Raw genomic sequence first — 288,358 nt, forward strand, 5'->3', positions numbered from 1 at the left:
TTCCCGACTCCACACAGCGATTTTCCCGACTCCTCTTGCGGACACAATCAGCACTTGTGGACTCAGCCCCGCCTCCAGGGCTTTATTCTCCAGCGGGTGCCGGAAGGGGCATTACCTTCAAAGTGACTGACAGGCGTGAAGACCAACCTGCTGATCTCATGATTTTTTAAACCTTCATAACTTTTGTAATCTTCCACCGATCGGAACAAAACTTGGAGCGCTTGGAGTAGAGAACGGTTAGGTGGCGAAAAAATCCTGGCGATAAAGGGTACCGTTGTTGCACAAATTAAAAAAAAAAGCAAAGCTGGAAGTGGTCATGATGAGAGTTTTAGTAATAGTATAGATAGAAGATGGACGAGATAGATAGATAGATAGATAGATAGATAGATAGATAGATAGATAGATAGATAGATAGATAGATAGATAGATAGATAGATAGATAGATAGATAGATAGATAGATAGATAGATAGATAGATAGATAGATGTGTGTGTGTATAATTCCACTGGGTGGCGCCGATGGCATCCTCACCTACAGTCTGTCTGTCCGTTTCATCTTTTTTTGTTATTTTTAGTGTGTTAAAAGTTTGTGTTAATGTTCTCTGGTTTGTTTTATGTGGGGGGTAGGTGAGGAAGTCGGGGGAAACTTTTTTTCCATCTCTGACCTTGCCAGAGATGCGATTATTTTCTGGATTGTATCTCCGGTCGCTCTACGGCCTAACATCGTGGAGCTGGAGGTCTTGCTCTGGACTGACTTTGAGCCCCACCGTGGGGTGTGGACTTACCATTGGAGCCGATTCCTTGCCTGGGATCGACGCTCCAACTGCGGCCTGCGGACTTTAACATTAAGAAGCTCGAAGTCTCGGGTTAAGACCCACGTCGGGGAGGCTTCAAAACCGCATGACGTTCGACCAGCCCCGACCCGGGGTAGATCGCCCTGCGCGGGGGAGCTGAGATTCCCCGCTGATGCAGGAGCTTGATCGCCCCGACGAGGAGGCCCGCCACCTGCTACGGGAGTAAGATTGCCCCATCAACGGAAGGTTAGAGGCCCGACCGCTGGAGAACAAAGAAGGGAGAGATTGAACTTATGTTCGCCTTCCATCACAGTGAGGAATGTGGAGGAGTAAAGGGCCCGTCCCACGAGCATGCGACCTGCATGCGGCAAGTGCGACCAAACCGGAAGCGGGGGCTGCGCGAGTGACGTGAAGTTCAAGCGAAGTCCTCGGGAAGTTCGCGCGTGAGGTACGGCGTCAAGACGCTGCGTACGGCGTCGAGACGGTGCACACGCCCGTCGAGGCGGTGCGTATGGCGTCGAGGCGGCTGCAGGCCGGCAGGCCTTTGCCACACGGAATTTTTGAACACGGTCAGTTTTTCGGAGCGATGTCGGGACCAGCTCCGCACAACTCCATACGGCTCCGGCGATCGAAGTGGGACCGGCCCCGCGAGGCCGTACGGCTCAAGCGACCACGTTAAGTCGCGCTTGCCGCATGGTGTCGCATGCTCGTGGGACAGGCCCTTCACTGTGGTGGATGTTTATGTTAAAATGTATTTAGTGTGTTTTGTTGCTTTTTATTGGTATGACTGTATGGCAAATCAAATTCCTCGTATGTTGCAAAACATACTCATAATAAAGTATTATTATGATATACTTATATCGCGTTTGCTCGCTGCATTTCATCAAAACATCAATAACGCCTTAGTTTTGATGAAATGCAGCGAGCAAACGCGATAATTCCCGATATTTTCGATCTTTATATCTGCACGGCCAACAACTTCCGCTGTTATTTTCCCTTCAGCGCTCTCTTACTTTACCTTCGTTTTTCTTTATCTTCTGGACTCTAAAGTAAGATAGCTGTGTCTCACGGTCACCCCGACGGGCACAGTTATTTACAGCTCAAAAACTAATCGTTTTCGCGGTTTTTAACAGGTTTGAAAGTTCGCGTTTCTAGCATCAATAACATGTACTGGAAGTGACGTTTGTACCCCAGTTGGATTTTGCGGCTCTGTGGGTGAGGATCTATGACCCAGTGACCTTTCGTGAAATCACCCTATAGCTTATTTCTGAAGATGGTGAAAAGAAATACCAGCAGGAAATTCAAACGGAAAAGGAAGCGGGCGCTGTCGCCGTGCAAGTTGTTGCCATTGCACAGTGTGAGTTGTGAGCGCACACAGTATGGAAGCGGGGCGCTTGTAGCCCTGGTGTTGGACACATCTCGCATTCATGCATCCTGCACAGGCTCTGCGGATCTGCCTCCTGCTCTCCAGCCTCCTGCTCGCCCGGGCTGAGGAGAGCAGCTACCGCTTCGAGAGCAGCACCAACAACATGGCCATGAGCAGCCGGGGGGGCGGCAGGGTGTTCGTGGCCAGTAACAACTACTTGCACCAGTTCACCCGGGGGCTGGTGCTGGAGCGCTGGAACCGCACCGGCCCGCGTCTGGACGGACCGTGTGAGAAGAGCCAGGGCTGCTGCCAGCGCTGGACCAACACCACCAATGTCAACCGCATCTTGGTGGTGGACGAGGGCAACCGGCACCTCATCACCTGCGGCACCGTGAGGGGCGGCGCCTGCGAGATGCGCCAGCTCAGCGACATCAGCGATTCCCAGCAGAACGAGAAGGGCCGAGTGGCCACACTGGACTTGAGGGCCTCCACCCTGGCTTTCCCGTTGCTTATCGACAATTCGACCCACATGCTGACCGCCGTCACCTCCACGGGCGAGGGCAGCAGGTTCATCCCCGCCAACTGCAAGGGCGATGACAGCTACTACGAGATCAAGGAAACCCGCATCCTCTTAAGGTCTCTGGAGGGCCAAGTGACCGGGAGCCTCTTCCTCAACTACGATTCCGCATTTGATGAGCCGTCCGTAGACCTGCCAACCTCCGAGGAGCACCAATTCGTGCAGGGTTTCCACCTTAACGGCGCAATCTACATCTCAGTCAATGCAGCCAACGCCAAAGTCGTCTTCGCCAATGTTTCTAGCGTCAGGGAAGGCGTTCTGGTCAACGTCTCCTGCAGCTTAGCTGGGAGTGGGCCCCTCCAGGTCTTGTCGTCTGCCCTGGTCAGCACCGCCGGCTCCCCGTCCTTCCTGGCCGCTGTGCTCTCTCGCCAGGAACAGCCGCAACACAATGCGCTCTGCCTCTTCGAGTTGGGGCGTTTCAACGCCGTCAAAAAGGTACGTTTTGCTTGGAAGATAGCCACAAAATGCTGCAGTGACTCAGCGGGACGGGCAGCTTCTCTGGGGGGAAGGAATGGGTGACGTTTCGGGTCGAGACCCCCTATTCAGACTGAGTCGGGGTTGTCGATTTCATAGTTAATACGGGGGCGGGGGGATTTAATGGGAATCTGAGGGGTGACTCTTTCACCCCTCAGATTCCCTGGGTGTATGGAATGAGCTGCCAGAGAGTGCATGGATAGGTCAGGTTTAGAGGGATATGGGCCAAACACACGGGCAGGTGGAACTAGTGTAGATGGGGCATGTTGGTCGGTGCGGGCAAGTTGGGCAAAAGGGCCTGTTTCCACGCTGCATGGAATATTGCATAGGGGGGGATGTGCCAGTTGGTTAAATAACGATTGTTCATTCGGGCAGTCAGATCAGAAGCAGTTGGTCAAGTATAAATCTGGTATAAACAAGAGTCATAGAGTCTTGGAGGGGTGGGAGATTGCAACCTTCACGTGGTCAGCCCTGTTTCGACAAATGCAATCAACCCAGTGTGCACAATCAAATAAGGTCAAATAGAACAAGTTGTCCTACAACTTTAGGCTGTACACGCCATATGCAAGAAGAAGCAGCGTGGAAACAAGCCCTTCATCCCAACTTGCCCACACTGACCAACATGTCTCATCTGCACTAGTCCTACCTCCTCTGGCAGCTTGATCCATCCACCCACCACCCTTTGTGTAAAAAAGGTTACCTATCGGGTTCCTATTAAATGCCATATATATACCATAAAATGCTGGAGTAACTCAGCGGGACAAGCAGCATCTCTGGAGTGAAGGAATGGGTGACGTTTCGGGTCTTCAACACTTTATCCTACTGATTCACTACCTTCAGTGTCTGAAGAAGGGTTCCGACCCGAAACGTCACCCATTCCTTCTCTCCAGAGATGCTGCCTGGCCCGCTGAGTTATTCCAGCATTTCGTGTCTATCTTTGGTTTAAACCAGCATCTGCAGTTCCTTCCTACGCATATATATATATATATATACCATACATAGATATAAAATACAATAAACTGACCTTGAAACCTTGAATCAGTTAAAACTCGAGTACAACAGATAGAACAAAGGGGAAGATATAGAGTGCAGAATATAATTCTCAATTTAATTTAAATTATTGAATCCCATGTGGAATAGAAATGGGATGGATGGAAGGATAATGATTAGAGCTCTTAGCTCAGTCAACATTCACATCCACTGTGGCTCTGTGATTTCGCCAGATTTACAAAAATTCGCCATGATAGATAAAAGAGGAAGTTGACATTGCTAAACTTGCAAAATAAGGAAGTTGATGACCAATATGCAGAGTGTGATGTAGCAGGAAGCCTGCAGGAGGGTTGAAGCCTTTTGCTCCAAACACTGAGCCCGATGGGGGGAGGGGGGGTGCAATGCTTTTCACTGTACCTCAATACACCTGACAATAACAAACCTAAACCTATATTCCTTAGTTCCCACTTGAGATTGTGCATGGAAAAATGTTGGCAGAAGGTATAAGATCTTCCAGAGGGAAAGAGGTCCAGGAGACAATGGTACTGGTCGAGACCAAATGGCAGCCTTAGTTTAGTTTAGAGAAACAGTGCAGAAACAGGCTCTTCAGCCCACTGAGTCCGCACTGCCCAGCAATCCCCGCACATTAACACTATCCTACGCTAAGGACAATTTTACATATATATACCAAAGCCAATTAACCTACAAACCTGTACGATTTTTGGAGTGTGGGAGGAAACTAAAGTTCTCGAGAAAACCCACGCAGTCATGGGCTGAATGTAAAACTCCATACAGACAGCACCCGTAGCCAGGATCGAACCCAGGTCTCTGGCGCTGTAAGCGCTGTAAGGCAACAACTCTACCGCTGCGCTGAAAACATATTAATCAGCCCATCACCCACTTCTATGGATGGAAATATCAAATATCAGAGGGCATAGATTTAAGGTGAGAAGGGCAATGTTTAAAGGAAGTTTGTGGAGCAAGGTTTTTACACAGAGTGGTGAGTGCCCGTAACACTGTCAGAGGTAGTGGCGGAGGCAGATACGATAGTGATGTTTAAGAGGCTTTTGGATCGGCACAGGGATATGCAGGGAATGGAGGGATATGGGTCATATGCAGGCAGGTGGGAGTTGGTCTTGGCATCATGTTCAGCACAGACATTGTGGGCTGAAGGGCCTGTTCTGGTGCTATACTGTTCTATGTTCTATCTGTTCAAGTGGACATATCACTAGGGAGAGGTAAAATCCTTTCCAGGCTCTTAAAGAATGGAAGGAGAAATAAGTGTAGATTTGATTTTGCAAACATCTTTAGAGAAGGAACTGGAGGATGGCCATCTTTGTGTTTAGCCCCAGGAGATGCTAAGTATTTCTCATCCGTTTTTACCGATAGCTAGATTACGGAAGTTAAGAAATTGAGGCATAGACGTTGTGATGTCTTGGGTCGTATAGGGATTACCAAATAGTGGGCATTGGTGGCATTAGAGAGCAGTGAGCTGGATAAGTCTGCAAAGCCCCATCAAGCAAAGATCCTATACCTCGCTACAGGATCTTTGCCATCAAATACATCCTTGGACCTTGTGGGAAGCTGGGTCAAACAAACTGCAGTGGCTCTTGCAGAGATGGTCCAATCATTGAGCCCTGTGGGGGGGAGGGGTGTGGTCCAATCTCTGAGCCCAGTGAGGAGAGAGGAGGTTCAATCACTGAGCCCTGTGGGGGGGGGGGGGGGGGGGGGGGGATGGGGGGTGGTCCAATCTCTGAGCTGTGAGCGGGTGGTCTGGAAATAGAGGCACGAGCAAAGATCCTCCGCTATAGGATCTTTGGGCACAAGGTTCCCTGAATGTGTAGGAAGAAACTGCAGATGCTGGTTTACACTGAAGATGGACACAAAATACTGGAGTAACTCAGCGGGACAGGCAACATCTCTGGAGAGAAAGAATGGGCGATGCTTCGGGTCGAAACCCTTCTTCAGACTCAGAAGGTGGTGAATCAGTAGGATAAGGTGGGGTAGAAGGTATTTGGCACGCTTGCCTGCATTGGAAAGAGTATTGAGTGGAAAGTTGTTAGCAAGACCAGTCTTGTTGTATTGTGTGCATTTCTAATAACCCAGCTATAGGCAGGAAAGGGTGCAGATAAGATTCACCCAGATGCTCCCTGGATTTTCAGGATTGAGTTGTAAAGAAAGTTTAGATAGACTGCAACTGTTTTCTTTGGAGTGTAGGAGACTGAGAAGTGGCCTTATTGAGGTGTACATGAGATGTGGTGGGCGAGTTTTGTACACAGAGGGTGGTGGGTGCTTGGAACGTGCTGCCAGGGGTGGTGGTGGGGGCAGATATGATGGTGACATTTAAGGGGCTTTTTGATGGGCACGTGGATATATGCAGGGAATGGATGGATAAGGATCAGTGATTGGACCATCTCTGCAAGAGCCACTGCTGTTTGTTTGACCCAGCTTTCCACAAGGTCCAAGGATGTACTTGATGGCAAAGATCCTATAGCGAGCTATAGGATCTTTGCTTGATGGGGCTCTGCAGACTTATCCAGTTCATTGCTCTCTAATGCCACCCTCAGCAACTTCTCCTTTGACTCCTTCCTCAAAGTCCAAGGCATAGCTATGGGCACCCACATGGGCCCCAGCTATGCCTGCCTCTTTGTAGGGTGCGTTGAACAATCACTGTTCCAGGCGTACACTGGCCCTTTCCCCAAACTCTATCTCCATTACGTTGATGACTGCATCGGTGCTACCTCCTGCACCCATGCAAAACTCATGGACTTCATCAACTTCACCACCAATTTTCATCCTGCACTCAAATTTACTTGAACCATCTCCGACACCTCCCTCCCCTTTCTCAATCTCATAGTCTCCATCATAGGAAATAGACTATTGCAAACCCACTGACTCCCACAACTATATCGACTACACTTCTTCCCACGCTGCTTCCTGCAAATACTCTATCCCCTACTCCCAAGCTGCGCCCAAGATGTGGTGTTCCATACTAGGACATCTGAGATGTACTCATTCTTTAGATAACGGGGGTTCCCCTCTCTCATCAGAGATGAGGCCCTCACTCGTGTCTCCCCGGTACTCTGCAGCTCCGCCCTTGCTCCCCCTCGTCGCAACAGACAGAGTCCCCCTAGTCCTTACCTTCCACCCCATCAGCCGTCGCATACATCACCTAATCCTCCGAAATTTCCGCTACCTCCAACGAGATCCCACCATTAGCCTCATTTTCCCATCTTCATCCCTTTCCGCCTTTCGCAGAGACCCTTCCCTCCGCAACTCCCTGGTTAACTCATTACTTCCCACCCAAACCACCGCCTCCCCAGATACTTTCCCCTGCAACCGCAGAAGATGCCTGTCGTTATACCTCCTCCCTCGACTCTGTCCAGGGACCCCGACAGTCCTTTCAGGTTAGGCAGAGGTTCACTTGCACCTCCTCCAACTCACCTACTGAGTCCGTTGTTCAACATGTGGACTCTTAAAAATCGGCGAGACCTAACGTAAACTGGGCGATCGTTTCGCGGAACACCTTCACTCAGCCCGCGTAAACCAACCTGGTCTCCCGATTGCAGGACACTTTAATTTTCCCCATTCCCACACGGACCTTTCGGTCTCCTCCATTGTCAGAGCATCTCATATTTCACTTTGGCAGATTACAGCCCAGTGGTGTGAATAGTGATTTCTCTCACTTCAGGTAGCCCCGGCATTCCACCTCTCTCTCTATTCCTCCCCCACCCAATCGCACTAACTTCTCATTTTCACTCCACAAAGCCAACAATGGCCTGTTTCCTCTATCAGCATGACTATTTTGCATCTCTTTCATTCATTGTTCTTTATCTCTCCACCTACATCTCTCATTTCCCTTATCCCTAACCAGTCTGAAGAAGGGTCTCGACCTGAAATGTTACCCATTCCTTCTCTCCAGAGATGCTGCCTGTCCCGCTGAGTTACTCCAGCTTTTTGTGTCTATCTTCGGTTTAAACCAGCATCTGCAGATCCTTTTCAAACAGTATATCTGGCATCAGGTTCAGCACAGACATTTTCAGCTGAAGGGCCTGCTCCTGTGCTATGCTCTTCTATGTTTATGTAGAAGGTTCCAATGTAGATCTGGAAGAAAAACTTGCAGGACTGTGGGGTCCAGTGGAGTGAGTAAGAAGGGGTTATGATGAGAAGACAGGAGAATGGGGTTGAGAGGGATAGATAGATCAGCCATGATTGAATGGCACAGTGGACTTAATTGGGTCAAATGGCCTAATTCTGCTCCTAGAACTCAGGAGAGAGGCAGGGCCAGGAAGGCCCTGAAGAAGGGTTTCGGTTCGAAACGTTGCCTATTTCCTTCGCTCCATAGATGCTGCTGCACCCGCTGAGTTTCTCCAGCTTTTTTGTGTACCCAGGACAAAGTCTGGCAAGTGATAGGTGGATACAGGTTAGAGGGATTTTGATTGTCAGATGGGTGAACGAAAGCCAGAGATTGGAAGAAGACAAAAGACTGAGAGAGACAAAGGGCAGAGATGGAAATCTCTGCAGGGATGTTTTTTCTCAGGTGACGCTACGCTGATGATTCAGCTGCACCTTTAGTGATGCATTAGATTGTACCCCATAATTAAATACAGCCAGTATGTATCTCCTAGTATTTACAGATGCGGGCAGTACAGTGGTGCAGCGGTAGTTGCTGCCTCACAGCGCCAGAGACCCAGGTTTGATCCTGATTATGGATGCTGTCTGTACGGAGTTTGTACGTTCTCCATGTGACCTGTGTGGATTTTCTCCGGGTTCTCTGGTTTCCTCCCGCACTCCAAAGACGTACAGGTTTGTAGGTTCATTGGTTTCGGTTAAGTTGTCCCTAGTGTGTAGTCTAGTGCTATTGTATGGGGTAATCGCTGGTCACTGTGGACTCTGTGGGCTGAAGAGCCTGTGTCCACACTGTATCTCTAAAGTCTAAAAGACCCAGAGCTGCTTTGCTTTGTTTCAGAGTTTTATTAGGGAGAGATACCGAAGACCATCAACGTAATCAAGTACCCAAGTTTGGTCACCCATTTCATAGCAACAACTACAAATGCTTATTTGTGCTCAGATAATGTGCAGAAATGATAGGAAATAATCTCCAGTACTGGTCAAGATTTGTCTTTGCAACAGATGAGGATTTGTAAATCATAGAATGAAAGAACATCTTATGATCTTATGAATATGCTACCCATGAAGTCCAACTCTGTACTAAAGCACTTCACCTGGTCTCCTCTCTCTCCTCGCACCATAGATCTGCATGGTTTTCTTTCGTCTGTCTCTGCGCTTCCTCTTTGAGTGCCAGGTTGGAATCATAGAGTCAAGCAATCATCCAGCATTAGCACAGACCCTTCGGCCCAACTTGCCCACACCGACCAACATGTCCCATCTCCACTAGTCCCACCTGCCTGAGTTTGGCCCATATCCCTCTCTCCATGCACCTAATTGTTTCTTAAACGTTGTGTTAGTACCTGCCACAACCACCTCGACTGGCAGCTCATTCCAAACACCCGCCACCTTTTCTGTGAAAAGGTTACCCCTCAGATTCTTATAAAATCTTTCCCGTTTCACCTTAAACCTATGTCCTCTGATTCCCGATTCCCCTACTCTGGGCAAGAGAGTCTGTGCGTCTACTTGGTCTATTCCTCTAATTATTTGATACTCAATAAGATCACCCCTTGTCCTCCTGTGCTCCAAGGAATACAGTCCCATCCTAAGCAATCTCTTCCAATTGCTCAGGCCCTTAAGTCCTGGCAACATCCTTGTAAATCTTCTCTGCACCCTTTCCAACATAACAATATATTTTCTATACATGGTGCCCAAAACTGAACACAATACTCTAAATGCGGTCTCACCAACATCTTATATAAATGCAACATGACATCCCAACTTCTATACTCAATACTTTGACTGATGAAGGCCAATGTGCCAAAAACCTTTTGACCATCCTATCTACCTGTGAAACCACCTTCAAGGAAGTCTCTGCATCCATTACTACCCCCAGCATTTGCCGTGTGAAATATTTTTAAAATGCGTGTGCTTTTTGGATTTTTTTCACATCACCAACATTCCACATTCTTTAGTTCTTGACCTCTCTACTGACAGAACAGTTTCCAGTTCCTCTTTACCAGCCCTGCCTGCACATGTTCTGATTGAGGTGCCTCAATCAGGTCCCTTCACAAACTTCCCCCTGCTTTGCAACCCCCACCCCCTCCCTCCTCTCCCCTCCTTACCCATCAGTTCACCCACTTCCTCATCCCTGGAATTGTTTTTGTAGATCTTTTCTGCATTCTGACCTAAGTCTACAGATTAGGTAGTGTAAGTGTGCGTGCTCAGAGCTGGAAGTAAAACTCCGGCTGTTGCTGAACCACGGTGAAGCAAAGTCATTTGACTTCCTTGTTCTTGTAAATAAAGCCACATGATTTATTTACCCATTTGCTCAAGGGCCCCAATCACTTTTAATGTTTTTATGCACAAATAGTCTCGGGTCTCTCTGTTCTTGTATCCATTTTAGAATTGGACCACAGTTCAGTTCAAGGTGGTGCAGAGGTAGAGGTGGTACAGCGGTAGAGTTGCTGCCTTACAGTGCCAGAGACTCGGGTTTGATCCTGACCAAACGGAGTTTGTACATTCTCTCTGACTGCATGGGTTTTCTCCATGTGCTCCAGTTTCAAAGTTTCAAAAGTATTTCATTGCCATGTGTACCAATTAAGGTACGGTGATATTCGTATTTCAAAGGTTTCCTCCCACACTCCAAAGATGCACAGGCTTGCAGGCTAATTGGCTTGGTAAAAAATTGTAAATTGCCCCTAGTGTGTGTAGGATAGTGTTAGTGTGCGGGGATCACTGGTCATCATGGACTCAGTGGGCCGAAGGGCCTGTTTCAGAGCTGTATCTCTAAAATAAACTAGACAGCATTGGAAGGAGTGAACACCATACAGTTGCTGTGGAGACAAGATCCCGTCTCTACACCAAGGAAACCCTCAATGTGATGTGTGGTCGTACAGATGTGCCACACGGGGTAGAACTGACAACTGAAATGTCAGCATCAGTGAAGACCATCAGTAGATTAGAAATGTGCACCACCACAATCAGTACCTCACTCCACCAGGGCCAAGCCAGGGCATCAAATCTGGTTCAATGAAGGTTACAGAAGCGTATACTGCGAATACACCTGGTATACAATGTTACCAAGTCAATTAGCCTACAAACCTTTTCGTCTTTGGAATGTGGGATATAGGGGTGGCATGGTAGCACTTTGTAGAATAAGGGTGGCATGGTGGTGCAGCGGTAGAGTTGCTGCCTTAAAGCACCAGAGACCTGGATTTGATCCTGACTGTGGGTGCTGTCTGCACGGAGTTTGTACGTTTTCCCCGTGACCTGCGTGGGTTTTCTCCGGGGGCTCTGGTTTCCGCCCACACTCCAAAGGAGCACAGGTTTGTAGGCTTATTGGCTTGGTAACATTGCAAATTGTCCCTAGTGTGCATAGGATAGTGTTAGTGTGCAGGAATCGCTGGTCTGCACAGACATGGTGGGCCGAAGAGCCTAAGGGCATAAGGAATAATAGTAGAATAAGACATGCGGCCCATCAAGTCTATTCCGCCATTCAATCATGGCTGATCTATCTCTCCCTCCTAATCCCTTGTCCATATCTCTCCAACCCTTTCCTATCCATGTACATTTCGTGTCCAAGTATGTCACAGTGCCAGATACCCGGGGTTTTGATCTTGATCTTGATCTTGAGTGCTGTCTACCTGGATTTTGTGGGTGTTCTCCGTGTGACTGCATTGGTTTCCTCCGGATGCTCCGGTTTCCTCCAACATACAAAAGACATGCCGGTTTGTAGGTTGATTGCCCCTGGTGGGTAGGGAGTGGATGCAAAAGTGAGATAACATAACGCTAGTGTGAACGGGCGATCAATGGTCGGCGTGGACCCAGTGGCCTGAAGGGCCTTTTTCCATGCTGTATCCATCAATACAAATGTTGTAATTGTGCCTGTATCTACAGTTGCTCTGGCAACTCATTCCAAATACACACCACCCGAAAAAAGATTCCCTTCTCACCTTAAATCTATTCCCTATAGTTTTAGACTTCGCTACCCTGCAGAAAAGATTGTGGTTATTTACCTTATCTATGTCCTTCTTGATTTTATAAACTTTTAGAAGGTATCGTCTCAACACCTTACATTAAAAAAAACCAAACCCAGCCTTTCTATCATAGGTAGAAACAAAAAGCTGGAGTAACTCAGCGGGCCAGGCAGCATCTCTGTAGAGAAGGAATGGATGATGTTCAGGTTGAGACCCTTCTTCAGACTTCTTCTATTTGTTCTTCGCTCCGAGAATTCTGCAACACCCTCTCTCTCGCTGCCCGCCTCTGTGATTCCTATTGCTCTCTAGCTCAACATTTAAACCGCAGTCTGAAGAAGGGTTCTGATCTAAAACGTCACCTATTCCTTTCCTCCAGAGATGCTTCCTGACCGCTGAGTTACTCCAGCATTTGTATCAATCTTTGGTATCAACCAGCATCTGCGGTTCCTTGCAACACAAGAGAGAAAACAAGGTCTAAATAGCAGAGGAGGTGGGGAGAGGACAATATGTGGAAAAAAGGACAGCTCTATAATGGAGGGAATGTGGTACCCATAGAATTGACACCTGAAACATTAACTGTGTTTCTCTCTCCATCTCCAGCCTGATCTGCTGAGTACTTTAAGCATTTTCTATTTTTATTTGAGTTTGAAACATCTGCGTTTCTCATGATTTGCTCATTTGATCTTGACCTATTGGTAATAAGATCATGACAATACAAAATCACGAGAGGAACATGATTGGGTAGGCGCACAGAGTCTCTTGCCCAGAGTAGAAGAATCAAGAACCAGAGGACATAGGTTGAAGATGAGGGGGCACAGATTTAATAGGAACCTGAGGGATAACTTTTTTACACAAAAGGTGGTGGGTGTATGGAACAGGCTGCTGGAGGAGGTAATTGAGGCAAGGACTATCACAACGTTTAAGAAACATTTAGACAGGTACATGGTTAGGACAGGTTTAGAGGGATATGGGCCAAACACAGGTGGGTGGGGCAAGTGTAAATGGGACATGCTGGCCGGTGTGGGCAAGTTGGGCCGAAGGGCCTGTTTCCATGCTGTATGATTCTATGACTCTAAGAGTTTTACCATAGGTAGTGATCAATGTTTTGTTCTGTCTTTATTCACTGGGGTTGTTTCTCCTCCCTCACCGGCAGTTCATTTGGTGAATCTGAGAAATGTCAACAATTCCAGGTAGACAGTTTCTGAAAGTAAGCATGCTGGTACAGTAGGCAGTGAAGAAAGCAAATGGCATGTCGACCTTCATAGCGAGAGGATTTTAGTATAGGAGCAAGGAGGTCTTACTGCACTTGTATAGGGGCCTGGTGAGATCACACCTGGAGTATTGTGTGCAGTTTTGGTTTCCTAATTTGAGGAAGGATATTTTTGCTATTGAGGGAATGCAGCTTAGGTTCACCAGCTTAATTCCCGGGATGGCGGGACTGACATATGATGAAAGAATGGACCGACTGGGCTTATATTCACTGGAATTTAGGATGAAATGGGATCTAAAAGAAAAATATAAAATTCTTAAGTGTTTAGACAGGCTAGATGCAGGAAAAATGTTCCTGATGTTGGGGGAGTCCCGAACCAGAGATCAAAGTGTAAGGGGTAGACCATTTAGGACTGAGATGCGGAAACAAAACCTTTTTCACCCCGAGAGTTGTGAATCTGTGAAATTCTCTGCCACAGAAGGCAGTGGAGGCCAATTCATTGGATGTATTCAAGAGAGAGTTAGATATAGCTCTTGGAGCTAAAGGAATCTAGGGATATGGGGGGAAAGCAAGAACAGGATGATTCTGGATGATCAGTCATGATCATATTGAATGGCGATTTTGGCTCAAAGGGCCGAATGGCCAATCCTGCACCAACTTTCTATGTTTCAATGTTTCTATTTGTGTCACAACTCTCTGCTGCAGGACCCACTGTTGAGTCTGACTGTGGTGGTCAATCTTCATGTGATATCCACACCATTTGGCTGGGCAATAGGGCTGCGATCGCATCAATCATAACTTCATTGATTTCAGAGGGCAATCAGTGGTAAAGGAAGCAAATAGTTTAGTTTAACTTTGTTAGTTTAGAGATACAGTGCCAAAACAGGCCCTTCGGCCCACCGAGTCTGTGCAGACTAGCAATCCCCGTACACCAGCACTATCTTCCACACACTGAAGCCAATTAACCTATAAATCTGTATGTCTTTGGAGTGTGGGATGAAACCAGAGCACCCGGAGAAAACCCCACACGTTCACCGGGAGAACGTACAAACTCCGTAAAGACAGCACCCGTAGTCCACAGACCACAGTCCACAGACCACAGTCTGTTCGTATTGGTGGAAATGTGTCAGCCTCGATAACAATCAGCACGGGAGCACCTCAAGGCTGCGTGCTCAGCCCCCTGCTGTACTCACTCTATACCCATGCCTGCGTAGCGAACCACAGTGCGAACTCCATCATCAAGTTCGCTGACGACACCACTATCGTGGGGCGTATCACTAATGGGGATGAGTCAGAATATAGAAGAGAGATCGAGCAACTGTCCATATGGTGCCAGCGCAATAACCTGGCCCTCAACACCAGCAAAACCAAGGAACTGATTGTGGACTTTGGAAGGAGTAGGAGGGGGACCCACAGCCCCATTTATATCAACGGGTCGATGGTTGAAAGGGTCAAGAACTTCAAATTCCTGGGCGTGCACATCTCTGAAGATCTATCCTGGTCCGAGAACACTAACGCAATTATCAAAAAAGCACATCAGCGCCTCTACTTCCTGAGAAGAGTACGGAGAGTCGGATTGTCAAGGAAGACTCTCTCTAACTTCTACAGGTGCACAGTGGAGAGCATGCTGACCGGTTGCATCGTGGCTTGGTTCGGCAATTTGAGCGCCCTGGAGAGGAAAAGACTACAAAAAGTAGTAAACACTGCCCAGTCCATCATCGGCTCTGACCTTCCTTCCATCGAGGGGATTTATCGCAGTCGCTGCCTCAAAAAGGCTGGCAGTATCATCAAAGACCCACACCACCCTGGCCACACACTCATCTCCCTGCTACCTTCAGGTAGAAGGTACAAGAGCCTGATGACTGCAACAACCAGGTTCAGGAATAGCTACTTCCCCTCAGCCATCAGGCTATTAAACCTGGCTCGGACAAAACTCTGATTATTACCAACCACTTTCTGTTATTTGCACTTTACCAGTTTATTTATTCATGTGTGTATATATTTATATCATGGTGTATGGACACACTTATCTGTTTTGTAGTAAATGCCTACTATATTTCTGTGTGCTTAAGCAAAGCAAGAATTTCATTGTCCTATACAGGGACACATGACAATAAACTCACTTGAACTTGAACTTGAGTCAGGATTAAACCTGAGTCTCTGGCGCTGTAAGGCAGCAAGTCTACCGCTGCGCCACCATGCCGCTTGTAGTAATTATATTAAAGTATTGAGTTTTATGTAAATGGTTCTCATATTACATTGTGTCATTGTTTCAATTGTGGAAGAAAGAACTGCAGATGCTGGTTTATACTGAAGATAGACACCAAATGCTGGAGTAACTCAGCGGGACAGGCAGCATCTGTGGAGAGAAGGAACAGGAAACCTTATGTGAGACTGGGGGCTCAGTCTTAATAAGGGTCTCGACCTGGAACGTCACCTATCCTATTTCTCCAGCGGTGCTGCCCGACCCTCTGGGTTACTCCAGCATTTTGTGTCTATCTTTAATTGTTTTAATTATTAAAAATATATATTTACCTCTATTTTAAAATTTAAAATCCACGTGTCAGCGACAGACAGCCTGGCAGAAGCTTTGCTTTCCCCTGACATAGTTGTAGGGTGGATGTTTGTACCCGCATTTATTAAAATGTGAATAGAAACATAGAAACTAGCTGCAGGAGTAGGCCATTCGGCCCTTCGAGTCAGCACCGCCATTCAATATGATCATGGCTGATCATCCAAAATCCGTACCCCGTCCTGCATTCAGCCCATGTCCCTAGATTCCGATAGCCCTGAGAGCTATATCTAACTCTCTTTTGAATACATCAATAGTGTGAGCATGAATACATTTTATTGGCCTTTCACAGCCTTTAAAACATTTTTTTGTCTACCTTTTAGGATCTTATCGCTATGCGCAAAATAGCCATTGCTTCGGACACAATAGACAGTACGCCGTTATTTAGTTACTCTGGATTGTTATCTGTGTCAGCTACGTTGGAGAGGAACTGGGCTGTCATATTCCTTGGAGCAGAAGATGGACGATTGATTAAGGTCAGAAAAACTACATCTGGCCATAAAAGCCTTCTTAAAGTTGCTCACTACTCTTTTTAGATGGACGTACACTTTATTTTCAAAAATGCTTCCACTTATCCGCTGTTCTGACGAGGATCAGTTTGAATATTTTCAGATCAAATGTGTACATGTTACTTGGAATTAATGAGCTGATCTCAGGTGTCGGATGTGCAGATATGCATTGCCCAGCTGGGTTACTGTTGTCAGTGGAGTAGTGTCTGCTGGCAGATGCTGGTTTGCACCGAAGATAGACACAAAAAGCTGGAGTAACTCAGTGGGACAGACAGCGTCTCTGGAGAAAAGGAATAGGTAACATTTCGGGTCGGGACCTTTCTTCAGACCAGGGGAAAGAGAAATGAGAGACATAGAAGGGACATAGAACAAACAAATGAAAGATATGCATAAAGCAACGATGATCAAGGAAAAGTGGAGTCAACAAGGATCCATTGTTGGCTGTGGGCTAGGTGATAACGAGTTTATACAGACATTGAAACTCAACAGGATGACAGTGAAACAAGTATGACAACTGGGGTGAGGGAGGGACAGACAGGGAAAGGGTGCAAGGGTTACTTTCTTTCGACTATCTACTGGGATAGGCCGATCTCTGGAGTTTATAGTCTGCAGTTTTTGCCCCACTAATGAACAGTCCACGGGGAAAGTTTATTGGAGTTATCATATCAGCACGTCATGTTCCAGGAAAAACTGTTGGATTTGATGATACTGTACAGAGAGAGGCCAATAATGATGTTGGCTGCTGAAGCCACCTTGTCAGATGTGCAGAAAAGCTTCTTTAGTATAAATTGATTTTGACTTTTAGACTTTAGGGATGGAGCGCAGAAACAGACCCTTCGGCCCACCGAGACCGTGCTGATCACCTCGTACACTAACTCTATCCTACACACTAGGGACAATTTACAATTTTACCAGAGCCAATTAACCTAAAAACCTGCACGTCTTTGGAGACTGGGCCACGGGAAGAACGTACAAACTCTGCACAGGCAGCACCTGGAGTCAGGATTGAACCTGGGTCTCTGGCACTGTAAAGCAGCAACTCTACCGCTGCACCATCGTGCTGCCATGATTTGTTAGTATTAGTGATTTTCTCACTAATGTTAATCATGTAATTGCGAGGTCAGAGATTCTTGTGCATCACATTGATGGCCACTTGCTACGGATGTGACGTATTATCCCTCTCTGTAGATTGTGGCGTTCCTGGTCTCATGCAGTCTCTCTCTTCTCCAATGCATCCTGTGGGGGCTGCCATGGAGTGTGTGCCTCTAAGGGACCAGTACTCTTTTTTGAGTGCAGCCGAGTTTGGGAAACGGCACTGAATTCAGCCTGGTCCCATCAGAAAGCAAGCAGATCATGTTTGGCATGTACTGCTTTTTTAGTTTAGTTTAGAGATACAGCGTGGCAACAGGCCTTTAGTCCACCGAGTCAGCCCCGACCAACAATCACCCCGTGCACTAGCACTATCCTACACACGCTAGGGGTAACTTACAATCTTTACCAAAGCCTAATTAACTTGCAAACCTGCACATCTTCGGAGCGTGGGAGGAAACCCGAGCACCTGGAAAAAACCCACGCAGGTCATGGGGAGAACGTACAAACTCCATACAGACAGTTCCCATAGTCATGATTGAACCCGGGTCACTGGCGCTGTGAGGCAGCAACTTAGCTGTTGCTCCACCGTGCTGCCATGATGTGTTACAGTTTGTGATTTTCTCACTAATGTTAACCAAGTAACTGAGAGGGCAGCGATTCTTTGCCACCGCCTTTCCTAGCACACGGGACCTTCCTCCTAATAAGGCTCTACCGCTGCACCACTGCTTTCTGGTGTAATGCACCCCAGCTCTGCCCCACACCCGCCATTTGCCAGTTTCCTGGTTTATTTGAATTTGACCTGACTTGACACTGGATCAGCTGACTGATCGCTGGAAGGACTCAGTGGGTCAAGCAGCATCTGTAGAGACAAAAAGCTATAAATTGACGTTTTGAGTTGAGACCCTGGATTAGGTCTAGGCTTGGCACTGGTCCTGAGTACAGAGAGCAGACCTTGTGTGGTGCAATCCACCAGAGGTATCTTACTGATATAACCATTGTAGTAGATGGCTGTTCACAGGTCGATGGCTGAGGATCCAGTCCTATTGCACAATGCCGACCAGTGTAACAGAGGGTTGTAAGTACAAGCCGCACTTTACAGACTTGAGCACATGATCCAAGATGAACTATGGTATCGGTTTAGTTTAGTTTCATTTAGTTTAGTTTACAGATACAGCGCAAATCCAGGCCCTTCGGCCCACCGTGTCTGCACTGATCAGCGATTCCCGCACATTTACACTACCCTACACACACACGCGCGCTAGGGACAATTTTACATGAATACCAAACCAATTACCCTACAAACCTGTACGTCTTTGGAGTGAGATGAGTAAACCAAAGATCTTGTAGAAAACCCACGCAGGTCACGGGGAGCAGGAAAAACTCGATACAGACTGCACTTGTAGTCAGGATCGAACCCGGGTCTCTGGCACTGTAAGGCAGCAACTCTACCGCTGCGCCATCATGCCGCCATATCAGTATGAGAAAATGTTGCATCATCACTGTTGCTCTGATGAAACTTTATACCAGGTCCAGGGATCATTGGGTTAACATCTGATGAGCGTTTGTCGGCATCGGGCCTGTACTCACTAGAGTTTAGAAGGATGAGGGGGTACCTCATTGAAACTTACCGAATAGTGAACGGCCTGGACAGAGTGGATGTGGAGAGGATGTTTCCACTAGTGGGAGATTCTAAGACCAGAGGTCATGGCCTCAGAATTAATCTCCTTTAGTAAGGAGATGAGGGGGAATTTCTTTAGTCAGAGGTTGGTGAATCTGTGGAATTCTTTGTCACAGACGGCTGGGGAGGCCATAAATGGATATTTTTAAGATATTAAAGATTGCTAGATTCTTGATTCGTACGGGTGTGAGGGGTTATGCGGAGAAGGCAGGAGAATGGGGTTGAGAGGGAAAGATAGATCAGCCATGATTGAATGTCGGTGTAGACGTGACGGGCTGAATGGCCTAATTCAGTTCCTATAACTGATTAACTTATGTCCCAGTATTTCCTATCAGCTAAAGAGCCCATAAAAGATCTCAAGACCTCATAAAGACTGGCGGAATTTACCTTATTGTCTTGGCCCACATGTGTTCTTTATCCAATGTTACTAAAACAGACTGTTTCACCTCTCTGATGTTTTGCGATATTGATCTGCATTGCTGAATGGCAGCCACCATTCTAAAACTCCAATGCAACATGGAAACAGGCCCTTCAGCCCATGGCGTCTACATCACCCGTTCACATATGTTATTTCATTTTTGCATCCACTCCCTACACACTTGGAGTAATTTACAGAGGTCAATTGACTTAAAAACCTGCACATATTTGGGATACGGGAAGAAACCACCATCTGGAGGAGGAAACAGGGAGAACGTGTAAACTCCACACAGACAGCAGCCAATGTCAGGATGAAACCCTGGGTCTCGTGCGCTGTGAGACAGCAGCTCTACCAGCATCACCACTTAGTTGTAACATTGTGCATCATCTATCAAAGCTTCACATCAAGTATAACGTACCCTCCATTTCTCTCTGTTTCTTACCACCTCTTCCAAAATATATATAAATACTCCTCCATAAACATACATTTGCCAAAATGGGTAAGTTAATAAAATAAAAGGTAGCAGCTTAGATGGGCAATTTAATATTGGCTATTGAAAGATGTTGGAATTGGGAAAACTGTGCTGAGAATCTCGTTAGGTTTGTGTTAGTTCTATAGGATGTGTTTAATTTGTACTGCGCAGAGGAGTCTGTTGAAAATGACCACAATCTTGCTGATATGGTGCAGACACACAAAAGTGATTGCTTGAACAACACTTCCATTTTTGGGCATATGTTTGCAGTGTGAATTTCATCTTCCTCTTACTTTTGGGCTCAATATCATGTTTTCCAAAAATTGGTAACTGACTCCTGACATCCCAACGCCTCCAATTTAAACCTTTCAACATCCTTTGGAGAGTGTGAAAACAGACCCTTCAGCCCAACGAGTCCACGCCGACCAGCGATCCCCACACATCGACACTATCCTACACTCTAGGGCCAATTTACAATTTAACCTGCAAACCTGTACGTCTTTGGAGTGTGGGCGGAAACTGGTGATCACGGAGAAAACCCACGCAGTCACGGGTAGAACGTACAGCGCCTGTAGTCAGGATTGAACCCACGCCTCTGGCGCTGTAAGGCAGCAACTCTACCGCTGTGCCACCCTGTTGAAGTATTTTCTTGGCCTCTTTTGATCCCATCTCGTCACTCCTTGGCTTTGGCCTCTAATGTCTTCTTATCTCTGGCAGTACCCTCATTTGGCCCATTGCCATGTACTGAGCTACCCTTCCATCCTCCACTTCCTTCCTGCTTTATGCCAGACGTTGCTTTGAACATGATTTCATCCTTCACACATTACTGATTAGTTGGCACTGGGGTTTTTTGTTTTCATGATATTATCTCATTTCATAACTGATAGGAGCAGAATTAGGCCATTCAGCCCATCAAGTCTACTTCACCATTCAGTCATGGCTGATCTATCTGTCCCTCCTAACCCCATTCTCCTGCCTTCTCCCCATAACCCAGTATGGGTCAATTTTATGCTCCATGTTTCCCCTGTTGACATCACCCTTCACAGAACATAACATTGTCGCATGCTTCTGTTTTCTGAGTATTCTGTGGAACATAAAGGGAAAATGTTTAAGTGCTGTGCACAACACAGACAAAGGGTTCAAAATGTATTTCTAGTGCTACAGCAAGGAGATACTATGAAGGAGTTTTAACATTGAAACAATGATCTTCTTGCAGAGGGCAACCTATGAAATGAGCATTCAGACAAATCTGAACAGGGCAAAATCCTACAATTATTTAAAAAACCATCAATGGCTCAATATAGGACGTATCAGGTCATTGTGGACTGAAACCCAAAAGTTGCACATACACCATCTTCATCTGCAGTTAGTTTACAACTTTGGTGTATCCAGTTTTTGTATTGTTTTTTGTATTTTCCTCTCATGATTAGAAAATTATATTTGAATTCGATTAATTAAATATTAAGTAGTAATATGAGGCTGTATTTTTAGATTGTTGGATGGTTAGATTTTATCGTGGATTTCTATGTGCTTCTTCCTAAAATTAACTGCATTTCAAGTTTCTTTAAACTGAGTTTCCAGTTTTGAAGAAGTAACCAGAAAGGTTGATGAGGGCAAAGTTGCAGACTTTGTCTAGACGGAGTTCAGTGAGGCATGTGATGCTCCACGTGGTAGGCTGCTCTGGAAGGTTCGATCACCATAGGATTGAGGGAGAGCTAGCCAACTGGATAGAGAATCGGCTTCATGGAAGGAAGCAGAGGGTGATGGTGGAGGTTGTTTTTATGGTCGAAGGCCTGTGACTAGTGGTGTGCCACACGGGCACATTGCTGTTTGTGGTTTATATCAATGATTTGGATGAGAATGTACAAGGCATGATTAGTGAGTTTGCAGATGACACTAACTTGGGTGGGGACATAGATAGCGAAGATTGTTATCAAATATCACAGCAGGATCTTGATCAGTTGGCCAAGTGGGAAGAGGAATGGTTGATGGCGTTTAACTGCAAGGTGTTCCATTTTACAAAGTCAACGCAGGGCAGACCTTCATAGTGAATGGTTGGGCTCTGGGTAGTGTTGTTGAGCAGAGGGATCTAGGAGTGCAGGTACATGGGATCCTGAAACTAGCTTCACAGTTCGATAGAGTAGTCAAGAAGGCATTAGCCTTCATCAGTCAGGGTATTGAGTCTAGAAGTTGCGTTGTGTTACAGCTTACAAGATGTTGATGGGGAAGCATTTGGGGTATTGTGTTTAGCTTTGGTCACCTTGCTCTTGCAAGGATGTTGTTAAGCTGGGAAGTTTGCAGAGAAGATTTACGAGGATGAGCTGAGGGCCTTAGCTATAGGGAGAGGTTGAGTAGACTCCGATTTTATTCCTTGGAGTGCAGGACGAGTGATCTTATCGAGGTGCATAAGTTCAAGTGAATTTATTGTCATGTGTCCCTGACAATGAAATTCTTGCTTTGCTTCAGCACACAGAACATAGTCGGCATTTACTACAAAACAGATAAATGTGTCCATACACCATAATATAAATATATACACATATGAATAAATAAACTGATAAAGTGCAAATAACAGAAAATGGGTTATTAATAATCAGAGTTTTGTCCGAGCCAGGTTTAATAGCCTGATGGCTGTGGGGAAGTAGCTATTCCTGAACCTGGTTGTTGCAGTCTTCAGGCTCCTGTACCTTCTACCTGAAGGTAGCAGGGAGATGAGTGTGTGGCCAGGATGGTGTGGGTCTTTGATGATACTGCCAGCCTTTTTGAGGCAGCAACTGTGATAAATCCCCTCAATGGAAGGAAGGTCAGAGCCGATGATGGACTGGGCAGTGTTTACTACTTTTTGTAGTCTTGTCCTCTCCAGGGCACTCAAATTGCCGAACCAAGACACGATGCAACCAGTCAGCATGCTCTCTACTGTGCACCTGTAGAAGTTCAAGTCTGTTGCCGAGTCCTTGAACATTGCCCAGTCTACAGACTCCAAACAGTCCTGGAGTTGTTCATCTGACCACCCCCCCCCCCCGACCAGCTCTGTACTGTCCTCACCTCTGGGGGTGCGATCTTCAATTGCTGCCTGTGGGCAGGAAGTAGCAGCACCGCGGTATGGTCGGATTTACCGAAGTGAGGGTGAGGGATAGAACGATAGGCATTCTTGATGGTGGTGTAGCAGTGGTCGAGGGTGTTTGGTCCTCTGGTGCAGCAGGAGACATGTTGGTGGAAGTTAGGGAGTGATTTCTTTAGGTTTGCCTTATTGAAGTCCCCAGCAATGGTGGTAAATGCCTCGGGGTAAGACGTCTGGTGTTTGTTGACCACGGCGTTCAGCTCCTCCAGTGCCAGACGGACGTCTGCCTTGGGTGGGATGTAGACCGCGGTCAGAATAATGGAGGTGAATTCCCTTGGGAGGTAGAAAGGACGGCACTTCACCGCCAGATGTTCGAGGTGTGGAGAGCAGGAGTTGGACAGGAGTGCCACATCTGAGCACCATGCAGAGTTAACCATGAGGCAGATGCCCCCTCCTCTCCCTTTCCCAGATGCCTGCGTACGGTCCATACGGTGGATGGAGAACCCTTCAGGCTGGACCGCTGAGTCTGGGGAGCTGGGGGTGAGCCATGTCTCTGTGAAACAGAACACAGAGCATTCCCTCAGCTCCCTTTGATAAAGCAGCCTTGCCCTTAAGTCCTCCACTTTGTTTTCAAGGGACTGTACGTTGGCCAGTAGGATAGTAGGGAGAGGGGGCCAAAGTCCCCAACGCTTCATTCTGACCTGAAGTCCTGCCCGTCAGCCACGTTTCCGGACACAATGGAGGCTTCCCCTTTGTTTCCAGGTACTGTACTTGCTGTACCTGCTCACGGGAATAAATAGGGTGAATGCGCAGTCTTTCACCAGCGTAGAAGAATCAAGAACCAGAGGACATCGTTTTAACATGATAGGGGAAAGATTTAACAGGAATCCGAGGAGCAACATTTTCACGCAGGGTGGTGTGTAAATGGAACGAGCTGCCAGTTAGGTAGAGTTGGCGCCTTACAGCACAAGAGACCCGGGTTTGATCCTGACTATGGGTGCTGTCTGCACGGAGTTTGTACGTTCTCCCTGTGATCACGTGGGTTTTCTCTGGGATCTCCAGTTTCCTTCCACACTGTAAAGATCTACAGGTTTGTATGTTAATTGGCTTTGGTAAAAATTGTAAATTGTTCCTGGTGTGTAGGATAATGTTCGTATACGGGGTGATCACTGGTCTGCTTGGACTCGGTGGGCCGAAGAACCTGTTTCCGGTTGTATCTCTAAAAGTCTAAAAGTAAATGAGATAGTTGAGGCTGGACCGTCGGGGACTCGGCAACAGGCCTAGCTCACCCGCTGCGGAACCGGGAAACATGCCTGGAGAGGGAACCACCGAACAGCCTCTGCTCGTCCCTGAGGACCGGAGAGGAGGGTGGAGGGTGTCGGCGACAGTGAATGCAACAACCAACGGCCGTTAAGAAGAACCAGGGTCTTACACTCAAGGTCAGCTGTGGGAGGTATCCCTGGACCACAAAGGCTGAAGATGGCCAGGCGAGGAGAGTGACGACAGTTTACTGGACGATCCAGAAGGACGGAACGGTTGCAATGGGCTTTTATGGCCAGCTGGAGCTTGGATTTAGAAAATGGTGCCAAAACCTGGCAATTCTTGCATAAGTCTCAGTGAGCTCTTTCTAGACACTTTGTACTTAATCTGTGATTGTGCTTATGTATGGTAATTTTCTGTATTGTATGGAAAAAAAAGAAATTGACTGTACCTCAGTACATGTGATAATAAAGAACCATTGAATCATTGCACTGTAAGATGATTTAAAAGACATTTGGACAGGTATAAGAGAGGTATAAGACAGGTATTAGACAGATATAAGAGAGTTAGATAGAGCTCTAGGGGCTAGTGGAGTCAAGGGATATGGGGAGAAGGCAGGCACGGGTTATTGATAGGGGATGATCAGCCATGATCACAATGAATGGCGGTGCTGGCTCGAAGGGCCGAATGGCCTCCTCCTGCACCTATTTTCTATGTTTCTATGTATATGGATAGGACAGGTTTATAGGGATATGGGCCCAATGCAGGCAGGTGGGACTAGTGTGATGGGGCATGTTGGTCAGCATGGCGAAGTTGGGCTGATATATGACTCTAGCATGACTGATATTTTGGCAATGAATGTGTCTCATCAAAATATTTGGCTTGGAGTCTGCTCAAATGTATCATGCTCAAATAATAGGCAGGAGAATGGGGTTAAGAGGGAGGGATAGATCAGCCATGATGAATGGCGGAGTAGACTTGATGGGCCAAATGGCCTAATTCCATTCCTATAACTTATGAACATAATTGAACTGTCACCTAATTATCGTGTCGCACAAATTTGTTGCTTCTTTACTCTTGTGCTGCGTGACTGTGGTTGCAAGATGCATCTTCTCAATATGCATGCTGAAGTCATACAACACAGACACAGGCCCAACTTGCCCATGCCGACCAATATGCTCCATCTACACTAGTCCCACCTGCCTGCATAGGGCCCATATCCCTCTAAACCTGTCCTATCCATGTACTTGTCTAAATGTCTTTAAAATCCTCTTATCATACAATGATTCAATGGTTCTTTATTATCACATGTACTGAGGTACAGTGAAATTCTTTTTTGTATACTGTTCAGGAAATTATTACCATACATAAACACAATCCCAGATTAAGTGCTAAGTGTATAGAAATGCCAAGGTGGTGGTGGGAAAACGTTGGAGAGTCACTTGTGTAGGAAGGAACTGTAGATGATGGTTTAAACTGAAGACAGAAACAGAGAGCCGGAGTAACTCAGGCAGGCAGCTTCTCTGGAGAGAAGGAATGGGTGACGTCTTAGGTCGACACCCTTCTTCAGACTGAGAGTCAGGGGAAAGGTGAATGAGAGATATTGACAGGATTTACGAGAGCAGGAGGAATCACAGAGGGGGTGCAGCAAGAGAGGGGGTGTTGCAGAAATTGTCGGAGCGAGGAGGAGAAGTAAGGGTACCTTGAGGAGATTTTGCAAAATGTGTCGGGAGGAACTGCGGATGCTGGTCGGTGGTTTTATAAATAGGGGAATTGTATGTGCAAACGAGAAAGTCCCCAATCTGAACCATCTGTAACAGGAAATGTAAATTCTGGGCATCACACTGAGGAAGAACATCAATACCTCAGTGTGGGCACCAAGACAATAGGTTTTCACACTATAGGGTGTCACCGAGTCAAAACGCTTAAACTAACCACTCCAGAGAGTTAGTGTTCAACCAACCTTTCCGCTGTACGTTCCACTTTGTGATTTACCGCCCAACTGTCTTGACACATGCATGAAAGTGGACTGCTGTACTAACACATTCTCGGAAAAAGCACGCTTTGCCCAGTAGCCCACCCTTCCATTTCCAAAAGCAATCTATCTTTGTCCAGACATCCTCCGGAAACACAGAAATGTTGTCTTCAGATGTACAGCCCATCACGCCTATGCAGCTTGTGATTGGCCATGCACCCAAACCCAAGCGATTGAGTGATACAGTGTGGAAACAGGCCCTTCAGCCCAACCTGCACTCACCAGCAAACACCTACACTAGTCCCATCTGCCTGCGTTTGGTCCATATCCCTCCAAACCTGTCCTTCCCATCTCAGATGATTTTCTGCAGCTCGAAGGATGCACATTCCCAATTCCTCCAAATGTCAATACTTTGCTTGGAATATCAAAAAGACAGGATAAAACAAAGTTTAAGAAGGAACTGCAGGTGCTGGAAAGTCTGAATAAGGGTTTCGGCCCGAAACGTTGCCTATGTCCTTCACTCCATAGATGCTGCCTCACCCGCTGAGTTTCTCCAGCATTTTTGTCTACCTAGGATAAAAGAAAGTCTGGATTGTACTGGTGTTTGTACAAGGAAGCAGTCGGTCACTCTACCATAAAAGGACAGAACGCACTGGAGGTCAGATGCCTGTGCATGTGTCCTCCAGTGAGCCAACTCCCTCCCTCCCAAGATAGACACAGAGTGCTGGAGCAACTCAGCATGTCAGGCAGCATCTCAGTTTAGTTTATTTTAGAGATACAGCGCGGAAACAGGCCCTTCAGCCCACCGAGAACTAGGGTGGGGGAAGGACAGAGAGAGAGTGTGCTGCACAGTGGCACAGTGGTAGAGTTGCTGCCTTACAACGCCTACAGTGGCGGAGACCCGGATTCGATCCCGACTACGGGTGCTGTCTGTATGGAACTTGTACGTTCTTCCCGTGACCTGCGTGGGTTTTTTTCAAGATCTTCAGTCTCCTCCCACACTCCAAAGACGTACAGGTTTGTAGGTTAATTGGCTTGGTAAATGTAAAAACAATTGTCGCTAGTGTGTGTAGGATAGTGTTAGTGTGCGGGGATCGCCGGGCAGTGCGGACTTGGTAAGCCAAAAGTCCTGTTTCTGCGCTGTATCTCTAAACTAAACTAAACTTTTCAAATGATGGGTGAAATAAGGGAAGTTAAGTGGTTTTGTTTTTACTCTTTTATTTCAATACAGAGGACATAGGTTTAAGGTGAGGGGGGAAAGATTTAATAGGAACCTGAGTGGTAACCTTCTCATGCAAAGGGTGGTGGGTGTGTGGAACGAGCTGATGGAAGAGGTAGTTGAAGCAGGTACGGTTGCAACATTTAAGAAAGAGTTAGACAGGTACATGGATAGCTCAGGTTTAGAGGGTTATGGGCCAAACGCAGGCAGGTGGGACTAGTGTAGCTGGGACATGTTGGCCAGTGTGGGCAAGTTGGGCTGAAGGGCCTGTTTCCACACTGTAAGACGCTATGACTATGATTCTCATTAATATAACCGTGTATGGGATGTGTAGGAAGGAACAGCAGATGCTGGTTTAAATCGAAGATAGACACAAAAGCTGGAGTAACTCAGCGGGACAGGCAGCATCTCTGGAGAGAAGGAATGGGTGATGTTTCGGGTTGAGACCCTTCTTCAGACCTGTGTATGGGACGTTAGTTTCCACCATCTGAAGCCTTGTTGTTGCTCGTGGCAATTGCTCGGTGCCACCTTGCCATAGAAAGTAACTGTGTCAGTGGGGCCAGGTGTTGGGGGGAGGGCTCCAGAGTGTATGTAGGGCTTCACTTCCCCATCAAGCCTTCCTGTCGAGTGCTGTGGTGTGGGGGACTGCATTGCCCTGGCAACGCTCCCACCACAGCTTCCTCAGTGCGATGGTCCACGTGCACTGCATCATTCCTGGACAGGAACAAAGCACCAGCATTGACATAGTCCTGTGATGTCAGGTTAGGGAAACCGTGGCCAACAAAGTGCTGCCCAACAGCAGTGGGAACTGAGTTTCCCAAGGCACGTAAATTGGCCTAGAATATTGGTTATCACATCTTCCTCTGAAAAATATCAATTTTGTGTAGATTACACTGATAGATATAGAGAACAATTAAACCTTACCCTCTGGGAGCCATTACATTTTTCAAACCAACGAGTTCACCTCAAGTAGGCACAACGTTTTTCATCAGACAGCATTTGCCTCTGATTTCACCACCACTTTAGGTAGTAAGTTCCAGTTATTAACCACTCTCTGTGTAAAAGATCCTCAGAGAGCATATTGTCTTGTCCCTGCAGTCGCCCAAGCAGTAACAGGGAGTAATTTTGTGTTCATTTTGTCAATTTTAACTCAATCCCAGATGTTATTCTGCAATGTAGAATTGCCGGCTAAACTGGCCTGCAATAGCCTGACAGGAATGGCCTGGTCGTAGTTCATCTGCAATGATCACAGCTACTGCTTCATCCTCAATATGAAGGTTCATGTTTCAGAAGCACTGCCTGCCTCACCAGCGCCATAATCAAGCTTGCAGTTGATACTAATGTGGGTGACATTGCAGAGAGTGAAGATAGTTGTCAAAAATTGCAGCAGGATCTTGATCGGATGGGCAGGTGAGCTGAGGAATAGTTGTTGGAATTTAATAAAGAGAAATGTGAGGTGTTGGATTTTGGAAAGCTCAACATGGGCAGGGCCTACACAGTGGATGGGATGGCACTGGGGAGTGTTGTAGAGCAGAGGGATCTAGGAGTGCAGGTGCGTGGTTCCTTGAAAGATGCGTCATAGGTAAATAGGGTGGTGAAAAAGGCTTTTGGCACATTGGCCTTCATCAGTCAGAGTATTGAGTACAGAGCAAGTTGGGAGGTCATGTTGCTGTTATATAAGACGTAGGTGAGGCTGCATTTAGAGTATTGTGTTCAGATTTTGACACCGTTAGTGGAAAGATGTTGTTGAGCTGGAAAAAGTGGAGAGAAGATTTACAAAGATGTTGCCAGGACTTGAGGTACTGAGCAGGCTAGGACTCTGTTCCTTGGAGCGCAGGAGGATGAGACGTAATCTTATAGAAGTGTACAAAATCATTAGAGGAATAGTTCGGGATCACAAAGTCTCTTGCCCAGAATAGGTGAATGGAGAACCAGAGGACATAGGTTTAATGTGAGGGGGGAAAGATTTAATGGGAACCTGAGGGGTAACTTTTTTACACAAAGGATGGTGGGTGTATGGAACCAGCTGCCAGAGGAGGTAGTTGAGGCAGGGACTTTCGCAAAGTTTAAGAAACAGTTAGATAGGTACATGGATAGGACAGGTTTAGAGGGATATGGGCAAACGCAGGCAGGTGGGACTAGTGCAGATAGGACCTGTTGTGGGCAAGTTAAATCGATGGGCCCATGTTTATGCTATTTCACTCTATGACTATAATCAGCCATTTCTTATTTTTCTTGCCGATTCTTGTAATTATTAATAATTGGTATCCTCTGAGGCAATGATGCATCTTCCGCCTTCTTTAATCGCTTCTGCTTGCTCCATACACCTCTGTTCAGGTAAGGCTGAGCTGGGTACTTTTTTTTTAGTTTAGAGATACAGCGCTGAAACAGGCCTTTCAGCCCACCGAGTCCGTGCCGACCACTGATCCCCGTACAATATCACACACACACACACACACACACACACACACACACACACACACACACACACACACACACACACACACACACACACACTGGGGACAATTTACAATTATAACCGTAGCACTCAGAGGAAAACACACGCAGGTCACCGGGAGAATGTACAAACTCCGTACAGACAGCACCCGTAGTCAGGATTTAACCCGGGTCTCTGGCGTTGTCAGGATTTAACCCGGGTCTCTGGCGTTGTGAGGCAGTAGCTCTACTGCTACGTCACCGTGCCGCCCGTGATGTTGTAAGCAACATCACCTTTCTTTGCTTAAATTAATTCCTCCTCTTTCCCTGTTAAACTGATAACTATTGGTGCTGCATCCTGCACTTGAACTGAACTTGAGTATTTCAGCATCTTTGCTGCCAACTTTCACCCTGCTCTCTGCCACGTGGTCTGTCTCTGACACTTTCCTTCCCTTTCTTGACATCTCCATTACTCATGAACCAATATCCATTGCAGGCCCTCCAACTCCTACCACTATCTTGACTATCGCTCTGTCTTCCAGCATCTCCACTTTGGTTGCATTGTTCTGATGATTTCTGGTATGTAGACCGTGATGTGAGTTACCTTGCTAGATAAAAGGGGTGACATGGAGGGATATGGATCGTGAACAGACAGTTAAGAGTTTGTCTTGGCCTTATACTCTAGTACTTGTACTTGCCAAGTGCCAGTTTTTAAGTGGGAATCGACAGTAGTGTCATGTGATACAAGCTTGTTAATCCGCGCTGACCAGCAATCCCCGTACATGAACACTATCCTACACGCTAGGGACTATTTACCATTTTTATCCAAGCCAATGAACCTACAAACTTGTATGTCTTTGGAGTGTGGAAGGGAACTGGAGCACCCAGAGAAAACCCACACGGTCACAGGGAGAATGTGCAAACTTCGTACAGACAGCACCCGTAGTCAGGATGGAACCCACGTCTGTAAGGCAGCAACTCTACCGCTGCACAACCGTGCAGACTTATTTTTCTCATTTATTATATTATTTACAGAGTACCATGTTTACATATTCTGTTGTGCTGCTGCAAGTAAGAATGTCATTGTTCTGTCTTAGACACATGACAATAAAACACTCTTGACATCCTCAGTAGAGGTCTGCAGTTACTTGCGGAAACCTCCTGTTGTGAGTGCCCTTTAAGTGCTGTTACTTTGAGCACATGGTACCATGGTCTGTCTGTGACTGTCAGAGCTCTGCCATTGCCTTGGAGCTCAGAGCTGCAATCAATACTGGCAGTAGCATAGGGCAGCATGTGGCGCAGCAGTAGAGTTGCTTCTTTACAGCACCGGAGACCTCGGTTTGATCCTGACCATGGGTGCGGTCTGTACGGAGTTTGTACCTTCTCCCCATGAGCTGCATGGGTTTTCTCTGAGATCTTCGGTTTCCTCCCACACTCCAAAGACATACAGGTTTTTAGGTTAATTGGCTTGGTATAAACATAAATTGTCCCTAGTGTGTGTAGGGTGGTGTTAATGCACGCGGATCACTGGTCAATGCGGACTCATTGGGCCAAAGAGTCTGTTTCCGGGCTGTATATCTAAACTAAACTCAGCAGCTGAGAAATGGCATTATATGGGCATTACATTAGTGTGTGTGATGCATTAACGCATCAGATGCATTGGTGGGATGCTGTCATGTAACGAGAAACAGTTGCAATCGCATCCCATTCCAGCTAAAATGCATTTGATGTCTTTGGTAAAAAAGTAAGTTGTCCCTAGCGTGTAAGATATTGCTAGAGTAAGGATGACCACTGGTTAGCAAGTGGGCTGAAGGGCCTGTTTCCGTGCTATATCTCAAACTCTAAAACATGGTGCAGAATATTAATCGGATTTCCAGGTACTGCAGTCAATTAATTTGCAGCATCACTTACACAAAATGTTCTAAATTACTATCGGGTGAGTTTTTGATCATGCTTTGTGATATTTTACAATGATCCTCACTGAGTGTCCTTGGTTCATGCTGCACTTTTATGCATAATTTTACTTTCTGTAAAACAGATAAAGAATAACAAGTCCTGTCCACAAAGTCCATGTTGACTATTCCTTTGCCTATAGTGATGCTGCTTAACCTGCAGTGTTCCTCCTGCAGTCTGCTTTTAGTGACTTGCTGTTCAGCACTGCCACAGACTGTCCAATACTTTAGACGTGGAATCAATTGTTACTGTAAAGTTGGGAAATGCAGTGGTCAATCTGAGTACGGCAATTTCTTACAAACAATGAGGAAAATTGATATTTATTTAAATAAATAAATATATGAGATACAGCGTGGAAACAGGCCCGAAGGCCTATCGAGTCCACGCTGAACAACAGTAGCCCTGTACGCTAATTTTATCCTACACTCTAGGGACAATTTACAGAGCCCATTTAATCTACAAACCAGCATGTTTTGGGGATATGGGAGGAAGCCAAAGCACCCGGAGAAAACCCACGCGGTCACAGGGAGAATGTACAAACTCCATACAGACAGCGCCCAGAGTCAGGATCGAACCTGGGTCTCTGGAGCTTTCAGGGCAGCAACTCTACCGCTGCGCCACCGTGCCGCTCGTATGGGGAGTAGCAGTTTTAGCTGATGTTAGTTAAGGACAGATTCTATCTCAGACTGGGGAAACAATGTCTCTATCATACTATTTGTTAGATTATTAACTGCATGACTTTTATTGCAGCTGGTTCTGGATGAAAACATGAAAGTACTTCGGCCGAGTATTCTGATTGAACTACAAGATGAATCTCCAATTAAACACAGCATAATGTTTGATAAAATAGATCCACATTACTTCTACCTGTTAACTGAGAGGATGGTAAGCTGATTTTTTTTCACAGTTCTATCATGTAATTAATGTCTTTCATTCCTGGCATGTGACATTATGGCAAAGCTGATGCTTGTAACTATCTGCAGTTGGCCTGAGAAGGTGGTTGCTGGATGGTCCTTGGATCTACTGCTTGCTATAGGAGACAAGGAGGAATTTCTTTAATCTGCGGGTGATGAATCTGTGGAATTCATTGCCGCAGAAAGCTGTTGAATCCGAGTCAATGGATATTTTTAAGGTGGAGATTGATAGATTCTTGATTAGAACGGGTGTCAGGGGTTATGGGGAGAAGGCTGGAGAATGGGGTTGAGAGGGAAAGATAGATCAGCCATAATTGAATGGTGGTGTAGACTTGATGGGCTGAATGGCCTCATTCTGCTGCTGTAACGTATGAACATGAGTGATGGGCTCAGCGATTTTGCAGGACATTTAAAGGCCAGCTGTGTTGGTGGGGATCTGGTGTATCACAAACTCCAGAATTGGTAGGGAGGAGGTCAGCAAGTGTCATTCCCTGAAAACCTTGAATGAACTGATTGGGTTCCAGATCTTTATTAATATTAGACTTTAGAGATGCAGCATGGAAACAGCCCCTTCGACCCACCAAGACCGTGCAAAGCAGCGATTCCCATACACTATCACTGTCCTACACATTTGGGACAATTTAAAATTTTACCGAACCCAAATACATACAAACCTGTACCTTTTTGGAGTGTGGGAGAAAACCAGGGCACCCAGAGAAAACTCACAGTCACAGGAAGAACGTGCAAACTCTGTACAGACAGCACCCGTAGTCAGGATTGTACCCGGGTCTCTGGCGTTGTCAGGCAGCAACTCCACCTCTGCACCACTGTGCCGCCCTTGTCCGCAATGTGTAGGATAGTGCTGGTGTGTGAGGTGATCACTGGTCGGCGCGGACTCGGTGGGCCGATGAGCCTGTTTCCACGCTGTAAATCTGGTCATAGAATGGTAGGGGGAAGGTCAGCAGATGTCATTCCCTGAAGATGTTTAATGAACTGTTTGGGTTCCAGATTCATTTTAATATATTTGGAATTGTAATTTAGAACACGGCAAAGTGTGAAATGAAAAAAGTGAGTTAATTTTCTTTTCAAATTCAAAACCTGTGATAAAATAAATATTTTTGCCTTGATCATCGGTACCCAAATCTTTGAAAGATTTAAGTTTTTACTGATTTTAATAGTGGCGACACCAGGATGAAGATAATTGGATTATTTTTAGTCAAATATGTTGTTTCTATCATTCTATCACCATTTCCCTCTGCTCTCTAAATAGACAGTCATTTTGGTGTAAATTCATTCTGTTTGCTGTATAGTTGACCACTAGTGAGCAAACATTATTTCTCCTGCCACAAATACGTCGCATGACGCTGCGTTATTTATTTCTGGTTGCTTTGTAACCTTCTTTGTGAGGAGGAAATTTGTATTTCCCTTATTAATTAACTCTTCTTGTATCACTTTGACTGATTTCAGAACCAGGAAGTAAAATTCCATCACCCCAGATTTTTTTATTTTGGAGCCAATTGCTTTGAGAGTTCCAACTTGTGAAATTGTAATCTGATGACTTTGGACTTTACTTTAGACTTTAGAGATACAGCCAGAAACAGGCCATTCGGCCCACCGAGTCCACACCAACTAGCGATCAACCCATACACTAGCATTATCCTATACACTGAAGACAATTTACCAAGACGGCACCGACCAGCGATCCCCGCACGTTAGCACTATCCTACACACAAGAGGGACAATTTATAATTATACCAAGCCAATTAACCTACAAAACCTGTACATCTTTGGATTGTGGGAGGAAACTGGAGCACCTGAAGAAAACATACATGGTCATGGGGAGAATGTACAAACTCTGTACAGACAGCACCCGTAGTCAGGATCAAACCCGAATCTCTGACGCTGTAAGGCAGTGACTGTGCACTGTGTTTCCATCATGTTACACACCATCCTGGTGTCATTACTTTTACAGAGAGATGAAGGTCCTGAGACCCCTTGACCAGCAGTAACGTGGGAATTCTTCCACCACGGGAGGTTCTCCCCACTCATTCACAGCATGTACACATCACTACCAGCTCCAGCCAAGACTTACACCTTTGAACCAAACTGATTCTGGTCCATTTTAAAGAGAAGTAAATGACCAAACGTTTCAGTCGGTCTGCAGTCATTTCTACGCTGAGTAAGGATGGGAGGATTCCTTTCCTGAAGCACATTGGAAAACCAGTGGCAGCAGTTTCAAGAGAAAGACCCACCAACATAGTCTCAAGACATCCAAGAATTACCAGGAAAGGCTGCTATTGCTGATCCTGAAGTATAAGGTTGTAGGGGGACTTTTGTGCTGTTTTGTGCTCTACCCATGCCCTGTATCTGGATAGACATGGACACAAAATAAAACAGCATGTAGATCAGTGGTGAGTCTATCAAACAAGTCGATTTATTGAAGGCCTTAACAATGCGTACTGTAAAACACTCTCAGAGATCCCAAAGTGTTTCAAAGATTCACAGTACCTACAGCATTTTATATTCTCATGACACAATGGTTTCTTATAGATTTGAAATATGTCATCATAGATCGATGTCTCTGTAACCTTCCATCTTTGTCTTTTCCCAGAGCTATCTTTAACCCTACACTTTATGTTATGTTACCTTGAACATTTTTCTCCAATATATCTACAAATACTATAGATGTCAATATCCCTGTAGAGAGAATAGATGGGGTCCACTTATTGAAAAAGACTGTTCATTAACCTCTGGGGACTTGCCTGCCAAACACAGTGACAAAGAGCAGCTGTAATCTCAGGGTTGCAACGGATAAGAACATAAGCAGAACTGCAAACAACTATCCCCCCCCCCTCAATAGATAAGGAACCCTGCTTTTCAGCAGGTTTTATTACCCGCAGCTATTTACAACCTCCAATATCTATATAACTAAAAGTCTTTGGTTTGTGCCCACGATGTGTCTCTGTGTCATAGAAACATAGAAAATAGGTGCAGGAGTAGGCCATTCGGCCCTTCGAACCTGCACCACCATTCGATATGATCATGGCTGATCATCCAACTCGGTATCCCATCCCTGCCTTCTCTCCATACCCCCTGATCCCTTTAGCCACAAGGGCCACATCTAACTCCCTCTTAAATATAGCCAATGAACTGGCCTCAACTACCTTCTGTGGCAGAGAATTCCACAGATTCACCACTCTCTGTGTAAAAAATGATTTTCTCATCTCGGTCCTAAAAGACTTCCCTCTTATCCTTAAACTGTGACCCCTAGTTCTGGACTTCCCCAACATCGGGAATAATATTCCTGCATCTAGCCTGTCCAACCCCTTAAGAATTTGTAAGTTTCTATAAGATCCCCCCTCAATCTTCTGAATTCCAGCGTGTACAAGCCGAGTCTATCCAGTCTTTCTTCATATGAAAGTCCTGCCATCCCAGGAATCAGTCTGGTGAACCTTCTCTGTACTCCCTCTATGGCAAGAATGTTTTTCCTCAGATTAGGAGACCAAAACTGTACGCAATACTCCAGGTGTGGTCTCACCAAGACCCTGTACAACTGCAGTAGAACCTCCCTGCTCTTATACTCAAATCCTTTTGCTATGAATGCTCACATACCATTCGCTTTCTTCACTATCTGCTGCACCTGCATTCCTACTTTCTATGACTGGTATACCATGACACCCAGGTCTCGTTGCATCTCCCCTTTTCCTAATTGGTCACCATTCAGATAATAGTCTACTTTCCTGTTTTTGCCACCAAAGTGGATAACCTCACATTTATCCACATTTTACTTCGGAGTCACGTGAGTGACTACGTGAAGAACCCGCTCAGTGCGCAGGGGCGGCATTACGCCAGCAGTGCAACAGCGGCTGGCACGGGAGTTAGGCTTTCCCGTTACAGGATGAACCGGACCGTCAGGTGAGTACCCTGAGGTCGGGTTTTCTTTTACAGGTGAGCCTTTTTCTGCTTGTGTTTTTTACAGGCAGAGAAAAAGGCTCTGGAACAAAACTGTCCCCCGTTTTCCCGTTGGGGAGGGGGGCAGCAACAGGCGGTAGGAGCGTTACCCGGTGTTCCGTAATTCCCCGACACCGTGCCGAGGCCAGCCCGCTAGTACCTGAAGCAGCGGGCTGGACGCATAGCCACTCAAGAGGCATCTGGCAGGTGTTCCCGATGTCGGACGGGACGTCTCTCCACCCGCACGGGGGGAGAGAGAGCCGCCTGAGCCGCTGGAGCGGCTCACAGAGCAGGTGCCTGCGAGACGCGCTGCTTGAGGGGCGCTCTCGCTACTACAAGGCAAAAGCTCCAGAAGAACCTGTCCCCCGCTCGACTCCAGCGGAGGAGCGTTCCATTGCAGGGGGGGCAGCAACAGGCGGTAGGAACAATTACCGGTCACTCCGCTATCCCCATCACTGCGCCGAGCCCAGTCCCGCTAGTGCCTGAACTGCGGGCTGGATGTCTAGCCATCCGAACAGGCATCCGGCCGGTGGCGTCCGATTCGTCGGACGGGGACATGTCTCCACCTAAATGGAGGAGAGACAGCCGCCTGAGCTGCATCCAACAGCAATTGGAGCAGCTCCAGCGAGATGCGCAGAAAGAGCGCTCTCGCGGAGGGAGGTCAGGCACCCCCTCCACAGTGCTTCATGCACTGCCCTCTGCTCCCTCATTACTGGAGGCTAGCATTGGTGACCAGGGCTGGGCTGGTCTGGAACAGGGGCAGGCGGACGAATTCGGGAGTATGCCAGGGGTGCAGGAACATGAAGAGCTGTTGGGCGTGATGGACCGCTTGTAGCAACCCCACGGGCTGGAGCACCGCTGGAACCAAGAATGGCGGCCAGCATCAACCATTACTGGAAAAGGTGCTCGCTGAGCTGCTGAAACAACACAGCACCAGAAAACGGTGAGGCCCTAAAAGTAAAAAGTGTCAACAGCCAAATCTGGGGGCATGTGGGTCACACATCCAGACCCAAGAACTCAAGCTACAGCGGATCCTAAGGCTCCTGACGTCAGCCATCACAGCCTTTGCTCGTTCCGTGGAGACCACGGAGATGGATACCTGCCAGCAGCATGTGCTGGCATTAATGTGTACCACACAATTTGAGATCAACAATCTCCGGAGGGAAACATAAGACCTGCCCTCAATCCCAAATTTGCTGGCTTGTGTAAAGCCCCAGCGGCGGAGACGGACGCGCTGCTATTTGGGAAAGATTTCAATAAAAAACTGAAGGAGATGCAGGAAGCATCAAAAACCTTCGGCCTAATGAGGGCAGGCCCCAGGACGAGCAAACCAAGACCTCCGATACCCAAGCGGCAGCACCCCACGGCATCCACCAGTCGACGTCCGCAATATGGGACTGGTGAACGCTTGGGGTCCGCACATTATCCCCAAAGATCTTTCAGATCAGGGCCCGCAGCGGACCCTCTGGAAAATGCGCCTCCCCCCAACATCGCCAGCACGTCAGAACAAAATCTTCAGGAAAATGAAGAAACAGAATCGCCAATAACCATGGAGGTAGGTGGGTCTGGTCCCTACCAGCATATAGAGAATAAGGGTGCTTTATTAACAGGGGGGAGATTACACTTGTTTAAAGAAGCATGGGGTATGGTCACGAGTGACAAGTATATACTCAACAACATTACAGGATATAAAATACAATTCATGTCAGAAAAAACGCCGCCAGTTCAACAATGGCCCCAAAGGGTATTTTCCCTCCGTCAAAGAGAAACGTGAGGGACAAGCTGAACTGGTGAGACTTATCACAAAGGGGGTCATCGAAAAGACCAAACATGAACCTTTGGAATTTGTATCGAATATATTCACTAAAACCAAAAAAGATGGTGTCTGTCGCATCATCATTGACTTAACATCACTAAACAAATTTGTTAAGTATATACATTTCAAAATGGAGACATATGTTACTGCCAAACAACTGAATTCCAAAGGACACTTCATGGCAAGCATTTATCTTAAAGATGCTTACTATCTAGTACCCATATACAAGGATCATCGCAGATACCTAAAATTTATCTGGATGGTACAAAGCATTGCCCTATGGGCGAACTTCAGCCCAAGATTATTCACCAAAATATTGAACCCAGCCATGGCAATACTAACAAAACAAAAACATATTGTCATGGCATATCTGGAGGATATTCTCATAGTAGGGAAAACGATGGAATTGGCTGTGGCAGCAGTATCAGCTACAAAACAGCTCCTCGAAACTCTGGGGTTCGTCCTACATCCAGATAAATCTAAGTTGAAGCCATCCACTATCATGGACTACCTGGGCTTCACAATTAACTCAGTCCATATGACTGTTACCTTGCCAAAGGCAAAAATGGTTGAATTAGCACAATCATGCAACAAATTAATGGTCAACGAGCGACCAACTATTTGACAAGTAGCAAGAGTAATTGGGGAAATGGTAGCAGCATTTCTGGCTACACAATTCGGACCTTTGCACTATCAAAAATTTTTACAGAGAGCAAAGGTACGGGCAATAAAACGACATACAGGTCACTATGATCGTGTCATGAACTTACCCACTGAAGGGTACAGTGGGTAAGTTCAATCAGAGCTACAGTGGTGGGCAGAAAACGTTTGGCATAGTTTCAGCCCTATCTTTATCACTAACCCTACTTTAGTTATTCAAACAGATGCCAGTGCTCAAGGCTGGGGAGCGACTAACTCCATATCCAGCACAAGTGGTAGATGGACTAAACTAGAGTCATCATTACTACTTACACTGGGCATTAACTATCTAGAGATGTTGGGCGCCTTTTATGGTTTAAAAGCATATTTATCTAATATGCAGCACTTGCATGTTCGGTTACAAATTGATAAATACTACGGTGATGGCTTATATTAACCATATGGGTGGCATAAAATCATTATCATGCGACAAATTGGTCAACATAATTTGGCAATGGTATGTCGAAAGACATATTTGGCTATCAGCTACTTACCTACCAGGTAAGCTAAACACCCATGCCATGAGAAAATTAAACGCCTGGGTTGCAAGTTTGAACAGACCTTACCTGGAACTGGGATTGTCCAAACAAACCATCACCACCATGTCGGCATCCCTTCGAACATCCACCAAGAGGCAGTACTTAACCAGCATCAAAAAAGGGAGAAGTACTGCCAGGAAACATGGACAACATACGCAACAGCTACAGCCACCAACATACTGGAGTTCCTGGCCATCTACACCACGATGTAGGGATCAGCTACAGTGCCATCAACACAGCGCAGAGTGCTCTTTCTGCTTATCTCAAACCAGCGGCAGGACAACAGGCGATGGGATCCCATCCACTGGTGGTAAAACTGATGAAGGGCATTTACAATATCAAGCCCTAAGCCCAGGTATACCCATATTTGGGATATCAGTGTGGTCCTGACATATCTCAGGGAATGGCCACCAGCCAGATCCCCCGGCCTCGAGCAAGCTACACTAAAGACGCTCATGTTGATGGCACTTGTATCCGCTCAGAGGGTCCAGTCACTACACCTATTGCGACTGGACAACATGATCACAGCTCCAGACCAGATCTGTCGTTATCCAGCGACTGGTCAAACAGAGCAGACCAGGAACACCTAATCCAGTCGTGGCTTACCCACCAGAACCACGGTTATGTGCCATGACCCACCTACTATCCTACATAGACACAACCAGAATATTCGAGGGAGATGAAAAGCCTTGTGGGTCAGTCACAAAAACCTTATGGTGGGGTACGAGCCAAACCATTGCGAGATGGCTCAAGCAGGTGCTAGAAACTGCTGGGATAAACACTAACATGTACAAATTTTATTCCACCAGGGCAGCATCCATGTCGACGGCTAAAGAATGGACATGCCTATAGACCACATCCTGGCTACAGCAGGATGGTGGGAAGGGAAAAGACCGTTCAGAAATTTTATAATAAGCCGTTGGCAAAACCTGGTTTATTTGCAGTAAAGATTTACGAACTGCAAATATTTAATTTAAGCCCAGGGGAGCAACTTAATTCTTTGTTGTTATTGTTTAAAAAATACCATTGTGTTTTTCTACAAATAGACTCATTGGTTCATTACGATAACACTTCCTCCCTCAAGAACTTCGGCAGTGAGTGAAATGAAACTGTTACACGGTTTGAAATCACAGAGCTTTGAAATCTTCACGTAGTCACTCACGTGACTCCGAAGTAAAATAGTAAGATTAAACGAGAACTTACCAGTTTGAAGTTTGATCTGTATTTTATGAGGAGTTACGATGAGGGATTACGTGCCCTCCGCTCCCACCCTCATTATATGGATCAAACTAATAAATTGATGTCTCCTTATCTTTACTATGTTTACTTCAAAATAACTGTGTCTATCTGTGATTCCACACCGCTGCTTGGAAGTATGCCGCGCCTGCGCACTGAGCGGGTTCTTCACGTAATCCCTCATCGTAACTCCTCATAAAATACAGATCAAACTTCAAACTGGTAAGTTCTCGTTTAATCTTACTATTATACTGCATCTGCCATGCATTTGCCCACTCACCCAACCTATCCAAGTCACCTTGCAGCCTCCTAGCATCCTCCTCACAGCTAACACTGCCCCCCAGCTTCGTGTCATCCGCAAACTAGGAGATGTTAGTCAATGGTGTCAATGGTTAATTCCTATCTTCTTCCAAACACTAGACCACAGCCTTCCCATTTTCACACACCCTACTCACATTTTTCCCGTGGTGGCGATAAACATCTTATCGTCGCATTTCCACCTATATTTCCAAAGTTATTAATCTTTGAAATTTTTACAACAGCCAAAACTGTCTTCTCACTGACAGCACCAATCACAATGGGCTCTCAAGCTGGCTGCCGACTGCCACAATGACATCACCATGGGATGTTGCCAATGGTAACGAGGTTGCTGCCTCTCTACCAATATCTGAAGGGGCTGCCCATCAAGTTCTAGTTGCATTTTGGTCCCATGATCCTGGTGTTTGGACACAAGGCAGGGAGTGGGGAGGGCCGATCGGGAGTGGGGGGGGGGGGGAATTCTCATCGCCCCCCCACATTCATCGCCCCTTCCTCCCCCCGGAGTGAACGCCGACGCCACCACCCCCCCCCCCCCCTCCCCCCCACGTTGGGGGACGGGGCCCAACGGGTCCCACTTGGTTTAGTATTTATTATAACTAAGCTAACTGTGCTGTGACCTGCAAGATTTTGATCTGCCGTTTTAATAAGAAATTTAGAAGCTACCAAATCCAGAGGCATTTCGCCTTGTCACTGGGAAGTGTGCTTTATATTGAGGATGTAGCTGTATTTCAAAAGCTTATTCTGGTTTCGGCCTAGAGTGTTTTTAAACTGAGACGTAACGTGAGGAACTAGCAATGACATCATTGCCAAGTATATGCTCTTTGCGCATTTACGAAGATTAATTTGCCGTTGTAGTACTCACCAGCATGTATTTGGTGAGATCCAGAGGAAATATAGGGTGGAGGGGTTGGTGGGGTATGTGGCCAACGGCACAAACAATGGGAGGAATAGAAAGGAATACATGAAGGAGGGTGGATGGCAAAGTAAATCCCATGGATCAACGTCTGAGTGGTCAATCGTGGCTTAAGGAATAAGGAAAGTTACTAAATGCAGTGTAGAAGCTAAAAAATCTAGCAATACAGATAAATAATAACTAAACTAAGCACAGCGGGAGAGTTGCTGCCTTACAGCGCCAGAGACCCGGGTCAGATCCTGACTACAGGTGCTGTTTGTATGGAGTATGTACGTTCTCACCGTGACCGTGTGGGTTTTCTCCAGGATCTCCGGTTTGCTTCCACTGACAAACTGCTCCAAAGACGTACAGGTTTATAGGTTAATTGGTCTGGTTTAATTGTAAATTGTCCCATCGATCAATTACAATCAGGTGGTGTTAGTGTGTGGGGATCGCCGGTCGGCATGGAGTTGGTGGGCAGAAGAGCCTGTTTAGCACTGTATCTCTACACCAAACTAAACCAGTGGTTCTAGACTTGGTGGTAGAAAGGGAAGAGAAGGAACATGCTGTGTGACAGGGGTTGGGCAATGTGGGTTTTAAATGAGTGAACAAAATACTTATTCCAGGTGATAGATTTGTTTTGAAAGGTTTTTAATTTTGACTGATGGCTCCACCGTGTCACCTCATCGCTTCTTAAAAATAAGGCCCTTCGGCTCACCGAGCCCGCACCAACCAGTAATTCCCGCACACTAACACTATCCTATGCACACTAGGGACAATTTACAATTGTACCGGAGCCAATTAACCTATAAACCTGTACGGCTTTGGAGTGTGGGAGGAAACCGGAGATCCCCGAGAAAACCCACGCTGGTCACGGGGAGAACGTACAAACTCCATACAGACAGCACCCGTAGTCAGGATCGAACCTGGGTCTCTGGTGCTGTAAGGCAGCAGCTCAACCGCTGCGTCATCGTGTCGCCGTGTGGTTATCAAGAAAACACATCAGCGTACAGGCGTTTGAGAAGATTCAACAAATACTATTTACAATATATATTAATGATTTAGATGAAGGGATTAAAAGTAACATTAGCAAATTTGCAGATGACACAAAGCTGGGTGGCAGTGTGAACTGTGAGGAGGATGCTATGAGGATGCAGGGTGACTTCGACAGGTTGGGTGAGTGGGCAGATGCAGTTTAATGTGGATAAATGTGAGTTTATCCACTTTGGTGGCAAAAACAGGAAGGAAGATTATTACCTAAATGGTGTCAAGTTGGGAAAAGGGGAAGTACAACGGGATGGGGGGTCCTTGTTCATCAGTCACTGAAAGTAAGCATGCAGGTACAGCAGGCAGTGAAGAAAGCAAATGGCATGTTGGCCTTCATAACAAGAGGAGTTGAGTATAGGAGCAAAGAGGTCCTTCTGCAGTTGTACAGGGCCCTAGTGAGACCACACCTGGAATATTGTGCCCAGTTTTGGTCTCCAAATTTGAGGAAGGACATTCTTGCTATTGAGGGAGTGCAGCATGGGTTCACAAGGTTGATTCCTGGGATGGCGGGACTGTCATATGTTGATCAAATGGAGCGGCTGGGCTTGTATACTCTGGAATTTAGGATGAGAGGGGATCTTATTGAAACATATAAGATTATTCAGGGTTTGGACATGCTGGAGGCATGAAACATGTTCCCGATGTTGGGGGAGGCCAGAACCAGGGCCACAGTTTAAGAATAAGGGGTAAGCCTTTAGAACGGAGATGAGGAAATACTTTTTCGCACAAAGTTGTGAATCTGTGGAATTCTCTGCCTCAGAGGGCGGTGGAGGCCGGTTCTCAAGATGCTTTCAAGAGAGAGTTCGATAGAGCTCTTAAAGATCATGGGGAGAAGGCAAGAATGAGGTACTGATTGTGGATGATCAGCCATGATCACATTGAATGGCGGTGCTGGCTCGAAGGGCCAAATGGCGTACTCCTGCACCTATTGACTATTGTCTACTTCAACAGATGTGCTACAGATTGTATTCTGGTAGGCAGCATCTCAGTCTGGTGTGGCAACTGCTCTGCTCTTGACTGCCGGATCCTGCAGAGTGTGGTGAACACAGCCCAGTACATCACAGGCTCGTCACTACCTTCCATATAGAGCAACTTCACAAGATAAAGCCAGCAAAGTCCGGTCAAGGATAGTCCAAGAGACATCAAAGAGGCAGATAGTAGTTCAGCACTGCTGTTTAAGAAGGAATTGCAGATGCTGGAAGGTAGACAAAAGTGCTGGAGAAACTCAGCGGGTGCAGCAGCATCTATGGAGCGAAAGAAATAGACAATGTTTCGGGCCGAAACCCATCTTCACTGCTCTTTGGTTGTGGTAGGATGATTCAGATGCCTGATAACAGCTGGAAAGACACTGTCCCTGAATCTGGTGGTGTGCGTTTTCACACTTCTATACATTTTGCCTGATGGGACAGGGTTAGGATACAGGAACTTGAGAGCTCAGACATCTAGACTTAAGGACAGTCTCATTTGGTTATTCTATGAATGTACTTCAATATTTTTTTGCACTACTCAGATTTTGCCTTACAATATTGCACCATTCTGCTATTTTACAATTGTTGGTGTTTTTATTGTTAATCCCATTCTCTTACCTCCTCTAGCAAAGTGCATGACACAATTGCTATGCTGCATTCCATTTGCCACTCTCCCAACTTGTCCAAGACTTCCTGCTTCCTCAACATTACCTGCTCCTCCACATATCTTTGTGTTATCCACAAACTTGGCCACAAAGCAATCAATTCCATCATCCAGATCATTAATACATAACGTGAAAGTAGTGGACCTTACAATGACCCCTGCCTAACACCACAAATCACTGGAAGCCAACCCGAAAAGGCTCTTCTTATTCCCACTCTTTGCCTTCTTCCAACCGTTTGTAGAAGTAGGTGAGAGTTGTAGGGGACATGCCGAACATCCTAAGCCTTCTTTGGAAGTAGAGGCGTTGTTGTTCTTCCTTGGTCGTTTCTTTAATATGCATGGTCCAGGAGATGTTGTTGGTGATATTAACTCCTAGGAATTTGACGTTTCAACCATCTATACTCCGGCCCCGTCAATGTAAACTGGGATATGTGTACTGCTTTGTTTCCTGAAGTCGATCACTATCTCCTTTGTGTTGCTGGCATTGAGAGAAAGGTTGTGGTCTTGATGCCAGGACACAAAATTCAGGTTCAACAGCTCCTTAAAACCCACCAACTGTTTACTGGTAACATTACCAAACCCTTTTGCTTTCATTCTTTCATTCCATTACAGACTCATTTTATTTCTTCAGCAACTGCAACGACTGCAGATGCTGGTTTAAATAAACACAAAAGGCTGTAGTAACTCAGCGGATTAGACAGCATCTCTGGAGAGAAGGAATGGGTGGCGTTTCAGGTCGAGACCCTTCTTCAGATTCTTCTTCCATTCTTCTTCAGATTTTTTTAATATCTGTTTTTATCTGTCTTGGACTAGCTGTCAAAAACATTCTGCAAACTCAACATCTTTTCGATCTTTCATCAAGATTATTACTTCCTAAAAATAACCACAGTCATTTCTTGGAAATAATGTGAAGGAAATATCCATGCTCATAACCAAACCCTCACCATCTCTCATTTATACGTACTGTACAATACAATACTCTCACCATCTCTCATTTATACGTACTGTAAAATACAATATTCATACCATCTCTCATTTATACAGTATGTTCTGTACAATATTCAAAGCTGGATTATAAGCCACATGTGTTAATTAAAAACCAGCTCTGATTATCCCATCTTGAAACTTGGTATTGAAATGATTAGTTTAGTTTAGTTTAAAGATACAGCACAGGAACAGGCCCTTTTGTCCACCGAGTCCGCGCCGACCAGCGATCCCCACACACTAACACTACCCTACACACACCAGGGACAATTTACACTTACACCAAGCCGATTAACCTACATACGTGTACGTCTTTGGAAAGTGGGAGGAAACCGAAGATCTCGGAGAAAACCCAGGTGGTACCGGGGAGAACGTACAAACTCCGTACAGACAGCATCCGTAGTCAGCATTGAACCTGGAGCTCCGGCGCTGTAAGGCAGCAACTCTACCGCTGCACCACCGTGCCACCCCTAAAACCTTTTGGAAACCTAAAATAAAAACAAAATGCTGGAAGTGCTTGTAGTATCAGTCAAGATCTTAAGCATTGGCTTTGTTTCTCAATCCACAGATGCTGCCCAATCTACTGAATAATTCCAGCATTGTCAGTTTTTATTAAATAAATGTGAAAGCTTGATGGTGTGTGATACGACTAGGCTGTGAGATTTTTTTGCAGTCTTCTAAACATTGTCTGGCAATCACCAAGGTGCAGAGTTAAGTAGTATAACAGCCGCAGGGAAGAAGCTGTTCCTGAACCTGCTGGTCTGGCAATGGAGAGACCTGTAGCGCCTCCCGGATGCGAGGAGGGTAAACAGTCTGTGGCTGAGGTGAGAGCAGTCCTTGACGATGCTGCGTGCCCTTCGCAGACATTGCTTGCTTTGGACAGACTCAATGGAGGGGAGTGAGGAACCGGTGATGCGTTGGGCAATTTTCACCACCCTCTGCAGTGCTTTCCGGTTGGAGACAGAGCAGTTGCCATACCATACTGTGATACAGTTGGTAAGGATGCTCTCGATGGTGCAGCAGTAGAGGTTCACCAGAATCTGAGGAGACAGATGGACCTTCTTTAGTCTCCTCAGGAAGAAGACACGCTGGTGAGCCTTCTTGACCAATGTTGAGGTATTGTGGGTCCAAGAGCAGTCATCAGAGATGTTGACCCCCAGAAACCTGCAGCTGGAAACACGTTCCACCTCCGTATTGTTAATATGGATGGGGGTGTGCGTGCTGCCCCGAGACCTTCTGAAGTCCACAATGAGCTCCTTGGTCTTCTTGGAGTTATGGGCCAGGTTGTTGTCAGCGCACCATGCGGCTAGGAGCTGGACCTCCTCCCTGTAGGCCGACTCATCGTTGTCGCTGATGAGGCCAATCACCGTTGTATCAACTGCATACTTGATGATAGTGTTAGTACCATATACAGGTGTGCAGTCTAAGGTGAAGAGGGAGTAGAGGAGGGGGCTCAGCACACAGCCCTGTGGTGCCAGTGTTCAGGGTGAGGGTTGAAGAGGTGTGGTTGTCTGACCTAACAGACTGGGGTCTGTTAGTTAGAAAGTTCAGTATCCATTTGCAGAGGAAGGGGTCGAAGCCCAGGTCGCTGAGTTTGGTGATCAAATTTGATGGTATAATGGTGTTGAATGCTGAGCTGTAATCGATGAACAGCATTCTCACGTAAGTGTCTCTGTTGTCGAGGTGGGAGAGGGCGGAGTGAAGTGCCATTGAGATGGCATCCTCCGTACTCCTGTTCTTACGGTAGGCAAACTGATAGGGGTCCAGTGTGGGGGGCAGGCAGCCTTTGAGGTGTGCCAGGACCAGCCTCTCGAAGCACTTGGTGATGATGGGAGTAAGTGCAACTGGGCGGAAGTCGTTGAGGCTTGCCGCAGTGGAGTGTTTTGGCACCGGCACGATGGAGGTGGTTTTAAGGCACATGGGGACAACTGCTTGGGCAAGTGACAGGTTGAAGATGCCAGTCCAGACGTCTGTCAGCTGCGCAGCACAGGCCCTGAGGACGCGCCCGGGGTTGCCGTCAGGGCCAGCAGCCTTTCGTGCATTAATCCTACTCAGTGCCACGTATACGTCGTAGGGGGTGAGTGTGAGGGGCTGGTGATCGGCAGGTAGCACAGCCTTGATGGCCATCTCTTGATTGTCCCTGTCGAAGCGGCCATAGAAGTGGTTAGGCCCCTCAAGGAAGGAGGCGTCGCTGGATGTGGGGGTAGTGTTGGTGGATCTATAGTCCGTGATGGCCTGGATGCCTTGCCACATGCGTCGGAGGTCGGAGGTGTTATTGAAGCGCTCCTCAATCCTTAGCAAGTAGCTATGCTTGGCCTTCTTGATGCCCCTTTTCAGGTTAGCCCTGTATGAACTGTAGGCTCGAGCATTGCCTGACCTGAAAGCGGTGTCCCGTGCTTTCAGCAGTAGCCTGACCTCGCTGTTCATCCATGGCTTCTGATTCGGGAATGTGGTAATCCGTTTGAGGGAGATGACACTGTTGATGGTGGAGTTGATAAAGTCCAAAACAGAGGATGTATAAGAGTCAATGTCCGTGTGGGAATGTTTATGTTGACTTTTATGTAGTTGTGTGTCTTGTTGCTTTTTTTCTATAATGACTGTATGCCAAATCAAATGTCACTGTACCTTAAATGGTACACGTGACAATAAAGGACCATTGAACCATTGAACACAGACACGCGCGCACACACACACACACAAATATACATACACACACACACATTCAAAAAAATGCATATACACACACATGCACACATATACACAATATACACGCACACACACATATACATACATTCATATATGCACACACACATACATACACACACCACACACACATTCATATATATATATAGATATATATATATATACACTCACACCCCACACACACATGGTGCAGAAAGGAATCTCCCGTGGGGATTCATCCCGAAAGGGAAAGATATATCAGCCATGATTAAATGGAGGAGTTGACTTGATGGGCCAAATTGCCTAATTCTGCTCCTATCACTTATGAACATATGAACGTGTGTGTTAGGAGATTCTTAATACATTTCTTTTCTCTTGGCTCTGCAGGTGAGACGGCTGAAGGTGGCAAACTGTAGCAAATACAGTTCGTGTGAACGTTGTTTGTCGGCACAGGACCCGTACTGTGGATGGTGTGTGAACGAGGAAAGGTCTGTTCGTGCAAAGCAGCCGAGTAGCAGCAACACTGCTGTACATCTACCTCATAAAGCAACACTGATGTTAATCTGAAGATAGAGGAACTCAGCGCACCAGACAGCATCTCTGGAGGAAAGGAGTAGGTGACGTTTCGGGTCAAGATCCTTCTTCAGACTGAGCCCGAAACGTCACATTCCTTTTCTCCAAAGATGCTGTCTGACCAACTGAGTTACTTCAGCTTTTTGTGTCTATCTTTAGTTTAAACCATCATCTGCAGTTCCTTCCTAAACACTGATGTCAATCTGTTTTGTAATCTAAATCAGGACAGTTTTTGTGAGCAGGAGTATTTTTCTGCACAATTTCAAGGTTATTTATTTGGTTTATGTTGCTCCTGCAACTGTCCAACCTCCTGGTCTTTATAATATTATAAATAATACTATATATAATACTAACACTAGATGGCCAAAAATGACGGCCGTAGGTGGCGGCGTTCTCTCAGAAATCGCAGCACAGATCGCCAAAACCGGTCAAGAACAGACTTTTAGTAATATAGATATATAAAACTAATACTATGGGCATGAACATTCTGGACCCAACCTGATGCTAGACTCTTCATAGTGGGCCCTCTCCACCTATACTCACTTCTCATTTGAGTTGAATTTGGTTGATTGTCACGTGTACCGAGGTACAATGAAAAGCTGTTGTTGTGTGCTAACCAGCTAGCGGTAAGACAATACATGATTACATTCGACTCATCCGCAGTGTACAGATACATGATAAAGGGAATAATGTGAATAACGTTTGGCATAGTTAAAGTGTTATCCCACTTTCTCACCCACTCTGTACACACTGGGGGCAATTTACAGAGGGCCTATTAACCTACAAATCTGCCCCCATTTTTTGAAATAAATTATTGACCCAATTATACTTCCCCTTAATGCAGGGGTCAAACACATTTTAGGTCACTGGCCGGATTGGGCAAACTGAGACTTCATGCAGGCCAGATCAGTTGTGCACGCGCAAACGCACGCGCTTTCTCTCACGGTTTTCGTTCCCTTCATTTTTTCTACCTGCTCTCATGTGTCTCGGTCTCGACTATAACTACAAAGCGTTTCACTTTACAAATTTTGTTTCTTATGAAGAAGATTGCCCAGCAAGCATTACTTTTATGGGCCTGTCCCACTTAGGCGATTTTTCAGCAGTCGCCTGAAAAACCGGGAACTGTAACGGCGACTGTCAGAGTGGAACACAAACACATCGCTTCCTTCACCAGACCGTGTGAATTTTTTTGGCAGCGCTCCCCCTGCTTGACCTATCTAAATAATTCACACGGTGCAAAGCCAAGGTGATACAGGCACACACCGCGGTGAGCAGGAATGTCGCCGCTGTAAAAAGACTGCTAAAGCACAGTAAGTCCTTTAAAAGGGGGGGAGGGGGGGAAAGGAGCAGAGACAACTTTTAAGAAGCCAGAGATACACGGTTGTGAAGTTCGGCTGACATTTAACATTACCGGTCGGTTATCCTTAATTCTTAAAACTACTGCTTACCTTTTTTCCCCAATGAGCCAATGAAATTCACTGGTCAGCACTGGCTATAACTTACGAGAACCTTCGACCTCCTGGCAACCCACTTTCGGCTCGAGATTTCTCGCTATCTTTATGGCGGCTTCATTCTAGTCGCCACTAATTTTTCAACATGTTGAAAAATTAGTGGCGACTAGAATGAGGCCGCTACTAGTTCCCAGAATACAGGAACTTCTCACGAGGTCCATTAGGATTGGAATTAACTTACAGTCGTAAGCTACAAGAAAGTTGTGATGAGAGAAAAACAATGCTATTTTGGCTAAGATTTCTGGAATGGGGGGATGGGGGTGTCTGGTCTGGGACGGGGTGTCTGGTCTGAGGTAGAGGGGGATGTCTAGTCTGGGGGGAGGGAATGTCTAGTCTGGGGGGCGGGCAGTGTCTGATCTGGAAGGTGGTGTCTGATCTGGGGAGGTGTCTGGTCTGGGGGGAGGGGGGTGCCTGGTCTGGGGAAGGAGAGTGTCTGGAAAGGGGATTTCTGGAATGGGGGGGGGGGGGCGTCTGGTCTGGGGAGGTGTCTGGCCTGCGGAAGGGTTGTCTGGAATGTGGAAGAGCCAGGGGGGTGTCTGGAATGGGGGTGAGGGGGATGTCTAATCTGGAGAAGGGGGGTGTCTGGTCTGGGGGGGCAGCGCATCGGATGGTCGCCAAATTCAGACGACGTCTCACCTACCCGCAGGCGGTGTCTGGAGGGGCACTGTTCTCTGCCCTGGCGGTCGGGAGCGCCCGTCATCAGCGCAGTGAGGAGGCAGCCGCCGATGGCGATGATGAGCCGGGCACCGAGAGCGTCCACGGCGGCGGCAGCGCGGTCTCGCGCTCAAAGATCACAGAGCGGATCTTTGCTCGCGCTCACCCTCCCGCCGCGCGCACGCGCAGTGGACCTGCCCGCCACCGCCGCCGCTCGCACGCACAGTGGTCCCCGCACGCGCAGTTGTTGCCGCCCGCGGGAGCGCGCCCTGGGGCCGCTCGAGACGCCGCCGCCCGCATCAAGTGAACGGTTTAATTAATTGTCAAATGTTCATTCTCACCTCTACCAGGCCGCCTGTCCCGCTGAGCTACTCCAGCATTTTTTGCGACTATCTTCGGTGGGCTGCTTCTTCTTCTTATAGGATTCCGGCAGTGTAGACGCTGCTAAGCGTATTACTGCCCTCCACAGGTCAAAGTTTGAACTAAATTCTTACATACAGTCCTGTAACTTGCAGGAATTGAAGAACAGCCCTGGATATCAGTTGATGTTTCTCACTGTCCAAACAAAGATGAAACAGAAAAAGCCTCAACTCCAAGTCCTGTCAGTCTAACAAACAATACTTTTCTTTCTACCCTGTACTTTTTACATTCTAGGAAAACATGCTTAACTGTCTCATTACTTCCACATTCACACAAGCCAGAAACATGTTTCCCTACAATGCACAAATAGTAATTTAACCCACAGTGTCCCAACCTCAATCTACACAGTTTAACTGAGTCCCTACGGGACAGAGATGTACAGAAACATATTTTCCTAACTTCAGATTGTATAGAAAAGTAGTGTCTACCCCTGACTTCCATTTCCCATCCTCTCTGCCATTCTTTTGTTAAGCCCTCTTTAATTATTTCTCTCAGTTCCACTCTCCCCAATAATACATGGATATCTATTTCTCTTCTTAAACTCTCCTTTGCTATGGGGTCCACCTGCTCATTCCCCCTCACCCCAGCATGCCCGGGAACCCAGCAAAAAGTGATGTTACACGCAAACCCAATTCTAGAAAACACACTCAAGATCTCATTTAGAATGTCAGGACGAGCTTTAGATTTCCCTACTTTTAAAGTTTCAAGAGCAGCTGCAGAATCAGAACAGATAATGACTTCACTAAAACTGGCTTCCTCAATCCAATATAGAGCCCATTGAATTGCCATTAATTCAGTCGTGAGAACAGAGCTTCCATCAGAAATGCGCCGGCCAATCTTCAACCCAAGCTGCTCCACATACACTCCAAACCCAGCTCTCCCACTAACTGGATCTTTAGATCCATCTGTAAAAACAATCAAAGTGCTCTCACTGATTGAATTAAGATATTCCACTATTCTTGGAGTCACCATCTTCGGTGTTCAGTGTATATATACATTATAAATGGTCGTGAATTTACTTTTTTCCCCCCCAAAATCACCCTGAGGGCTGGATTGGACCCCAGTAATTTGACACCCCTGCCTTAATGTCTTAATGTTAATTTGACACACCTGCCTTTATTCTGAACCCTCCTCCTGTATCGGAGCATTTTGTTCAATCCTATGGATAATACTGAACTTAGAGAGTTTATAACAGAAGAAACCTTTAGACAGGTACATGGATGGATAGGGCAGGTTTATGGGCTAAACGCATGCAGGTGGGACCTGTATAGATGGGACATGTTGGTTGGTGTGGGCAAGTTGGGGCGAAGGGCCTGTGACTTAGGCTCTATGAGGAGGTCATTCAGCCCATCGTGTCAGTGCTGGTCAATGTGAAGCTCCCCGGCATAAACCCATGTACCAACACTGGGTGCCTTGGCTGGTAGGTTATGGTCTTTAAACACAGATATAAATATTGTATAAATGTGATTAAAATGTATACCTTTAGTAGCAATGTTACAAAATTTTGAGATTTTAAAAATCAAGTCTGTAATTTATCCCATCAGATAAAGCATAAAAAGAAGTTTAATTTGACACCTAATTCACTTTCATATCTCAAGTATTTAAAAATTTATGGCCATTTTCATACTCGGAAATTAGCATCTTGTTCCCTATTGATTTTCTATGGACATAACAAAAAAGCTGTGATCGTGGACAGTCAAAAGCCCATAACCTTCTTAAAAATTAAGAGAACTGAATGACATTTTCAGTTATCATGGATTGAAGCATTCTGAAACAAATATAAAATAATCTTACTTGGATGACCTGAAATTAAAGCATATAATTAGTTAGTTCCCCAATTGTAGCTAATTACAAAACTCAATTACTAGATCTAAACATCTATCCATTTCTTAAGAAATGATTAACATTTTTAAATAGCCTAAGTTTCCAAATAATATTCACAAAGAATTCACAATAAAACATGATTTTTAAATCTCATTTACATTAATTTATAGGCCAAATGGAAGGAATTTAGTGTTCAATTGCTGTAAATTAATGGCATTTAAATCAGCTTGCAAGTGGCTGCGCTGGTTTAGAACGTTCACATTGCGGTAGATTTGTGCCCCCAAATGCCCAGAAAAATACTGCGGGATATAATGGGCCCCAAATTACCTACTCGCAACATTAAACTTTGTATAAAGGGATCTTAAGAAGCCCTTTTTAACGTAAAAATAAACAGCCTACCTTCTATTGTCCCCTGTATGGGATCCGGCCCGTTGTCGGCGGTCGCGGGTTTAGAGGTTAATTTTTAACCTACTATAACAAGTAAATAAAGCCCTTAAAACTAATAATAGCTCCAGCGACAGAATCTTCCAGCGATTTTTCGTTAATAATTAACTAGGCTGAGCAAGCTCGGTTTAAACAACCTAGGGAAAATCGCGTTTTAAACCCGCCCCCCTCTAAACGGCGCCAAAATCGCGCACACGGGCTGGGACAGATTTTCAGCAACGCTTCAGGTACGTTTTACAACATACCTACCTTTAGCACTCGTCATGCATTGAGTTTCTCACTCATCATCTGATGAGTGGAAAAAATTAATCTATCTTCATCCTAATCCTTCTTCAAATTAATTTCAATGTCTCTGGTTTTGTACTTCCCTGGTAAGGGTACCAGGTTCTTCTTAATTACTTTGTAATTTTATATGTACTCCTTAGCTTCCTCTGTTTCAAAGCAACCTACTCCATCTTTCCTTATGTGTACAACTTTTTAGTCCTGGCAACATGCTGATAAATCTCCTGCTCCTTCTTCAACCCATTCACATCGCTCCTCTATTGTGGTGACCAGAAATGTCCAGCTCTTGATTTAACAACCCCTGTCTTGGGTCATTGCCTTGGGATGAAGGACATGTAGAGTTGTAACCAGGGGATTTTTTGTTAAAGTCCAGAGGCCAATATCCCATCATCCTGACACAATGAGTTAGATGTTGTCAGTTCTTAATAACTAGGCTGAAGATAGGTACAAAGTGCTGCAGTATCTCAGCCGACCAGGCCATATCTCTGGAGAAAAAGGGTGGATAACGTTTCCAATCGAACCCATCTTCAGACCCGAAACGTCACCCATATATTTTCTCTAGAGATGCTGCCTGATCCGCTGAGATACTCCAACACTTTGTATCTTTCTTCGGTATAAACAAGCATCTACAGTTCCTTCCTACACACTAATATCTAGGCCATTGGTTTAAGTGTTTTGTTTGCTAATAGATCGCCATTGTCCATTTTGATTGACCTGCACTGCTGAACAAGGTAGTGCCTAGAAAACTATTTTGCTGCGGTGACACATTGCTGCCATTTTCAGATGATAACCGTGCATTCATCGTCATTTTGGTAATATCCAAAATCCGTTGCTTTTTGCAACGGGCAAATGTTAGTATCAATAATATATAGTGTTATGACCTCAAAAAAATGCCTGCTTTCCTGTGTATTAAAAGGCAGGAATTTAAAGCTAAAATTAACATTCTCATAATTCCACTCAATACAATTTACGAAAAGTGTCGATTTTTTACAGGTGCTCCTTTAACAGTGAATGCCAAAAAACAATTTGGATAAAGTTCACAGGACAAGCTGATAGTTGTCCAAAAGTTGCCTTTCAACCTTCGGCAATTGCTGATACTTTGGACAAGGCACAGGTAATATCAAATTAACTCAGACTTTAGAAATTACATTGTGGATTGTCTTAATATGTCCATTTTGTGCACAATTGACAATTGCCACAGAAGGCTGTGGAGGCCAAGTCAATGGATATTTTTAAAGGAGAGATAGATAGATTCTTGATTAGTAAAGTGTCAGAGGTAATGGGAAATGGCAGGAGAATGGGGTTAGGAGGGAGAGATAGATCAGCCATGATTGAATGGCATAATTCAGCTCCTATCACATGGCATTATGAATTGGGAATTCAAGATTTCCTTTGTCCAAATAGTGATTAGAATGTGGATCATGCCGTTGCAGGGAGTAAATGAACCAAATAACAGGGGAATCCCAAAGGGGAATCAAGGTAAAAATGTGAAGCAGAAGGGAACAGAAGGAAATGCCAAAGATAGGCACAAAATGCTGGAGTAACTCAGCGGGTCAGCCAGCATTTCTGGAGAACTCCATTGAGTTACTCCAGCATTTTGTGCTTCTCCATTGAAGGTACCTGTCCCTCTGATTTACTCCAGCATTTTGTGTCTATCTTCGGTGTAAACCAGCATCTGCAGTTCCTTCCTACACAGAAGGAAATGCCAACATTGTGTGATAAAGACAAACGGAGGAGCATCATGTAAAGCATAAACTCTAGCAGAGAACAGCAGGGCCAAATGGCTTTTTATTCTGATGCGATACTGCTTAAACTCTGAAACTAGATAAAGACATAATGCAACAAGGAATAGGAGAAGCAAGGAACTGAAGATGCTGGAATCTTGAGCAAAACACCAAGTTCAGCATCTGCAGCTCCTTACATCTCTTATTCCTTGTTGCCTTATGTCCTTACCTAGTTTCAGAGTTTATCCAGTATCACTTCGGAATAAAAAGCCATTTGGCATCTAGAGATTAGAGATATAGCACGTAAACAGGCCCTTCGACCCACAGTGTTCGCGACGACCATTGATCCCCGCACACTAACACTATCCTACACAGACTAGGACCAATTTACATGTATAGCAAAGCCAATTAACCTACAAACCTGTACGTCTTTGGAGTGTGGGAGGAAACCGGAGATCCCGGAGAAAACCTATCTAGGTCACGGGGAGAACGAACAAAATCTGTACAGACAGCACCTGTAGTCAAGATGGAACACGGGTCTCTGACGCTGTAGGGCAGCAACACTACCGCTGTGCTACTGTCTTTACCCGGTTTCCCCTTATAATCATCTGTGCAGATTTGGCTCATCTATTCCATGTAATGACATTCCGCATTCTAATGACTCTTTGGACATTAACATGTTTCTTTAGAGTTTCCAGATACCTTTATTGGTGACCCAAAATTTTGATCTTTACCACTTTTTTTGCGGGCACGTTGTTGTAACAAGTGAAGTTTGCTCAGAGATATATCTTTTAACTTTATTTTCTTTTTCAGCATTTTAAAGTGATATTAAAAGGGAATCTTGGCAATGTAAACAGACAAAAGGGAGAGTGTATGATGAGGAACACCAAGACGAGTGAGATTATTTGCCATGCCAATTACAGCACTTATTGCCTCTGCCGTCTGTCCAGCGAGACCTACCTTCAGCTCAGCAATCAGATAGGTACAGTATTCATACAAGGAGAGATTGGGTTTTGTCTGAAGATGGACACAAAATGCTGGAGTAACTCAGCGGGTCAGGCAGTATCTCTAGAGAGAAGGAATAGGTGATGTTTCAGATCGGGACCCTTCTTCAGAACTTTCTTCAGAAGGGTCTCAACCCAAAACGTCACCAATTCCTCCTCTCCAGAAATACTCCCTGTCCCGCTGAGTTACTCCAGCTTTTTTTGTCTACGGTTTAAACCAGCATCTGTAGTTCCTTTGGGTTTTGTCTAAAAGGACTGACTGAACTATTACTTTCCTGTACATCCCTTCCAACTTGATGTAACATTCATTGTTCAGTATTTCTTGTGTTGAAAGAAATCCATGACTACTTTAGCTACTTTACCAAAAAACAAAGTAATATTGTTGAGTGCTGATATTTCTCATAAAGCAGCACCCGTTTGGGATTTGGCATGAGTAAATCTGATACAAAAGGATCTTCTCTGTTTCTCTGTAAGAAGGAACTGCAGATGCTGGAGTAAACCAAAGATAGACACAAAAAGCTGGAGGAACTCAGCGGGACAGGCAGCATCTCTGGAGAAAAAGGATGGGTGATGTGTCGGATCGAGACCCTGCTGAAAAAGGGTCTTCACCCGAAACGTCCCCTATTCCTTTTCTCCAGAGATGCTGCCTACCTCGCTGAGTTTACTGCAGCACTTTGTGCCGAAACGCAACTCTGGTGTTGGCTCCCATTGGGTTTGGTTCTGATCATCCGCCCATTTATTGAATTGATGGCAGATTGCAGAGCTGTGATGGGCAGAGAGATGGACTGTCTGAGTCCCCTGCTCCTGCTCCACCTAACTAGTATAGTTAGTGTGTAAACCCCTATTTACCCTGTGGGAGACCGTTCCCACCTCATCCCATTACTCCTCTTCCATTAAGGGGAACTGGCAGGTGAGGGGTGGGTCTGTTGCCACGTGTGGCGGCAGGCAGTAAATAGGACCATTGGGTGCTTTCGTAACATTGTCGGCACCAACACTTTGGCAAAACTTGTGGGCTGCCTAGGCTGTATGCAAAACTAAGCATTTCACTGTACCTAGGTGCATGTGACAATAAAGTATCATCCATTCAGTCATTAGAGTCACAGAATGATACGGTGTGGAAACAGGCCCTTTGGCCCATCTTGCCCACATCGGCCAACATGTCCCAGTTACACTAGTCCCACCTGCCTGCGTTTAGTCCATATCCCTCCAAACCTGTCCTATCCATGTACCTGTCTAACTGTTTCTTAAATGCCGGGATAGTCCCAGTCTCACCTTCCCCATCTGGCAGCACGTTCCATACACCCACCACCCTTTGTGTGAAATAGTTACCCCTCAGATTCCTATTAAATCTTTTCCCCATTCACCTTAAACCTATGTCCTCGGGTCCTCGATTCATCTACTCTGGGCAAGAGACTCTGTGCATCTACCCAATCTATTCCTCTCGTGATTGTATACACATTACTCCTACCAGACCCACTCAGGGAACTGTAATGCAGCCCAGAGTTAAACCAACCTGGTATTCAAGGCAATGCCAGTCTCTTGCCCGTCTCACAGCATGCAAACCCTGTTAAAAAAAAATCGGATCTTGACTTCCGGTTGGCGCCACGATGTGAGTGGAATCGCGCCATTACAGCTCCGAAAAAAACTGAATTTAAAACGGGGGTAAAAGGGTCAAACAAACGCACTTACCACAGGAGATCGATTGCGAACGGCTCCGGCAGCGTTTAAAAGGTGCGTGACGTCATCAGGCGCGCGATTTTAAGAAGAAATTATGACCCAGCGCTCCCCCACCCCCACCGCTGGAAAAAAATCTACGAGAAAGGAAACTGGCCTCAGCTCGGGTGCAACTGCTGCTTCTCAAGAAGATGTCTCACAGAGGAAAGCTGAAATGGAGGAACTTAAGACTACCATTCTAGGTGAGATAAAGAAGCAGAGGAAGGAGTATATGGAGGAGATAAAGAAGCAGAGGAAGGAGTATATGGAGGAGATAAAAAGTTTAAAAGCGGATATGCTGGTGTCTCACGAGAAAAATAAAGAAGATAAAGAAGACTTAATAAAACAAGTTATAACGACGGTAAAAAGTATGATGGATGAGTGGAAGGAAAAGGCTAATGCCGAGTTACAAACTCAAATTGAGGATGTAAAGGAAATAGCTGCTGGGATGGAAAGAAAGCTGGATGACAAGATAGATCCTACTATAATTTCGCTAGACCAACAAGGCGAAGCAATTAAAGAGCTAACTAAAATTGCTGAAGTGAATACTAAGGAGACCGAAAAACTCCGTGCCGAGAACAAACGCCTCTTAGAATTATTACATAAAACAAACGAGAAATGTATCGATCTGGAGGGACGCCAACGCCGTAAAAATTTGCGTATAGTTGGTCTGAGCGAAGGTCGTGAGGGGAGTCAAGATCCTCGAAAATTTGTTGCAAAACTTTTAATGGATATTTTGAATTTGGATCATGAACCCCTGTTGAGCCGTGCACATAGGGCTCTAAGACGGGCCCCTGGGATAGGTTCATCGCCCAGACAAATGATTGTAAAAGTGGCCTTTGACCATGTCTTCGAAGAAATGATGAAGATAATAATAAAAAAGAGAAACCTGAAATACGAGGGAGACAACATCAGTATTTTTAGAGACTTCCCAGCAGAAGTGGCCAAGAAAAGAGCTCTATTTAAAGAAACAAAAGGTATCCTGAGGAATGTACAGAATACTAAGAATCTGAGATATGGCTTGATGTACCCAGCAATACTGAGAGTAACTTATGATGACAAGGAATATCGTTTCGTTAAGCATACTGAAGCATTGAAATTCGCCCGAGGCATACAGCAGAAGCCAGAAGATGAAGAGAGAGAAGATGCGGAGGAAGAACCCGAGGGAGAAGGAGAGGACTGAACTTTTATCATCGACCTGTGGTTATGAAATACTCACTTAGAAGGAAGTGGAATAATGGGCATTTAGTAGTAGTTCTGTATTAATTATTAGAAAATATTTAATTATTCCATGATAATAGTATTACATATTATAGTATTAAATACAATTGATATTAGTAATTAGCAAATAGTAATATGAATAATAGAAATAATTACTAAGTACTAAGTATATAAAGTTAGTACCCCACCCCAATATATATAGCATTTGAGATAGGAGCTGGTATAATCAACATCTTTTTTTTATTAAAAAAACGGAAGTCTTTAGATTAATGGCCACGTTAGTGTGGCTTTCACCTTCACATACTACACACTATACAAGTGTAGTTTCTTTTTTTTCTGAGCACCCTATTAACACCCTTTACTTTTTTTTTATTATTGATATTTCTTATTGTTTTTGTTTTTTATTGATCTTATATTATATATTATTTGAATGTAGATGTGAAGGATATTGTGTATTTAGTTTAAGAAGACATAGATGTGGATTAAGGTGGAAAGAAATTCTCATTGGATTGATGTCCGGGTGCAACGGGGAGCTGGGTGAGTCAAGAAAGCTACTCCAAAAAAAGCCGCCCTAATAGTAATATGCATGATATAAAGGTGAAGACTGGGGGTGATGGAGTAACCTTCTGCAGTTGGAATGTAAAAGGAATTAATGAACCAATTAAAAGGGGAAAGGTATTAGCTCAGTTGAACAGATTGAAGACAGATGTCATTTTCCTTCAAGAGACTCATCTTAAAAAAGATGCTCAACATAGATTAACAGCTAAATGGATTTCTAAGGTGTATCATTCTACATTTATTCATAAATCTAGAGGAGTTGCAATAATTATTCGCAAAGGTATACCTTTCATACAAAGTTCTATTATAGAGGATAAAGAAGGCAGATATGTAATAATTACAGGGGAATTATATTCAAAAAAGGTAATTTTAATGAATATATATGCCCCTAATTTTGATAATCCATTATTTTTTAAGAAAATATTTAATAATATTCCTATATCCACTCAACACAATTTAATAATTGGAGGTGATTTAAATTGTACTTTAGATAATTATCTAGATAGATCATCCGCAAAAAGGAAAGCTGCCTCGAAATCAAGTAAATTCATAAATGCTTTTATCAATACATCTAATATTAAAGACATCTGGAGGTTAGATAACCCATCCGGACGAGAATATTCTTTTTTCTCGCCCGTACATGGAACCTATTCGAGGATAGATTATTTTTTAATAGATTCTAAATTACTTCCTTTTACGTATGATGCAAAATATCATAATATTATCATCTCGGATCATGCGCCATTAACATTTAAGATAAAATTAAAAGATATATCTAATAAAACTACTACCTGGAGATTTAACCCTCAGATATTAAAGGACAATGACTGTTGTAAATATGTGATGGATCAGATTAAATTATTTTTTGAAACTAATGATAATCCTGAAACTTCTCCATCACTATTTTGGGACACATTTAAGGCATTCATGCGTGGCGCAATAATATCCGCACAAGCACATCTCAATAAAGAAAATCGAAAAATAGAACAAAATTTAGAAAATGAGATAAAACGTCTAGATAATGAAAATATAAAACAGCCTTCCAAAGAGTTAAGTAATAAAATTTCATCAGTAAAATATAGATTAAATAAAATATATTCTAATCAAGTGATTAAACTTTTTCAACAAACTAAGCAAGTGTATTTTGAATTTGGAGATAAGCCACAAAAATTACTAGCACGACAGCTTAGAAAATTAGAAGATGAGAAGATGATACACGGAATTAGATCTGAGTATGGAAATATATTAATTACTCCAAAAGATATTAATGATAGATTTTTACAATATTATAAAAATCTTTATTCGTCAAAACTAACAGGACAAACAGATAGTATGGAAATATTTTTACAAGAATGTCAAATCAATAGCTTAGATCAGGAAGGTAGAGAATTGTTAAATGCTGAAATAACAGTAAAAGATATTATAGAATCAATTAGTTCGCTTAAGAACGGAAAAGCAGCGGGCCCAGATGGCCTGAGTGCAGAATTTTATAAAAAATTTCAAGATCTGATTTCCCCAAGATTACAAATAATGTATAGATATGCATATGACCAAGGAAAATTACCAGAATCTTTAAATGAATCCACAATTACACTCATCCCTAAAGTAGATAAGGATTTGGAAGATCCTGGATCATATAGAGCGATTGCCCTTTTAAATACAGACCAAAAAATATTAACTAAGGTCTTATCTAGGAGATTAAGTTTAGTGATCTCTAAATTAATACATTATGATCAAACAGGTTTTATCCCAAAACGTTACTCATCCCATAATCTCAGACGTTTGTTTAATATTATATATTCAAAAAGAATACGAGATACGGAACTAGCGGTTATATCACTAGATGCAGAAAAAGCGTTTGATCAGGTGGAATGGATGTATTTATTTAATATAATGGAAAAGTTTCAATTGGGGGATAGATTTTGTAAATGGGTAAGAATTTTATACTCGAATCCTATGGCAAGAATTTTGACTAACCAAATTTTATCAGCCAAATTCAAACTCTCTAGGGGATGCAGACAGGGATGTCCGTTATCACCCTTATTGTTCGCATTGGTGATAGAACCATTGGCGGAAAAAATTAGATCTGAACCTGAAATATATGGCTATAATACTGATACAACAATTAATAAAATTTCTTTATATGCAGATGATGTTTTGATTTATATTACAAAACCGGAAATTAGTATTCCCAACCTGCTAAACATTATAACTAAGTTTGGTGCATTTTCTGGGTATAGGATTAATTGGGATAAAAGCGAGATTATGCCAATAACAGGAATAAATCTTAATACATTACAACAATACCCATTAAAAGTAGTTACAGACAAACTTAAATATTTAGGGATTAACGTAACTAAAACTCATAACTCATTAATAAAATCCAACTATCCTCAACTATTAGATAAACTTAGAAAAAATATTTTATATTGGAAAACACTGCCTATATCCATGATTGGTAGAATAAGTGCCATAAAGATGGTATTTCTACCGCAGTTGTTATATTTGTTTCAGGCTATTCCTTTTTTTCTTCCGAAAACTTTTTTTTTTTAAATTGATAATATTGTCAATAGCTTTATTTGGGATTATAAAAATCACAGAATAAATAAAAAACATCTATGCAAAGCTAAGATAAATGGAGGATTAGCACTTCCAAACTTTTTATATTATTTTTGGGCTGTTCAGATTAAGAATATGAATTTCTGGTGGGTAAATATGGATCATGAACCGACATGGTTAAATATAGAAAAGGAGGACTGTCTACCTTTCAATGTAGGTTCGATAATTTTTGCACCAACGGAAGTACAAAAAAAATATTATAAAGACAACCTAATAATATATAATAATAGACGTATTTGGAAACAAATAGTTAAGACTCTACACTTGGATAATCTCTCATTTAGATTACCAATTATGAATAATCCATCGTTTAAACCTGCTATATTAGATGGGGGGTTTAAACAATGGGATGATTTAGGAATTACAAGGATAGAACATCTGTATAGAAAAGGAAAATTTCTTTTATTCCAGGAGTTACAAGATATTTATGGATTGTCTCCACAACATTTGTTTAGGTATTTACAAATTAGAGATTATATTAAATCCAATACACAAGATTATAAAAATAAAGAAGCAGGATTGTTAGATGAACTGTTTAATTTATATCCAAATACAGAAAAATTAATAGCCTATATATATAACATCATTTTGGATAAGGAGAATCCAATAACGGAAGTATATCGTCAAGCATGGGAAAATGAAATGGGATTGGCTATAACAAAAGAAAACTGGGAAGAAAGTCTACAACGAATACACCGGTGTTCATTAAACGCCAGACATATACTGATACAATTTAAAGTATTATATAGGTTACATTATTCGAAAACTAAATTAAATAGTATTTTTCCGAATCTCTCCGCTATTTGTGATAAGTGCAAGAAAGCAGAGGCAAATTTAATACATAGTTTCGTTACATGTCCTAAATTGAATTATTACTGGACAGAAATCTTTAAAGTTATTTCTGAAGTCATCAAAGTTAAATTGGACCCTAACCCAAAGCTAATAATATTTGGAATTCCGGATTTACATCTATCACTTACAGTAAATCAAAGAAATTTCTTTGATTACTGTTTAATAATTGGAAAAAAAATCATATTGAAATTTTGGAAGGGAACATTATCCCCCACAACCAAAATGTGGGCAACAGAGATGATGGAGACGTTACATCTGGAAAGAATTAGATTTGTCCTATTGGACAAGTATAATTCTTTTGAACAGATATGGTCTCCATATATACAGTATTTAGAGAAGTAGCTGTTCTTGGCAACACAGCTCGACGTGCACCCTGCGGGATTTGGTGAGAATAATTCATTTTTATATTGGAATTACATATATGTCTTTATTGATACTATCACTTGTAGTAGTGTTATTAATAATACATATTGTGGTTACTAAAAATGTTTTTTTTTTTTTTTTTTTTTTTTTTTTCGTTTCTCTTTTCTTTCTTATATATAATCAAATTATTATTTAATCACTCTCTTAATGATTTATTCTTTCTCTATTCTTTCTCTATCATTATTTCTAAAAAAACAGTAGATAAGTATTACTAGTGTTTTACTTAATGCAAATTGAATTAATTTGATATAAAGTTGTTTGAAGCATTGTAATTGATTACCTTTAATAAAAAAATATATTTAAAAAAAAAATCGGATCTTAAGATTTTAGAAGATTTTAATGCACTTTTCTTGCCTGTTTCCTGCAGACCCATTCGTAGAGGCAACTTTTCAATTAATGTCCCTGAACATCACCATCAAGCTGCATAATTGTTTTAACAGTCATGCCTCCCGCGGTAACAGTCCGTAAGTTTGTTAGCTCATTGTGTCAAGTAGAATCTTTGAATGAGTCTGGAATAAAGTACTGTCAGGGTCACAAAACAGAACTATTTCAGAAAAATATGTAAAGCAATCTGGGCGGCACGGTGGTGCAACAGTAGAGTTGCTGCCTTAGACCCGGGTTCCATCCTGGCTACGGGTGCTGTTTATACGGAGTTTGTACATTCTCTCTGTGACCGTGTGAGTTTTCTCCGGGTGTTCCGGTTTTCTCCCACACTCCAAAGACGTACAAGATATTGTAGGTTAATTGGCTTTGTAAAATTGTAAATTGTCCCTAGTGTGTGTAGGATTGTGTAAGTGTGCGGGAATCGCTGGTCGGCGCGGACTCGGTGGACCGAAGTGCCTGTTCAGCACTGCGTCTCTAAACTAAACTAAACTCAATTGCAAAAATTCCTATTCTGAAGGATTTCTATTCCTAAACCATCATTATGCTAATTTATTTTCACGAGTTATGGAACTTTACATTAATGCAGGACCTTCCCATATCATGGTGGTACACAGGATCACAGCTCCACATAGTTCAGCTTGGGATTTTCTATGGCTGAGGAATGCATTTGGAGACTGTAATAATTTAGCAATGAATTCCACAAATTCACCTCCCTCTGACTAAAGAAATTTCTCCTCATCTCCTTCCTGAAGGAACTGTGGAATTCTTTGCCACAGAAGGCTGTGGGGACTAAGTCTGGATATTTTTAAGGCAGAGATAGATAGATTCTTGATTAGTACGGGTGTCAGGGGTTATGGGGAGAAGGCAGGAGAATGGGGTGAGGAGGGAGAGATAGATCAGCCATGATTGAATGGCGGAGTAGACTTGTTGGGCTGAATGGTATAATTCCCCTATCATTTCTGATCTTTTGACCTCAGCTCCTAATTCTTTCACCTCCCTCTAGTGCCCATCCACACCTCCAGATTCAGAGTCAGTTTAATCCTGGCTATTATCAGGCAACTGAACCAACCTACCACATGTAGAGAGCTGTGCTGAGCTACTATCTACCTCATTGGTGACCCTTGGACTTAGTTTTTGATTGGACTTTACTGGCTTTACCTTGCACTAAACATTATTCCCATATCATGTATCTGTACATTGCGGATGGCCTGATTGTAATCATGTATAGTCTTAACTCGGTACACGTGACAATAACTAAACTGAACTGTACCCTCCGGGACTGGAGAACGTGTACAGGCTGATATGCCGGGCTCATCCTCCTGCTCTGCCTTTTGCAGCTCCCCTAATTTACCTCTCCCATTTACTCAGTGATCAGATAACCTTGTCTATAGCTGATCCCCCTGGTCATCCTGGTTTTACCCTGTCAGCGACATGCCATCCCCCACCCTCTACAAGTTTTTATTGTGTCCTTTTCAGTTCTGAAGTGTCTCTGATGTTGAGGCATTGGCTTTAGACAGACACAAAATGTTGGCGTCGTTCAGCGGGTCAGGCAGCATCTCTGGAGAAAAGGTAGGTGATGTTTCAGGTCGAGACCCTTCTTCAGACAGAGAGGGAAAGGGGACTGAGAGATATAGGCGGTGATGTAGAGAGATATGGAACAAATGAATGAAAGATATGCAAAAACTAACAATGATAAAGGAAATGGTCCATTGTTGGCCGTGGGCTAGGTGTAAATGAGTTATACAGACAATGACACTCACCAGGACTACAGAGAAACTAATACAATGACTAGGGTGAGGGAGGGATAGCGAGAGTGGGGAAGCAAGGGTTACTTGAAATTAGATAAATCAATATTCATATCTTTGGGTTGTAAGCTGCCCAAGACATTGACTTTGCTTCTCATCTCACAGGTGTGGCCTGAGTATACCCAGCATTTTCCATTTTCGTTTTAGATTTCCGATATCTGCAACATCTTGATTAGTGCCCCTGTGCTGCTCATGATACACTCTGCAATGGGATGGTTAGGCCTGGTGAGAGATTGTGTGCTGTTATTTCTGTGTTTCTATGCCACTATCACCTGCTAACCAAAGGTCCCTTTTTCCCCTTTGTTCGCTAGATGTTCCAATTGTGTTAATTCTGGATGTTACTGGTGGGCGACAGAGCAAAAGTGCTCTCTATTTCCTAATCTAAGTAAAATGCAGGTAACAGTCATCAGCTTTATTAATATCAATATCAATTTTAAAAGAGGACAGACATGAAATTAACATCAATTTTTTGTTTCAGGCCTGCCCTCATGTTACTCGTGCAGAACAATCTACACAGTTAGACCTGCACATTTACCTGAAAGATGCTGAAATTCTCGAAGTAAGGCTTAAATACCCACTCTTGTATCTGTGTGAGGGCAAAGATCATCATTTAGTTTGGGAAGGAAGTTTACACCAAAGATAGACACAAAATGCCGGAGTAACTTAGCATCATCTCTGTTGAGAAGGAATGGGTGACGTTTTCGGTTGAGACCCTTCTTTGGTCTAAGAAGGGTCTCGACCCGAAACGTCATCCATTCCTTCTCTCCAGAGATGCTGCCTGTCCCGCTGAGTTACTCCAGCATTCTGTGTCTATTTAAACCAACATTTACTTTTTCGATTCAAACCAGTATGCAGTTCGTACACTTCTTTAGTCTATTATAATTAGAAACATAGAAAAATAGGTGTAGGAGTAGGCCATTCGGCCCTTTGAGTCAGCACTGTCATTCAATATGATCATGGCTAATCATCTAAAACCAGTACCCCATTCCTGCTTTTTCCCCATACGACTTGATTCCTTTAGCCCTAAGAGCTAATTCTACAGTAACATTCTTGAATTGGCCATCACTGCCTTCTGCGGCAGAGAATTCCACAGATTCACAGTTCAGTTTAGTTTATTGTCATGTGTACCGAGGTACAGTGAAAAGCTTTTGTTGCATGTTAACCAGTCAGTGGAGAGGCAATGTATGATTACAATTGAGCCATTTACAGTGTACCGATACATGATAAGGTGAAGAACGTTTAGTGCAAGGTAAAGGCAGCAAAGGCAGTTAAGGTTAAAGATGTTGCTGTAGGACTAGAGATTTTAAGAGTGTGGAGCGATTGTAATATGTGACTGTAGATCTGCTTCTGTGGCTAGCACGTAAATAGTCGCCTGGGTTGGGCGCCATCTTGGAAGCAAAAGGGCCTTCCATAGATGTCGCAGACTGATCATCATTTCCCAACCAATCCTGAGCATGTATTTGCAGCAGGACCTAGCTCCTTCTGCAAAACCCTCATACATATTACTATTAAAGGACATTTGGACATCACCCTGTACTCAACCTCCTCCCAGGCCACAGACACTCTGGAGCCATGATCTTCATGGTCTTTGCAGCTTTTGCAAAAGAAGTCAAGCAGGTTTTACAAAGGCAGAAATCCTCCATTTTGTCAGGCACCTAACATGCCTAATATTATCACTCTGGCATTCATTAGTCAGGGAACTGAGTATAGAAGTTGGGGTGTTATGTTACAGTGTACAACACCTTGGTGAGGCTGGCTTGGGGCATTATTTTCAGTTTGGTTATCCTGCTATGTGAAAGATGCCATTAAGCATAGAAGCACAGCTACACAGCTGCAGGGAAGATTTACGAGGATGTTGCCAGGACTTGAGCGCCTGATCTATAGGGACAGGTTGGGCAGGCAACGACTTTATTCCTTAAGAACGCAGCAATCTAATCACCCAACACTTCCACACAGTTTGCATTTCACCCAACACCTCCGCCCAGTTCGCGTTAACCAACCTGATCTCCCTATGTCTCAGCACTTCAACTCCCCCTCTCAATCCAAATCTGACCTTTCTGTCCTGGGCCTCCTCCATGGCCAGAGTGAGTCCCACCGCAAATTGGAAGAGCAGCACCTCATATTTCGCTTGGGTAGTTTACATCCCAGCGGCTTGAACATTGACCTCCAATTTTAGGTATTCCTTGCTTTCTCCCTCCTTCCCCTCCCCTTCCCAGCTCTCCCACAGCCCACTGTCTCTGCCTCTTCCTTCCAGGCACGTGCCGTCAGGGTAGGCAAGGTAGGCACTGCCTACCCTGACTAAAATTATGAAATGGCAATTATTAAATATAAATAGTAAAGGCATGGGAGAATTATGCCTATCTAAGAGATCGATCTCTTAGGTAAGGATAGTTCTCTGTGCCTTTCAACCGCAGCACTTGCAACACACGAAGGTCTGTGCAGCCCTCGTGCCGTCAGCGCTGCTTCAAGCCATCAATGACAAGCGGGGCTGAAGGCAGCTAAAATTCTGCCTTTGCAGTACTGCGCATGCGCAGCAGCCTACTGCGCCTGCGCAGCGCAAGTTTCTTGGCGGGTTTTTCAAATATGGATTGTAATTATTTTAAGAGTGTCTTAGGAAACAAAGAGAGAAAAATGGAGTTTGCATGCCAATAATGTGGTAAGTACATTTCTTGACGCTTTATGTTTTTAAATACCGCATTTCCCGGGGTAAAGTTGCGGGGAGGGCAGGAGCGTTGTGAAGGAGGGGATCGGGCCCAGTAACCCACTTGCGACGCTCCGGGTACGGAGCCACCGCATTGTGGCCGGGGAGTGAATTAGTTCGGGTGGCTGCAAGTGGCCGCTGGGACCGGACAGCCCCTTCTGCTGGTCCCCGCTCACCTCCGGCAGTGCTCTCCATCTGAAAACCTCTCTCCTGCCGCTCACCAGCCTCACTCATGTCAGCCGCTTCCCGCAAACCCTTAAATTCCAACAGCACGCTCAAGGGACCAATTGAGGTTACTCGGCTGTGGGAATTTAAGGATTTGCGGGAAGCGAATGACATGAGCGAAGCCGACGAGCGGCAGGTGAGAGGTGTTCAGATGGAGAGCACTGACAGAGGTGAGCAGGCCGGCAGAAGGCGCTGAAGTGGCAGCCGGTTCTGCTGTCAGGTCCCGGCGGCTGCCCGCAGTCACCCGAGCTGCTTCCCTCCCCGGAAGTGGTGGCCAGTTCTGCTGTGTGTGCCCGGAGCGCTGCGGCCGCGGTGAGTGAGTCTGACATGATCTCCGACCCCCTCCTTCTCAACACTCCTGCCCTCCCCGCATCTTTAACCGCTGGCACAGACTCTCCACATGCTGTGAAAGGAACTCTTCCACCAATTGGTCCCTTGAATTAGTATTGTCATTCAATAAGTGGACTACTGATTCAACGTCCCGGTGTGCTCCAATTTTTCCCACCATCTCTCCACCTGCTTTCATTCTCCGTCCCCCACCCATTCAGTAATTAAAAAATGAAGGAGGTTTAGAACCCTTGGGAAAATTTAATTGTTACTTTTTTTTTTACGGAGAGAACAATCTGCGCATGTGTTAAGCCGACTGACTGCCTACCTTGAGTAATTACTCACGGCACGTGCCTGCTTTCCTCTTCCCGCCCCACCACCCCCACATCAGTCTGAAGAAGGGTCTCGACGCAAAACGTCACCTATTCCTTCGCTACATAGATGCTGCCTCACCCGCTGAGTTTCTCCAGCACTCTTGTCTACCTAGGAATCTAAGAGGTGATCTTAAAAGGTGTTGTTTAATTTAGTTTATTGTCACGTGTACTGAGGTACAGTGAAAAGCTTTAGTTGCGTGCTAACCAGTATGCAGAAAGACAAGACATGATTATAATCGAGCCGTCCACAGCGTACAGATACATGATAAAAGGAATAGCATGATTAATGTTTAGTGCAAGATAAAGCCAGTAAAGTCTGATCAAAGATAGTCCAACGGTCTCCAATGAGGTAGATCAGGTTGTTGATAGGATGGTTCAATTGCATGATACAGCTGGGAAGAAACTGTCCCTTGAATCTGGGTGTGTGCGTTTTCACACCTATTCATTTTGCCCGATGGGGGATGGGGAGAGGAGGGGAAGAGGGAGTGACAGTGCATTAAATCATGATGGGAATAGATAGGGTGAATGCATACTATTTGCATAGTCTTTTTCCCAGGATTGGAGAATCGAGAACCATTAAGAATATGTTTAAGGTGAGAAGAGAAATACTTAATAGGAACTTGAGGGACAGCTTTTTCACATAGAAAGATGTGGACATATGGAAAGAGCTGCCAGACAAGGTATTTAAGGCATGTACAATAACAATTACATTTGGACAGGTATATTGATAGGAAAGGTTTGGAGGGCTTTGGGCCAGTTGTGTGCAAATGGGACTAACGTGGATGTGGCATCTTGGTGGTAATGGACAAGTAGGGTTGAATGGGCCTATTTCCATGCTCTATAACTAGAAGTGTAGGAAGGAACTGCAGCTGCTGGTTTACACCAAAGACAGACACAAAATGCTGGAGCAACTCAGAGGGACAGGCAGCAAGTCTAGATTCCTTCTCTCCAGAGATGCTGCCGGTCATGCTGAGTTACTCCAACATTTTGCGTCTATCTCCGATATAACTATAACTCTAATGACATCAGTAAACCAGAAGGGTTTTTATGACTATCAAGAGTTTTATAAACATCATTACAGGTATCAGGTTTCGTTCCAAATTTAATTAATTCCATGAACTTTAATTCCTCTGCTGCTGTGATAGATTTCAAACATACATGAATGAATTAATTTAGTTTAGAGTTACAGCACGGAAAAAGGCCCTTCAGCCCACCGAGTCTGCACCAACCAGAGATCTCCACCGATCTCCGCATATTAACACTATCCTATACACACTAGGAACAATTTACAATTATACTAAGCCAATTGACCTACAAACCTGTATGTCTTTGGAGTGTGGGACGAAACCGAAGATCTTGGAGAAAACACACACGTTCACGGGGAGAACGTAAAAACTCCGTATAGACAGCACCCATAGTCGGGATCGAACCCAGGTCTCCGGCACTATAAACGGTATCAGGCAGCAACTCTACCGCTGCGCCACTGTGCCGCCCCTCGTGGCCCAGGCTTTTACATTTGTGAAGTTCATTGACGTATTGGGTAATCACCCTTTCATTTTATATCAAGAACTTGTGAAGATTGTTGGTTGATACTTTCTTGATGAGATTGGCTCACTTCAGAACAAGTGCCTGCTCCCTACAGCCCTACAGATGTTGCACAATCCAGTTCCTGTTTCAATAAGTTGGTTCCTCTTGTCTTTCAGCACAAGGATAAACCTTTTCGGGAGCCTGTCCTTACGCAAGTTAGAAGCCGACTGTTTTGTATATTTGCTGATGCATAGGATTGCTCACTACTCTATCAGAAATACTGCACACAATATTCTGCCAAAAGATCTTAGATGGACATGTCCAGTTATTTTCTTTTATTGTTTTGTATACTTCAGTTTAGTTTAGAGATACAGCACAGAAACAGGCCCTTTGGTCCATCGGGTCCACAACAACCAGAGATCCCCGCACGCTAGCACTATCCTACACACACTAGAGACAATTTACAATTTTACTGAAGCCAATTAACCTACAAAACTGTATGTCTTTGGAGTGAGGGAGGAAACCGGAGCTCCCAGGGAAACCGCACGCAGTCACGGGAAGAACGTACAAACTTCGTACAGAGAGCACCCAAAGTCAGGATCAAACCTGGGTCTCTGGCGCTCTTAATGCAGCAACTCTACTGCTGCATCACCGTGCCACTAATGTGGTGCACTAGAAGATTCATTGATGGAAAATGATTTGATTTGCAGATAAGAGGAAAAAATTGTACTCTTGAAATAATCAGACTGTCATAAATATCCATCTAATTCAGTAATAATATTGAAAATCAAAATCTACCATCCTTATCCAGTCTAACCTAGATGTGAGGAATGCTCGAATCTAGAGCAAAACACAAAGTGCTGGAGGAACACAGTGGGTCTGGCAGCATCAGTGGAGGGAATGGACAGATGTTTCAGTTGGGACCCTTCTTCAGACTGACAGGAGTGCGGGGGGAGGAGAAAGCTGGAAAAAAAAGGTGGGGGCGTGTCAAAACCCAGCGGAGTAATTGGCAAATATAGAGGGTAAAATGAGTTTAAAGGGAGTTTAAAAAGATTCCAGCAACTCTACCACTGCGCCACCGTGCCGCCCAAAATGTAAAGGTAGGAATGACCACCGCACGGTGGCACAGCAGTAGAGTTGCTGCCTTACAATGCCAGAGACCCGGGTTCGATCCTGACTATTGGCGCTTGTCTGTACGGAGTTTGTACGTTCTCCCTGTGACCTGCGTGGGTTTTCTTCATTTTCCACCCACACTCCTAAGACGTTCAGGTTTGTACTTTAATTGGCTTGGTATAAGTGTAAATTGCCCCTAATATTTGTAGGGTCGTGTTAATGTGCGGGGATCGCTGGTCGGTGTGGACTCGGTGGGCCGAGTATGATAAGTTTTAATCTTCAATTTGAGAGGGAGAAGGGAAAATCGGAAGAGTCAGTATTACAGTTGACTAAAGGGGACTATGGTGCCATGAGGTGGGAGCTGGCCAAAGTTGACTGGAAAAATACCCTAGCAGGGATGACAGTGGAACAACAAAAGCAGGTATTGCTGGGAATAATACAGAAGGTACAGGATCAGATCATTCCAAAGAGGAAGAAAGATTCCAAGGAAAGTAAGGGGCAACCGTGGCTGACAAGGGAGATCAAGGACTGTATAAAAATAAAAGAGAAGTAGTATAACGTAGCAAAGATGAGCGGGAAGCCAGAGGATTGGGAAACTTTTAAAGAGCAACAGAATATACCTAGAAAGGCAATACTGGGAGAAAAGATGAGGTACAAAGATAAGCTAGCCAAGAATATAAAGGAGGATAGTAAAAGCTTCTTTAGGTATGTGAAGAGGAAAAAATTAGTTAAGACCAAAGTTGGACCCTTGAAGACTGAAAAAGGGGAATTTATTATGCGGAACAAGGAGATGGCAGACGAGTTGAACAGGTACTTTGGGTCTGTCTTCACAAAGGAAGACACAAAAAATCTCCCTGATGTACTAGTGGCCAGAGGATCTAGGGTGACGGAGGAACAGAAGGAAATTCACATTAGGCAGGAAATGGTGTTGGGTAGACTGATGGGACTGAAGGCTGATAAATCCCCAGGGCCTGATGGTCTGCATCACAGGGTACTTAAGGAAATGGCTCTAGAAATCGTGGATGCATTGGTGATCATTTTCCAATGTTCAATATAGATTCAGGATCAGTTCCTGTGGATTGGCGGGTAGCTAATGTTATCCCACTTTTTAAGAAAGGCGGGAGGGAGAAAACAAGGAATTATAGACCAGTTAGCCTGACATCTGTGGTGGGGAAGATGATGGAGTCAATTATAAAAGATGAAATAACGGCACATTTGGATAGCTGTAACAGGATTGGTCCAAGTCAGCATGGATTTACGAAGGGGAAATCGTGCTTGACTAATCTTCTGGAATTTTTTGAGATTCTAACAAGGAAAATGGACAAGGGAGAGCCAGTGGATGTAGTGTACCTGGACTTTCAGAAAGCATTTGATAAGGTCCCACATAGGAGATTAGTGGGCAAAATTAGGGCACATAGTATTGGGGATACTGACATGAATAGAAAATTGGAAGGCAGACAGGAAACAAAGGGTAGGGATTAACGGGTCCCTTTCAGAATGGCAGGCAGTGACTAGTGGGGTACCGCAAGGCTCGGTGCTGGGACCGCAGCTATTTACAATACATATTATTGATTTAGATGAAGGGATTAAAAGTAACATTAGCAAATTTGCAGATGACACAAAGCTGGGTGGCAGTGCGAACTGTGAGGAGGATGCTATGAGGATGCAGTTTGACTTGGACAGGTTGGGTGAGTGGGCAGATGCATGGAGTTGAGTATAGGAGCAGTTGTACAGGACCCTAGTGAGACCACATCTGGAGTACTGTGTGCAGTTTTGTCCTCCAAATTTGAGGAAGGACATCCTTGCTGTTGAGGGAGTGCAGCATAGGTTTACAAGGTTAATTACCGGGATGGCTGGACTGTCATATGTTGATAGAATGGAGTGGCTGGGCTTGTGTACTCTGGAATTTAGAAGGATGAGAGGGTATCTTATTGAAACATATAAGATTATTATGGGCTTGGACACCATAGAGGTAGGAAACATGTTCCCGATGTTGGGGGAGTTAGGGAACCAGGGGCCACAATTTAAGAATAAGGGGTAGGTCAATTAGAACAGAGATGAGGAAAATCTTTTTCACCCAGAGAGTTGTGAATCTGTGGAATTCTCTGCCTCGGAAGGCAATGGAGGCCAATTCTCTGGATGCTTTCAAGAGAGAGTTAGATAGAGTTCTTAAAGATAGCGGAGTCAAGGGATATGGTGAGAAGGCAGGAACGGGGTACTGATTGTGGATGATCAGCCATGATCACAGTGAATGGCGGTGCTGACTCGAGGAGCAGAATGGCCTAATCCTGTACCTATTGTCTATTGTCCATTGTTTCTGCGCTGTATCTCTGCACTGAACTAAACTGCACTGCATAACGCTCCCAGCCTGCTGCGGTTGTTAATGCAGATACAGTGGAGGATTCTTCCAAACTCAATTGCATAAGCAAGAGAATGAGAGTAAGGATTTAGGGTTTTGAGTAAGAATGGGGTGGAGGATGGAACTGGTGGATTGTCCTTTCAAACTAGCGGGCATAATGATGGGCCAAATGGTTTCTTTCAGTACTGCACGTTTCTGATTTTATAATAAATCTTGGCCTAGAGGAGATACCGTGTGGCCTCAGTCTCTGTGATGAGGGCTTGAAGGTCATTTGAATTGTAATGTAATCTTGGAGCCAGGTTGTGAGGGAGACAGCGAGGAACTGAGCAAGTCTCTTGGTTCCTGAAACGTTCAAGGCAAGACAAATAGTAATGCTGATCCCAACAAAATCAATGCAATGTGGCAGACTGGACTAGATGGGCTGAATAAAATGTTGTGCAACTTTAAGAACTGCACTATAAATTAAGTATCTTTCAAGAAGTTTCGTATTACAATGTTTTACAGAAATCTAACCTGAGCTGTGTATATAATGGGAAAGTCGAATTGACATACTCAGCCATGTGGATTAACAAATCTGTCATCAAATGCGGCAGGCCCACGGTAAGCTGATTCCATTAATTAAGCTTCCTTCTGTTAAATGTGAATCATTGTATCTTTATGTGTCACACTGCCACATCAAAATGTAGGCCCGGTATCATCATTCAACTTTGAACTTCCATCAAATCAACTTGTGGCGGGAATGTACTATCAGTTTTATAATATTCATTCTCTATTGAGGCGAACATGTTCTGATTTTATCTTGTTACTGTACTTTATATATAATTTTGCTTTTAGACCCTTTTAGAGATAGTGTTTTGAATCCAAATATCAATAATGGCCCGTGTATTTTCTTCCTTGATTCTATGCTCATTAGGCATTGTGAATCTTGGAATACTTATAAGGCATTGCAAAATATAAACCATTAAATAATGGTGAGGAAGCAGGCTGAGATCATTTCAACAGTATCGTAGCCTTGAACACATAATCCAGGCTGATTCTCCATTGCACCATTGATAAGGTGCTATCTTTTAACCTGAATTTCTAAATGACCGTTCAAGTTTACAATGAGGGGGGACCTGATTGAAACTTGCCGAATAGTGAAAGGCCTGGATAGTGGAAGTGGAGAGGATGTTTTCACTTGTGGGAGAGTGTAGTACTCGAGATCATCGCCTTAGAATAAAAGGACGTACCTTATGGAAATGAGATAAGAAATAATTTATTTAGTCAGAGGGTGGTGAATCTGTGGAATTTATTGCCACAGACGGCTGTGGGGGCCGAGTCCATGGATATTCCTAAGGCGGATATTTACAGATTCTTGATGAGTCCAGGTGTCAGGGGTTATGGGTAGAAGGCAGGAGAATGGGGTTGAGAGGGAAAGATCTTCTTCCTCGTGTCCGGCCATTTTCTATATCACGTCTTTCTGGTCGGTCGGTGGTTGCAGAATTGGCTACTTCATTCAGTCACTGTGGTACAGTTCCTGTCGTCAGCATTGCCCGGGATGCGCCACGTGGAGGCTTCTGCTTGCATCAGAGGGAAAGATAGATCAGCCATGATTGAATGGCGGTGTAGACTTGACGGGCCAAATGGCCTAATTTGGCTCCTAGAATGTGGGGAAAAACCTAGATGGTTGTAATGGGTTTAGTTTTTTTTGTTTAATTTAGAGATACAGCGCGGAAATAGGACATTCAGCCCACTGAGTCGACACCGACCAGCAATCCCGGCACATTAACGCTATCCTACACGCTCGGGACAATTTACACATACACCAAGCCAATTAACCTACAAACCTTTACGTCTTTGGAGTGAGGGAGGAATCTGTGGATCTCAGAGAAAACCCACGCAAGTCGCGGGGAGAACATACAAACTCCGTACAGACAAGCACCCGTAGTCAGGGTCGAACCCGGTTCTCTGGATCAGAATAGACACAAGTTAGAATAAACTGGCAAGTTTGTGAGAAATGTAAAAAATAACAATTGTAACATAATAATAAAGCTTTTATTAATGTAAAAAATAACAATTGTAAATGTAATAGTAAGCTTTTCAATGATCCCATCTTTAACTGGGCCATTAACAATGCAAGAGATACTGGATGACAGAATCATAAGAAGGTAGCAGGGTGGAAGAAGGTGGAGAACTCTTGAAATGCTTTCATAAACATTTTAAAATCAAATGCGAAAGTGGGGTAACACAGATCTGTTGTGGTTGGAAATGATGGTCAATTGTCTTTGGTAAAAATTGTAAATTGTCCCTAGTGTGCAGGATAGTACTCGTGTACGGGGTGATCGCTGGTCAGTGCGGACCTGGTGGGCCAAAGGGCCTGTTTCCACGCTGCATCTCGAAGCTAAACTAAAATAAAAATCTTTGAGACAGGAGAACAAGTTGGAGGTAATACTCTTGGTCAGCGCAGGTTCATGAAGACTTCACACATCAGATGCTCCAGATGTCCAGATTAAACTTGGGTTACTGAGGGGGTGCAGCTGCAGCACTGCTAGTTGATGCTGCTGAGAAGTTTTCCCTAACATACTGTACTTGGTCACCCGAATAATTCAGTTTATTGTCACGTGTACTGAGGTACAGTGAAAAGCTTTTGTTGGGTGCCAACCAGTCAGCAGAAAGACAATAAATGTTTACAATCGAGCCATTTACAGTGTAGGAAGGAACTGCAGATGCTGGTTTGAACCGAAGATAGACACAAAAAGGTGGAGTAACTCAGCGGGACAGACAACATCTCTAGAGAGAAGGAATGGGTGATGTTTCGCGTCGAGACTGGAACATCTGAAGAAGGGTCTTCACCTGAAAAGTCACCCATTCCTTCTCTCCAGAGATGCTGCCTGTCCCACTGAGTTACTCCAGTATTTTGTGTCTATCTTTGAGCCATTTGCAGTGTACAGATACACGATAAGGGAATAATGTTTAGTACAAGATAAAACCAGGAAAGTCCGATCAAGGATAGTCTGAGGATCACCAATGAGGTAGAAAGCTGTTCAGCAGTGCTCTCTGGTTGCGGTAGGATGATTCAGATGCCTGAACAGCTGGGAAGAACTTGTTATAATCAGAAACAACTCTTCTGCAGATTTGAGGAAAAGTGTAAACTTTATCGCTGGAACCAGTGTGACTCACACCACAATAGAAAGGGGCAAACAAAATTATCTGCACAATGTCAGACCCATTAGCTGCTCATTGTACTAGAGTTCAGCAAGTTTGACTTTTAGCCTATTTGTTGTTGACACTACTCTCATAAATTCATAGTCCATAAATTATAGGAGCAGAGTTAGGCCATTCGGCCCATCATGTCTAATCCGCCATTCCATCATGGCTGATTTATCTTTCCCCCTCAACCCCATTCTCCTGCCTTCTCCCTATAACCCGTGACACCTTACTTATCGAATAGTGAAAGACTTGGATAGAGAGGATGTGGAGAGGTTGTTTCTACTAGTGGGAGTGTCTAGGACCAGAGGCCATAGCCTCAGAATTAAACGACGTTCCTTTAAGAAGGGGATGAGGAGGAATTTCTTTAGTCAGAGGGTGGTGAATCTGTGGAATTATTTGCCACAGCAGGCTGTAGAGGCCAAGTCAATGGATATTTTTAAGGCAGAGATAGATTCTTGATTTGTATGGGTGTCAGGGGTTATGGGGAGAAGGCAGGAGAAAGGGGTTGAGAGAGAAAGATAGATCAGCCATGATTGAATGACGTAGTAGACTATATGGGCCGAATGGCCTAATTCTGCTTCTATCACATGACGTTATGACCTTTCTAAAGCTACGTCCTTCTACTCTGAGGCTGTGGCCCCTGGTCCTAGATTCACCCACTAGTGGAAATCCATTCTATCCACTCTGTACTGTGTTCTGACCTATAGGCGGTTTATTTATTCATGTGTGTATTTACGTATATAATGGTATATGGACACACTGATCTGTTTTGTAGTCAATGCCGACTATGTTCTGTTGTGCTGAAGCAAAGCAAGAATTTCATTGTCCTATCAGGCACACATGACAATAAACTCTCTTAACGACTTGATAGAGAAGTTTGTCCATTTTCTGTTGTCAGCATTACCAATTCTCTGTTCTCTCAGATGAGAGAGCTGTTTTATACGTGTCAGTATTTCTGTTGGAAATTAAGATTTAGCACTTTTAAAATTAAATGCATAAACTCATGCATGCACAAGTGGTTAAATTAACATTGTGACAATGTGCTTTTGATTGCAGTTTGATGATGAACGAAGGATAATTCCTGTGAACCTTATCCATACTAATGATGCCAAAAATATTATTGACAATCCAAACAGTATCACAGGTAAATAGATGTCCATCCAGCATTTAATATTCTTTGGATACAAATAACAGAAGTGCAGCATGTGTTTCAGACCTCTTCATAACTTTCTGTGCAATGAACTTTCTACAATCGATATCTAATCCATTTGCTTCATGTGTGATTATAAACTGAATTACTCCCTTGTGTGGGTGTAGAATGGCTGTCTCTCTTGACAGGCTCATGAGCAATATGTAGCAAACATGAGCAAACTTGCCCACACCGGCCAACATGTCCCAGCTACACTAGTCCCCACCTGCTTGCGTTTGGACCATATCCCTCTACATCTGTCCTATCCATGTACCTGTCTAACTGTGTCTTAAATGTTGTGATAGGTCCAGCCTCAACAATGATACATGATACACCCACCACCCTTTGAGTGAAAAAGTTACGCCAGATTCTTATTAAATCTTTTCCCCATTCACCTTAAACGTACATCCCCTGGTCCTCGACTCCCCTACCCTGGGCAAGAGACTCAGTGATCTGAGATAGGATAGGTGTTGGAGGTCCTGGAGTTAGACAGCAAGGAATCAGGCCCTTTGGCACAACCAGCGAAAAATACATCAATCTTTCACCTTATTCATGCCCATAAAATGCTGGAGTAACTCAGCTGGCCAGGCAGTATCACTGGAGAAAAGGTATAGGTGACATTACTGCTCATGACCTTTCTTCAGACTGAGATTCCTTTTTACCATGACAGTATGAAGAAGGGTCTCGACCTGAAACGTCACCTACTCCTTCTCTCCAGAGATGCTCCTTGACCCGCTGAGCTACTCCAGCATTTTGTGTCTATCTTTGGGTTAAACCAGCATCTGCAATTCTTTCCTACACCTTATTTATGCCCATGATGTTTTTATAAAGCTCTATAAGATCAGCCCTCAGTCTCCACTCCAGGGAAAACAGAACCTGTCTATCCAGTTTCTCCTAATATCTTAAGCCTTCCAGTGCTGCCAACATTCTTGTGAATCATTTTAGTTTTTAGTTTTAGTCCTCCATCGACCCAACCCTCTCCCTCCCACGATAGACACAGAGTGCTGGAGTAAATCAGCGTGTCAGGCAGCATCTCAGCTAATTTAGTTTAGAGATACAGTCCTTCGGCCCACCAAGTCTTCGCCAACTTGCGATCCCAGCTCATTAACACTACCATACATGCACAAGGGACAATTTACACTTATACCAAGCCAATTAACCTTCAAACCTTTATGTCTTTGGAGTGTGGGAGGAAACAGAAGATCTCGGAGAAAACCCATGCAGTCACGGGAAGAACGTACAAACTCCGTACAGACAGCACCCGTAGTCAGGATCGAACCTGGGTCTCTGGCACTGAAAGCGCTGTAATGCAGCAACTCTACTGCTGCGCCACCGTGCTGCTCTCTTCATCCTCTCTGGCTTAATCACATCCATCTTTTAGCCTGGTGACCACAACTACACATAATGCAGTCTCATCAACATATTGTACAGATGCAACAAAACGTGTCGACTCTTGCACTTATTGTTCCAGCAATGAAGCCAAACGTGGTTTACACCTTTTCCACCACCCTGCCTACCTGTCATTGACAGTGAGCTGACGTAAGATGTTAGCTCACTGTCAATGACAGGTGGGCAGAGTGGTGGAAAAGGAGTAAACCATGTTTGGCTTCATTGAAGCCGTGTCACTGGACCGTGGGTTGGGTGGAGAAGGGCTCGCTGGTGCAGACCAGCGGCATCGTCACCTAGTTTTAATGTGAAATGACATAAAGCGCGGGAGTAACTCAGCAGATCGAATCAGTCTGAGGAAGGGTCCCAACCCAAAACTTCACCTAGCCATGTTCTCCAGAGATGCTGCCTGACCTGCTGAGTTACTCCAGCACTTTGTGTACTTTTGTGTATTAACCATCATCTGCAGTTCTTTGTTTCAACTACATACAATGATAATCGTTTACTCGGTTTAGTTTAGTTTAGAGATACAGCGCGGAAACAGGCTCTTCGGCCCACCGAGCCCGTGCCGACCAGCGATCCCCACATATTAACACTATCCTACACACACAAGGGACAATTTACACTTCTACCAAGCCAATTAAACTCCAAACCTGTACGTCTTTGGAGTGTGGGAGGAAACCAAAGATCTCGGAGAAAACCCACGCGGTCACGGGGAGAACGTACAAACTCCGTACAGACAGCACCCGTAGTCAGGATCGAACCCAGGTCTCCGGTGCTGCAAGCGCTGTAAGGCAGCAACTACCGCTGTGCCGCCGTGCTGCCTTTGTCGGCAATAATGGACAGCATTCCCTCCTCCCCAATGGTCCGTTATAACGAGGGTTTACTGCATTGTGTTTTTGCATTCCCGTTGTATTGAACTATCTGTTTTTACAGTTTATAGTTGTGATGACCGGAAGGCAGACTGTGTTTTCTGTACGCCACAAAAGAGTTGCACGGTAAGGAATATTCTCTTTTAATTCATTTTTAATGTTGAGATTGTGTCAATATAACTTTCACTGAGTCTTGCATTTCGATATGAATGACATACATCAATTCTAAATTTCAGTTCCACTAAAGCTAGATACCGGAAATGAAAAATAAATTCCTGGAGATACTCAACAGATCAGGCAGTACCTGTGTAGAAAGAAACAAGGTTAATGTTTCAATAGGACTGTTCTGATGCAGAGACATCAAGCTGAAATGTTAACTTGTTCTCTCTCCGTGGATGCTGTCTGACCCCCCGTAGTGCTTCCAGCACTTTTGGTTTCAGTAATCTTTTTCTTGAGATTAAGGAGTATGGAAACTAATGTTAATGATCCTTAACATGGTCCCAGTTCAAATCACACCAATAGCAAGATGGCAAGTTTAGTTTAGTAAATCAAGGGTGGTATGGTGACATGGTGGTAGAGTTGCTGCCTTCCAGCACCAGAGACCTGGGTTCCATCCTGACTACGGTTGCTGTCTGTATGGAGTTTGTACTTTCTTCCCATGACCTGCGTGGGTTTTCTCTGGGATCTCTGGCTTCATCCCACACTCCAAAGACGTACAGATTTGTAGGTTAATTGGCTTTGGTAATATTGTAAATTGTGCGTTGTGTGTGCAGGATAGTGTTAGTGTGCGGGGATTGCTGGTCGGCTTTGACTCAGTGGACCGAAGGGCCTGTTTTTGCACTGTATCTCTAAACTAAGGGAACAAAATATAGGTTATCATAACGTTAATAGAAAAACATCATCAGTTGCTTCCTTTACAATTTTCCTCTCTTCACATAATTTCAGAGATGCCAGTTCCATACATACCATACTTTAGAGCTGTATGTAGAGTCTCATGCCCAGAGTAGGGGAATCGAGGACCAGAGGACATAGGTTTAAGGTGAAGAGGAAAGGTTTAATAGGAATCTGAGGGGTAACTTTTTCACACAAAGGGTGGTGGGTGTATGGAACAAGCTGCCAGCGGAGGTAGTTGAGGCTGGGACTATCCCAACATTTAAGTAACAGTTAGAGAGGTACATGGATAGGACAGGTTTGGAGTCATATGGTCCAAAGCGCAGGCAGGTGGGACTAGTGTAGCTGGGACATATTGGCCAGCGTGGGCAAGTTGGGCCGAAGGAACTGTTTCCACACTGTATCACTCTATGACTCTTTGACATACATACAATCTTCTTGAGGCATATTATGTGGCATATTATCAAATATCTTTTGCAAGTGTATATGTATCAAGTCAGCTACATTCCCTCATTAATCATCTGCATGACTTAATCACAAATGATATGTCTTGAACAAGTCAGTTCTGGCTTCCTCTACTTGATCCACATAATCCACTTGTTGACATGATCGCTATTTAGAACTTGCCTCATGCTAAACTGACCCATCTGTCCTGGTTTTATTCCAACAACCTTATTTCAACAAGGTTGTTTACGTAGGCAGATTTCCAGTGATTGGGCACCAGCCCTGGACTTGTAGTTGTTTGAAAGATCAAGGTCAACCTTTAATTTCCTCACTTCACAATTTAGCATGCATTCCTCGTGACTAAGTAATCTCTCCACTTTGTGCAGTTAGTTTTTCTAATCCCTGTAATTAGCATATCCAGAATTATAATTTCCCTTTTCATGGTGTAAGAAAGAACTGCAGATGCTGGTTTAAATCGAAGGGAGACACAAAATGCTGGAGTAACTCAGCGGATCAGGCAGCATCTCTGGAGAGAAGGAATGAGTGTCGTTTCAGGTCGAGAGTCTTCTTCAGACTCAAAGAAGTCTTCAGTAACTCAGCGGGTCAGGCAGCATCTCTGGAGAGAAAGAATGGGTGACGTTTCGGGTCGAGACCCTTCTTCAGACTTGAAGAAGTCTTCAGTCTAAAGAAGTCTCGACCTGAAACGTCACCCATTCCTTTTCTCCAGAGATGCTGCCTGACCCGCTGAGTTATTCCAGCTTTTTGTGTCGACCTGTTTCCCTTTACTTTGTTGAGCTTCCATCAACATCTGGCAAAGACTTTTAGACTTTACCCTTTACAGGTACAGCACAGAAACAGGCCATTCGGCCCACCAAGTCCACGCCAACCACTGATCCCCTTACACTAACACTATCCTACACACAATAGGGACAATTTACAATTTACAATTTTTCTGAAGCCAATTAACCTACGTCTTTGATGTGTGGGAGGAAACCAGAGCACTCGGGGAAAACCTACGAACTCCATACAGACAATCAGGATTGAGCCCGGGTTTCTGGCGCTGTAAGGTGGCAACTCTCCCGTTGCGCCACTGTGCCGCCTCCTTTTGTACCTCAGCCGCGTCCTCTGCCTCCATCAGTAGGCTCCCTTTTAGATCTCTCGTTAACCCTGGTCCTTTTCCTGCAACCCTACTCTTGTCCACATGCCTACAGAACATGTTTAGTTTCTGCCGGTCTTATCTCACACTCTTGCTTTGACTCTCTTATTTCCTTTTCCCACTCTGAAAGTTATGTAATCAGTCAGGTTCTCATTTATGTAAACAACTTGTCATCTGCCACACACTTTTATTCTGCTCTGTAGTTTTAGTTTCCATTTTTCAATCATGTTTTGTGCATTGACTTTAATTTTCCTGTCCTTCTCCCTAATAAGAAACTTCGTCAAACTCACTAGCTTTGGGGGAGGCAGCGGTAGAGTTGCTGCCTCACAGCTCCAGAGACCCGGGTTTGCTCCTTACCACTGGGAGCTCCGGTTTCCTCCCATACTCCAAAGGCGTACAGGTAAAAATTGTACATTGCTCCTAGTGTGTGGGATATTTTCGTGTGCGGGGATCGCTGGTCAGCACGGACTCGGCGGGCCGAAGAGCCTGTTTCTGCGCTGTGTCTCTATACACTAAACTAAACTAAACTAAATTAATCTCTGCCACCTAGAACTGGTAATTTATAAAACTCTTCTTGTGCTAGGATTCGATCGTTACGTCTATAAATCCAGACCGTGTGGCCTCATCAGAGAGGAACACATTGAGCATTGTTGGGAAAAGGCTAAATGTTGGATCGAGAGCTTCACTGCAGATCTATGGGATGGCTGACCACAGTGCAGACATGTAAGTGAAAACAGTCACAGACTGTGACGTTTTACTGATAGTCAACCTTTTTTTAATCTTATGGACTTATCAAAATAATTTTAACATGGTATGCAGCATTCTCTATCAAAGTTGCGATAACCCAGATATGCTTGTTTAAACAAATGTGTACAAATGGTGCAGCTGGTAGAGCTGCTGCCTCGCAGCACCAGAGACCCAGGTTTAATCCTGACCTCGGGTGCAGTCAGTGTGGAGTTTGCAGGTTCTCCCTATAACCACGTGGGTTTCCTCCGGGTGCTCCGGTTTCCTCCCACATCCCAAAGACGTGCGGGTTTGCAGGTTAATTGACCCTCTGTAAATTGCCCCCAGTGTGTTGGGAGTGCATACAAAAGTGGGATAACATAGAACTTCGTGCTTAGTACGGGTGTCAGGGGCTACGGGGAGGGATCAGGTGTTAGGAGGGAGAGATGGATCAGCCATGATTGAATGACAGAGTAGACTTGAGGGGCCGAGTGGCCTAATTCTCCTCCAATCACTTATGAACTTATGAACTAGTGCGAATGGGTGATCAATTCTTGGCGTGGACTCGGTAGGTCGAAGGGCCTGTTTCCATGCTGTAGCAACCAACCAACCAATTAATCTATTGATCAATCGATCAATCAATTTATCGATCACAATAATACTGTCCATTAAAGTACATTTAAAGTTTAAATTAGATATCCTTGGGCACCGGGAACCATGCACTGTTGGAATCATCAGATTATTTCACTTCTAGTTACCATACATCTTCCTGTCATTGAGGCAGCTTCTCTGTCATGTTCTTACAAAGAGTCTGCACCTAAATGCAAACGTGTCTATTCTTCAGTGTTCCTGACAATGTCTATGGTTTGTTTTCAATGCTGGGGAACAGATACCCAAATGTGCCCTGATTTGCAAGCAGATAATGAAGGCCAAATAAAGTGTTTCCCCCAGCATCAGTTGTTCCCCCTGTCAAACATTGAGGTCATGGAACTTGGCATTGCAATAAAATGTTGTTTCTTTTTTGGACATTTCTACTTCCAGATCAAACGATTGCACGATTGAGAACAGCACTTTGGTGAAATGTGTATTACCAAAGGCAATCCATGGCAAGAAAACTATGTGCTTGTTATATGATTCTGAAGAGGACTGTGCGGCTAACAGAACTGCTTTCCTGGAGTATGTCACCAACATCCGTGTGACTGAGATTCACCCAGCAGTATCCTGGCTTGAGTAAGTATGGCAGCAGTGGAGCAAGGGATGGAATGGTAATTCTGAGTTTCAAATGGTATTCTGGCTGATTGTACCTTGCAGGAGATAGAATCATTGAAAATAGGTGCAGGAGTAGGCGATTCTGCCCTTTGGGCCAGCACCACCTTTCAATATGATCATGGCTGATCATCCAACCCGTTCCTGCTTTCTCCCCAAATCCCTTGATTTCATTAGCCCTAAGGGCTCTATATAAGGAGATTATTCATGTTGAAGGCCGAAATTAGGTAGCAAGCTGTTCGGAGGAATCGGTCACTATACTCATAATCACAAGCATGGCATTAATGATGGGTCACCGAGAATGAAGGGGGACCACGGTGGCGCAGCGGTAGGGTTGCTGCCCAACAGAGAATGCAGCGCCGGAGACCCATGTTCAATCCCGACTACGGGTGCTGTCTGTACGGAGTTTGTACGTTCTCCCAGAGACCTGCGTGGGTTTTCTCCGAGATATTTGGTTTCCTCCCACACTCCAAAGACCTACAGGTTTGTAGGTTAATTGGCTTGGTAAATGTAAAAATTGTCCCTCGTGGGTGTAGGATAGTGTTAATGTGCGGGGATCACTGGTGGCGCAGACCCGTTGGGCCGAAGGGCCTGTTTCCATGCTGTATCTCTCAACTAAACTAAACTGAACTAAACTAAATAAACCGCTGTGGGGGGGCTGCCGAGAACAAAGGGGGAGCAGGCGGGGGGAAAGCCTGCTGCCATGTACTTTGTAACTTTGTCGGGGGCCAGACACGTGGCCACACTTGTGCACTGCCCAGGTTGTATGTGCTTTTCACTGCACCTAGGTACCCGTAGAAACATGTGACAATAAAGTATCATTCATTCAGTGATTTAGATTACAGCCATTATGGCAAGGGCCTGGAAATGGGAAACCACGACATGCTCATTGAGGCTGGGGAGTAAAGGGTATTTGGACACGGTGGTGCAGCAGTAGAGTTGCTGCCCTACAATGCCAGAGGCCCGGGTTCAATCATGACCATGGGTGCTGTCTGTATGGAGTTTGTAAGTTCTCCCTGTGACCGCGTCTCCCTGTCCCACACTCTAAAGATGTACAGGTTTGTAGGTTAATTGGTCTTGGTAAAAATTGTCCCTCATATGTAGGATAGTTTTAGTATGTGGTATGTATGACAGGCCAGAGGGTCTGTTTCCACGCTGTCTCTCTAATATCTAAACTCAAAATCTGATATCAGGTCCAGTTCTGAAGAGGTCAGTTATCTGACTCAGCCATAAGGATGCTTCATGGTGCAAGTCTGGCATGTAATATTGTGTTTTATGCATTCCAAGAGAGTGGTGGCTCCTTTCTGGAACAATTGAGTAGCAATGATGCTCCCGGGGATGTCTGTGGTTGTGAATTTCAGAAGTTAGCAAGGATGATCAGTTGCCCAGTATTTAAATCTAATGCATAAGTAGGTAGAGCAAGAACTCAGGTGCTGCTTTCACCTACCCACTATTTCAGCAGCCTCATCAGCATTTATTAAAGAAGCCACATATTGTTTCAAAATCTGACCACAATGAATTCAGAGTTTACAGTTTAGCCAAACATCAGACCGCAAATTGGAAGCTCCAACTTCAAAGATTAGACACCAAATGCTGGAGTAACTCAGCGGGACAGGCAGCATCTCTAGAGAGGAGGAATGGGTGACGTTTTGGGTCAACACCTTTCCTCAGACTGTTAAAGATCAGTTCAGTTTAGTTTATTGTCACGTGTACAGAGGTACAGTGAAAAGCTTGTTGAGTGTTAACCAGTGAGATGAAAGACAATACACAATTACAATTGAGCCATCCACAGTGTACAGGATAAAGGGAATAACGTTTAGTGCAAGTTAAAGCCAGTAAAGTCTAATCAAAGATAGTCCAAGGGTCACCAATGGGGTAGATAGTAGCTCAGGACCAGGGGCGGAAAACCCGGGGGGGCCAGAGGGGACACGTCCCCTCCATGTTTTGAGAGGTGGGGGTCATCCCCCTCCAAGTTTTTGTAATCCGGATTTTAAAATCCGGTGATCGAGGGCGCCAATTGGAGGAGAGAGACGTCGGTCGGCAGGCAATGGGGGCGGGACATGATTCAACGCGATGATTGGAGGAGGGAGGAGTGGTGGGGGGGGGGGGGGACTGAGCGCTGTGATTGGAGGAGGGAGACGTGACACAGACCTGCGCTTCATCCTCAGCCAGGATGATCCCGGCCGGCTCTCCGGCACTGTCCTGTCCCCTCCCGAGTACCCCCCCCCCCGTGGGTGTCCAGAGAGGTCGGCAGCAAAGATCCTCCACTATAGGATCTTGGATCTTTGGTTGCAGTCAGACGGGCCAGCGCAGAGAAGCAGCGCTAAACCCAGATAACTCTGCCTGTCCCTCCTGCCAGGTGAGCTTACAACCCTTCCTGTACTTGCGGGAAATATGACCAGCGTGGAGAAGCTGCGCTCGTGTCCCGTCAATCCAGACAGGGCTGTAGTTAACCCGGTGAGACAGGCAGAGTTGAGCTGCATTTATCGCTGGATTGAGCCTCCGAAGCCCCGCGCGCGTGTGTGTGAGTGTGCGCATGCGGGCGTGGCGACCAAAAAATTGTGTCCCCCGTCCCCTCCATGTTTTGATAGCGAGTTGCGCTCTTGCTCAGGACTACTTTCTAGTTGTGGTAGGATGGTTCAGTTGCCTGATAACCGCTGCGAAGAAACTGTCCCTGAATCTGGAGGTGTGCGTTTTCATACCTATATTACTAAAAGTGTTACTAAAAGTCTGATCTTGACCGCTTTTGGCCCACTGTGCTGTGATTTCCGAGAGAACGCCGCCACCTACGGCCGTCATTTTTGGCTACCTAGCTCAGAGCCCCCCTCCGCCTTCCGGGACCAGAGGATTTTTCCCATCGATGAAAAATCAGAAAGGTATTATTTTTTTTTTAAATTCCCCATTCTCTCTGCTGCCCCCGCTGGCGGCAGGGGGTGGGACTATAAAACCCGGAAGTGTAGTGCCTCACTCAGTCTCTGCCAGACCCAGGAAGCGAGAGGGTCACGGCTCTCTGAGCTGCGAATAACACTGAATGCACGTCTACTCCACGGTGAGTCCCCTCGATGCGGCTGTAAAGTGGCTGCAGCCCATTTGTTTGCCTCACCTTTTTAAAAAGTTTGTGTTCACAAAATGAATTTTGGTTGTCAGGTGGCTGCAGCCCAATTGTTTGCCTCGCCTTTTTTTTTTAAAGTTTGTGATCACAAAATGAATTTTGGGTGTCAGGTGGCTGCAGCCCAATTGTTTGCCTCTCCTTTTTAAAAAGTTTGTGTTCACAAAATGAATTTTGATTGTCGGGTGGCTGCAGCCCAATTGTTTGCCTCGCCTTTTTTTAAAGTTTGTGTTCACAAATGAATTTTGGTTGTCGGGTGGCTGCAGTCCAATTGTTTGCCTCGCCTTTTTAATAAGTTTGTGTTCACAAAATGAATTTTGGTTGTCGGATGGCAGCAGCCCAATTGTTTGCCTCGCCTTTTAAAAAAGATTGTGTTCACAAAATGAATTTTGGTTGTCGGGTGGCTGCAGCCCAATTGTTTGCCTCGCCTTTTTAACAAGTTTGTGTTCACAAAATGAATTTTGGTTGTCAGGTGGCTGTAGCCCAATTGTTTGCCTCGGCTTGGCTTTCAAAATTGTTGCAACAGTTGGATGCCAGCCCAAGAATCCATTCGGCCCACAATGTCTATACTAGCCCTCTGGAAACCAGTACCTTCGGCCCACAACACCCATACTAGCGCAACAGACAGCCCCCCCACTGGCAAGCAATATTGGAATTGGTGGAGAGGTGGAATATTGCGTTGGTGACCAGCCCTCCCGTGTGATGCTGGGACCCAAAGGGTCCCACTTAGTCTAGTATCTTCTATATCTTTTGTCCGATGGGAGAGGGGAGAAGAGAAAGTGGCCAGAGTCCATAAGGTCATAAGTGATAGGAGTAGAGTTAGGCCATTCAGCCCTACTCCACCATTCCATCATGGATGATCTATCTCTCCCTCTTAACCGCATTCTAATGCCTTCTCCCCATAACCTCTGACACATGTCCTATCTATCTCTGCATTAAAAATATCCACTGACTTGGCCTCCACAACCTTCTGTGGCAAAGAATTCCACAGATTCACCACCTACTGACCAAATAAATTTCTCATCATCTCCTTCCTAAATGAACGTCCTTTAATTCTGAGTCTATGACCTCTAGTTCTAGACTCTCCCACTAGTGGAAACATCCTCTCCACATCCACTATCCAAGCCTTTCACTATTCTGTATGTTTCAATTAGGTCCCCCTTCATTCTTCTAAACTCAAGCGAGTACAGGCCCAGTGCCGACAAACGCTCATCATATGTTAACCCACTCATTCTTGGGATCATTCGTGTAAACCTCTTCTGGACCTTCTCCAGAGCCAGCACATCCTTCCTCAGATTTGGTGCCCAAAATGGCGCACAATATTCCAAATGCGGCCTTACAATATCCCAAATGCGGCTTTATAGAGCCTCAACATTACATCCTTGTTTTTGTATACAAGTCCTCTTGAAATAAATGCTAACATTGGGTTTGCTTTCTTTACTACCAATTCGACTTGCAGATTAACTTTTTGGGAATCCTGCACCAGCACTCCCTTAGCACCTCCTTTGTTTGCTTTGCACCTCCGATTTCTGGATTATCTCCCCATTTAGAAAATAGTCTATGCCTTTATTCCGACTATCAAAATGCATTACTCCACACTTTGCTCCACTGTTTTCCATCTGCCACTTCTCTGCCCTCTCTCCCAACCTGTCCAAGTCCTTCTGCAGAGTCCCTGCTTTCTCTGCACTACCTGCCATTCCATCTGCTTTTGTATCATATTGGATATTGGTCCTTGATTACGCTGCTGGCCTTTTCGGGGCAGGGTGAGGTAAATGGAGTCAATGGGAGGGATGTTGGTTTGTGTGATGGTCTGGGCTGCTTCCAGAATTTGCTGCAATTTCTTGTGGTCTTGGATAGAGCTGTTCCCAAACCAAACTGTGATGCATCCCGATAAAATGTTTTCCACGGCGCATCTGTAGAAGTTGTTGGGAGGGTTGTTGGGATCATGCTGAACTTCCTAAGCCTTCTTGGGGAGTAGAGATTAATTCCAAAACAGTAAGATTTTATTTCAAATAATGATCAATGTTACACAAGGTAACATTGATATTGGTCACCAGGATATCAATGTCAAATGATATTTGATATCCCATGTCAAATATCACACATTGCGTAGGAAGATGCAAACATATATTAGTCTGGCCATAAATGCCAAACCTTAGTCTTGTTTGATACAGAGGGACCCCCCTGTCCTCTACTAATATTTATCTGTTATTGAAGTCTTGATTTCTTCTTTCTGTTTTTATTTACAGTGGAGGACGAAGAATGACAATAAGTGGCAAAAATTTTGATGTGGTTAAACAGATGCAGATATCATTATCTGAAGGTCGCAGGTCATGGATTGTAAGTTCATTTTATCTTCCTGTTCCTGAAAGGTGCATTAAACGTGGAATAACTGATTTTTCAGATGGTGACGTTACAATTTAATTTGGAGGTGAACTCTGTATGTTAATGCTGGAGTCATAGTCATAGAGTGATATAGCATTGAAACAGGCCCTTCGGCCTAATTTGCCACACCGACCAACACGTCCCATCTACACTACTCCCACCTGCCTGCATTTGTCCATATCCCCGTCCAAACCTACTATCCATGCATCTGTTGAAATGTTTCCTAAACCTTGCGATAGTCCCTGCCTCAACTACCTCCTCTGGCAGCTCGTTCCATTCACCCATCACCCTATGTGTGAAACAGTTACCCCTCAGATTCCTATTAAATTTTATTCCCCCTTCACCTTAGACCTATGACCTCTGTCCACAAATCTATTCTGGGCAAGAGACTCTGTGCGTCTACCAGATCTATTCCTCTCTTGATTTGATATACCTTGATATCTGTTTGTTTTCTAGGAGTGTTCACCTGGTCAAGTGAACTGGACCTGTGAATCTCCATTTATGCAAAATGGGATTCCAGGTAACTACTCTGTATTTTTTCGCTTCTCTGGATCTGAGCAGCAAGTCAATATGATATACCACGAGAATCCTATATTTTACAACTTCACAGAGGTTATTGACGAAAAACAACTCCTGATAACTGTGATGGTAATAAAAAGCTCTTTCATTGTCTCAGATGCTTGACATCCACAGCTCACTTATTTTGAGGCATTCTCTAACTTTTATTTCTCCATTGACCATTTTTTTAATTTTGCAGCGCAAGAAAGATAGTTTACATCTTTTTAAAAGTGACGTTAAGATCTTCGTTCTCAGGGGTGCAGACGGTCCGTTGGAATGTAACATTACAGAAGTGATGGACGACAAAATAAAATGTGTATTAAACACAACTCACATTTCAATATCAGAATTAGAGGTACATTCAAACGATTGTTTTTATTTGTGCTATTTTAATGGTTAGATCATTCTTTGCACCGTCTCTTGTCATAGAGCGTGGAATCAGGCTCTTCAGCCCAACTTGCCCTCACCGGCCAACATGTCCCATCTACATTAGTCCCACCTGCCTGCGTTTGGCCCATATCCCTGTCTGATCCATGTACCTGTCTAACTGCTTCTGAAATATTGGGATAGTCCCAGCCTCAACTATCTCCTCTGGCAGCTTGTTCCATACACCCACTACCCTTTGTGTGAAACAGTTACCCTTCAGATTCCTATTAAATCTTTTCCCCTTCACCTTAAACCTATGTCCTCTAGTCCTCGATTTTCCTACTCTGAGCAAGAGACTCTGTGCATCTAACCCGATCTATTCCTCTCATGATTTTATACACCTCTATAAGATCACCCCTCATCCTCATAAGGTTGAAAGCCCTTGGAGAGGAGATTTACTCGAATGTAACCATGACTGGGGATAGAGAGACTAACAAAACTGGGGTTGTTCTTTTAAGAGAAAAATAAATTAATACGGATGTTCAAAATTTCATGAAGTCTTACAGAATAGGTTAAAATAAACTGCTTCCACTGCCACAAAGTTCAGTAAGCAAAGGATACAGGCTTAAGGTAACTGCAAACAGAACCAAGGCTTGGGGTGGCATGGTAGTGTAGCGGTAGAGTTCCTGCCTTACAGCGCCAGAGACCCGGGTTCGATCCTGACAATGGGTGCTGTCTGTACGGAGTTTATATATTCTCCCCTTGACCTGTGTGGGCTTTCTCTGGGATCTCCAGTTTCTTCCCACACTCCAAAGAGGTGTGGGTTTGTAGGTTAATTGGCTTGGTAAAATGGTGAAAAGAAATTGTCCCTAGTGTGTGCAGGATAGTGTTACTGTGCGGGTATCGGTGGTCAACGCGGACTCGGTGGGCCGAAGGGCCTGTTTCTCAGGGGTTGAGAATGTTTTAATATAATGAGTTCTGGTTGCAATGGTAAAAGATTGGGTGTTAACTTTCATAAGGGACTTGAAAAGAAAAGCTTCTCAAGGCATTAAAGAAAGATTACACAGCTCTATAAAGAGGCTATACAGGCATAATGGGCTAAATTGCATCCTTACATATCAAAGTCAAAGTATCCTTTATTGTCATTCAGACCTTATGGTCTGAACGAAATTTCGTTGCCTTGCAGTCATACATATAATAAAATAACAAAACCCACAATAAACACAAATTTAACATCCACCACAGTGAGTTCACCAGACCCCTCCTCACTGTGATGGAAGGCAAAAGACTTAAGTCTTTGTCTCTTCCCTCCTTGTTCTCCCTCTGCGCTGAGGCGATCCAGGCCTCCGATGTTGTGACCCCACCGGGTCAACCGTGCTCAGCGAACGGGCTGGTTCAAACTCTGCGGCCCAGGGTTGTCGAAGCTGCCGCCCTCCAGTCCAGCGGACGCAGCTGTTGTTGCGGGAGCTCCGGATTAACAGGTGACTAATCTGTGACCTGCGAGCTCCCGATGATGTCGTCCACTGGGCCCGTGACTGAACCTCCGAAGCCGGGCTGAGTATAATGTACACAGAATTGCACATCCTGTCCTGCCATAATATAATTTGAGGGAAATCTATTTTACTAAATGTATTTTTTCATTCAAATACAAAGGTTATTTCAAGTTAATGTTGCTCTATACAGAAGGTAATGGTAATAAAGCTGATAGGACCTTATAGCCACATGAACCAAGAGAAAAAGATAAACATGTGCTTGGATAAATCTGGTGACAGGGCAGTGGTTTAGTTTAGTCTAGAGATACAGCACTTGTATATCTTTGGAGTGTGGGAGGAAACCAGAGCACCTGGAGAGAACCCACGCAGGTCACAGGGAGAATGTACAAACTCCGTACAGACAACAGACCTGGTCAGGATCGAACACGAGTCTCTGGAGCTGTAAGTCAGCAACTCTACCGCTGCGCCACCGTGCCATCCTGCAAGACTTTTATGATGTTTGCGTTATGATTGCTCTTAATAGAGTGAAAACAGGAATTGTGAACTAAAGGATGAATACGTTATGTCATTCCAGACCTTGGTAAATATTATGAATTGATACAAGTTCTGGAGTAGAATCTTGCAATTCCCTATCCTGAGAATGCATTATCCACCACAGCAAAAAAATCAACACTATTCCAACCCTTGGTTTAAGATGTGGGAATGAGTTTTTCACCGTTCAAATTTCAGAATAAATCCCTGCAACTTTCAAAATCCCTTAAAATCCTGCAACAGGGAAAACATACTGCACCATTCTGAAATGAGAAGGCCAGAGATAGACCATTTATAATTCTGAGGAAGAATTTACACCAAAGATAGACACAAAATGCTGGAGTAACTCAGCGGGTCAGGCACCATATCTGGAGAAAAGGAATAGGTGACGTTTCGGGTCAAGACTCTTCTTCAGACCCTATCATTCAAAGTTGAATATTGAAATAGTTGGTTTAAAATCTTAATCATTTAGTTATTAACTCCTAGTGACTTAGATCTTGTTGCTTTAAAAGTGTTAAAAGTTATGTTTTCTACTTAGGTGAGAATTGGACAAAAATACAGTAGTAAACTAATTCCTTCACCTATCAACAACCCCATTTTATTTGGATTATTTGTGATCCCTGTTATGCTGGTGATTTTCATTGTCAGTGAGTATTTAATATACAATGTTAAATATTATTCAATAAAATAACTGATCTCTGTTCATGCTCTCCCAGTCTTGTCTTGCCTGCCACTTGCTTTGGCCAGAGTTGGAATAATGGGAATGAGGGAGGGATGTGGGGTGGATCCACATAGAGATGTATGGATAGCAGAAAGGGAATGATGGAACAAATCTGAACTGATGGATTCATAGTTTAATGGATGAAGATTGATTGAGTGAACAGAGATAAATGGATGGATGGATGAATAGAGGATAAGAACTGTTCCTAAACTCAAAGTGGTTGTGTAATTAAGGCATCAAGAATTAATTACAGGCTAAATGTGTGTTATTGCAGGTGTTCAAAATTGGATTAAACTTAGAATGACTGTGGGTGACCTAATCATCTGTGTATCTTCAGCAGCTTACAACCCAGCAGTATGAAATATTGATTTCTCTAACTTCAAGTAACCCTTGCTTTCCCTCTCTCCGTGCCTCCCCCACCCACGGCATTTTACTAGTTTCAAAGTTGTCTTGTAGAGTCTCATTGTCTATAACGTCTTCACCTAGCCCACAGCTAACAATGGCCTGGTTCCTTTATCATTGTTACTTTTTTGCATATCTTTCATTCATTTGTTCTATATCTTTCTATATCATTATGTCTATATTTCTCGTTTCTCTTTCCCCTGACTCTCAGTCTGAAGAAAGGTCTCGACCCGAAACGTCACCCATTCCTTTTCTCCAGTGGTGCTGTCTGACCCGCTAAGTTACTCCAACTTTTAGTGTCTAGCTGTAGCAAGATTCAATATACAGTGGCTTGCAAAAGTTTTCATACCCCTTGAACTTTTCCACATTTTGTCACGTTACAACCACAAACGTAAATGTATTTTATTGGGATTTTATGTGATAGACCAACACAAAGTGGTGCATAATTGTGAAGTGGAAGGAAAATGATACATGGTTTTCAAATTTTTTTACAAATAAAAAACTGAAAAGTGTGGCATGCAAAAGTATTCAGCCAATACTTTGTCAATACTTTGTAGAACCACCTTTCGCTGCAATTACAGCTGCAAGTCTTTTGGGGTATGTCTCTACCAGCTTTGCACATCTAGAGACTGAAATTTTTGCCCATTCTTCTTTGCAAAATAGCTCAAGTTCAGTCAGATTGGATGGAGAGCGTCTGTGAACAGCAATTTTCAAGTCTTGCCAGAGATTCTCAATTGGATTTAGGTCTGGACTTTGACTGGGCCATTCTAATACATGAATATGCTTTGATCTAAACCATTCCATTGTAGCTCTGGCTGTATGTTTAGGGTCGTTGTCCTGCTGGAAAGTGAACCTCCGTCCCAGTCTCAAGTCTTTTGCAGACTCTAACAGGTTTTCTTCCAAGATTGCCCTGTATTTGGCTCCATCCATCTTCCCATCAACTCTGACCAGCTTCCCTGCCCCTGCTGAAGAAAAGCATCCCCACAGCATGATGCTGCCACCACCATGTTTCACAGTGTGGATGGTGTGTTCAGGGTGATGTGCAGTGTTAGTTTTCCGCCACACATAGCGTTTTGCATTTAGGCCAAAAACTTCAATTTTGGTCTCATCTGACCAGAGCACCTTCCTCCACATGTTTGCTGTGTCCCCCACATGGCTTGTTGCAAACTGCAAACGGGACTTCTTATGGCTTTTTTTCAACAATGGCTTTCTTCTTGCCACTCTTCTATAAAGGCCCGATTTGTGGAGTGCACGAATAATAGTTGTCATGTGGACAGATTCTCCCACCTGAGCTGTGGATCTCTGTAGCTCCTCCAGAGTTACCATGAGCCTCTTGGCTGCTTCTCTGATCAATGCTCTCCTTGCCCGGCCTGTCAGTTTAGGTGGACGGCCATGTCTTGGTAGGTTTGCAGTTGTGCCATACTCTCCATTTTCGGATGATGGATTGAACAGTGCTCCGTGAGATGTTCAAAGCTTGGGATATTTTTTATAACCTAACCCTGCTTTAAACCTCTCCACAACTTTATTCCTGACCTGTCTGGTGTGTTCCTTGGGCTTCATGATGCTGTTTGTTCACTAATGTTCTCTAACAAACCTCTGAGGCCTTCACAGAACAGCTGTATTTATACTAAGATTAGATTACACACACGTGGACTCTATTTACTAATCAGGTGACTTCTGAAGGCAATTGGTTTAACTGGATTTTATTTAGGGGTATCAGAGTAAAGGGGGCTGAATACTTTTGCACGCCACACTTTTCAGTTTTTTATTTGTAAAAAAATTTGAAAACCATGTATCATTTTCCTTCCACTTCACAATTATGCGCCACTTTGTGTTGGTCTATCACATAAAGTCCCAATAAAATACATTTACGTTTGTGGTTGTAACGTGACAAAATGTGGAAAAGTTCAAGGGGTATGAAAACTTTTGCAAGCCACTGTATGGGAAACAAAAAACTTAAATGCTGAAAGAACTCAGCCAGTCAAGCAGTATCTATGGGAAGAAAAAACACTTAATGTTTCAGGTCTGATGAATAATTTTCAACCTAACAACAATGTTGCCTTCTCTTTCCAGAGGTGCTGCTTGATTGGCTGAATTAATAAGGTCATAAGTGATAGGAGCAATAGTCAAGTGTACTCCGCCATTTAATCTCTGGCTGATCTATCTCTCCCTCCTAACCCTATTCTTCTGCATTCTCCCCATAACCCCTGACACCTGTACAAGTCAATAATCTATATATCTCTGCTGTAAATAATTCATCCAGCATTTGTTTTTGTTTCAAAGTTTAACAATCTGCAGTTTTCTTTTTCAATGTATGGGAAATCATCAAAAAGTCAGCAGTATTAGAAATATTTAAGGAAATGCTTTTAAAGATATTGGAGCATTTTAATTTGATGATGCAATGTGGTTTTCACAAGCTTAATTCTGCATTACTATTTAGTATTATACATTATTTTAGGGTCACATTTCATAAACTTTGTCTAGAAATCTGTTTGAGACTTCTATTTTTGGAAATGTTGCCCCTGCAGTGGTTAATGTTATTTGACCTGGAACTTAGTTTCCTTTGATTCACAGTTGATCAAATTATTCCCTTTCTCCAGTATATTGTTGGGCATCACGTCAGAAAGACAAGCAATTCTCTAAAAAACTGGATTGCCAAATGGAGCTCTTGGAAAGTCAATTCCGGACACAAATTCGAGAAGGTAACTAGTAAATGTTTAATGCTGAAAGTTTAACTATTGCATTTAGCAATGCATCATCTGTGGTAGTAAAGGTAATACTGTACTTCTGAGTTTCATTAATCTCTTTTAGTTTAGTTTAGTTTATTGTCACGTGTGAAAAGCTGTTTGTTGCATGCTAACCAGTCAGCGGAAAGACAATACATGATTACAATCATGATAAGAGAATAACGTTTAGTGCAAGGTAAAGCCAGCAAAGTCTGATAAAGGATAGTCTGAGTATCACCAAAGAGGCAGAAAGTAGTTCAGAACTGCTCTCTGGTTGTGGTAGGATGGTTCAGTTGCCTGATAACAACTGGGAAGAAACTGTCCCTGAATCTGGAGGTGTGCGTTTTCACACTTCTATACCTTTTCCCTGATGGTGGAGTGGCCAAGGTGCGAATCGTCTTTGATTATGCTGCCGGCCTTGCCGAGGCAGCGTGATGTATAAATGGAGTCAATAGAAGGAGGTTAGTTTATGTGATGGCCTGGGCTGCATCCACAATTCGTTGCAATTTCTTGCGGTCTTGTGAGCCAGTCCCCCTTGGTCCCCCTTCCTGACAGTCTGATGAAGGGTCTCGACCCGAAATAGCACCTATTCCTTTTCTCCTGAGATGCTGTCTGACCCGCTGAGTTACTTCAGCATTTTGTTTCTATCTTCAATAAACCAGCATCTGCGGTTCCTTTTTATACATATCTTTAATTGGACTTTATCTTGCACTAAATGTTTAACCCTTATCCTTCATCTTTACACTGTGGACGGCTTCATGTAATGCCACTTCCATGACTGGATACACAACAAAAGCATTTCACTGTACCTCGGTACACATGGTAATAAAAACCTTAACTAAACTTCATTGATTTAATGGGGAAATGTTTTATCCATATCCCATTTTAGACATTGCACTGGAATTTAGGGAAATAATCACTGCATTACATTGATAGTGGGTCCACATATTGTAGCTGATCATGGCATAATCCTCAGCCCAAATACGAAGCAGGCATTAAGCCTTTGGTAAATAAAAATGATAGGCTTCATCTGTGGGAATGGTTTGTCGTAAGTCAGCAACACAATCACATTCAGAGGAAGTAGTTCACAGGTGTTCCTTTTTCATGAAAACAACTGACAGCAAATATGAGGAGCAGAAACCAGATGATGAGATGGAAACACAAAATATGTGAGAGACATTTCAAAGTTATTGGGAATATTCCATATTGAGAAGACTATTTCCTCTTATATTTGAGGGAGTAAGGTGCTGTGGAGATGGTTCCACTAACATGGGAGGAAAATAATCACCTCATAATATTGATAGTGGGGCCTATGTATTGTAGTTTATAGCAGGTTAGCACGCAATAAAAGCTTTTCACTACACTTCGGTACACGTGAAAATAAACTAAACTCATTAGCATAATATTGTTACGGCGGTAAAGTTTAAGGTGAAATACGACAGGCAACTTTTTAGAGCATGATAATTGACTTAAAAATCACACAGGTAGCACTTCCTCCAGTGACAGAGTAAATGTTGGAAATGTTAAACCTTTTCTATTTTCAAGGTTTCGTTGAGCTGCAGACTGAGGGATCAGATGTGTGCCTGCTGAGGGATTATAACAGTATCCCATTCTTGGATTATAAGCATTTTGCAACAAGAACATTCTTTCCTGAGGTAACATTTATAACTTGATCTCTTCAAATGTTGCATAATGAACAATGACAAAACCAGAGAGAGACTCAAAAGGCTGAAGCAAGTCAGCGGGTCAGGCTTCATCTGTGGAGAAAAAGAATAGGTGACGTCTCAGGTCGAGACCCTTCTTCAGTCTGAGAGTCAGGGGAAAGTGTCATAGGGAATAGGAGTAGAATTAGGCCATTCGGCCAATCAAGTCTACTCCGCCATTCAATCATGGCTAATCTATCTCTCCCTCCTAACCCCATTCTCCTGCCTTCTCCCTATAACCTGTCCTAATAAAGAAAACGAGGAAACAAGAGAGATATAGATGGTACTTAGGAGAAATGAATGGAAGATCAGCAAAAAGTAACGATAGTCAAGAAAATGTAGGGCACACAATAGGCCATTGCTGGCAGTGGAATAGGTGACAATGAGGCATACAAACAGTAAAATTAATCAGGAGTACAGTGCAACTGGTCGAAGAGGTGGGGGAGAGACGTAGCAAGAGGGAATGCAAGGGTTACTTGAAATTAGAGAGATCAACATTCACACCGCTGGGGTGTAAGCTGCCCAAGCAAACTATGAGGTGCTGTTCCTCCAAATTACGTTTGGCCTCACTCTGACAGTGAAGGAGACCCAGGACAGAAAGGTCAATGTGCGAATGGGAAGGAGAGTGACAAAACCATGTCAGTCCATGTTATTTGGTCATGTTAATGTATTGGATTTTTTAGTATTTTGTCCACTTTTCTCTAGTCGGCAAATGAATCAAGTGAAACAAGCTTCGTCAAGGATCTGATCGTCACAATGCCTCAGGTACACTCCATGTGTATTAGCATTCATTTATTTGTGAAACAATAACCTAAAGTTCACTGTTGATGATAACTAAACCTCCTCTTAGACAAGGCCCTCTAAACCTGTCCTGTCTAACTGTTTCTTTAAAGTTGCAATAATCCCAGCCTCAATTACCTCCTATAGCAGTTTGTTCCATACACCTACCACTTTTTGTGTGAAAAAGCAACCCCTCAGGTTCCTATTAAACCTTTCCCCCCTCACCTTAAACCGATGTTCTCTGGTTCTCGATTCCCCTACTCTGGCATTAGACTCTGTGCGCCCACCCGATCTATTCCTCTCATGATCTTCTACACCTCTATTAGATCATCCCTCATCTTCCAACTTTTGATCTTTCCCCTTGGCTACCTGGTAGGCTGTTGCCGTAGCAGAATTGTAAAACAGGTTCCCTGTTCTGGCTGTCTTGCTTCAGGTATGAGAACAATGTGGCCCACTCACTAGCATCTGAATGTAATTAGAACCTTGATGCTGGGGACTGTTGAAGAACTGTGACACTCGTTCACTTAAACTGTCAGTAGATTTGGAAGATTTTGTTATGGAGACAGGGTCAATAGGCAGGGTTGGCAGTATCTTTCCAGCACCTTGAGTCCATGGCGGTGGGATAGGTGACAATGAGGCAAGTAGGAAAATTAATCAGGAGGTCAGTGGTATAAGTTGTCCATGTTTAAATTATTTTAGCGATACAGCCCGGAAACAGGCCCTTCGGCCCACAGAGTCTGCACAGACCAGCGATCCCCGCACACTAACACTTTCCTGCACACACTTGGGACAATTTGCATTTATACTAAGCCATTTAACCTACGTCTTTGGAATGTGGGAGGAAACCGAAGATCTCGGAGAAAACCCACGTAGGTCACGGGGAGAACGTACAAACTCCGTACAGATAGCACCCGTAATCGGGTTCGAACCCAGGTCTCTGGCGCTGTAAACACAGTAAGGTGTCAACTCTACCGCTGCGCCACCATGCCAACCGCAGAGCACGTAGATAATGCCTGTCCATGGAAAATGAACACAGAGCAGAGTTTGTAGCCTGGATCCTCTTCACACTCTTTTTCTCAGGCTTCATGATGATGCCCCCCTCAAATTAAGCATCATGCCTCTTAGATTATATAAGACCACAAGAGGATGACTACTACACCTGAAGCATGACTCTGGGTCTGACCACTGCCTAGACCACTCTATAAGACCAAAACAACTACACAATATATACGTCACTGCAAGAAAATCAATGTTGAATTTCTCTTTCCCTTATTCATCGCTGGAATACAGGCCAGAACCCTACCAGAATGTTCCCAAAATAAGAAACATTTCTCCACTGATATCTCATTTGCGTTGGCTATTTTGCATCAGTTACACGATGGATTGTTTTCAAATCTCAAAATCCTAATTCAAACACCAGCATGCGGTGATAGGGTGGCGCAGTGGTGGACTTGTTGCCTTGCCGCGAGAGACGCGGGTTTGATCCCGACAATGGGTGCTATCTGTACGGAGTTTGTACGTTCTCCCCGTGACCTGCATGGGTTTTCTCCAGGATCTCCGGTTTCCTCCTCCACTCCAAAGACGTACAGCTTTGCACGTTAATTGGCTTGGTGTAATTGTAACATCCCAAGTGTGTGTAGGATAGTGTTAGTGTACGGTAATCACTGGTCAGCATGCACTCAGTGGGCCGAAGGGCCTGTTTCCGTACTGTATGTTTAAACTAAACTAAACTAAATCAATTAGAACATATCTAGTTTAAGTATTTGTATTGATAGATTTTACATATATTTCTTATTGCTTTTCTTTTGAGATAATCCATATGTATAGAGCAATTTCACGAACATATTTTATAATTCTCCTTTCATACAATCTAAATTAAAGATAAGCCGAAAGCCTTTTAATACAAAATCATATGTTGTATTATCTGCTTCACATCCCTGCTTCGCTTGAAGCGTGCACAGGAACAAAGCGACCTGAATCAAGGATTTAATGCTTTGTACAATTTCTTGAACAATGAACGGTTTCTTGTGATCTCAATACATGTTCTTGAGCAACAGAAGGATTTCACCATTAAAGACCGGTTAGTTTTCAGCAATAGTTTTGTCAATGCTTTCCTTTAAAACTCTTGGACATGTTTTCGTTACCCAGCATCTGACTCTTATTGACTGATATTATTATCAATATAAAGTTATTTTGTAAATAGTTAACTGGGGCAATACTGAATTTTCCATTGGAAGATAAATATAATTTTAGTCCACCTCAATCAACCTCATTTCAGTTGCAGTTTAGTTCAGTTTAGAGGTCGCAATGACCAGCGACCCCCACACATTAACACTATCCTCCACACACTGGGGACAATTTACAATTTTACTGACAATCTTTGGGATGTGGGAGGAAACTAGAGCACCTAGGAAAAACCCACGCAGGTCACGGGCAGAACGTACAAACTCCATACAGACTCTACCGCTGTGCCACCGTGCTACCAGTAAGTTAAATTAATGTGTGAGTTTGGGTGAAGGGCACTGCCAAGTAGCACTAAATTCTGGAAATGTTGTGTGGTGACGTTCTGTACCCAAGGATCTATTGTTGAGTATATTCAAGTCAGAGATTGCAGCATTTTTGAAAAGTAGGAATCAAGAGAAAACGGGTGAGTGGAGGAAGGCGGTGCTGACATAAATATTCAGCCATAGTTTTACTGGGGACAGGGCAGACGTGAGGGGCAGATTGGTTTATTCATGCTTCTAACGTTGTTATGTAACACCAATTAGATAATTCTCCAACCCCTCAACAAAGGGCGTGCGGCACGGTGGCACAGCGGTAGAGCTGCTGCCTCACAGCGTCAGAGATCCGGTTTCAATCCTGACCTGCATGGGTTTTCTCTGCGTGCTCCGGTTTCTTCCCACATTGCAAAGACATGCAGATTTGTAGGTTAATTGGCTTCATTAAAATTGTAAATTGTCCCTTGTGTGTGTAGGATTGTGTTAGTGTGCAGGACTCACTGGTCGGCGCGGAGTCGGTGGGCCGAAGGGCCTGTTTCCACACTGTATCTCTAAACTAACTAAACCATAGATGCTATCTCACCCGCTGAATTTCTCCAGCATTTTTGTCTAAACTTTACTTAAGCTGAGTTTAAGTAAATTGCGTCTGTAATTTAACTCTTTGAGCCTTAATATCGTGTATCTTACTGGAGCAAAACTCCACCCATATGTTGGCATTCATGAAAGACTGAACATGACCTTTTAGAACATGCTATATGCTCTACCATCTGAACCTCTGGATACATTTCTCAACGACTGACCATAATTTGATGTTAACAGGTGTCGGTTTGCTTCGTTTCTCACTATCGCATTTCACAGTAACTTGGTTCACCTGACCAACGTGCTTGATCATCTCCTCAAAGACTTGATGGATCGATCATCTGCGCAACCAAAGCTGCTGTTACGCAGCACAGAGACGGTGGTGGAGAAGCTGCTGACAAACTGGGTGTCACTTTGCATGTATGGCTTTCTGAGGGTAAGGAGTGTACGCATTATTAGGACATAGGTTTAAGGTGAAGGGAGAAAGATTTTATAGGAACCTAAGTAGTTACTTTTTCATACAAAGGGTGGTGGGTGCATGGAACAAGCTGCCAGAGGAGGTAGTTGAGGTAGGGTCTATCCCAACATTTAACAAAGACATGGATAGGACAGGTTTGGAAGGATATGGGCCAAGCGCAGGCAGGTGGGACTAGTGTAGCTGGGACATGTTGGCCGGTGTGGAAAAGTAACGTTGAATGGCCTGTTTCCACGCTGTATCACTCTATGACGATATTATCATGCTGAAGTGTGTGTGAGTATAATGTACTGTAGTATGGAACACATTGTAAGTGCAGTGATCATAAATTCCTACTTGCAGCTTACATATCACGTTGCAGTATTGTTCTGTACGTATTTGGTATGTGGGAGGAAACCAGAGCACAAGCGGCAGAGTTGCTGCCTTACAGCGCCAGAGACCTGGGTTCGATCCTGACTACGGGTGCTGTATGTACGGAGTTTGTACGTTCTCCCCATGACCTTCGTGGGTTTTCCCTGGGATCTCCGGTTTCCTCACGCACTCCAAAGACGTACAGGTTTGTGGGTTAATTGGCTTGGTATCATTGTAAATTGTCCCTAGTGTGTGTGTGGGACAGTGCTTGTGTATGAGGATTGCTGGTCAGCACAGACACAGTGGGCCAAATGGCTTGTTTCTGCGCTGTATCTCTAAACTAAAAACTAAAAATGCAAACTCCACCCCATGAACCTCTGGGGATCAGCAATGATTGCAGACTGCTGGAGCTGTGCGGCAGAAGTCCCTGGAAATAAAACAGCAAATGCTGGAAATATTTAGTATGTCAGGCAGCATGTGTGCAGAGAGAATCAGAGTCAACATTTCAAGTCAATGCTCCTTCATCAGAACTGGAGCAGGAGGAATCATTAACCTGTAATGTGTAGTAGGGAACTGCAGATGCTGGTTTACACCAAAGATAGACACAAAATGCTGGAGTAACTCAGCGGGGCAGGCAGCATCTCTGAATAGAAGGAATGGTGACATTGCAGGTCGAGATCCGTCTTCAGACTATCTGTCTAACCTGTAATGCTGTATCCTTTTCTCTTTCCACAGATACTACCTGCTGTGTTTGGTATTCCTGGTATATTCTTTATTTGAGTAAATTCCAGATGGATTTTTATGGCAACCAGATTACTTATCTTTACTGAGACAGAATTAATTCCACATTAAAAAATCAAATCAGTAGGATTCAGACTCCTATTCTCAAGATAATTCATCTCACAGAACTAGAACAGCACAGAAACAGACCCTTTGGACTACAATGTCTGGGCCAAACATAACACCAAGTTAAATTTATCTCCTCCACCTCATTTGTTCATAAGTGATAGGAGCCATAAGTAATTAGGCCATTTGGCCCATCAAGTCAACCCCACCATTCAATCATGGCTGATCTATCTTTCCCTTCTAACCCCATTCTCCTGCCTTCTTCCCATAACCCTTGACACTGTACTAAACAAGAATCTATCTCTGCCTTAAAAATATCCATTGACATGGGCCTCCACAGCCGTCTGTGCCAATTAATTGCACATTCACCATCCTCCCTGCATGTGATCCATACGACTCCATTCCCTGCTTGTGATATGACTTCTAAACGCTCATACCACAGCTTAAATTATTGAAAGCCGTATTGGCTGATTACAGTACCAAATGTATCGCCTGGCATTGTGATGAGGTAAATAGTCCATGAAGATGTCCACTACTGAGCTAGATTGACCAAGAACATCCCCTATCTGTGCATTGCCAACACAGTTGCTCTTGGATGAGGTCGCAATTGAAATGCCGTAATTGGTTTTGCAACATGCAGTGTTCAGTTTAGTTTAGTTTCGAGATACAGCGAGAAAAGAGGCCGATCAACTCACCAAGTTTGCTCCGACCAGATCCAGACTCACTGTGCACATACCATGAACAATTTATCGCCAAGTGCAAAAATGAAGTTGAAAGTAACATTAGTTTTGTGAAAATGAAGGTTTAAGGGATGATTTGGCAGACATTCATAGAACGTTAATGGAGAGGGAGAGATAGATCAGCCATGATTGAACGGCGGAGTAGACTTGATGGGCAAAATGGCCTAATTCTGCTCCTAGAACTTATGAAAACAATAACAATGAAAGTATTTATTTCCTTTAATCGCTTGGTTTCACAAAATTGCTGCCGTAGTTTTGTTTATTGGTGAGAGTAGATGCCTTTCTAATTGCAGGAGTCTGTTGGAGAGCCATTATTTAAGCTTGTATCTGCAATCAAGCAGCGGATTAACCTTGGTCCAGTGGATGCCATCAGTGGGAAAGCACTCTACACACTCAATGAAGACTGGTTACTGTGGCAGGTTACTGACTTTAAACCTCTGGTAAGTGTGTTCTCAAATGTGGCACTCATTTTAATTAATCACCACTGATAACCAAGGGGCAATTTTTCATTTCTACCTACTAAACTGTAGGAGTTTATTTCACTGTTCTAGATGACCCTTTTAAAATTTAGCAGTACGTTAAGTTATAACTCGCTGTTAGTGCTGAACTAATTTAGTTTAGTTCATAGTCACGTTTACCGAGGTACAATGAAGAGCGTTTATGACTAATTCATGACTCATTATAATTCCAGTAAATGATAATATATATATCTTCAGTCTTTAAACTAAAAATAGGCAGAGTGAATCAATGCAACAAGCCATCACCCTTCACGAATGAAGAATTATGAAGGCTCAGTTTTTTGGAATTTGCAAAGCATTATTTGAAATGCAAAATAGTGAAATTGGCCAGTCCAACTTCACTCCAAAGCATTAAATATTCTGCCTGTTATACGTGTCTGTCTACTTGTTTACCACGTGGGTTTTCTCTGGGTGTTCCAGTTTCCTCCACATTCCAAAGATGAATAGGTTTGTAGATTAATTCGCTTTGGTAAAATTATATATTGTCGCTAGTGTGTAGGATAATGCTAGTACGGGATGTTTGTTGGTTGGTGTGGACTCTGGAAATATAGGTGGAGAGAGACACTCGCGTCAACAAAGATAAAGAAACACAGGAAAAATGGAGATGGGGGTGTGAGGCTCAAGGGAATTATATCAGCAGTAAATGGGAAGTAGACAGTGAGAGGGAAAAGGTAGGTATGGCTACTGAAATGCACCTTGTGAGCTACTGCTCTCACAGTAATGGAGATAGGGAGCTGTGTGGTGTAAGTTATTACACAGACTAATCTCTCATCTTGAGGGTTCCAAGTCTGTGGGTTCATTCCCCAATCCCAAGGTGAATGAATGAATACTTTACTTTATTAAGACATATTAAGGTGCAAATGTATTAAATAGCTAGGCCGCAGCTGGAGTGCTGTGTGCAGTGTGATTGCAGCACCATTGGGAAGATGTGACTGTGTTGGAGATAGGGTTGCCAACTTTCTCACTCCCTATCAATCAATCAATCAATCAATCAATCAATCAATCAATCAATCAATTAGTTTTATTCGTCACATTGCACATAAAGTGCAAGTGAAATGAATTTGTCAGCAGCGGTACAATAATAAAGAACACACAAACACAATAAAAAAATTACACAAACATCCACCACAGCATTCATCACTGTGGTGGAAGGCACAGAAATTGACCAGTCCTCCTCCATTTTCCCCCGTGGTCGGGACCTCCACCCTCCACAGCCGCCGCTGCGGGCGTCCAGATGGTAAAGGACAAAGTAAAGTCAAGGTAAGTCCAGGATCGGCTCTTCCCCACCGGAGACCGCGGCTTCAGCTGGTGTAGGCCGCAGGCCGGCGGTCGAAGCTCCCCTCCAGGGGTGATGGTAAGTCCATGCCGGGCCCGCGGTAGAAGTTGGCCGCGGGCCGGCACTTGGAGCTTCTTCTTCCCCCTGGGTCCCCAACGTGAGATCCCGGGCTGCAGACGCCGCGTCAGCTGGAGCTGTGCAGACCGCGGCTTCAGGCTGCCGCGGGCCAGCGAAACGGAGCGCTCCCCTCCGGCGATCCCCAGCGAGGGCTCGCCCGCTCCACGCCGAGAGTCCACACTGCGCCCGACGCTGAAGCCCCGGGCGCGTCTCCGGGAAAGGCCACCCGATCCTCGTTGTTAGGCCACGGGGAAGGCGACCTGGAAAATGTCGCCTCTCCATGGAGGAAGCGACTAATGCGGTTTGCCCCTCACCCCCCCACACCACCCCCCACACAAGACACACAAAGAAACACAAAAAACATACTAAAAAAACAAAACAAGTAGAAAAAAACGGACACGCTGCTGACATGGCGCCGGCTTGCAGAGCCCCCACCGACCTCAGTACGTGACAACAATATTTGTCCCTAATAAGGGACAAATTGTCAAAATATGGGACAATTTCCCGAAGGCAATTCGTTGACCGACTCGGCTGTGGCTGGGTGAATGATGAGTTGGCCCGGGTGCTGGACGGCACACAAAGCCCAGCCGGTGGGCCAGCTGAGGAGTTTTGTCCCGCGTGACGTCGCACGCAAAGTCCAGCACCCTATCCAATTCATGAACTGATGATCGGCCAAGAGAAGGAGGGGTGGTGGTGTCGGTGGTAAACGAAGGTCCGAAGGTCGGACAGCTGGCTGGGCTGCCGACCGATGGGTCCACGGGCGGGGCGCTGCACTCCATGGGCTGCACTACGTCGGGACGGGGAGGCGGGGTCTGACGCGCTGTTCCGACCTAACAGTCCCCTCGACCCGAGTAGTACGGGACAAACCAATTTAGCCCAAAAATCGTGATGTCCCGGCTAATACAGGACAGTTGGCAACCTTAGTTGGATAGGGTGCGGAAGAGATTTGTCAGCTTGCTGCTGGCAATGGTCTTTCAGCTGTGAGGAGAGACTAGATATGCTGGGTTTGTTTTGTTATTGAGCATTAAAGGATGAGGGAGGGTTCTGATATGTGGCATACCCATAAAGGATGATAGATAGATATAATCTGTCTGTCTGTGACCTCTCTCTCTCTCTCACTCATCAACTATCTTGTGGTCCTGACTTCCCGTCTACCTCATTGGAGACCTATGAAAATTCTTTAATTGGATTTTATTGGATTTCAATTTGAGATCTTTGCACTAAATGTTGTACCCTTTATCCTTTACCTGTGCAGTGTGGACATCTTGATTTTATTCATAAAAGATGTCCAAAAGAGCCAAGGTGCTGGAGTAACTCAGTGGATTAGGCACATCTCTGGAGAAAAGGAATGGGTGACATTTTGGATCGAGACCCTTCCTCAGGCTGAGAGTCAGGGGGGGGGGGGGGAGAGAAACTAGAGGCATGAAAAGATTCAGAACAAATCAGAGTCGCCACTGATGACCCAGGAAAGGTCAAGCCCACAATGGTCCATTGTTTGCCTGGGGTCGAGGTGATAACGAAGGGATATGAACAGTGAAACTAGCAGGCCGACTAGGGTAGGGGAGGGACGGAGAGAGAGAGGGAATGCAAGGGTTACTTGAAGTTAGAGAAGTCAATATTCATACCCGCTGGGTTGTAAGCTTATTCTTTTACGCAAGATTTTATTCATGTATATCTTTATCTGGATAGCATGTAAACAAAAGCTTTTCACTGTACCTCGGTACACGTGACAATAATAAACTAAACTAAAACCACTTGTAAATTCTTGCTGCACTGTTTTGTAGGCAAGGAATGCTATTTTAGCTTTCAGATTAATTTCACGGTGTGTTTGTGAACTGATTAGATATTCTTTCAGCTTTGTGGATCTGTGTAATATTTCTCTTGGCAGAAATTGGACGTTGCATTTCAACTGAATACTGAGGCTGACGTAGAACGCGATCACGACAGCAGCTCCAGATTTGAAGTGGAGGTTTTGGACTGTGACACTATAGGACAAGTAAAGGAGAAGATTTTTGAGACTTTCTACAATAAATATGGTTACTCCCAAAGGTGGCAAATGGAAGATATTGACCTGGGTAATTTATCACTTCGGTTTTCAATATTTTTGTTAAAACAGCTCCAAACAGAAATGAGCATTAATAGCTTAATCGGTATGAAAACCATTGCATAAACCATGTGCAAACTCTGGCCTCTGGTTCTAAGTCCAGTCAGTTTAGTTTAGTTTAGAGCTACAGCGCGGAAACAGGCCCTTTTGGCCCACTGAGTCCACACCAACCAGTAAATCAATAAACGTAATAAATAAATAAATAAAAAGATAAATAAAGGATAAGACAAAAACAGAATGATTGAAGGACGCAGTGTGTCATGGGGCATCCATGGATGGGAAAGGTATGTCAATGCTTCGAGTCAAGATCTTGCATCAGGATTGAGAGGGAACAGGGAAGATTGTCAGTGCGAAGAAGGGTCCTGATCAAATATGTCCATTTCCTCCACAGATACCGGCAGTTGCTCCTTCTTGATGCCTGTTTGTGCCAAATGTGGGCCGACTGTGCTTAAACTTGCCTGTGCTGTTGAAATATCCAAATGTTCCAGATATCCCAAATACACCTGGGACAAATATGACCCATATGCCTTCTTCCCTTACACAATTGTAAAGCAAAAGCACTTAATCAGCTTTTGTGATATAAGACAACTTCTATTTATATATAAATAATGATGCTACTATAATATTAATTTAAATGAAATATCTTACAACATTTTTGGAGATTACCTTAAGGCAACTACAACAAATCTTGTCTCAGTTATTACTAATAACTGGCGCAGCAGTAGAGTTGCTGCCTCACAGCACCAGAGACCCGGATTCGATCCTGACTACGGGTGTTGTCTGTACGGAGTTTGTACGTTCTCCCCGTGTCCTGCGTGGGTTTTCTCCAAGATCTTCGGTTTCCTCCCGTACTCCAAAGACGTACAGTTTGTAGGTTAATTGGCTTGGTGTAAATGTATAAATGTAAAAAACATTGTCCCTCTGTGTGTATGGAGTAGTGTTAAGGTGTGGGGATCGCTGGTCGGTGTGGACTTGGTGGGACAAAGGGCCTGTTTCCATGCTGTATCTCTAAACAAAACTTAGTGTGATTTTTTTTTGATTTTTTTTTGCATTTGTGAATCAATACTTTAATGTTTATTTCAAACAAACAAACTGATTTATATCACATATTTCAAGGATCGAATCGAACCATTTAGTGAATATTTTACTAATTCTGTTCTTGCTCTAGAGGTTATTGAGAAGGGAGAACATCAAAGACTACAAGACATTGATCAGACATCACAGGAGCTTGAAGGTGGAAAGAAGAAGTTAAACACGATTGGCCATTATCATGTATGTGTGTGTAGGGCCCAAATAATTCACCTGTTTCTTGTGAATTTGCAGCAACGGCCGAGTCAGTCAACGAATTGACGTCGGGAATTTGTCCCTTATTTTGACCTTTTGTCCCTTATTTGGGAGTGAGAAAGTTGGTAACCCCCTGGGAGAGGGAATGAAGGACATGGGGAGGATGTAATGGAGGAAGTGTATGGAGCATGTTAGGAAAGAACTGCAGATGCTGGCTTACACTGAAGATAAACACAAAATGCTGGAATAATTCAGCGGAACAGGCAGCGTCTCTGGAGAAAAGGAATGGATGCCTGTCCCGCAGAGTTACTCCAGCATTTTATGTCTATCTTAAGAGTATGGAGCAGGTGAGGACATTATAGGGGGGTAAACAACCAGGTTATCGAAGGAAGGAAAGGCGAGCCATCGGGCGGGTTGGTTGGTGGAAAAAGTAATGGGAACAAGAAAGCAAGCAGTGGGGGAAGGCGTAAACGTCACAGCAAGAAGGGAAAAACTACCAGGAGGAGAGTTAGAGAAGTGGGGATGATCAGGCTACAGGGGGGAGACCAGGTTATTAGAGAAAGGGGAGAGGAGGGAGGTGAGAGAAAAGGAAGAGATTTGTGGGGAGGGTATGGGGATAGGAGAATAAATCATAGTCGTTGGGGATTAGAGTGGTTGAGGTTACAGGAAGAAGGAGTTTGGTGGAAGGATTAGAGGTGGTTAATGGGGAAGGGAACTGGGGGTGAGGGGAAGAGTGTGAGAGGGATGGTCCAAGAGTGAGCCGGTTGGAAGAGACGGGGAACAGGTAAGAATGAGAGCCACAAGTTCCAGGGAGGGAACCAGTAGTTTTCAGGTAAGAGCAGGTCATGAGAGATGGGTAAGGTGACTACAAGAGACATAGGTGGTTACAGGTGTGGAGGAGTTATCGTGCGAGAGGATGGGCAGTGGGGAGGCTGAACAGACTATTGGGTGCGAGGACAGCAGGTTATGTGAGGATTGGAGATGAGTACTAGAACAGATTAAAGAGGGAGTGAGCATCCAGGTGAACGAAGAAAGGGGGAAGTGGGCTATCGGGGAGGTTGGTTGGTTGGTGGAAAAAGGTAATGGGAAGTGGAGAGCAGAGAATGTGGGAGTGAGCTATGGAGGAGGCTGTTTGTGAAATAAATAAGGGAATGAGATAGTGAGTTATGGGGTGAGAGGAGAGCAGACATGGGGAAATGATGAGGGTACAGTGACTGTATTTTACTCTTGTCAGTAACCCAATTATTCTTACAAACTATTCAGATTCCAAATGAAGCATCTTTAGTTGTGATTAGAAAAAGAGAAAAAGGCTCAAAGCCAGGTAAAATATACTGTAATTAATTTTCAAAGTAAATGATTATAACTCTTGAATTTCAATAAATATTTCATTAACTAGCTCCATGAAAGCTTTTACTGTGTTATTACCGAATGAACATTGCTCTGGGCTGCTAATCAAATGGTTTTTACATCTTTTTTGATACATATCTAAAACTCATTAATATCTGACAATTAAAAATGTTATTGAATGCTGTTTATTCAAAGAATGTTTGAATATTTTTTTAATTATTCAAATTATTGAATAACAATTCAATAAAAAGTAATTATTCAATTTGAATACATTTAAACGTTTTGTTTAATTATTATTCAATTATTATTCAAATTGAATGAATTGTTCAATTTAGTTGTACAATTAAATGTATTAACTAATTTATTAATTGAATGATTGATAATTATTAATCAACTGTTCATATTGTTGAATATGAATAATATTTATTTGAATGTGAATATTCAAAGGATTTAAAACTAAGCACTGATTAATTTTCCACTTCTCTTTCCTGCAAAATTTTAAATATAATCTTATACTAGGAAAATATTTACAATTTTTATTAACCACCCTCTTCCAGTTATTCCGGATAGTGAGTGGGCAGACAATCTTTGTCACTTGGTATGTATTTTGTACTTTGGATCAATTCTACTCATCATTTCCAATGATTTGGTCTTTTTTTGACTATATTTCACTTTATTTAGATCTCACCACAGTCAGTATCTGTAGAATCCCCTGTACCAGAACAGGGCAAAAAAAAGTTCAAAGTCAAAGAGATGTATCTAACAAAGCTGGTGTCCTCCAAGGTATTGTGACATTCTTGTTTCTTTGCTGAATATTTACAACTGCAACATTTCAGAGCCTTTTTAATCTACTTATGAAGAAAAGCAAATTCCATTCACAAATCCAGTTTGGATGAATAAATTGTCATCACTTTAGGGGCATTCACAATCTCAGGACACCTCAATGCACTTCTGCAGTCATGAAATACATTGCTTTCTGAAGCGTAATAGCCAACTTGTGCAAAGCAAGCATCCATAAACAATAATGAGATAGTCAAATAACCTGCTCTGCTTACAGTATTTGAGAGATATTATTGTTTTAGTATTAGATAATATTGTATTGTTAGTATATTAATATTGTTTTAGTATTAGATAATATTGTTTTAGCCCTTCGGCCCACCGAGACCACGCCGACCAGCGATCCCCGCACATGTATTTTTAGTTTGAAATGCTGCAGAGATTGTCGTGGTTTACCAGACTCAAATTAAAGATAAGATGACACAGACACGGAGAATTCTTCAAGAAGACGAGAAGCCTTTAATTTGCACAAGTCTGGGCCTGGAACATTCAGCGATAGTACAGCTCGGCCACTCTCCAAATGTTCTCTGATCCATAATTTCAAGCAGCATTTTATTATAATTTCAGTTCTTATCTTTGGCTGCTTAGCATGCATGTATTTACTAACTTTAACCTCTCACTGTCCTTGCCCTTTATCTCCAATCTCTGAGTTACCATGATGTTCTAACGGAAGCAAAAATAAACTAAGCAATAACATGTTTTTGGGCCTTGACTTCTGATCACATAAAAATAGCTGACATCTGAATTGAATTGAATCCTTTATTTGTCATTCAGACCTATCGGTCTGAACGAAATGTCATTGCCTGCAGCCATACATGTAATAATAACAACACACAATAAACACAAATTAACATCCACCACAGTGAGTTCACCAAGCACCTCCTCACTGTGATGGAGGCAAAAGTCTTAGGGTTGCTGTCTCTTCCCTCCTCTTCTCCCTCTGCGCTGAGGCGATACCCCACCGGGCGATGGTAAGTCAGTCCCGCGGTTCAAGCACCGTGCGCCCGGGGGTGGTCGAAGCTGCCGCCCTCCAGTCCAGCGGACGCAGTTGTTGCCACGGGAGCTCTGGAAAACAGGCTTCAACCTGTGACCCGCGAGCTCCCGATGATGTCATCCACTGGCCCGCGGCCGAGCCCCGGATTCAGGTTACCGCCACCAGAACGCCGCCTCAGCCACCGGAGCACCGTCTCCGCCACGCACCGGGCCGCCCACACGGGAGCGTCTCAGCCCCGCACCGGGCCGCCCCCACGGGATCACCTTCCAGCCGGGAGCCGGGCCGCCCACACGGGAGCGCCTTCCAGCCGGGAGCCGGGCCGTCCTCACGGGAGCACCTTCCAGTCGGGAGCCGGGCCGCCCACACGGGAGCGCCTTCCAGCCCCGCACCGGGCCGCCCTCACGGGAGTGTCTCAGCGCCGCACCGGGCCGCCCACACGGGAGCGCCTTCCAGCCGGGAGCCGGGCCGCCCTCACAGGAGTGTCTCAGCCCCGCGCCATCCACCCTCACCGGAGCGCCGAGTCGAGCCGCTGCCCGAACGCCGCCGCAGCTCGAAGACGGCCAGCCTCGCGTTGGTGAGTACTGGCTGGCTCTACCTCCGGATCCTCGAGGTCGGTCGCAGGTTGGAGACCGCCAGCTCCGCCATTAGGCCTCAGCTCAGACGGGGGAAGAGAAGGCGGATACGACAAGAAAGTCGCATTCCCCCGAAGGGAGAGACAGAAAGCCCTGTTTCACCCCCCCCCCCCCCCCCACACACACATAACACAACCTAATAACCAAAAGTTTAACTGAACAAGACAAAAAAAAGAATACAAAAAAGTAAAAACAGACAGACTGCAGGTGAGCCGCAGCCGTTTTACAGCGCCGCCACTTCCTGGTGATGGAAAGACTGCGAGCTTTACTAAATGTTTTTAAACATATTGATAAAATTTAAGAAGTAACGTGTTTCTTCTATATACATTCTATATAACTTCTATATAACTTCCTTCTCTGAGACTTAACAAAGTCTCAAAAGACAAAGAAAACTACACACACATTCCCCAGGTCTAATCATTCATATAGCCCTAAAATGCAGGCTCGTTTAATTAATTGTACGTAATGCTGTGTAATGTTCTTTCTCTGGCTCCTTGAGAAACTGGGCCAAAAACCCACCCCCATTACGTGAGGCAGGAAAAAAGACCCAGCTTCCCTTACAGGCTATATTTAACATTTTCCTAATACTTCTTCTCCATCGTAGTAGTATTCTATCACCGAGGTCCATTTTCCTTTAGGGCCGGATTCGTCTGCACCCGTTATCATTGGCAGTTGTTTCACAATATCTTTCACCAGGAGGGACTTAATACAGGGGAAAACACAGCACAACATTATTGCCACTGCAAGTAGCATGACCCCAATGGTCAGACCAATTTTAATCAGCCATGCTCCCCAATCCCCCAACATGCTCTCCAACCACCCAAACAATTGATGTCCAAACCCTGCGTTTCTTTTAACCTTACTCCTTAGGTTTTTAACTTATCCATGGCTTTCGTGAAAGACCCCTCCGTGCTAGTATTATTATATATGAAATTGAAACATTGTTCCCCAAACAAGACACATACACCCGTTATTCTGACCTTATTTACACCAATTTCATAGTCACTAATGTCTCCAAAAAAACCCCCACATTATCTTAACCATATAACAATGACAGCAATGAAACAGGCCACCTTGGCCCTTCTAGTGCTTGCCGAACACTTACTCCCACCTAGTCCCATCTACCTGCACTCAGACCATAACCCTCCATTCCTTTCCCGTCCATATACCTATCCAATTTATTTTTAAATGATAAAATCGAACCTACCTCCACCACTTCCACTGGAAGCTCATTCCACACAGCTGCCACTCTCTCAGTAAAGAAGTTCCCCTTCATGTTACCCCTAAACTTCTGTCCCTTAATTCTCAAATCATGTCCTCTTGTTTCAATCTTCCCTACTTTCAACGGAAAAACCTTATCTACGTCAACTCTGTCTATCCCTCTCATCATTTTAAAGACCTCTATCAATCCCCCCTTAACCTTCTTCTTCGCCAAAGAATAAAGACCTAACGTTCAACCTTTCTCTGTATCTTAGTTGCTGAAACCCAGTCAACATTCTAGTTAATCTCCTCTGTACTCTCTCTATTTTGTTGACATCTTTCCTATAATTTGCCTACCAAAATTGTACACCATACTCCACAATTGACCTCACCAATGCCTTGTACAATGTTAACATTACAACCTTATTCTATACTCAATGCTCTGATTTATAAAGGCCAGCACACCAAAAGCTTTCTTTACCACCCTATCTACATGAGATTCCACCTTCAGGGAACTATGCAGTTATTCCTAGATCCCTCTGTTCAGCTTCATTCTTCAATTCACAACCATTTACCATGTACGTCCAATTTTGATTTGTCCTTCCAAGATGTATCACCTCACACTTATCAACATTAAACCCATCTGTCATCTTTCAGCCCACTCTTCCAAATGACCTAAATCTCTCTGTAGACTTTTAAAATCTACTTAATTATTCACAACACCACCTATTTTAGTATCATCTGCATACTTATTAATCCATTTTACCACACCAACATCCAGATTATTGATTGACATGACAAACAACAGTGGACCCAACACACATCCCTGAGGTACCCCTCTAGTCACTGACCTCCAACCTGACAAACAGCCATCCACCATTACTCTCTGGCATCTCCCATACAGCCACTTTTTAATCCATCTTGCTACTCCTTACTAAACCTTCTTAACCAACCTTATTTCTTTATTGAACCTTGTCAAAGGCCTTATTGAACCTTGTCAACCTTATTTCTTTATTGAACCTTGTCAAAGTTCATCTAGACAACATCCACCACTTTACCCTCATCAATTTCCCTAATCTTTTCAAAAAATTCAAGATTAGTCAAACATGACCTTCTGATCACAAATCCATGCTAATTCTTCCTAATCCTACCCTATTTATCCAAATTCTTATATATATTATCTTTAAGTATCCTTTCCATTATTTTCCATTATTTAGCAATGTTCTTGTTAAAACTCTACTCTTTTCTCACTTCCTTGTCCTCCTGTTCACTTACCTCAGGGCTATTATTTATTCGTACCTGCGGGACAGCCCTCATGTAATGATTGAAATGGTACCAGGTGTATCAACCTTCTACCTGAACATCGGTCGGTGGTTTGGAAAACTCATACATACACCTTGTCTTCAGGTTTAAAGGGTCCTTCCTCCTGGTCCACCTCCAACAGCTTTTACTTTACCTATTCATAAATAGACTTGTATATCATAATTAACTGTTGCATATACTTCTTAAATTCTATCTCTAATTGTTCCAAACTCGGTCCCTTGTAAGGACCTCTCCATTGTGCCACCTACATAGGTCGGCCAATAAACATCTCATGTGGTGTTATGTGGGTTATTCGGTTAGTTTGCATGCAACATCTCTTCAGTGCCAATGGCAGGGCATCGATCCAATTCAACTTTGTAATTACACAAATCTTATTTATATTAACCTTCAATGTTCCATTTATTCTTTCCACCATGCCTGTGACTGCAGGTGTTACACACCCAAATCTGTGTTTTACTCTAAGGGCCTGTATCGCCAACTTGACTACTCCCTAAATGAAAACAATCCGTTGTCAAAGCTGATTTCTGTAGGTCTATCAAACCTCTTAATTACCTTATTCATCATTAACGACACTACAGTGCTCATACCTAAATCTATTCAAACTTACCCTAGACGTAACAACAGCTTATCATCCTCCAGGTGCTGTTCTGGCTGCTTCGTCTGCACTTTAATTTACCTTCTTATGTGCTTGACATTTAATGACAGCTAGTGCCCCTGACTTCAATATTGCTCTTATCAGGTCTAACTTTACTGCTAACTTTTGGTCTCTGTTGCTTTTCTCAAAGCCTTTCTATTTCCCTACTGCTCTAAACATATCACAAACTCCATAATCATATGCTTAGTCGGTATAAACTTCATCACTCTCACTTTCCCTCATGTCACATGCTTCTCTTAAAGCCTTAACCTCTGCCAACTGAGCTAAGCAAGGTTACAGGCTTCTAATTTAATTACCTTAAAGTCTAATTCATCCTTATACACCATTTCAAACCCTACATACTTGCTATTATGATCCCTTTTAACAATAAACATTCACAAACAAAACCTTTTTGTCTCCATCATTCAAAAGTTCTAACTGTAAAACATTATTTATGCTTGTTTGTCCTTCTTCCTTCATTATCTTTCTTAATGACGTCACAATTTCAACATATTTTCCAATCTAGTTTGAACTATATCCTGACTTAAAATGTCTCTCTCTCTTACATTGCTTCTCACTTGTGGAACAAACCAACAAATCATCCACATCATCAAATACTTTCTAAGGGTACACCTTCCAACTGCCTTTATCATCTGATTAAAACATGGGGCTAATATTCAAAGCCCTACCTCATCCTAACCTTTCTTGACATCCTCCTTTAAATCCCTCCCTCCCTTAGGGACCCCAGTCCTATTAGGGCTTATATCCAGATTAATTTCACTCCTGATAGGGCATTTTGAGGAAACGCTCCCCCAAAGACATTTATTATTGGCATGTAATTCTCTGGCCCTGCTTGGTTTTGTCATAGGACTCACTTGTGTCAGTTCATCACTTATTTCAGTCTTTTCAACCAGGTCCGTTGTTATTGACAACATTGTCACGCTCTTTCTTTTTAAGCTCTTCCTGCTGGTTTGCAAGTCTTTTTCCTATCTTTGCGATATTTCTCGACCGCAGAGACCAACTGATCGTTGAATCGGGGGTGGGAAATAAATGACAATCCCACCACCTCCTCCAATCTACTTGACTTTAAGAGGAATGACATCCACCACAGTAGTTCATAATATAATGTTCATTAACTGGTTGCCTTCTATTTCTTGTTCATTTTCAACTCTACACCTTTTCAGCTGGTTTTCCAGATAGGCTGCAGGATTATTTGCCTCTCCTAGTGTATCTCCCCTTTATTCCTTGGGGTTCACCTTAAGTGGGTAACATTATCTGAGGGCCTGCCATACCCTCTGCCTGACTGTGTCAAACAGCATGCCATTGCTTATTACACTGTTCACATCATTTTATACCATACATCTTCAGTAGTTCTGTCAGTTTAGTGGTTCCTATCACTTTCACCAACAGTGGCTTCAAATCTCCCATAGCCAATAATCATCCCACGTTCTCCTCCTCCAAAGCCCTAATCCATTTCCTCCCCCATCAGGGATATAGGGTGAGGTATTTTTTAGCCCTCTCAGTTTATGGGTGCCCCAAGGGATAATCTGTGTCTGTCCTGCTCTTTTCTTTTTAAAACAGTCTCATCAATTTATCCCTATGCTTCCCACTTTAATCCTTTCTGGTATGCCTTCTTTCTTATTCTAAACTCAATTTCTTGCTTCTCAAATATTCTAGCCTCCTTGCAAATTCATTCACCTTTCTTTTTAAATCTTCCACTGACTCCTCCTGCTTTATTACTTTCACACCTGTCGTTTCCTACTTCTGTTATCTCCTAACTGCCTCTCTCTCCTTTCTTTCTAAACTGCCTAAGTGTATCTAATTCCTTTCCTTTCTACTTTTCCCACTTTTCCAACTTATCTGTGGCCATATAATTCATAATTAACTCTTTCATCTTGTCACGCATTTTCCTTAAACGTTCCTTCCTTACGTCACTTCCTCAAATCTCAGCAAATTCTTAAAATCTCAGCAAACAATCATTACCCTTCTCCAACCAGAATGTTTACCTTAAAACAACAAACCATAAAAGCTGGTCATGTTTCATCAATTAACTTATTTCCAATTATTTCAATCCATTCTCACCACTATTTTAAATGTCCAATTCCTAGCACTAGTAACAATTTTCCAATTTTCAGGGCGGTAACCACGAGGTCTTAATACCTGCCTCGCCCGTACAGACCCCTGATTTCTCAGGGCGGTAACCACGAGATCTTAATACCTGCCTCGCCCATAAAAAAAACCCTGATTTCTCAGGGTGGTAACCACAAGGTCTTAATAAACTCTTAATACTATCACATTACTTACTTATCACAACTATTATTACTCACCACACACAGTGCGGCCTTCTTGGACAATCCTCCCGGTCCTCCTTTTTAGAACAATTTAGTGCCAGATTCTTGGGTCGGAGAGACCTTCTAACTACCTAGGCACTTCTGTGTCCCCAATGGCTTATCATGAACAACAGGTTATTAGTCCAAATGAAGCAGAAAACCGCATAGTTTTTAGGTGGCCACCTTTGTCCTGTTGTCATTAAGAGCCACATTAGGGGCTGGGAAGGCCCTGGGCTACTTGTCTTTTAATTAATGGTCTCTTACCGACCCTGCTCGCTGCGCCAATTTGTCGTGGTTTACATGACTCAAATTAAAGATAAGATGACACAGACCGGAGAATTCTTCAAGAAGACGAGAAACCTTTAATTTGCACAAACCTGGGCCTGGAACATTCAGAGATAGTACAGCTCGGCCACTCTCCAAATGTTCTCTGATCCATAATTTCAAGCAGCATTTTATTATAATTTCAGTTCTTATCTTTGGCTGATTAACATGCATGTTTTTACTAACTTTAACCTGTCACTGTCCTTGCCCTTTATCTCCAATCTCTGAGTTACCATGATGTTCTAACTGAAGCAAAAATAAACTAAGAAATAACATGTTTTTGGGCCTTGACTTCTGATCACATAAAAATAGCTGACATCTGCGAGCTTTACTAAATGTTTTTAAACATATTGGTAAAATTTAAGAAGTAACGTGTTTCTTCTATATACATTCTATATAACTTCTATAAGATTAGCGCTGTTCCATCTCTTATTCATTTCTTCTGTTTCAGGTTGCACTTCAGTCTTTTGTTGAGAACCTATTTAGAAGCATCTGGAGCTTGCACAATGGCAAGCCACCTATTGCCGTTCGGCACATCTTTGACATATTGCAAGAACAGGCCAACAACAAGAAGATAACCGATCCTGACGTATTGCATATCTGGAAGACTAATAGGTATTGAATTGTCAACCAATGTATCCATTGTTACCGTCTACTCTGTAACCTCTGGGTGTTCAATGCACATCAGAACATAACCCTGGTAGTCTTCAGTTGCATGGCGAGGCAAATGATAGGTTTCGATCCAAAGGATAAAGATTCAACACAGTTAACATATAATTTAGAGCATTGGAGAGTAGCCTCGCCTAGCCTTGAGGAGATGTGCACAAGAGTGAAGGGCTGCAAAGATGTCTGAGGCGTTCATGCTGAGACAAGACCCAGTGATTGTTGAACTGGTGACCATCTCATTCATTCTGTAATCGTCACCAGCCGAGCCTCACAGCGCAGGCCTTCTCAGACAATCTATCAAGTCAAGAGTGTTTTAGTGTCATATGTCACAGATAGAACAATGAAATTCTTACTTGCATCAGCACAACAGAAACATAGTACACTGTAAACAATATAATAAACGAGATCGATACAAAATGCTGGAGTTAAGGACCTAATTCACGACCTTTTTTACTCGTGGACATTTTTCATCATGCTAGAAAAACGCCCCGACCTACTAGATGCCACAAGTACCTACGACTGGCATCACGGCCTGCTACGACCTACCTACGACCTCCTATGACCTCGTGATGACCATGCTGCGAGTATGAGTCAAGGGCAAACTTGGCAGACGTTGTGAATTTGGTCGTGAAAATGGGACAGGCCCTTAACTCAGCAGGACAAGCAGCATCTCTGGAGAGAAGGATGTGTGTCTATCTTAGGTTTAAACCAGCATCTGCAGTTCCTTCCTATGCAATAAATGAGATATATACATATACTCACACACACACACATATATATGTGTGTATATATAGTCTGAAGAATGTTCTTTATCCAAAACGCACCTATTCATTCTCTCTAGAGATGCTGCCTGAGTTATTCCAGCATTTTGTGTTAATCTTAGGTTTAAACTAGCATCTGCAGTTTTTATATATATACTAGACTAAGTGGGACCCATTGGGTTCCATGTTCACACGGGAGGGCTGGTCCCCCAATGCAATATTTCACCTCTCCACCAGTTCCAATATTGGTGGCCAGTGGGGGTGGGGGGGGGGGTCACTCAGGCCTGGTGGGTTGGCAGCTCAGTCATTCAGGCCTGGTGGGCTGGCAGCTCAGTGACTTAGGCCTGGTGGGCTGGCAGCCCAGTCACTCAGGCCTGGTGGGCTGGCAGCTCAGTCACTTAGGCCTGGTGGGCTGGCAGCTCAGTCACTCAAGCCTGGTCGGCTGACAGCTCAGAAACTGGCAGAAATTCTGCCCAAAACAGGTGAGAGACTGTGTGAGAGAGAAGGGAGAGAGGGTGGAGGATCAATTTTAGACATTTTTCATCCTTTTCTGCAGATCACAGCAATGAAGGCGGAATGTCTATCCTGGCCTGCATCTCACAGGGAGCTAATGAAGGGCGGGAGAAAAATACTGGGTTGAGGTTTAATACATGTAGGTGGAATACTTACTGATGGGCAGAAGGGACTCATCCTGGACTAGTACAGGCCTAATGGGCCCAAGGGGCTCTTTAAAAAAAAAATCTGAGTGAAATCTCAGTGAAAGGCACTTTTTCTGGACTTTTCCTGGACTGGCACGGGCCTTTTGGGCCAAAATGCTCCCCCTGGGCTAAGACGGGTATTTTGGGCAAAATGGTCTGGTTTCTTAGCTAATAGGGTTCCTGTGCGCCAAAATTATTGGTTTCAGGCAGGCCAAACAACTCATTTCCATTTCAATTTCAAGCACAGGGCAGGTCAAACAGCTCATTGCATTTTCATTTCCATTTCCTAGCAATGAAACAATCTTACTTGGATGACCTGAAATTAAAGCATATAATTAGTTAGTTACCCAATTGTAGCTAATTCCAAACTTCAATTACTATATCTAAACATCTTTCCATTTCTTAAGAAAAGATTAACATTTTTAAATAGCTTAAGTGTCCAAATAACATTCACAAAGAATTCACAATAAAACATGATTTTAAAATCTCATTACATTAATTTATAGGCCAAATGGAAGGAATTTAGTGTTCAATTGCTGTAAATTAATGGCCATTTAAATCAGCTTTCGAGTGGGATCCTGTGGAACTCTGTGGAATGCGCTGGTTTGGAACATTCCCATTGCGGTAGATTAGTACCCCATATGCCCAGAAAAATACTGCGGGATTTAATGGGGCCCCAAATTAGCTACTCGCAACATAAAACTTTGTATAAAGGGATCTTAAGAAGCCCTTTTTAATGAAAAAATAAACAACCTACCTTCCGTTGTCCCCTGTATGAGATCCGTCCCGTTGTCGGCGGTCGCGGGTTTAGAGGATAATTTTTAACCTACTATAACAATTAAATGAACCAATTAAGTTTAAAAATAGCTGCAGCGAATGAACCTCGCAGTGATTTTTCGTCAGCAACTAAGTAGGCTGAACAACCTCGATTTGAATAGCCAAGGGAAAATCGTGTATTTAACCCGCCCCCCTTTCAATGGCGCCAAAATCACGCACACGGGCTGGGACAGATCTGCAGCCCTGCTGAAGGTAGGTTTTGCAACATACCTACATTTTCATTGCAGTTTCAAGCACAGGGCAGGCCGAACAGCTCATTGCATTTTCATTTCATTTCCATTTCCATTGCAGTTTCAAACACAGGTAAGGCCTAACAGCTCATTGCATTTTCATTTCATTTCCATTTCCATTGCAGTTTCAAACACAGGGCAGGCCGAAAAGCTCATTGCATTTTCATTTCATTTCCATTGCCATTGCGGTTTCAAGCACAGGGCAGACCGAACAGCTCAATGCATTTTCATTTAACTTCCATTGCTATCGCAGTTTCAAGCACAGGGCAGGCCGAACAGCTCTTTGCATTTTCATTTCACTTCCATTGTCATTGCAGTTTCAAGCATAGGGCAGGCCGACCAGCTCATTGTATTTTCATTTTACTTCCATTGCCATTGCAGTTTCAAGCACAGGGCAGGCCGAACAGGTCATTGCATTTTCATTTCACTTCCATTGCCATTGCAGTTTCAAGCACAGGGCAGGCCGAACTGCTCATTGCATTTGCATTTCACTTCCATTGCCATGGAAGTTTCAAGCATAGGGCAGGCCGAACAGCTCATTGCATTTTCATTTCACTTCCATTGAAACTGCAGTTTCAAGCACAGGGCAGGCCAGACAGCTCATTGCATTTTTATTTCATTTCCATTGCCATTGCAGTTTCAAGCACAGGGCAGGCTGAACAGCTCATTGCATTTTCATTTCACTTCCATTGCCGTTGCAGTTTCAAGCACAGGGCAGGTCAGAGCCTTGTGGATTATCCATTTTGCCCGACCAACAGAGCTCACGTCATGATAATTCACCAATATACGTCTGACCCACTAATTACACCCCTCCCTTGTCTCTAAAGCACCATGGACTGCTAGAAACTTAAATAAAGAATTGACAATTAACAAAAAATAAACTATTAATTCTTTCAGGACAGAGGTCAGCAGAGGAATGGATTGGGTTGATGCACAGAGTCTCTTGCCCAGTCATCTGGCAGCTTGTTCCATACATCCACCACCCTTTGTGTGAAAAAGATTCCCCTCAGATTCCTAATAAATCTACCCCCCACTCACCCTAAACCTATGCCCCGTGGTTCTCAATTCCTACACTCTTGACAAGAGACTCTGTGCGTCTACCTGATCTATTTCTCTCATGATCTTATACACCTCTATAAGATCACCCCTCACCCACCTGCGCTCGAGTCCCAGCCTCCTCAACCTCTGCCTAAAGCTCAAATGCTGGCAACATTCTCGTAAATCTTCTCTGTACCCTTTCCAGCTTGACAACACCTTTCCTATAACACGGTGCCCAGAACTGAACACAATCCTCTAAATGTGGTCTCACCAAGGTTTTGTACAACTGCAACATGACCTCCCAACTTGGACACTCGTGTATAGTCATGTGATCCTTAATGTTCTAATCTTTAAATGGACATGGCTACATTTTAACAATGCCTTCTTTCTCTCCCCAGTCTTCCTCTCCGTTTTTGGGTAAACGTTATTAAAAACCCCCAGTTCGTGTTTGACATTGAGAAAACGTCGCACTTGGATGGCTGCCTCTCTGTCATCGCCCAGGCTTTCATGGACTCATTCTCTCTATCATCACAACACCTCGGGAAGGTAAATATGTAACGGCTGATATCAACCTAGCAGTTAATCAGGAGGGACAGATTGGGTACCTGTTGTATACTCACTGATTGAGACCAACCCTATCACATACATTTGATCAATTGTGCATCCATTGTGTGCATGTCATACACCTTTTCTACTGTACAAAGATCCACCTACCCCCACCATTATAAACCTACACCATAAACCCCACTGAACTCACACCCTGCCTGCATGCACACACCCCAGTCTTCATGCAAAATGGCCACTCTACAAGTGATTATCCATCACTCTACAAGTAAACAGATCCAATGTTTCACACACTCCAACCATCAGTACGTAAGGGCAGCACAGTGATGCAACTGTAGAGTTGCTGCTTTACAGCCGGAGGCCTGGGTTTGATCCCGACTATGGGTGGTGTCTTCACGGAGTTTGTACGTTCTCCCCGTGACCTGTGTGGGTTTTCTCCGAGATCTTCGGTTTCCTCCCACACTCCAAAATATGTACAGGTTTGTAGGCTAATTGACTTGTTATAAGTGTGAATTATCCTTAGTGTGTGTAGGATAGTGTTAATGTGCGGGGATCGCTGGTCGGCGTGGACTTGGTGGGCCGAAGGGCCTGTTTCCGTGCTGTATCCCTATACTAAACTAAAATAATTCAACGTCCATGCCCATCGAATACCCTGCCCCAAAAACATCCCCTACCTGTTTGATATGCCCCTTATAATCCCTGTTCATTATACACTCAGCAACATTTCCCAAGATGGCACCCAACCCAGGTGACTATTTGTGTGCTAGCCACAGAAGCAGATCGATGATCACATATTACAATCGCTCCACACTTAAAACTCTACTCCTACAGCAACATTACTTACTTTGTGTACACAGTAAATGGCTAGATTGTAATCATGAATTGTCATTTTGCTGACTGGATAGCATGCAACATAAGCTTTTCACTGTACCTCGGTACACGTGACAATAAACTAACTAAGCACACTACTATGGTTGCTTTCAGTACTAATAGATACTCTATATACTTTGGTTTTTGCACTATCATGCTATATTTTACTTGGAATAACTGATAATTTACTGCATATTTATTGCTGTTGTCATTGCATATAATGTCCCTGTAAAGCTTTAGAGCAAAGAAGAGTTTCATTGTTCTGGTCCTACCCTGTACATATGACAAATAAATACCCTTTGAGTTATACACTCACCCTGGAAAAATCCTGTCCTCATCCACCGTAAACATAACCCTCACAAACCTAAATCCCTCAGGTAAACTCTCACTCACCTGAACCTACTATAATTCAACCAGGCCTTCAAAACACAGTTATAGGAAGGACACTAACAATGAACTGTTAGTGTTAGTAAAGACTAACTACATGTTCCTTGATCTCCATTCCCTTTGTCGTGTTTTCACACCTTACACTTCATTTTCTATGAACTTCCTTATCTATATATCTCCCACTCCCCTGACATCAGTCTGAATAAGGGTCTCCACGCGAAACGTCACCCATTCCTTCTCTCCAGAGATGCTGCCGGTCCCGTTGAGTTACTCCAGCATTTTGTGTCTATCTTCAATGCACTGGTCTCAAGCCTCCCCAATCAGCCGACTTCTCTCCCTGTGTGTGTTAAGTACTCCTCTTCAGAAGAACTTATTAACATTGAAGTTCAGTGGGATCAGTTGTAGATGACTGATTGATGGTCCTTTATTTTGATGGTGCTTTATTTGTCACCTGTACCGTGGTACAGCAAAATTCATTTTTGTGTATATTTTGTGTACAAGCATCACTATACATAAGTGCTTGGATACATCTTAGATAAGCATTTCAGATACAGTACAAGTGTATAGCAGTAGTACACTGAGACACTTTGGTGCCATTTTCAAGTCCTGGTTGTTGTAAATGCAGGGATCTTGATCTGACCATGAAGGTCTGTTGTCCAGGCCGCGTTGCAGGGTCGGCCTGGCCAAGCATAGCTGTGGTGTCCTCCGCTGAATTTTAATTGCTCCCCATCCCATTACGGAGCAAGGAGAATTAAAATCAGAATAAATGATTTTGTCATATTTAGTTTTGTTTAGAGATCCCGTGTGAAAACAGGTTTTTCAGCCCATCGAATCCACGCCGACCAGCGATCCCCACACACTAACACTATCCTACATATACCAGGGACAATTTACAATTTTACCAAACCAATGAGCCTATAAACCTGTACGTCTTTGGAGTGTGGGAGGCAACCGAAGCAATCGGAGATAACACACGCAGATCACAGGGAGAACGTACAAACTCCGTACAAACAGCACCTGTGGTCAGGATCGAACCCGGGCCCCTAGCGCAGTCAGGCAGCAAGTCTACCGCTGCGCCACCGTGCGATCCATATATTGGAAACAATGTTAGTTTGTGTTCCTATCATTGCTTGTTTTTGATAATTGAACATAAAACAAATTAGAAATGTAGAAATAAAATCAGAATGGTCTACGGTCATGTGAAATCATATTAAATGCATTTACCAATGAACCAGCAAGTTTGAAATGGAAGAGCTATTCATTTAGGGCAATTCCACTATCAGATTGTGGCTGGTCTGGTCCATTGGTGGAATGTTTAAATGGCAGGATATATTACTCTCTCATGACTAGTTTAGTGAAAGCACCTTGATTCTTGAGTAGAATGATTGCGGGTTCCCATTTCTGGAAACCCAGGCAGATTGTCTAGGCTGACCCTCCAGTATGGTACTGAGGGACTGCTGAAGATGCCATCTTTCATGTGAGATGTTACACCAAGATCCATGTGCTGTTGGACCTCCATAAAAGATCCATGGGGCACTATTTTAAATAACAGCTGTTCTGTCTGGGAACTTGGTGGTGAGGCTGTGGATATTTTTAAGGCAGGGATAGATACAATTCTTGATCAGTACGGGTGGCGGGGAGAAGACAAGAGAATGGGGTTAGATGGGAGAGATAGATAAGCCATGATTGAATGACGGCATAGACTTGATGGGCTGAATGGCACAATTCTGCTCCTTTCACTTATGAACAATCCAATAGGTACCTTCAAGGGCCATCAGAAAATAAAGGTGAATTCTCTCCAGAAATGCAATCTAATGCCATCTAATTTACTGAATATTTCCATCATCTGAGTTTTTTTTTGCTTTGTCACCAAATCGGGAATGAATTGATTTAATCAGAGTGTGGTGAATCTGTGGAATTCATTGCCACACAAGTCAATGGATATTTTTAAGGCAGAGATTGACAGATAGAAAAGATACCCATGATTGGATGGCGGAGTAGACTTGATTGACCGATCGGTCTAATTCTGCTCTTATCACTAATGAGCCACGTATTTGTCCACCAGCATTATGCTCTAATTTTCCTTCTTTTCAGCACTCTCCAACGAATAAAGTGCTTTATGCCAGAGACGTTCCTCATTACAAGGAGGAAGTGAAAGGTTATTACAGATATATTGCGGACCTGGGCTCGGTGAGCGAAGAGGAGCTGAAGAATTTTCTCACCGAGGAATCCCAGGTACTGAGTTTTAAGTAAAAAATGTCCTGGCCAGTTCATTTAAATGCCAGAGGGTAACATTCTAAACAGTATGATTATTTCCTTGCAGAAACATCAGAATGAATTTAAAGAAAAGGATGCCATGATTGAACTTGGGAAATACATCCAAAAATATTCTGTTCAGGTAAGGAGCTTTGAATCCATGGCAATAGATGATTGTGGTGTTGGGCTCACCATTGTTAACAGGTCTTTAACGCTGCTCACTGTAGCATTGGTGCTGCCCCCCCCCCCCCCCCCCACAGACCCAGTGGTGGGGAGGGGAGTGGGAAATGTGGAGAATGAGGAGGAGAAGAGTGTTAAGGGTACGGGGTCACAATTTAAATGACCACATCTCAGGAACGTGCCTGGGGTCTCGGGCTCGGTGGATCTATGGCCAATGTGAAGGTCCAACTCTGCCTTCCTGGTCAATGTCGTAACCAACATCCAGGGAGCAATGGTGGGGTGAAAATCCTACTATCAGAGCTGAGAGGCTTCTCAGCGAGGGTTAAGAGGGGTAGTGTGCTTTTCCATGTTGGGGATAGGGGCATCTCTCTGATGGGTTCTCAGGTGGGGTGTGGACTACTGTGAGAGTTGCGTGAGGGGGCTTCCGCCCGGGTAGATTTCTCTCATAGTGCAGAGGAGGGTTTCTGTCAAGAGAGAAAGGAGGGTAAGATTTAATAGGAACCTGAGGGGTAATTTTTTCATGCAAAGGGGGTAGGTGTATGGAACGGGCTGCCAGAGGAGGTAGTTGAGATAGGGACTGTCGCAAAACTTAAAAAACATTTAGATAGGTACATGGACAGGACAGGTTTAGAGGGATATGGGCCAAAGGCAGGCAGGTGGGATTAGTGTGGATGGGATGTTGGTCGTTGTGGGCACATTGAACCGAACGGCCTGTTTTCATGCTGTATGTCTCCATGATTCTATGACGGCAGATGTCCTTTGGTGGGGGGGGGGGTTTATCTCAGCAAGGAGAGAGTTTATCTCAGGGTGGGATTCACGGGGTGAGGCTTGGAGGGAGTTAAGCAGAGTTAGGATTTAACTGAGGCTAGGGAGGATGGGTTCTCAGAAGGGTAGTTGGTGGTTCTAGCAGGGTGGGGAGTGGTTTATCTCAGGGTGGGGAATGGGCTGGTCTCAGGTGGGTAGGGAAGTGGTTCTCTGTGTGGTTGTTCCGGGGGTTGGGCGGGGGGGTTGGTTTCTCTCAGAGTGGGGAGGGAGTTGATCTCAGGGTGGGGAGGGTTTCATTAGTTCATAGGTTCTAGGAGCAGAATTAGGCCATTCGGCCCATCAAGTCTACTCCGCCATTCAATCAGGGCTGATCTATCGTTCCCTCTCACCCCCATTCTCCTGCCTTCGCCCCGTAACCCCTGACACTCTTACTAACCAAGAATCTGTCAATCTCCACGTTAAACATATCCATTGAAGGCCTCCACAGCTGTCTGTGGCAATGAATTCCACAGATTCACCACCCTCTGACTAAAGAAATTCCTCCTCATCTGCTTTCTAAAGATATGTCCTTTTATTCAGAGGCTCTAGCCTCTGGTCCAAGACTCTCCCACTAATGGAAATATTCACTAGTGGGGTGCCTCAGGGATCTGTGTTGGGTCCTTTGTTGTTTGTCATGTACATCAATGATCTGGATGAAGGGGTGGTAAATTGGATTAGTAAGTATGCAGATGATACCAAGATAGGGGGTGTTGTGGATAATGAAGAGGATTTCCAAAGTCTACAGAGTGATTTAGGCCATTTGGAAAAATGGGCTGAAAGATGGCAGATGGAGTTTAATGCTGATAAATGTGAGGTGTTACACCTTGGCAGGACAAATCAAAATAGGACGTACATGATAAATGGTAGGGAATTGAAGAATACAGTTGAACAGAGGGATCTGGGAATAACTGTGCATAGTTCCTTGAAGGTGGAATCTCATATAGATAGGGTGGTAAAGAAAGCTTTTGGTATGCTAGCCTTTATAAATCAGAGCATTGAGTATAGAAGCTGGGATGTAATGTTAAAATTGTACAAGGCATTGGTGAGACCAAACCTGGAGTATGGTGTACAATTTTGGTCGCCCAATTATAGGAAGGATGTCAACAAAATAGAGAGTACAGAGGAGATTTACTAGAATGTTGCCTGTGTTTCAACAACTAAGTTACAGAGATAGGTTGAATAAGTTAGGTCTTTATTCTCTGGAGCGCAGAAGGTTAAGGGGGGACTTGATAGAGGTCTTTAAAATGATGAGAGGGATAGACAGAGTTGACGTGATCAAGCTTTTCCCTTTGAGAATAGGGAAGATTCAAACAAGAGGACATGACTTCAGAATTAAGGGACAGAAGTTTAGGGGTAACATGAGGGGGAACTTCTTTACTCAGAGAGTGGTAGCTGTGTGGAATGAGCTTCCAGTGGAAGTGGTGGAGGCAGGTTCGTTGGTATCATTTAAAAATAAATTGGATAGGCATATGGATGAGAAGGGAATGGAGGGTTATGGTATGAGTGCAGGCAGGTGGGACTAAGGGAAAAAAGTTGTTCGGCACGGACTTGTAGGGCCGAGATGGCCTGTTTCCGTGCTGTAATTGTTATATGGTTATATGGTTATATGGTTATTCTCTCCACATCCACTCTACCCAGGCCTTTCACTATTCAGTAAGTTTCAGTGAGGTGTCCCCTCATCCTTCCAAACTCCAGCGAGTACGGGCCCAGTGCCTTCAAATGCTCATCGTATGTTAACCTACTCATCCCTGGGACCATTCTTGTAAACCTCCTCTGTACCCTCTCCAGCACCAGCACACCCTTCCTCAGATTTGGGTCCAAAACTGCTCACAATATTCCAAATGCAGTCTGATCAGTGCCTTAACCATATAACCATATAACAATTACAGCACAGAAACAGGCCATCTCGGCCCTACAAGTCCGTGCCGAACAACTTTTTTCCCTTAGTCCCACCTGCCTGCACTCATACCATAACCCTCCATTCCCTTCTCATCCATATACCTATCCAATTTATTTTTAAATGATACCAACGAACCTGCCGCCACCACTTCCACTGGAAGCTCATTCCACACAGCTACCACTCTCTGAGTAAAGAAGTTCCCCCTCATGTTACCCCTAAACTTCTGTCCCTTAATTCTGAAGTCATGTCCTCTTGTTTGAATCTTCCCTATTCTCAAAGGGAAAAGCTTGATCACGTCAACTCTGTCTATCCCTCTCATCATTTTAAAGACCTCTATCAAGTCCCCCCTTAACCTTCTGCGCTCCAGAGAATAAAGACCTAACTTATTCAACCTATCTCTGTAACTTAGTTGTTGAAACCCAGGCAACATTCTAGTAAATCTCCTCTGTACTCTCTCTATTTTGTTGACATCCTTCCTATAATTGGGCGACCAAAATTGTACACCATACTCCAGATTTGGTCTCACCAATGCCTTGTACAATTTTAACATTACATATGCCTTATAGAGCCTCAGCATTACATCCCTGTTTCTTTACTCTAGTCCTCTTGATATAAAAGTTAGCATTGCATTTGCCTTCGTTGCTACCGATTCGACTTTCAAATTAACTTTTTGGGAATCCTGCACCAGCACTTGCAAGTATCTTTGCACCTCCGATTTCTGAATTATCTCCCCATTGAGAAAATAGTCAATACCTTTATTCCTACTACCAAAATGCATGACTCCACACTTTGCCACACTATATTCCATCTGCCACTTCTCGGCCCACTCTCCCAACCTGTCCAAGTCCTTCAGTAGAGTCCCTGCTTTCTCTATACTACCTGCCCTTCCACCTATCATCTGCAAACTTGGCTACAAAGTCTTCAATGCTCTCATAGAAACATAGAAAATAGGTGCAGGGGTAGGCCATTCGGCCCTTCAAGTCAGCACCAATATGATCATGACTAATCATCCAAAATCAGTACCCCGTTTCTGCATTCTCCCCATATCCTATGATTCCGTTATCCCTAAGAGCGATATCTAACTCTCTCTTGAATACATCCAGTGAATTGGCCTCCACTGCCTTCCATGGCAGAGAATTCCACAGATTCAAAACTCTCGGGGCGAAAAAGTTTTTGTTCAACCAAATCTTCTTCTCTTCTTGGGCCCTTTACTCCTCTAGGGAGCATAGGCGATTGACAAATGTCCTCACTTGGCTGTTGGCAGTTCTTTCAAGATGAGCCCACTCTCAGACATTTCTATCCGGACACCTGTTCTCCAGCTGTTCCTGGGGCGACCTCTTTTCCTTTTTCCTTGGGGGTTCCATTTCAGGGCTTGCCGGGTGATGTTTGTGGCAGGTTTCCTGAGGGTGTGTCCAATCCAACTCCATTTTCTCTTTCGAATTTGTAAGTCAATGGGCTCCTGGCTTGTTCTTTACCACAGGTTCACGTTGCTTACTTTGTCTCTCCACCAGATGTTACGTATTCTCCTAAGGCAGGTGTTAATGAATGTTTGCAGCCTGTTTGTAGTGTGTTTTGTTGTTTCCCATGTCTCTGATCCATACAGCATCACCTGTTTTTTACATTTGAGTTAAAGATTTGTATTTTGGTGTTGATTGAGGTGTTTTGAGATCCAGATCTTCCTGAGCATGTTAAACACCAGCTTAGCCTTATTGATTCTACTTTTTTATGTCTGCCTCTGCCCCTCCGGTGATGTCCACAACACTGCCTAGGTGTGTGAGTGTTCCTACCTCCTCTAGAACAGTCTGTGCATAAGGATAGGGTTGGTCTTGGAGTTGATCCTCATCACCTGTGTCTTTGCTGTATTGGGTGTAAGACCAAGTTTTGTTGCAGCTTGTGAGAGTCTGTCCGCCTTCTCCTGCATTTGTATCTGTGTGTGTGAAAGGAGAGCTATGTCGTCTGCAAAGTCAAGATCATCTAGCTGCTCCCACATTGTCCACTGAAGTCCATTTCTTTTCCCTTCAGTTGTTTCCATCATGATCCAGTCAATTGCCAGGAGGAACAGGAATGGTGACAATAGACACCCCTGCTTGATGCCCGTCCTGACACTAAAGCTCTGAGAGAGCTGGCTTGCATGGGGTTCCATCATGCGAGTTCTTGATTAAGTTTATTGTCTTGGTGGGAATTCCATAGTGGTCCATTAGGCACCATAGTGTCGTCCTGTCTAAGCTGTCAAACTCTTTCTCAAAGTCGATGAAGTTGATGTACAGGGACGTGTTCCATTCAATAGACTGCTCAATGATGATGTGTAATGTTGCTATGTGGTCTGTGCATGTGGTCTATGTGTCAACCAAATCCCTTGTCCAAATCATTAATATACAACGTGAAGAGCAGCGGCCCCAGCACTGAGCCCTGCAGAACTCCACTAGTCACTGGCAGCCAACTAGAAAAGCCCCCTTTACTACCATTCTTTGCCTTCTGCCATCCAGCCAACCTGCTATCCATGCCCTCTGAGCTCCCAGGGTTGATCCCGGGTTGAGGAGGGAGGTTTCTCTCCGGGCTGGGAGGGGTTCTCTTGGGTAGTGAGTCTTTCTGCCAGTCGAGGGTTTGAACATGCTGGCTCTCCTCACTGACCGGCTTATGTTGCAGTTGGAGAGTGGACCGGAGGGCGAGGACCTAACCAACATGAGGGACGCCATCGTGCAGATCCGTGAATACTACGTCCAGAAGTCGACCTGCTCGTGGGAGTGAGCGCGCTGCCGGCGGCGGCCTGTGGCCCGTGTGCGCTCCCCATTCCACACCCACAGCGGCAGTCAGCCCAGGCTGGTCATCGGTGGCACTGCACCCCCAACGCTGAGCCACCAGCTGATGGACCTGTCATCCCTTGAATGAAGCTTTAGAACCATGGGTCTGCAAATGCTGGTTTATACCAAAGATATGCATAGAGTGCTGAAGTAACTCAGTGGGTCAGGCAACATCTCTGAAGAAAAGGAATACCAGTGAACCAGGGAATTACTGAGGGAATGGTCTCAGCGGAAAGGGGTGGAGAAGGAAAGATGTGACTTCTAGTGGGATCCCGTTGGAGGTGAAGATAATGTTGGAGGATGATGTATTGCACCTCTCCGTACAGTCTGAAGAAGGGCTCCGACTCAAAACGTCACCTATTTTTCTCTAGCGATGCTGGCTGACCTGCTGAGTTACTCCAGCATTTTGTATCTACCCCTTGAAGTTTTGTGCATTTTGCTATTTTTGTCTGTTATATTTAGGCCTATTCAACCCGAAAAGTCAAGGTAATTATTTCACAGCAGTTGAAGCCTCATATAAACTTCAAATCCCAAATGTAAACAGAAAATCCTAGGGTATACTCATTAGGTGAGGCAGCAGCTGTGGGAAGGAGAAACAAAGTTAACGTTTGGCACACTAAAATCAATGGAACAGGTTTTAATTTAATCTTGGCGAACTCAGCTGGTCAACTTCTTCCAGCGTTCTGTTTTTGTTCTGGATTATTTCATCTGCAATCTCTTTACTCTTTCGAAACAAGTCTGTTGTGTCTGAGAATTATATATGCGTTTTGCACAAATGTTCATTATGTCAAATAAATGGAACCGACAATGTTTACAAAGCAGGTGGTCTATCTTGTCATAGAGTGATACAGTGTGGAAACAGGCCCTTCGGCCCAACTTCCCCACACCAGACAATGTCCCAGCTATACTAGTCCCACTTGCCTGCGCTTGGTCCACATCCCTCCAAACCTGTCCTATCCATGTCACCTCCAGCATTCTCTCCCACCTTACCTTGTAAATCGATGTCACTACTTACATGTCTCACAAACAGAGCATTAACATTACCGGAAATACTTTCTAATTGACTGTCATGGGGCATAGTGGATGTGTACAATGGTGACACAAAGTACAAGGGCAGTGTCCATTTGCCATTGTAGCATCCATCTCTATGTTGTCCTTCGTTTTAACAAATACTGCATTTGCTGAGATTGTTCATTTTGTTTGCACTAAAATAAACTACTTTTCTACTTTTTATGTCTCAGTTTCATTTGGTGTCTTTAATTCGCACTGTCACTTGATTTATGTCAATGTACAAATTAAATAAATTACATTGCAGCTTTGAATAAGTTGTAATTGTAAGAAATCGCTCATAAAAAGTGTTGTGTAACTATATCTATTCCTTATGTAGTTACTTTAACATAAAATAATTAATAATTTTACAGCATTAGATATTAGTACAACTGGTTTATCAACTATATTATCAACTGTTACATATTCTCTCAGGATTCAAGTCCAAATAAATTAGTGAATAATTGAGGGTCATATTCCACTGGAGGGGATAGAGAGAGAGGGGGAGAGAGAGAGAGAGGGGGAGAGAGAGAGGGGGGGGGGAGAGAGAGAGAGGGGGGAGAGAGAGGGGGGGGGAGAGAGAGAGGGGGGGGAGAGAGAGAGAGGGGGGGGGAGAGAGAGAGAGGGGGGGAGGGAGGGAGAGAGGGCGAGAGAGAGAGATAGAGAGAGAGTTGTAGAGGGAGGGGCTGGGGAGAGGAGGTGAGAGGGCGGTGAGAAGGGGAAGAGAGGGAGGGGGAGAGCGGTATGTGTGTGTGTTGTATGTATGTTTTGTATCTTCCTCAAAACGCTATGTGCTAGCGCTTACATTTTTGCATATTCTAACTCACATATTTCCTGACCACACCCTACTCAGCTTCACATAAGATTTCATCCTATATTTTTCAAATTATTCACGATTAGAATTTTTTTTTAAAGCCAAAAAACGCTTCTCAGAGAGCCTTTTTCCAGCAGCTTCCAGTGATGATGTCACAATGCCACTCACAATGCACCAATCACAATGGATCTAATTTTTGTAAATATTGCCAACGATAACCGCAGCTTCTCACAGAGAGCCTTTTTCAAGCAGCTTCCAGTGATGTCACAATGCCACTCACAATGCACCAATGACAGTGGGCTCTCAAGCTGGCAAGTGACACAATGACATCACAATGGGACCTTGCCAACGGTAACCACAGCTTCCCACAGAGAGCCTTTCTCCAGCAGCTTCCAGTGATTATGCTATATTTCAAAGCTTTTAAAATGCCAACTTTAACAAGATTTTTATTGTTAAAATTCTTCCTTCCAGTTTCCAACACACTTCGATACAAAGTTGCAAGACAGGAACACTGAACTTTTCACCTCAATGGGATATCACAGCAAGTGCTTCAACAGGAGGGTGAGGGCCAATTGATATTGCAATTGGAACTGCTGCGGCAGGCAGGGGAAGTGCAATTGGAATTTTTTTTAAGTCCAGTGCTGAGAGAGGCAGGGGAGTGCTGGAATCTTACATTCGGGAACGGGTTCAGTGCAGGACCACGCCTCCCGTGGGGGTTACGGGTTAGTGGTGCAATATTGCGTTGGGGAATGGGTTGCATTGGCACCAAGCCTCCAGCGTGACAGGGACCTAACGGCTCACTGGGCTCGGCCCGGGTTGCGTTGGGGGAACGGGTTACGTTGGGGGAACGGATGATGTATCCGGGGTGAACGCCGATGCCGCGTTGGGAGACCAGCCCTCCTGTGTGAAGCTGCGCCCCCTCCCCCGCTTTAGGGGACGGGACCCAACGGGTTCCACTTGATCTAGCACACCTATAAAAGTCACATCTTGTATGTGTGTGTTGTATGTATGTTTTGTATCTTCCTCAAAACGCTACGCTATAGCGTGTACATTTTTAAATATTCTTACTCACATTATCCCCTCCATGCCGTACTCAGGTTCACTTTTAAGATTTCATCCTATATTTCACGTTATTCGTGATTAAAGTTTTTAAAAACCCCAAAACCGCTTCTCACAGAGAGCCTTTTTCCAGCAGCGTCCAGTGATGATGCTATATTTCACAAGTTATTGATGATTAAATCTTTAAAAATGCCAACTTTAACAAGATTTTTACTGTTAAAATCCTTCCTGCCAGCTTCCAACAATACAAAGTTGCAAGACAGGAACACTCTGAACTTTTCACCTCAATGGGATATCACAACAAGTGCTTCAACAGGAGGGGAAGGGCGAATTGCTATTGCATTTGGAATTGCTGCGGCAGGCAGGGGAAGTGCAATTGGATTTTTTTTAAGTCCGCTGCTGAGGGAGGTAGGGGAGTGCTGGAACCTTACTTTCGGGAACAGCTTGAGTTGGGGGTCCACACCTCCCGTGGTGGCTACGTGTTAGTGGTGCAATATTGCGTTGGAGAATGGGTTGCGTTGGGGGATCAGGCTTCCCGTGTGACATGGTCCCAATGGGCCCCACTTGGTCTAGTATATAATAATTTTTAGATAAGTAAATTGAGCAACACAGGATTAGCGTAGGAAGATGGTGCTGGGCTACATTGCTTGAAAGGCAAAAAAGAACTGAACGTTGGGAGGTCATGTTGCAGTTATACAAGATGTTGGTGAGGACACATTTAGAATATTGTGTTCAGTTCTAGGAACCATGTTATAGGAAAGATGTTAAGTTGGAAAGGATACAGAAGATTTACGAGGATGTAACCAAGACTCGAGGGTCTGAGCTATAGGGAGAGGTTGAGTAGGCTGGGACTCTATTTAAGGTGAAGGGAGAAAGATTTTATATGAATCTAAGGGGTAACTTCTTCACACAAAGGGTGGTGGGTGTATGGAACGAGCTGCCAGAGGAGGTAGTTGAGGCAGAGACAATTGCAATGTTTAAGAAACATTTAGACAGGTACACGGACAGGTTCAGTTGGATATGGGCCAAAGGCAGGCTGGTGGGACTAGTATAGTTGGGATGTGTTGGTTGGTGTGGGCAGGTTGGGCCGAAGGGCCTGTTTCCATGCTGTATGCATGATTCCAAATATCCTGCTCCTGTTTCTATGTTCCAGCAAAATAGCGCATGGGAACACAGAGTCTGCTGACCATCCAGCATCCATTCATTCTGCATGTGTCCATTTTATTCTCCCCACAATACCACCTCCTAAGATTCTACCTCTTACCAACACATTGGGGGTGACCTACAATAACCTATAAACCTTCGAATCTTTGGCATGGGGAGAAAGCCGAAGCAGCTGGAGAAAGTCCATGCAGTCACAGAATGAAGGTGCAAACTCCACACAGACAGCACCCGAGGACAGGATCGAACCTGCATCACTGAAATTGAGTCAGCGGCGCTACTAACTACCCCAGTTATTTTCACTCTTCTAAAACAAGTTATTAGGAGTCCGAACTGCTTTAGATAGTTTCCATGCATTGTTGCTGCGATTGTTCTACAGTGTATAAAGACATAATTAGATACAAGGAATTGCAGATGTTGGTTTATAAAAAGAGACACAATGCTGGAGTAACTCAACGGGTCAGGCAGCATCTCTGGAGAACATGGATAGGCAACATTTCTTCAGACCGATTGTAGTAGGGTGTTTTGAGCGGCAGATAAATGCCAGAGATGGGAAGACAAAAGACTGAGATGAGGAGGAGAGGCTCAAAATATGAAGCCAGGGGAAGGGATTTAGGTGAAAGGAGAAAGAGCAGAAGGATTGTGAGAGAAATGGCTGCAAATCTAGATGGGGCACGAAGAGAGGGGAGTAAAGGTGGAAGGATGGTGTTGTAGGTTTAGGTTTGTTATTGTTACGTGTACCAAGGTACAGTGAAAACTTTTGTTTTGCATGCTACCCATTCAGATTAGATAATACTATAACTAATTGCATGTGATCCCGCACATTAATATTATCCTACACACACTAGGGACAATTTACAATGTTACCAAGCCAATTAACTAACAAACCGGAGAAAACCGGAGCACCGGAGAAAACCCAAGCAGGTCACGGGGAGAACGTACAATCTCCATACAGACAGCACCCGTAATCAGGATCGAGCTCGGGCCTTTGGTGCTGTAAGGCAGCAACTCTATCGCTGTGCCACCGTGCCGAGCAGTGTGAATGAAATCCTGTAACAGGATAGAAAGCAGCAGTTAATATGTCGAAGGCAGCCAATTAGTAGCGTTAATGACCCATCTGTTACTGTGCTGTTTAACTCCATGAATCTATATAGGACAGAACACTTGGCCAATCTGTTTGCCCACCTGAGGCCATGCATAGGACCTCACTAACACAAGTTGTGTATGCTGAATGAACACACCCACAAGGGATGAAGCAGGGAGTTGTGCTGCCTTGCCAGGCAACCACAATTAAATATCACTCCAACTGACTAGAAAGACATGCTGCCACCTGGCTTGACAATCGCTGTTTTGTCATCTGGAATAATAACAAAAGTTCAAAAAAGTGGTTTCTTGATTAGTTTCAAAGATTATGGGTAGAAGGCAGGAGAATGGGTTTGAGAGGGAAAGCTAGATCAACCATGATTGAATGGTGGAGTAGACTCGATGGGCCGAATGGCCTAATTCTCCTATGACATGAACATGACTTTTCATTCATCCAAAACACAATGTGCTGGAGGAACTTTGCAGCTCAGGTAACAACTGTGGAAATAATGGACAGACGATGTTTCAGGTTGGGACACGAAATGCTGCCTGCCCATTCCCTCCACAGATGCCGCCTGACCTGCTAAGTTCCTCCAGCACTTTGTGCTTTGCTCAAAATTCCAGCATCTGCTGCCGCTTGTGTCTCTCTTTCATTCATCCACTTCCATTGCAATATCCAGTTGGAGGCTTCAGTTAGAAAATAGCTTATTGAAATATGGAACCACCTTTCTGAAGGCTGAAGATGGACACAAAATGCTGGAGTAACTCAGCGGGACAGGCAGCATCTCTGGAGAGAAGGAATGGGTGATGTTTCTTCTTCAGACTAGTAGTCACGGAAGAGGGAGTCGTCATATAGAAGGGTAAGGTGTGAAAATAGATCAAAACGGATGTGATAAGGAAATGTAGAATGGTTCATTGTTAGCCGTGGGGAAGGTAATAACGCGGCATACAATCAGTAAAATTAATCAGTAGGACAGTAGAACTGGTCGGAGAACTAGGGTGGGGGAGGGACGGAGAGAAAGCGAAAGCAAGGGTTACATGAAGTTAGAGAAATCAATATTCATACTGTTCAAGAAGGAACTGCAGATGCTGGAAAATCAAAGGTACACAAAAATGCTGGAGAAACTCAGCGGGTGCAGCAGCATCTATGGAGCGAAGGAGATAGGTAACGTTTCGGGCCGAGACCCTTCTTCAGACGGGTTTCGGCCCAAAACGTTACCTATCTCCTTCGCTCCATAGATGCTGCTGCACCCGCTGAGTTTTTTTTTTTTTTTTTTTTTTTTTTTTTTTTTTTTTTTATTAGAATAAGAAAAAGAAGTTAGATAGTAAAGGATAGAAAGATGTGAAATATATAGTGTGTGAAAAAAGAAAACGAGTAAATGAAAAAAGTTGAGAGAGAGAATAGAGAGAAGAAAAGAAAAAAAAAGAGGAGATCCGCTGAGTTTCTCCAGCATTTTTGTGTACCTTCAATATTCATACTGCTGGCTTGTAAGCTGCCCAAGCAAAATGTGAGGTGCTGTTCCTCAAATTTGCATTGGGCCTCACTCTGACAGTGGAGGAGGCCCAGGACAGAAAGCAGCTTTGATAACCTCCACACATGTACACAATATGATCAGGCATTATGTTTATTTGGTATCATCGATAAAAACTTTCCAAACCCATTGTACTTGTCGGTACATCAATTAATTAAAAAGGAATTGTACAAAAACATTCAACCAACCAGTAATCACTTAAAAGACCAAGTAAGTAAAAATCATGAATGAGAAAAACATGTTAAATATCTTAATGGAGTTTATTATAAATTAGATATCCTTTGATCAATTGGAAACAATTAAAAATAAATAAAACAAGAAATTGTGATAAAACAAATACCATCTTGGTGAGAGCTCTCCGTGCTAAGGGCCAACACCAAGTTCTTGAATTGCAGCGTGTGCTTCAAATCAAATTACTGCAGTTATTACCAGGCACACAATTCTGTAGTTATGAAAAAAAATTAAAAGAAAGCTGAAAAACACAAGATTGTTCCTGCACTTAAACCTATAGTACATTTCAGAATAAACCTTTTATGCCATTCTGGATAAACTGTATATTTTTTTAATTCATAAATTGCACAAAGTAAAATAAATGATGCAAAGATGTTTTCTGGCATGTTGCTGGGATTATGAGATTGCGTTTTGAGCTTCAATTTTCTGCTCCAGTACATTCGCAGATCTACCACTGCACTGCTGCTATGGTGTTGTGGTGACACTTCATTGCAGATGGAAGTTGGTTTTACTCCAGAATTAGAAATGTGGTTTCATTTTATCAGCAAGCTCACATAAACTATGTGGTTACCATCATGGTTGAAATGTCAAGTTTTGTCCCCTCAACTCCCTCCACCCATTGAAACAGCCTCATTTTAGACTTGAAAACCTCATTTGTCCTTTCTCTTTCTGTATTATTACTTAAAAGGGTGTTTAAAAAAAAAACTTTTTGCTCAAGAAAATGCACAGAATATATTTCTTAAGACAAATCAAATTCCGGAAAGGCAGGTTAACCACAACAATACATAAAGAGGAATTGAGTTAATATTTGCACAAGGTCAAGGGAAGCATAAATCATGGCAAAGGAACATTATGAACAGGGCAAGACTATTCTGCCCTACACACCCCATTTCACACGGGTCAAACATAGGCAGATCCACAATTTAAATCTTTATCTCTTGCAATCATTTCCTTTTGTATGATGTTCTTCAGAAAACCTAGTTCCTGACATGGAGTGGCAATACTCTGTTCCAAGGCTCAATTCTCAAACTGGTTCCCATTATTTCCGTGTTATTCTTGTAAGGACATGTTTCCTACTGGTAATATGGGTGTCAGAGGTTATGGGGAGAAGGCAAGAGAATGGGGTTGGGAGGGAGAGATAGATAGGTCAGCCATAATTGAATGGCGGAGTAGACTCAATGGGCTGAATGGCCTAATTCCACTCCTATCACTTATGATCTTATAAATATCCCAAAACAGTTACGCAATTGATCACCTCAGATCATTCTTGCACAGTGCTATCTGGATGCAAGTACTTGAAGTTAGGATAATGCTGAGTAGCCAGTCTCTGAACTGGGTGTGCGTGTAGATTAAGGAACCAACACACCCAGACTGCAAGGGAATACCAAGACATTCCTGTTGTCAGGTATGTTTTCTAAGCTTTCTTATAATAAAATTCAAAACACAACTCAAAAAGCACGTGCCATTATACCGTAACATAGCCAATATTTCAATTTCTCGAACTTCTTCAAATATAGAGACAGCAGAATGGCTTCATCGTGAAACCATACCTGTAGAGTAGTGTATGTAATGTAGATAAACGAGGAATAAATCCGGATTATTTATTAGCTCGGTATCGTGTTATAATGTTCAGTTCAGCTGAACCGCATGCTACCCTGTCCACACTATCAGATCCCAACTCTTCAAAAGGCACAATACGTTATGTGTAAGGACTTGAGATAGTACGTTGCATTATGTAAACCAGTTTCACATACATTTCCCCACACGTACTATATTCAAAAATCAAATTGTGCAATAACTAGTATCAAATAAATGATAATTATTTGTTCTTTATGACACAAAAATGCCATTCCAACATCTGTAAACATGAGTTCAGTCGAGAGCACCAAGCTCCTGTAGTTGCTGTTTTTGATTCGTCTCCAGTTCCTCTAGTCGTTTGCGTATCAGATGCAGCTCGTTCTGATGTTGTTCTTCCTTAAACATGAAGAAAGGCCATATAACTTTAAAAGAATGATCCACGTTTAAAAACACAGGTTAACATTTTCAAACGGCTGTTCTTTTGCAAGTGCTTTTTAAATTGTACACCATACAATAATCAAAATGATGAACTTACCAAAACAAACTCTTCAGTAAAGGAGAATGTCACCATCATCCATAGCTGTTATCAGGCAACTGTGCCAAAGGTAGACAAAAGTGCTGGAGAAACTCAGCGGGTGCAGCAGCATCTATGGAGCGAAGGAAATAGGCAACGTTTCGGTCCGAAACGTTGCCTACTTCCTTCGCTCCATAGATGCTGCTGCACCCGCTGAGTTTCTCCAGCACTTTTGCCTACCTTCGATTTTCCAGCATCTGCAGTTCCTTCTTAGGTAACTGTACCATCCTACTAACAACTAGAGAGCGGTTCTGAGCTACTATCAACCTCATTGAAGACCCTCGGACTATCTTTAATTGGACTTTAATCGCACTAAATGTTATTCCCTATGTCATAAAGCTGTACACGGTAAATGGCTCGATTGTAATCATGTATAGTCTTTCTGCTCACTGGTTAACACGCAACAAAAAGCTTTTCACTATATCTTGGTACATGTGACAATAAACTAAACTGAATTAAAACTGACTCATGGCAATCTCAGTACCAGATTACCTTGACCAACAAGAATCACTCTGGCTGCCTAATCTTCTCCTAAATGTCTTAGCACTTAAAATTTTGATCAATAGATTCTTGTTACACAAGAGAACAAAGGGATTTGGAGCAAAGTAAAGTAAATAGAGCTGATATAAAGATCACATGCTATTCAAGGACTTAAACAGAAAATAGGTACAGGAGTAGGCCATTCGGCCTTTCGATGATCATGGCTGATCATCCAAAATCAGTACCCCATTCCTGCTTTTTCCCAATATCCCTTGATTCCGTTAACCCTAAGAGCTAAATCTAACTCTCTCTTGAAAACACTCACTGAATTGGCCTCCACTATGGAAGAGATTTCCACAGATTCACAATTCTCTGGGTGAAAACGTTTTTTTCTCACCTCAGTCTTAAATGGCCTCCCCTTTATTTTAAGACTGTGGCCCCTGGTTCTGGACTCGCCCAACATTGGGAACATTTTTCCTGCATCTAGCTTGTCCAATCCTAATAAAGTCTTTGGAAATAGTACCATAGAATGTATTGCATCCACCTCATTAGATAGGCTTAAATGTAATAATCTTCAATAAGAAGTGAGGATCACGCTGACTTCTGTGACATGAATGTTCAGAATATCAATCAATTGTCTGCCATTTTCTTCTCTTCCCTAGACCTATCTTTAAAGGTTCTAGTTCCTCTCCAATCTCATTCTTGACACGAGCCACCTTCAACTCTCATCTGCTCCCCACTACACTCCTCACTATCTTGTCTGGTTCTCAATGGCTCTCCCACCTCCACTTCTTCAAATCTACCTTTGCCGCCCAATCCTCAAGTAAAATGTCCTGATCTTTCCATCCTTGCAGATTACTACCCATCTCCAACCTCTGTTCTCTCGAGGGCCTTGCCACAAAAATCACTGCCCATGTTTCCTGGAATTACTGCTTAAATTGCTCCAGCTAGCGAATTAGCACCACGGCTCTGATGTCTTGCCAATGACCTGTGAAAGTTTTGTTCTCATAGATGAGTTTACCAGACTGGTTTTAACTAAAAGAATCAGTGTCATGGAAAAAATCTTGCTCTCGCATCAGTGCTGATGTTTTGGTTAACATATACAACTACAAGTGGCACTGTAGCGCAGCGGTAGAGTTGCTGCCTTACAGCGCCAGAGACCCGGGTTCAATCCTGAAGACAGGTTCTGTCTGTACGTTCTCCCCGTGACCTGTGTGGATTTTTTCCGGGTGCTCCGGTTTCCTCCCACACTCCAAAGACGTACAGGTTTGTCGGCTAATTGGCTTGTTATAACTAAATTGTCCCTAGTGTGTGTGGCATAGTGTTAGTGTGGGGGGGTCGATGATCGACGTGGACTCGGTGGGCTGAAGGTAAACACAAAATGCTGGAGTAACTCAGCGGGAGAAGCAGCATCTCTGAAGAGAAGGAATGGGTGACGTTTCGGGTCGAGTCTCTTCTTCAGACTGGAGAAAGTAGGAGGAGCGAAAGGAGCAGTCTGAAGAAGAGTCTCGAACCCCAAACGTCACCCATTCATATTCTCCAGAGATGCTGCTTGTCCCGCAGAATTACTCGTACATTTTGTGTCTGCCTTCGATTTAAACCAGCATCTGCAGTTAAGCCGGTGAGCTTAAGGGCCTGTTTCCACGCTGTATCTCTAAACTAAAGTAAGACCCATAATGAAAAAGTGACACAAAACATATTTTTCTGAATAATCAACAAGCAGCTCCAGAGGTCCAAGACCACAACAACAGTACTGACAAATCTGAGGCAATTAATGAAGAGATTTGTAAAGCAGAGCAATATAAATTGACAATTTAATTCTTTAAGCTACTTTGGGAACAGCTCCATCCAACACCACAGAAAATTGCAGAGAATTGTGGACTCAGCCCAGATCATCACACAAACCAACCTCCCTTCCATTGACACCATTTACACCTCACGCTGCCTCGGCAAGGCCAGCAGCATAATCAAGGACGAGTCTAATCCCGGCCACTCCCTCTTCTCCCCTCTCCCATCAGGCAAGAAGTATAGAAGTGTGAAAACGCACATCTCCAGATTTCTTTCCCGCTGTTAGCAGGGAACTGAACCATCCTACCACAACGAGAGAACAGCCCTGAGTTACTATCTACCTCATTGGAGACCCTCGGACCATCTTTGATCGGACTTTACCTTGCACTAAATGATATTCACGTTATTCCCTTTATTATGTATTGTACACTGTGGATGGCTCGATTGTAATCACATTGACTTTCCGCTGGCTGTTTAAAATGCAACAAAAGCTTTTCACTGTACCTCGGTACACGTGACAATAAACTAAACTCAAATCTACTATTCAATAATAAATATTCACTATAGACTGAACTCCAAATGCTAACTTTGTATCCTTGGTTAACAATTAATCTCAGATTTGAAATATAAAACACATAATATTTTAAGAGATTTGTCTGTAATTTCAGTCAGGAAAGCTTGGTCTAATTCTTGAACTACATCCCTGGTCATAAACTTCCCAACCAGTTGAAATTGTGTCTCCCATCAATGCCCTCAACAACTTGGATTTAATCACCACTTAATCCCTTACATATTATAAGAATTCACTCTGCTTTTTGTATTAGAGATACAGTGTGGAAACAGGCCCTTCGGCCCACCGTGTCCGTACCAACCAGCGATCCCCGCACATTAACACTATCCGACACACATTAGGGACAATTTATAATTCTACCAATTAACCGACAAACCTGTATGTCTTTGGAGTGTGGGAGGAAACCGAAGATCTCAGAGAATACCCATGCTGTCATGGGGAGAACGTTCAAACTCCGTACAGACCGCACCCGTAGTTGGTATCGAACCTGGGGGTCCGGTGCTGTAAGGCTGCAACTACCGATGCGCCACAGTGCCGCCCCCATGCTTTGCGTAAACTCTCATATTTCTGGTTAATTGATTTTTCATTCCATCCAAGCCCAGTGTATCCTTCCTACGCTATTCAGCATTCCATATCTACCTCTAATGCACCAGTCCTCTAGGTATGAAGCCCACCATTCATTAGTCTTTTTAATCATACTTAGTTGACATATATCAGTAATCTCTACACTTGGACTCCCGACACTTCTCGACCTACAACACTTCTAGCTTTTTAAATTATTTACAAAGTGTTCCATCCTCTCTAACTCCAAATTGGAATAGATCATACTTTCCAATATTATCTTTTGTGCAAGCCAAAATTGCCATAGAAAATCTTAGCAGATCCAAACCATTTACTGATTTCACCAAAACATGGTACCTGAATGTTTCCGAATGTTGTTTCAATGCCTTGCATCACGGTAGGTGGTAGAAAATTGATTGTATTACCCAGACCAGTAGATGAAAGGTTTGCTCCCAGAATAAGCCTTCGGAATTCATTGTGTCTACGCTGTAGATCCTTTAACCTTTTCTGAACTCTGGCATGATTTTCATAAGGAACATTTTGTCTGGAAAAATTGATCATTCAAAAGTTGAACAGCAACGTCAAATATAGTATTGTCCTTTTGCTTCTTTCATACTAGTTCTAGCGATGTTACAAAACTTACCTTCAGCGGCGCTGCAGTTCTGCCACTGGCCGTGTGCGCGACTTTGACGCCTTTGATGGGGGGGGGGGAGGATTAAAATGCCGTTTTCGCCTGCCTGTCGGAGGCGGACTTCCTCGGGCTGCTAGCTGCTGCAGAAAAATCGATCGGACTTGCATTCCTGTTTTTGTTTGTTAATCGCGATTAACGATTAGTTTGTTATTTGGATACTTAGGCTACATCTACAGGACATTCTTAATGGGAAAGTAGTGGGCAGAAAGGCATGTCATGCGTGGTTTGAAGAGCAAAAACTTGTAGTTTACAATGCCAAAATTGAAAAGTTGAGGAAAAACAAGGTGTACAGAGTTGCATATTGGTTACAATCTGAGGAGTATGATGATGCTACTGATTATGATATGCCAATGTACCAGCTAGCAACTGATCTTCTCCATAAAGACTTGGTCTATTGCTAGAAATTTTAATTTATTTACATATCTGGTACAGACTTACAGCATATAATACAATAATATTAAAGTTCTGATCTTGAGAATATCACATTTTTGAATTTTCAAGGCAGTCTGGGTGTTTATTACTATTTCCGTCACAACGGTCAATTTTGTAATTAGCTACAATTGGGTAACTAACTAATTATATGCTTTAATTTCAGGTCATCCAAGTAAGATGATTTATATTTGTTTCAGAATGCTTCAATCTACAATAACTGAACATTTCATTCAGTTCTCTTAACTTTTTAGAAAGTCACGGGCTTTTGACTGTCCTCGATCACAACTTTTGTGTTACGCCAATGCAAAAGCAATAGCGAACAAGATGCTAATTTCCGAGTATGGAAATGGCCATAACTTTTTTAATACTGAAGATATGAAAGTTAGGTGTCACTTCTTTTTATGCTTTATCTGATGGGATAAATTGCAGACTTGATTTTTAAAATCTCAAAATTTTGTAACATTGCTACTAGTTCTACGGTTTTACTTTCTACTCTCTAATTACTGTGACTTGCTCAGGCTACACTGATTTACAGGACTCGGAGAAAAGCAGCTCTATGAAAGGGATTCCTTATTATTTTAACCTCCTGAGCCTGCATAACCATTAATACCACTCAACAAAACAATAACGTTTATTTCAGTGGTACTTTGTGAATATTGAGGTGTGTAGGGTGAATCCTGGGGCCACGTCCTACTGTGGAACACAAAAGCAGGTATAGATCGGTAGTCTCTCAAGCCCACTTCACAAAATAGACAAGATCATGCTTTATATTCTACATCAACTATTTTCTTAACTTATTCATGCAGTCCTAAAGATCCCCAAAACTTCTGATCTTTACTTTGAATTACACATATGGACTGGGGATTCACCTGCTTTGAGCAGAGAATGCCAAAGATCCACAACCATAAAGGTCCCCTCTACCCAGTAGTCAATGAACAATCCCTCAGCCTGATGCCATGATAACTCGGTCTAGACCATCCAGGCTGGCAAAACAGCAACCATCCTGTCAAGTTCTCTAGAATTTTGAACGCTGCAATGAGATTACTTCTCATTCTTATCTTGTGCATGTGGGAAGTAGACAAAAGGCTGGCGAAACTCAGTGGGTGAAGCAGCATCTATGGAGAGAAGGACTAGGCGACATTTCGGCTCGAGAACCTTCTTCAGACTGATGTGGGGGGGGGGGGGGAGGCGGGAAAAAGAAAGGAAGAGGCGGAGACAGTAGGCTGTGGGAGAGCTGGGAAGGGGAAGGGAAGGAGGGAGAAAGCAAGGACTACCTGAAATTGGAGCAGTCAATGTTCATACCGCTGGGGTGTAAACTACCCAAGCGAAATATGAGGTGCTGCTCCTCCAATTTGCAGTGGGACTCACTCTGGCCATGGAGAAGGCCCCGGACAGAAATGTCGGATTTGGAATGGGAGGGGAAGTTGAAGTGCTGAGCCACCGGAAGATCACGTTGGTTATTGCGAACTGAGCTGAGGTGTTGGGCGAAGCGATCGCCAAGCCTGCGCTTGGTCTCACCGATGTAGAGCAGTTGACACATGGAACAACGGATGCAGTAAATGAGGTTGGAGGAGATGCAGGTGAATGTGGGTGATCATTCTACTCAAACTCTCCTCTCAGGACAATCCTCTTATCTCAGTAATAAATCAATCTGATCAATCGTCATCGCAGTCTCTATGGGATAACTATACTTCTCCTTTGGGGAGAGGTTCAGCAGACTAGGACTAAAACATGGTACCTGAAAGTTTCCAAAGGACTCTATTTCTTGGAGTGCAGGAGGATGAGGGGTGATCTTCCAGAGGTGTACAAACTAATTGAGAGGAATAGATCGGGTAGACGCACACAGTCTCTTGCCCAGAATAGGGGAATCGAGAACCAGAGGACATAGGTTTAAGGCGAGGAGGGGAAAGATCAGTTACTCAAAGGGGTAACTTTTTCACACAGCGGGTGGTGGGTGAATGGAACAAGCTGCCGGAGGAGGTAGTTGAGGCAGGTACTATTGCAATGTTTAAGAAATATTTAGACAAGTACATGGCTAGGACAGGTTCAGAGGGATATGGGACATCGCAGGCAGGTGGGACTATTGCAGACGGGACTTGATGGTTGGTGTCGACAAGTTAGGGCCTGTTTCCACACTATGATTCTATGACTTTGGATTAAATCATGTAATGGTTCTGGAGGCAGTGCCTCATTGGTTACAGGAACCATCTTCAATTATATCATCATTTATAGAATCAAAGAACTGTTAAGGCATTGTAGGAGCCACACGCCAGGTGCATCTCAAATAGAGCAATCCAAGAAATATCTTCTCGGACTCCTGACAATGCCAACTGCCCCAGTAAATGTCCAGAGCTTCAAATGACAATCAAGACATCGAAAAAGAGGAGGGAAGTAGGAATACAAAGGTATTCCAGAGAAACATGAAGCTGACTGTAAAAGTTCGTGTCAAGAGCAGCAAAAGTTTATGTAGGCCCTGTAAAGAGTGATTATAGTTAGGAAAAAGGAGATGGTAAAATAAATTTGCATTCATATCAACAACAAATTTAAAAACAAGAAACTAGTGGTACTGAAGGGCAATAAATCACCAAGACACTAGGTCCTACATCCCATGAGGTCTTCTTTGAAAATTCCATTGATTTTTGAACAATTGCCACAAATTTAAAGTAGGAAATATTATCCAATAGTGCAAGAGTAGAAAGAGAAGAAAAATAAACATTAAGACTAATTGGCCTGTAATCACTACTGGGCCTCTACCTGCTGGAGTTTAGAAGGATGAGGGGCGACCTCATTGAGACTTACCGAATAGTAAAAGGCCTGGATAAAGTGGATGTGGGAGAGTCTAGGACCAGAGGTAATAATCTCAGAATTAAATGATCTTCCTTCAGTAAGGACATGAGGGGGAATTTCTTTAGAGGGTGGGGAATCTGTGGAATTTATTGCCACAGAAGGCTGTGGAGGCCATCAATTGATATTTTGAAGGCAGAGATAGATAGATTCTTGATTAGTACGAGTGACAGAGGTTATGGGGAGAAGGCAGAAGAATCGGGTTAGGAGCAAGAGATAGATCAGCCATGATTAAATGGAGTAGACCTCATGGGCCGAATGGCCTAATTCTGCTCCTATCACGTATGAACTTATGAAATAGCTAGACTCAATGTTTAAAGAAATGGTAATATGGCACATGATATAAATTTATGAAGGGAAAATAATATTTGGCAGTCCTGAAAGAGATTTATGAGGTTGTTACTGGAAGATGAGATGAGGAGGAACTAGTCATTGTACTGTCTCTGGATTGCTTGAAAGCTTTCAATAAGGTACCATACAAGATGTAATTAAACAAAGTTCCGGTACATGGAACTGGGGTAACATACTGTCCTGAACATTGGTTAACAAACATAAAGCAGTCTGAAAGAAATGGACACATTTGTAGAAGAATGTGAAGTTTAATCACTTTGACAGCAAAAATGGAGAAGCAGAATATTTATGTTTAAAATGTGATTGAAAGATATTGGTGTTCTGGGATACTGAACATATAAATCACTAAAGCTTAATGAGCAAGAATAGCAATAACTTAGGAAGGCAAATAGCATGCTGTCCTTTATTGCAAGAGATGTCTCAATGCAATTATGTAGATCCCTAGCGACCAGGGCTTATATATTGTGTGAAGAAGAGAGAGTGTTATGTAGCAACCTAAATTGGAGCTTTCAATCTTCGTTCTGTTGGTTTATAACTTGTCCAATTGGAATATGAGGTGTTGTTCCTCCAGTATGCATATGGCCTCACTCTGGCAACGGAGGAGGCCGAGGACAGAACGGTTAGTATGGGAAGAGGTGTTAAAGTAGTTGGCAACCAGGAGATCCTGCTTGCCTTGGCACACTGAGCATAAATGTTCGATGAAACAGTCGTCGAGTCCAGCCGGTGTGGTCTCTTGAAAATCGGCGAGACCAAGCGTAGGCTCAGCGACCATTTCGCTAAACACTTACGCTCAGTCCACCAAGATTTTAGATCCTCAAATCCTTTATTGGCGAAAGATGTCAAAGGATTATGAAGCTACAACATATAATTAGATCGGCTCTGACCTTCCTTCCATCGAGGGGATTTATCGCAGTCGCTGCCTCAAAAAGGCTGGCAGTATCATCAAAGACCCACACCATCCTGGCCACACACTCATCTCCCTGCTACCTTCAGGTAGAAGGTACAGGAGCCTGAAGACTGCAACAACCAGGTTCAGGAATACTTCCCCACAGCCATCAGGCTATTAAACCTGGCTCGGACAAAACTCTGATTATTAATAACCCATTTTCTGTTATTTGCACTTCATCAGTTTATTTATTCATGTGTGTATATATTTATATTATGGTATATGGACACACTTATCTGTTTTGTAGTAAATGCCTATTATGTTCTGTGTGCTTAAGCAAAGCAAGAATTTCATTGTCCTATACAGGGACACATGACAATAAACTCACTTGAACTTGAACTTGAGTGGGGTGCATGTTCAAAATACCATGACGGATGGTATTTTGAGGAGGGACGTGGAACATTGAGGTCGGAGTCCCTGGGGCCGAGGTGAACATAGGGGACCCAGCGTGGGGGAGCTGCCGAGAACAAGCGATGTGATAATAAAGTATCTATCTATCTAAATGTGAATGGTGGTGTAAGCTTGGCATGCTATAGGGCCTGCACCCATTCCTGCATCTCAATGAAGCACCTTCACGGACGTTAAATGATAGAAATAATAGAAACACACTCACTTATATGTATGCTTCTCAATCTCTAGCTCTTCTTTTTTTGCCTCCAGCAGCTGTACCTTTTCCTGTAATCTTTTCTGTTTACTTTCATTCAATGTTTTCCTCTGTCAACAGAAGCAGAGAAGTCAGAATTTCTCACGGCAAACGTGGATTTCAATGAACTAGACTTCCGAGTGAATTAAAATGAAGGGCAAGACCTTCTTCTGAGCTAAGGCTGCACGTTGCAGTCGTTCTTTGGCCTGGCAGTACTTCTCCTCCAGTTCCGTGGTACGATTCTGCAGCTTTTGCTTCTCTTCCAACCACTCTATGTGCTTTTCTTCCACCACTCTGTGCAAGACATAAGACAGATGATCCAGCTATACAGGGGATAATCAAGCAAAGGTTTGCAAAATGGATCTCTGAGGCATACCAAGTGGACGTGGAAATCCCTCTATTACTACCTCATTAATATAATTACCAGATGCTTTAATTAAACACAAGGTACTTGAAATGCTTCATAAATTTGAGGAAGGGCATTCTTGTTATTGAGGGAGTGCAGCGTAGGTTTACAAGGTTAATTCCCAGGATGGCGGGACTGTCATATGCTGAGAGAATGGAGCAGCTGGGCTTGTATACTCTGAAATTTAGAAGGATGAGAGGATTTCTTATTGAAACATATAAGATTATTAAGGAAGACAAAAATGCTGGAGAAACTCAGCGGGTGAGGCAGCATCAATGGAGCGAAGGAAATAGGCAACATTTCGGGTCGAAACCCTTCTTCAGACTATTATTAAGATTATGAAGGGTTTGGACACACTAGAGGCAGGAAACATGTTCCCGATGTTGGGGGAGTCCAGAACCAGGGCCACAGTTTAAGAATAAGGGGTATGCCATTTAGAACGGAGATGAGAAAACACTTTTTCACACAGAGAGTTGTGAGTGTGGAATTCTCTGCCTTTGTAGGGTGATCTTGTCTCCCGTAACAGGCAGTCGGGCCCTCCACATCGGGGCGATCAAGCTCCCGCATCGGGGGGGGAATCTCAGGTCCCCGTGCCGGATCAGACTCCCGAGTCGGGGCAGGTCGAACCTCCTGCTGCTTGGAGCTTCCCGACATCAGTCTATATCTGAGACTGCGAGCTCCTGGATGGTGAAATCCGCAGGCCGCGGTTGGAGCGTCGATCCCAGGCAAGCGGTCGCAGGCTCCGCTGGTAAGTCCACGGCTCCGCGGTGGGGCTCAAAGCCAGTCTCGAGCAAGGCCGCCAGCTCCATGATGTTAAGCCGCAGAGCGACCGGAAATACGATCCGGAAAACAATCGCATCTCCAGCAAGGTAAGAGATTGAAAAAGGTTTCCCCTGACCTCCTCCCCCACCCCCCCACATAAAACAAACCAGAAAACATTAACACATAACAAAAAGACAAAAAGACAGACAGACTGTTGTCGAGGCTGCCATTGCTGACGGCGCCACCCGGTGGAATATTTACCACAGAATGGGGGGAAATATCAAAGCGGAAGAGCTAAATTGCTGAAATAGAAAAATTACTCTTAGGTAAGCTGCATCTTACTTTTCAGCTTCCTGCTGTGCCCGCTCTGCTTGACTTCTTCCATTTCGAACTTCCTCCTTTAAGCGGTCAAGCATTTCCCGTAGTTTTTTATTGTTCTCCAGTGAATCATTTTCTGACTGTGTCGCAGTGTTAACCTGGATCTGCAGTTCACTGATTTGCTTCAGTTGGGTGGCGGTGGGGAGGGCAAGATGCAAAAGAGGAAATTTTAAATTTAGTTCCCGTTGAAAGTGAAATCTCATTTTGTATTTTAGTTTAGTTTAGAAATGCAGCGTGGAGACAGGCCCTTTGGCCCATCGACCGGCGATCCCCGCACATTAACACCATCCTACACACACTAGGAATAATTTACATTTATACCAATTAACCTGTCTTTGGATTGCGGGAAATAACCGTAAGATCCGGGAGAAAACCCACGCAGGTCAACATACAAACTCCGTACAGACAAGCACCCGTAGTCATTATCAAACCCAGGTCTCTAGCGTTGTATGGCAGTAGCTGTACCGCTGTGCCACCGTGCTGCACATTTATTTTGCTAATTTTGAATTTAAATTTATAATTCATCATCTTTGCTTTACAGTTTTTAAGATTTGCTAAACCAACACACAGGCAACATAAAAAAGTCTCAATTTAAAATTTACAATCAAGGTTAAAATATGGTTTCAATCCACAGAGAAATACGCATTATTGTAACTGAAATGTTGTTAATTATTCAAAATGTGTATTAGCATTAAGGAAGGAAAGCATGAAATATGTTCAAGCTATTTTACAAATAGTTACAAAGGATTTTTTGGGCTCTAAGATAATTTAGAGACATCCATAGATAGACACAAAATGGTGGAGCAACTCGGTGGGTTGGGCAGCAACTCAGTGGGCTGGGCAGCATCACTGGAGAAAAGGAACGTGAAAAGGAACCCGAAATGTCACCTGGTCCTTTTCGACAGCGATGCTACCTGGCCCACTGAGTTGCTCTCCATTTCGTGTATATCTTCGGTATAAATCAGCATCCGCAGTTTCTTCCTACACTTAGAGACATCAAGAAGGAACTGCAGATGCTGGAGAATCGAAGGTAGACAAAATTGCTGGAGAAACTTAGTGGGTGCGGCAGCATCTATGGAGCGAAGGAAATAGGCAACGTTTAGGGCCGAAACGTTGCCTCTTTCCTTCGCTCCATAGATGCTGCCGCATCCGCTGAGTTTCTCCAGCAATTTTGTCTACCTTAGAGACATCTATAGTCTGCTGCAAAGTGCTGCAGAGTTAGAGGTGCTCTGATTAGAAAATAATATTTTCAGAGAGCATTCAGTAGAGTACCTGTCTTAGTTCATCATTGTCATTCCTTGCTTTCTCAAGTTCTTCAATCTGATGTATGTGCTGTTGAAGCTTGGACCTGCAGCATAAAGTAACAATATGTACACTTTGCTGGCTCTTTCTATTCAAGTCCAGTGAACAAAGGTTTAGTGGGTCACATGACTGAAGTTTACTGTACTCTGCCTCTCCATTCTCAAGAACACTTTACCTTTCAACTTCTCAACATTCCACATTCCTAATTTTGTTTGCCCTGCCCGGTTTCTCACTGAGAAAAGTGCTTTCCCCCTTCAGTTTCTGCTATATTACCTTATCTCCAGAGTTCAGCTTTCACTTCATCTTATTATGCCTTTTTCCAAAGTTCACAACCACCCTCAATCAGTGCCTGCAGGCAAATTTGCCTATCATTTGACTTTGCTATCTCACATGGACTCTCTCTTCCCATCATATCAATTACAGGCAAGGCCAACTGCAAAAAACTATATTATTATTTGTTATTTGCACTATATTTGTTGTTTATTGAACTTTTTCTTTTTTTCCCATTATATACAACGTTTACATATTCTGTTGTGCTGCAGCAAGTAAGAATTTCATTTTCCCATCCGGGACATATGACAATAAAACACTCTTGACTCAATTCCCTTTCTTGTGTCATAGATACAGAATGCTGAAGTAACTCACCGGGACAGGCAGCAGCTCTGGAGAGAAGGAATGGGTGACATTTTGGGTCGAGACCCTTCTTCAGAGTTCTCCTTCCCTTGTACTTCCCTCTTATCCCTTTCCCCAAACAAACCCCCAAGCCTGCTTTTCTTTCTGTTGTACTTGAAGAAAGTTCTCTATCCCAAGTAATTTGCAACAGTACTTCCGCATTTCCATCTCTCAAAGGCACATAGGGAATCCTATTTCAACACGGCTAGATCAAAGAGTGTTTGATGGATAGTGTGTAATAGGGGAAAAATAATTATTCCTCAGCCTTGAGATGTACCCCAAAAACATAAAAATCGTTAAGCTGTTATAAAATGTGCAAGGCATTTTCACGATAACTAAGAGAAGTGCGTAAAATAAAAGTCAAGATGTACACCAAACTCTGGCGCTCCGGTTCAAACCTGAGGTTGAGGACCTCCCTCTTGGATGCTTCCTCTTCTAACAGTACGGCATGCATCTTCTCTCCCAAATGATCCTTTTCAGCCTGCCACGTTATATCCTGTTCAGCCTTCAGCTTCTCCAGGTCAGCCATTTTATTTTCTATTTCCAATCTTCGAATAAATAAATGCTTTGATTACTTTTCAACAAAGAAATTCTTACAGGTTATCAGTGTACAAGTAAAGTCTCCATGGATGAAATTGGACTTGGGTGAGAAGAAAATCGAATATTGGTTTGTTTGATTGACTTTGATTCCACTGGTCTCAATAAATGTATCGGGCATAGCAAGTAACAAGAAGAAAGAACAACTAAATCTTCCTAGGTCCTGCCCCAAAAGTAACTTCATCCTCTCCCACTTTGGAATGATGACCAGGGGAAGGACATTTAGAAAAATAATCTCAATGTTTTGAAAGAAGAGTCATGAACCTTCTATTGCAGAAATTATAATAAAAGGTACACAAAAACGCTTGAGAAACTCAGCGGGTGCAGCAGCATCTATGGAGCGAAGGAAATAGGCAAAGTTTCGGCCCGAAACCCTTCTTCAGACTCAATAATAAAATGCATTGATAGAGTATTGCAGGATATCTACAAGATCTATATCTCCAATGGATGACTTTGGAGCAATGGTTATTATTATTATTAAAAAAGAAAACTTGGCAGTTCTTGGCATCATAATATCATAAGTGATAGTAGATTTAGGCCATTCGGCCCATCAAGTCTTCTCCGCCATTCAATCATAGCTGATCTATCTCTCCTTGCTGTTGTGTACAGCAAGATCCTAAAACATAAATGGTCTGATCAACTTTTTTTGTTGACTGAAGGACCGTGGAACTGTCTCAACATGTAGACATGATTCATGTTTAAAATCTCAACTCAAGATACTAGCTTTGATAGCACTCCAGTACTATATGTTTAAGTCCACAATGGATGTATTATCATTATCTATTGACTCGAGAGACGATCACCAGCTGTGTTAGCCTGACTTCTGTTGTACGGCTATTGCACATTGGTATATTCCAGGCCAAGTGTTCTTGTACAAATGCAATTAAAATTGCCTCCCCCAATTGTTTAAGGGAAGGTAATTTAACTTATTAAGTAATCTACACCTAGTGAATGGGGAAATTAGCATTATTAGAAAGACCACTCTTTACCAACAACAGTAGTTAACCCTTGTTTTAACAGACCCATTCATAACAGGCGACAGACACATAAAACTGGGGTAACACAGCGGGTCAGGCAGCATCTCTGGAGAAAAGGAATAGGTGACGTTTTCGGGTCGAGACCCTTCTTCAGACTAAGAGTCCGGGATTCATAATGGATTTTGGTTATAGTGAAGAGACCTGGTGAGAAAATGGTCTTTGACCACTAGCTCCGGATACATGGAGTTGGATTTCAAGAATACCAAATGTGTTCGATGAAAAGAATTGGCTCACAATTTTTCTTTGAAAAGTTTTAAGAAGAATACACACTTTTCACTCTGCAACGCTGCAAGTTTCTGGAAATCTTCCTCTTTAGCCGCCTGAACCTTCCGAATCAGCTCTCTTTCTTTTGCTGCCATAAGCTCTTTGTGTCTTTCAATGTTGGCCTTCAGAATTTCATTATCTGACTCTAAACCTGTTGGGCAAAAACAAAAATGAATGCTTAAACATTGTTCATATGTTCATCAATCTAATAATAGAGATATTTAGAATGGAAATAAAAACCCAAATAGAATATATATACACACATATTTCATATTTATACATATAATAAAATGTGTTTGTGTGTGTGTGTACATATATATATATATATATATGTACACACACACACACATATATTTTATCTATATATGTGTGTGTGTGTGTGTGTGTGTGTGTATACACACACACACAAACCTATATATATATATATAAACACACGCGCGCACACACACACACATATATATATATATCTATCTTTATAATATTAAAACTCTGTAGCTGGCTGGCTGTGTGTCTGTGTGTGTTTCTGCCTGACTTGTGGGGGCCAGCCTTTGATTCGTTGCTACGCCAACACCAGACCCACAAACGCCCAGATTTTTTCCATTTCGGTAGAGATTTCACTTTTCATTCCAAGTATCCACTCCTCATTAAATTTCATCGTGTTTATGTACACATTTTTAATAAAATCCTTCTCCTCCCCCACTGACTCATTTTGTCGCCTCCTGCTGGCCAGCGACCATAACGGCTGCTGGCGCCCGCCTCTTGCCACAAAGACGCCATTTAAAAACAGCCGCACCGCTGAGTCCTGAACGGCTTGAGTTAGAGGACCACGTCTCCCGCGGCGGCTACGGGTAGGGAACGGCTGCGTTGGGGGAGCAGACCCAACGGGTCTGCACTTGGTCTAGTATATTACTAAATCTCTGATCTTGACCTCTTTTGGCCCACTGTGCTGCGATTTCCAACAGAACGCCGCCACCTACGGCCGTCATTTTTGGCCACCTCGCTCAGAGCCACCCTCCGCCTTACGGGTGCGGAGGATTTTTCCCATCTATGACAAATCAGAGATATTAATGTTTTTTAAAAATTCACCATTCTCTCTGCTGCCCCTGCTGGAGGGAGGGGGAGGGACTATAAAACAGGAAGTGGTGTGCCTCACTCAGTCTCTGCAAGATGGATGAAGCCAAGGGTCACGTCTCTCTGAGCTCTGAATAACACTGAACAAATGTCTACACAACTGTGGGTACCCTTAATGTGGTTTGAAAATGAAAATATGGTTTGTTTGAAGTAAAACGGCACTGCCTGCAAATGGTTGTTTGGGTGCTTTGGCTTGAAGTTGAAAGGCACTACTTACTGCAAATGGTGGCTTGGGTGCTTTGGCTTGAAGTTGAAAGGCACTACTTACTGCAAATGGTGGCTTGGGTGCTTTGGCTTGAGGTTGAAAGGCACTACTTACTGCAAATGGTGTCTTGGGTGCTTTGGCTTGAAGTTGAAAGGCACTAAGTGCAAATGGTGGCTTGGGTGCTTTGGCTTGAAGTTGAAAGGCACTACTTACTGCAAATGGTGGCTTGGGTGCTTTGGCTTGAAGTTGAAAGGCACTACTTGCTGCAAATGGTGGCTTGGGTGCTTTGGCTTGAGGTTGAAAGGCACTACTTACTGCAAATGGTGGCTTGGGTGCTTTGCTTGAAATTGAAAGTCACTACTTACTGCAAATGGTGGCTTGGGTGCTTTGGCTTGAAGTTGAAAGGCACTACTCACTGCAAATGGTGGCTTGGGTGCTTTGGCTTGAAGTTGAAAGGCACTAATGCAAATGCACTTACTTCCTGTTTGCACTGTATATTGATTTTGGATAAAATGCTACCACTTACGGCTGTGATTTTTGGCCATCTTACACAGTCTCCCCTCCGCTGAGCAGGTGCAGAGAATTCTTAGTGTTATTAGTGTTTAAAAAATGTTGAGAATCTCTCTCCTGTCAATCACGCCCTGAAAGACACACCTTTTTCGGTGGGAAGGGGAGGGGTTATAAAATCCGGAAGTGTGGGTGTGGCTCAGTCTCTGCATGATGGGGGAGGGAGAGGTCATGACTCTGTCTGAGCTGTTAATCAACTGAACACACTGAATTTCTACTGAACTGTGAGTTTGGTGTTTTGTGTGGCTTTATGGTGGTTTCACTCTGCATGAAATGGTATGAAGCTGCATTTGAATTTGGTGGCCTTGGACCCTGCTTGAAATGGAATGAAACTGCACTTGAATTTGGCAGACTTGCACCCTGCTTGAAGTGGTTGGAAACTGCACTTGAATTTGGTGGCCTGGCACCCTGCTTGAAATGGTAGGAACATGGATTTGAATTTGGTGGCTTTGCACCCTGCTTGAAATGGAATTTCAAGGAATAGTCATGAGTCAACTGCCAGCTCACCAGCCGTGAGTGAGCTGCCAGCAGATCAGGCTTGAGGGACTGAGCTGCCACCCCAAGAACCCATACCAGCACTCCAGAAAGCCCCCCCACTGGCCACCAATATTGGAATTGGTGGAGAGGTGGAATATTGTGTCGGGGGACCAGCCCTCCCGTGTGAACATGGGACCCAATGGGTCCCACTTAGTCTAGTATATATATATATAGGATGGAATTGGAGATGCTGGTTTAAACCAAAGATAGACACAAAAACTGGTGGAAGAGAATAGATGATGTTTCGGGTCGAGACCCTACTTCCGATCCGGAGAATAAGAATAGGTGATGTTTCGGTCTGTAGTTTTGGGTATTTATATCATCTAAGTTAGCAATGGTTGTAGTTCAGGAATTTCACTTGCATAACCCTAACACAAACTGTCGGAACTGGAATCACTGCACACTGGTAGTGGATGTTTCCTTACTTGTACCATCACTATTGTTCTGGTAGGGTTTATCCTGGTCAGTCACTTCAACATTTAACACAGGGCCAGCTTCAGTAAACATGCTGACTTCCCATCTTCTCACTTAACAGTGCCGTGGTTAATCTGGGTAAGGCCAATATATCTCTACCCCTCTTCTCACCACCACCCCCCCCCGCCGCCCCCTTCACCTGCAACCATCTGCCCACCAATTGCTCCTTATTCGAATTCCCCCTTACCTGTCAGCCCTTGCCTCCCCCTCCCCTCTTTATACTGGCCAACACCACTTTACACTCCCAATCCTGATCTTGACCTAAAATGTGGATGTTCCCTGTGTCTCCACAGATGCTGCCTGATCCACTAAGTTCCTTCAGTAGTTTGTTTTTTATTGCCTTAGTTAATTCCACTCATGGATAACTTTCTCCACTTCCCTCTTGGGAAATCTGACATAATGGTGTCTCCCTTATGAATTAATCTATCCTACTCCCTGCCCACTAACCCAAACTAAACATAACCATTTCAAACATGGTTAAGAAAGAACTGCAGATGCTATAAAAATCAAAGGTAGACAAAAATGCTGGAGAAACTCAGCGGGTGCATGGTGATCTTTTTAAACCCTGAGCTCAGCTATATGCTTTCCATCATAAAGGCTAAAAGATGTCCATCGACCCCTGTGCTGCTGAAACCCATGAAGAGCCATCATCTCTAAACGATTGCAATCCTCTTAGCAATCTCCCACTCTATATTAACTAAATGTTGTTCAAAACTGTTGCATGTATTCTGTCTGGCAATCTTGTTCTTGATGACTAGATTGGTTCTCTCAACACCAGCACTCTTTGCGCTCTCCTTTAAAATATCTCCATGCAAATGGTGGCAGCAACATCAGGAGATGTAAAACAGTTACCATTTCAACAATACCACCCAAAGTCACCATATTTCAGAATATTTTTTTTTGCATTTTCATGAACAACTTAGTAATACGTGTCAGTGTTCAGGATCTTTATAATATCCCCACCAGGAAATATATAGCAACATATAGTTTCTAAATCAAAGAAAATTCAAGAAGGATACCATTCATTAGGCTTTGCATCTTATCTCTTTCTCTCTCAACTTCCCCTTTGGATCTCGCCGCATCTAGTTTGACGTTTGTAACTTCTAGCTTATAGGCATGTTTACATTCTTCTAGCTGTAATGATAAGAAAATAATTTAGGGTCCACCACCCTTCAATTTAAACAGTAGCCATTGTAGTTAGTGCCTGATAAAATGCAAATCATTAACAGCAAAACAGTCAAAATTCCCTCATGACCAAATAAAAATCAGTTAGTGTACTGTTCACTGTGGTACTAAGCGTTGCAAACAGCAATGATACATCTTAGAAAGACACAAAAAGCTGGAGTAACTGGTCGGACAGCATCTCTGGAGAAAAGGAACAGGTGACATTTCGGATCGAGACCCTTCTTTAGACTGAGAGTCATGGATTCTTAATGGATTTTGGTTATAGCGGAAAAGGAAACGAGAGATGTAGATGGTGATGTAGAGAGATATAGAACAAATGAATGAAATGAATGAATGTGCAAAAAAGTAACGATGATACAGGTCGTGGTTAGCTGTGGCTTAGGTGAGAACGAGTGCAGAGAATGAGACTCAACATCCTATGTATGGTTTGCATCTTATCACAGTGAGCGTGGCTTTGACAATGCCATTACTTGACTGTAATCGTGCTTTAAATACTGTTCAATCTACACAATTTAGGCCGCAAAAAAACGAGGCTTCAATGATATCACAAGCTAGTGATCGCAGGAACAGAGGAAGAAATCTGGAGGACATCAGGAATTTGCAGTTCCTATTAACTTGCTAACTAAACAACAGATTAATTAGAATCTGAGGGACAACTTTTTCACACAAAGGGTGGTGGGTGCATGGAACGAGCTGCCAGAGGAGGTAGTTGTGGCAGGGACTATCCCAACATTTAAGAAACAGTTAGACAGGTACATGGATAGGACAGGTTTGGAGGGATATGGGCCAAACGCAGACGTGGGACTAGTGTAGCTGGAACATGTTGGCCTGTGTGGGCAAGTTAGGCCAAAGGGCCTGTTTCCATGCTGTATGACTCCATACATCCAAATATACCAAAGGAAAAATAGTTTTTTAATTCCAATTCAAAGATGACAAAGTACAGCTTTAAATGTTGTCCCTAAAGTGGTTTTAAGACATGCAAGACTGGTGTGGAACTTCATATGGAATAAAAATACAATTTTAATATCGGAAGGCTTTTATCTATCCGTCACTTACAATAATGCTAATGTGTTAAATGGTACAAATACGAGTTATAATTGCTGAATAAATGCCTGGCACAATTGTTTAAATACTCCAGAGAATCAGATGTAGACATCTTATTTTCTGACTCACTTTGACCGACAAAGCATTGACTTCCCGCTCAGCTTTGTGCAACTTGGTGGTCAACTGTGTGTTCTGCTCAAGAACCAGCTGCAGCTCCTTCTCCAAACGCTCAAGATGCATTTTTAGCGATTGCTTCTCTGCCTGTGAACAAAACCAGACACTGCAAATTGCACCCTTCACATAAAGCTAACCACCAACAACACATGAATAGTTTGAAATGTAGACCTGTGGTCAGACCCATTATTCCATGGCAAGTAAATGTTCCAGTGTTTCATTTTCAGATTCAGATTCAGATTCAATTTTAATTGTCATTGTCAGTGTACAATACAGAGACAACGAAATGCATTTAGCATCTCCCTGGAAGAGCGACATAGCAAATGATTTGAATAAATAATAATAAGTGTCCGGGGGGGGGGGGGGGGGGTGATTGGCAGTCACCGAGGTACGTTGTTGAGTAGAGTGACAGCCGCCGGGAAGAAGCTGTTCCTGGACCTGCTGGTTCGGCAACGGAGAGACCTGTAGCGCCTCCCGGATGGTAGGAGGGTAAACAGTCCATGGTTGGGGTGAGAGCAGTCCTTGGCGATGCTGAGCGCCCTCCGCAGACAACGCTTGCTTTGGACAGACTCAATGGAGGGGAGCGAGGAACCGGTGATGCGTTGGGCAATTTTCACCACCCTCTGCAATGCCTTCCGGTCGGAGACAGAGCAGTTGCCATACCATACTGTGATGCAGTTGGTAAGGATGCTCTCGATGGTGCAGCGGTAGAAGTTCACCAGGATCTGAGGAGACAGATGGACCTTCTTCAGTCTCCTCAGGAAGAAGAGACGCTGGTGAGCCTTCTTGATCAGAGTTGAGGTATTGTGAGTCCAAGAGAGGTCATCGGAGATGTTGACTTCCAGGAACCTGAAGCTAGAAACACGTTCCACCTCCGTCCCGTTAATGTGGATGGGGGTGTGCGTGCCACCCCTGGACTTCCTGAAGTCTACAATGAGCTCCTTGGTCTTCTTGGAGTTAAGGGCCAGGTTGTTGTCAGCGCACCATGCTGCTAAGTGCTGGACCTCCTCCCTGTAGGCCGACTCATCGTTGTTGCTGATGAGGCCAATCACCGTTGTACATCTGCATACTTGATGATGGTGTTAGTACCATGTACAGGTGTGCAGTCATAGGTGAAGAGGGAGTAGAGGAGGGGGCTCAGCACACAGCCCTGTGGAACGCCGGTGTTCAGGGTGAGGGTTGAAGAGGTGTGCTTGTCTAACCTAACAGACTGTGGTCTGTTGGTTAGAAAGTCCAGTATCCAGTAGCAGAGGGAGGGGTCGATGCCCAGGTTACCGGGTTTGGTGATCAGTTTTGATGGTATAATGGTGTTGAATGCTGAGCTGTAATCGATGAACAGCATTCTTACGTAAGTGTCTCTGTTGTCGAGGTGGGAGAGGGCGGAGTGAAGTGCCGTTGAGATGGCATCCTCTGTACTCCTGTTCTTGCGGTAGGCAAACTGATAGGGATCCAGTGTGGGGGTAGGCAGCTTTTGAGGTGTGCCAGGACCAGCCTATCGAAGCACTTGGTGATGATGGGGGTAAGTGCAACTGGGCGGAAGTCGTTGAGGCTCGCCGCAGTGGAGTGTTTTGGCACTGGCACGATGGAGGTGGTTTTAAGGCACGTGGGGACAACTGCTTGGGCGAGTGACAGGTTGAAGATGTCAGTCCAGACGTCTGTCAGCTGCGCAGCACAGGCCCTGAGCACGCGCCCGGGGATGCCGTCAGGGCCAGCAGCTTTACGTGCATTAGTCCTACTCAGTGCCACGTATACGTCGTAGGGGGTGAGTGTGAGGGGTTGGTGATCGGCAGGGAGCACAGCCTTGATGGCTGTCTCTAGATTGTCCCTGTCGAAGCGGCCATAGAAGTGATTAAGCTCCTCAAGGAAGGAGGCGTCGCTGGATGTGGGGGTGGTGTTGGAGGGTCTGTAGTCCGTGATGGCCTGGATGCCTTGCCACATGCGTCGGGGGTCGGAGTTGTTGTTGAAGTGCTCCTCAATCCTGAGCTTATGGCAGTGCTTGGCCTTCTTGATGCCCCTCTTCAGGTTAGCCCTGGCTGAACTGTAGGCTCGAGCATCGCCTGACCTGAAAGCGGTGTCCCGTGCTTTCAGCAGTAGCCTGACCTCGCTGTTCATCCATGGCTTCTGATTCGGGAATATGGTCTCCTGTTTGAGGGAGGTGACACTATTGATGGTGGAGTTTATAAAGTCCAGAACGGAGGATGTGTAGGAATCAATGTCTGTGTGGGAGTCAAGGGTGGCCTGAGCTGCAAACGCCTTCCAGTCAGTGTTTCCAAAACACTGCTGAAGTGTGAAGTCCGCTTCCTCTGACCAGACTTTAACTGTCCTCACAGTTGGTTTAACCCGTCTGATGAGTGGGGAGTACTTAGGGAGTAGGAACAATGAGACGTGATCAGACTGACCAAGGTGGGGAAGGGGGATGGCTTTGTAAGCTTCAGCCATGTTGGTGTAGACTTTGTCCAGTGTCTTGTCTACTCTAGTGGGGAAGGAGACATGTTGGTGGAATTTGGGGAGTACAGTCTTCAGGTTAGAGTGATTGAAGTCACCAGCAACAATGAAGGCTGCCTCGGGGTTGTGCGTCTGTTGATTGCTAATGGCAGTATGCAGCTCTTTCATTGCAAGCTTGGCATTAGCATCAGGAGGGATATAGGCTGCAGTCACAACAGTGGAGGTGAACTCTCTGGGCAGATAGAACGGTCTGCATCTAACCAAGAGGAACTCTAGGTTAGCTGAGCAGTGACTCTCGATGATGGTGGAGTCCGTGCACCATGCTTTATTTACATAAATGCACAGACCCCCACCTCTGGTCTTACCGGAGTCTGATGTCCTGTCCGCTCGGAGTAAATTACGCCCCGATAGCTGGATGGCGCTGTCAGGAACGTCAGTGTTGAGCCAGGTTTCCGTGAAGATCAGGACCAGACCAAAGCTTTCAACGGCATGTCAGAATTAGATTTCATCATTTATATCCTTTCACAGTCTCAAAGCTTGAGTTATGGTTAAAGATAATGGAATAGTTATGAATTTTGGTGGGACGTCGAAATGTGGTCTGTCCGTTTCCCTCCACAGATGCTGCCTGACCTGCTGAGCTCCTCCAGTACTTTATTGTTTGCTCAACAGTCCAGCATCTGTAATCTCTTGTGTCTACGGTCCATTGCCTTGGCTCTGTCCTGAAGGCAGTGGCTCAAATACTCACACTCACTCGTCCCTGGCCTATGACAACCCCGATCCCGACAGTGAAGCCCAGACACAGAAGGTGCGCGGCTGAGCCCGCGGCTTTGCGCAGGATGCGGTACAGCCAGAACTCGACACTCGGCCCTGCTCGGGCACACGGCCCCGCTCGGGCACTCAGCCCAGCTCAGCAGCTCCGCAATTGCAGCCGCCAACGCAGGCCTCCTTGGGTCACCACGCCTGGGCTCCTCGTGCCCGGGAGGTACCGGAAATGAAGGAAATCTGCGGATGACTACGGAAACAAAAATATGCCTGCGGATGATTTTGGGTTACGGGCCGCATTCGGCCTGGGGGCCGTAGGTTGCCGACTCCTGGTGTAAAGAATGAAGAACAGACCCAAAGGAGATAATTTAACTTTTTTCATTGGTCATTCAAAATCTCATAAAATTCAAACATTGTCTGTGTAACTGCAAGAACCTGCACATTCTGGGCAGCATGGATCATTGCAGGGGGCGGCATGGTGGCAGAGTGGTAGAGTTACTGTCTTACAGCGCCAGAGACCCGGGTTTGATCCTGACTACGGGTACTGTCTGTATGTAGTTTGTACGTTCTTCCTGTGACTTGCATGCGTTTTCTCCAGGATCTCTCGGTTCCTCCCACACATCAAAGACGTACATGTTTGTAGGTTAATTGGCTTGATATAATTGTAAATTGTCCCTAGTGTGTGTAGGATACGTGCGCGGGGATCGCTGGTCGGCGGGGACTCGGTAGGCCGAAGGGCCTGTTTCTGCGCTGTATCTCTAAACTGAAATAAACTAAACAATTCAGGGTAGCATGGATCATTGTATGGGCAGAAAGGCCTAGTGAAAACAGAGATGGCTCAGATATTTACCTTATTGGTAACTTCTGGAGATACCTTCAAAGCTATCACTGCAATAAGCAAAGTGACTTTTTTATTTCACTACTGATTCATACACTGAACATTAAGCAGTACAGATAATATACAGAAGAGGCAGGGCTATGCAAGAATCAGAAGTACGCAAACCAACAACTAATTACGGTTATAGATAGATGTCCTTTCACTATAGGCAGGCATTTAGTAAAGATATTGGTCGTGCTTCACTACTTGCAGTAATAGATTTCAAACTACTTTTGGAAAATCCTCTGATTATTATGGGAAGCATGAAGGTTTTATTGGCCCAATGTTTGACATTGGAATCGGGGCAGCGATGATGTGATCCTCGCTAGAGTTGAGGACCTTTCACACCATCTCAAGTCAAGGAGCTTTTAGGTTCTAATCATCTCAGGGATTGCAATCAATGCAACTGGCCTGCAGTTCGGCAACTCGTGTCGCTGGAGCAGGAGGCTAATTGCTGGAACCTTTGCCATGCAATTCTTTATGTGCGATTGTATACACTGTAAATGGCTGGATTGTAATCATGTATTGTCTTTCCGCTGACTGGATTAGCTGGCAACTTTTCACTGTACCTCAGTGCACGTGGCAATAAACTAAACTGAACTAAACTTTAGCAATATAGTGGTGTTCGCAGTTGTAGCATAACAAATTCACGAGTTCACGTTATAGGAGTAGAATTAGGCCATTCTGCCCATCGAGTCTAGTCTGCCATTCAATCATGGCTGATCTCTGCCTAATCCCATTTTCCTGCCTTCTCCCCATAACCCTTGACACCCATTCTAATCAAGAATATGTCTATCTCTGCCTTAAAAATATCCGCTGACATTGCCTCCACGGCCCTCTGTGGCAATGAGTTCTGCAGATTAACTACCCTCTGACGAAAGGATGAAATTTGAATGAACTGGTCACGAGTGCTTCCATACGATGATGTAAAAAAAAAAGCTTACCTCCAAAGATTTGATGGCACTTTGAAATTCAGCCAACTGTCTCAGTTGAATTCTCTGCACGCTCTCAGCTTGTGCACCGGAATTCTCTCTCTGAGCCCGGAGCTCTGCCACCTCAGATTCCAGACACTTGACTTTCTGACAGTGTTGGGCTTTTTCCCTCAAGAGCGCTTCGACACGTTTACTATCTCTTGAGGGATCAATACTCATTATCTGGTCGTGCAGAGCTTGTTTGTCAACTTCCAACCTAGCAACCTACCACAAGAAAGAATAAAAACCCAGAGATAACTATCTATTTTTACAGCGTTGACCACATAGTTGTATAGACGCACTAGACCAAGTGGGTCCCGTTGGGTCCCGTTCCCTCAATGCGCAATTGCGGGGGAGGGGGCCTGCGGCGTCACACACACACTAACCACCCCCCACACACATGGGGGGGTGGGAGAGGGGGAGGGGTGGTAGGAGGGTGGGAGGGGGGAGTGGGGGAAAGGGAGGGAGGTGGAGGGGGGAGGTGGAGGGGGGAGTGGAGGGGGAGTGAGGGGGGAGGGGGAGGGGGGAAGAGAGGAGGGGATAGGGGGGAAGGGGGTGAGATAGGAGGGGAGAGAGGGGGGAGAGGGAGGGGGAGAGAGGAGGGGGAGAGGAAGGGGGGGGGAGGGGGGGGGGGAGTGAGGAGGGGGGGAGAGAGGAGGGGGGGGAGAGAGGAGGGGGAGGGAGAGGATGGGGTAGAGAGGAGGGGGGTAGAGAGGAGGGGGGTAGAGAGGAGGGGGATAGGAGGGGGTAGAGAGGGGGGGTGAGAGGGGGGGAGGAGAGGGAGAGGAGAGGGAGAGGGAGAGGAGAGGAGAGGGGGATAGGGGGAGGGGGAGAGGAGAGGAGGAATGTGTGGGGGGAGAGGAGGAATGAAGAGGAAGAGGGGCGGGCGAGCGGGTTGCGAGCGAGCGGGCTGCTGGGCCCACGGCGAGCCGGCAGGCGGCGACCAAATGACTGTGGGTCGGGGGGAGGGGGGGTGGGAGGGTGACGAGGGTAACTCGCAGCGCGTGGAAAACAGTGCGCAGCAGGCTGCGCGCAGAAGATCCATTGTGACGTCATCAGCTCGTTTATTTTCTCAGATATTTGAAATTTTTGAACATTTTCATAAATAATGTATAATAATAATAATAATAATAATAATAATAAATAAATAACGCAAGAAATAATGCATGACATTTTCTGATAAGGCGATTTTTGACTTCACGGCTTAAATCTCTATCGGAATATGTAAAAACTTCACCGTTAGCGCGTCATGTTTTCAAAGAGATGTGAATCGCACACGAACATCACACAAATAAACACACATCCAAGATCAGAGTTTTATAAGAGTTAAAAAACTCAAAAGTTTAATGAGTTTTATAAGGGACCGTTGGGTCCCTGGTCCCCCAACGCAACCCGTTCCGCTTATTCCAGCACTCACCCATGGCCAACAACTGTGCAGGGGCTGCTCGTTTCGCCTTATTCAGCCTCCCTCATTTTTAAACTTAAAAAAATATGCTTTTGCACTTGTAGGGTGGGCAGAACTCAGTATACTTGGATAACAATGTTGGATAACAACATAACAATGTTGCGAGCTGGTTTAAGCACAGGGCGAAGCACGGCTAAGCAGTTATTTTTTCCAAGTTTCTGCACATTTGTGAACATTTTCATAAATAACTCGGGAAATAATGCATCAAATTTTCAGATGAGGCTATTTTTGACGTCATGGCGTAAATATCTATCGGAATATGTAAAATTTTCACCATTAGCGCTTCGTGTTTTCGAGGAGATGTGAAATGCAGACGAATAAATACACACACACAAATACACACACATCCAAGATCAGAGTTTTATAAGTATACTAGACCATGTGCAGACCCGTTGGGTCTGTTTCCCCAACGCGCGTTTGCGGGGGGGGTGGGGGGTGGGGGGCTGCAGCATCACACTCACACTAACCACCCCCCAAACACACAGGTGGGGGGAGGGGGTGGGGAGAGGGGAGGGTGAGAAGAGGGGGAGGAGGAAACGGGAGAGATTTGGGAGGGAGAGGAGAGCGGGGTAGGGGGAGAGAGAGGGGGATGGGAAGGGGGAGGAGAGTGGGGAGTGGGAGGAGAGCGGGGAGGGCATGAAGGGGGGGAGAGGGGTAGGGGGGTGGGAGAGGGGTGGCGGGGAGTGGTGCAAGAGAGAGGGGAAGGGGGTGGGGGGGAGATGGGGGTGAAGAGGGGTGGGGGCAGGGGTGGGAGGGGAGGAGGGAGAGGGTTGAGGAGAGAGGGGGGAAGGGGAGGAGGTGAGTGAGGTGGGGAGGGGATGAGAGAGGGGTGCGGGAGGGGGGAGAGAGGGGTGCGGGAGGGGGGAAGGGGAGAGAGGAAGGAGGGGGAGGAGGGAGGAGGAGGGAGAGGGGGAAGAGTGTGGAGGCAGGGGGAGAGTGGTGGGGGGCGGGGAAAGAGTGGGATTGGAGGGAGAGAGGGGTAGGGGGAGAGAGGGGGAATAGTGGTGAGGGAGGGGGGAGGATAAGAGTGCGGAAGAGGGGCAGAGGGGTAGGGGGAGTGGTGGAAGAGGTGGGGGAGTGGTGGGGAGAGAGATGGGTAGGGGGAGAGGTGGGGGGAGAGAGGGGTGGAGGTTGGCGTGGGAGGGGAGGAGGGAGAGGGGTGAGGAGAGGGGGAGGGCGAGAGAGGGGGGAAAGGGAGGAGGAGAGAGGGGTGCGGGAGTGGCTGAGAGAAGTTGGGGGGGGGGAATATGGTGGACGAGGGGAGAGAGGAGAGAGGGAGGGGAGGATGGAGGGGAGGGAGGAGGGGGAAGAGTGTGGAGGGAGGGGGAGTAGGGAGAGAGAGGGGTGGGGGAGGGAGATGGGGAGGGTTGAGGGGTGGGGGGAGTGGTGGAAGTGGGAGAGAGGGAGGGGGAGAGGGGTAGGGGGAGTGGTGGAAGAGGGACAGAGGGGTAGGGGAAGGGGTGGGGGATAGAGGGGAGCGAGAGGGAAGGGAGGCGAGAGAGAGGGGTGGGGGAGGGAGAGGGGTGGGGTAAGGGGGAGAGAAGGGGAAGTGGGGATGGAGGGGGAGAGGGGTAGGGGGGGTGGTGGAAGAGGGACAGGGGTAGGGGGCGGAGGGAGAGATGGAGGTGGGTAGGGGGGAAGAGAGGGAAGGGGGGTGTGGGAGAGAGGGATGGGGGTGGGAGCAGGAGGGGGAGGTGAGGGAGAGGGGTGAGGAGAGGGAGATGAAGAGGGAGGAGGAGAGAGGGGTGGGGAGGGGAGGGGAGGAAAGAGGGGAGGGAAGAGAGTTGTGGGGGAGGGAGGAGGGATGGGAGGAATGAGATGGGGTGGGGGAGACAGGGGGAAGAGTGTTGAGGTGGGGGACGGGAGGAGAGAGGGATGGGGGAGGGGGAGAGGTGTGGGGGAGGGGGGAGGAGGGAGATGGGGTAGTGGAGTGGAGTGGAGGAGGGAGAGGGAGATGGAGATGGAGTAGAGGAGGGAGGGGGAAGAGTGTGGAGGGAGGGGGAGAGGGGTGGGGGGAGAGAGGGGAAAGAGTGGGGAGGGAGAGTGGGAGGGGAGGGGGAGGGAGAGTGGGAGGGGGAGGGGGGAGAGAAGTGGAAGTGGGAAAGGAGGGGGAGATGGGTAGGGGGAGTGGTGGAAGAGGGTCAAAGGGGTAGGGGGAAGGGTGGGGGGAGAGAGGGGGAAGAGGGAGGGGCGGGGAGGGAGAGGGGTGGGGTAAGGGGGAGAGAAGTGGAAGAGTGGGGAGGGAGGGGTAGGGGGAGTGGTGGAAGAGGGACAGAGGGGTAGGGGAACGAGGCGGGGGGAAAGAGGGAAGGGGGTGGGGTAGAGAGGGATGGGGGTGGGAGGAGGGGGAGGAGAGGGAGAGGGGCGAGGAGAGGGAAACATAGAAACATAGAAATAAGGTGCAGGAGTAGGCCATTCGACCCTTCGAGCCTGCACCGCCATTCAATATGATCATGGCTGATCATCCAACTCAGTATCCTGTACCTGCCTTCTCTCCATACCCCCTGATTCCTTTAGCCACAAGGGCCACATCTAACTCCCTCTTAAATATAGCCAATGAACTGGCCTCAACTACCTTCTGTGGCAGAGAATTCCAGAGATTCACCACTCTCTGTGTGAAAAATGTTTTACTCATCTCGGTCCTAAAAGATTTCCCCCTTATCCTTAAACTGTGACCCCTTGTTCTGGACTTCCCCAACATCGGGAACAATCTTCCTGCATCTAGCCTGTCCAACCCCTTAAGAATTTTGTAAGTTTCTATAAGATCCCCCCTCAATCTTCTAAATTCTAGCGAGTACAAGCCGAGTCTTTCTTCATATGAAAGTCCTGACATCCCAGGAATCAGTCTGGTTAACCTTCTCTGTACTCCCTCTATGGCAAGAATATCTTTGGCAAGGGAGATGGAGAGGGAGGAGGAGAGAGGGGTGGGGGAGGGGGGAGGAGGGAGATGGGGTAGGGGAGAGAGGGGGAAGAGTGGGGAGGGAGAAGGGGGGTGAGGGAGAAGGGGGTGGGGGAGAGAGGGATGGGGGTGGGAGGAGGAGGGGAGGAGAGGGGGAGGGGTGAGGAGAAGGAGGTGGAGAGGGGGAGGAGAGAGGGGTGGGGGAGGGGGAGAGAGGTGTGGGGGATGGGGGGGAGGGAGGAGAGGAGGGAGATGGGGTAGGGGAGGGAGGGGGAAGATTATGGAGGGAGTGGGGGTGGGGGGAGAGAGGGGAAAGAATGGGAAGGGAGAGGGGAAAGGGGGGAGAGGTGGAAGAGTGGGGAGGAGAGGGAAGGGGGGTGGAGGAGGGAGGGATGGGGGTGGGAGGAGGAGGGGAGGGAGAGGGAGAGGTGAGGGGTGGGGGAAGGGGAGGAGAGAGGGATGGGGAGGGGGAGAGAGGTGTGGGGGAGGGGGAGAGAGGCGAGGAGGGAGACGGGGTAGGTGGTAGAGGGGAAAGAGTGTGGATGGAGTGGGAAGAGTGGGGAGGGGGAAGGGGTGGGGAGAGAGGGAAAGGGGTGGGGAGGGAAGGGGGGTGAGAGGGGAGGGAGGGGGAGAGGGAGGGGTGGAGAGGGAGAGGGGTGGGGTAAGGGGGAGAGAAGTGGAAGAGTGGGGAGGGAGGGGTAGGGGAAGTGGTGGAGGGACAGAGGGGTAGGGGGAATGGGGCGGGGGGAAAGAGGGATGGGAGTGGGGTAGAGAGGGAAGTGGTGGGGGAGGGAGGGATGGGGTGGGGGGAGGAGGGAGAGGGGTGAGAGATGGGTGAGGAGAGGGAGATGGAGAGGGGAGGGGAGAGAGGTGTGGGGGAGAGGGGAGGGAGGCGAGGAGGGAGATGGGGTAGGAGGTAGAGGTGGGGAAGTGTGGATGGAGGGGGAAGAGTGGGGAGGGGGAAGGGGGTGGGGAGAGAGGGAAGTTGGTGGGGGACTGAAGGGGGGTGGGGGAGAGAGGGAAAGGGGTGGGGGAGGGAAGGGGGGAGAGGGAAGGGGGTGGGGGAAAGAGGGATGGGGGTGGGAGGAGGGGGAGGAGAGGTAGAGGGATGAGGAGAGGGAGATGGAGAAGGAGAGGAGAGAGGAATGGGGAGGGGAGAGAGGGATGGGGGAGGGGGAGAGAGGTGTGGGGAGGGAGATGGGGTAGGGGAGGGAGAGGGAAGAGTGTGGAGGGAGGGGGAGAGGGGTGGAGGGAGTGGGAGAGGGGAAATAGTGGGGAGGGAGAGTGGAAGGGGGAGGGGTAGGGACAGTCCATCTGTTCCCCATTCCCTATCACCCCCAATCCTCTTTCTCTATTCCCACACATGTGATGACGCGCTTCGACACAGGCTGCGGGGGTGGGGGGGGAGGGGCTGGGGCTGGGGCTGGGGCTGGTGCAAAGGCATATGTAAATGGATCCATTCCGATTGGACATCTGTGAGCATTGGGCATCGTGACATCACACGATGGAACGTTCACCAACATTCTATGGGTGAGAAACTGTTTTCTCTTGAAATTTGGGGTGGGGGGGGAGAAGGATTTTATTAAAAATGTGTGCATAAACACGACAAAATTTAATCAGGAGTGGATACTTAGAATGAAAAGTGAAATCTCTACTGAAATGGAAAAAATCTCGGCGATTCTTCGTCTGGTGTTGGCATAGCAACGAATCAAAGGCTGGCAGCCACAAGTCAGGCAGACACAGACAGACAGACAGACAGACAGACAGACAGACAGACAGACAGACAGACAGACAGACAGATAGATAGATAGATATAGATAAAGATAAAGATGTGCAGCATATAAAAAAGATCAAATGGTTAAGAAAGCGTTAGGTTTGACATAGCTGCAAAAATCTGATATACCCAGAGTTTAACACTGTGTGGGTTTGGGGTTGAGGTCAGCTAAGCGCTGTCAGTAATTTAAGTACGCCGCAGTCACTGTCCAGCAACACCAGCGAGCGGGACATGATACTGTAAGTAGTAATGCTGACTCACGTTGAGAAACTTGGAGGGCAGAAATTCAAGCAAGGTCCTGCTGTTAAACTTGTAAAACTCAATATCATTTGTTTCTCCCAGACCTCACTTGTAAAATATTGCGATCTCTGTGCCACAAATGGAAAATCACCATTTCCCTGCACTAGCAAATTAGAAAAAATGAATATTTGACCGGGAGTACTTTGAAAATGTCAAAAGACTACAAGCATGTCATTTTTATCATTCCCTTCCACCTATATGGAACAGTGTGTCCAATTACGTTATTCATTCTTACATATATTGTGGCATGATGGCACAACGTTAGAGTTGCTGCCTTTCCACGCCAGAGACCCAGGTTCAACCCTGACTACGGGTGCTGTCTGTACAGTTAGTACATTCTCCCTGTGACCGCGTGGGTTTTCTCCGGGTGCTCCAGTTTCCTCTCACACTCCAAAGGCGTACAGGTTTGTAGGTTAATTGGCTTTGGTAAAAATTCGCTGATCAGCGGGACTCGGTGGGCTGAAGGGCCTGTTTCTGTGCTGTATCTCTAAAACTATTATTTAGTCTATTATTTACATACATATACATGCTCCCCCTGTGACTGTGTGGGTTTTATCCAGGTGCTCCGGTTTCCTCCCGCACTCCAATGACATATAGGTTTGTAGGTTAATTGGCTTTGGTAAAAATTGTAAATTGTTCCGAGTGTGCAGGATAGTCCTAGTGTACGGGGTGATCGCTGGTCGGCGCAGACTCGGTGGGTCGAAGGGCCTATTTCCACGCTGAATCTCTAAAATCCCAAAGGATTACTCCCATTTAGATGTACACCCTCCTTCTTGAGCATCTATCAGTCTGGTGGAACAGGACGTAGCCAGGCATTGTGATAGAAAGGTCTGGCATCTTATCTATAATGCATGATGGAATACAGACTGACTAGGCTGTGCAATCTCTCACTCAATTTAAACATCAGTCCTCAGATGTTTGTGAAGAAGGTTTTGCAAAGTTCAACAGGAATATGAATGAATCCGCTGCATCCAAATTCAATGCCAAGGTTTATGCTGGGTTGTCTGACCAATTTGATTCTTTTTTTACTTGAACCTGGCAGTTATGGTACACCTGGATCAACCTCATTGTTTTGCCTCTGAACATAAGTGTCTCAGCCATCAACATTTTGATTTCTGCCTGAGGCTCCAACTCGTCACTGGAACTCTTCTGACTTAACTGACTGCATGCGTCATGGTCTGCAGGAGAACCTCTGCATCTCTGCCTTTGCAGAATGAGCAAAGTAACCACAGATCAAAATAATGCAAGGCCTATTCCTCTGCATTCAAGACCTCGGACCTCATGTGCAATAGAGTTTTGCAGTCAAGGTCCTTGCATAAATTCACTGCACAGTACCAATTTCCTCTGCAGGTCATTAAAGTTTCTAAGTCAATGTCTTTACGATTCCCCTCCCATTTCATCTCTTGTTTTACTTTAAAGAGAAAGAATCACAAGGTTCAAACATTTTATGACCCTCCCTCTATAATATGCATGATCAAAATATACACCCGTTTCTTATTGCACAGATCAGCTGCATTAGTTGTTGCAACTCAAAACCACACCACAATGTCATGCCTTTATATTGTTTGCAGCTATTCCAAACCAGCAAGTAAATGAATCACCACTAAATTCATGAAAGCAAAAGAGCACTGGTGACTCATGAACCAAGTCAATAGATACTTTTAAGGCGGAGATTGCCAAATTCTTGTTTAGTAAGGGTGTCAAGGGTTATAGGCAGACGGAAGGAGAATGGGGTTGAGAGGGAAAGATAAATTAGCCATGAAGGAATGGCGGAGTAGACTTGGTGGTCTAATTCTGCTCCTAGAATTTATGAACATGAATGCAAAATATAAACAGAAGATTTGTATTACTGATGATACCTCCAAGTATTGCTGTTGTGGAAACAATATTGCCATACTGAATATCAACTCAAGGTATAATAAATGCAGATTTACCAATTTTAGCAATGTCCCGAGAACAGTCAGTGAACTAATTCAGTCCAGTTGAGATGAGAAATAGTTTACTTAAAAAATCTCAATCCACATCTGAAGTGCAAAAATAAATGCAAAAGGAAAACCAGTTTTTAAAAAAGTTGGAAGTTTGAACCTCTTTACTGCACTCCTGCCTTTTTATTTCTGTCAAATAAGGGAGGAATCTTCAATGGAGAACAGACTGAGCTTTACGATTTTATTAAGGACCAAAACATATTGCAACGGATTGTCGGGTTCCCGAAAGATGCCGCTCTGTTCAAATAAGAGAGGTGAAAGCAGAACAGTTGTAGCCAGCTTATATGCATGGCCGGAAGAAACAATACTGAGAACAACAGCATGCAGGGAGAAAAGGCGATGATGAATGCAAAAATACTGGGGCATCCTACGGATTCAACTGTTTATGGGCGTGCACAACAGGTTAGAGGTAGAGTGGCCAACACGATAAGACACAATGTGCTGGAGTAATTCAGCGGGTCAGGCAGCATCCCTCAAGGATATGGACAGGCGACGTTTTGGGTCAGGATCCTTCTGAAGAACCAGCACTTTGTGCCTTTCTTTTGCAGGCTAGCATCTCCAATTCCTTGTTTCTATACATCATGACAGGAATTCATCATCAACTATTCTTACCTCAGCTTCAAATTTGATCGCTTTCTCACTCAGGATTCGTTCATTCTCTTCCTTTTGATGCTCAATCTCTGATTTTAGGAACGTGTATTCATATCGCATTTTATTATATTCAGCTCTGTATCTTTCTGCTTCCTAAAACATTAAACGGTCTTCAGTTTCATACAACAAACTAACAATTTTTTTTTTTTTTTAAATCAGTCAAAATTGTTATTAATAAGGAATGATTTTCCTTGGCATTATTCTCACCTCTTCTTGTTTCCTGAAGCGCTCCCTCATAGGTGCCTCAAGATCTTGTTGTATTTGTGCTTTTAATAACTCCAGTTTTTGAGGTGTTACTATCTGGGCAACAAAATAGGAAAGGTCATCAAATGCAGAAATAATTTCTTCTCATTTTAATTTCATCAAAGTCTGTATCTTCTTTTGCTAGATTCCATGTACAGCTTTGTAGGGTAATTGTCTTCTGTAAATTGTCCCTTGTGTGTAAGATAGTGCTCGTGTACGGGGCGATCGCTGTTCGGCGTGGGCTTGGTGGACTGAAGGCCCTGTTTCCACACTGTATCTTTAAAGTAAAGCCCTACACTGTGTAGGGCCCAGGAATCCTATGGACTGAGACTGCAGAGGACCAGAGGTGAACATTTACACAATTACCCTGCCACCCCCCATGTGGGGCTGGTCCACGTACCCCAACAATTGTCAGGCCTGGTTTCAAATTCAGAATCAAGTTTGCTTGGGTAGCTTCTGCACTCTGATAATCACTCACTGTTCAATTACTCATGTAATGCAGCTCAACAGCTCCATGTTAACTTGCAAATCCCAAATCTTCAGTTTACCTTCTCTGTACCCCTACTGCTTATTTTCTCTCTTTTATTGATCAAGTCCCCTTTGATTATTTTGCCACTTGTTTGCTATAAGGGGTGATTTACAAATTCCAGTTGGCCTCCCGGCATTTTGGAGCGGCGCGACCACCTGCTGGAAACTCATGCCATGGGCAGAACAAGCAAACTCCACACAGACAGCAATTGTGGTCATGACAAAGGCAGGTCCCTGGAGCTAAAAGGCAACAAAATAACACTTGTGCCACTGTGTTTTGCTATTTTCCCTGCAGATTTCTGAAAGTCCCGAGCAAATTAAAATCTTTATCTCAAGGTTTCACTCTGTGCAATAACTCATGTGACAACTGAAACAATTGGGGTATTTTCGTTTCATTTTACTACTGAATAGTTTGTAATTCTGAAAACCATAATTGTGAATTGTTAAAAAACAAATATACTTAAAAACATTCATATGAACTCTAACAATCAATGTTAATGGGCAAACCTATAGATGAATGAGCTCTAATATATAACCTTGTCACTGAAATCAAAATCTGCATATCATTCATCAAATGAGGCTCATGTTATGGTTCCCATTAGCTTGCAATATAATAAGGAAGGTAAAATTTGATGACATCTCAGTTCGGCACAGTGGCGCAGCAGTAGAGTTGCTGCCTTAAGGGCCTGTCCCATTGTACAAGGTAATTCAAGAGTTCTCCCGAGTTCTCCCCTGATTCGAGCTCGTGTAATGTACGTAGCGGGTACGTAGGGGCTCATACGAGTAAAAAGTAATAATTATTTTCATCACGGGTATTTTTTCACTCGTGGACATTTTTCACAGTGTTGAAAAAACGTCACGAGTTTACCGGATTTCCCGAGTACCTACCGTTACTCGTACGAGCCTCTACGTGACAACCACAAACTCCTACGTACCCGCTACGTACATTACACAAGCTCGAATCAGGGGAGAACTCGGGAGAACTCTTGAATTACCTCGTACAGTGGGACAGGCCCTTACAGTGCCAGTGGCCCAAGTTCGCTCTAGATCACATGTGCTGTCTGTACAGAGTTGTATGTTCTTCCTGTGACTGCTGTTTTTTTCCCAGGTGATGTGGTTTCCACTCACATTCCAAAGACATGCAGGTTTGTAGGTGAATTGACTTCTGTAAATTACCCTAGAATCTAGGGATGCCAAACTGGGACAACACAGAACTAGTGAACGGGTGATCATTGTCGGTGGGGGCTTGGGGTGGCCTGAAGAGCCTGTTTCCACGCTGTATCTCTAAATTAAACTATCTTCATTACAGCATTTAACTACATTTAAGACTTCTGTCTTGATCACTTGGATGTTCCAGATTTAACTTTCTTATATTTACTACAGAATGTGTCTTTCACAATCTCAAGATTTCATTGCCCATTATATACCCAAGTTGGGTAATGCAGGAAAACATAACAGCTAACTCATCAAGCTTCCATTCACAACAATGCAATAAGTGATTACAAAGCATATGTTCAACGATGAAAACACAAAGTGCTGGAGGAACTCAGCAGGTCGAACATCATGTGGAGGCAAAGTGTTGAAGTTTATCATAGAGGATGATTTGTCACCTGTCCTCACTGATTGTGTCCTGTTGGTCAGGAAGTCAAGGATCCCGTGCAGAGGGGAGCACCGATTGCAAGTTCCACGAGTTTGGTGATGAGCTTGGTTGGGATAATGGTATTGAAAGCAGAGTTGTGGTCTATGAATAAGCATCTAATGTAGGCGTCCCTCTTATCCAGGTGTTCCAGGGATGGGTGTTGGACTGGGGAGATGCCAAGCGCAGTTGACCTGTTGTGGCGTTAGGCAAACTGCAGTGGATCAAGGTTGCTTGGTAGCGTGGATTTAATGTGTGTCATAACCAGCCTCTCAAGTACTCCATGATGGTGGATGTAAAGGCAATTGGACTGTAGTCATTAGAGCATGAGATCTTGCTTTTCTTTGCCATGGTAGTCTTCGTGGAGCAGGTGGGCAGCTCAGAAGGGAGTAGGGAGAGATTAAAGATGGCCGTGAAAACTCCCGCTAGTCGGTCAGTGCAGTTCCTAAGGATGCAGCCAGAGGCTCTGTCCGGGCAAGTTGCTTTCGTTGTGTTCACTCTCAGGAAGGCCGATCTAACTCCTACAACCATGACTCTGGGAAAAGGCACACTCGAGTCTGACTGGCCTTCTGCTCAAAGCAAGTTTAGAATGCGTTGTTCATCAGGGAGGGCTGCATTATCACCAGTGATGCTGCCCGACCACGTTACTGCCAGTTTGTAGTATTCAGCCATTGCCACAGTTAATGGGTATACTGGGACTCAAATTTGTAAGAAGGAGAACTGATGATGATTTGATACCACTCCGGCTTTGTGGATTTAGGTTGAATGATGAGGCCAATGTCGGAACAGCACATTCTGCCTAAGATGGGACAGGTGCTCACGGGATGGTGGGAGCTGGGGGGGGGGGGGGGGGGGGGGGGGGGGGAGGCTAGTTTGAGGTCCTCATGGAGGGTTCTGTGGGTTTCCTCTGGTTATGATGTCTGGAATCTAAGATCACAGTTCTCCTTCCTCCCTCAAAGCACTCCATTAAATTTATCTCCCAATGCTGTTTTTTGATCCCTGTCTGAACATGGCTGAACACAATTCATGTTATAAAAAAACTCAGTTGGAGCAACTTTGTATCTATTTGTACTTGCCACTTTGTATATATTGCCACTTGTTATGGGCCTGTCCCACTTAGGCGATTGTCATAGTCGTAGCAGGTCGCCGGAAAAACGCCTACGACAAAGTCTACGACAAGCTACAACAACCTATTACCTAGTCGACGTCAAGGTACGGCAAGCTCCCGACAACCGGCGACCCATTAGGACGTACACCTAAGACCACACCCACGTCAATCTACGACCACACAGGCGACAACCTACGACAACCGAAATCAACCAACGTCCACCAGCGACAAGCTACGTCCCTGTCGGCGACAACTGAAGATATTTCAATCGCCGGTTGACGTAGGTAGTCGTCAATGAAATTCACCGAAGTCAGCACCAGCGACAACCTATGTCACCTGGCGACAACCTACGTCAGGAGAAGTTAAGTTACACTCATTGGCGTCAAGCCCACTGTCGCTGACTGTTGGCAAAAAATTTTGAACATGTTGAAAATCCAGCGGCGACCAGAAAGATGACTCTTTGGGCGACTGAGGAGACTACTCACGACACTTCGGCGACTATGTGGCGACTGCCATGGGGTACTGATTGTGGATGATCAGCTATGATCACATTAAATGGCGGTGCTGGCTCGAAGGGTCGAATGGCCTACTCCTGCACCTATTGTCTATTGTCTGTAGTCACCTAAAAAATTGCCTAAGTGGGACAGGCCATAAGGCATTTGCTTAGATTACATTTAAACAAACTATAATGTCACCTGCATTTTCAGTTCCTCTTGTTCCCTTGTTTTATCCAGTAATTCCCCACGAAGTTCAGCAAGAAGTAGTTGGAATTTCTCCTGAGTACTTTGTTTGTCTGTCAGCATCCGTGTTAGTTCATTCTGGGATCTTGTGTATTCATTCTGTAACCTGCAGCAACAGTCAAACATTTTTACATGAGTATTGCCATTCAACCCATTTTTAACAAAATGATGGTTCTATAATTCAGAAGATTGAAGTGCATATTACATAAGTGCATAACTTCTATTGGGTTGTGTACTGCTTTAGTTACAAAGAACAGTTTTCTGACAAGGTTTTTTTAAAAAATATAAGCAAACGTCAAGCTTTTCTCCTGTTTGACGGCACTGGGCCTGTACTCACTGGTGTTTAGAAGGACGAAGGGGGTTCTCATTGAAACTAATGGAATAGTGAAAGGCCTGGTTAGAGTGGATGTTGAGAGGATGTTTCCACTAGTGGGAGAGTCTAGATCCAGAGGTTTTAGCCTCAGAATTAAAGGACGTTCCTTTAGGATATGCAAGAGGAGGAATTTCTTTAGTCAGAGGGTGGTGAATCTGTGGAATTCATTGCCCCAGAAGGCTGTGGAGGCGGTCAATTGATATTTTTAAGGCAGAGATAGATAGATTCTTGATTAGTATGGGTGTCAGGAGTCACATGGATAAGGAAGGAGAATGGGGTTAAGACGGAAAGATAGATCAGCCATGATTGAATGACGGAGTAGACGATGGGCCGAATAAATAATTCTGCTCCTATCTCTTATGAACTGTAACTGGGCATCAGTCTGGTCATCCACCCCTTACACCTGACTTCCCTTGTTGTAGAACAGTGACTAGAACCAGCCATACTAATCCACACTTGTGACTTCTTACTGAGATTTCTCCTCACATCTGGGGAGACGTGTACCATGCTCAGTCTGCAATAACTACCCAATTAAATTTTCTTGCTACACCCACACATTATAAAGTGTACAAAGGAACTTCAGATGCTGGTTTACACCGAAGATAGACTCAAAATGCTGGTGTAACTCAGCGTGTCAGGCAGCATCTCTGGCGAAAAGGAATAGGTAGCATTTCGGGTCGAGATGTTTTGGTCTGATGAAAAGTCTCGACCCAAAACGTTACCTATTTCTTTTCTCCAGAGATGCTGCCTGACCCGCTGTGTTACTCCAACATTTTGTGCACATTATCTTGCTTGCTTCAGAGTACAATTAGTAAATAGGATTGGAAACCTCTCCTACAGTGTCCTGCAGTCAGGAATAAGTTCAAGTTATTTGCCTAGAAATTCTAATGAAGTGAGCATATGAATGATTGTATTTAACATCTTGGCCCATTGTGTCAAGTTTCAGTTACGTCCAAGGTCTCACATTTTTGCAGGCAAACATGTGCTGTCCTGTCTTTCTCTTGTAAACCTATGGTGGTAAAGTAGGCAGATGCCTAGTCTGGGTTCGGTGGTGGGGAGATGTTTGAGCTCAACATTTGGCGGGGATGGGGTATGGTAAGATCACAAATGGACACTTCCTGTATTGGCTTTGGCAGAGATGGTTGCAGTCAGAAACATGGTTTGGCTTGTGTTGGGAGTGGAATACAGGGAATGGAATTGGAAAGTGTCGGACTGACGTGAGAAAGTTAGGAGTGGGTGGGGATCAGAGAATTGATGGTATCTATGGAAAAACAGGAGACTGGAAGCTTGGAATTTGTGGCGGATCAGTGACTTTAGAAATACAGCATGGAAATAGGCACTTCGGCCCACTGAGTCCGCGCCGACCAGAGATCACCCCATATACTAGCACTATCCTACACACTAAGAGACAATTTACACAAGTCAATTAACTTACAAACCCACACGTCTTTTGAATAAGAGGGGGTGGGGGGGAACTGGAGCACCCAGAGAAAACCCACCCTGTCACAAGGAGAATATACAAACTTTGTACAGACAGCACCCGTAGTCAGGATCGAACCCGGGACTCTGCCGCTGTAAAGCAGCGACCCTACCGCTGAGCCAGTGCCGCAGTGATCGGAGCTCATTAGATTATTGAAATTGGATTAAGATGGACAACATTGGGAAAGCTGCAAGTCAGGACGTGTCACCTGAAGATCGGAAACTATAAGGGGTTTTCTTCAAGGACAAAGGCCGAAGGACACTGGTAACTACCTGGCCGATCTTGCAGATCTCACAGGGAATATCGGGTGGCGGCGTAAGTGGCAGCCTCACCAACAGCCCGTCTCGTCCCTTTGTTCTCTTTAGTCTGTTTCTATTTGTATGTTTTAGTGTATCTTTAGTTTTGTGTTATGTGGGGGGGTTGGGGGAAACTTTTTAAAATCTCTTCCCCCCACGGAGATGCAACTTTTTCCGTATCGTATCTCCGTCCGCACTGCTGCCTAACATCATGGAGCTGGCAATCCCTTTGTTCTGGATTGATTTCGGGAGCTCCAACCGCAGGAGCTTCGACCGCCGACTGCGTGACCTTCGATCGCCCTGACTGCGGAGGAAGAAGATAAAGGTTATTCACCTTCCATCACAGTGGGGAACGTGAGGTCACCGAAAAACAAGATGGAAGCGCTGCCTGCTACTGGTGGGGACTTGGAGGGATTGCCATGAGAGCAGTGATAGAAACATAGAAAATAGGTGCAGGAGTAGGCCATTCGGCCCTTCGAGCCTGCACCGCCATTCAATATGATCATGGCTGATCATCCAACTCAGTATCCTGTACCTGCCTTCTCTCCATACCCCCTGATCCCTTTAGCCACAAGGGCCACATCTAACTCCCTCTTAAATATAGCCAATGAACTGGCCTCAACTACCTTCTGTGGCAGAGAATTCCAGAGATTCACCACTCTCTGTGTGAAAAATGTTTTCCTCATCTCAGTCCTAAAAGATTTCCCTCTTATCCTTAAACTGTGACCCCTTGTTCTGGACTTCCCCAACATCGGGAACAATCTTCCTACATCTAGCCTGTCCAACCCCTTAAGGCTTTGTACGTTTCTATAAGATCACCCCTCAATCTTCTAAATAACGAGTACAAGCCGAGTCTATCCAGTCTTTCTTCATATGAAAGTCCTGACATCCCAGGAATCAGTCTGGTGCACCTTCTCTGTACTCCCTCTATGGCAAGAATGTCTTTCCTCAGATTAGGAGACCAAAACTGTACGCAATACTCCAGGTGTGGTCTCCACATTATACTGCATCTGCCATGCATTTGCCCTCTCACCCAGCCTATCCAAATCACCTTGCAGCCTCCTAGCATCCTCCTCACAGCTAACACTGCCCCCCAGCTTCGTGTCATCCGCAAACTTGGAGATGTTGCATTCAATTCCCTCGTCCAAATCATTAATATATTTTGTAAATAGCTGGGGTCCCAGCACTGAGCCTTGCAGTACCCCACTAGTTACTGCCTGCCATTGTGAAAAGGACCCGTTTACTCCTAACTCTTTGCTTCCTGTCTGCCAGCCAGTTCTCTATCCACATCAATACTGAACCCCCAATACCGTGTGCTTTAAGTTTGTAAACTAATCTCATAGTGGTCTCGGTGTTTGCGGGGACATCGCGCCATGAGAACATCCTGGAGTCTGGTGCGATTGTGGACGGCTTTCTGACTGTTCGGGCGAACAGGGAGTGCAGAGAGTGACAGCGGTTGGTACAACTGGTCACATCATGGTGAAGAACGTGTGTGTGGCCCGGACATTGAACTGATGGCTGTGGGTCTCTGCTTATGCTGCGTGCCCGAGGGATTCTCACATGCCACGGTGGTGGCTGTTTATGTTTAATCTTTATGTCGTTTTGTACCTTGCTCCTTTTTTGGTATGACTGTATGGTAAATCAAATTTCACTGTACCTTGGTACACGTGACAATAAAGGACCATTGAACCATCGAGTAAGAGTGAATTAATCTGAGAAAACATGCAATGTGGTTTAAAATTCCCTGTAATGTTTCCAAATAATTTAACCACAAAAAACATAAGTATAACTGGCAAGTCCCACAGGGTGCCTGCTCTGTTTCCTGTTTTCCTTCAATCAAAGGTGAAAGTATTGGGCGGCACATGGCGCAGCGGTAGAGTTGCTGCCTTACTGCGCCAGACACTCGGGTTCAATCCTGACTACGGGTGCTGTCTGTACAGAGTTTGCACGTTCTCCCCATGACCCTTGTGGGTTTTCGCTGGGATCTCCGGTTTCCTCCCACACTCCAAAGATGTACAGGGTTGTAGGTTAATTGGCTTGGTATAATTGTAAATTGTCCCTAGTGTGTTCAGGATAGCACAAGTGCACGGGGATCGCTGGTCAGTGTGGACTCGGAGGGGCTGAAGGGTCTGTATCTCTAAACCAACTAAACCATTTTTACTTCCCATTATAAGTTCACCTACTTTACTAATTTACTCGCTAACCTTTATTTCTCCCTTCATCAATTTTTTGGCCCTATGTTGACACTCCCTAAAATTCTGACAATTCTCAATCTTACCACATTTCTTGGCAGCATTTTAAACCTCTTCTTATAATCTACAATTACCCTTTACCTCCTTAGTTAACAGTGGATGGATCACTTCCCTGGGAATATTATTGAACTCCATCCCAATTAAAACAGGACAGTACCAATCCACAAGGAACTAGTCACAGTCCTACATTGAATAATCTGGGACAGCAGTTTTTAAATATAGTGCATATTTGTACAATAGGGCGGCATGTTGGCGCAACGGTATAGTTGCTGACTTACAGCGCCGGAGACCAGGGTTCGAACAGGATTACGGGTGCGGTCTGTACAGAGCATGTACCTTCTCCCTGTGACCGCGTGGGTTTTTCTCCAAGATCTCCGGTTTCCTCCCACATTCCAAAGACTACAGGTCTTTGTGGTTTAATTGGCTTGGTGTAAATGTAAATTGTTCCTGGTGTGTAGGATCGTGTCAACGTGCGGGGATCGCTGGTTGGTGCGGACTCGACGGGGCGAAGGGCCTGTTTCCTCACTATCTCTAAACTAAATTAAACTAAGCATCTGTTCTGAAGTCACCCAGGCTTCTATACACACTTCCCTCCAATTCCTCACCCTCGTACATTCACATCTCTGTGTTTGTTTGCAAAAATGCACAGCATTTTAAGATTTGCATCGTTTCTAGTAAATTAAATTGCTGGCAATACCTTGTGTGCTCAGCCTTCAGTGTTTGATAGTTGTTCTTGTGATGTTCACATCTCATTCTCTCATCAATTAACATCTTTTGCAGCTCTGAATCCGCTCCATACAGATCTACCCCCACATTTAGTGGAGACGGCTGTCGGGGAAGATCTTCCATTGCAGAGCACCAACGAACAGATGTCAGCGCTAAAAAAGGATTTGGGAACCAGCTCACAAGAAACTCTCTTCTGAATAACACTTGTCACGTGCCTGGAAACCTCACTGCTGAATCCACCTGAAATAAATTGTCACACAAAATGTCATGATCACATGTTCTCACTCAATTAACCATTCTGAATTGTTGCAACACGCATATTAATAAAATAATTCTCATTTAGTTTGCAGGAGAAAACAAGAAATCTTTAAAGATTAAAATACCAGAAAACTCTAAAGCAGGGCAATGCAAAGAACTGTACTTACTCACACATCCCAGGATCCTAGATATGATCTTTGATCTGTCTTTAATAGGTAACTGATTTTATTTTATCATTTCACCGGGTGGCGCTGTCAACGATGGCAGCCTCGCCAACGGTCTGTCTGCCTTTTTCGTCTTTTTTGTTATTTTTAGTGTGTTTTAAAAAGTTTGTGTTAATGTTCTCCGATTTGTTTTATGTGGGGGTGGGGGGGTTAGGGGAAACCTTTTTTCAATCTCGTACCTTGCCGGGGATGCGATTGTTTTCCGGATCGTATCTCCAGTCGGTCTGCGGCCTAACATTATGGAGCTGCCGGCCTTGCTCGAGACTGACTTTGAGCCGTGGACTTACCATCGGAGCGTGCAATCCCTTGCCTGGGATCGACGCTCCAACCGCGGTCTGCGGATTTCACCATCGAGGAGCTCGCAGTCTCTCGTAGAGACTGATATCAGGATGCTCCAAAGTCGCAGGAGGTTTGACTAGCCCTGACCCGGGGTCCGATTGCCCGGCACGGGGAGCTGAGATCCCCCCCGATGCGGGAGCTTGATCGTCCCGACGCGTAGGGCCCGTCAGCTGGTTGCGGGAGACAAGATCGTCTTGTCAACGGAAGGCTCGAGGCCCCCGACCGCGGGAGAACATAGAAGGGCAGAATTTTTTTTTTCTCCTTCCATCACAGTGAGGAATGTGGAGGAGTCGCTGAGGTGGATGTTCATGTTAAAATGTATTTTGTGTGTTTTGTTGCTTTTTATTGGTATGACTGTATGGCAAATCAAATTCCTCGTATGTTGCAAAACATACTTGGCCAATAAAGTATGATTATGATCTGATCTGGTTTTAATTGGATAAAGTAATTCGACAGCACGATTTGAGCTGATCCAATCGCCTCCTCTGTGTTCCTGCTGGATTTTTTAGATAAAAAGTTGTGCTAATGCTTTAAAACACTAAGAGCTCCTATTCTGAAGTCCAGCTAAAGTTTCATCCTCTTTAAAAGTGGCTACTGATGAACATCAGGCATATACAACTCAAGACCTCACTGTGATGTTCTTCAAGGTCAAATACCAGCTGTGTTTTTTTCTAATTGTGTCTAAGTTTGCACATAACACCACCACAGTAGACCAGTTGTGTAGGAAGAAACTGCAGATGCTGGTTTAAACCGAAGATAGACACAAAAAAGCTGGAGTAACTCAGAGGGTCAGACAGCATCTCAGGAGAAAAGGAGCAGGTGACGTTTTGGGTCGAGACCAGATCTCTGTTTAAGAGATCGGACCAGACCAGAGTGCCAATCCAGAGCATGAGCATATCTCGAACAATGATGAGACAGAATGCAGGAAGGAGATAGAGAACACAGTAACATGGTGTCAAGATAACAACCTCTCCCTCGCTGTCAGAAAAACAAAAGAGCTAGTCATCGACTTTAGAAAGCGGAGTGGAATACAGAATCAAGAGATTTGAATTCCTATGCTTAAGTATCACCAACAATTGGTCTTGGTCCAATCACATTGATGGTTTAGCCAAGAAAGCACACCAATGCCTCTACTTCCTCAGAAGACTATTGAGTTGTCTTCAACGACCCTTCGATTTCTATAGATGCACCATGGAAAGCATCCTATCAGGATGCATCACAGCTCGGCTTAGTAACTGCTATGCCCATGACTGCAAGAAATTGTCAAGGGCGGCATGGTGGTGCAGCTTTAAAGGTTGCTACCTTACAGCGCCAGAGACCCGGTTTCAATCCTGACTACTGGTGCTGACTGTATGGAGTTTGTACATTCCCCCTGTGACCGCGTGGGTTTTCTCTGGGTGCTCCGATTTGCTCCCACACTCCAAAGACGTACAGGTATGTAGGTTAATTGGCTTCTGTAAATTGTAAATTGTCCCTAGTGTGTAGGATAACGCTAGTGTAGGGGTGATCGCTGATCGGTGCAGAGTCAGTGGGCCTAAGGGACTGTGTTGTATCCCTAAACTAAAAAAAGGTTGTAGACATTAACGAACAGTAGAATATTTGAAGATCCATCTAGTACATCAAGCAGACCAACCTCTCCTTCCTTCCCCCCCCCTCCCCCATTAACTCTGTGTATGCTTCATGCCACTAAAATAAACAAGGGCCACTCACACCACCTCAGTCATTTCCTCTTCTGCCCTCTCCCATCGAGCAGAAGGTACAAAAGCTTTGACGCAGGTAGCACCAGATTTATGGACAGCTTCTTCTCCATTGCTATCAGACTCTTGAACGGACCTCTTATAAGCCATGGATGTATCCTGATCCCACAATCTACTGAATTGTGTCCATTGCACTCTTTCTTGTATCTGCACTTTAGCAGTAGCTGTAACACTATATTCTGCATGGTTAGATTGCATTCATTTTTGGATGACCAACCTGAACAGAACACAAAACAATGTATCTCAGTACACATGTCAATAATAAACCCTTACCAAACCTTAAGTAAATACCATTTGGGCACTAGAGAGCTCCTTCCTGGTTATCAAAACCCTACATTCCTGGAAGAATGAATGCAGAGGTCATACTGACCGTTAGAATTGCACCTCTTAAAATCTATCCCGTCAAAAATAAGATGGATTTTCAGACATTCTGCTGCCAGTTAATTTTGCATATTGTGGTTTTGACTAGGGCAATGCAATGAACAAATGAGCTAAGAGCCTTTATTTTCTCAACCTAACAACCTGTGAGTGCCTCACCCCTGACTTTCCATCAGTTTACTCAGAGGCCCGTAAATCTGCAGAAAGTGACAACTTAATTGTTCCGATTTGGGCAGCACAAATGACAAATAAACATTGTTGACTCTGGAGGCCAGGACCTACGGTGGTGCAAATAACAGAAGCTGCAATACAGCAACATTTCTTGTGTGAGGGAAATAATCTAAATTGTAAATGAACTTACAGACCTCCAGCCTAAATATTGGCCTCAACCCTCTGTCTTCTATCAGTAAGCCAGTTCTGAATTCACAAGGTCAGAGAAAAGAAAAAGCCCAAAAGCCTCAATTGAAAATTATAGCTGTAGGATTGTGTCCTAGTTTACATTAAAATGACTTCTCCTATCCCCACCCCCGCCATGGTATTTTGTTTAAAATCACATTACACTTAGGAAACAGTAATTCCGTCTTCTCTCCTCTCCTGTTGGGCAGATGGTACAAACACTTGAAACCATATACCACTGGATTTAGGAACAAACCTCTTCCCGCCTGTTATCAGAATACTAAATGGTCCTCCAATAAACTAGGGTATAGTCCCAATCTGTTCAAGAAGGAACTGCAGATGCTGGAAAATCGAAGGTAGACAAAAATGCTGGAGAAACTCAGCGGGTGCATCTATGCAGCGAAGGAAATAGGCAACGTTTCGGGCCGAAACTCTTCTTCAGACGGTCCCAATCTTATAGTCCCAATCTTCCATCCTACATCATTGAGGACCTTGGATTATTTCTCTATAACTAACACCATAATGCTGTAACACGATATTCTGTTCCCTGGTATTTTTCTCTTTGCACTATCTGTTGTAGTAGTATATAACTTGACTGTACTCATGTATCATGTGATTTGATTGGATAGCATGCAAAGCTTTTCACTGTAACTCAACACTATCTTCTATAATCCCTCTGTAACCGTTGGCACCATTATTAAACAAGAACCAATCAATCTCCCCTTTAAAAAAATACCTAGAGCCTTGGCCTCCACAGCCATCTGTGGCAATTAATTCCACAGATTCACCAGGTTAGGATCGAACCTGGGTCTCCGGCGCTGTGAGGAAGCAGTTCTACCAGCTGTTGATGCATCATTTTGCAATTATTTTTGAGGATGCTTCGAGAACATCTTTGAAGTCGTTTCTTTGTCCTTTAGCAATGTCTTGCCCTGAGGGAGATTATTATTTGCTTTAAGCCACCAAAGTGAAAGCAGTTTCTTCAGAATGGAACGTTATCCAGGTTACTCCACCAAATGGGAGAAGTAACTGAGGAAAGGCAGGGAGTTATTAACCTAACATTTTTTTTCAGAAAATTACTCAACTCACAGAAGTAGGTTCAAATGGGCCCTTTCGATTCATCTTCTCCAATCAGACTGTGATGCCTGTCTACACTAACCTCTTTGACTGCATTATGCTTGTAACCCTCTGCATATTTCCTATTCAAGTACCTGTCCAAATACCTTTTAAACGTTGTAATTGTATCTTTTGTATATGGACAAAAAATTGTCCATATTTTCGGGCAATTTGTTGCAGATAAACACTAACTGTGTGAAACTTATCCCTCAGATGTCCTTTTAGTTTCTTCTTTATCACCTTAAACCTGTGCACTCTAGTTCTGAACTCCCCTGTCCTGGGTGAAAAAAATCATGACCCTCATAATTTCATAAAAAGGTGATACCTCCTATGTTCCTGTGCAAATCAACCCAGCTGGTTGAACTTCTCATAACTGCAGCCCTCTCTTCCAAACAACATATTGGTGATTCTAAGGTAGACACAAAATGCTGGAGTAACTCAGCGGGACAGGCAGCATCTCTGGAGAGAAGGAATGGGCAACGTTTCGGGTCGAGACCCTTCTTCAGACCCTTCTCTCCAGACATGCTGCCTGTCCCACTGAGTTACTCCAGCATTTGTGTCTACCATCGAATTCAATCAGCATCTACAGTTCTTTCCTACACATATTGGTGAATCTCTTCTGCACTGTTCATAAGTTACAGGAGCAGGATTAGGCCATTTTGCCCATCAAGTCTACTCCGCCATTCAATCATGGCTGATCTATCTTTCCCTCTCAACCCCATTCTCCACCGCATAACCCCTGACACCCGTACTAATCAAGAATCTATCTTTCTCCACCTTAAAAATATCCACTGATGGCCTCCACAGCCTTCTGTGGCAATGAATTACACAGATTTACCATTCTCTGACTCAAGAAATTCCTCCTCATCTCCATTCTAAAGGTACGTCCTTTTATTCTGAAACTGTGCCCTCTGGTTCTAGACTCTCCCGCTAGTGGAAACATCCACTCCACATCCACTATAACTAGGCCTTTCATTTCTCAGTAGCTTTCATTGAGATCCCCCCCCCTCAACCTTCTAAACTCCAGGCTATCCAGAACCAGAACCTGCATCAATTAGCAATATATTTCAATAGTTTTAGAAAGTTAAAATGTAATTTGATGTTTCAAATATTATGGATAGATTAAAATAATTTCTGTTAGTTGTAATGTGTAGGAAGGGGCTGCAGGTGCTGGTTTAAACCGAAGATAGACACAAAAAGCTGGAGTAACTCAACGGGACAGGCAGCATCTCTGGAGAGAAGGAATGGGTGAAGTTTCGGGTCGAGATCCTACTTCAGACTCTGAGTTCGGAGTTTGTAGAAGGGTCTCGACCAGAAACGTCACCCATTCCTTCTCTCCAGAGATGCTGCCTGTCACGCTGAGTTACTCCAGCTTTTTGTGTCTATCTTCTGTTAGTTGTAAAATCTACGACAAGGTTTAACAATATGAATCAGGAATTACGCACCTTAAAAAAATTGGAATTCTTTCTGCAAAAGTCTACTAATATTTGGTCTATTATTGATTTAAAGTTCAAGACTATTGGACTTCTATTACAGAAGATATTAAGAAAAAAGTGGCAAATAAATAAATAAGCTATGATCTATATTAATGGCATATCTGATTCAAGTTAATCAATATCTAGTCTGTCCTAGTGAGTCATGTTTAGGTTTAGTATTTTTTCCACACCTGTACCGTGGAACAATAAAAAACTTTGTTTCGCAGGTAATCCAAAGAGATCACATATACTCTTCAGAACTACAATCAAGGCAAATTGAAGTACAATAGATACAATTGAAAGGGGGAATTTATAGAGTGCAGAATATAGTGTGTGGGAAAGAATGATACAAAATGCTGGAGTAACTCAGCCAGGTAGGTAGCATCCCATTCCTTCTCTCCAGAGATGCTGCCTGTGTCGCTGAGTTACTCCTGCATTTTGTATCTATCTTCGATAGTGCAGAATATAGTTCTCAGTATTGTAGAGCATCAGTTCCATGGACAAAGTCCAATGTTCACATTGGGGTAAAGGTGATTTGGATAGTACCTAGCTTATGGATGGACTGTTCAGAAACCTGATAACAGAGGGAAATAAACTGTTCCCTCGTCAGAGGTAGACAAAAATGCTGGAGAAACTCAGCGGGTGAGGCAGCATCTATGGAGCGAAGGAATAGACGACGTTTCGGGTTGAGACCTTTCTTCAGACTGAACAGTATGTCAGTATGCTTCCCTAGTCAGTATGCTTTGTACCTTCTACCAGTCAACAGGGAGAAGAATGCCGGGGTGGGACATGTGTTGTTTATGTTCGCTTATTTTCTGGAGGCAGCATGAAGTGTAGATGGAGTCGATGGTTGCAAGTCTGGTCTGTGGTATGGACTGGGCTACATCTATAACTCACTATAATTTCTTGAAATTCCAGAAATGCTGCCTGAACCGCTGAGTTACTACAGCTTTTTGTGTTTTGTGTTAAACTTTGGTTTAAAACAGCATCTGCAGTTCTTTCCGACACAATTTCTTGTCGTCTTTTCCTGAACCAAGCTGAGATGTAACTTGACAGCATGTTTTCTATGGTGCATCTGTAGAAGTTTGTGAAAGTCATTGGAGACATGCAAATTTCCTCAGTTCTCAGGAAGTAGAGGCATTACTGTGCCTCCTTGGGTGTCACATCAATGAGGTGCGGAGGTTAAAAAGTATAATTTAATCTATGTAAACACAGTTACAAATATTATTTCTTGATCTCACTTATACATTTTGCTTTATTTTATCTTGCATCAATGTTACTTTTCAAATGTTCATCGATGCTATATTTCATGAATAGGTTGTGTAGAATAATGTGTAGATAGGAACTGCAGCGTTGGTACAATATTGCAGCTTTGGTCACAAGGACCAAACGGCCTAGTTCTGCAATTTCTAACGTTTGTTATATTCTGGTGAAATGCGACACTTTAGCGCCGAGGTTAAGCGGGGAATCTGCAGTGATTGCAGCTCTGATTGCGCCCACGCCCGGTCAACCTCCCTCCACAAACCCCTGAGACGGAGTCGGACCCTACCGTCTGCGGTCCGCGCTTCCAGTGAGACGGGGTAGACCTTCACGAACACCCCGCTGGCAAAGGCCGACCCGCTCCGAGGCCTCCGGCCTAGTCCGCCCTCGCCGCTCCTCCCGGTTGTCCGGGCAACGGCGAACGCCCCTCCACAGCGGCAGCGCCGGCCGGCCGGGCTTTTGGCGGGCTCGGCCTTCCCCTCCTGCCGAGGGAGCGCTGTTGTTGTCTGCAATCGGCAGATCCGAGCCCCGCTGTCGCAGCTCCCCCCGGTCACAAGCCGTCACCGTGTGGGAGGGGGAGGCGGGGGGAGGCCGGTCGCCAGCGGCTTGAAAAGCCCGAGGCCGCAGGCGGGAGCGAGCAAATGGCGGCGGGAGGAGGGGGAGGCGGAGGCGGGCTCTCCCCAGGTACCTTCCCCAGTAACCGCAGGAGATGCAACACCTGCCCCTAGACTTCAGTCTGAAGAAGGGTCTCTCCAGACACGTCACCCATTCATTCTCTCATGAGATGCTGCCTGTCCCGCTGAGTTACTCCAGCATTTTGTGTCTATCTTTGGTGTAAACCAGCATCTGCAGTTCCTTCCTATACCTCCTCCCTCGACTCTGTCCAGGGACCCCTATGGTCCTTTCAGGTTAGGCAGAGATTCACTTGCACCCCCTCCAACCTCATGCACAGTTCCAGGTGTGGACTCTATATTTCAACGAGACCAAGCGTAGACTGGCCGATCATTTCACTCAACACCTCCGCTCAGTCCGTCTGGGTCTACGATCTCCCGGTTGCTAAAAGGCCTGTCCCACTGTACGAAGTAATTCAAGAGTTCTCCCAAGTTCTCCCCTGATTCGAGCTCATGTAATGTACGTAGCGGGCAAGTAGGGGCTGGTACGAGTAAAAAGTAAAGGGCCTGTCCCACTGTACGAGGTAATTCAAGAGTTCTCCCGAGTTTCCCCTGATTCGAACTCGGAGAATTACGGTAATAGCCGCTCGTAGGTACTCGGGGCTCTCGTGGACATTTTTCAACATGTTGAAAAATCTTCACGAGCTTACCGCGTTTCCCGAGTACCTGCCGTTAGCGTTACGAGCCGCTAAGAGACGTCTCGAGCTCCGACGTACCCGCTACGTACATTCTACGTACTTACCACGAGTTTGATTCAAGAACTCGGGAGAGCTCTTGAATTACCTCGTACTGTGGGACAGGCCCTTAAACACTTTAACTCCCCTTCCCATTCTCACACTGAAGGGCTTGCACAGCCTAAAGTTGTAGGACAACTTGTTCTATTTGATCTTATTTGATTGTGCACGCCAGGTTGATTGCATTCGTCGAAACAGGGCGGACCACATGAAGGTTGCAATCTCCCACCCCTCTCCACCTCCATTTGATCTCAAGATGAGGCTTTCCACTCCAGGTCTTTCAATAGTTAAAAAGTATAGACTAATCGGAATATTGATTAGTACACGATGCTGATTTAATGCCAAATTGCTATATTATCCAATCCAATCCAATCCAACTTTATTTGTTAAGCACTTTAAAACAACCAATGTTGACCAAAGTGCTGTACAGAAGAATAAACAAGACATCATAAACAGACAACATAACAGCTCACATGAGGCGCAAAAATTACATATGAAATACAACAATAAATTAAAAGACATAAAACATGAGTAAAAATAATAGCCACCCAATAAAAGCAATCAAAATAAGAAATTAAATCAAGTAAATAAATTCAACATCTTACTGGGTATCAAAGGCCACGAAGAAGAGATGGGTTTTTAGAAGTGATTTAAAAACAGACAGAGAAGAGGCCTGTTTAATGTGGAGAGGCAGATCGTTCCATAATTTGGGTGCCGACACAGCAAAGGCATGGTTCCCTCTGAGCTTCAGCTTAGTTTTAGGCCCACTCAGGAGCAGCTGATTATCTGACCTGAGAGAGCGGGCGGGTGTATAAGGGTGTAGAAGCTCAGATAGGTAGGGCGGGGCAAGACCATTCAGGGATTTAAAAGCAAATAAAATAATTTTTAAATGGATCCTAAACTGAATAGGCAACCAGTGGAGTGAGGCTAAAATGTGCGAAATGTGCTCATGTTTACGTGTGCCAGTTAAAAGACGTACAGCTGCATTCTGTACCATCTGGAGACGGGCGATAGAGGACCCACTAACCCCCACATATAGTGCATTGCAGTAATCCAGCCGAGTGGTAACAAAGGCGTGGATTACCGTCTCAAAGTGCTGCCTTGACAGAATTGGCTTTTATTTTGGCCAGCTGCCTCAAATGGAAAAAGCTTGAGCTCAGTACTCTTCCTCAAACTCACACAGATGCGCAAGAATGCAACTATTGACAAAAATCCCACCAATTCCATTTAAATGTAGCATCCACAAATTGTAGATCAGTTAATGGCGTCGTCAACATCGTCAATAATGGCGGCGCGACTCACCCGTTGCAGCGGCCCCTACAGCCTGTCTGTCTTTTTTTTATTTTTTGTCTAGTTAAATGTACTGTTGGTGTTTTTTTAATACTGGTTTTAAATGTGTATATGTGGGGGGCGGGGGTGGGGAGGGGGAAACTGTTTAAAATCTCTTCCCTGTCCGGGAGACCCGACCTTTTCCCTGTCGGGTCTCCGTTGTCGTTGGGGCCTAGCATTGTGGAGCGTCCTCCAACCTGAACGACCCGGGGGCTCGGGAGACTGCGGAGCTGCGGACTACTCACCATCGTGGGGCTGGCCGGTCTCGGAGAGTGGGGAGCGGTGGTGACTCGCTGCTGCGACTCGACTCCTGGGGCTCGGAGGCTCCAGCAACGCAGCCGCAGGTCCGGTGGACTGGGACATCGGGAGCTCGCGGGTCCGGGGGGAGAGACCGCTTCCCGGAGCTCCCGCAACGCGACTTCTCCAGCCCGTGTCGCGGGGTTGGAACGATCCGGAGCATGGACGTACATCGCCCGGCGCGGCTTCATGGCCGTGGGACATTATGGCGCCCGCCGGGGGCTCCAACACTGACTTTTAGACCGGGAGCGGGGCCGTAAATCGCCCGGCACGGCCTAAAATGGCCGTGGGACTTAGCATCGCCCCCCTGGGGCTTGGACATCGGGAGAGAAATGGAGAACAGGGGAGAGAAAAGACTTTGCCTTCCATCACAGTGAATTCACTGTGAGGGATGTTTGTGTGAATTAAATTGTGTGTATGTCTGTAGGAAATTGTCTTTGTTTATATGGCTGTGGAAACGGAATTTCGTTTGAGCCTCACTGAGGCTCAAATGACAATAATTGGTATTGTATTGTATTGTAATTGCTCCAACATTCCTCAATCTATCTCATCACAAGGTTGATCCATATTTCCAATAAACAAGATGACTACTTCAGACCCAAGGTCAAGCTGAATAATAATAGTCGAACTGCAAGATGCAAATAACACTTGCATTTATGAACATTCTGAGGCCAAGTTCCAAGATAAAACTGACATACTTGAGGATGATCCTGATACTCCCAGAGCATAGAACAAACAGCAGAGGAACAGGGCCTTCTGCATGCTACATGTGCTGTACATGATGCCAAGTTAAACTAATCACTTCTTGCAAGTGATCCATATCCTATTCATTCCCTGCACATCCAAGTACCTATCTTTAAGCCTCTTAAACACAACTACTGTATCCACCTCTACCACTCCGGCAGCATGTCCCAGGCACCCAGTACTATAATGTAAAACATGTGCCCCACACATCTCTAAACTTTTCCTCACTAAGCTATACCTTCTAGTTTTTTACATTTCCTCCCTGAGAAAAAGGTTCTGATTGTCTACCCTATCTATGTCTTTCATAATTTTATATACCTATATCAAGTCCCTCAGCCTCAAATGCTGCAGAAAAAACAATCCATGTTTCTCCAACCTCTCCTTATCGCCTATACTGTCTAATCTAGACAGCATTCTGGTAAACGTCCGCATCCTCTCCAAAGCCTTCACATCCTTCCCATAATAGGGCGATCAGAACTACACAACATGCTCCAAATACAGCCGAACCAAAGTTCGGCCAAGCTGTAAAATGACTTCCGGACTCATTTGCTGTACCCTGGGACAGCATCTCAATATTCTGAGTAATTTGTGGGAGGATCCATTTTGTGACTTTCATGAAACTCTGCAAATCTCTTGAACAATTATGTCCACAGCTTCAATGGCGATAGTCTGAGTTTACACAATGACTACAGCAGCCAGATATTGAATGGACTGCAGTGCTGCAGTGGAAGCTGAGCGATCATGTGGATTATGGTTGGGTTAAGTACACAAACAGTTGTGCACCACTTCAGGATGGGACTGAGCTCAAGAGTTTCAAAAACCTTGTTAAAGGTTGACCCCACTTTCTTCTGTACAGTGTTTCTCGCAGATCTGCCAGTGCACCAAGGATTTCATTGTGCATCCCCATCAGCTGGCTTCTCTACACTGCCCTATTTTACTCTTCATCAAAACTTGCAGCACAGAATTTGTATGGTACTTTCCCCTAGTAGCTGGCTGCAGGATCTGACCATCTGCAGATCACACCTCTAAGATGACATATACATGACATTATATGTGTGATGGAACGATCTAAACCACTAGTCATTTGTAATGTTAAACTGAGCAGATTATGGCTTCGTCTGAAGAAAGGTTCTGATCTGAAACATTGAAAGGCCATTCCCACCACAGATGCTGACTGATCCGCTGAGTTCCTCTGGCACTTTCTGTTTTGCTCAAAATTCCAGCATCTGCAGTTCATTGTGTCTCCATAGCTTTGTCTTTACTACTTTACACCACTGACAGGTCAGTTTACTATAGTAACCTAAACAGAGAAATTCACGGGTAGGTAGTGTCGACAGGAGTGACTGAAGACTGATTATGAGGTATGCTGCTTGCATTAAGTTTGAATGGGAATGGGTTCATTACACATCAGTTTTTTTAAATGCTTACTAGTTTTTTGTTACTTCAAGCTTGATAGGTGTACTAATTGCTTTCAAAATATAAACTTGACGGAATGCTCTCAGTAAGAAGAGGCAGAAGCAAAAAGTTCAGATACAAGATTCATATTAGTATTGAACTGACTCATTTATTTTTTCATTGATCTCATACATTTCCTAATTGATATGAACTCATATCTGGGCATCACCCAAGTTGAGGTTGAAGCCAAATCATTGGAAACCAGCATCTGAAAATAACCGTGTTCGTAATGAAAAGTGATCAGACATTTGTTATCAATAGTTCCATGAGGCAAAGGGTATTGCTTTCATTTGATACTGAACTTGGATCACGGGTAAGGGGTGACATGCACTGGAAGATCACAGTTGAATGGATTGATTGGTAATGGCTAGACAAGGCTTATTGAAAGAGCCACAGAAGTCTGCTAGAGCCTTGGAGTCTGAAGAAGGGTCCCTACACGAAACGTCACCCATCCTATTTCTCCAGATGCTGCCTGGCCCGTGGAGTTACTCCAGCACTTTGTGTACATCTGGCTTATTGACAAGAAGTGCTGTTTGATGTTTTATGTAAGATGCTAGGAATATAGATGCTGAGACTTGGAACTTACCAACTTACTGACTTGGCTTTTACCAACAGAAGGATGCTGAGTTAACCTGAAAGACTGTTCACTCTACCTGTGGTGATCAGTAGATCTGCCTGTGAGGATTTCTGCATCACTTGTTTAGGACTCCCTAAGCATGATTTTCTTTTTACTGAACACCCAGCCAATTCTGTCTTCTGTCTGTCTTGTCCTTTTCTTTTGTTGTTTTTTTGTCTGTTAAATGTATGTTTAGTGCTTCTTTAGTTTTGTATTATGTGGGTGGTGGGGACATTTTTTGTTATCTCTTTCCTCGACGGAGATGCAAGATGAGAAAAACATTTTTCACACAGAGAGTGGTGAATCTCTGGAACTCTCTGCCACAGAAGGTAGTTGAGGCCAGTTAATTGGGTATATTTAAGAGGGAGTTAGATGTGGCCCTTGTGGCTAAAGGGATCAGGTGATATGGAGAGAAGGCAGGTACAGGATACTGAGTTGGATGATCAGCCATGATCACATTGAATGGTGGTGCAGGCTCGAAGGGCCGAATGGCCTACTCCTGCACCTATTTTCTATGTTTTCCGTATCATATCTCCGTCCGCACTGTAGGCCTAACATCGAGGAGCTGGCGGACTCTTGCTGGGGATCGACCTCGGGAGCTCCAACCGCGGGAGCCTGCGGACTTAACATCGTGGAGCTGGTGGTCCCATGGTTAGGGACCGACGTCAGGAGCTCCAACCGCAATAGCTTCGACTGCCCCAACGCGGGAGCTTCGATCGCCGGCTGTTGGAGCTTTGATCGCTCTGACTGCGGATGGTTAGACTGCTCCGACCGCGGGAGAAAAGAAGGGAATAAGATTATACGTTATTGTGCTGTGGTGGATGTTTATGTTAATTTTTATGTAGTTGTGTGTCTTGTTGCTTTTTTGGTATGACTATGGCAAACCAAATTCCTTGTATGAATTTACATACGTGACTAATAAATTAATTACGATTTACGACAAAACCCTGAAACATGTAAAACATTTCAAAATCCAAACTTAGCTTTTATTTAAAATGCAAATACTGAAAATACTGGAGTATTGTGTACAGTTTTGGTCTCCTAATTTGTGAAGGACATTCTTGCTATTGAGGGAGTGCAGCGTAGGTTCACCAGGTTAATTCCCGGGATGGCAGGACTGACATAGGAGGAAAGAATGGGTGGACTGGGCTTGTATACACTGGAATTTAGGAGGATGAGAGGCAATCTTATAGAAACATATAAAATTCTCCAGTGATTGGACAGGCCAGATTCAGGAAAAATGTTCCCCAGGGATAGCGGAATCAAGGGGTATGGGGAAAAGGCAGGAACGAGGTACTGATAGTGGATTATCAGCCATGACCACATTGAATGGAGGTGCAGGCTCGAAGGACCAAATGGCCTACTCCTGCACCTATTGTCTATATCGATGTACTGATGTTGGGGGAGTCCAGAACCAGGGGTCACGGTTTAAGAATAAGGGGTAAACCATTTAGGACTGAGATGAGGAAAAACCTTTTTACCCAGAGAGTTGTGAATCTGTGGAATTCGGTGCCACAGAAAGCAATGGACACAATTCACTGGATGTTTTCAAGAGAGAGTTGGATATAGCTTTTAAATGCTAACGGGATCAAGGGATATGGGGAAAAAGCAGGAATGTGGTACTGATTTTGGGTGATCAGCCATGATCATATTGAATTCTGGCTTGACGGGCCAAATGGCCTACTTTCTAATTTCTGTTTCTATCCATATGAATGGAGCCAGCTTCAGGTTCCTAGGCATCCATATCACCTGGTCCCTTCACACTGATGTGGTGATCAAAAAAAAGCATCCTCCTATTTACTTCCTTAGGCATCTAAGACTCAATATGTCTGCGTTCTCTCGAACTTTTACATATGACCAATAGAAAGTATTCTGACGAGATGCATCTCAACAACCATTCTGCTCTTTTAACTGCCTGAACCTGCAAAGAGCGGTGACTTTGCTTGTCACTTCCTTCCATACAGTCCATCTTCATGATGCGTTCCATTAAGAAGGCTGAAAACATTAGCCTGCCACCCTGGCCATTCATTTTTCTCTCTACTACTATTTGAGAACAGGTATTGGAGCTTGAAAGCTTGTACGTTCAGCACTGATTCCGAGAGCAATCACCTCTTTCACACCCCTTTCCTGAAGTGCTGCCACACACTCTTACTCTTATCTTATTAATCCATTATAATTCTTTAATTATTTTTGTATTATCTATAATTTTTCACAATTGTCTTGTACTATCTGTTGTTTTGTACTCGTATTTATTTTTTTATTTATCATCATTGTATGTTTTTGCTCTGTGACTGTGAGCTTCATGTGCACAAGATATTTCAATGCACTTTGGTGTAGATGACAATCAATCTATTTCCTATTTATCTTCTATCTATACATAACTAAAGCTGTTCTTGTGCTCTTCCGGTTTGCGCGGTTTTTCTATTTGCGCAAAAACGGTACGCGATAGCACTATGATTTTTGTCAACTCACTCACCGTTCTGTGCTGCGAGTGCATCAAGTTTCGTTCCGATCGGTAGTATATTGTAAAAGTTGCCGAGGTTTAAAAATTGTTAAAAAAAAGCGCATGCGCTGTTTGATCTCTCTTGCCATGAGCACCGCACAGATTGGTCTCTTCTCCTGTCACTCCCCAAGACGGTCTGTCCATTCCTGCGCCATCACGTCTTTACTGGAGCTGAGGGACGTTGCGGATGGCCAGCGGAGGTCTCCAACCGGACACAATTTTCGGAGAGACCGGAAGCGGCCCAAAGTCAGAAATGTTGCCAAACACCAAGCGGAGAGTCTGATCCCGGCGGAGGAGAGCGTCCAGCGCCCACTGTGAGTTCCAAACGTACCACCATCGCAATGCCCCGCAGTTCCAGCCCCTTTCCCTCTGATTCCCCTCGCTGGCTCCCGCCCCCCTGCACTGTGGTACCTCCCTCTCCCCCATGGCTCTTCCCCCGTCTTCTCCGAGCTCTCCCCACAAACCCTCCCCTCCCCGCCCACACGCCAGTGCGGCCGTAGCTGCTGGTGCTTCCGGGCCGAGCCGAGGATCGAAGGTCTGGCTCTAAGGGCACAAACGGCTGATGCTCCTCCAGAGAATGCAAGAAGGGAGAGCAGCGGCAACCTCGAGTCCTGGGGAAGTGAGGAGGGAGTGTGGGGGAGGAGAGGGGATAGAGGGAGTAGGGAAGGGAGAGATGGAGGGAGGGAGAGATTGAGGGAAGGGAAAATGAGAGGTGAGGGAGGGATTGGGGACGGTAAGAGGAGAGGGAAAATAAGAGGGAGGAGGTGAGGCGGGAAGGTGGAAGAGGAGGGGGAATAGAGGGAGAGGAGGGGGGAGTGGAGGATAGGAGGGGGTATGGAGGGGAGAGGAGTTATGGAGGGAGGGAGTGACTGAGGGTGGGGGAAAGGAGAGGGAGAGAGGTGAGGGAGCGATTGGGGAGGGGCGGTGGAGAGGGGGAAAAAGAGGGAGGGTGAAGAGAAGAGAGTGCTAGGGATGAGGGGAAATGAGCTGCGCCTGTGCAGTTGGGGGCTATGGGTGAGTGGTGGAATATTTTGTTGGGGGACCAAGTCTTCTGTGTGACAGGGACCCAACTGGTCCCACTTAGTCTAATAAAAAATAAATATCTTTTCAAAAAAATGATCATTTAATTTGACCAGTGGATTTTAGTACACAGCAAACAGGTATCACATAACAAGTTTAATACAAATCTCATTATGAATCAAGTAATAGGACTAACAGGATCATTGTGTAGTCTGTGTGGAATCTCAAAAGATGGCTCACATAACAAACCTTTTTGCACTATCCCCAACCTTGGCCTCTTTGTGGTCACGTTTTACATTAATAGTTAAAAACCCTGTAAAATATCTCCCAAAAAGGTATAGCGTTCTTCATCAGTAATGCCTGGACAAATTGAAACCCATGATTAAATGTGACCTATTGTACTTGTATTAGTTATGGTTGCATTTCAGCAGTATAACAGCCCTGGTCCTAAGCACTTCTGGTGAGAGATTGATTGCACTTTTCCCCCCACATAAATATACATACATTTAAACTCATAAATATGAGAAAAATTCTTTAAGACCCGTGGTAATTGTATCTCGTGGTGAGATTTGAAAAGATGACTATACAGTACTACAGTGTTTAAAATTGTTCTCTTTCAAAATAATTACATACGACCAACATTTAACATACACCTGGATCATAGAAATGAACTCCAGGGAGGTCCACAGTTAAAAATTGGAATAAGAACATTGGCTGGTAACATTTACCTCAGAGATGGCATTAAAGTGTTCATTTTTCAGGACTGGTTTAATAGAAAGTTAATCCAATCCTGATTGATAAATCTTTCACACCAAGTAGCATGGTGGAAGTGTTCAGTAGCACAGAGCCCAACAGAAAGACAGTCATCGTGTGAACTTTCCACAATCTGTACTTTGGAGAGATTTGCCCTCCAGTTGTCTCTCTCTCTCCAAGAGCAGGTTTTAGGTAGACATAAGATGAAGATATTCAAGGAAACAAAATACGACGTTCTTGTTCCACTCTTCTTATTCTGTCTTGCTGTTTTCCAAGTGGTCTATAAAATAATATGTAATCAAAAAAAGTGATCCCTTCATCAGTATTCTGTTCAAAAAATCATCTCATGCAAGGAATGACACGCATCATAAAGTCTATTAAAAACAATGGGTAATGGCTCTGGACTGTAGCAGCAAAAGAAGATGCAGATGATTTTGCAACAAAATAATTTATTGGACAAATTGGCAAACTCCCGTTTTATGTTGGTATACAAGGTGGAAGTAATTTTATAACTCAGCTGGTCAGACAGCAAAAGGAATTCCTTTTCTCCAGAGATGCTGCTTGTCTGGCTGAGTTACTCCAGCTTTTTGTGTCTATCCTCGGTTTAAACCAGCATCTGCAGTTCTGTCCTATGCAAGTAATTTTATAAATTCCTTTATCATAGAATTTTTCCATTTGAAAATAATATCAGCCTGACAAGAACGACATCATAACGGATATATAAAAATATGCTCTGTCAGATACTGAAGCTGATCCCATTTCTTCCAACAGATGAAAATGAGCATCACTGCGCAGATTGTACACATGATGTGCAAACGGCTCTTCATGAGAGGAATGCTGAACTTGGCGACTGTGGAGACGCAGACAAGGATGACAGTCATGATGGCCAAAAGGACATTGATACATTTGGCCAGCAGCACCTTGGCATTGGCATTTTCGCTCTGCACCACTTGCTGCTGCTGCTGATGTAACTCCAAGGTGGCGAGGCGTGTCTGGCACGATTCCAGCGCTTCCTGCAGAACACACAACACAGGGCTCATCAGTGGGTGTGGCTGAAGTAGCCAGGTAAGGTACCACTTGGGAATCATTTTAAGCGGGAGGCATCTGCACTAAGAGAGACAATTAATGATTCGACCTGACGACCTTTCATCAATTACACGCTAGTTTCAGTTTCAGTTTAGCTTATTGTCATGTGTACAGTGAAAAGGTTTTATAGTGTGCTAACCAGTCAGTGGAAAGACAAGACATGATTACAATTGAGCCATTCACAGTGTACAGATTAGTGTACAGATACAAGATAATGGAATAATGTTTAGTACAAGGTAAAGTCAGTCAGGTTCGATCTAATGTGTAGGAAGGAACTGCAGATGCTGATTTAAACCGAATATAGACACAAAATGCAGGAGTAACTCAGCGGGACAGGCAGCATCTCTGGAGAGAAGGAATGGGTGATGTTCTGGGTTGTCTGAAGAATAGTCTCGACCCAAAATGCCACCCATTCCTTCTCTCCAGAGATGCTCCCTGTCCGGCTGAGTTACTCCAGCATTTTGTGTCTATCTCTGCCTTTTCCTTATGTTTTGTTGCAATCGAGAGATACCCAATACATTAATCTGTTCCTGAGGATGCCCGATTCAGGCTGTTCCTATCCAGACAATTGCACACAAGGCCCTGAAGTCATACAAGGTCAGTAGCCTGCTGTTAGATACAGTCATAGAGTGATACAGTGTAGAAACAGGTCCTTTGGTCCAACTTGCCCACGCCGACCAACATGTCCCAGCTACACTAGTCCCACCTGCCTGTGTTTAGCCCATATCCCTCCAAACCTGTCCCTCCTATCCATGTACCTGTCAAAATGGTTCTTATACATTGCGATAGTACCTGACACAACTACCTCCTATGGCAGCTTGTTCCATACACCTACCACCATTTGTGTGAAAAATTTACCCCTCGGGTTCCTATTAAATCTTTCCCCCTCACCTTAAACCTATGTCCTCTGGTTCTTGATTCCTCTACTCTGGGCACGAGACTCTGTGCATTCACCCTATGTAATCCTCCCATGATATTATTTACTTCCATAAGATTACCCACCATCTTCCTGCAATACATGGAATAAAAGCCGAGCTTGCTCAACCTCTCCTTACAGCTCAGGCCCTGGAGTCCTGGCTACATCCTCGTAATATATTTAGTGTATTTTTTAATATATTTATTACCTTTTTTAAGCTGCAGGCTGTTCCCGGGTAACAACTGGCATCCTTAAGTCTATTTTATCTACAGGTTAGCTCCATTCTGTAATCATATCTTCACAGTACTATAAAGAATGGCCTCAGTCACATAAGAAAGAACATTATCTAAAAGTGGAGAGAGAAATCTAGTTCTGCTGTCCCTAGGACATGATCAGTCTGAAGAAGGGTCTTGACCCGAAAGGTCACCCATTCCTTCTCTCCAGAAATGCTGCCTGTCCCGCAGAGTTACTCCAGCATTTTGTGTCTATCTTGGGTCCGATCAAAGATAGTCCAATGGTCCCTGATGAGTTCAGTAGTTCAGGACTGCACTTTTGGTCATGGTAGGATGGTTCAAGTGTCTGATAACAGCAGGGAGGAATGTCTGTGGGCAAAACACGACGGTGATCTTGACTGACATTTTAAACGTTACCTAGTTTCGAAATCACTGTGCTCGGATGACGGGAAGATTTTTCTATTCCCTAGCTCAGCAGTCTTCTCAAGACCTTTTGCAACCACACTTCCTTCACCCTAGTCAGATCCACGTGCTACTCTCATTAAGCAGAAATTCTATTCATACATATCAAATACTTTAAAAAATGTAGAGTCTCAAAGCATTTCCCAAAAAAGGGAAAATGCCAGAAATACTCAGCAGGTTCGGCAGGTAGAAAGAGAAACAAATTAATGTTCACAGGCATTTCATTTCAGATTTCCAGCATCTTCAGTTTTCTGATTCTCAAAATAATGAACTGCTTTATTTTATTTGGAAGTGTGCTGAATCTTCTAACATGACTTTAGAGAAACAGCGGAAACAGGCCCACAACCATCTTGGCAGATTTCCAGTGACCAGTTTTGCCAGGGCTCCTTGAAGCCATGCTCGGTCAAATGCTGCCTTGATATCAAGGGCGCTTACTCTGGAGTTCAGCTCTTTTGTCCATTTTTGGACCAAGGCAGTAATGAGGGCAGGAGCCGTGTAACTTTGAGCTTCTGTAAGCAGGTTGTTGCAAAGCAAGTGCCGCTTGATGGCACTCTCAATGAGTAGACTAATGGGGTGGTTATTGGCCAGGTTGGATCTGTGCTGCTTCTTGTGGATAGGACATACCTGGCCAATTTCCACATTGTTAGGAAGACGCCAGTGTAGTAGTTATACTGGAACAGCTTTGCCATGGGCACAGCAAGTTCTGGAATACAAGTCATCAGTACCATTGCTGGAATGTTGTCGGGGCCCAGAGCCTTACTGTATCCAATGCAGTTAGCTATTTCTTGATATCATGTGCAGTGGATCAAATTAGCTAAAGACTGTTGTGCCGAGGGAGCCAAGCTCACATCCACTCAGTTCCCCCCCTCTCAACTTCTCCAGTTATTTCCTCAAAGAGGAACGCCATCATCAAGTTCGCTGACGATACCACTGTTGTGGGACGTATCACTGATGGGGATGAGTCAGAATATAGAAGAGAGATCGAGCAACTGTCCATATGGTGCCAGCACAATAACCTCAACATCACCAAAACCAAGGAACTGATTGTAGACTTTGGAAGGAGTAGGATGGGGACCCACAGTCCCGTTTATATCAACGGGTCGATGGTTGAAAGGGTCAAGAGTTTCAAATTCTTGGGCGTGCACATCTCTGAAGATCTTTCCTGGTCCGAGAATACTGATGCAATTATTAAGAAAGCACATCAGCGCCTCTACTTCCTGAGAAGATTACGGAGAATCGGTTTGCCAAGGAGGACTCTCTCTAACTTCTACAGGTGCACAGTAGAGACCATGCTGACCGGTTGCATCGTGGCTTGGTTCGGCAACTTGAGCACCCTGGAGAGGAAAAGACTACAAAAAGTAGTAAACACTGCCCAGTCCATCATCGGCTCTGACCTCCTTTCCATCGAGGGGATCTATCGCAGTCGCTGCCTCAAAAAGGCTGGCAGTATCATCAAGGACCCACACTATCCTGGCCACACACACATCTCCCCATTACCTTCAGGTAGAAGGAACAAGACAAGAGCCTGAAGATTGCAACAACCAGGTTCAGGAATAGCTACTTCCCCACAGCCATCAGGCTATTAAACTTGGCTCGGACAAAACTCTGAACATTAATAGCCCATTATCTGTTATTTGCACTTTATCAGTTTATTTATTCATGTGTGTATATATTTATATAATGGCATATGGACACACTGATCTGTTTTGTAGTCAATGCCTACTATGTTCTGTTGTGCTGAAGCAAAGCAAGAATTTCATTGTCCTAACAGGGACGCATGACAATAAACTCACTTGAACCTGAAATCACAGGCCAGCCCATTCATTGGGGAAAGCAAGTTAGACTCTGGATGTGAACTTCCTCCACAATTACGGGAACGAAAAACCCATTCAGGAAGTGACCGAGGCATCTGCACACCTGCCTCACAGTTACAGCATCTGCAGAATGTGCACTTTGCTGGTGGTGACATATAGTATGCTTGCTTCTATTATTAAAAAAGGGAACTTACATTAAAACTAATATCAGCATTCTAAAACCAGCCATCTCAAGTTGCAGGTCTTCTGCCTTAATTAGGCTTTAAAAAAAAAACCCCAGTCATTGGGGAAAAAAAAGCTTTTCAGATTCAGATTCAGATTCAGATTCAGATTCAGATTCAATTTTAATTGTCATTGTCAGTGTACAGTACAGAGACAACGAAATGCATTTAGCATCTCCCTGGAAGAGCGACATAGCAAATGATTTGAATAAATAATATTAAGTGTCCGGGGGGGGGGGGTGATTGGCAGTCACCGAGGTACGTTGTTGAGTAGAGTGACAGCTATTCCTGGACCTGCTGGTTCGGCAATGGAGAGACCTGTAGCGCCTCCCGGATGGTAGGAGGGTAAACAGTCCATGGTTGGGGTGAGAGCAGTCCTTGGCGATGCTGAGCGCCCTCCGCAGACAACGCTTGCTTTGGACAGACTCAATGGAGGGGAGCGAGGAACCAGTGATGCGTTGGGAAATTTTCACCACCCTCTGCAATGCCTTCCGGTCGGAGACAGAGCAGTTGCCATACCATACTGTGATACAGTTGGTAAGGATGCTCTCGAAGGTGCAGCGGTAGAAGTTCACCAGGATCTGAGGAGACAGATGGACCTTCTTCAGTCTCCTCAGGAAGAAGAGACGCTGGTGAGCCTTCTTGATCAGAGTTGAGGTATTGTGGGTCCAAGAGAGGTCATCGGAGATTTTGACTCACAGGAACCTGAAGCTAGAAACACGTTCCACCTCCGTCCCGTTAATGTGGATGGGGGTGTGCGTGCCGCCCCTGGACTTCCTGAAGTCTACAATGAGCTCCTTGGTCTTCTTGGAGTTAAGGGCCAGGTTGTTGTCAGCGCACCATGCTGCTAAGTGCTGGACCTCCTCCCTGTAGGCCGACTCATCGTTGTTGCTGATGAGGCCAATCACCCACACTGTTATCAGGCTCATGAACTAGTCACAGCTGTGGAGGCCAAGGCAATGGATATTTTTAAGACAGAGATAGATAGATTCTTGATTAGTATGGGTGTCAGGGGGTTATGGGGAGAAGACAGGAGAATGGGATTAAGAGGATCAGCCATGATTGAGTGGCAGAGTAGTCTTGATAGGCCGAATGGCCTAATTCTGCTCCTATCATAATGATATTCATCATTAATTCTGCTCCTATCATCTCTTTCACACTCCCTTCCTGCTGGTTGTGTGACGTACTCTTACTCTTAACTCTATCTCATATGGTTATTCCTTTACAGTATTTGGTTTTTTTTGCAGTGCAATCATGAAACATTTTGCCATTTTATTCTTGCCGTGTTTATTGTTGTATTTATCATTATTAAATAAATACTGTTAACTCTGTGATGTATCATTATCACATGTATAATGTTTACTCTGTAAGCTTCAAGAACCAAGTAATTTCCTTATACCCAGATGTATAGAACAATATAAACTTGTACTAAGTTTGTACAATGTATTAAAGTGCTTTGGGGGAATGTCTTTTGTTGTATTACATCTGCCTCACTGGCCTGGAACATCAATGTTTAAGAAGGAACTGCAGATGCTGGAAAATCGAAGGTAGACAAAAATGCTGGAGAAACTCAGCGGGTGCGGCAGCATCTATGGAGCGAAGGAAATAGGCAACGTTTCGGGACGAAACGTTGCCTATTTCCTTCGCTCCATAGATGCTGCCGCACACGCTGAGTTTCTCCAGCATTTTTGTCTACCCTGGAACATCAATGATTCTCAGTCCACAGATGTTGCCTGAACAGCCGACATTGTTCTAAGTTCCAGCACCTGCAGTTTTTCTCTTTGTTTTTATATTACATTATCAGGACTGTTGTCCAAAACACATGTTTTAAAGGGTAATTTAAGGAGGAGCTATTGAGAAAAAAGTTTTTTAGAAGAAAATTCCCAAAGCTTGCAGCTGAAGGTACAACTACAGAGGAGCAGCAAATAAAGTCCGAGGGGGTCAGAATTGGAGGAAGACGCAAGGGCTGCGAGGCCAAAGAAAGGTAACAGAAACATAGAAACATAGAAAATAGGTGCAGGAGTAGGCCATTCGGCCCTTCGAGCCTGCACCGCCATTCAATATGATCATGGCTGATCATCCAACTCAGTATCCTGTACCTGCCTTCTCTCCATACCCCCTGATCCCTTTAGCCACAAGGGCCACATCTAACTCCCTCTTAAATATAGCCAATGAACTGGGAGGATTGAAGTTAATCAAAGGCCTTGAACACAAACTTGACAATTTAGTGTTAGTGGGAGTAGGGGAAACAGAGAGTTTTATCAGAAAACTGCAGACCTGAATGTCACGTGCCCTCTCGTATGACTGGTAGGCTACTTTCTCCTCAATGCTTGCCAGCTCTTGCTTTAGATCCATCGTCTCATGTTGATGAAGCTCAGAGAGGTCATTTAACTGATCTTCCAGACATGCCAACCTGAAACATTAAAATAGATCCTTAGATCTAGCACGTATTTATGTAATGAGTTTGTCTTTCAGTTTCAGACTTGTAATTATGCAATCTGAGTATACCACCTTGAACAATTACAAGAGATTCAAAAGCATTTTATATACTAATAAAATTTGTGGGGCGGCACAGTGGTGCAGCGGTAGAGTTGCTGCCTTACAGCGCTTACAGCGCCAGAGACCCGGGTTCGATCCTGACGATGGGTAATGTCTGTACGGAGTTTGTACGTTCTCCCCGTGGCCGCGTGGGTTTTCACTGAGACCTTCGGTTTCCTCCCACACTTCAAAGACGTACAGGTTTGTAGGTTAATTGGGTTGGTATACATGTAAATTGTCCCCAGTGTGTGTAGGATAATGTTAATGTGTGGGGATTGCTGGTCAGCGTGGGCTTGATGGGCCGAAGGGCCCATTTCCGCGTTGTATCTTTAAATTAAACTAAACTAAAATCTATCAGCCTGAAGTGTAGACACTTGTAAAACAGGAAATAACTAATTTTTACACTGCTAGTTCCAATAAACAGGAATGTGGCCAGCTCCCAGCCTGGCATTGTATTCCACTGTTCCCATTTGTGGATCTCCTGCTGTGAACTTCAGACTTCACTGATCAGCTTTACTCTTCTCCTCCTGCATGGTCCAAACGTGTCAAAGGAGAATTGCCACATCTAGTTCTAAAACTGAGCTTAGAGAGAGGAGCGTGTTGATGGTCAGATCCAGATCATGGGCTGGGGTATTGCCGCATGTACCGAGGTACAGTGAAAAGCTTTTGTTGCATGATAACCAGTCAGCGGAAAGTCAATACATGATTACAATCAAGCCGTTCACAGTGTAGATACATAGATACGTGATAAAGGAAATAATGTGAATAACGTTTAGAGCAAGATAAAGCCTGTGACTCTGATCAAAGATAGTCTGAGGGTCTCCAGTGAGGTAGATAGTAGTTCAGGACCACTTTCTAGTTGTTGGTAGGATGGTTCAGTTACCTGATACCAGCTGGGAAGAAACTGTTCCTGAATCTGGAGGTGTGCGTTTTCACAGGTGTACCTTTTGGGAGAGGGGAAAAGAGGGAGCGGCCAGGGAGCGACTCATCCTTGATTATGCTGGTTAGCCATCATCAATGGGATGCTGGTGAGTGGGTGGTCAAGGCCAGGAGTGCAAGTTCGGTAAGTTAAGGGCCTGTCCCACTTACTCGACCTTTCTAGGCGACTGCCGGCACCCATGATAGGTCGCTGAAATTTTCAACATGTTGAAAATTCAGCAGCGACCAGAAAGACGCTGTATGGTCGTGAGAGGTCTCCTATGGTCGTGAGAGGTCTCCTATGGTCGTGAGAGGTCTCCAAAGAGTTGTAGCATCTTTCTGGTCGCCGCTGAATTTTCAACATGTTGAAAACTTTGGCGACCTATCATGGGTGCTGGCATTCACCTGTATAGGTCGCGTAAGTGGGACAGGCCCTTAACGGGTTTAATACTATGCAAGAGGACATGGGTGGGGCTGGGTAAAGCACTGGACATTAGACTGTTGTTCATTGACTACAGTTCAGCATTCAACATCATCATCCCCTCCAAACTTATCACCAAATTCAGAGAATTGGATCTCTGCTCTTCCCTCTGCAATTTGATCCTCGATTTTCTCATCGGCATACCACAATCAGTGCAAATTGGCGACATCGCTTTCTCCTTGATAACAATCAGCAAAGGAACAGCTCAGGTTCTGTGCTCAGCCCCCTGCTCTACTTGCTCTATACCCATGAACGTGTAGCCAGGGACAGCTCCAACATCATCTATAAATTTGCCCACAACACCACCATTGTTGGTTGAATAGCAAGGAACGATGAGTACAAAGTATAGGAGGGAGATTGAAAATCTGACTGAATGATGCTAGAACAACAATCTTGCTCTCAACATCAGCAAGACCAAGGCACTTATTGTTGACTTCAGGAGGGAAAACCAGTGATCCATGAACCAGTCTTCATCGAAGGGAAGACGGTGGAGAAAGTTACCTGCTTCAAATTCCTGGGCAAGTACTTCTTGAACCTGAAGAACCTTTCAGGCTCCTGTACTTTTGCCTGATGGTCATGGAGAAATGAGAACATGGCCAGAGTGGTGTGGGCCTTAAATTACATTGGCTACCTTCAATGGTGGGGAGACCAGTACCTATGATGAACAAGGTAATGCCAACCTCTCTCTGTATTTTCCTTCGGTCCTAGATGTTCAAGTTGCCGAAGTAGGCCTTGATGCAAACAGTTAATATGGTCTCTACCGTACATCTAAAGAAGTTCGATTGAGTATACGTCAACATACCAAATCTCTTCCATCTTCAAAGGAAGTAGTAGAGGCGTTGACGAGCGTTCTTTGTGATTGTATCAATGTTTATTCAGTTGCACTATGGACTTTGTTTTTGCCTCATTAGGGTTACTTTAGACTTTAGAGTTACTGCGTGGAAAACGGTCCTTCGGCCCACCGAGTTCGCATCGACCAGCGATCACCCCATACACTTGCGCTATCCTACACACTAGGGACAATTTTATAGAAGCCAATTAACACACAAACCTGTACTTCTTTGGAGAGTAGGGCGAAACCGGAGCACCCAGAGAAAACCCACACGGTCACAGGGAGAACGTACAAACTCCGTACAGAGAGCACTCGTAGTAGGGATCGAATCCAGGACTCTGTCGCTGTAAGGCAACAACTCTACCGCTGTTCCACCGTGTCGCCCTGCTAGTACTATGTAGTGTTTAAGAAGGAACTGCAGATGCTGGAAAATCGAAGGTAGACAAAAATGCTGGAGAAACACAGCGGGTGCAGCAGCATCTAAGGAGCAAATGAAATTGGCAACATTTCGGGCCGAAACCCTTCATCAGACTGATCAGTCTGATCAGTAAGAATTTTGTTCTTCCATTGCCGGTATTAATGCCAATTAAACCTGTTTGACTCTCTTGATTCTTGACTCTTAACTAATAAAGGTAGCATCCACATCAGTACATGGACCCCTAGATTACATGCTCATGCCTTGGGGGCAGACCTGACACTTTCACAAGCATGGCTGATACTTTAATCTGTAACATTTACCTTCACTTTTACTGCCTGCAGTTACAGCTTGAAATAACGTCAATATTATCCAAAAGGTTTATGGACAGCACACTGGTAGAGTTGCTGCCTTACAGCGCTGGAGACCCGGGTTCGATCCTAACCACGGGTGCTGTCTGTACGGAGTTTGTACGTTCTCCCTGTAACCTGCGTGGGTTTTCTCCGGGTGCTCTGGTAGGCTTAGAGGCTTGTAGGGTAAATGGCTTAGGTAAAATGGCTTCGGTAAAATTGTAAATTGTCCCTAGTGTGTAGGATAGTGCTACGATAGTGTACGGGGTGATCGCTGGTCAGCACGGACTCGGTGGGCCGAAGGGCCTGTTTCCGCGCTGCATCTCTAAAGTCTAAGGTATTGTGCAGAATATTTGTATTAATTTTTGCTGAGTGTGAAGCAGCACCATCCAGTGGCTAGATGGCATATTACATGTAGCAACTTTGCTCAAAAATAACTTGTTCAAAACACTGGAACCGACAACAGAAGTGTATTCCTGCTCCTGAGAGACGATCATATTCAGGCCAGTCAATCAGCATACAATGCAGTGGCTCAATTTTTCACTGCACCTCGGTACACGTATCACTTCTCACAGCTTGGAAAGTTACTCTTCCACTGACTAACTTTGCAGATTTCAGGCAATTTGCTGAAGGGACTGGCGAGGAGAATCATTTTCTCCTCGAGAAGTCATGGGATTATGGCAAGGGCTTCGACTCTGTAAGCCTTTGGAGAGCCAAGATTACAGCCTCTGTCTGCATGATTTTTAGTTTAATTTAGATATACAGCGCGGAAACAGGCTCTTCGGCCCACTGAGTCCGCGCAAACTAGCGATCCCCGTACATGAACTCTAGCCCACACACAACTAGGGACAATTTACAATTATACCAAGCCAATTAGCCTACAAAGCAGTGTGGCTTTGGAGTGTGGGAGGAAACTGGAGCACCCGGAGAAAACCCACGCAGATCACGTATAACGTACAAGAACATACAAACTCCATACAAAGAAGTAATCAGGTTTGAACCCGGGTCACTGATGCTCTACGGCAGCAATTCTACTGCTGCAGCGCCGTGCCCTGCTCGTGGTCCTGTTCAGCTTTTCATCGGCAAATGAATACACCTGATTTAATTCCCTGATTGTCCTTGTATTTCCGTTCCCCTTCCCCTGAGGATACTGTGGCTCTTGCGAACAGGTTGTCTAATTATAACGCCGACATCTGCCGTGGAGAGACAACATATTGCTCATATTTTCTCGGTTTAGAATACAGCCAAGATAATCAAGGACCATTTTTACCTGTTCTTTTAGTTTGGTTTAGTTTAGAGATACAGCGTGGAAACAGGACCTTCGGCCGACTAAGCTTGCACCGACCAGTGATCCCCGCACACTGACACTATCCTACACACATTAGGGACAATTTACAATTTTACCATGCCAATTAACCTACAAACCTGTGGAGTATGGGAGGAGATCGGAGTACCCAGAGAAAACTCAAGCAGGTCATGGGGAAAACGTACTCACTCCCTACAGATAGTACCCATAGTGAGAATCGAACTCGGGTCTCTGGCGCTGTAAGGCAGCAGCTCTACCACTGCGCCACCATGCCACCCACGATTGCTTGGGAGATGTCAGGGAAGTTAGAATTTTGCACTGGTTCTGCCCAGGATACTTCTGTAATCCAATCTCCAAGTGGCCAGTTTGAAGAAGGGTCCCAACCCAAAACATCACCTTTGTTTTCTTTCAGTGAGGGTGCCTGACCCTCTAAGTTACTCCAGCACTTCGTGTTTTTTCTAGTAAACCAACAATTGCAGTTTCTTGCGTACACAGTTGTCAAATATGCTTTCTTTCTCTGAAAGTTGAATTATTTTCTCGCTGCAAACCCCAGAAGCAAGATTTAATGCCTCCAAAGATGGGAACCACAGACAAAGCAGGCTTAATGGAAATCAAGCGAGGCTCAGTTTATGTAGCTCGTGTGCAGGAAGGAACTGCAGATGCTGGTTTGCACCGAAGATAGACACAAAAGGCTGAAGTCACTCAGTGGGTCAGGCAACATCTCTGGATAGAAGAAATCGGTGATGTTACGGATCGAGTCCTTTCTTCAGTCTGATGAAGGGTCTCGACATATTCCTTCTCTCCAGAGATGCTGCCTGTCCTGCTGAGTTACTCCACCCTTTTGTGTCTATCTTCAGTTTATGCAGCTCTTGACCCAGCCCTGCTAGACTTGAACAAATAATCCCACATGGCTCAGTGTACAAGTACAAGTAGTTCTGCTAAAACGTTCATTTCCATAATGTGAATTAGATATAACTTGATTCATAAATTAGTGGACCCTATTTGTATTGCACAAGCCAAATTGGTTATAACAAGGGGGAAAATAATGTTTTCTCGCAGGATTTTCAAAAAAATGTTTCAATCGGAAACTAGCAAACTACTTAACTGTTGCTTTGGAAAATGACAGAAAAAAAGATGACGGCAAGAAAATAGTCTAGAGGGAAAAAAATAAGTTTTTCACGTAACTTCCCAGCAGTAATCAAACACCAGTGTCTCTTAAGAGCACAGCCTGTCGATTTCACCACAGGTAGTCATTGAAACTGACAAGCAATCACTTGTATTATACTGTGCCATGATTCTCTTATTAAACAAAGTAAGATACAGTCTTTATTATTTTTAGATTGCAGTGACAAAAATAACCTCAACTATTAAAATAAAATCTTTGCTTTTGAAATCCTGCAAGAAAACATTGTCATTGCGAATATGAATCTATCACCTAACCCCCTTTTCCCCATTGATGCAATTATTATGATTTAAAATGCAATCTTATTAATGCAATTAATGCATAACAACGGGACTACCTGTATGGAGAGAACACTTTTTGACAATCACAGATACCATCTTTTGAACCCTGTCTGCCATCTCGTAAGAAGTTGTAGCAGCATCCGTACTCTAGCACTTTCTTACACACTAGTGATAATTTAAATTTTTTACCAAAGCCAATTAACCTACAAATTTGTACGTCTTTGGAGTGTGGGAGGAAACCGGAGCACCCGGGGGAAACCACGTGGTCATGGGGAGAACGTACAGACTCTGTACTGACAGCACCCGTAGTCAGGATCGCAGCAACTCTACCGCTGCGCCACCATGCCATTGAACCATTGAACAATCATTACACAACAATTTACCAGTTAAAAGATGTGAGAATTCAATGTTCTGCATTGTTGTCACGGTAGGATGATCCTAAATATATCCAATGTTCCACGTGCTTCAAGGTGCCTCCCAATCTGATTACCTGTTTGCTGTTTGTGGGGTCTTGCTGCCTATAAATCTGCTCGTGTGTTTCCCATGTGGGCATGTAGAGATACTTAATTAGCTGCAGTGTTCTCAGGGGAATCTGAAAAGTGCTAAATAAATGTGTTTAATCTATTTGCATCTGATTGTTTGAGTCAACCAGAAAGTGTTTTGGAAAGTTTAGGAAAAGATTCCTTTTCCTTGATTTCCCTGATTCTGATGATCTCTCTGTCGAGTCACTATTTATCCAAATCTCCACATGACAAGCTAGGGAACCGTCCAAAAAGAGGTTGAAACAGGCAATAGTAAACACTTGCATTTACGTACCTCTTTTGACACATTTACACATCCTAAGATGCTTCACAGAGAAATTACCAACAATTTGCCCTGAATCAAATGTAGGGGTGAGAGGAGGGTGGGGGCAGAGGCTACAGAGAGCATATCTGAATGTTTGCTGAAAAGTGTGATTAGTTTAGTTTAGTTTAGTTAAGAGATATAGCATGGAAACAGGCCGTTCAGCCCATCAGACCACGCCAACCACTCATCAACAAATCACTTTCTCATCCACTCCATGCACACAATGGACAATTTACAGAAGGCAATTAACTTGCACGTCTTTGGGATGTGGGAGGATACCCATGTGACCACAGGGAGAACGTGCGAACTCCACCCAGGATCGAACCCGGATCTTTGGCAGTGAGGCAGCGGCTCTACTTTAGACTTTAAACTTTAGAGATACACCTGCCGAAACAGGCCCTTCAGCCATCGAGTCTGCACTGACTGGCATTCACCCCGTACACTAACACTATCCCACACACTAGAGACAATTTACAATCTTACCGGAGCCAATTAACCTACAAACCTGCACGTCTTTGGAGACTGGGAGGTAACCAGAGCACTCAGGCGGTCACGGGGAGAACGCACAAACTCCGTACAGACAGCACCCGTAGTCAGGATTGAACCCAGGTGTTTGGCGCTGTAAAGCAGCAAGTCTACTGCTGCGCCACTGTGCCACCTGCTAAGTGTGTTTTGAGAGAGATTCTTATAGTAGGAGTGGTGAAGGGAGAGGGAGATTTGGGGAGTAATTTCTGGTCTTGTACTCCAGATGACTGAAGGCACAGCCACCGTGGCCCGGGGAAAGGATACCCAAGAAATGCTGCCCAGGTGGAGAACATCAGGAATAAAGAAGATAGACTGAAACAATGAAATGTTTAAACTGTCAGCTTTCCAGAAAAAATAGGCGTTCAGGTTCAGCAAGCACTGGGTGAGTTGTAGAGGCACAGGGGGAAGCTCAGAAGTCCGGATGACCGGAGAGTGTCGGAGGAGGGGGCCGCTGGTGGGGACGGACGCGAGGAGTGGGCCGGTATGAGGTGTTGCCTCCAGCATCTTCAAAGTCGCCTGCAGGAAGTTCCCCCATGACAAGAGGCGGTCGGTCGGGCGAGGAGAGGGACGTTGGGTCTCGGGCTTGCAGCAGCCTGGGACTGACCTAGATCGGGGTGCTCCAGTACTTCCAGCACCTGGACTGGACTTTGGACTGTTTTTTTGTAAACGGCGTCAAAATATGTCGACTGTGCATTTGCATGTTGTGCAAAAAGGACTTAATTGTGCTGTGCAAATGTGGCAATAAAGAACCGTTGGTATTGGCAACAGAGTTTTGCTTAGGCTAAAATGCACAGAATTTGAGGTAGATCAGAAGAACATTTCAATAGTTTTGACTGGATCTGTGCCTGCAGAAGTAGCAGTTTCAGGAGCCAAAGTGCGGCACGGTGGCACAGCGGTAGAGTTGTGGCCTTAAAGCGCTTACAGCACCAGAGACCGGGGTTCGATTCCAACTATGGGTGCTGTTTGTACGGAATTTGTCCGTGACTACTTGGATTATCTCCGAGATCTTCGGTTTCCTCCAAAGACCTTCAGATTTGAAGGTTAATTGGCTTGGTATAAATGTAAATTGTTCCCAGTGTGTGTCGTGTTAATGTGTGGGGATCACTGGTCAGTGCGGGGTCAGTGGGCCAAACAGCCCATTTCCGCCCCGTATCTCTAAACTAAATTAATCTAAGTAGATAGTCGTGGTGAGGCGTGAGATACAATCTTACCCCAGGCTCAGCCCATTTCCCCTACGAGCATGGTTGGAGATTAAAGCTGAGAGTAGGGTTTATGTTGTGGCCACAGAGGATGTCTCATTCTCCCTGCAGGAAACTGTGGCTCAGGCAGCGACAGAACCTGTGACAGTCACACCACAGGCTACAAGTGAGCAAATCATCATGCCTCTGACACAGACTGCTGGTCAGCTGTGACATTATGGGGGCGGGGGGAGTGAGGGGAGAAGGAAGAGGGATTATATTGAATTATTTTGTAAACGTTGTCAGCGCCCTTTACTCTTGCATACTTGTGGGCGTCACAGCAGTAGAATTGCTGCCTTACCGCGTCAGAGACCCGGGTTTGATCCTGACTGCGGGTGCTATCTGTACGGAGGTTAATTGGCTTGGTATAAAATGTTAAATTGTCCCTATTGTGTGTAAGGTAGTGTTGATGTGCAGGGAGCGCTGGTCAGTGCGGACCCGGTGGGCCGAAGGGCCTGTTTCCACGCTACATCTCTAAACTAAACTACTTGTACTGTATGCAAACAAAGAATCTCCTGTACCAAGTACACGTGATAATAAAGTATCAATCAAAATCATGGCGCAGTGTAATAAAGTGAGACGTAGACAAACTGTTTACCTGTAGTGTTCCTCTTGCAGTGTTTGTGTGACGATGCCATAGTCTCTGTTAAACTGAGCCTTTAAGTTCTGGATGTCCGCTGCCAGCTGTGACTGTGCTTCTTTCATTTCGCGGAGCTCCTCTAGGACTGCGGGCAGCTTGCTGTGCTCCCTCTCCAGGGAGCTGGACTTTGGGCTGGCTGTGTCTTTGATGCCAAAGTCGGAGTTGCCGTTGCTGTCTCCGGAGACGCTGGGGCTGGAGGCCTCGTCGTCGCTGCCATACTTGGCCTTGGACACCAGTACCGCGCTGCCACTCAGTGCCCGGTGGCCGGCGTCCCGCTGGAAGTCCTCCATGGAGTTCTTCAGCTGGGCGATGTTGTCGGCACTGCCGAACTTGTTGCGGATCAGGTTGGCGAGCTCCCGCGGTTTGTTGAAGACAAAGGCCGGCGGGGTTAGGGTGACCCCCGGGAGCCCGCGGCCGCCCTCCACGCTCGGAGCCGCCGCGAGCCTCGCCGTGCTGCCGCTCACCTCCCTCACGTTCTGCTGCGAGCCCCGCAGACCCTCCTTGGAGTGCCGCACCCCGTTCAGCTCGGCCTCCTTCAGCTTGCGGTGGTAGTGGTCGAACTTCTTCTGCAGCTGGGCGATGCTGTGGGCCGACTTCTGGTTCTTCTTCTCGAAGACCTGCTTGACGCGGCGGGCCTGCTGCTTGTCCGCGCTGCTCACCAGCTTCAGGTACTCGGTCACGTTGGCGTCCCGCTGCTCCTGCTCCACCCGCAGCTGCTCCGTCAACCTCAGCACCTTCTGCTTCAGCTTGTCTGCCGTCAGTCGGTCGCTCTGCAGCTCCAGCAGCCCGTCCGTCACGCTGAGGTTCAGGTTGGTGTCCGAGCCCCCCCGTCTCATGTTCCCTGGCAGAGCGAGGTTGCTCATATCCGAGCGGTCAGCCTGCAAGATCAAGGAGAAGGACGGGTCAGCAACACAAGCCATGTACGATGGTACAGTATGGTACGGTACTTTATTTGTCACATGTACTGAGGTACAGTGAAATTCATTTTTGTTTACAGTTCTGTACAAGTATCACTAAACATAAACACTTAGATACATCATAGACAACCACGGTGGCACAGTGGTAGAGTTGCTGCCTTACAGCGCCAGAGACCCAAGTTCCATCCTGACTACAGGTGCTGTCTATACGGAGTTTGTACGTACACCCTGTGACCTGTGTGGATTTTCTCTGACATATTCGGTTTCATAGAAACATAGAAAATAGGTGCAGGAGTAGGCCATTCGGCCCTTCGAGCCTACACCGCCATTCAATATGATCATGGCTGATCATCCAACTCAGTATCCTGTACCTGCTTTCTCTCCATACCCCCTGATCCCTTTAGCCACAAGGGCCACATCTAACTCCCTCTTAAATATAGCCAATGAACTGGCCTCAACTACATTCTGTGGCAGAGAATTCCAGAGATTTACCACTCTCTGTGTGAATTTTTTTTTTCTCATCTCAGTCCTAAAAGATTTCCCCTTTATCCTTAAACTGTGACCCCTTGTTCTGGACTTCCCCAACATTGGGAACAATCTTTCTGCATCTAGCCTGTCCAACCCCTTAAGAATTTTGTAAGTTTCTATAAGATCCCCCCTCAATCTTCTAAATTCTAGCGAGTACAAGCCAAGTCTATCCAGTCTTTCTTCATATGAAAGTCCTGACATCCCAGGAATCAGTCTGGTGAACCTTCTCTGTACTCCCTCTATGGCAAGAATGTCCTTCTTCAGATTAGGAGACCAAAACTATACGCAATACTCCAGGTGTGGTCTCACCAAGACCCTGTACAACTGCAGTAGAACCTCCCTGCTCCTATTCTCAAATCCTTTTGCTATGAATGCTAACATACCATTCGCTTTCTTCACTGCCTGCTGCACCTGCATGCCTACTTTCAATGACTGGTGTACCATGACACCCAGGTCTCGTTGCATCTCCCCTTTTCCTAATTGGCCACCATTCAGGTAATAGTCTACTTTCCTGTTTTTGCCACCAAAGTGGATAACCTCACATTTATCCACATTATACTGCATCTGCCATGCATTTGCCCACTCACCCAGCCTATCCAAGTCATCTTGCAGCCTCCTAGCATCCTCCTCACAGCTAACACTGCCCTCCAGCTTCGTGTCATCCGCAAACTTGGAGATGTTGCATTCAATTCCCTCGTCCAAATCATTAATATATTGTAAATAGCTGGGGTCCCAGCACTGAGCCTTGCGGTACCCCACTAGTCACTGCCTGCCATTCTGAAAAGGACCCGTTAAATCCTACTCTTTACTTCCTGTCTGCCAGCCAGTTCTCTATCCACATCAATACTGAACCCCCAATACCGTGTGCTTTAAGTTTGTATACTAATCTCATATGTGGGACCTTGTCGAAAGCCTTCTGAAAGTCCAGATATAACACATCCACTGGTTCTCCCTTATCCACTCTACTAGTTACATCCTCGGAAAATTCTATAAGATTCGTAAGACATGATTTACCTTTCATAAATCCATGCTGACTTTATCCAATGATTTCACCACTTTCCAAATGTGCTGCTATCCCATCTTTAATAACTGATTCAAGCAGTTTCCCCACTGCCGATGTTAGACTAACTGGTCTGTAATTCCCCGTTTTCTCTCTCCCTCCCTTTTTAAAAAGTGGGGTTACATTAGCTACCCTCCAATCCTCAGGAACTATTCCAGAATCTAAAGAGTTTTGAAAAATGATCACTAATTATCACTAATTTCCTCCCACGCTCCAAAGACGTACAGGTTTGTGGGTTAACTGGCTTGGTATAAATGTAAATTGTCCCTAGTGTGTGTGGGATAGTGTTGATGTGCAGGGGTCGCTGGTTGATGCAGACTCGGTGGGGCGAAGGGCCTGTTTCTGCTCTGTATGGAAACATAGAAAAATATGTGCAGGAATAGGCCATTCAGCCCTTCGAGCCAGCACCGCCATTCAATATGATCATGGCTGATCATATAAAGTTAGTACCTCGTTCTGGCTTTTTCCTCATATCCCTTGATTCCTTTAACCCAAAGAGCTAATTTAAACTAAGCATCTCAGATATAATACAAGTGCATAGTAGCAGTACACTGAGACAGTGTACGGAGTCGCCAGTTTGGCACCATTTTAAAGTACCAGTTGTTGTAAGTGCGGGGATCCTGACCTGACCATGAAGGTCTGTTGTCATGGCGACGTTGCAGGGTCGGCCTGGCCAAGCGTAGCCGTGGTGTCCTCCGCCGCTGCTCCACCGCTGTAGGCCGTGTGTGGTCCACGTGCTCGGTATCTTGGAGCACGTGGACCATCCAGCCGAGCACCAGGCTGCAGCAGGGCCTCCAACGGCCCACTCCCCCATCGATGCAATGCACTCCCTCCCGCAACCGGTCTGCTCACTGGCCCCCCAGGTGGGTTCCCATGGGTCCAAAATCTAAGCTCAAAGGCATGGAAGCTGAGTGCCAGTGGCACTAGGGCCACAGCAGCACCAGAGGCTGGGCTCCTGGACCCTGGTGCCATCAGAGACCAGACTTTGGGTCCCTGGGGGCACGAGGACCCCCTCAGCAGCTGAATATGGACCCCGGTACCCCAGTACCCTGACGGCACCAGGAACACGGCAACACAAGGACCCCAGCACTACTACTATGGACCAGATCCCAGGACCCTGGTGTCACGGTGGACCATTGCAGAACCAGGACTGCCACGGCATTATGAACCATACCGCAGTACCATGGCACCATCATCAACAGGAACCTAGGACCCTGGCTGCAGTATGGACCAGACCCCGGGGGGGGGGGGTCCTTGGTGGCACTATGGTACCCTACAACCCTGGCTGCACAATGGACCCAACCCCAGGACCATGGCAGCTCCCGCTGTGTCAAGGCCCTATCCCACTTTCCCAAGTTACTCACAAACTCTCCCGAGTTTTCCCCTTGATTCGAACTCGGGGATTGTCGGGGAATGTCGGTAGCGAGCTCATATAAGTCCGTAGATGATTCGTAGCGGCTCGTAATGCCAGCCGTAGGAACTCGGGGCATCAGGTAAGGCGGGACGTTTTTTCAGCATGTTGAAAAATGTCCACGAGTTAAAAAAATAGCCCCGAGTACCTACGAATGGCTATTACCGTAATTCTCCAAGTTCGAATCAAGGGGAAAACTCGGGAGAGTTCGTGAATAACTCGGGAAAGTGGGACAGGGCTCTCAGGTTCGCTCTCAACTGTCCAGCCTGACCTCCAAAGTTGTCCCAGGAACTCTGCTGTACTTCCGATGTGGCAAAAACCCCCTCCCCAATATTTCTCCATTACTCTGTCCATCACGGAAACAGTGGCTACAGCACTGCCTTCTTGCCGACGGGACTTATTTCAAAGCTCTCACTTTCCTCCTCTCCTCGCTTGCAATCCGGCTGCCTAACACTCTCCTCATCTCTAAAGGTTCTCGTTTCCACCCTACACTCCCCTTACATGGTATCCAACCTCCCCTCTCCCAACCCCACCCTGCTCCTCTCCTTGCCCTCCCATTTCCTTCTCTCCAGCTCACTTGGTGAAACTTTCCCCCCTCCCCCCACTTCTCCTCTTCCCACACTCCCTACTCCCTCTTGTCCCCATCTTCCTTCTGCACACTCCTCCTACCCCAGGTTAAGTTCCCTCATGAACAATCATACCTGCTGCAGACCAGGTATACCCTCCCAGAACTCCTTTCACTTTCCTTCTCCAAAACACTGCTGAAAACTCACTCATACAAGCCTCGGACCAGTCCTCCTATTATATGCTCCTGGTCTAGTTTTGTTTATTGTCACGTGTACCAAGGTACAGTGAAAAGCTTTTGTTGCGTGCTAACCAGTCAGCGAAAAGACAATACACGATTACAATCGAGCCATCCACAGAGTACAGATACATGATAAAGGGAATAACGTGAATAACATTTAGTGCAAGATAAAGTCCGATCAATGATAGACCAACGTTCTCCAACGAGGTAGATAATAGCTCAGAACTGCTCCGCTGGGTGCGGTAGGATAGAAACATAGAAACATAGAAATTAGGTGCAGGAGTAGGCCATTCGGTCCTTCGAGCCTGCACCGCCATTCAATATGATCATGGCTGATCATCCAACTCAGTATCCCGTACCTGCCTTCTCTCCATACCCTCTGATCCCCTTAGCCACAAGGGCCACATCTAACTCCCTCTTAAATATAGCCAATGAACTGGCCTCGACTACCCTCTGTGGCAGAGAGTTCCAGAGATTCACCACTCTCTGTGTGAAAAAAGTTCTTCTCATATCGGTTTTAAAGGATTTCCCCCTTATCCTTGAGCTGTGACCCTTGGTTCAGTTGCCTGTGACCCTTGGTTCAGTTGCCTGATGACAGCTGGGAAGAAACTGTCCCTGAATCTGGAGGTGTGCGTTTTCACACTTCTATACCTTTTGCCCGATGGGTGAGGGGAGAAGAGGGAGTGGCCGGGGAGCGACTGGTCCTTGATTATGCTGGTGGTCTTGCCAAGGCAGCGTGAGGTGTAGATGGAGTCAACGGAAGGGAAGTTGGGTCTCAGATTAACACTGGCACAGCTGGTAGGGCAGCCATTTTACAGCTCCAGTGGGCCAAGTTCAATCCTGACCTCTGGTAATACCTGTGTGGAGTTTGCATGTTCTCCCTGTGACCACTTGTGCTCCCACCGAGGCACTCCAGTTTCCTCCCAAATCATAATGGCGTGTGGGTGGCTTGGTTAACTGGATGCAGTAAATTACCTCACATGGCAGTATCTGGAGAGAGTCGAAGGAAATGTGGACAGAATAGGGTGGCACGGGTTGCTGCCTTTCGGAGCTTACAGCGCCAGAAACCCGGGTTCGATCCCGACTATGGGTGCTGTCAGTTCGGAGTTTGTACGTTCTCCCTGTGTCCGTGTGGGTTTTCACCGAGATCTTCGGTTTCCTCCCACACTCCAAAGATGTACAGGTTTGTAGGTTAATTGACTTGGTATAAATGTAAATTGTCCCTAGTGTGTGTAGGATAGTGTTAGTGTGCGGGGATCGCTGGTCGGCACGGGCTCGGTGGGCCGAAGAATCGGTTTTCATGCTGTATCTTTAAACTAAACTAAACTAAATAGGTAGGGGGAGAATGTAGGAGGAAATAGGATTGCACTGTGAGATAGTACTGGCTCAATGGGCTGATATGGCCTCCTATGTCAGAAACAGAACCAAAATGAATTATTCTTAAGATTTATGATTCAGCAGATTACATTTATGGACTAAATATATCAATTCTTCAGCTAATGGATTCAGTATATCAAAGGGACAGAAATTTTCCCTTAAAGGCTAATATATCTCAAACAATATTATTGCCATACCATTTTTTCTGACAGTTTATACGAGGAGCAGAAAAGCTAGTGCTAAAGTATGACAGGAATTAAATTATGTGGACTATCGTGTTTCTACATTAGCATGGGATTGTGAACGCTCTGTGGGGAATGTGTGGCGATCATGTCATGGAACTTAATCAGTTATGCAAACTAGAGTTTAATTCCACCATGGTAGTTCCAAAGATTACTTTTCAAACTCTAGAAATGAAAAGCTGCCATTGGCAAAATTACCACAACGCTCATGGTAATAGCAGTTTAAATCCAGTATGGAACTTTGCGAAGCCCTTCTCTCAAAGCGGTGGGAATGTAGCAGTAACCAGGGTGGATAACACAGATGCATTTAAGGAGCTGCTCAACTAATCCACGAGGAAGAAACATAGAAACATAGATACATAGAAAATAGGTGTTAGAGGAGGCTATTCGAGCCAGCACCGCCGTTCATTGTGATCATGGCTGATCATCCCCAATCAAAAACCCGTGCCTGCCTTCTCTCCATATCCCCTGATACCACTAGCCGAAGAGGCTGGAGGAAGTGATGTTAGATGGCAAGTACAGGCCCACCCCAGATTTTCCAACCACTGGTGGTCCGGCGCTTCCACTAATCCGGACAGAAATTGTATAAATACACTTCAAATCCACTCCACCCCCCTGGAAGTTCCCACAAAAACGAGGCGTTCCAGGCCGGGTGAGGCGGCCGATCTCAACCTCATCAGGACTTCCGTGCCAATCAGCGGGTCAAATATGACCCCTGCGGTTGGGGCTCTGGAATTCCAATCCAACAGATCCGTTCACAGAGCTGACGTCCGTGGCCGATCGGCAGGTTGAAATTGCCCTCTGTGGCCGGGGCTCTGGAACTCTGGTCTGGCTGGGGCCGGCAAATCCGTCCCCATAGCTGACTTCCGAGGCCAACTCTGCGGGCCGATATCTCGGCTCCTCGGCAGCCTAGGCGGACCGTTCCGGTAACGGCAGATTCCTCTCGGATAATGGATAATCCAGCAAGGCTCTGGAACCAAGGGTGCCGGATAATCTGTGGTGGACCTGTAGTAAGGTGAGGAGAGACCTGTGTGGGACATAGCTACCCTTGTAGAGGAGTTCACCTAGAAAGCCTGTTTACATACAATGCTCATCAGGGAAGGGGAAACGGACTAATTTAGGACTCCAATCCCATTAAAATAAGTTCTCCCTTTCTTCAGCAAAGAACAAACTGCTGGAGGAACTAAGCAGGTCAGGCAGCATCTGCAGAGCGAATTGGAAAGACAATGTTTCGGGTCTGGGCCCTTGGTCATGTTGTTGAAGTATTCTCCGTTCCTTCCACAGTTGATGATAAGTTCTGTAGGATCAGGTCCCTATCTAGAGGCTCACTTGCAGAGTTAATGTTCCTATGTGAGTTTAGACAATAAATGCTATCCCCTGTGGGGCAAATGCCACAGTGAAACCTGATTTTTCATTTCCACATCTCTCTTCCATTTACTATCCTCGAGCACAGGGACTCTTACGCCAAGCACAGGTTGAATCTTCTCTCCTCAACTCCTGCCCAATGGTGTGTCCTGATTGTGCTCCTGATGCCATCCTGGGCCGATAGTTATGCACTGCTTCACCGTGTACAACATAGAACAATACAGTAGACACAAAATGCTGGAGTAACTCAGCGGGACAGGCAGCATCTCTGGAGAGAAAGAATCGGTGATGTTTCAGGCCGAGACCCTTCTTCAGATATACTTCAGATCAGTCTGAAGAAGGGTCTCGACCCGAAACGTCACCTCCTCTCCAGAGATGCTGTCTGTCCCGCTGAGTTACTCTAGTATTTTGTGTCTATCTTCGGTTTAAACCAGCATCTGCAGTTCCTTCCTACACAGAACAGTACAGCACAGGAACAGGCCCTTCGGCCCACGATGGCAAAGTGCCAAACATTATGCTAAATGAAATTAATCCCTCCTGTTTGTGCATGATCCTATAATCCAGGCAGCAACCCAGCACCCTCTCCAAAGCCTCCACTTCTTGCACCAAAACTGCACACAATTCTCTGAATGTGGCCTAACTAAAGTCAGATGAAGCGGCATCATGGCTTCCTGACACTTATGCTCGATGCCCTGACCGATGAAGACAAGCCTTCTTCACCACTCTGTATCCTTGTATATCAACTTCCTGTGAGCTCTGTACTTGGATCCCAAGATTAGGACAACACAGTGGCACAGCGGTAGAGTTGCTTTACAGCGCCAGGGACTCGTGTTCGATCCTGACCACGGGTGCTGTCTGTACGGACTTCGTACATGCTCACCGTGACCTGCGTGGGTTTTCTCCGGGTGCTCCGGTTTCCTCCCACACGTAGTGATTTATAGGTTAATAGGCGTCGGTAAAAATTGTAAATAGTCCCCAATGTAACGTGTGTAGGATACCGCTTGTGTACGCAGATCGCTGGTCGGTGTGGACTCAGTGGGCCAATTGGCCTGTTTCCACGCTGTATCTCTAAACTAAACTGAACTAAATCAATGCGCATACGAGTCCTGGCACATCTGGCCTGTCCATACTAAGCCTGAGGAAGACTAGGCGTGCAGGAGTTTAACATTCATTTTACACAGTGACTGCACCTCGGGGATGCAGCCGTAACCAAACTGAGAAGCAGGAGGATGAATGGTGAGAAAGACTTATTTATTGTCACATCATGCTTCCTGTTTCTAAGCAGCAGCTGAAATCACTGCCTGGTGCAAATCTGAAATATATTTTTTGTTCCCAGAGACCAGATGACTCTTCAAATAGTCTGCACTCTGAGCGGACAACTGTGCACCCAATCCGTGATCTGTATCATCGATCTGACTCTTGTGGAGTATCTATCCAGACATTGGAAATACATGAATCACAAAGTTGCTTTTACAGCAATCCAACTGCAACTACACACAGTAGAACAGTGTTTAAAGAAATGTTATTCCCATTGGAAGCTGGCAACCGCGGTCAATCAAGGCTTGTTGGTCGGGGTAACCGGGATGGGGCCACTGGAGATGACAGATGGGCGGAGCAAGGGCCGGTGGGATGGTGAACCGGGGTAATGTCTCCAGCGCCTTAAAGGTCAGCTGCAGGAGGCACCGCTGGGGCACAAAGATGGCCGGGGGAGGAGAGGCGAGGATAGGGACGTCGGTTCGAGGGAACTACTCCAGTACATCGAGCGTGCAGGCCGACCGGACTTTGGACATTGAGTAATGGCGCCAAAAATGGCGGCGCCGCATGTGTAATATATGCAAAATTAATTTCACTGTGCAGTTGCACGTGTGACAAATACAACACCATTGAACCATTGCTGAGAATCAGGCACTCATGGCAATGAGGACAGTCGATCAGGGACATTGATCAGGCCCGCTGTCCATCAGTGATGCTCACAATCAGTTACGCTTCCTGAGCCAGGAAGAGAGTTCATAAGTTTATAAGAGATAGGAGCAGAATTAGGCCATTCGGCCCATCAAGTCTACTCCGCCATCCAATCATGGCAGATCTATCCTCCTAACCACATTCTCCTGCCTTCTCCCCATAACCGATGATACTCGTACTAACTATCTCTGCCTTAAAAAATATCCATTGACTTGGCCTCCACAGCCTTCTGTGATATTGAATTCCACAGATTCGCCACCCTCTGACTAAATTCCTCATCTCCTTCCTAAAGGAACGTCCTTTAATTCTGAGGCTATGACCTCTAGTCCTAGACTCCCCCACTAGTGGAAACATCCTCTCCACATCCGCTCTATCCAGGCCTTTCACTGTTTGGTAAGTTTCTAATCAGGTCCCCGGTTATCCCTCTAAACACCAGCGAGTAGAGGGATTGATTTAATGCGCAGCTATCCTCTAGTTATGGTATTTTTCTTGAAAGTTTACCCGACTTTTAATTGGGTGTTTGCGCTAATTTCTTTCCCAAGTTCTGTTTCCTCTGCACTTCAAATAATGTTTTGAATAAATTGGTGTGTTTGCTGTGTTCACAACTTGCCCTGCCCTGAACTCACTGAACCAACTGTGTAGTTAGCAGAGACTGTTACTGCGTTCATCTCCCCGTGTGATGGTAGGATTTGAACTCTTGATCTGCTGGCCCAGTGCCACCACTCCAGCTCATGCTTCCCGTCTTCACCGTTAATTCTCACTGCTCGACCCTGCATTTGGAACAAATTACTTCCACAATGGGAATTGCCTTTTCCTTATGTGTAGGAAGGAACTGCAGATGCTGGTTTAATCCGAAGATGGACACAAAATGCTGGAGTAACTCAGCGGGACAGGCAGTATCTCTGGAGAGAAGGAATGGGTGACGTTTCGGGTCGTCTGAAGAAGGGTCTCGACCCAAAATGTCACCCTTCTCTCCAGAGATGGTTCCTGTCCGGCTGAGTTACTCCAGCATTTTGTGTCCATCTCCGCCTGTTCCTTATGTTTTTGTTGCAATCGAGAGATACCCAATACATTAATCTATTTTTGAGGATGCCTGATTCAGGCTGTTCCTATCCAGACAATTGCACACAAAGCCCTGAAGTCATACAAGGTCAGTAGCCTGCTGTTAGATACAGTCATAGAGTGATACAGTGTAGAAACAGGTCCTTTGGTCCAACTTGCCCACGCCGACCAACATGTCCCAGATATACTAGTCTCACCTGCCTGTGTTTAGCCCATATCCCTCCAAACCTGTCCCTCCTATCCATGTGCCTGTCTAAATGTTTCTTAAACATTGCGATAGTACCTGACACAACTACCTCCTACGGCAACTTGTTCCATACAACTACCACCATTTGTGTGAAAGAGACTCTGTGCATTCACCCCATGTAATCCTCTCATGATCTTATTTGCTTCCATAAGATTACCCACCTTCTTCCTGCAATACATGGAATAAAAGCCGAGCTTGCTCAACCTCTCCTTACAGCTCAGGCCCTGGAGTCCTGGCAACATCCTCGTAATATATTTAGTGTATTTTTTAATATATTTAATACCTTTTTTAAGCTGCAGGCTGTTCCCAGGTAACAACTGGCATCCTTAAGTCTATTTTATCTACAGGTTAGCTCCATTCTGTAATCACATCTTCACAGTACTATAAAGAATGGCCTCAAAGTCACATAAGCATTAACTAAGAGTGGAGAGCGGAACCTAGTTCTGCTGTCCGTAGAACAAATCTTTGTATGCATGCCAGTTTTTTGAACTGATACCCCCTCAACGTTCATAAGTGATAGTTTTATTTAGTTTACTTAGTTTAGTTTAGTATATTATTATGTGTACCAAGGTAGTGAATAGCTTTTGTTGTGTGCTAACCAGACAATACATGATTACAATCGGTCCATTCACAGTATACAGATACATGAATAAGGAAATAACTTTTAGTGCAAGGTAAAGCCAGCAAAGTCCGATCAAAGATAGTCCGAGGGTCACCAATGTGGTAGCAAGTAGTTCAGGACCGCTCTCTGGTGGTGGTAGGATGGTTCAGTTGCCTGATAATTGCTGGGAAGAAACTGTCCCTGAATCTGGAGGTGTGTGTTTCCACACTTCTGTACCTTTTGCCTGATGGGAGAGGGAAGAAGAGGGAGTGGCCAGGGTGCGACTCGTCCTTGATTATGCTGCTGGTCTTGCCGAGGCAGCTTGAGGTGTAAATGGAGTCAATGGAAGGGAGATTGGTTTGTGTGATGGTCTGGGCTGCGTCCACAAATTTCTGCAATAGGAGCAGAATTAGGCCATTCGGCCCATCAAGTCTAATACGCCATTCAATCATCGCTGATCTATCTCTCTCTCTCTCAACCCCAACATTCCCCTACCCAGACACGTACAACTGTACAATGGGATGCCGGAAGGGCCATTCATCTCACCAGCTCAGCATGGCCAGCTATCAATGTGCAGGGTGGAAAGTTGGAGACACAAGGAACTGCAGGTGCTGGTACCTTGTGTAAAACAGAAAGTGCTGGAGTAACTCAGTGGGTCAGGCAGCATCTCTGGAGGGAATGGACAGGCACCGTTTTGGGTCGGAATCCTTCTTCAGGACAGGAGGTTGTTTTGTCACAGAAGGATACAGCAGGGAAACAGGCTCTTTGGCTGATTGAGGTAACCATAATCCACTCATTCTGCATTAAACCCACTTTAGTTTTATTCTCCCCATATTCCCATAAACTCCTACAGACTCGATCCCTCAACTGTACATCAGTATACAGGCACAGCAGGGAACTTAACAGGATAGTGAAGACAGCCAGTAGGATAATTGGTGCTCCACTCCCTTTCCTGTTGGAGATCTATCAGAAGCGCAGCATCCGCAGAGCCATCTCCATTATTAAGGACCCCTATCATCCATCACACCACATCTTCTCCATTCTGCCATCTGGGAAGAGGTACAGGAGCATCAGCTGCAGAACCAGCAGGATGCTCCACAGCTTCTTCCCACAGGCAATAAGACTGGTTAACGGACTGTGTCCCCTCCCCGTACATCATACACCAACACACCTAACCTCGCCCATACTTTGACAGCTAGACACCTGTCAAAGCAAAGCCACTGTCCGGTCTGAATGTCTGTTTTTTAGTTCAATTTTAAAGTCTATTTTAGATAAGTTAATTTCAAAGTTGTATGTATTTATTCTGTTTTTATTAATTGCACTGACAGGAACTGAGAAACAATTTTTCGTTTCCTCTGTGTATGTAAGTACTCAGTGAAAATTACATTAAAGTAAATACTGAATACTGAAAACAAATACTTTGGCCTATTGAGTCTGTGCCAACCATAATCCACTAATCCTACATTAACCCCACTTTAGTTTTATTCTCCCCAATTTTCATCAACTCCCACATAGTACATAGGTATCGAGGTAGTTTTCAGTGGCAAATAACTAACCAACCCATATGTCTTTAGGATACGGGAGCCAACTGGGGCACCTGTGGGAATCCCACACAGTCTAGGCAGACAGCACCAAATGACAGGATCTAGCCCGGGTTGCTGGAGCTGTGAGGCTCTGACTAAATTCCTCATCTCCTTCCTAAAGGAACGTCCTTTAATTCTGAGGCTATGACCTCTAGTCCTAGACTCCCCCACTAGTGGAAACATCCTCTCCACATCCACTCTATCCAGGCCTTTCACTGTTTGGTAAGTTTCTAATCAGGTCCCCGCTTATCCCTCTAAACACCAGCGAGTAGAGGGATTGATTTAATGCGCAGCTATCGTCTAGTTATGGTTTTTTTCTTGAAAGTTTACCCGACTTTTAATTGTGTGTTTGCGCTAATTTCTTTCCCAAGTTCTGTTTCCTCTGCACTTCAAATAATGTTTTGAATAAATTGGTGTGTTTGCTGTGTTCACAACTTGCCCTGCCCTGAACTTACTGAACCAACTGTGTAGTTAGCAGAGACTGTTACTGCGTTCATCTCCCCTGTGTGATGGTAGGATTTGAACTCTTGATCTGCTGGCCCAGTGCCACCACTCCAGCTCATGCTTCCCGTCTTCACCGTTAATTCTCACTGCTCGACCCTGCATTTGGAACAAATTACTTCCACAATGGGAATTGCCTTTTCCTTATGTGTAGGAAGGAACTGCAGATGCTGGTTTAAACCGAAGATGGACACAAAATGCTGGAGTAACTCAGCGGGACAGGCAGTATCTCTGGAGAGAAGGAATGGGTGACGTTTCGGGTCGTCTGAAGAAGGGTCTCGACCCAAAATGTCACCCTTCTCTCCAGAGATGGTTCCTGTCCGGCTGAGTTACTCCAGCATTTTGTGTCCATCTCCGCCTGTTCCTTATGTTTTTGTTGCAATCGAGAGATACCCAATACATTAATCTATTTTTGAGGATGCCTGATTCAGGCTGTTCCTATCCAGACAATTGCACACAAAGCCCTGAAGTCATACAAGGTCAGTAGCCTGCTGTTAGATACAGTCATAGAGTGATACAGTGTAGAAACAGGTCCTTTGGTCCAACTTGCCCACGCCGACCAACATGTCCCAGATATACTAGTCTCACCTGCCTGTGTTTAGCCCATATCCCTCCAAACCTGTCCCTCCTATCCATGTGCCTGTCTAAATGTTTCTTAAACATTGCGATAGTACCTGACACAACTACCTCCTACGGCAGCTTGTTCCATACAACTACCACCATTTGTGTGAAAGAGACTCTGTGCATTCACCCCATGTAATCCTCTCATGATCTTATTTGCTTCCATAAGATTACCCACCTTCTTCCTGCAATACATGGAATAAAAGCCGAGCTTGCTCAACCTCTCCTTACAGCTCAGGCCCTGGAGTCCTGGCTACATCCTCGTAATATATTTAGTGTATTTTTTAATATATTTAATACCTTTTTTAAGCTGCAGGCTGTTCCCAGGTAACAACTGGCATCCTTAAGTCTATTTTATCTACAGGTTAGCTCCATTCTGTAATCACATCTTCACAGTACTATAAAGAATGGCCTCAAAGTCACATAAGAAAGAGCATTAACTAAGAGTGGAGAGAGAAAACTAGTTCTGCTGTCCGTAGAACAAATCTTTGTACGCATGCCAGTTTTTTGAACTGATACCCCCTCAACGTTCATAAGTGATAGTTTTGTTTAGTTTACTTAGTTTAGTTTAGTATATTATTATGTGTACCAAGGTAGTGAATAGCTTTTGTTGTGTGCTAACCAGACAATACATGATTACAATCGACCCATTCACAGTATACAGATACATGAATAAGGAAATAACTTTTAGTGCAAGGTAAAGCCAGCAAAGTCCGATCAAAGATAGTCCGAGGGTCACCAATGTGGTAGCAAGTAGTTCAGGACTGCTCTTTGGTGGTGGTAGGATGGTTCAGTTGCCTGATAATTGCTGGGAAGAAACTGTCCCTGAATCTGGAGGTGTGTGTTTCCACACTTCTGTACCTTTTGCCTGATGGGAGAGGGAAGAAGAGGGAGTGGCCAGGGTGCAACTCGTCCTTGATTATGCTGCTGGCCTTGCCGAGGCAGCTTGAGGTGTAAATGGAGTCAATGGAAGGGAGATTGGTTTGTGTGATGGTCTGGGCTGCGTCCACAAATTTCTGCAATAGGAGCAGAATTAGGCCATTCGGCCTATCAAGTCTAATACGCCATTCAATCATCGCTGATCTATCTCTCTCTCTCAACCCCAACATTCCCCTACCCAGACATGTACAACTGTACAATGGGATGCCGGAAGGGCCATTCATCTCACCAGCTCAGCATGGCCAGCTATCAATGTGCAGGGTGGAAAGTTGGAGACACAAGGAACTGCAGGTGCTGGTACCTTGTGTAAAACAGAAAGTGCTGGAGTAACTCAGTGGGTCAGGCAGCATCTCTGGAGGGAATGGACAGGCACCGTTTTGGGTCGGAATCCTTCTTCAGGACAGGAGGTTGTTTTGTCATAGGATGGTACAGCAGGGAAACAGGCTCTTTGGCTGATTGAGGTAACCATAATCCACTCATTCTGCATTAAACCCACTTTAGTTTTATTCTCCCCATATTCCCATAAACTCCTACAGACTCGATCCCTCAACTGTACATCAGTATACAGGCACAGCAGGGAACTTAACAGGATAGTGAAGACAGCCAGTAGGATAATTGGTGCTCCACTCCCTTTCCTGTTGGAGATCTATCAGAAGCGCAGCATCCGCAGAGCCATCTCCATTATTAAGGACCCCTATCATCCATCACACCACATCTTCTCCATTCTGCCATCTGGGAAGAGGTACAGGAGCATCAGCTGCAGAACCAGCAGGATGCTACACAGCTTCTTCCCACAGGCAATAAGACTGGTTAACGGACTGTGTCCCCTCCCCGTACATCATACACCAACACACCTAACCTCGCCCATACTTTGACAGCTAGACACCTGTCAAAGCAAAGCCACTGTCTGAAAGTCTGAATGTCTGTTTTTTAGTTCAATTTTAAAGTCTATTTTAGATAAGTTAATTTCAAAGTTGTATGTATTTATTCTGTTTTTATTAATTGCACTGACAGGAACTGAGAAACAATTTTTCGTTTCCTCTGTGTATGTAAGTACTCAGTGAAAATTACATTAAAGTAAATACTGAATACTGAAAACAAATACTTTGGCCTATTGAGTCTGTGCCAACCATAATCCACTAATCCTACATTAAACCCACTTTAGTTTTATTCTCCCCAATTTTCATCAACTCCCACATAGTACATAGGTATCGAGGTAGTTTTCAGTGGCAAATTAACTAACCAACCCATATGTCTTTAGGATACGGGAGCCAACTGGGGCACCTGTGGGAATCTCACACAGTCTAGGCAGACAGCACCAAATGGCAGGATCTAGCCCGGGTTGCTGGAGCTGTGAGGCAGCAGCTCCACTAGCTTCGCAATGATATCCCCCATTACCTGATCAGTTTTGGGCCCCATATCTGAGGAAGGATGTGCTGGCATTGGAGAGTGTCCAGGGGAGGTTTATAAGAATGATTCCAGGAATGATTGGGTTAACATTTGATGAGCATTTCATGGCACCGGGCCTCCACTCGCTGGAGTTTAAAAACATGAGGAGGGACCTCATTGAAACTTACCGAATAGTGAAAGGCCTGGATAGAGTGGATATGCTGTGGGTGTTTCCACTAATGGGAGGGTCTAGGACTAGAGGCCATAGTCTAAAAATTAAAGGATGTACCTTTAGAAAGGAGATGAGGAGGAATTTATTCAGAGGGTGGTGAATCTGTGGATTTCATTGCCACAGAAACTGTGGAGGCAATCAATAGGTATTATTAAGGCAGAGACAGGTTCTTGATTAGTATGAGTGTCAGGGGTTATGGGGAGAAGGCAGGAGACAGGGTTTGAGAGGGAAAGATAGATCAACCATGATTGAATGGCAGAGTATACTTGATGGGCCACATGACCTAAATCTGTTCCTAGAACTGATGAACATGAACTATTTACTAGAGAACAGTTAAATTTCCCCACATTTGCCTCCCTGAGCCTGCTCTGAAACTTAGCTACAAGATTCAATTCAACCGCATTCAATCCAGATCACCTTGGTTAACTTGCACCTTGGACAACTGCAATCTTTAGGTTAAACTCTGCAACTCAAACTTAGAACAGTACAGTGCTAGAGCAGGCCCTGCGGCCTACAACATCCATGCTTGCCAATAACCCTGGCACCCACAGCCTTCTTGGATATATTCCAAACTTCCTATACTGTTGGTGTAAAATCATGCTCTAACTATATCTGTTCACCATCCACCAATATAACTCCATCAAATGTCTGAAACAAAAACACTGGAAACATTCAGAAGATCAAGTAGCGTCCATGAAGAGGGAAAACAGCATCAACGTTTCAACTCAACCTGACACCACTATAGAACCGAGAAGGTTTAAACCCATATCACGATGATAGACGAAGGATCATTCGCCTAAAACATGATCTCTGCTTGCCCCTTCACAGCCACTGCCTGACCCACTGAGTGTTTCCAACAAACCCCGTCCTTGGATCAAGCTCCCAGCATCACTTTAAATTTAGTTTAGTTTAGAGATCCAGCGCTGAAACAGGCCCTTTGGGTCACTGAGTCCACGCCGACCAGCGATCCCCTCACTAACACTATCCTACACACTAGGGACAATTTACAATGATACCAAGCCAATTTGTCCACAAATCTGTACGCCTTTGAAATATGGGAGGAAACCAGAGCACCCGGAGAGAACCCACATGGTCACGGGGAGAACGTAAAAACGCCGTACAGACAGCACCCGTAGTCAGGATCAAATCCAGTTCTCTGGTACCATGCACAATCTATGATCATTTTGTTCTGAAAGCACCTCAACTTTAACAATCTCACCCCAGTTATAGAATTAACTAGTTGTATTATGGATCCATAATAATGCTGAATAGTGTAAACCAGGATTGCTGTGTAAATTGATCAGCAATTTGTGACACAGAGATGTCCTTTAGACTCCAAACAGCCACAGGATGCTAATCAATTGCACATATATGAAACACCATAACTGTTCTCAATCTCTGACAATTTTCATGAAATTGCTGCATTAATTGGCCATTAAACTTCCCACAGAATTTCAATATGTGATAACTGCTCATGCCTGTCATTAACATTGGTGGTGCAGTGATCAAATTACAGGATTAATAATCCAGAGATCTGAACCAGCAGCTGTGGGATTTTAAATTCAGAAATTAAGTTTAGAAAAAAATAACTAAGGGCCTCAATGATTTATCATCATGAATACTAGTGGATTGTTGTAATAAGCCATTTATGTCCCACAAGGGAGCACATTTGGCCTGGCTAATGCATAACTCCAGTCCATAAACAATAGACAATAGTCAATAGATGCAGGAGTAGGCCATTCGGCCCTTTGAGCCAGCACCGCCATTCAATGTGATCATGGCTGATCATCCCCAATCTGTACCCCGTTCCTGCCTTCTCTCCATGACAACAAGTGTTTTTTAAATGCCCAACCATACCATCAGGTCTTCACTACCTGCAGCAAGACCTGGAAATATTTGGGCATGGGCCGATACATAGTAACATTTGCGCTACGAGAGTATCAGGTAACGATCATCTCCAACATGTCCGCCTACCATTGACATTCAATGGATTACCATCACAGAGCCCTTCCCCATCTACATCCTATGGATCTCCTTGAAACTCAGCTGGGCCTGCTATATATATATATATCATGTGGTTACAAGAGCAGGTCAGAGGCTGGGTACTGATGGTGACTCACCTCTTGAGACCACAAAGCCTTCCCATCAACCGCAAGGCACAAGTCAAGGGTGTGATGGAATCCCTTAAACTTGCCTGGGTGAGTGCAGATCCAACAATTCTTAGGAAGCTCAACACCATCCAGGTCAAAGCATCCCAGTTAGCTGTCACTCCTTCCATCCGACACATACCTTGCTTCCACCACTGGTGCACAGTGGCTGCAGCCCTTACCATCTACAAAATGCACTGCCATTACTCGCCAAGGAGCCACTGCCAGCAACTCCCAAGCTCACCACCTCTACCACCAGGGAATACAAGGGCAGCGGGTGCAGGGGAACACAACTGCATGGTAGGTTCCCCTCCAAGTCACACACCATCCTGACTTGAAAATATATTTCTGTTCTTCCATTGCCATTGGGTCTGAATCCTGGAACCCACTCCCTGACAGGACGGTGAGAGCGAGCATCTTCACCAGAAGCACTGCAGTGGTTAACAAGGGCAGCTCACGGTCACCTTGTCAAGGGCAGCTCACGGTCACCTTGTCAAGGGCAGCTCACGGTCACCTTGTCAAGGGCAGTGAGGAATAAGCAATAAATGCTGGTGCTGCTCTCTGATCTAGAGAACGAGGAATGAGAAGAGTGGAGTTTCATTCCATGAAGTTCCTGGAGTGTTTCTGATAAAAGATTGGATTTAAAATGAAGACGCAAGGAACTACAATGATTATTTAACATGAAGATACAAGGAACTGCAGATTATATATTTTCGTCTTCTTTCTGCCTCTGTTTTGACTTTGAGTCCTTTGGTTGAGGAGATGGAGTGTTGGTATGTGTCTAATGAAGAGCCGCGACCTGAAACGTCACCTATTCCTATTCTCCAGAGACGCAGCCTGACCCACTGTGTTAATCCTGCATTTCGTGTCTATCTTTGGTACTCTCGTTCTCAGATGTGCCATAAACCTTGCTGTCCATTAGCAGTTTGCATATCCAACAACATGTGCACAAATGTTTTTTTGAGATGTAGGGTGCAGGAGCGATGCAACACATGGACGCACTGCAGGATGTCATCTTCCTCTACATGCCAGTCCATTACGATTTTAGCAGCTTTAGCAAAAGTTACCATTATGTGGCCACCTTTCTTTACATGCAATTTCATTCATCTTCTGTATCTTTACTTACATTTAATATGAGCCATCGCAAAATCTATGATGTTAAAGTGTTCAAGAAGGAACTGCAGATGCTGGAATATCGAAGGTAGACAAAATTGCTGGAGAAACTCAGCGGGTGCGGCAGCATCTATGGAGCGAAGGAAATAGGCAACGTTTCGGGCCGAAACGTTGCCTATTTCCTTCGCTCCATAGATGCTGCCGCATCCGCTGAGTTTCTCCAGCAATTTTGTCTACCTATGGCGTTAAAGTCTTTAAACTAGGAAGGGGATAGACAGTATCATCGTTACTTTTTTACATATCTTTCCTTCATTTGTTCGATATCCCTCTATATCACCGTCTATATCTCTCGTTTCACTCTCCCCTGATTCTCAGTCTGAAGAAGGGTCTCAACCCGAAATGTCACTTATTTCATTTCTCCAGAGATGCCGCCTGACCCGCCGAGTTACTCCAGCTTTTTGTGTCCACCTTCAGTTTAAACCAGCATCTGCAGTTCCTTCCCACACAAACTGGACAAGGGTCAGCACATCCATTAATGAAAATGCACTATGAAAACAATTGACACTCAAGTCCAGAATTTATTCTGTTTGGTCAGCAATACCCTGCAAAAAAAACCTTCCTTGGATATGGGGTTTGTGCCAGAGAGCAGGAGCATTGCGGATGATTGAGTTCTATATAAAAAGAGGGCAAGCATAAATCTGACAAGGTTAGTCCACCAGAAATGCTGGGAAATCCTTTAGTAACATGAAACTGGGCCAAAGCTAACAGTTATTTGGAAAATACCCAAAAAGTGCTAGTGTAACTCAGCAGGTCAGGCAGCATCTCTGGGCGACATGGATAGGTGACGTTTTGCGTTTAGACCCTACTTCAGACTGATTGTAGTGGGGGGGGGGGAGGGGGAAGGGGGAGGTTGGTAAAGAGGTGGGGGGCGACAAAGCATGGCAAGTGATAGGTGGATACAGAAGTGGGGGTCATTTTTTGGCAGATGGGTCGACATAGGCCAAAGATGAAAAGGTGACAAAAGATAAGGAGAAAAGTGAAATGTGAAGCTAGGCAAAGGGATATAGTGGTGGGAGGGAACATGGGGAAGGGGAAAGGGGCCAGGATAGTTGGAGCAATGGGTGCGTACCAGGGTGGGTCACAAGGAAGAGAGGAGAGAAAAAAGGGAGGAGGATGTTACCTAAAATTGGAGAATTCAATGTTCATTGGGACGAGCCCATCATGAACAAGGTGGGCCAAATGGCCTGTTTCTGTGATTATGGGTCAATGACTCTGCTGCTTGGAAAATCATGACTCAATAAATGAAAGGCAGCATGGATTGGTTAAAACCAAATTGTACACCACTAATGATTGAAGCAACAGGCAGGGTGGATGATGGTTGACGTTGTGTATATACTTTCAAAAGACAGTTTTATAAAGTGCTATATTATAGACACATTTGCAAAATGAAAATGAAAGGGATTACTGGAGAAGTGCATATATATATATATATATATTGTACATATACTGTATATATATATGTTATATATATATACTGTACATATACTATATATATATATGCCAATACACCGCCCCGATAAATAGAATGGTGGTGCACAATGGAATAACAAACTAGGGGGAAGTTTGCAATATTTTATGGAGCCCGTTTTGGGACCACATTGGCTCTTCATGTGGGATGCACACGTTGAGAGACCAGGCTTCAAGTCATTGTTGAGTTGTTTGATGAAAAATGAGGGAATGGGCCTTACATAAACCACACAAAGCAAAGCTCCTCTATTGATCTGCCCCGTCCCTGCCATGCCGATAATGGTGCATGACAGGACTCTGGTAAAGATGGAGTGTTTTCCACATCTCAACAGCTGCCTCGCAGCTGGGACAGACACTCCTTCTGGGCACCAGCAGAGCATTCAGCCAACTGAGGGAAAGAGCAAGATCTCAGACACGGCACTGAGCTCCTGGTGTACTGGGCAGCAGTGAAGTCTGCTACAGTCTCACACACTCTACAAGAATGGAAAGGGACACCAAACCCCGCCGACCCAAGGGCAGGACAACTAAACCAATGTCCGCGGTCTCTCCTGGGTCATCATCGCCAGACCAAAGCTATGGTTACAGAGTCTGAAGAATGGTCATGATCCAAAACATGACGTATTTCTTTTCTCCATAGATGCTGCCTGCCCTGCACAGTTACTCCAGCATTTTGTGCCTATCTGTGGTCTGCTTCCTTGCTGGATAGCTCTGACTAAAATGGTGTGTGAATGGAGAGAGCTAGGGTTGTGGATATTAGACTCCTGTACAGCTATCTATGAAGGTGGTTCAAATGTATATAGATGCTTGCATTCAATCTATGCCTCTTGACCCGCTGAGTTACTCCAGCACTTACATAAATTCTAGGAGCAGAATTAAGCCATTCGGCCCATCAAGCGTAAGTGCCCATTAACTACAAGTCTACTCCGCCATTCAATCATGGCTGATCTATTTTTCCCTCCCAACCCCATATCAAGGATATGCTGAACCCCTGTAAACACAGTTAGTTCCCATCTGCAACGCTGCATTTAAATCTGGCTCAAGTTAAGAATAAACAGCCAACTTTGGAGATGTTGAGATATCCGAGCACAGGATTAGGAGTAAGGAGTGAAACTACGTGTATAAGATTTTGTTTAGTTTTGAGATACAGCATGGAAACAGCCCACACCGACCATCGATCACCCGTTCATACGAGTTCTGTTATCTCTTTTTCGCATCCACTCCCTGCATGCTAGGGGCAATTTACAAAGACCAATTAACTTACAGAACTGCACATCTTTAGGATGTGGGAGAAAACTGGAGCACCTGGAGAAAGGGTCACAGGAGAATGTGTAAATTCCACAAAGACAGCACCTGAGGTCAGGATCGAACCCACGTTTCTGCTGTTGTGAGGCAGTCGCTCTACCAGCTACAGTTAATCATGTGTGTGTGGGAAGGAACTGCAGATGCTGGTTTACATCCGAAGATAACACAAAATGCTGGATTAACTCAGTGGGACAGGCAGCATGTCTGGAGAGAAGGAATGGGTGACGTTTTGGGTCGAGACCCTTCTTCAGACTGATGAAGGGTCTTGACCCGAAACGTCACCCATTCCTTCTCTCCAGAGATGCTGCGTGCACAGCTAATCATATATTGCCTTTCTGCTCACAACCCCGAGGCAGCCTTCATTGTTGCGGGTGACTTCAATCACTCCAACCTGAAGACTGTACTCCCCAAATTCCACCAACATGTCTCCTTCGCCACTAGAGAAGACAAGATACTGGACAAAGTTTACACAAATATGGCTGAAGCTTGCAAAGCCGTCCCCCTCCCCCACCTTGGTCAGTCTGATCACCTCTCATTGTTCCTGCTCCCAAAGTACTCCCCACTCATCAGACGTGTTAAACCCAGAGTGAGGACAGTTAAAGTTTGGTCAGAGGAGGCGGACTCCACACTTAAGGCACGTTTTGGAAACACTGACTGGAATGCGTTTGCAGCTCAGGCCACCCTTGACTCCCAAACGGACATTGACTCTTATACATCCTCTGTTTTGAACTTTATCAACTCCACCATCAACAGTGTCACCTCCCTCAAACGAATTACCACATTCCCGAATCAGAAGCCATGGATGAACAACGAGGTCAGGCTACTGCTGAAAGCACGGGACACCACTTTCAGGTCAGGCAATGCTCGAGCCTATAGTTTGCACGCAGCATCGTCAAGGACTGCTCTTACCCCAGCCACAGTCTATTTACCCTCCTACCATCTGGGAGGCGCTACAGGTCTCTCCGTTGCCGGACCAGCAGGTTCAGGAACAGCTTCTTCCCTACGGCTGTTACACTACTTAACTCTGCACCTCAGTGATTGCCTGTCATTCCGTCATTCCCCCCCTCTTTCCCCCAGAAAAAGTTGAACTACTGCTACTGTATGTACATATATATATTTTACTGTTCCATTATTCTATTTTCGCTCTTCTGGGTGAGATGCTAACTGCATTTTGTTGTCTCTGTACTGTACACTGCACAATGACAATAAAGATTGAATCTGAATCTGAATAAAGATTGAATCTGACTGGATAGCAGGCAACAAAAGTTTTTCACTGTACCTCGGTCCACATGACAATAAACTAAATAGGGGCCGAGGTATCAGTGAGCAAAGGGTGAAGTGCTTTGTAAACAAGGGGGTGAAAGGTCGCTGTGATAGATGGGGATGAGGAGTTACGGGTAAACCAGAATAGTGTGTCAACTGACCGGTGTGGCCAGTGTAGAACAGCCCATAGGTGGGGCAACAGGTGATTGAATCGCTGGGTGGGTGAGTACAAGACGTGATTAACAAACAAAAGAAAACAGCAGTAGTGAGATTATCCCTGCAGTTAATTATTACAGAATCTTTCACTGGCCATAAGGATGGGCAGAGCAGAAACTTGAGGGGCGTTGGGAAAAGAGAAGGCAATGGGCTGAATGACCTTCTACACTCGGAGTCATAGGGTCATACTGCACGGAAACAGGCCCTTCGGCCCAACTTGCCCATGCTGGGCAAGATCTACACCTGGCCGCGTTTGGAAAATCTCATTGTGATAACTCACGGTTAAATGTTTCAGTAACAAACGGCTGGGAAGGGCGGCACAGCGGTGGAGTTGCTGCCTCACAGCGCCTGAGACCCGGGTTCGATCCTGACTACGGGTGCTGTCTGTACGTCCACCCCGTGACCTGCACGGGTTTCATCCCACACTCCAAATACGTACAAGTTTGTTGGCTAATTGGCTTCGGTAAATTATTAAATTGTCCCTAGTGTGTAGGATAGGAGTGTTAGTGTACTGGTTGGCACGGGCTCGGTGGGCCGAAGGGCCTGTTTCCGCGCTGTATCTCTAAAGTCCAAACAATAAATCACCCAATGATTAACTAGGAAGAGCCTGGATGTCAGAACTTCACGCTCCATTTAAACTTCACGTTGGTTTTATCTCTCAAGACTGCGCTTAACGTTGTCGGCTGCGGCTCTACCGAGTGGGTCTCAACTATGAACCAGACCAGGCCACTGCAGATTATCGACCTGCAGCCCCTGGGACGGGGCACCGCCCAGTCACCCTCTACCCTCCCCTCCTCAGAGTCAAGGCCCCGCGGCGGGAACAAAGCTACCCCCCGCCACACTGTGTGGAGCGACTGTGCTGTCTACTTCCTGCTCCGTGTTTACTACACAACCAGAAAGGTTGGACTAACGAGGCGGCATCTGTGGAAAGATAGACTTCACGTTGCAGGCCGGACCCAGAACTGAGAGAGAGGGAGAGAGAGATATATATGGAGGGAAGGGGGGAGAGAGAGAGGGAGGGAAGGAGAGAGATGGAGGAGAATGGAGGGAAAGAGGGAACAGAGACAGCAAGTTAGTCCAGGGATAGACACAAAGTGTATTGATTAGTGGTTATGGGGCGAATAGGGTTGAGAGGGGAAATAGATCAGCCATTATTGAATGGCGGAATAGACTTGTAGTTAATGGGCACACACTCGATGGGCCGAATGGCTTAATTCTGCTCCTAGAATTTATGTAAGTGCTGGAGTAACTCAACGGGTGAAGAGGCATCTCTGGAGAAAAAGGATGGGTGGGGTTTCGGGTCGAGACCCTTCTTCAGACCCGAAATGTCACCTATTCCCCTTTTCTCCAGAGATGTTGCCTGACCCTCTGAGTTACTCCAGCATTGAGCGTCTATGTTCTGGTATAAACCAGCATCTGCAGTTCTTCCCTACACAAGTTAGTCCGTGGAGCAGTCTGTGGGGGAGGGAGATTGGAGGAACACTCCGTCTATGTTTACGCTTCAGACCGCATCGCTGAACAAGACTGCGCGGTTATTATGCGACTGTTTGTGAGATTCACTAACTACCAAACGCGTCCCTTGCGTTTCAACAGCAACCACGCTTCAAACCCGCCTCTCTGGGGTCCCCGCCGGCATCTGCATGCCTCCAAGTGATTATGTGTAGGAAGGAACTGCAGATGCTGGTTTATACCCAAGTTACACACAAAATGCTGGAGTAACTCAGCGGGTCAGGCAGCATCTCTGGAGAAAAAGGAATAGGTGATGTTTCGGGTCGAAAGCTTTCTTCAGACTGCTTCAACCCTTGCAGTCTGCAAGTTATTCTGTTCGTTTAAGAAAGACAACGAGGCGAATCAAAAGAGGGAAGAAGCCTGCGAGCTGAAGAAGGGTCTCGACCCGAATGATCCAGAGATGCTGCCTGTCCCACTGAGTTATCCAGCATTATGCGTCTATCTTCGGTTTAAACCAGCATCTGCAATTCCTTCCTACACGAGACAATTGCGATGTTTTACTTGTGTTCGTCACTCAATTCTGATCCGAAGACGCGGCACAAACAAGTGTTAGGAAGCAGCTGCCTCGCAACGCTTCGCTCTTTCACCTCGTGTTTTTTTTAAACAAACTGCGAGATTGCATTCGCACTGTCGCCTGCCTCTGCACCCACGCCGCTCCTTAACCAGGTGCCAGAAAACAAGTCGCAATATTGATCAACACGGAAAAATAAACACCAGCAGTTTATCCCAGCGTCCAATCGCCGATAAACCACCGTGTTGACGGGTCAGTTGTCGCCCCCACAACTCGTTCACAGTGTCTGCCTTCCCTGTCCGAGGGCATTCTCTGCACCGTGGTGTCTATCCGCCCATAATAAGTTGCACTGGCGTCCCATACACACATCTACCTGAAGATACACACGAAATGCTGCAGTAACTCAACGGGACAGGCAGCATCTCTGGACAGAAGGAATGAGTGGCGTTTCGGGTCGAGACCCTTCTTCAGACTGAGATTCAGGAGAGTGGGAAACCAGAGATATGGAAGGGTGCAAAGAACATGTGAGGTGTGAAAAAAAAAAAAGACAGATCAAAATAGTTACTCCAGCATGTTGTGTCTATCTTCGGTGTAAGCCAGCGCCTGCTGTTGCTTCCTACACAAACATCTACCTGACTTGGGTTCATCTCTCCGACCTGACTCTCTCAATCTTATCTGCAAACGGGATGTTCGGACGTTTCCATTACCTTCCTGGTTCGCCACATTTCCATATGGATCTCCTCTCTGCTCATATCTCCGGCTCCAAGTGAACTGGGGGAACCTGTTCTGCTCTAAGAGAGAGGACACTGCCAGGAAGGTGGCGCCGAGAGCCGAGCGAATTCCACTGGCCCGGCACTCGACTTGACTCACTCCTTCATCTCCGCCCCCTCCAGGTTTTCCTCGCAACCTTTTTCTCTCCAGCACACCTCTCCTTTCAGCGGGTTTCACCGAGACTCTCGCATTCCGCACCTTATATTTCCCGCACGTAGGTAGCGTAGAGCGCCCACTTGCTTATTTCCACCCCTCGTCGCCTTCACCCCGGCTCCCCGATCAGAAAGGCAGAGACCTTCTCAAAAACGCACACTCGGGGCACGGCAGGCAGGAGTGCATTACCCGTGGGAGGTGGCATTTCACGGATGAAACCCTAAACTGCTGCCGCACCTACGGGTTTCTGTTTCAAATAAACATGAGGAGAAATTTCCCCAGGCAGCCAACATTCATTTCTCAATCAACATCACCAGCACACGTTGTTTGGCAATTGCTGGGAATACCCAGCGGTTCAGGCAGCATTGTGGAGAGGGGAAGATTGACACAAAAAGCTGGAGTCACTCCTGGAGTAACAGGCAGCATCTCTGGAGAAAAGGAATGGGTCGAACTCCTTCTTCAGACCAGAGACCAGACAATGTTTTAAATCGGAATCCCATTATCAGATCATCTTGTTTCATAGAAACATAGAAAATAGGTGCAGGAGGCCATTCGGCCCTTCGAGCCAGCATCGCCATTCATTGTGATCATGGCTGATGGTCCCCTATCAATAACCCGTGCCTGCCTTCTCCCCATATCCCTTGATTCCATTACCCCCTAGAGTTCTATCTAACTCTCTTAAATCCATCCAGTGATTTGGCGTCCACTGCCCTCTGTGGCAGGGAATTCCATAAATTCACAAAAGTTTTTTCTCACCTCAGTCTTAAATGACCTCCCCTTTATTCTAAGAATGTGGCCCCTGGTTCTGGACTCGCCCAACATTGGGAACCCTCTTCCTGCATCTAGCTTGTCCAGTTCCTTGATAAGTTTATATGTTTCTATAAGATACCCCCTCATCCTTCTAAACAAGCCTACTCTCCCACTGATGCTGCCTGACCTGCTGGGTGTTTCCGGCATTTTCTGTTTTGGGATTTCCCTCACCTACAGTTCTATCACATTATTTGCAGGATCTGTCTCTGAATAGACCTATTTTCTATTTTGTGTAGGGAGGATTTTTTGCCGGGATTGCTGTAGAGTGAGCAGATGGTTGTGGGTTCAGAGGGGGAGAGGTTAGAGTAGCTAAGTGGTGTGCAAATGTTGACACGGTTGATGTCACACCGGCAGTTAGAAAAAGGTCTAAAGAGGGTAGAAGGCCATCCGGGGGGAGTCCAAGAGGAGGGGAACCAGTGAAGTCTGAAGAAGGGTCTCCACCCAAAACCACCCATTCCTTCTCTCCAGAGATACTGCCTGTCCCGCTGAGTTACTCCAGCATTTTGTGTCTATCTTCTACTTTATTGCTAGTGACAACTTGCAGCGTCAGAGATCCGGGTTCCATACGGACCTCCGGGTGCTCCGGTTTTCTCCCACATCCCAAATACGTGCGGGTTTGTAGGTTAATCGGCCCTCTGTAAATTGGCCATAGTGTGTAGGGGAGTGGATGAGAAAGTGGGATAACATAGAACTAGTGTGAGTGGGAGATCGATGGTCGGCGTGGACTCGGTGGGCCGTAGGGCCTGTTTCCATGCTGTTGGTTGTAATCAAAGAGGGTGAATGTAATTAAAATGTATTTCATCAGTTGCAGTGTGTTGGAAAATCACGGGGCAGTGAAAGGTGGTGTCGGATATCTGCTTCATTTCTACAAACAAACCTGAGGCTCATTGTGCAACACTGCGCAGAGTACAACCAGTCCAGGGTTTACTTTCATTAAAAAGTCATTATTTAGGAACAGCAAATACCTGAAACAGTCAGCAGGGTAGGGACGGCACGGTGGCGCAGCAGTAGAGTTGTTGCCTAACGGCGCCAGATACCCGGGTGCGATCCTGACTATGGGTGCTGTCTGTACGGAGTTTGTACTCCGCGTGGGTTTTCTCCGGGTGCTCCGGTTCCCTCCCACACTCCAAAGACGGACAGGTTTGCAAGTTAACTGGCTTCGGAAAAATTGCATATTGTCCCTAGTGCATAGGATAGTGCAAGTGTATGGGGTGATTGCTGGGCAGCACAGACTCGGTGGGCCGAAGGGCCTATTTCAGAGCAGTATCTCTAAAACCTAAAGTCAGGCAACATTTACGGAGAGAGAAACCGATTTAACAATTAATTTGAAGACCCTTCATGGGAATATTTACCACATTTGCAATCAAAGCGATAAGTTTGTTTCTCCTACCACACTTGCTGCCTGATTGCTTACAACACAGTGCTTGAGAAATGATAATCCAGAGCCATACAGCACATAAACATGCCCTGCAGCCCACTGAGTCGATGCCAACGGTCAAACACCCATCCTCATTTATCCCCATTATATTCTCCACAACCCTCTCCACATTCTACCACTCAACTACACACTTTTGTTTTTACAAAATTAGATTTATTCAATTATTTATAATAATATTTACAGAACAAACATTAAAACACCCACAACTACTAAACATCAAATTACTAAATTACAATCCCGATGCAGGATACAGTGACCCCCCCCCCCCCCCCCCCGCCCCCCCTCCCCGCCCCCCCCTCCCTCCCCCCCTCCCCCCATGGTGCCCAGCGGTCCCGGGACTGTGGACAGTACATAGTCTCTCTATCTTACCACGGTAAAGGGGCTGAGCCCTTGTCTGCCTGGCACTGTGACTCACAAATTACCAGCTTGGCCAGGCCCAAGAGCAAGCAAACCAGGGCATCTTTTGATCTACCCACTCCCCACACATTAACTACACCCTCGGTAACTGGTCAGTTAACCTCCAGTCTATACATCCATTTAATGCATGAGGAGGCTGAAGCTGAAGCTGCGCGGTGACACAGTGGTAGAGTTGCTGCCTCACAGCGCCAGAGACCCGGGTTCAATCCTGACCACGGGTGCTTGTCTGTACGGAGTTTGTACATTCTCCCTGCGAGTGGGTTTTCACCAAGATCTTTGGTTTCCTCCCACACTCCAAAGACGTACAGATTTGTAGGTTTATCATTTGGTATAAATGGAAAATTGTCCCTAGCGTGTGTAGGGTAGTGTTAATGTGCGGGGATCTCTGGGCGGTGCGGACTCGGTGAGCCAAAGGGCCTGTTTCCGTGCTGTATCTCTAAACTAAACTAAACCCGAGGAAAACAATGTGGTTACAGGGATACATGGAAACTCCACACAGACAACACCAGAGATAAGGATTGAATAATATGGATCTGGAGCCTTCTGTGAGTATCTGGAGCTGTGAGACAGCACCAAAACCTTCTTCACACCTCCACCACTAAGTTCCGCATTTACTGTGCAGGGCTCCGAAGTGCCTCGTATATTAGTGTGTACATTTCAGTATATATATATATATATATATATGTGTGTGTGTGTGTGTGTGTGTGTGTGTGTGTGTGTGTGTGTGTGTGTGTGTGTGTGTGTGTGTGTGTGTGTGTATAGATATATATATATATATATATATATGACACAAAGCTGGGTTGCAGTGTGAACTGTGAGGAGGATGCTATGAGAATGCATGGTGACTTGGACAGGTTAGGGGAGTTCTAAGCCATTTAGAACGGAGACGAGGAAATACTTTTTCTCACAGAGAGTGGTGAGTCTGTGGAATTCTCTGCCTCAGAGGGCGATGGAGGCAGGTTCTCTGGATGCTTTCAAGAGAGAGCTAGATAGGGCTCTTAAAAATAGTGGAGTCAGGGGATATGGGGAGAAGGCAGGAACGGGGTACTGATTGGGGATGATCAGCCATGATCATATTGGCGGTGCTGGCTCGAAGGGCCGAATGGCCTACTCCTGCATCTATTGTCTATTGTCTATATATATATGTATGTTTGTGTGTGTATATGTCTGTTTATGTGTGCATATATATGTGTGTGTTTGTGTGTGTATATGCGTGCGTCTGAATATCTATATGTGTCTGTGTGTGTGTATATGTACATATACACACAGAACTTTTCTTTCTTGTTTATTATAATGTTTACAGTGTACTATGTTTAAATATTCTGTTGTGCTGCTGCAAGTCAGAATTTCATTGTTCCATCAGGGACATATGACAATAAAACACTCTTGACTCTCTTGACTCTTGTATGGTGGTGGCCCACCCCACCCCACCCCACCCCACCGTGCTATTTCAATGCAGAAAGTGGCTTGGAACGATCTCTGGGCAAAGGCTATATTTTTTTCATGATTGGAGCAGAGCTCTGATGGAAACAGTTCCCACTTCCTGATACTGCCACACGTTTCGGAATGAGTCCACAAGCACACAATCTAGATGAGTATTTGAATCGCCATGGCAACGGGCCAAGTGCTGGTACAGAGTCAAGTGTCAAGAGTTTTTTATTTTCTTATGTATTGACAACAGAACAATGAAAGTCTTGCTTGCAGCACCATAACAAGACTGAAAACACAATACTCATAGATCACATATTAAAAACAACAACAAAATCAATAAATGATTAAACCCAAATACCCAGGCCGAGATAGAGTGGCTTTGGAGAGGATCTTTCCACTGGTGGGAGAGTCTACGACCAGAGGCCATAGTCTCGGAATTAAAGGACGTTCCTTTAGGAAGATGAGGAGGAATTTCTTCAGTCACAGGGTGGTGAATATGTGGAATTCATTGCCACAGAAGGCTGTGGGGGCCAAGTCAATGGATATTTTTAAGGAAGAGATTGATTAGTACGGGTGTCAGTGGTTATAGGTAGGCAGGAGAACGGGGCTGAGAAGGAAAGATAGGCCATGATTGAATGGCATAGTAGACTTGATGGACCGAATGGCCAAATTCTGCTCATATCACTGATGAACATGAAATACTACTACAGAAAGACTAAATCCTTAGTACAACCAAAAAACATTCATAGTTTAGATAGTGTGTTGTAGTGTTCGAGAGCCTGATGGTTGTTGAGGAAGAGGATGTTCTTGAACCTGGTGGTGACGGTTTACAGACTCCTGTACCTTCTTCCCATTGGGAGGAGTGAAATGATAGGCTGGCCAAGGCAATGTGGGGCTGTGATGATACTGGCTGCCTTTTTAAGGCAGCACCTCCTATTGATCCCTTTGATGGCAGGGAGGTCAGTGCCCATGATGGACTGGGTGTCCATCACTTTTGTAATCTCCTTCATTCATGAGCTTTCCAATTGCCGAATCAAACCATGATGCAACCAGCCAATGAGCTGTCTACCACACACCCTAAGAAGTGTACAGTAGAGAGGATGGGGCTAATATTGATGGGTGGCCAGCATGGGTGTGATGGGCAGAATGGCCTGCTTGCCTGCTCACTCACTCGATCACTTGGTTTTGTATTTGGTCATAACACAAGGTTTAGCTGATCAGGTAAACATACAGTCTTTTGCCCAGAGTAGGGCAATCATGAACCAGAGGACATAGGTGAGGGGGGAATGATTTAAAAGAACCTGTGGGGTAACCTTTTTACACAAACGGTGGTGGGTGTATGGATCGAGCTGCCGGAGAAGGTAGTTGAGGCAGGTACTATTGCAACGTTTAAGAAGCATTTAGATAGGTACATGGATAGGACAGGTTTAGAGGGATATGGGGCAAATGCAGGTAGGTGGGACTAGTGTAGATGGGATAGGATGATTGGTGTAGGCAAGTTGGGCCGAAGGGCCTGTTTCGGCACCGTATGACTCTGTTCAGCAATAGTGTAAATTTTGTTAGAAATGTCGAGGCATAATTGGAATTATGGAGCGTAAAATTAGTGACACGATTGTAAAAATATAAATAGAGACACTTCCCATTAATGAGAATTAACGTGTAGGTGGTACGGTGGCACAGCGGTAGAGTTGCTGCCTTACAGCGCCAGAGAACCAGGTTCAATCCTGACTACCGGTGCTTGGCTGTACGGAGTCTGTACATTCTCCCCGTGACCGTGTGGGTTTTCTTTGGATTCCTCCCACACTCCAAAGGTGTGCAGGTTAATTGGCTTCGGTAAAATTGTAAATTGTCCCTAGGGTGTGTAGGGTAGTGTTAGTGTGCGGGGATCGCTGGTTGGTGTGGACACGGTTGGCGGAAGGGCATGTTTCCGCGCTGTATCTCTAAACTAAACTAAACTAATATATCACGTTACGCGGAGATGATTCATACAATTCTTCAAGCATCTCCTGTGTACAATGCATGTCTCTCGTGATCAGGAGAACAATTATAGAGTCAATTAGAAAGGATGAGGTTACGCAGTACTTGGAAGTTCACGATAAAATAGGCCTGTCAGCATGGTTTTGTGAAGAGAATATCTTGCCTGACGAATCTACTGGACTTCTTTGATGAACGGGTGGGTTTAAACTAAATAGTGAGGGGAGAAGACAAATTGGAAATACAAGGATGGAGTTAAAGGGAAAGAGGGTATAGGAAAAGTTAAGAAAGACACCAGAGTTAACGGGACAGAAAGCTCACGAAGGGATAGGAGAGTATGGCCAAGTGAAATATGAATCAATGTGAAAGGTGAGGTGAGTAATGGATTAAAAGTATTATATATGAATGCGTAAAGTATAAGAAGTAAAGTGGATGAGCTTCAGGCTCAGTTAGAGATTGGTAGATATGACATTGTGGGGATTACTGAGACGTGGCTGCAGGAGGATCTGGATTAGGAACTGAATATTTAGGGTTATACGTCCTATAGAAAGGACAGGCAGGTGGGCAGAGGTGGTGGGGTAGCTCTGTTGGTGAGGGATGAAATTCAGTCCCTTGTGAGGGGTGACATAGGGGCTGACAATGTAGAGTCGGTGTGGATAGAATTGAGGAATTGTAAAGGTAAGAAGACACTAATGGAAGTTATTCTACAGGCCTCCGAACAGTAGCCTGGATATAGGGTGCAATTTACAGCAGGAGTTAAAATTGGCATGTACACAGGTAATACCACTGTGGTTATGGAAGATTTCAATATGCAGGCAGACTGGGAAAATCAGGTTGGTTCTGGACCCCAAGAAAGGGAGTTTGTAGAGTGCATCCGAGATGGATTCTTAGAACAGCTTGTACTGGAGCCTACCAGAGAGAAGGCAATGCTGGATTTAGTATTGTCTAATAAACCAGATTTAATAAGGGAACTCAAAGTAAACAAACGGCTAGGAGGTAGTGACCATAATATAAGTTTTAATCTGCAACTTTAGAGGGAGAAGGTTAAATCAGAAGTGTCAGTGTTGCAGTTGAACAAAGGGGACTATGAAGGCATGAGAGAGGAGCTGAAGGTAGACAAAAATGCTGGAGAAACTCAGCGGGTGAGGCAGCATCTATGGAGCAAAGGAATAGGTGACGTTTCGGGTTGAGACCCTTCTTCAGACCAGGAGCTTCTTCAGAGAGGAGCTGATCAAGGTTGACTGGGAAAGGATCCTAGCAGGAATGACGGTGGAACAGCAATGGCAGGAATTTCTGGACATAATCCAGAAGATGCAGGATCATTTCATTCCAAAGAGGAAGAAAAATTCTAAGGGGAGTAAGAGGCAACTGTGGCTGACAAGGGAAGTTAGCTGGCCAAGAATATAAAAAAAGATAGTAAAAGCTTCTTTAGATATGTTAAGAGAAAAAGATTAGTAAAGACAAATGTGGGTCCCTTGAGGGCAGAAACAGGTGAAATTGTTATGGGGAACAAGGAAATAAATGGTAGAAGAGTTGAACAGATCACTAAGGAAGACACAAACAACTCCCAGATGTACTGGAGGACAGAGGATCTAGGAAACAGAGGAACTGAAAAAAAAATTGCATTAGGCGAGAAATAGTATTGGGTAGACTGATTGGACTGAAGGCTGATAAATCCCCAGGGCCTGATGGTCTGCATCCCAGGGTACTCAAGGAGGTGGCTCTAGAAATCGTGGATGTATTGGTGATCATTTTCCAATGTGCTATAGATTCAGGATCAGTTCCTGTGGATTGGAGGGTAGCTAATGTTATCCCATTTTTCAAGAAAGGAGCCTTCATAGTCCCCAGTTAACCTGACATGGTATTGGGGAAGATGCTGGAGTCAATTATTAAAGAAATAATAATGGCGCATTTGGATAACAGTAAAAGGATTGGTCCAGGTCCGCATGGATTTATGAAGGAGAAATCCTGCTTGACTGATCTTCTGGAATTTTTTGAGGATGTGATAAGTAAAATGGATGAAGGAGAGCCAGTGGATGTAGTGTATCTGGACTTTCAGAAAACCTCTGATAAGGTCCCACACAGGAGATTAGTGGGAAAAATTAGAGCACATGGTATTAGGGGTAGAATATTGACATGGATAGAGAATTGGTTGGCAGACAGGAAACAAAGAGTAGGAATAAACGGGTCCCTGTCAGAATAGAAACATAGAAACATAGAAATTAGGTGCAGGAGTAGGCCATTCGGCCCTTCGAGCCTGCACCGCCATTCAATATGATCATGGCTGATCATCCAACTCAGTATCCCGTACCTGCCTTCTCTCCATACCCTCTGATCCCCTTAGCCACAAGGGCCACATCTAACTCCCTCTTAAATATAGCCAATGAACTGGCCTCAACTACCCTCTGTGGCAGAGAGTTCCAGAGATTCACCACTCTCTGTGTGAAAAAAGTTTTTCTCATCTCGGTTTTAAAGGATTTCCCCCTTATCCTTAAGCTGTGACCCCTTGTCCTGGACTTCCCCAACATCGGGAACAATCTTCCTGCATCTAGCCTGTCCAACCCCTTAAGAATTTTGTAAGTTTCTATAAGATCCCCTCTCAATCTCCTAAATTCTAGAGAGTATAAACCAAGTCTATCCAGTCTTTCTTCATAAGACAGTCCTGACATCCCAGGAATCAGTCTGGTGAACCTTCTCTGCACTCCCTCTATGGCAATAATGTCCTTCCTCAGATTTGGAGACCAAAACTGTACGCAATACTCCAGGTGTGGTCTCACCAAGACCCTGTACAACTGCAGTAGAACCTCCCTGCTCCTATACTCAAATCCTTTTGCTATGAAAGCTAACATACCATTCGCTTTCTTCACTGCCTGCTGCACCTGCATGCCTACTTTCAATGACTGGTGTACCATGACACCCAGGTCTCGCTGCATCTCCCCTTTTCCTAATCGGCCACCATTTAGATAATAGTCTGCTTTCCTGTTTTTGCCACCAAAATGGATAACCTCACATTTATCCACATTATACTGCATCTGCCAAACATTTGACCACTCACCCATGCCTATCCAAGTCACCTTGCAGTCTCCTAGCATCCTCCTCACAGCTAACACTGCCCCCCAGCTTAGTGTCATCTGCAAACTTGGAGATATTGCCTTCAATTCCCTCACCAGATCATTAATATATATTGTAAATAGCTATGGTCCCAGCACTGAGCCTTGCGGTACCCCACTAGTCACTGCCCGCCATTGTGAAAAGGACCGGTTTACTCCTACTCGTTGCTTCCTGTTTGCCAGCCAGTTCTCTATCCACATCAATACTGAACCCCCAATGCCGTGTGCTTTAAGTTTGTATACTAATCTCTTATGTGGGACCTTGTCGAAAGCCTTCTGGAAGTCTAGATACACCACATCCACTGGTTCTCCCCTATCCACGCTACTAGTTACATCCTCGAAAAATTCTATAAGATTCGTCAGACATGATTTACCTTTCGTAAATCCATGCTGACTTTGTCCAATGATTTCACCACTTTCCAAATGTGCTGCTATCCCATCTTTAATAACTGACTCTAGCAGTTTCCCCACTACCGATGTTAGACTAACTGGTCTGTAATTCCCCGTTTTCTCTCTCCCTCCCTTCTTAAAAAGTGGGGTTACGTTTGCTACCCGTCAATCCTCAGGAACTACTCCAGAATCTAAAGAGTTTTGAAAGATTATTACTGATGCATCCACTATTTCTGGAGCTACTTCCTTAAGTACTCTGGGATGCAGCCTATCTGGCCCCGGGGATTTATCGGCCTTTAATCCATTCAATTTACCCAACACCACTTCCCGACTAACCTGGATTTCTCTCAATTCCTCCAACTCCTTTGACCCGCGGTCCCCTGCTATTTCCGGCAGATTATTTATGTCTTCCTTAGTGAAGACGGAACCAAAGTAGTTATTCAATTGGTCCGCCATATCCTTGTTCCCCATGATCAACTCACCTGTTTCTGACTGCAAGGGACCTACATTTGTTTTAACTAATCTCTTTCTTTTCACATATCTATAAAAACTTTTGCAGTCAGTTTTTATGTTCCCTGCCAGTTTTCTTTCATAATCTATTTTTCCTTTCCTAATTAAGCCCTTTGTCCTCCTCTGCTGGTCTCTGAATTTCTCCCAGTCCTCTGGTATGCTGCTTTTTCTGGCTAATTTGTACGCATCATCCTTCGCTTTGATACTATCCCTGATTTCCCTTGTTATCCACGGATGCACTACCTTCCCTGATTTATTCTTTTGCCAAACTGGGATGAACAATTTTTGTAGTTCATCCATGCAGTCTTTAAATGTCTTCCATTGCATATCCACCGTCAACCCTTTTAGAATTAATTGCCAGTCAATCTTGGCCAATTCACGTCTCATACCCTCAAAGTTACCTTTCTTTAAATTCAGAACCATTGTTTCTGAATTAACAATGTCACTCTCCATCCTAATGAAGAACTCAACCATATTATGGTCACTCTTGCCCAAGGGGGCACGTACAACAAGACTGCTAACTAACCCTTCCTCATTACTCAATACCCAGTCTAGAATAGCCTGCTCTCTCGTTGGTTCCTCTACATGTTGATTTAGATAACTATCCCGCATACATTCCAAGAAATCCTCTTCCTCAGCACCCCTGCCAATTTGATTCACCCAATCTATATGTAGATTGAAGTCACCCATTATAACTGTTTTGCCTTTGTCGCACGCATTTCTAATTTCCTGTTTGATACCATCTCCAACTTCACTACTACTGTTAGGTGGCCTGTACACAACACCCACCAGCGTTATCTGCCCCTTAGTGTTTCGCAGCTCTACCCATACCGATTCCACATCCTCCAAACTAATGTCCTTCCTTTCCATTGCGTTAATCTCCTCTCTAACCAGCAACGCTACCCCACCTCCTTTTCCTTTCTCTCTATCCCTCCTGAATATTGAATATCCCTGGATGTTCAGCTCCCAGCCTTGGTCACCCTGGAGCCATGTCTCCGTGATCCCAACTATATCATAATCATTAATGGCTATCTGCACGTTCAACTCATCCACCTTATTACGAATACTCCTTGCATTGAGACACAAAGTCTTCAGGCTTGTTTTTACAACGCTCTTATCCCTTATACAATTATGACAGGCAGTGGCGAGTGGAGTGCCGCAAGGCTCGGTGCTGGGGCCACAACTATTTACAATATATATTAATGATTTAGATGATGAGATTAAAAGTAACACTAGCAAATTTGCAGATGACACAAAGCTGAGTGGCATTGTGAACTGCGAAGAGGATGCTAGGAGGTTGCAGGGTGACTTGGACAGGTTGAGTGAGTGGCCAGATGCATAGCAGATGCAGTATAATGGAGATAAATGTGAGGTTATCCATTTGGTGGCAAGATCAAGGAAGCAGATTATTATCTCAATTGTGTCAGATTAGGAAAAAAGGAAGTGCAACAAAACCTGGGTGTCCTTGTACACCAGTCACTGAAAGTAAACATGCAGGTACAGCAGGCAGTGAAAAAAGCAGTTTTGGTTTCCTAATTTGAGGAAGGACATCCTTGCTATTGAGGCAGTGCAGCGTAGGTTCACGTGGTTAATCACCAGGATGGCGGGACTGTCATATGAGGAAAGATTGGAAAGACTGGACTTGTATTCACTGGCGTTTAGAAGGATGAGAGGGAAGCATATAAAATTATAAAAGTACTGGACAAAATAGATGCAGGAAAAATGTTCGCAATGTTGGGGGAATCCAGAACCAGGGGCCACAGTCTAAGAATAAAGGGGAGGCCATTTAAAACTGAGATGAGAAAAAAACATTTTCACCCAGAGAGTTGTGAATTTGTGGAATTCTCTGCCACAGAAGGCAGTAGAGGCCAATTCACTGGATGAATTTAAAAGAGAGTTAGATAGAGCTCTCAGGGCTAGCGGTATCAAAGGATATGGGGATAAGGCAGGCACGGGTTACTGATTTTGGATGATCAGCCATGATCACAATGAATGGCGGTGCTGGCTAGAAGGGAATGGCCTCCTCCTGCACCTATTTCTTATATTTCTATGTTTCTATGTAGTTAATAGCAGGACAGACAATGGAGAGTCAGTAGATGTTGTTTGCCTAGATTTTCAGAAGGCTTTTGCAAAGGTGCTGCATGTCAGGCTGCTAGGGAAGATGAGAGCACATGGAATTAAAGGGGAAGATACTAGCATGGATCACGGGTTGGTTGGATGGCAGAAGGCAAAGAGTTACAATAAAATTGAATTTTTCAGGTTGGCTGCCAGCGACTAGTTGAGTTCCGCAAGGGTCGGTGCAGCTTCTCTTCACGTTGTACATTAACGATTTGGATAAGGGGATTGAAGGCTTTGTGGCCAAGCTTGCAGATGATGCTAAGATAGATTCAGATTCAGATTCAAACTTTATTGTCATTGTGCAGTGTACAAGTACAGAGACAACAAAATGCAGTTGGCATCTCACCCAGAAGTGCGAACACAGAATAATGGATCAGTAAAATATATATGTATATACAGTAGCAGTTGTGCAATTTTCGGGGGGGGGAGATCAGTCACTGGGGGGGGGGGAGATCAGTCACTGGGGGGGGGGGGGGGGGGGGGGTGACTGGCAATCACCAAGGTGCAGAGTTAAGTAGGGTAACAGCCGCAGGGAAGAAGCTGTTCCTGAACCTACTGGTCCGGCAACGGAGAGACCTGTTGTGCCTCCCAGATGGGAGGAGGGTAAACAGACTGTGGTTGGGGTGAGAGCAGTCCTTGACGATGCTGAGCGCCCTTCGCAGACAACGCTTGTTCTGGACAGACTCAATGGAGGGGAGTGAGGAACTGGTGATGCGTTGGTAGAGGGGCAGGCAGTGTAGAGGAAGCAAGGACTCTGCAGAAGGACTTGGACAGGTTAGGAGAGTGGCAGAGAAGTGGCAGATGAAATTCAGTGTAGCAAAGTGTGGAGTCATGCATTTTGGTAATAAGAATAAAGGTGTAGATTATTTTCTAAATGGAGAGAGAATCCAGAAAACGGAGATGCAAAGGGACTTGAAAAAGTTAATTTGCAAATCGAATCGGTAGTAAGGAAGGCAAATTAATTTATATCAAGAGGACTGAAATACAAAAACAGAGGTATAATGCTGTGGCTCTATAAGGCGCTGGAGGTTTACAAGAATGATTCCAGGAATGAGTGCGTTAGCATATGACAAGCACTTGACAGCAATGTGCCTGTACTCGCTGGAGTTTAGGTTGAGGGGGGAACCTCATTGAAAGTTACAGAATAATGAAAGGAATAGATAGAGTGGATGTGGAAAGGATGTTTCCACTGATAGGAGAGTCGAGGACCAGAGGGAGAGTCTAGGCCTCATAATTAAAGGACGCTCTTTTAGAAAGGAGGTGAGGAGGAACTTCTTTAGTCAGTGGGTAGTTAATCTATGGAATTCATTGCCGCAGAGGGCTGTGGATATTTTTAAGACAGAGATGGACAAATACTTGATTAGAACGAGTTACGTTACGAGAAGGGTTACGGGGAGGGCAGGAAAATGGGATAATGAAGCAGAGATCAGCCCATGATTGAATGGTGGAGTAGACTCGATGGGCCAAATGGCCTAATTCTACACTTCTGAAGTTGTGAACATCTTTTCCTGCCCACCTCCTATCATCACGATTCAACCACAACATTTTTAACCAACTCACTCTCAATAATTTTTATGCAAGTTATAAATCGAGTGATTTAATTAGCCTAATTTACAATGATTGTCATTTGCAATTTCATTTTCTTTGGCCATTTGTAAATCTTTATGTAATTTGATGTTATTGATTTGAAAGGCCTATTATATTACACACATAGGCCTGATACACTGTAGTGTTTGATACAAGCAAACATGGTTTCAAATGTAACTCAATCTGAAGAAGGGTCTCGACCCGAGGCATCACCCAGTCCTGCTTTCCAGAGATGCTGCCTGTCCAGCTGAGTTACTCCAGCTTTTTGTGTCTATCATCAAAGGTAACTTAAATAGCTACAATAAAGTGGCTTATAAAGTGCTAATTGGACAAGTGTGCCTGAAGTCTGTGGGCGTAATAGTTTCAAAGCAGCGTTAGATTTACTGGGTAAGATGCAAACTGGACAATATCAAATAGTGTTTAATGATAATGGAATCATGCTACACAGGAACAGGCCCTTTGGCCAGTGAATCGGCACTGACCATAAACCACTCATCTGTACTCCCATCTTACTCTCCCCGCACATTCCCATCAACGCCCCCCCCCCCCAAATTCTGCCTCTCACCAACACACTAGGGACAATTTACAGTGGCCAGGTAACCTATCAACGGGATGAAACTGGAGCATCCAGTGGAAGAACATGGGAACTCCTGTATTGTCTTTCCGCTCTACTGGTTAGCATGCGACAAAAGCTTTTCACTGCACCTCAGTACACGTGGCAATAAACTAAACAGAACTGAACTCCACACAGACAGCATCTGAAGATCGAAGTCAGCCTTGTGAGGCAGCAACGCTGCTGGCTGCACCACTGGGCTATTCAGGCAGGCAACCTTTACGTACAACACAGCAGTATTTATATTGATGTCTCTAACTTCAAGTAACCCTTGAATATCCAGTCTCTTCGTCCCTCCCCTTCCCAAGTCGTTGTACCAGGTTCAAAGTCATCGTGTTGAGTCTTATTGTCAGTAACTCGTTTTCACCTAGCTCACAGCTAACAATGGCCTGCTTCCTTTATCATCATTACATTTTTGCATATCTTTCATTCATTTGGTCTCTCATTCCCTTTCATCTAACTCTTAGTCTGAAGAAGGGTCGCGACCCGAAACGTCACCTATTCCTTTTCTCCAGAGATACTGCCCGACCCGCTGAGTTACTCCAGTTTTTTGTGTCCGTCTAAGGTTTACTGACTATTCCTTTGTGTCCACGATTCTCCATTTGGTTCAGTATTAGGTAGAGTTTTTCACATGACACCAGTTAATATTATTTCCCAAGGTGTGTGGAGAATAATGTGAAGGGAAATCTGCAGGGTTCGGAAATCCCCTCACTGTATAGTCAGAGTTATACAGCACATAGACAGCTTCTTTGACACACTTTTCCTATGACCACCAAGTTGGCAAACTGGGCTAGCCCCATTTAGGGTTGATAAGGGCAGAGCAGTAGATGTTGACTGCATGGGTTTTATTTAGCAAGGCCTTTAACAAGGTATCACATAGTCTGGCCCAGGAGGTTAGGGTGGCACGGTGGCACAACAGTAGATTTGCGGCCTCACAGCGCCAGACACCTGGGTTCGTTCCTGACTACGGGTCTTGACTGTACATTGTTGCACGTTCTCCCTGTGACCGCATGGGTTTTCTCCAGGTTCCCCGGTTTCCTCCCACACGCCAAAGATTTGTAGGTTAATGGCATCAGTAAAATTGTAAATTGTCCCAAATGTGTGTAGGGTGGTGTTAGCGTGTGGAGATCGCTGGTTGGCCCGGACATGGCGGGTGGAGGGGCAGGTATCTATCTACGTTGTATCTCTAAAGTAAAGTCTAAAGTCTGCATTTGGTCCATTTCCCTCAAAACCCTTCCTGTCCATATATCTGTCCAAATGTCTTTTAAGACACATACTCGTATCTGCTCGTACACCTTCTAGCAGCTCGTTCCAGTTTTGTCAACCACCTGAGTGAAAAGGTTGGCTCTGAGGTTCCTCTTAAATTTCTCCTCTGTCATCTTAAGAGAGAGTCTGTGTGGAGACTTCATTTAAGAGAGAGTTAGATAGAGCTCTAGGGGCTAGTGGAGTCAAGGGATTTGGGGAGAAGGCAGGCACGGATTATTGATAGGGGACGATCAGCCATGATTACAATGAATGGCGGTGCTGGCTCAAAGGGCTGAATGGCCTCCTCCTGCACCTGTTTTCTATGTTTCTATGTTTCTATGTTAAGATTATGCCCTCTGGTTTTAGAATCCTCTACCCTGGGAAAATGACTGTGAATGTTCATGTTATCTATGCCCCTTATGATCTTGTACACCTCAATAAAGAGACCCATCAGCCTCCTACACTCCAACAGCCTATCCAACCTCGCCCTGTAACTCAAGCCCGCAAGCCCAGGTAACATCCTAGTGAATCTCTTCTGCTCTCTTCCCAATTTAACATTAATTGAATGACATCCAGACCTGGGATGAACCACCAAAGAAAGCTAGAGAAGTGCCTACAATTGGGACTTTTAAAAGACATTTGGCTGAGATATGGGTAGGAACAATCTGGAGGGTGTAGGCTAAATGCAGGCATATGTGATTAGCCCAGACAGCAGAAGGGTCTCAACCCGAAACATTACCTATTCCTGTTCTCCAGCGATGTTGCCTGACCCGCTGAGTTACCCCAGCACTTTGTGGCTAACCCTGTGTGCCAGCTTGGTTGGCAAGGACAGAGTGGGCCGAAGTGACTCTTAATTAATCAAAGCCAACAGTTAATAGACAATAGACAATAGGTGCAGGAGAAGGCCATTCGGCCCTTCGAGCCAGCACTACCATTCAATGTGATCATGGCTGATCATCCCCAATCAGTACCCCGTTCCTGCCTTCTCCCCATATCCCCTGATTCCGCTATCTTTAAGAGCCCTATATAGCTCTCTTGAAAGTATCCGGAGAACCGGCCTCCACCGCCCTCTGAGGCAGAGAATTCCACAGGCTCACAACTCTCTGTGAGAAAAAGTGTTTCCTCATCTCCGTTCTAAATGGCTTACCCCTTATTCTTAAACTTTCAGTGGCAGGGTTTTCTTTTGTCCCCATCACCCAATATTTTTCATAACATATGAGGACGTGTTCAATAACAGAAAACAAAACTATAATGAAACTAAAATTGACCTGGAGATTAGCGTCGTTTTTGGAAACTCCAAACCACTTCCACAGGATTGGGAAACTCGCTAGAGTTGTCAACAAACAATGTGGGTGGGGTGCCTGATGGTGGAAGGAGGTGGAGGTATTGTTATACAGTACATTCAGAAAGTATTCAGGCCCCTTCACTTTTTCCACATTTTGTTATGTTACAGCCTTATTCTAAAATGGATTAAATTATTATTTTTTTAAACACCAATCTACACACAATACTCCACAATAAAAAAGCGAAAACAGGTGTTTAGAAATTTTAGCAAAGTAATTAAAAAGAAATAACTGAAATATCACATTTACATAAGTATTCAGACCCTTTACTCAGTACTTTGTTGAGGCACCTTTGGCAGCGATTACAGCCTCAAGTCTTCTTGGGTGTGATGCTACAAGCTTGGCACACCTGTATTTGGGTAATTTCTCCCATTCTTCTCTGCAGATCCTCTCAAGCTCTGTCAGGTTGGATGGGGAGCGTCGATGCACAGCTATTTTCAGGTCAGTCCAGAGATGTTCGATCTGGTTCAAGTCCGGGCTCTGACTGGGCCACTCAAGGACATTCACAGACTTGTCACGAAGCCACTCCTGCGTTGTATTGGCTGTGTGCTGTGGGTCGTTGTCCTGTTGGAAGGTGAACCTCTGCCCCAGTCTGAGGCTCAGAATGCTCTGGAGCAGGTTTTCATCAAGGATCTCTCTGTACTTTGCTCCGTTCATCTTTCCCTCGCTTCTGACTAGTCTCCCAGTTCCTGCCGCTGAAAAACATCCGCACAGCATGATGCTGCCACCACCATGCTTCACCGTAGGTATGGTATTGGCCAGGTGATGAGCGGTGCCTGGTTTCCTCCAGATGTGACGCTTGGCATTCAGGCCAAAGGGTTCAATCTTGATTTCATCAGACCAGAGAATCTTGTTTCTCATACCTTCTGGAAGGTTCTCTCATCTCCACAGAGGAACTCTGGAGCTCTGTCAGAGTGACCATCGGGTTCTTGGTCACCTCCCTGACCAAGGCCCTTCTCCCCCGATTGCTCAGTTTGGCCGGGCGGCCAGCTCTATGAAGAGTCCTGGTGGTTCCAAAGTTCTTCCATTTAAGAATGACGGAGGCCACTGTGCTCTTCGGGGCGTGCAATGCTGCAGAAATTGTTTTATACCCTTCCCCAGATCTGTGTCTCGACACAATCCTGTCTCGGAGGTCTATGGATAATTCCTTCGTCTTCATGGCTTGGTTTTTGCTCTGACATGCACTGTCAACTTTGGGACCTTATATAGACAGGTGTGTGCCTTTCCAAATCATGTACAATCAATTTAATTTAACACTGGTGGACTCCAATCAAGTTGTAGAAACCTCTCAAGGACAATCAATGGAAACAGGATGCACCGAAGCTCAATTTTGAGTGTCATAGCAAAGGGTCTGAATACTTATGTAAATGTGATATTTCAGTTATTTATTATGAATTAATAATTTCTAAACACATGTTTTCACTTTTTTATTATGGGGTGTGTAGATTGATGATAAAAAAATGAATTTAATCAATTTTAGAATAAGGTTGTAACGTAACAAAATGTGGAAAAAGTGAAGGGGTCTGAATACTTTCTGAACGCACTGTAAACTCTGCCTGATGGCTCCGTAATGTCCTTGGCAGGTCCGTGAGTCAACATGAGCCTGGATGCCTGCAGCTTGCTTGAGGCTTTCAAGGAATAACGAGGCAATGATTCAACCAGAGGAAGTACAAGCAGTGACTTGCTTCATACCAGCCCTACCCCTCTCTACATACTGAATGTATTTGTCTATAACCCTTCCTGTGATGGTCTGCTTGGAACCATCCTTCATGGAGGATGAGGGGTGATCTTATCGAGGTGTATAAAGTCATGAGAGAAACATATCAGGTAGATCAGGTAGAGTCTCTTGCCCAGAGTAGAGGAATCTAGAACCAGAGGACATAGGTTTAAGGTGAAGGGGAAAAGATTTAATGGGAATCTGAGGGCTAACTTTTTTACACTAAGGGTGGTGGGTGTATGGAATATAACCATATAACCATATAACAATTACAGCACGGAAACAGGCCACCTCGACCCTTCTAGTCCGTGCCGAACACATAATCTCCCCTAGTCCCATATACCTGCGCTCAGACCATAACCCTCCATTCCTTTCCCATCCATATAACTATCCAGTGCTGTGGAATGTGCTGGCGGAGGAGGTAGTTGAGGCTGGGACTATCGCAACGTTTAAGAAAGCTGGACAGATACATGGATAGGACAGGTTTGGAGGGTTTATATGACCCCATAGGGAGGTTTATAAAATCATAAGGGGCATTGGCACTGTCTTCTATCCAGGCCAGTGGAATGTAAATCCAGAGGGCACAGGTTTAAGAGGGGAAATATTTAGAAGAGATTTTCATACAGGAGGGAGGTGGGTTTAGAGAACGAGCTCCCAGAGGTCGTGATAGTTGGCGGGTACAATTATGACATTAATAAGATACACGGAGACGAAAGGTTTGGATGGGTATGGGCCAGGTGCAGTAGAGCAAGGTCGGTGGAGCGACTTGGTCGGCAGGGATGAGTTGAGCTGAAGGGCCTGGTTCAGTTCCGTACAGCTCTATGACTTCATGATCAGCCCACAGCCAACACTCCCTGATCTCCACACTGTTCCCACCCCCAAACCAATTTCGCAGCCTAATGCCCCTGTCCCACTTAGGAAACCTGAACGGAAACCTCTGGAGACTTTGTGCCCCACCCAAGGTTTCCGTGCGGTTCCCGGAGGTTGCAGGTGTTTGCCGGAGGTTGCAGGTAGTGGAAGCAGGTAGGGAGACTGACAAAAATCTCCGGGAACCGCACGGAAACCTTGGGTGGGGCGCAAAGTCTCCAGAGGTTTCCGTTCAGGTTTCCTAAGTGGGACAGGGGCATTACAATCGCATTCATTCCTGGCCACCTGACCCAGTGATCCCTTAAGGTCCCTGCACAGCGCCCCTTAGGGGCGGCACGGTGGCGCAGCGGTAGAGTTGCTGTCTCACAGTGTCAGAGACCCGGGTTTGATCCTGACTACGGGTGCTGTCTGTACGGAGTTTGTACGTTCTCCACATGCTCTGGATTCCTCCCACACTCGAAAGACGTGCAGTTTTGTGGGTTAATTGGCTTCTGTAAAATTGTGAATTGTCCCTAATGTGTAGGATAGTGCAAGTGTATGGGGTGATCACTGGTTGGCGCGAACTCGGTGGGCCGAAGGACCTGTTTCCGCTCTGTATGTCCAAAGTCTAGAAGTTTAAAGGAAACTCTGACCCATCTATGCCACATTGCCTCTGTAAAACAGGCAACCTAATCAAGGACCACTCACACCCTGGTCATTCTCTCTTCTCCCCTCTCCCACCGGTAGAAGAGACAAAACTTTGAAAGCACGTACCACCAGATTCAAGAAAGAGTTTCTTCCCCACTGTTATCAGGCTCTTGAGTGGACCTGTCAAATGCAATTTCACGATCTTCCAATCTACCTCGTTACGGCCCCTGCACTTTTTTTATTTTCACCTTCTCTGCAGCTCAAGCACAAGATTCTGCATTATGTTTATTTTCACTTTGGCGCTACCTGTATTGTCTCTTTTGTACTCATGATTATTATAATCTGCTTGGATAACACGGAAACCAAAGTTTTTCTCGTAATCTCAATACTTGTGACAATAATTCACCAATACCAATATACCAACATAGCATTTGCCATATGAACTGCTTGATGCACCTATGTGGAGGAAGGAACTGCAGACACTGGTTTAAACCACGGACACAAAAAGCTGGAAAACTCAGCGGGACAGGCAGTATCTCTGGAGAGAAGGAATGGGTGACGTTTCGAGTTGAGACACTCCTTCAGACTTATTAATGCTCTGTCCCAGAGCATTCCTGTCAGCAGTGAGTCAATGGAAATGACAGCATAGCTCCCTTATCACTAAAAAATGCTGGCTAACGAATGTAGTCATCGGCTGAAACTTACCTTTAACTCTGCTACGTAATGTCAACAAAATAATGAAATGAAAAGCAGCAAAGTGTCGCTTTGCATGAAGTCGTCCTATTGCAATCCCCCAAGGTCAGGCACAGAATTAACCTGAAGCCCGCAGACACAGTAGCGACAAGCTGGACGAAACTCGTTAACTTTCGGTAGTGGGGAAAGTACAGCGTGAGCGGTAAACAAGGACTGAGGCAGAAACCAGGGAGCGACTGCAAGCCAGCTTTGCATTCCGACAGCCACAATGCCCTACACCCTCACAGAATCTCAGAAGGGGGGGGGGGGGGGATAGATAAGTCCTGACCTTTGATCCGTCGAGAAGGGCTGGAGGGTTTCTGCAAACACTAATCGGCAGTTGTTCTTCCACTTGATTCTGTGTGCGGAAAACAAAAGCAAAGGCCAGCCAGCAGCATAATCAAGGACGAGTCTCACCCCGGCCACTCCCTCTTCTCCCTTCTCACAAAGGCTCAAAACGCACACCTCCAGATTCAGGGTTAGTTTCTTTCCAGCTGTAATCAGGTAACTGAACCAACCTACCACAACCAGATAGTGGTCCTCAACTACTATCTACCTCATTGGAGACCCTCAGACTATCTTAGATAGGACTTTACTGGACTTTATCTTGCACTAAACGTTATTCACTTTATTCCCTTTACCATGTATCTGTACACTGTGGACGGCTCGATTGTAATCATGTGTTGTCTTTCCACCGACTAGTCCACACGCAGCAAAAGCTTTTCACTGTACCTCGGTACACTTGACAATAAACTAAAACTCAAAGGATTTGGGCAGTTTGCACAAAAGTGCCGAATGTAGTTTTACTCTGCGATCTACCAGTGAAGATCAGTTTCTGCTGCAGGTGAATCACTTTGATGTCCATTTGCTCATCGCTTTGCATCAGATGGGATGTTTCCTTTGGCCCAACGTGTTATGCCAACCAAGATGCCCATCTACGCCAGTGGGGCGGCACGGTGGCGCAGCGGTAGAGTTGCTGCCTTACAGCGTCAGAGACCAGGGTTCAATCCTGACTACGGGTGCTGTGTGAATGGAGTTTGCGCGTTCTCCCCGTGACCTGCGTGGGTTTTCTCCGGGAGCTCCGGTTTCAGTTTAGTTTATTGTCACGTGTAGGGAGGTACAGTGAAAAGATTTTGGTGCCCCATGCTAACCAGTCAGTGGAAAGGCAATACATGATTATGTCCTCCCCGGGTTTCCTCTCACACTCCAAGACATACAGGTTTGTAGGTTAATTGGCTTTAGTAAAGATTATAAATTGTCCTAGTGTACGGGGATCTCTGGTCGGCACGGATTCAGTGGGCCGAAGGGCCTGTTTCCGCGCTGTATCTCTGAACTAATTACATTTATCCACATTTAGCCCCTGAACCTTTCCTATCCATGCACCTGTCCAATTGTCTTTTAAAAGTTGTTATTGTACCTGCCTCAACTACCTTCTCTGGCAGCCCGTTCCATATACCCACCACCCTGTATGAAAAAGTTGCCCCTCAGTTCCCATTAGATATTTCCCATCAACTTAAACCCATGCCCTCTGGTTCGTGATTCCCCTCTCCTGGGCAAAAGATTCTGTGTATTCACCCTATCTATTTCCCTCATGATGTTATACACCTCCATAGATCATTCCTCAGTGCCCTGCGCTCTAAGGAATAAAGTCCCAGCCTGCCCAACCCCTCCCTTCAGCTCAGACCCTAAACCATATATAACCATATAAACATATAACAATTACAGCACGGAAACAGGCCATCTCGGCCCTACAAGTCCGTGCCGAACAATTATTTTCCCTTAGTCCCACCTGCCTGCACTCATACCATAACCCTCCATTCCCTTCTCATCCATATGCCTATCCAATTTATTTTTAAATGATACCAACAAACCTGCCGCCACCACTTCCACTGGAAGCTCATTCCACACCGCTACCACTCTCTGAGTAAAGAAGTTCCCCCTCATGTTACCCCTAAACTTCTGTCCCTTAATTCTGAAGTCATGTCCTCTTGTTTGAATCTTCCCTATTCTCAAAGGGAAAAGCTTGTCCACATCAACTCTGTCTATCCCTCTCATCATTTTAAAGACCTCTATCAAGTCCCCCCTTAACCTTCTGCGCTCAGAGAATAAAGACCTAACTTATTCAACCTTTCTCTGTAACTTAGTTGTTGAAACCCAGGCAACATTCTAGTAAATCTCCTCTGTACTCTCTCTATTTTGTTGACATCCTTCCTATAATTGGGCGACCAAAATTGTACACCATACTCCAGATTTGGTCTCACCAATGCCTTGTACAATTTTAACATTACATCCCAGCTTCTATACTCAATGCTCTGATTTATAAAGGCTAGCATACCAAAAGCTTTCTTTACCACCCTATCTATATGAGATTCCACCTTCAAGGAACTATGCACGGTTATTCCCAGACCCCTCTGTTCAACTGTATTCTTCAATTCCCTACCATTTACCATGTACGTCCTATTTTGATTTGTCCTGCCAAGATGTAGCACCTCACATTTATCAGCATTAAACTCCATCTGCCATCTTTCAGCCCATTCTTCCAAATGGCCTAAATCACTCTGTTTTTGGAAATCCTCTTCATTATCCACAACACCCCCTATCTTGGTATAATCTGCATACTTACTAATCCAATTTACCACACCTTCATCCAGATCATTGATGTACATGACAAACAACAAAGGACTCAAGACAGATCCCTGAGGCACCCCACTAGTCACCTGCCTCCAACCCGACAAACAGCCATCCACCATTACCCTCTGGCGTCTCCCATTCAGCCACTGTTGAATCCATCTTGCTACTCCTGCATTTATACCCAACAGTTGAACCTTCTTAACCAACCTTCCATGAGGAACCTTGTCAAAGGCCTTACTAAAGTCCATATAGACAACATCCACTGCTTTACCCTCGTCAATTTCCCTAGTAACCTCTTCAAAAAATTCAAGATTATTAGTCAAACATGACCTTCCAGGCACAAATCCATGTTGACTGTTCCTAATCAGACCCTGTTTATCCAGATGCTTATATATATTATCTCTAAGTATCTTTTCCATTAATTTGCCCACCACTGAAGTCAAACTAACAGGTCTATAATTGCTAGGTTTACTCTTAGAACCCTTTTTAAACAATGGAACAACATGCGCAGTACACCAATCCTCGGGGACTATTCCCGTATCTAGTGACATGTGAAATATTTCTGTCATAGCCCCGTCTATTTCTACACTAACTTCCCTCAATGTCCTAGGGAATATCCTGTCAGGACCTGGAGACTTATCCACTTTTATATTTTTCAAAAGTGTCAGTACATCTTTTACTTTGAAACTCATAGTATCCATAGCTACTCTACTAGTTTCCCTTACCTCACATAATTCAATACCCTTCTCCTTGGTGAATACCGAAGAAAAGAAATTGTTCAATATCTCCCCCATCTCTTTTGGCTCTGCAGATAGCTGTCCACTCTGTCTCTGCAATGGACCAATTTTATCCCTCGTTATCCTTTTGCTATTAATATAGCTGTAGAAACCCTTTGGATTTACTTTCACCTTACTTGCCAAAGCAACCTCATATCTTCTTTTAGCTTTTCTAATTTCTTTCTTAAGATTCTTTTTACATTCCTTATACTCCTCCAGCACCTCATTTACTTCATGCTGCCTATAATTATTGTAGATCTCCCTCTTTTTCCGAACAAGATGTCCAATTTCCCTTGAAAACCAGGGCTCTTTCCAATTTTTACTGTTTCCTTTCAACCGAACAGGAACATAAAGATTCTGTACTCTTAAAATTTCCCCTTTAAATGTCCTCCATTTCTCTTCTACATCCTTCCCATAAAACAAAATGTCCCAGTCCACTCCTTTTAAATCATTTCGCATCTCATCAAAGTTAGCCTTTTTCCAATCAAAAATCTCAACCCTAGGTCCAGTTCTGACCCTCTCCATAATTATATTGAAACTAATGGTATTGTGATCACTGGACCCGAAGTGCTCCCCAACGCATACCTCTGCCACCTGTCCCATCTCATTTCCTAACAGGAGAACCAGCACTGCCCCACCTCTAGTAGGTACCTCTATGTATTGCTGCAAAATACTATCCTGCACACATTTTACAAACTCCAAACCATCCAGCCCATTTACAGAATGTGTTTCCCAGTCTATGTGTGGAAAGTTGAAATCTCCCACAATCACTACCTTGTGCTTACTACTAATATCTGCTATCTCCTTACATATTTGCTCTTCCAATTCTCGATCCCCATTTGGTGGTCTATAATACACCCCTATAAGTGTTGCTACACCTTTCCCACTTCTCAGTTCCACCCAAATAGCCTCCCTAGATGAGACCTCCAATCTATCCTGCCAAAGCACTGCTGTAATATCTTCCCTGACAAGCAATGTCCTGGCAACATCGTGGTTAATCCTCTCTGATCGTTTCCCGGCTTACTATCACAACATTTAAGAAACATTTAGACAGGTACACGGATTGGACAGGTTTAGAGGGATATGGGCCAAACGCAGGTAGGTGGGCCAGTGTGAACAAGTTGGGCCGAAGGGCCTGTTTCCACGCTGCATCATTCTATGACTATGTCTTCCTGTCATGAGTCACCATGAGATCCTGAGACAAAATAATTCCCCTTACCTTATTTGGAGAGGGCTGGACCAATAATGTCCAATAACTGCACACTCCCAGTCCATGTGCCTGACCAGAGAGGCTGCAGGCTTATTGACATATTCGCCTTCAATCCCGTCCCACATTGTACACCCTGATCTCCATAAGATCACCTCAAACCTATATTAGGGGTCAGTCTGAAGATGGATCTAAACCCGAAATGTCACCTATTCCTTTTCTCCAGAGATGTTGCCTGACCCGCTGAGTTACTCCAGCTTTTTGTGTCTATCTTCAGTTTAAACCAGTTCCTTCCTACGCAGATATTAAAACACACTGCCTTGTTTTTCTGTGGTGCTGGGATGATAGTGGTCTTCTTGGAGCAGGTTGGAATAGGGAAGAGGTTAAAGATGTCCATGAATACTCCTGCCAGCTTGTGCAACCAATGATTTTTCCCTTAATGCCCATTGCCTGCTTTTTTACCGATTAGATAGAACTGACTAATCAACGTTGTGCAAAGAGAAGTGGGAAGATGGTTTGAGCGACATTAATCCCTCGGCTATCATCATGGAACAACTATCTGTTGTTATCACCTTGCCCTTTGTTCAGCTTCGCTTTGAGCAAACAGACTGGCATATCTTCCATGTTAACCTGTGACCACATTTGGAAAGTACTGTACGGAGTGGTAGGATGCAAAATGCCATTTAAACATCTTGCTTCCAAATGGTTTTTATAATTAGCAAGTCATTTTCAATTTTCACACTGGTGTCATAAAGGATTATAAAAATGGAGAAGGATGTAAAATTGATGCATTGATTGATTGATATTTTATTGTCACATGCACTTGGTCCAGTGACATTCTTTGTTTTTGTAGACAATACACATAGTATTCCCTCATGGGATAAATAAAGTTCTAAGCGTATGCAAAGAGTCGCCATGTATAGGACGCCGACAGCGATATATAAAGTACTCCCTCCCCGCCAATCCCTCTTTGTTCTCGGCAGCGCGTCCTGAACCGAACGCCAGCACTAACTCACTAAACCCTTATTTACACTTTCACAAAGTCAAAAGAAATCTTCCCCTGGCGTTTAGGTATTGCCATCACAAGAGAAAAAGAGGTCATCTTTCTCCAGGTCTCCAGGGTGATTTACTGCACCCTCAGTGCACTGACAATGCCGCTGCATTCACTGGCGTTGCTGCTAGTCGGCTATCCTGTGATAGGTATTAATCGGATATAAAAACAAATCTGTCTCATGCACAGCACCTGATACAGATTGGAAGGCCAACATGCGTTGTCTGAAGTTCAAGCGCTTTAATAACTGCAGCCTCTGTTCTGAGCTGTGAGATTTTTAACGGGACCTTTAACAGTGAAACTTTTATTTAGGTCTTTATTAAATCTAGGAGAGATCCGCTGTTGCTAAATCCAGACTTGTTTTTCACTTTATCCATTATAAGTCCGCTGATCCCTCGGCTATCTTGACTGCACCTCCTACTCTCTGCTTCCTGTAAGGAGGTGGTTCCATTCTCCCAGTTTAGTTTAGAGATACAGCGAAGAAACAGGCCCTGCGGCCCACTTAGTCCGCGCCGAACAGCGATCCCCGTCCACTAACACTATCCTGCACACACTAGGGGCCATTTTACATTTATAACAGGGCAATTAACCTGCAAACCAGTACGTCATTAGAGTGAGGGGGAAAAAACGAAGATCTCGGAGAAAATCCACGCAGGTCCCGGTGAGAACACACCCGTGGTCAGGATTGAACCTGGGTCTCTGGCACTGTAAGGCAGCAACTCTACCGCTGCGCCATCCTGCCGCCCTTTACCAGCACTGACTATATGTTCTGATGATGGGTTTGCCCAGTGCCTTTGAGATTTCCTGTTTAGACCATAGAACAGCAAAGGAATTGGCCGTTTGGCCCACAGTGATTGTGCCCAACATGATGCTTGACTCTTGGGTTTCCTCATCCCTGACTTCCCCCTTTGCTGTGGCTGAAGGGCTGTCAACCAGGAGTTTGCTCCCAAACTCTCTCCTCCCAGCTAAAGTGAGGAGTGTTTTCCCCCTACCCGCACATCTCCGCCCCCCCCCCCCCTCCACCTTGCCTCCACGTTCAGTGGATCATCCTCCATCGTTTCCACGTCTTTCGACAAGATGCTACACCCATTCCCTATACCTCCTCCCTCGACTCTGTCCAGGGACCTTGACAGTCCTTTCAGGTTTGGCAGAGGTTCACTTGCACCTCATCTACTGTATCCGTTGTTCAAGATGTGGACTCTTATACATCGGCGAGACCAAACGTAGACTGGGCGATCGTTTCGCTGAACACCTTCGCTCAGCCCGCATGAACCAACCTGTTGCTCGACACTTTAATTCTCCTTCCCATTCCCACACGGACCTTTCTGTCCTCAGTCTCCTCCATTGTCAGAGTGAGGCTGAACACAAATTGGAGGAACAGCATCTCATATTTCGCTTGGGCAGCTTACAGCCCAGTGGTATGAATATTGATTTCTCTCATTTCAGGTAGCCCCGGCATTCCCTCTCTCTCTCTATCCCTCCCCCACCCAAGTCACACCAGCTTCTCATTTTCACCCAACAAGCAGCCAACAATGGCCTGTTTCCTTTATCATTGTTACTTTTTTGCATATCTTACATTCATTGTTCTTTATCTCTCTACATCATCATATATATCTCTCGTTTCCCTTATCCCTCATCAGTCGGAAGAAGGGTCTCGACCCGAAACATCACCCATTCCTCCTCTCCAGAGATGCTGCCTGTCCCGCTGAGTTACTCCAGCTTTTTGTGTCTATCTTTGGTTTAAACCAGCACCTGCAGTTCCTTCCTGCACACTCCAACCCATTCCCTTTCATCGTTCGAAAGGGACAATTCCTTCTATGATACCCTAGGAGCAAGGAATCTCTTGTTCCATTTGTGCAGGAAGGAACTGAAGATGCTGGTTTATACCGAAGATAGACAAGTGTGTGGAGGGAGTGGTTTCACAGGCCGGTCAGATTAGGGCCATCAGATCATCGGCTGATCAGGACTTGGGCCATTGGTGGTGCTGGTCTGAACTTGTCCTGACTAGGGATGGAGGGGAACAGCAGCGGATAGGCGGCATGGTGGTGCCGGCAGGAATAAAGGCGGAACTGGGGACGGAATATAATACTTTGTCACTGGTCTTTATGCGGCGACTCTTTGCATACCCTAGGTGTGACATCTCACATGTGATAATAAAGTATAAAGTATTCATTCATTCATTCATTCATTCATTCATTCAGTGGCCACCTATTCCAACAGAGGGTCTCAAACCTGAAACATGAACACTGATTCTCTCTCCACAGATGCTGGCTGACCCGCTGAATGTTTCCAGCATGTTTTGCTTTTATTAGTAACCATCCCATCTCTGCCTTTGCATGTCTTCCTACTGCAAAGACCTTTTTATAGAGGCAGAATGGAAACAGGCCCTTCGGCCCAACGAGTCCACGCAGACCATTGATAGCCCATTCACACCAGTTCTATGTTATCCCGCTTTCTCATCCACTCCCTACAATCCAGAGGCAATTTTTTTACAGAAGCCAATTAACCTACAAATCCACACATAATTACATGGCTTGATTGCAATCATGTATTGCCTCTCCACTGACTGGTTAGCACGCAACAAAAGCTTTTCACTGTACCTCAGTACATGTGACAATAAATTAAACTAAACTACATTTTTGGGATGTGGGAGACAACGAGAGCACCTGGAAAAACTCCGACGGTCCCTGGTAGAATGTGCAAACTCCAAACAGGCATCACCTAAGATCATGTTTGGACACGGGTCTCTGACGCTGTGAGGCAGCAGCTCTACCCGCTGCGCCACTGTGCCGCCGCTGCCTATTTGCACTAATCTAATTTTTTGCTGCAAAAAAAATCCACAAAGTCCTGGAGTAACTCAGCAACTCTACCGCTGCGCCATTGTGGCATTACCGAAGGCAGTTGGAGACACCAGTGAAGATATTCCTCTGACTGTACTGACCCAGTCTGCTTGCACCCCAGGTCTGGCATCCCACAGGTCTTTTCAGTTAATGTCATAGAGTCAGAGTCATAGTGATACAGTGGGGAAACAGGCCCTTCAGCCCAACTTGCCCACACCGGCCCACATGTCCCATCTACACTCGTCCCACCTGCCTGTGTTTGGTCCATCTCCCTCCAAATCTGTCCTATCCATGTACCTGTCTAACTGTTTCTTGGATGTTGTGATAGTCCCTGCCTCAACTACCTCCTCTGGCAGCTTGTTTCACACACCCACCATACTTTGTGTGAAAATGTTACCCCTCAGATTCCTATTAAATCTTCTCCCCTTCTCCTTGAACCTATGGCCTGTGGTCCTTGATTCACCTACTCTGGACAAGAGACTCGGTGTGTCTACCCGATCTATTCCTCTCATGGTTTTATACACCTCTATAAGATCACCCCTCATCCGCTTGCGCTCCAAGGAATAGAGACCCAGCCCACTCAACCACTCCCTATAGCTCAGACCCTCTAGCCCTGGCAACATCCTCATAAATCTTCTCTGAACCCTTTCCAGCTTGACAACAGGTTTCCTATAACATGGTGCCCAGAAATGAACACAATACTCTAAATGTGGCCTCACCGAGATGCTATACAACTGCATCATGACCTTTCAACTTCTATACTCGATACTCTGACTGATGAAGGCCATTGTGCCAAGAGCCTTTTGACCACCCAATCTACCTGCGATTCCACCTTCAAGGAACCATGCAACGTGGTCTTGTTTTAAAAAAAATGATTTTTGAAATATAATGAAATATGTGACTCAGCCCCTCTCCTGGGCACAGACATCCCACCCCCTGTCGACAATCTACACCCTCGTACACCAGTCACTGCCTTCCATGCTCCCTGCCCCAACGCAGTCCAGCAGTGTGCGAGTGAGCCAAGGCACTTTTAAACCTTTGATTTTATTAGTGGGAGGCTTCCTAATTTGATCATTTATAACCTCCTGGCAGTCGAGTCTGTCAACGCCAGTTTACGAGAACGCTCAGTTTCTCTACAGAGTACAAGAACACTCTCCAGTGTGATACACAACACCAGGTTACAGTGTAGCACAGAGTGTAAATTCAAATACACTGAACACAGGTGGCAAACAGCCATCCCAATAGTGACATGCAGGACAATAGTAAATGACTGGTGAAAAGGAATAGGTGACATTTCGTGTCCAGACCCTTCTTCAGACTGCGAGTCAGGGGAGAGGGAAACGGGAGACGGTGATGTAGAGAGATTAGAACAAATGAATAATGAACAAATGCAAAAAAGTAACGATGATAAAAATAAACAGGCCATTGTTAGCTGTGGGCGAGGTGACAACGAGTTACAAACAATAGCAGACGACTTTGAAGCTAGTATGAGTAGGGTGGGAGAGAGATGGAGAGAGAGAGAAAGCAAGGGTTACTTGAAGTTAGAGAAATCAAAAGTTATTCCACTGTGTTGCAAGCTGCCCAAGCAAGATATAAGATGCTGTTCCTCCAATTTGCGTGTGGCCTCACTCTGACACCTCCAATTTGCATTTGATCTCCAGAGATGCTGCCTGTCCCGCTGACTTGCTCCAGCTTTTTGTATCTGTCTTCGGTTTAAACCAACATCTGCAGTGTTTTCCTCCACAATCGTAAACGCCTGTTTGTCTGTAACGAGCTTCCAAGAATCCCGAACAATTCCTTTCCTGTCCTGGCTTTAACCTTGAAGTTAACAATGAGAGTTCAAAGGATAACCGGAGCAACAAGTGCACTGACTGGAACTCTGTGCCTGGTTAAACCTTCAATTGCCATTCATAGAGTAGTTTAGCATGGTAACAGGCCCTCTGGCCTGACTCACCCAGGCCCTCTGGCCTGACTCACCCAGGCCCACCGATATGCCTATCAGCACTCATTTAATTTTTGCTGCAAAAAAAGACACAAATTGCTGGAATAGCCCAGCAGGTCAGGCAGGCAAATCCTAAGAACATGGATAGGTGATGTTTGGGTCATGACACTTCTTCAGACAGAGAGAAAAACGTCATCAAAATCGACATGCCTTGAGGAGAATTTCCTGGTCAGACCACATTTGGAGTATTGTAAGCAGTTTTGGGCTGCATATCTGAGGAAGGATGTGCTGGCTCTGGAGAGGGTCCAGAGGAGGTTTACGAGAATGATCCCAGGAAAGAGTGAGTTAACATATGATGAGCGTTTGACGGCACTGGGCCTGTTCTCGCTGGAGTTTAGAAGGATGAGTGGGGCCTCATTGAAACTTACCGAATAGTGAAAGGCCTGGATAGGGTAGATGTGGAGAAGATGTTTCTACTAGTGGGAGAGTCTAGGACCAGAGGTCATAGCCTCAGAATAAAAGGACATTCCTTTAGGAAGGAGATGAAGAACTTCTTTAGTCAGAGGGTGGTGAATTTGTGGAATTCATTGCCACAGACGGCTGTGGAGGCTGTAGAGGCTAATGGATATTTTTAAGGCAGATTGATAGATTCTTGATTAGTATGTGTCAGGGCTTATGGGGAGAAGAAACGAGAATGGGGAGAGATAGATCATCCATGATTGAATGTCAGAGCAGACTTGATGGGCTTAATGGCCTAAATCTGCTCCTATCACTTATGAACATGAGATTTCACATAGAAGCAGTCGGAAAGTAGAAATAAGGAACTGCAGATGCTGGAGTCTGAAGAAAGGTCCCAACCCGATAGGTCAACCATCCATGTTCTCCAGAGATGCTGCCTGACCTCTGAGTTACTCCAGCACTTTGTGTCCTTTTGTGTAAACCAGCGTCTGCAGTTCCTTGTGTCTCCATTTTCCCTGCCATATACTGTATCTCAACGCCTTTCCTATCCATGTGCCCGTCCAAATGCATTTTAAATACAGTGATTGTGCCTCTGCCACCTCCTCTGACAGCTCGTTCCATTGACCCACATCCTCTGCCTGGAACAGATTCCTCCTCAGAGCCTAAACTTTTTAGGCAATTTTTTTGAAAGGAGTGCGATATTTCCTCTCAAATATCCACGCCATCAATTGTTAACCAGAAATAAAAGGCAGAAAAAACTCCGCAGTCAGGCAGCATTAGTGGGAGGGGTTTGCTTAATGCTTCAGGTCTGGAGTCTTTGACTGGAATTCTTATCCTCAGGTGGAGCCGTGCATTTTCCCGTAATTTCAACTTTTATTTCCAGCATTGTAGCTCCATCAGTCCTGGGTTCTGATCCTGACAAAACATCTCCTGCTCGTTTTTGTGGGCATAGGCATGGTGGCACAGCTGGTAGAGCCATCACCTCACAGCTCCAGAGTCACGGGCTCGATCCTGACCTCGGGTGCTGTCTGAGTGGAGTTTCCAGGTTCTCCATGTGACCACGTAAATTACCCTGGGTGTGTCAGTGAGTGGTAAATCTGGAGGGAGTTTAATTTAGTTTAGAGATACAGCGTGGAAACAGGCCCTTCGGCCCACCAAGTCCACACCGCCCAGCGATCCCCGTACACTAACACTATCCTACACACACTAGGGACAATTTACAAGTTTACCAAGCCAATTAACCTATAAACCTGTACGTCTCTGGTGCGTGGAAGGAAACCGCAGCACCTGTAGGAAACCCACGCAGGTCACAGGGAGAAGGTGCAAACCCCACACACAAACAGCACCCGAGCTCAGGATCGAACCCGCGTCTCTGGCGCAGTGAGGCAGCGGCTCTGCCAGATGAGCTGCTGTGCTGCCCTAATGCCGGATGGATTTTGCTGTGCATTGCACAGGGGAGAAGAGGAGTCCCTCATTCTTTGGATGCCATTACACAGTGGAGGCTGCAGATTCGAGGCAACCATAGAGATGAAAGATCATACAAACTATAGAGAGAAGGGCCTGTGGCCAGGGCAGCAACCAGACTATACCTATGCCTGTAACCAGGGTTGTAACGGACTTGTAACCAGGGCTTTGATCATGCCTGTAACTACCAACATGTTTGCAACCAGGTATTCAATGATTCAAAGATTGATTGATTATACCTTTAATAATCCTTTACAGGAAATTACAGTGCCACGACAGCTTCAAGACAGACATAACACCACACATTTCCTCAAATGGCTTCCATACTTAACAAGTTAAAATACAAGTTAAAATACAAGTTAAAATACAATTAATTTAAAAAAAGTGCAGTTATTTATGCGCATTATATAACCTTATAGCAGCTGGTAAACAGGACTTCCTATGTGTCTCAGTTTTGCACATTGGTGCAATCAGCCTCTGACTGAAGATGCTGCTCTTGATCACCTTCAGGGCATGGAGTGGGTGAGTTTCCAAAGATGTTTTATTGTCACATGTACCTACTGTAGCTACAGTGAAATGCTTAGTTTTGCCTACAGCCCGTTAAGATCATGCACCGGACCTCACCTCGGCATTGTACAAGAGTCGCCACGTTTCTGGCACCGACAAACTTGGTAACGATTGGCGGCACTAACATACGTGACGATGAGGTTGGTTACGATGCATCTCAGCTCCTGCCTTGGTAAGTTCCCGGACCCATTACAATTCATTAACCATCACAACAGAGGCTGCGATCTCTCTGAAAGGACACACAGTGCTGGAGTAACTCAGCAGGCTAGGCAGCATCTCTGGAGAACATGGATTGGTGATGTTTCACACAGTGCTGGAGTAACTCAGCACGCTAGGCAGCATCTCTGGAGAACATGGATTGGTGATGTTTCGGTTTGGTATCCTTCTTCCGATTGGAGGGTCAACCTATCCCTGATATATCCAGAGATGCTGGCATACATTGAGTTACTCCAGAACTTTGTATCCTCTTGTGTAGTTCCTTGTTTCGAGGAGGAGCCATCTTGGGGAACGGCTGCTAACCAGCAGCCGTCCGTTTAATTCACTTTTTTTTGTAGTTTTAGTGAGTCCTGTGCTTTGTTTGTTGGAGAAATAGACTTTTTAATGTGGGGGGAAGGGGGTAACTATATTTCTAAGTCCCTACCTGGTCGGTGAGGCAGCTTTTTCTCCGGGCTGCCCCGTCAACCCGTCCTCGTGGCCTACCAGCGGGCGTGGAGCGCCGTTTCCTGGCAGGGACCGCCCAGCACCTCGGCTTCGGTGGCGGCACAGCGCTGGAGCGCCATCGCGGAGCGGAGCGGGCGATGCCTTGCCTGGGTCGCCGGGCTGGATCGACGCGCTGGAGCTGCGGTGAGCTGTGACCGCCGAGTTCATCACCTCCGGGTTGCGGGTCTGCGGAGCGGAGCGGGCGGCGCCGACTTCAACATCGGGAGCCTGGGAGCTCCAAACCGGCGCGGCCTTGTCGGCTTCGGAAGCCGCGGTCTCCGGTTAGGAAGCGGCCGTTCCAGGTGGCCCAGCCGCTGAGAGGACTCTCCCGACGACGGGGCAACAGCACCCGGCCAGAACGGCCAGGATCATCGGGCCTCCGTAGAGGCAATAGCGGAGGCCTCAATAGGCCTGACTTTGGGAGAACTGGGGATGGGGACTGGACATTGTGCCTTCCCCCACAGTGGTAACCATTGTGGGGGGATGATTTTTGTGTGTAAGTGAATATTTTAGTTTGTGTCCAAGATGGCTGTCGGAAGGGAGAGTGGACGCTGGCACGGTTTGGCTGCCGCTGCTCTCTCTTCACATTGTGTTTTTGATTTTTTGTCTTTGGATCGAATTCTGTCTTTAATTTGTGTATTGGTGATGTCTTTATTATTTATTTTACTCCGATTATATGTTTTTTTACTCTTGTTAATTTCTGTAAGGTGTCCTTGAGACTTTTGAAAGGCGCCCACAAATAAAATTTATTATTATTATTACCTGCGATCTCACCAGCTCTCCACTCTGCACTGGACCACTTTGACAATAAATACATATACTCTGTTGTTGATAGACTACAGCTCGACATCCAACACCATCCTCCCCTCCAACCTCAGGGAACTGCCTCTCTACTTGTCCCTTTACAATTAGACCCTCGACTGGATCTAGTCGTAGGCAGATCACAATCAATGTGAAGTGGTAGCAACACTTCCTCTCAATATCCATCAACATAGGATTACCTCAACGATGTATCCTGTTTTCAGTCCCCTGTTTTAGTCTGGGAACATACTCTCTGTCTGAAGAAGAATCTCCACCCGAAACGTCACCTATCCCTTTTCTCCAGAGATGCTGCCTGACCACTGACTTACTCCAGCATTTTGTGTCTATCCCCTGCTCTACTCTCTCTAACCAACCTGAAACCATGGATGAACCACGAGGTGCACTCACAGGTTTAGGCCAGGTCAGCTGAATACTAGTCAAATGATCCCAAGCAGTACAAGAAGGCCCGTTATGATCTCCACAAAGCCATCACAGATGTCAAGAGGCAATACCGGGACAAACTTGAGTCCCAGTATAATCACTCAAACACACGGAGAATGTGGGAAAGTCTGGCTGCAAAGCGAGGTCAGGTAACATCATTGGTGATTGTGAGACCCTACCTGATGAATGCTTTCTATGGTAGACAAAAGTGCTGGAGAAACTCAGCAGGTGCAGCAGCATCTATGGAGCTAAGGAAATAGGCAACGTTGCCTATTTCGGGTTTCGGCCGGAAACGTTGCCTATTTCCTTCGCTCCATAGATGCTGCCGCACCCGCTGAGTTTCTCCAGCACTTTTGTCTACCTTCGATTTTCCAGCATCTGCAGTTCCTCCTTGAATGCTTTCTTTTTTTTTTAATTTTTTTTTTTTTTAAATAATTATATTTATTAGAAGTACAGTACATTACAATAGTACAAGCCAAATATATCTTATTACATTTATTGTACCACTTCATTTTTTTAACTTTAAAAAGAGAGAGAAATAAAGAAAGTAAAGAGAGTGAGAGAAAGTCATGATATTGTGAAAGAGTGATCAAAAAGAAAGACCCATTAAGCAAAGTTAGGGAAAAAAGTTAAGAAATAGGCCATAGAAAAGAAGAAAAAGAAAAAGAAACAAAAGCTCTATTATGAAGACCGCGTAAAAAGGGATATACCAACTTCGTATTTTTCATCCCCCGTTACCAGATCCTGACACCATTTCTTTTTAAAGTACTGTTGCACCTTATCCTTGTAGTAAGTCGATAAATGCAGACCACGTCTTTTGGAAGTGGTCTGATTTCTATGTTTCTATGTTCGCTTCGAGCAGAAGGCCAACAGGGTGGTGACACCTGGCCCTTCGGACTCCAGTGTGCCTCTCCCCAGGGTCACTGTAGCAGCCTTCCTGAGGGTGAACTCACAAAAGGCAACTGGACCAGACGGATTTCCTGGCCGTGTCCTTAGTAGCTCCGTGGACCAACTAGCCAGAGTATTCACAGACATCTTTAATCTCCCCCTACTCCGTTCTGAGGTACCCAAATGCTTCAAAGCTTCAAGAAGACTACCATCTTCCCACTGCCAAAGAAAAACAAGACCTCGTGCCTAAACGACGACCGTCCAGTGGCCTTGGCACATCCACCATCATGAAGTGTTTTGAGACGCTAGTTATGGAACACATTAAATCCAGTCTACCCAGCGGCCTGGACCCACTGCAGTTCACCTACCGCCACAACAGGTCAACGGACAATACCATCGCCCTAGTCCTACATTCATCCCTAGAACACCTGGATAAGAGAGACACCTACGTCAGACTCCTATTCATCGACTACATCTCTGCCTTTAATGTCATTATACCATCCAAGCTTATCATCAAACTAGCGGGACTCTGAGTCAGCACTCATCTCTGCAACTGATCGTCGACTTTCTGACCAACAAACCCCAATCAGTGCGGATAGGGGAGAAATTATCCTCCACCATAATCCTCAACACGGGGGCTCCACAAGGATGCTTTATCCTTCTTCGTTACTCCTTGTACACCCACGACTGTGCAGACAAGTACAAATCTAATTCAATTACAAATTCACAGACGACACCACCATTGTCGACCAGATATCAAATAATGATGAGATAGAAACATAGACATAGAAACATAGAAAATAGGTGCAGGAGTAGGCCATTCGGCCCTTCGAGCCTGCACCGCCATTCAATATGATCATGGCTAATCATCCAACAGTATCCTGTACCTGCCTTCTCTCCATACCCCCTGATCCCTTTAGCCACAAGGGCCACATCTAACTCCCTCTTAAATATAGCCAATGAACTGGCCTCAACTACTTTCTGTGGCAGAGAATTCCACAGATTCACCACTCTCTGTGTGAAATTTTTTTTTCTCATCTCGGTCCTAAAAGACTTCCCCCTTATCCTTAAACTGTGACCCCTTGTTCTGGACTTCCCCAACATCGAGAACAATCTTCTTGCATCTAGCCTGTCCAACTCTTTAAGAATGTTGTAAGTTTCTATAAGATCCCCCCCTCAATCTTCTAAATGGAGTCGGAGTACAGGATGAAGGTTGAGAACCTCGTGTCCTGGTGTTGAGACAACAACCTTTCTCTCAACATCAGCAAGACAAGGAAGATAGTGATCGACTTCAGGAAGTGAAGCGGTACACATACCCCAGTTTGCATTGACGGGGCCGAAATAGAGATGGTTGAATTCCTAACATCACCAACACCTTCTCCTGGACCACCCATATTGAAGCAACGACCAAGAAAGTGCACCAACGCCTCTACTTCCTTAGAAGTCTTAGGAAGTTGGGCATGACCCTGGGCTGGCACTTTCCCAACATTTAAGAAACAGCAAGGCAGGTATATGGATAGGACAGGTTTGGAGGGATATGGACCAAACGTAGGCTGGTGGAACTAGTGTAGCTAGGACATATTGGCCGGTGTGGGCAAGTTGGGCCGAAGGGCCTGTTTCCAGATTGTATCATCTATGGCTCTATGTCCTCCATAACTCTCACCAACTTCTATAGATGCACCATGGAAAGCATTCTATCAAGATACATCACAGCTTGGTTTGAGAAACAGCTCCATCTAAGACCGCAAGAAATGGCAGTAAATTGTGGACGCAGCCCAGACCATTGCACAAATCAACCTCCCTTCCATTGACTCCATCTACACCTCACGCTGCCTCGGCATGGCCAGCAGCATAATCAAGGACAAGTCGCACCCCGGCCACTCCCTCTTCTCCACTCTCCCATAGGACAAACTGTATAGGTGTGAAAACGCACACCTCCAGATTCAGGAGCAATTTCTTCCCAGCTGTAATCAGGCAACTGAATCATCCTACCACAACCAGAGAACGGTCCTGAACTACTATCTACCTCATAGATGACCCTCGGACTATCCTTGATAAACTAAACTGAAACTGAAACTGAAACTGTATACTGTGCAGCCAGACGCCATTGCCATCTTTACATTTGGCAATGTTACCATTGTTGCTGTTCTGATAACAGATAACGATTACTCAGGGTACAAAGGGAGATTGATAATGATCTGATGGAATGATGCCAACAATCTTGTTGTGAATTGTCCAAGGAAAACCAAGGTGTTTCTTTCTTCTTTTCGTGTCCATCTTGTTACAAATGT

General features: G+C 44.9%; 3 protein-coding genes across 5 annotated transcripts in view; 1 reads left to right on the forward strand and 2 right to left on the reverse strand.

Annotated features, from left to right (window-relative positions):
* The first annotated feature begins 2,153 nt into the window (after positions 1–2,153).
* Positions 2,154–137,012, forward strand: plxnc1 (plexin C1). The gene is made up of 34 exons (XM_033039317.1): positions 2,154–3,170; positions 16,392–16,544; positions 32,892–33,026; positions 49,239–49,339; positions 55,553–55,673; positions 57,097–57,265; positions 65,041–65,137; positions 67,174–67,258; positions 67,341–67,421; positions 75,993–76,088; positions 79,734–79,821; positions 82,189–82,250; positions 85,199–85,338; positions 86,380–86,568; positions 91,963–92,053; positions 92,555–92,746; positions 92,856–93,011; positions 95,585–95,693; positions 98,770–98,871; positions 100,441–100,550; positions 101,304–101,363; positions 103,331–103,458; positions 104,696–104,891; positions 107,161–107,307; positions 110,667–110,853; positions 112,051–112,154; positions 113,430–113,487; positions 114,071–114,111; positions 114,195–114,296; positions 122,239–122,402; positions 126,416–126,563; positions 129,933–130,073; positions 130,162–130,236; positions 135,625–137,012. The coding sequence occupies exons 1-34, from the start codon at positions 2,220–2,222 to the stop codon at positions 135,724–135,726; spliced, it is 4,881 nt and encodes a 1,626-aa protein (XP_032895208.1). The 5' UTR covers positions 2,154–2,219; the 3' UTR covers positions 135,727–137,012.
* A 5,542-nt stretch (positions 137,013–142,554) lies between these two features.
* Positions 142,555–196,262, reverse strand: cep83 (centrosomal protein 83). Its single transcript, XM_033039384.1, has 16 exons — positions 195,901–196,262; positions 188,383–188,651; positions 183,240–183,390; positions 179,237–179,329; positions 178,991–179,122; positions 169,929–170,180; positions 164,856–164,987; positions 163,517–163,631; positions 159,590–159,734; positions 158,084–158,233; positions 156,984–157,059; positions 155,676–155,833; positions 154,330–154,459; positions 154,136–154,236; positions 148,616–148,802; positions 142,555–144,680 (listed from the first exon to the last, which is right to left on the reverse strand). The coding sequence occupies exons 2-16, from the start codon at positions 188,532–188,534 to the stop codon at positions 144,579–144,581; spliced, it is 2,076 nt and encodes a 691-aa protein (XP_032895275.1). The 5' UTR covers positions 188,535–188,651; positions 195,901–196,262; the 3' UTR covers positions 142,555–144,578.
* An 8,861-nt stretch (positions 196,263–205,123) lies between these two features.
* tmcc3 (transmembrane and coiled-coil domain family 3) overlaps positions 205,124–288,358 on the reverse strand; it is a 120,914-nt gene continuing 37,679 nt past the window's right edge. Inside the window, exons 2-5 of one of the 3 annotated variants that reach the window (XM_033039385.1) lie at positions 270,591–270,659; positions 221,977–222,896; positions 212,743–212,878; positions 205,124–206,746 (exon numbers count right to left, since the gene is read on the reverse strand). In XM_033039385.1, coding sequence (XP_032895276.1) covers positions 206,441–206,746; positions 212,743–212,878; positions 221,977–222,896; positions 270,591–270,659 — 1,431 coding nt within the window. In that variant the 3' untranslated portion in view covers positions 205,124–206,440. Of the gene's footprint in view, positions 206,747–212,742; positions 212,879–221,976; positions 222,897–249,080; positions 249,536–270,590; positions 270,660–288,358 lie in introns of those variants that run through there. The other 2 variants (XM_033039386.1, XM_033039387.1) reach the window with 2 other exon arrangements.

This window comes from Amblyraja radiata, chromosome 21, assembly GCF_010909765.2.
Source record: "Amblyraja radiata isolate CabotCenter1 chromosome 21, sAmbRad1.1.pri, whole genome shotgun sequence".
NCBI classification, from domain to species: domain Eukaryota; kingdom Metazoa; phylum Chordata; class Chondrichthyes; order Rajiformes; family Rajidae; genus Amblyraja; species Amblyraja radiata.

What these genes read in the sequence shown, in the direction of transcription:
- plxnc1 (XM_033039317.1), top strand. Translation starts at nt 2,220, where the DNA reads ATGCATCCTGCACAGGCTCTGCGGATCTGCCTCCTGCTCTCCAGCCTC. An exon ending in AACTCCTGATAACTGTGATG is followed by an intron (nt 92,747 to 92,855) that starts GTAATAAAAAGC and finishes TTAATTTTGCAG; the next exon opens with CGCAAGAAAGATAGTTTACA. An exon ending in TTACTGACTTTAAACCTCTG is followed by an intron (nt 107,308 to 110,666) that starts GTAAGTGTGTTC and finishes TTCTCTTGGCAG; the next exon opens with AAATTGGACGTTGCATTTCA.
- cep83 (XM_033039384.1), bottom strand. Translation starts at nt 188,534, where the DNA reads ATGGAAGATCTTCCCCGACAGCCGTCTCCACTAAATGTGGGGGTAGAT. An exon ending in ACAATGATGAACTAAGACAG is followed by an intron (nt 155,834 to 156,983) that starts GTACTCTACTGA and finishes ACCCAACTGAAG; the next exon opens with CAAATCAGTGAACTGCAGAT. An exon ending in GCACAGCAGGAAGCTGAAAA is followed by an intron (nt 154,460 to 155,675) that starts GTAAGATGCAGC and finishes TGTCTTGCACAG; the next exon opens with AGTGGTGGAAGAAAAGCACA.